This window comes from Mesoplodon mirus, assembly GCF_964341445.2.
Source record: "Mesoplodon mirus genome assembly, chromosome: 8".
Lineage (NCBI taxonomy): Eukaryota > Metazoa > Chordata > Mammalia > Artiodactyla > Ziphiidae > Mesoplodon > Mesoplodon mirus.
In genome coordinates this window covers 11,904,898-12,193,255 of record NC_138984.1, presented here as the reverse complement: position 1 = coordinate 12,193,255, position 288,358 = coordinate 11,904,898, and the positions used below count along the sequence as shown (strand labels likewise).

The 288,358-nt window shown below is 41.3% G+C and overlaps 2 protein-coding genes and 2 pseudogenes across 7 annotated transcripts; 2 read left to right on the top strand and 2 right to left on the bottom strand.

The window, feature by feature from the left end:
* Positions 1–60,733: 60,733 nt before the first annotated feature.
* On the bottom strand, positions 60,734–122,494 carry IRS1 (insulin receptor substrate 1). Its single transcript, XM_082630679.1, has 2 exons — positions 118,644–122,494; positions 60,734–61,763 (listed from the first exon to the last, which is right to left on the bottom strand). Exon 1 carries the CDS (start codon positions 122,403–122,405, stop codon positions 118,665–118,667), a length of 3,741 nt encoding a protein of 1,246 aa, XP_082486805.1. The 5' UTR covers positions 122,406–122,494; the 3' UTR covers positions 60,734–61,763; positions 118,644–118,664.
* A 43,354-nt stretch (positions 122,495–165,848) lies between these two features.
* LOC309809445 (large ribosomal subunit protein uL22-like) lies at positions 165,849–166,491 on the bottom strand (annotated as a pseudogene). Its single transcript has one exon. The product of its transcript is annotated as a large ribosomal subunit protein uL22-like (transcript).
* Positions 166,492–169,077: 2,586 nt separating this feature from the next.
* On the top strand, positions 169,078–287,350 carry RHBDD1 (rhomboid domain containing 1). 4 transcript variants are annotated; one of them, XM_082630480.1, is made up of 8 exons: positions 169,078–169,213; positions 194,000–194,447; positions 195,948–196,080; positions 224,046–224,134; positions 227,945–228,001; positions 232,801–232,887; positions 237,794–237,937; positions 285,942–287,350. In XM_082630480.1, exons 2-8 carry the CDS (start codon positions 194,015–194,017, stop codon positions 286,034–286,036), a joined length of 1,038 nt encoding a protein of 345 aa, XP_082486606.1. In that variant the 5' UTR covers positions 169,078–169,213; positions 194,000–194,014; the 3' UTR covers positions 286,037–287,350. The 4 variants fall into 4 exon arrangements, with proteins under 4 accessions (XP_082486606.1, XP_082486605.1, XP_082486607.1 ...); XM_082630479.1 differs by having other exon boundaries at positions 193,940–194,447; XM_082630481.1 differs by lacking the exon at positions 232,801–232,887 and having other exon boundaries at positions 193,940–194,447.
* Positions 252,835–253,217, top strand: LOC309809427 (large ribosomal subunit protein uL29-like; annotated as a pseudogene). Its single transcript has one exon. The product of its transcript is annotated as a large ribosomal subunit protein uL29-like (transcript).
* Positions 287,351–288,358: the final 1,008 nt, after the last annotated feature.

Below are 288,358 nucleotides of genomic sequence, written 5' to 3'. Positions count from 1 at the left end.
TGCCATGTGGCCAGTCCTTGCCAGATTTCAGCTTCAAGGTCAGCAAGAGAGTCTCTTTCTCATAGAATCCCTCACCCCAGGAAGGGCTCAGCATTCTTTTAAGAGCTTGGCTGATTAGATCAGACAAACCTAGGATAATCCTCTCTTTTGATGAATTCAAAGTCAACTGATTAGTAACCTGACCCTGGCAGTAATATCCCATCATATTCATAATCTCACCCATACTCAAGGGGAGGGGATTATACAGGACGTGTATACCAGGGTGTGATGGTAAATTTTATGTGTCAACTTGACAGTGCCAAGGGGTACCCAGATAGCTAGTGAAACATTATCTGTGGTGTATCTGTGAGAGTGTTTCCAAAAGAGATTAGCACCTGAATGGTAGACTGAGTGAAGAAGATCACCCTCATCGGGTGCGAGCAGGCATTATCCAACCTGTAGAGGGCCTGAATAGAACGAAAAGGCTGAGGAAGGGTGAATTTGCTCTCTCTTGCGCTGGAACATGGGCGCTCCTTGTTTTCCAGCCTTCAGGTTTGGACTAGAACTGCACCACCGGATTTCCTGGGCCTCCAACTTGCAAACAGCAGATTGTATGACTTCTCAGTTTCCTAATCACATGAACCAATGTCTCATAATAAGTCTCTTTGTGTGTGTGTGTGTGTGTGTGTGTGTGTGTACAAAGGTACTTGTACACTTTGTTCAAAGGCACAAAGTACAAAGGTACTTTCGCCATAAGCAATTTTGCCACAAGCATTTTCATCACAAACATTTTCACCACATAACTAACTGGCTGTAAGACAATTACGTCATAAAAGATAAAATAACAACAACAAAAAAGAGGTACATTAAAAACGACGTAATGAAACATGAAAAATAAATAACAAAGTTAAGAAGACTTTACATTTTCACTGCAAAACTAATTGGCCATAAGGCAATTTTGCCAAAAAAATAAAACCACGAAGAATTTTAAAAGGGACACGCAAAAGGACATAAACATGAAGCATGAGAAATGAATAACAAAATTAAAAAGATTTTATTGCAAATATAAAATACATGAGTACATTTAAATGCATGTAGATTCATGGCAGTAGTACACAAATAACTAATTTTATCTCGTGGGTGTACCTTAACGTTTGTCTTCCAAGTCTTTCATTCATAGTATTTTATACTTTTTGTTGCTGTTGCTTGTTGATTTGTCTCCTCATTTAGCATCACACTTCTCTTTTTTTTTTTTTTTTTTCGGTACGCGGGCCTCTCACTGTTGTGGCCTCTCCCATTGCAGAGCACAGGCTCCGGACGCGCAGGCTCAGAGGCCATGGGTCACGGGCCCAGCCACTCCACGGCATGTGGGGTCTTCCCGGACCGGGGCACGAACACGTGTCCCCTGCATCGGCAGGCGGACTCTCAACAACTGTGCCACCAGGGAAGCCCGCACTTCTCTTTTTTGCTAAAATTTCTTCCTTCATCAAGAGAGGTATCAGTTTCTAAATACTAGGATGCATATCTGTACATGAAGCTTTGTATTGCCTTGTAAAAGCCTCTACACTGTTGTTTGTTCTTGGCACACTGTCCCATGTTCATTGATAGACATTCCAAAGTTCTATGGGAAATGTGGTTCAACTCTGGGCCTTCAAATCACCAAAGGATTTATAAATTCATAAGTTATCACTTTCTAATGGTATGTAATCTGACCTTACAGTCTCTTATTTCACATTTCCAGTACGTTTTATCACTGTATTTTCTATCAAGTCCATATACATCGTTGCTATCAGCCACTATTTTAAGACTGTCATGTCCACTCATCACTGTATACACCGTTATGAGGGCTAAGATGTATGTGATATAAAAATGGGAGTATCGGGCTTCCCTGGTGGCGCAGTGGTTGAGAGTCCGCCTGCCGATGCAGGGGACACGGGTTCGTGCCCCGATCCCGGAAGATCCCACATGCCGCGGAGCGGCTGGGCCCGCGAGCCATGGCCGCGGAGCCTGTGTGTCCGGAGCCTGTGCTCCGCAACGGGAGAGGCCACAGCAGTGAGAGGCCCGCGTACAGCAAAAAAAAAAAAAAAAAAAAAAAAATGGGAGTATCGTGTCAATGGAGAAAGGAAACCAAACTGTCAACCAGTTATTTTATCTTTCATGGCAATATTGTTTTACAGCCAATTAATTACACAATGTAGATGTCTGTGGCAAAGATGCTTATGGCATAAATACTGGACACAATATATATTATATATATGTATATATATCTCACATATATATTATTAATATATATATATATGTCCTATCGATTCTATTTCTCCAGAGAACACTGACTAATACATAGAGGGTGGGAATCTTAAGGGCCATCTTAGAATTCTGGCTACTATAGATAGTTATTTTTAAATCTTGGAATTCGATGAAATCACAATGTTGAGTGTAGAGAGAAAAAAAAAATTAGTTCCCCTTATTTATACTCTTAGAGCTGCCTGTCTCTCTCTTTTTTCTGTCCCTGTTCTCCAGGCTTCCCTCTAGTCCTGAGAGCTGCCCGAACCCTTGCTGCTTACAGTAACCAGAGAAGATTTCTGTTACTTGCAACTGAAGAATGTCAACTGATTCACCCTTGGATGAGTCTTATTCATACCAAGGCTTGAGAACCACTGACCCAGACTAACAGAGCCCACAGAGTAAGACTGAGATGCAAATAAATGATAATGCATCTTTTGTACCCAAATTTTGAAATAAAATGTATCTACATTTCATGGGGAATCCCCTCTAAATGATTTCTTGATAATCTGCTCAATGTAAAGAGCTGAGCCTCTGGTATAGAACGTGGAAACACGGCAGAACAGCATTCTGAAGTTGGCTTTACAAGACTAGCTTCTTGTACTTGTGAACCAGTGACAACTAATGTCCCCATTGTTCTTGCTTGGGCATGGTGGATGGAGAAGCCAGAGGAAAATGTAACCAAGACAGAATGTGACAAATGTAGAAAGACTCATATAAGCAGTGGCCCCCGTGTCATCCCCTACCTTCTCAAAACCTTGCTTTCCAAAAAGCAGCCATTAGAGTAACAAAAGCACAGGCTTTAGCAGAAGACAAAGCTGGGTTTAAACTCGAACACTTTCATTCACCAGCTGTGCAAGTTTGAACTCATTACCTGACTTTTCTGCATCTCCTTTTCTTCATCCATCAAATGTAGTAACATTGCCTTTCTCCCAGGTTATCGAAAGGATTAAATGAGATTAGGGATATAAAAGCATTTCTATCGTGTGCTAAATAACGGTGACTATTTGCTGCCGCTGTTTGCCTGTTATTCTCTCTGAAATAGGAACTGGAAAGATGACCTCCTTTGACTCTCATCATTGCCAAACACACACAGATCGGAAGCCTTAAGAGAGAAAAGCTGTAAACAGCATGAAGCTGCAGCATGGCTTGCTCATACTACTTGACCTATTCATGACTCTTTAATATTATCCGGCCCTCATCCCTCATCTCAACTGCACTTTGGACTGGATAGAAAGTGGAAAAAAAAGAAAAGAAAAAGTCCTGGACAACGGAACTATGCTATGTAAACGCATACCAAGGCAGTGAGATAAGAATCGTGAAGTCCAGAGAAAGTAAAAGCAAATTAAAGCATTAAAAATCTTTCATTAAATGAATGCAAATTCAGAATGATTGCACAACTTATATGCCTTTTCTCCAGTTACCAAGTTCCCCTCTATCAATTCGGAGAAACACTAGCTAGGATGAGCATGCCATGGTGTCTGTTCTCTTGGACAGATTTTTTTTTTTTTTTTTTTTTTTTTTGCGGTACGCAGGCCTCTCACTGTTGTGGCCTCTCCCGTTGTGGAGCACAGGCTCTGGACGCGCAGGCTCAGCGGCCATGGCTCACGGGACCAGCCGCTCCGCGGCATGTGGGATCTTCCTGGACTGGGCCACGAACCCATGCCCCCTGCATCGGCAGGCGAACTCTCAACCACTGCACCACAAGGGAAGCCCGAAAATCTCTCCAGCCTTTTTTTTTTCTGGTTTTTGTTTGTTTGGTTTGGTTTTGGGGCCACACCACACGACTTGTGGGATCTTAGTTCCCTGACCAGGGATTGAACCCAGGTCCCCAGCAGTGGAAACGCGGAGTCCTAACCCCTGGACCGCCAGGGAATTCCTCTTGGACAGTTTTTACTACACAAATACACTGGTATGACAACTTAAAAAATGTTATGTGGATAAACCTTGCAGATGTTTTCCCACATTTACCTATACTATAACTAACCCTTTCATCTGATATATCTGAAAACTTTCCTTATATTACCTTCTTCATATTAACATTTAAGACTTGTAACAAATCCAATTTTTAATTATTCTCAATAAATCTCACAGTTCTATTAATGAAGCTAATCAGATGAATCCACCATTACATGGCTTATTTTCATGTTCCTTGACTCCAAGGATTATTGTCATTCTCAAAGTAAAGATAAGGATGAGTCAAATGTTCCCTTTCAGAGCTCCTCTTATTCATCTGTGCTTTAAATAAATTGGCTGCCACCCGAGTATAAAAGATGAAGTTTACATATATATGAAACTCATCCTATCTTTTTCTTGAGTGTAGACACCCCAGCACCTAAATCTCCCACATCAGGAGATTCAAAGACAGCACAAGCCACAGAGCAGGACTGGAAGTCTAGGACAATATGACTGAAAGTTCTCTTGACCTAATAATCCCTGGTGAACATGTTCTGACCCTCTTCCAAGTTTCATCTTAGTTAAATCATGATATATTTATAAGACAGAATGAAACAATAGCATGCCCCACTAAAGCAGGAAGGGAGGGATTTGGGCCATCAGAAATGCAAATGAGCACTGGGGAAAATGATTAAAACAAAATTTGACCTATTAATTCCTAACCTTTACTACTCATTTTAATTTGTAAGGGCTTACTGGGAGAAGGAAAAGTAAACAACTGTAGGAAATGATCAACATCATTTTGTAAATTCTCTATATTCTGTACATGAGATTAACAAATAAACATAATAGATGTTTGGGGGCCAGATCAACTGGTTTGTGAGTCAGTAAGGTTCTTGATTCTATCTGCCATTTTGTCAGCTGCTAACTCCATCAGCCCATCCCACAAATTACTGAGTTCATGCATTCAGCGGTACCCAAGAGCCCCTGTGGAACGGCTAATTGTGCTTAGCAAGCAATACCTAATTTAACTCAAAAATGAGAGAAAAACTTTAGAGGTTAGAAAATTATTGCATATATATCCTCTTTGACTCCCAGTGTTTGTATAGCTATTTATTTCTCTTCCTCTCTCCTGCCTTTTCACACCTTTTCATTTTTTCTTCTTCTTTTTTTTCTTCCATATTTATGGTTAAGACATCAGTCACCTCATGGGTCTTATTAAAAACCCAAGAGCCTACTCACTCTCAGCTCATATGAAGGATAATTTTTCTATTGTTTCATCACATTTCCTGGGGCTTACTTAAGATGTAATGATCCACTAAGTTCACCACTGTGTAGAATTCATTCAATTGCTTTGCCTTTGGATCAAATACAGAAACTGACTCCAGTTGTCCACCGAGGGTGTTCCTAATTCAAAACCAACAGGAAGCCCGGTGAAGTCATGGAGAAGAGGGAGTGGATAAGGAAGGGGATTAGATACCAAGAAATATAGCCCTTTTCATGGTAAGAGAACTCTAGCAACCACAAACCGATAAGGAAAGGCTTGGGGCTGCCTTTCCAAAGGGATGCCAACAAGGAAAGCTGATTCTGAATTCAGAGGAAGCAGCTGCCTGCCAGGGAACAGAGAGGCCACATGGAACAGCAGAGAAGCAGTGCGGGTGGTTGAAGCATTGAAGCCGCGAGTCGGGACTCTAGCGTTTAGTCCTGGATTCTCTACACCAGCCGGACAGTCCTGTACCATTCAGTTCATCTCCCTGAGTCTTGGTTGCCTCATCTGTACAATGTAGACGATACAAATTTACTCCAGGGAGTTGTTCTCAGGCTCAAATGAAGTTAGGTAGTGGCAGCCCTTTGTAAAGTGGAATGTGGTTTGTAAATGTTAATGTTAGCTCTTATTATTGTTTGCTGGACTTGTAGCCCAAACTTATGCTCTTTACCTGGAAACACTGGGCAGGTCTTTCCTTCAGTGTAGCGTGATTTAGAGGGTTTCAAGGAAAATTACAGAAAAGGAGCCTTTATCCCTGAGTAATAGGAAAAAGTAATCATATCTTCAGACTACTTGGAGAGAGTGTGCCCTCCAGCACATTGCAAAGCATGAAAAGTTTCTTTTCTGGTGTTCCATACTCTTTCTCTGTGTTCCATCCTATTCAGTCCTCCTCTGGGAAATATTTTCCTTTTACCTCCTTCCCTGCTCTATTTATTCTCCTGGACTCAAAACCTGAGCCCAGAAAAGAACACTAACAAACTCATTGTATTGGTTATGTTAGCTTTTTGAAATCTAAAGGTTTTAACGCAGAACGTATGACTTACTTATCTGGAAGTCTTGATAACGTTTGGATGATAGGGGGACTGGACAGTGTCATGAAACACTCAGTTTCTTTCTATCTCTCTGTTCTGCTAAACACAATGTCAGCTCCATCCTAAGGTTGTTTGCCCTATGGTTATAGGATGATTACATGAATCAATTAGGGCTCTGTGCTTCTATGTTCTTGTCCACAGAGGGACAAGTGAATGGAGACAGGGAGAGAGGAAGAGAAAGATGCTTTCCCCAGGCATTGAACCAAAGCCTTGTTTCTCTCGTTTGGAAGGACCTATGTCATTTACCCCTGAGCTGTAAAACATAGAATGCTGTGCTTGAGTTCCTAAACCAATTGCCCATCTAGCTTGGCTTCATTCTTCAACCTGTGTCTCTCCAAGGTGACCTCCAATGGCTGCCAGCTGCATCCTCTCCATTTAGCCGCTCCAGCAGAAAATGGTTAACTCCAACTGAGGCATTTTAGAGGAGGCAGTCAGTGATTGGCTTAAACTGGTCCATGTACCAATCTCCGAACCGATCACTGTAGCTGTGCCAAAGGGATAGTCTGAGGCGTGTGCCTCGCTCCCATGCTGAGGAGAGGGCAGGCCACTGTGACCACCAGCCCCACCAGGTTCATGCGGAATGTTCAGGGTTAGCACTGAAAGGAAAACAGAGGGCTGTTATCAGAAGGACACTGGAGCAGCCTGCAGGACAGCTAGAGGACACAGTCACCACAGCCTTACACACTCTCTGGGTCTTAATCTTTACTTGTTTCTTCCTGAAAGTTAATTTAAATATGTTCAGGCTCCTACCTTGAATATAAAATCATGGTAATTCCCATCCACCCAAATCAGAGTGATATGCAAACATCACCTAATACATTAAGAGTCCAGCAGATTGAATATCACAAAATGTTTAATAATGAACATCATAAAGCAGACCAAAAATACTATTGTGATGAAAGTGTTTACTAACCTCAAGTGAAGTTTACCCTAATTAGATGGTAATCACACTGGTCCAGTACACAGTGTTCATACATAAGAAACAGGCACAGCCAACATTTGATCTGAGCTCCAATAATACTGGCTGCATTCTCCTTTTATTTTTATTTATTTATTTATTTATTTATTTTAAAATTTATTAATTATTATTATTATTATTATTATTTTTGGCTGCATTGGGTCTTCATTGCTGTGAGTGGGCTTTCTCTAGTTACGGCAAACGGGGACTACTCTTTGTTGTGGCGTGCCGGTTTCTCATCGTGGTGACTTCTCTTGTTGTGGAGCACGGGCTCTAGGGCACAGGCTCAGTAGTTGTGGTGCACCAGCTTAGTTGCTTCGCGGCATGTGGGATCTTCCCAGACCAGGGCTCAAACCCGTGTCCCCTGAATTGGCAGGCAGATTCTTAACCACTGCGCCACCAGGGAAGCCCTGCATTCTCCTTTTAGACACACGTGTCCTCAAAGGAGGAGACTTTTTACCTAATATTTTTGTATGTGTTTTGCTCCTTTATGATTAGCTTTGAAGGATAAAAAATTCACCAAATCATATCATACAAGCTGGGATGTGTTCCAGCGTGCCTAAATGTCTTTTAAATAATTCTCCAGTAAAATTCTGCTTTCAGCACTCAAACAAGTGAGCAGAGCTGGTGAGGCAGAATAATATTGGTTTTATTGACAGGGTTTATTGCTATCTGTTATCCAGCTGTGTATCTCACTGATAATTTATCACAGGGCAATTAAAGACGTTGCTCCTTAGACGCATAGCTAGATTTTTTGTTTCAAAGTCATTTTGCTAATTAGAAAATACTACATTTGATATGCACAACTCTTTGTAAAAATTCTCATCCAAACACGAACTTCACACTAGCATCTCAGAGGAACTTTCCCAATCAGAAATATGTTTGGACACAAAAATGTACAGAATACTTCATTTGTAGTATCTTCACCTAGTCACATATAGCAGTTACATTACTCTCATTAAAAAAAGAACTGCTTACTGAAATAGAGACACAGACATAAAGAACGGACATATGGATACCGGCGGGGGCGGGGGGATGAACTGGGAGATTGGGATTGACATATATACACTACTATGTATGAAATAGATAACTAATGAGAACCTATTGTATAGCACAGGGAACTCTACTCAATGCTCTGTGGTGACCTAAATGGGAAGTAAATCAAGAAAAAAAAAAACGGGGGATATATGTATACATATAGCTGATTCACTTTGCTGTACAACAGAAACTAACACAACATTGTAAAGCAACTATACTCCAATAAGAGTTAATTTAAAAAATAAAAATAAAAAAGAACTGCTCAATATGCAACCGTGAATCACGAATAAAAAATAGACTCCACAAAATGGTTGCAAAAATAAGCAAAATGCAAACAATTTTTTTTAAACCCACTTACCTTAAAAGTGAAAAATTAGGCCCCAGAACCATAAAATTCAAAACATTTTGATTAATAAGACTATTTGTTGTACTTACAAAAAAATAAGCACTGGCTCTTTTTTTTGGCAAATGAATATTACAATATAATTCTCCCTGAAAAACACTGGCCGTGAGCCCAAAGGAAAGCACAAACAAATGACAACCTATTTGTTGGGCTGCAATGAGCTGCCTTTTCTGTAATTGCCTCTGCCCCGGGGATGTCTGACCTTGCTTATCTGAGCATGAGCTCGCCGCTGAGTTTAGTCTGGCCTCTCAGTATCTGCACATGCTGGCTGGTAAATTAAGCAGGCTTCTCCACGCAGGTGGCCTGGCTTGTATATGCACCGCCTTTGTAGCCCGGTGACAAACGCTTGGTGTTATTGTGGGTGTTACACACCAAAATCCACACAGACATGGGAGAAGTCCAGTGGTTTTCAGTCACAAGGGAAAAGAGGCACATTTACCCCAGGCTCTTTTCTTTCCGTTTATTTCTGTGGCCCTTCTACTTTGTACACGACTATCTAGGGGTCGAGGTGGAGGAGTAGTGATTACAATTCTTTATTTGGAGAAGGAAAGGATTTGACAGTGAAGCAAATATATCTAGTTCTCATTCCATATGTATTTGTGCTTTCATGTGATCTTACAAAAAGAGACAGAGATTAGCAAGCAACCTCACTAAAAGCCGTGCCTCGTGAATGGAAAGATAGATCTAGATTTGAAAGGTAGCTTAGGAACAGTGTCTCTTTGAGAGTAGAGACGGTGTCCTCCTTCTCATTCTATCTCCAGTGCCTAGAACATGCCTGGCACATAAATATTTGCCTAGGGATGATCAAACAATTTTTCTCAGAACCATTTGATTCATAACAGGAGCTCAGTTAGTGTGTATCTCCATCAAGCCTCTTCCTCTTACCTTTGCAATCTTTGGAAGAAGGAAGTTCTGATCTGCATAATCCCTGGTGAACACAGCCTGTGTGCAGCCTTGATGTGACCCCGGAATCATCAGGGTGCAGAATCTGCCTTGTGAGGCTTTGAGAAGGAAGCGCCGTTTGGGCTGGGCTGCACACCTCAGCAGTGAATGGTATTTCAGGAGGGGAAACACGCAGACGTGAAAAAAATCACATGGGACGACTCCAGAGGTTCTGTAAAGCCATAAAAATCATTCTTTTGTGGTCTGCTCCCCCCGGTTAGCTCAGATGTCGGATTGGTTGTGTGAGATGATTTACACATGCCAGGAAATAACACTATAACCCAATTCCCAGGTTCAGTCTGTTTCTCCCTGCCGGGCACAGGGACTTCACCACCCCCACCCCAACGTGCCCCCCAGGAGCCTGTCTTCAGCCGTACCTGCTGATAATCTTTTGAGGAACCTCAGCTTAGTCAGTCCTCACACTATGCTTCTCCTGAGAAAACTAAACACTAAATATTATGTGTCTGAGATCTGAGATAATTAGAGGGACATAGCATAGAGGTTCAAAAACTGTCACAGATGCCTTGATGTTTCAAAGTGAACAATCAGAGGTCTTGAATCCTTTTTGTTTTTTAAGTGATTGCTTAGGAAAATTGAAGTCCAGACCGTAAGTTGAGGGCCTTACACAGTCTTAAGTCATCAGATACTCAGTAAATAAAAGGCTCTTGGGTTTCCCTGGTGGCGCAGTGGTTGAGAGTCCACCTGCCGATGCAGGGGACACGGGTTCGTGCCCCGGTCCAGAAAGATCCCACATGCCGCGGAGCGGCTGGGCCCGTGAGCCATGGCCGCTGGGCCTGTGCATCCGGAGCCTGTGCTCCGCAACGGGAGAGGCCACAACAGTGAGAGGTCCGCGTACCGCAAAAAAAAAAAAAAAAAAAAAAAAAAAAGACTCTTAAAAACCTTTCCCTTAATAACTAGATGGGCACCAGAGAGGGAAAATGGATGTCAGCCAGGCACCACAGCCAGATCCTGGAAACCCCTGTGGCTGGAGAGCTCTAGGGAATCTTAGGGGGTCCTTTGGGGACTGGGAGGCAGTATTTAACAACCAGCATGGAAATATCGGGTTAAATCATGAGAAATTACTGGTATTTAACCATTTGGAAACTGCAAAACTGGTGATTTCATAGAGTGCAGCCTAATGCCTCACTATTTCAATAACTGGCACAGCTGTATCAGTGCATATGCAGGGATTCTGTCTCCCCGCAAACAGGCAAAGTTTGACACTTTGGTTGTGTTTACCCAGCACGAGTAGATATGCTCTGACAGGTATCTAGTTAACTTCATCCATCCGGGCAACTAGATATTTTAAATCCCAAGAAGAAGTTGCTAAGGCTGGGGGTTCCATCAACAGCATATCTTTCCCCACATCCCATTCAGAACCATGAAAACTAGCATTTATTGAGCTTACACCCCATTCCCGATGTCATCCTAAGACCTTAATGTGAATAAACTCCTTTAATTCTCACGTAACCCTAGGGTCTGGGTTCTATTGTCATCCTCATTTTACAAATCCAGAAACTGAGATGGAGCAAACAATCACTTTTCCAAAGTCCCAGGTGGAGAGCAGCCGAGGCGGCCTGAGTCCCCAACCCACCTGCTTCCAGAGTCTATGCATCTCAGTCTCATACTCAAGCTGCCTTGAGGTGACAGAGGACCACAGAGACATTTGGAGACCAAAATGGCAGCCTTATGGCTGATCAAAGCTAGACTGGAGCATGTGGTTTATTTAGTACCACTGCGAAGGACTGTGAACACCAACCCCTGAAAGAGATCAATTTGCCCACTCAGTGCCTGGCACAGATCAAAACTGCAGGTCTCCCTTATAACTCTACAGGACAGAGAGGAAGATAGGAATTGTGCAGACAGGCTGGAAGGAAAAGAAAGAGGCCCAAGAGAGGCTGAGCAGAGCAGGCTGAGTTCCTTTTCCAAAGTCACCAGGCAGAGAAACCCACCTCCTCCTGGGCAGAGCTGTGGCCAGGGGCTCTGAACACGGGGACCCTGGAGAGAATTCCGGGGGACTATGAAATTGGAAAGGGGAAAAACTACTTCTTTATTGTCATCGACCTCTCTCTGACCTACTAACCTCTAGCTGAAATTTAGCATTTCCTTCTATTATGAAAGGAAGCAATAAGCCAGACTCATATGAGCAGCACATGTGACCCTGTCAAATGCTTTCATAGCTCGTTACTACTGTGGAGAGATCCGGAATCTTACTCGTGGTCATCGGTACTTGAGACTCACGGAAGTTCAGACCTGCTACGCGATCTTGTTACTTAGTGCATTAAGAAACTCATATATATTTATACCACAACTTTCCTTTTTTTTTTTTTTTTTTTGGTATTTTGAAAATGGCCTTTAGTTATAATTAATTTCCTCTATACTCCTAAATACAGTGTTGTATATGTTTAAAAACGTTATTTTTAAAGGGGTCCATAGGCTTTGTCAGACTTCCAAAGAGACCCCCCCAAAACACAAGAATCTCTGCTCTGATTGAAGTCCCTCCATGTAGAAATTTGAGGCAATAGAAATGGAGCTGCCACCCTAAGAGATGTTAATAAACCATAAATAAGTAAATAATCTTGTTTCTCTAGGTTTGATGTCTCCTTCTTCCTTTCCATGAATCCGGTCACATCTCTCCACGAGAACCTTCAAAAATCCAGGCTGTATAACAGAAGCCTCTGAGACTAGACGGATAGGTTGGAGACATTTTTTCTTTCTAGCCTGTCTTTCTCTAATCACAAATTGCTTAAACTGTGCAAAAGTGTTACATGCATCTTTTTATTTTCAGTTTATGTATTTATGCCCTGCCTTGCTCCAGAAATATTTTTAGGGATTATTAGAATGCACGTCTTTTAGGATCATCAAGGCAATCTTACTAATTATAGTGACTGGCAATTCTGTAGCTCCCAGCAGCCTTGACCTAGACCTTCCGTTCAAGTGCTGCTTTCAGCACAGGTACAAGTGCAAGTTCTTCCCAGAGCAACAGTTAAGAAATGGCAGGCACCAACAATGAGGCGATGCTTCACCTCCACTGGACAAAAAAATAGATTTAGAAATTCTTGTTCCAGATACTACTTTTATCTGAACTGCATATTTACATAAGTAAAGTTCCTTCCCCCCAAGCTCAGAATTTGTGTCTCACCCCACAGATGACCTACCTCATTGTAGAAGTCTTGCTGGGATCAGACTCAGCTTTACCCTGAGTGTCCATGACCAAGCAGAGTTCCCATTTTGTTCCTACCTATCACCATAATTTCTCATGTCCAACTAGCACACTGAAATTAAGAGAGAGAGAAAATAATTGATGATTTAATGCTGACCTTGTCTTAAAGTCTTTACCTGTATTTGATTGGGCTTCTACTAGCCTCTTTTTGGAAATTTCATTTTCCTTTTTTTGATGTAATTAATGGCCCAAATATTTGCTCCTAAGATTCAAGTCTTTGTCCCTTTTTCAATCATATCATGACATCCAATTCCAAATCACCCAAATCATATCATGATATCCAATGACATCTAAATCATTTACATAGCATTTTAAAAGACTTTAGAATTTGTTTATCTCTCTCCCAATGCTTTGAGAAAAAAAGAATATGTAAATGGGTTTCCCTCCCTATCTCTGCCAAATATAAGCAGTGAGTACGTGACCAGAAGCAAGCGAGCTGTTGTCCTAGCCTATCATGGGACACGCCCAGACTGCACCAAGCCTAGCCCAGGCACACTCTGGAAGGATCGCTCTTTGTCTGGTCAGCCTCCTGGGAGGATTTGAATCTCCTAAGAACTTAGTTGATTCCGCCTGGTACAGATATGTCTGTAAAAAGTCTGAACAGACTCTTCAGCTCAAGGCTTTATAAAGAGTCCATTGAAAGTGATGAAACCCACACTATGAAATAAGAAGCTAGAGATGACTAACTAATTAATATAAGCATGTGTGCACACACACCAGCAGGACCACAGCGCCTGCCACCACACCCAGAAAACAAACAGAAAACGACAGATACTGTTCTGTAAAGTTCTGGTGTTCGCTTCTAAGCCTTTCTCACTAAGGAACTAGTGAAAACTCTTACGCAGGTATGGCTAAGGGGCCTGTCCCTGGCCTATGCTGTCTGCATCCTTTCCTGCTGTCGTAGTCCCACTTCTGTCACCTGAAGACCGATTTCCAGGGGTTCTAGGGGTGTTTCTCTGTAGCAAGGCATTTCATATGGCTGCAAATGATTCTCAGTCTGCAACTGCTTTAAGCGGCAATTTTAAGTGTTCAGTCTTTTTTTTTTTTAATATCAAGGGGTTTTTTTGTTTTGCCTATTTATTTATTTATGTCTGTGTCGGGTCTTCGTTTCTGTGTGAGGGCTTTCTCTAGTTGTGGCAAGCGGGGGCCACTCTTCATCGCGGTGCGTGGGCCTCTCACTATCGCGGCCTCTCTTGTTGCGGAGCACAGGCTCCAGACGCGCAGGCTCAGTAATTGTGGCTCACGGGCCCAGTTGCTCCGCGGCATGTGGGATCCTCCCAGACAAGGGCCCGAACCCATGTCCCCTGCATCGGCAGGCAGACTCTCAACCACTGCGCCACCAGGGAAGCCCCAAGTGTTCAGTCTTTATCAAGCAGAGCCCTTCTGCAATTGCTCTCATTCTCTGTCCTCTTGAAATGCAGCACCTGTCTGACAGGGCCTGGTGGCTGGGCTTGTTTGCAGACACACTGTAGCTCTGTCTTCTTCTGCACCTTGAATGATCTCACCCCTGAGGCTCTGTCCAGCCTCCTCCAAGGGACTGCAGCATTTGGGAGGGTTTTTAAAGCAACTGATTTTAACTTATAGATTGGATCCAAACTGAAAGAGATTTCCAGACATACGGAATTCTTGATCATCCCCAGTAGGCCCGTTATACAGGCTCCCAGGAGCCCAGGCTCGAGGCTTTAGTGTTTAACCCCTTTTCTCCCACAGATTCTCCAGCAACACCAAGGGTTCTCATCCGCAGGGTCAGGACACCATGTACTTTAGGTATAAGGTGTACTGGAAATAATTTATTGCTGATATTGGAAAATGATTGCTTAATAAGAGCCAATTCCAAGTTATTCCCTAACAATGACAATTCTACTCACCCTTTCTTTTGTGGGAGAGAGAGCTGTACATGTCAGCACTGGGAATAAAATATAGTCTAAGGTCTATTTTATCTATGCCCCAGGCTCTTAATTCTTGTGATGATAAAAACTTATTGTCGATAACTCCTCACTCCACCCTCCTCCTGTTCTGGTGTTCCAATAAAATCTGAGTACATCCAGGGAGTCTGTAGCACATGGAAATGTCATCTAATCATAGAAGAGAGTAAGAAAGAGGGGGAGGAGAAAGTTTAAAATGCCGAGCTACTGTTGATCAATTTTACAATCAACCTGCAAAATATAAACCTAGAAATATCCATTCTAAGTATGACCATAAGAAATTGCCAATATTTGACCATTTCTGACCCACAAAAGCAGCAATTTCATATGGTTCAATTTAATATTACTCACATTGCATTAAAACAACCTGGGGAAGAGACCAACAAAAATCATCCAATCCTACCCGATAGGTCTGCATCAGGGGAAGGAGGCTGCCCACAATGTTTTTGTTTTGTTTTGTTTTATTCCATTTTTAACCTAGAGGACTTCAACAATACACAGTGCTATAAATGTTTCCTTGTCTTAACCATGTTTGGGTATATACATCTGAGAATAGCAATGGAATTTCTTCCTCAGCTCTGGACACTTCATCACTGTAAAAAAAAAAAAAAAAAAATGCACCAACAGAATTTAGGAATGGTTGGACTGGGCTTCCCTGGTGGCGCAGTGGTTGAGAATCTGCCTGCCGATGCAGGGGACACGGGTTCGGGCCCTGGGCTGGGAAGATCCCACATGCCGTGGAGCAACTAGGCCCGTGAGCCACAACTACTGAGCCTGCGCATCTGGAGCCTGTGCTCCGCAAAAAGAGAGGCCACAATAGTGAGAGGCCCACGCACTGTGATGAAGAGTGGCCCCCGCTTGCCACAACTAGAGAAAGCCCTAGCACAGAAACGAAGACCCAACACAGCCAAAAAATAAATAAATAAACAAACAAATGAACCGACAAAAAATAAATAAATAAATAAATCAACTTGGTGCTTGAGTGTTGTATTTAAAAAAAAAAAAAAAAAGAATGGTTGGACTAAGTCCTCTCAAAATGGAAAGCTATTATTTTAAAGTTACTGAGGAAGCATCTAACAGAGAGGAATAAATGATCCCTTCACTTGAACTTTTCTGACTGAGTTTCTCTATCAGTACAGGGTACTATTATAGCTGCCACTATAATTTTGACCCCAAAATACAAAGAAAAACGAGATAATGTGCATGAAGGGTTTAGAAGAATGATTCTATTCTTTTCCTATTTTTGTCGTGTTTTCATTTCTCAAGTTAATCTGATGGTTGTTGTTACAAGGAGGGTATTCATCAAATACATTATAAATAAGCATTACCACGCTCAAAATCCTTCAATGTGGGAAGTTTTATTTCATTACTATATTTACCTGTATATATGGAATGAGGTCATCCTCCATTGCCAAGATCCCAACAATTGCTATTTCCAAACAAAGGTGTGACCGTAAGTAGTTTAAACACTGGCAGCCTCTCTCTTCCTCTTTTTAATACTAAACTTCCATAGACACAGAATTGCTCAGCTCCACAGGTCTTGCCTTTTAGTTAAAAATTAAAATCTACACATTGTGGAAATACCTTAAACATTTTATCAAGTGAAGACCAATGAGGATCAGAACATGTATTAGGAGATACATTTACCTGTTGCTGTTTCCAAAGGATTTCAGTCCTCTAGGAGGAAGGAAAAAAAAATATGGAGAAGAAAAAAGATGCATAATTCCTTGATTACTGAACAGTAACCATGCAGTTTATCTTTTCAACACAATAGTGGCAGTGTTGGTTGTATGAGTTTGCTTGGCTGCTATAACAAAATACTTCAGACTGGGTGGCTTAAACAGCAGACATTTATTTCTGGAGACACAGTTCTGGAGGCTGGAAAGTCCAAGATCAAGGTGCCACCTGATTCAGTTCTTGATGAGGGATCTCTTCCTGGCTTGCAGATAGCTGCCCTCTTATGTCCTCACATGATGGAGAAAGAGAAAGAGAGAGAGAAAAAGAGAGAGAGAGAGGGCTCTTGGTGTGTCCTCCTCTTCTTATAAGGGCACTAACGCCATCATGAGGCCCCTACCCTCATGACCTCATCTGAATCTAATTACCTCCAAAAGGCCCCACCTCCAAATGCCCCACTTGGAAGGTTAAGGCTTCACTGTATGAACTTGGTGGGTTTGAGGTGGGGAGGACAATTCAGTCCATAGTACTAGTTAACAGCAACCAAAAAATCTTAAAAGCAATCTTAAAAATCTTAAAATTTATCTTAGAAAGCGGCTTTCTAGATATCTGAATTTAACTAATAAAATGCCAAGATGGCCATTCTAAAATGAATGTCTTCAATATTCCAGACAAATCTCACATCTTTAGTAAACTATGGCTACACACCAAGAAGTTTATATTACCTTTTCCTTTTAGTATTTATATTTCCTTACTTTATACTTACCCTTGGTCTTTTTTTTTTTTTTTTTAACAATTTGGCTTAGCGTACTAAAAATAGCCTGTGTGCACTGTTTTTCCTTTTAGCTTCATTGTTACAAACTGATTTCTAATTGTCTTTGAGACTGGGAAAAATCCCGTGTGAATGCAATAAGCATATCTGATTGAAACTCACCAGCGGATTAACACAACCTCGGATTTGGGGGGCACAGTTCTTCCTAGACCTTCAGCCCTGAAACTGTACCCCTCCTATATCATACACCCTTTGGGGATTTATTTCTGCCCGTGTAGAATCTGGGTATTAAATGCTCTGAGTTGCTATAGTTAGAGAGACTCTATTTTTAGTTACAAACTGTTTCCCTGAGATACATACAGCTGCTCATTAACACTGGGAGCCTTTTCCACAAAGCTTGTGTTCTGACCTTCCTTTTCAATGCCCGATAGGCTTATGAGGGAAAATACAAACACTGGTTATATTTAGTTTTCTCCTCAGCCATGTCAAACCCTAAATTGAGAAGAAGTCATAAATACACTACAAGGAAAGGGCTCTTGCTTCCTTTAAGTAGCATTTTAGTGCCCTGCAGTATTGTGGTATAAAGGGTAGAGAGGAGCCTGTATGAAAATAAGAGATTAAGTAAATTAAAATTTAACCTTTTAAAGGTGTTGTCCAGTACGTGGAGTTGTTCACACCATGTGGCCTTGAAGAGTATCTGAGACATAGTAGGTGTTCATCCAATATTTATGGAATGTGGAAGGATGACCCTGTGTAGCAGGTATTCTGAAAAAGCTAATTGCTTGAATGAATATATCATTTTGCATAGTTTACCCTTTAAGATCAGAAAGAACATTCTCTGAAAAGAATTCCTTGGAGAGGTAAGCACTGCAAACCCACAAATCAACACATTCCCAGCAATGGGTCCAACCGTCAGTTTGCAATTTGTCTCCAGCTGCTTCCTAGGTGATAATGAGCTTTCACTCACACAGACACAAGGAGAGGCATTGCTGGGTTTGGAGCTCCTGGCTTGTGAAAATTCTGATACCCGCTGTCAGCCGGTTGCTCCATGATCAATTCCATCTCACTCCTCACCAGCTCGTAACTCATTTCCTAAGTTCTCTTGGGGGCCTAGTGATGAGGACCAGGAAGCCCTCCACCACCGTCTTCACCACCTCTTTCATCCTTCTCAAAGGCCTCATACACATCATGACCACCACACCCTCCGGTTTTCACCGCTCACTGAAGTCTAGGGTATATTGTAACGTGAAGGCAGGGGCTTGGCACTCAGCAGGCTTTTGTTTAAATCCATACTCATCTACTTTTACCTGGAAGTGGGTGAGGGAGTGCCTTGAGTGAGTCGCTTCATCTCTAAACTTTGATCTCTCCATCTGAGGCATAGAGGGAAAAGCCTACTTCGTAAAAATTACATGAAAAAATTAATGTAAATAATCTAGTTCAGTTCCTCATGCTGGAAGGAAACGCTCTGTAAGTGGGGACCGTTGCTATTCAGAAGTCTGTGAATTTCACTTCCAGCCATCATCCTGAACCTTGACTTCTTCCTTCTCTCTCTTTCAACTTCTGTACATTATGCATTAGCCTCTGTTTCCCTCTCAATTTTTCTTTCTTTCCTGCTCTTTGCCCTTCTCACAAATCAAAACAAGGCTATTAGTGATTCTAAGAGCAGCATTATTGATATAACCACAGACAAGAAAAGGGAAGCCATCAACTTTGAAATAAAATATTTGAAGTGAAATATAGGACTAGGGTTAATAAGTGCAAACAGCCTTAAAAAATAAGTCCAAAATACCAAATTACTTCTTCAGAATGTCCCCAGAAGTCTCCAGTACTTCTCAGTTTAATCTGCTTTTCTTTGAGCAGTCAACAGTTCAGAACCAAACAAACAAAAAGTTGGTTCTTATTCGATTTTTCAAACTTCATACATATTTTTGGAGAGTAGTATCAAATAATTAACATTGCTGAGTTTTGATCCAGGCTTCCATTAACAACAAATATTCCACGGAAGTACTTTCTAGTATTTTTTATTGCAAATATACCATCATCAGTTCCATGATGGGTAAAATAGACTACTAGAGTTTAGCCTTGGAAACAAGTAAATTATAAAAGTGTTTCCATAGACAACGTGTTCCAAATTCCAAATAAGTGAGTTACAGCTACGTATGGAATGACTTGGTAGCAAGTTGAAACCTGTGTCGTTAAGCATTTTCCCACACCTAGTACATCATCCTTTCTCTGTTTTATCGCTTTGTTTTGTTTTGTTTTGTTTTTCTAAGATGTGGCTTGGAAAGGAGTTAGACAGCTCTCCAACACAGATAAAAGTGCAGGAACCCAGCATCCGAAAATGAATGACAGCAGGAGAGAGATCTACTTGCTGAGACATTACCACTTTTCATTTCAGCAAATGTTTGGCCAAGAAATAATCATCAGTCCTCTTCTAGGAACACCTGTAACCTCAGGTTTATTTTTTTTCCTTTTCATTTCTTCTCATTCTGGTTTTTAATGAGGGACTTATCATATAGCAGGAATGTGTTTTGTTTTTAGGATCAGCATCACGGCTTCGTGGGAAAACTAAATGGAATCTCCCAAACGTTAAACACACACAGCAGACACTGTCTCCATCAGTTTTAGATAGAACATGAAGCAGGGGCTCACGCACATCCCTACTGTGGTCCCTCTAGAACTGTGCTGTGCAATATAAAATCCGTTAGACATGTGACTGCTTAAAGTAAAATGAACTGACAATAAGTAATATGAAACTTCAGTTCCTTGGTCTTGGTAGTCACATGTAGTTTGTGGCTACCGTATCGGACAGTGCAGATATAGAGTATTTCCTTCATTGGAGAAAGTTTTTTTGAACAATGCTGCAGCAGAATACAGATTTTTCATGGAAGAACATGGAGATCTACACTACACCCAGATGATGAATTTTTGGAGAGGACTTTTGCTGCTCTGGACCAGTGTCCAAATAAAGACTTCTCTGTTTTACCACACGACCATTTGCTGCTTCCCAGTGGGTAGCACGAGAGAGTCACCACTCTGCTCTTCTGACGTAGTGGCTTGTTGCCTCAGAAATAGCTAAAGTTACAGATTCAGACCTCTGACCCTCTTACACAAGTCAGCAGGCCATGGGCTGCCAAGGAGTCAACCTTTGTTCTAAACCACTTTGTTAGCAAGCAAACTGAGCAAGGACAACAATCTAGTCATCATGTTCTCCCCAAATGCAACAGAGATTGTGAGTACATAGCCAAGGTCATAATACAGTTCTGGAAATAAAGCTTCCTTAGTTTCCTGGGTGGCATTGACTACACATATAAAAATGACTCTTGACATTTTCAAGAACCCCATCACATGCACCACCTGCTCAGGAAGGGAAGGCAGATAACAGAAAACTATTTCAGCCTTAGGATGGAGCAAGCCTTCTGCATCTCAGTTCAGGCACAGAAAATATTCTCCTGACCTACGCAACCCCCCGCCCCGACCCCTTTATTACTTGGACACAAATTTCCACCTTCTAAAATGCACCTATTAAATTTGGTAGTCCAATGTGGGTTGAGTTGGCTTTGACTTAACTCTGCCATGAGCTTATTTAATGAAAAAAACCTGCTAAGAAGATCAAAGTTCCTTCTTTTAATTCCTTTATATCCTTTGAGGAAACCAATGTTTATCTCTGTAAAGTTCAAGTCTGCATAACTAAAAGTCAGCCAAATCTGACATCCAGATATTGAAACCTGCAGAGGCCATCTCTCCGCCTCCTCTCTCAGTCTTGGATTCCCGTTCCCTGCTTAGACTACAGTTTGGAAGTGGCTGAATGAATTCACAAGTACTACTGTTTGCACTTTCACACACAGTTTAAAGGCAGAAGTATCAGGTTTCACAGCACTGTGAGGAAGTTGGCAACCATTTCAAAGCAATGGTGAAGCATCTATTACTTTATTAAGCAAGGGCAATAATGACCTACAAAGTGCCAACTTGCTCACGTTTTCCTGCTCTCTCTGCATTTCATTGCAAATACCACAGTCTCTCTCTTCCTGCTTAAACACCAGTTAGTACATTTCCTTTAAAACTACAGATCTGACAGCAGTGACAAACAAAGCTCTAAAACCACATAGCTAAATGACTTATACAGCTATGAGACCTACAGAGGGGTAGAAAAATCTGCTGTAAAATAATTTGTCTCTAATCACTTTGTAGCTGTGGGCACTTTATTCTCCCCCACTCCCTTCATTTTTGAGCTCTGTATATTTCTACAGATATTGTGAGACCCAATAATAATTACGAACAATTAGTCCCTACAGTAACTCAACACATATTTAGCTGTGTGTTTCCAATTAGCTCAATGCTTGGTAATCAAAATGGAACAATGTAAGTGCAAATATTCTGTACTGTATCCAAAGAATACACAATCGAGTCTTGGAGATAAGTCTAACCCCTATTAAGCAACAATGACAAATTACTGTACAGGTTAATTAAATGTGAATTTGGGAAAATAAATTATCTTTTCTGGTCCCTTTCTACTTTAATGGCATTGGAATTCTAGGCCAGTATAACCAGAATGCTCCATTATGCCTTACAGGCTGTAAGTCTTGTGGATGTTAAGACCTGAGGTGACAATTGAACTGCCATTCCTGAAACTTGACCTTGTCACTTTGAACAAGGCTGGTTCTTACCAAGTGATCCCTCACACTTAGGATCTGTTTGTCAGCAGCTAGTGAAACTCTAGCCAGCTGATATCTACACTCACCTCTCTCCTCTCTGATGGTCCCCACTGGGGTAGATGAATGGAGGTGAATGACTTTCAAAGCCATGGTAACCAAATCTGTCTTTTTAATGTTATGTATTAGCACTTGGTCCTGTCACAGTCTTCTGTAAGCTCTTATAAATGATCAATTATATGGATTCCAGACAGTAAATCTGATTATTGGTCTTCCCATTTATATGTAAAATAAAAATGGTTTGGGGATTACTACTCCCACCAGAAAAAATCCAACCTTGCAGAACATGGAAATGACATCTACCCAGAGAAGCCGAGATTATCATGACTATAGCTAGCCCTTTGTCTGAGTATTTCAGAACTCAGGCCTGAGGCCAAAGACTGAGGAGGACAGCTGGGTATGGCCGAGCATAAAGGAATAGAAGTAGAATGGGTTACTTTGCATCCCCAGATCTCTTGTGCACTTGATGTAACTACTGCCTGACTTCTCTCCTTTATTAAGCACAATGTCAAAGTTAATTACCTCTCTGACCACAACAATAATGTTCATCTAACAATAAAATAAGAGCTAACTTTCTGCTCTTTTCCCTGTGTTGTTCTTGAGTCAAACTGTCATTTCTCACCATCACAGCTAATTGGTTCAATTCCAAAAAATATAGAAGCAGAGAACAAGTTTCCATATGCAAAGGTCCAGAGGAAAGAATTCAGAAATTAGAAAGAAATCCATATTCACAACTGTGAAGAGTGACTTATTAAGGTGTAACACTGCTTTTTTAGGCAGTTGTTTGTCCAAATGGACAATGGCTTTCGAAACAATCAGCTTAGAAGGTGATTTACGCCAAAGACACGATTCTCTTCTACATACTTCTGAACCCTGGCTTTGGGGCTACCTTCAGCTCCAACGTATGAGACACCTCTGAAAATCCAGCCCATTACTTTAAAATCACACTTCAGTTGAGGCCCAAACGATATTACCCGATTTGATCATTCACTTTGTGAACCCAGTGTCTCAGTTCATTCAGGCTGTTTATTATAACAAAATACCAGAAACTGGGTGGTTTATAAAAAACAAACATTTATTTCTTACAGTTCTGGAGGCTGGGAAGTCCAAGGCACCAGCAGACTGCGTATGTAGTAGGAATCTACTTCCTAATTCTTAGTCTGCCATCTTTTCACTGTCTTCACATGGCGGAAAGTGTGACTGGAGCTCTCTGAAGTCTCTTTTATAAGGACACTAATCCCATTATTAACCCCATGAAAGCCCTCATGACCTAATCACCTCCCAAAGGCCCCACCTCCTCATACTGTCACCTTGGGCATTAGGATTTCACATATAAATGCAGGGGGAGGGAGAGGACAAACATTCAGTCTATAGCACCCAGCTTGACCATGAACTACTGTTGGTTTATCTCGAAATATTATATATGTTTTCCAATGATGGAAAGGATGCCCCTGGTGAGAAAGTTCAAAAGCACAAGTCACAGTCTCTGAAGATCATTTCCAAAGGGGCATTCCACAATGGGTAGAGGAAAAGTATTGCTATTGGAATAAGTTTACAGTTTCCCAAGATAATTTATCTAAAGTTATCATGTAAGCATCTAAAGGCTGTTTCATGTTATAGTTACCTCCCAGCGTCATGGCTTTGAAGAGTCTTCCCCATAAGTGATGTGCCCTGCAGAGTACATTTCTCTACCACCATCACTCCTGCCCCATAAGTTTCATTTCTTTCTTCTTAAAACCCATACCCAAGGTCAAGTCCTATGTTTTCCAGGAAACTTTTCCTGACCAACCAGCTTACCCTCAGTCAACTCAGCCAAGATTGCTTAGACATCCCTTTAGTTATTTTTCTCTTCTTCTGCTTGAGATATCTCATTTTCCTATGTGTTGTTATCTTTTCGTACATGGTTTCATACCTACCTCACCAATTAAATTATAAGCTATCTGAAGGCAAAGATCTCTCTTGAGCTTCACTGTATTTGCCATATCACCCAATACTATGCCTAGTATGTCATAGGCACTCAATAAATATTAATTAGGTAATTGCAAGATGACTCTTTTTCCATCCCACCTTTATCTAATATTTTCTCCTTAAATTTTTTGACTATATAAAGCATAAAAGTAAAATGCATAGGCCATTAGATATATCCTTAACTTTGTGCAAATGATAAAACTCCTCATCCTTGCTTTTCATCAACACGTATGTACTAAGCACCTCCTATATGAAAACCACAATCCTAAGTGTTAAGACTACAACTGTGTAAGAATAGAGCTCACATTTCCAGTGAGGGAAGAGGGAGAAAGTTGATTAATAATAATAGTAACAAATAAAAACTAACATATATTATATCAGGTGGCGACAGTTGCTGGAGAAAAAGAAATAAACCATGGAAAAAGAGTAGGGAATACTGGGGGTATGCTGGCAGAGGGTACAATCTAAAATAGGATGATCAGGGAAGACTTCAGCAGGAAGATGATATTTGAGGAAAGACCCGAAGAGTATGGGAAACCAAAACTTGTAATATGTAGAGAGCACTTGGGATATTCAGAGAAATAAGGATCCATATAGGTAGCTGTAGAAGTCTTGGCATTTCAGTGGATGATCTTCTGAGCCTGATATTCCCTGTCTGGAACCCCCCAAATAGTTTCATAGCCTTCTGTGCTTACTTACACCTAAATATTAATCACAATGTGCCATTAATCTTTCACTAAATGTCTCCCTCAAGAGACTATGAGTGATTTGAAGACAAGGATTATCTCATTTATCAATACAAACCTCATAGCATTTAACACAATTCCTTGCCAACTGTGAGAAATCAATAAATGTTTGTTGAAGACTGAATAAATCTTCATTCAGCTAAGCAATTCATCTCATCTAAATTCAAAGTGTAGCCTATCCTAATTTGAGTCAAATGGTGTTTTTGTGGATATATTTGTTTTTACTGTAAACACTTGACAAACCTCTTCTGAAATGAAGAATTAAATCTCTTATAAAAAGTCAAATAAAGCTGACCCCATCACCTCTTTTGGCACTTCTGCCTGGACTGTGAAGAACTTGCCAAATATGGATTTAAAAGAGGTTAGCACATTTACTACTGTTCAATAAAGGAGGAACAGCCAGTACAAGAAGAGATGGTGTAGGTTCCCAAAGTAAGATTTTAAACTAGCACACACAGTACTTATTTGGCCCTAGAGTTATTAACATGAGGAAAGAGTGAAGTTCAAGTCTTCCAAACACTCAAGGGCAAATGAGATGACTATACAGTTTCCTTGGCGTAATCATGGCTGTATAGAGATGTACATTCTTGCCTGCTTTTAAGTTGGGGGAGGGAATATGAGGAATGCCAGTTTCTTCTTCACCATGATCTACACCTCATGGAAGAGAAGTTTTCTTTCCCTTTTAACTCATTTTCTGTTCCCCCTCTTATTGATTGTTAGAGCCCTCAAGGCAGAGAAATCCAGCACTCTGTCATCTAGCCATCTGTCCAAAAGGGCTCTTTACCTGAGAAAGGCTGTCTATTGAGTAGCCCTGAAGGCTGACATCACTCTCCTGTGGATGAGCTCCCTAGCAACAAAGCAACATGAGGAAGTTTACTCCAATTAAGTAAAACCTATTATAATTCTAGTTGATACAACAGGCCAAACAAAGTCATTTGGTATCTCTCAATACACAAATGTGAACATTCCACTGCATCTCTCAAAGTGCTTAGAGAGAATACAGATGACTCAGGGGTCCTGCCATATGCTCCTTGGCCCTGAGCTGGTGTGGCAGTTCCAGTGAAATCTGCTACTGGCTTCTGGCCAGCCAAGAGCCTATTTACTGCTACTGTTCTAGTCGGAATTTTTGGCCAGCTCCAGCTGTTGCTCTTAATGGTAACTCTCTGCCATCCCCAGAGGTAACAGTGTGCCTATAAAAAGCTGCTATAGCCACTTTCAGAGCTCAGGCTCTGTCTCCCTTCTACTTCTAACCCTCTTGACTCATCTGATTTCTCTCCCATTAATCAGACTCTCTTTCTCTGCATGCATCCTTCAGATTGACAAACTACCCGGATGGTTTTATCTGACTTTTTTTTTTTTTAGTTTCTTCCCAGTTGCTGCCTCTGGGGCTGTTCTTTCAGTGACTGAGCATTAGCACCCAAGGCCATTGCTAGCCCTTTCAGTACCACACCACAATTATCCCAAGCTACTGCTCATCTAGGAGAGGATGTGGATGGGCTATCATACATGACCACACATCGAAAAGTTAATATAAAACAAATGAAATAAAAGGAATGTATTCAATACCTATGCAACAATATAAATCTGACAGTCTATGATCTTAAGGCACACTTTTACCCTAGAAATAGTGTAAAGGGAATCAACATGGTGCTCCTAGATGCTCTGGGCTCTGCATATGGCAAACACATCATCAAGAAAAAGATGTGGTGTCTAGATGAGTGGGCAAAAGGTGACTGGAGACTTGATTTTGCCAATTTTTATTATAAAGAATTAAAAAAAAAAAAAAAAGCTAATCGTGAACTACCTCAGGAAGCTTCCCAAGGCTTCTGTGTGTCTGTGAACAAAAAGTTCTGCCTTTAGGGTGCAGTGAATATTATGGGGTAGCCTAGAGGTCCCCTCTAAACTAGTAGGCAGAGATCCCTGAAGCTTAAATTTCAAAGAAGGCTGGAACTGGGTTTGAAATTATCGTTCTTTATCTTACACATGAAAAACCAAGGCCTTGGGAAGTTAAATAGTGAACATAATACCCTCTGCTGGAGCTTTTCACTGAGTCTGTTCAGAACTCTGTCCCTAATGCTATGAGTTTATACATGGTTTAAGTCTCATCTCTCTCTAAACTCTACCTAATGATGTTGAATATCCCTTCCATAAGAGAAGAAACACAGTGAGTTAAGAAATAAGTACATTACATATAGTTTTCCCCAATTTACTCAAAGAAATGAACTCTGAGGTCTCCCTCTGACCCAACATTCCCAGATGGTGCTGTACGTACATTGGCGTCGGTCTCCCCCAAGCAACTGTAAGCCCCATAAAGGCAGAGATGGTCCTGATAAGTAATGGTTTTCTTAGGATTTAGAACATGATTCATTATTAGCACTCAAAATGCAGTTATTGAATAGATAATACATCCTCCTAGTGTTACCTGTAAGGTGGTCCACACTTAGACATATTGACTTAACTGTGCCCTGTCACCTCTAATTAGTAAGCTACCTGGGTTAAATTATTTCAATCAAGTCATGGTTTGGTTATCCTATTAGCTGGTTATCTATGTTCTTTCCATAGAGATTATTATCACCTATAAACTCTACTAGTCTTTTTGAAGTTGGGCACCATAACCGAAAAACAATTTACATCAAGGCCTGTAAAATTGTGCTGTTTGACTTGATAGTTATACTTTAAGAAATCAAATTTTAGGAAATAACTCCCAAGGTAGGTGATGTATAAATGTACCCCAAAGTGTTCAAAGCAGTATAATTTATAAAAGAAAAAAGTTGTCCCTGACTAAAGAGTGAAGTAAATTAGAGTACATTCATAATAAATAGAACCATTCAATGACTATCTATTAAGTGCCTACCATGTCCAGGCACTATCCTTGGTGCCTGATTGACATTGATTAGCAAAACAGACAAAGATCTCTGCCATAATGGAGTTTGAATCATTAAAAAATTATGTTCTTAAGAGCTTTTAGCTGCATAGAGTCATGCTTAACATGATACTAAGTAAAAAAAAAAAAAAAAGTTACAAAATTATATATTCAATGAGATCTTTATATATTCCCTATATCCACAGGTAACTATTTTAAAAGTCAAAATCTTAGTAGAGGTTGTCTCTGAGTGTTGAAATTGTAACTTACTATTATTTTTCTTTATGCTTTTCTAGATTTTGATATTTTAAAAATTATTTTCAATCAGCAACTTTTATAGTCAGATAAACAATGGATCAGGTAGAACAATGAGTAACACAGCCATCTGAGCCACAGAATCTGGAACTCCTATTCTAAAAACTCCTACTCGGGGGCTCCCCAGGGCTCCCCAGGTGGCGCAGTGGTGGAGAGTCTGCCTGCCGATGCAGGGGACATGGGTTCGTGTCCCGGTCTGGGAAGATCCCACATGCCACGGAGTGGCTGGGCCCGTGAGCCATGGCTGCTGAGCCTGTGTGTCCAGAGCCTGTGCTCCACAATGGGAGAGACCACAACAGTGAGAGGCCCGCGTACAGCAAAAAAAATAAAAATAAACTAAAAACTCTTACTTTGTGTTCCTTATAAGTAATATCACTTTTTTAAAGTATAAGTTTCCCAATCTACAAAGCCCTTTTCATCATTCCTTTATCTGGCAGCTGAGAAGAGCAAGCAATAACCAGCCATGTTCAGTGTTAAACGTGTTTGGGGCTGATAAGTTAACTAGTTGATGGGTCAATGTAAGCTGCATTTTGAGATATTTCATATTCTAATACCCATGGAATTATTTATATAATGCTACTTGTATACAAAGTAGATCAAGCATCTGTGAGCATGATACACACACACACACACACACACACACACACCCTAAAGGGTTACAAAACTATGATAGGTGCTGAAGATTTTCTAAAACAGTCCTAATGTCATTGAATGTCCTTATTATCGATACAGTTAACATTTAAACTAAACATTGTTTCATTTTCACCCTTTTGTGAGACTTTGACCAAATAGATATTTAAACACTAGGGAAAAAAAAAATACTTGGGCTTCCCTGGTGACACAGTGGTTAGGCATCTGCCTGCCAATGCAGGGAACACGGGTTCGACTCCTGGTCTGGGAGGATCCCACATGCCGCGGAGCAACTAAGCCCGAGAGCCACAACTACGGAGCCTGCGCGTCTGGAGGCTGTGCTCCGGAACGGGAGAGGCCGTGATAATGAGAGGCCCATGCACCGCGATGAAGAGTGGCCCCCGCTCGCCGCAACTGGAGAAAACCCTCGCACAGAAACGAAGACCCAACACAGCAAAAATAAATAAATAAAAAATACTTTATCAGACCACATGTTGTAATTTTTGTTTTAGAATCTAAGGTTACCTAAACAAAGGAGCAACATATAAATATTCATGGGGTAACATAAATTAGGAGTCTTACATTTATTATCCCAAATAGATTGTCAAATGTGTGCACACACAGCCAATTGCTCTACTGTCATTTTCCTGTATATCTGCTCAGCTTAAATACACACACACACACACACACACACACAAATGAAGTTGAGAAACTAGGTTTAGCAGGAGAAAGGTGACTTGAAGGCATAAGAAGTTAGGTGAAAGTGAGTAATAGGGACAACGATATACAAGATAAGAAATTGTAGCCTCTCAGCCCTGGTGAGTGGGTAAGGAAGTAGGTACGGGACACAGGGAGAGTGGGTGTTGGATCTTTCTGAAGTATATGGAACTGGTCAGTTAACACCTTTGAAAGAAAAAAAAAAGCCTCAAATACTTGATTAATGCCCAAAGCAGAATAAGTTCAAGATTATCTGTCTAACCAAAAGATTCGCTTCCAGGGTAAAGCTCGTGATGTTATGAAAGAATGGCAGGTTCGACTTATGGCACACAGCCCAAGTATGATAGTTGTTGTTCAATGAGTAGTAATAATGTACGCTGCCCTCTAAACAAGGTGGCTTGCAGAAAGGGGTCACTATGGGAGGATAGGAAAGTAACACAAAAAACGGTTCCAATTTTGTTCCAAATTGGTAGCTAAAAGAAAAGCAATCCCTTTCACCCTGGAAGTCCAAAGAGTTTCCCAACTAGGACATGTGAACAAGGCGGGCTTAGAGAAAAATTGTAAGGGTCAGAGAGTCTGTAAAGCCACCGAGGGCTTGATTCCGAGGACACAGGTGGTAGGCGGGGAAGCAGCAGTCCCTGGGGAGTATATATAGATTCCAGTCCCTAAATAGCTTGACCTTGTACCACGCAAGGAACACAGTGAGAAGAAGAAGGACAGGGGACAGGGACTCAGATTATTTTTTCCTGTTATGTTCATCTTTCCTATTTGTTTTATTGGGGTTATTTCTTAATCTAATGGCAATACAGATTAATATATGTTTATTGTGGAAAATACATAGAGGCAGACTAACACAAAAATAGAAGTAAATACCACCTGTAATCTCATCCCTCAGAGATACGCATCTTGAACATTCTGACATATATCCATCCAGCTGTCATTTTGTTTTCAATGTATATAAAGTTGTCTGTTTTTTTAAAATTGGGAATCACTGTGAATACACTGCTTTGTAACCTGCCTCTTAAATTTTAAATAATATCTTGATCATTTGGCAATATCATTAAATATTCTTCTAAAACGTGGTTTTTAACGGCTGCATGCAATGCTGTCATGTGGATACCCTCTCATTTAGCCGACTATGACCACACTTTCAACTGATTCTGACCTACACATAGCGTGTGATGCACATCATCATACATGGGGCTGTAACAAATCTCTTTTTTGTTTTTCTTCTAGATATCTTTCTTGAGGTGAAATGGGGTGAATGGCTATGCATCTTTTTCAGGCATTTGGTATTTGATGTCGAATTGTCCTCCAGAAAAGTCTGCTGCTCTATATTTCATCAGCAGCGTATGAGTGTGCCCGTTCTCCCTGCATCCTCAGTCACGTTAAATATCACAATATTATAGTGAAGAGAATCTGTTGGGTTTATATTTAAATGTAAGTGCTATATTGTAGTTTCAATTGCAATTTTTAAAATTATTGGTGAGGTTTCCCTTGTACTTATTCACGTCTTGTGTTTTAGCATAAAAGTAAAACGAAAATGCAATTGTCTCTTGCACACATTCTTTTACACAAAAGCAGATGGAGACACTTACCTCCACTCATTCCCAGCTCCTGCGGTACTATTTTCCTTGCTGTCGTTTTTCCTACCTAAGTGTTAGTAAAATGGTTAATAAAAAGAAGAGAAGGGAGAATAGCAAAAGAGGGTGTCAAAAAGTTTGGAAGAGGGAAGTGGCTTATGTTTCGACTTCGGTGTCCCTGAAGGAGAGGATTCAACAAGGAGCCAGTGAATATTTGCCAGAGAATATCGGAAACACTCAGAAGAGTTCAGTCCTCACATTCCCTCTTCTAAACCCACAGCCTGAGAGCTGCTTCTCCTAGGGAAGAAGGTGGGTGGTTACCTAGAGGTGGACATAGAACCAGTCCTTGTGTCCGAGCAAGTGCCCAGGCAAAGATGCTTAACTGGCTTCTGTCCAGCTTAGCATTGTCAATCCCAAAGTGTCTCAGTCTGAACAAAAAATATGTGGTCACTGTATTGGACTGAATTGTGTCACCCAAAAGATATCCACTTGCAATCTCAGAATGTGACCTTATTCGGAATGATCTGTGCAGATGTAGCAAAGGTAAGGATCTCAAAGGGAGACCATCCCGAGTGACGGTGGCCTTTAATACAATGAGGAGAGAGCCCTGTATGAGACAGAAAGGGGAAGACAGAGACACAGGGGAGAAAGTCATGTGACAACTGAGGCAGGAAATGGAGATGACACTGCCACAAGCCAAGGAACGTCAAGGACTGCCAAGAGCCACCAGAAGTGAGGAGAGAGGAGTGGATGGCTTCTCCCCCAGCGCCTCCAAAAGGAACCCACCCTGCCAACATCTTGATTTAGGACTTCTGGCCTCCAGAACTGTGAGAAGGTAAATTTCTGTTGTTTTAAGCCACCTGGTTTGTGGTACTTTGCGACAAACAGCCCTAGGCAAGTAATACTGTCACCCTGATTTGGAGAGGCCATCGGGGGGTCATGATAGAAATGCAACTTCCTGTCTATAGGAAGGTAAAGTGAAAAGTGCATGTTGAAAGGTCGAGCACTTCCATGAGCCTCCTTTTTTTTTTTATTGGAGTATAATTTCTTTACAATGTTTTGTTAGTTTCTGCTGTACAACGAAGCGAATCAGCTATGTGTATACATATATCCCCTCCCTCTTGAACCTCCCTCTGGCCCCCCCCATCCCACCCTTCTAGGTCACCACAGAGCACCAAGCTGAGCTCCCTGTGCTCTACAGCAGGTTCCCACTACCTCTCTGTTTTACATATGGTAGTGTATATACGTCATTCCCAACCTGCCAGTCATCCCACCCCACGTCCCACACTCAGGTCCACAGCTCAGTTTCCAGGTTTATGGACCCAGCTGTTCCCAGCACAGGCAGGAGACAGGAAGAGATTTCTCTGAAGAAGCCAACTGCCCTGGCTAGTGCCCCCACTGGAACCCTCTTCTGTGAGGCCCACAAGTCAACCAGCTCTGCCTGTGCAGAAACAGCTTCCAGTCATATTTCCGTGCCCCCCTCTTAACTATAAATGGAAACCAAATCATCATACATGGAAGCAAAATCAGAGAATTAAGAGCCTGGCATGCAGAGATTTGCAAGTTAGTGGAGCACCACATTCTCTCGGAAACTGGCCCTCCTTCCCACAGCCCCAAATCCCTCTATCTTGCTCTGGATTCCTACGGTATGACCTAGCTGCCTTAGTCCTGTGGCATTTACGAGGGCTTTTATATCTGTTTTCCTCTTTCAGATGCTGAGTTCTATATTTTATACATCCCTGTCTTCCCCACAGCACTGACTCCAGTCAAGGGTCTCCATAAATATGACTAAAGATGGGAATCACGTTGCCATGCATTTCCCCCCGACACACGCAGATTCAGCCTAACCTTGCTGCGTCAACCAGCAAACCCACGTTCTAAGAGTCCCAACGGCTGGACACATCATTCACGAGTGCACCCATGGATTGAGTGCTTCCAGATGCCAGGCACTCTGCTAAGAGTTTGACTCAAGGTTATATCATTCAATCTTTGCAGAACCCTGGAAGCTAAGAACTGCCCTTTTCCCCCATTTTACAGGCAAAGAAACCAAGGCTCCCAAAGGTTTCTCAACTTACCCAGGATCACACAGACTAGATTTGGGCTTAGGCAATTTAACTTCCGATCCTGGGCCCTTCAATCTTTTTTTTTTTTTTTTTTAGATTTTTTTGATGTGGACCATTTTTAACAGCTTTATTGAATTTGTTACAATATTGCGTCTGTTTTACGTTTTGGTTTTTTTGGTCACAAGGCATGTGGGAACTTAGCTCCCCAACCGGGGATCGAACCCGCACCCCCTGCATTGGAAGGCAGGTTCTTAACCACTGGACTGCCAGGGAAGTCCCTGGGCCCTTCAGTCTTAAGCCAGGTTCTTCCTCTGACATTATATGGGTCATTCGATCTGGCCATAAGACTCATTCACCCCTTCTCCATTGATAGCCTCCCTAGCACCAGACGTCACAGGCACTCACAAGTTAAATCTAAAGGCTATGCCAAGAAGACAGAGAGGGAATTCACTGGCCAGTGTCATAGATGGGGCTCCCAACTGTGGAGTGGAAAGCAGCCAAGCCCAGAGCCTCACACAGGATCCTTCCAGGCCCCACTGAGGTCCAGAGGGATCTCAGCCAATAGGGCTTCCAGTCGATGCTCCTGTGCAGTGACGAGACTTGCATTTGGAAGACTGAAGAGCACAGGAGGAGAAAGGAATAATCCTTCTTCTCTGCACAAACTCAGGCAAACATGGCCTCCTCCAGAGGGTAGTGAAGATTGAACATAAGTCTTGGCAATAGCCGTTATGGGTAAAAATCTACTCTGGTTCCCACGCCCCAACCTGGGTAGAGATTAAGCCTTTTGGGAAGTAGATAAACTTCTTTCGGCCTCTAGGATCCCGCAGCATATTGAAGCAATGGTTGTACCCAGCGGCCCTCTAGAATTACTTATGCTTAAAATTATGCTTAAAAAAATGGGAGTTCACATAAACCCATGAGGAAGCTCAGTGACCTTGCAGTCTGTGGTCAGCTGAATAACGGTCCCACCAAAGACACCGAGGATGTAGTCCTTGGAACCTGTGGATGTTACCTTATATGGCAAAAGAGACTTTGCGGGTGTGATTAAATTAAGGATCTCGAGATGAGGAGAGTACCCTGAATTATCCAGGTGGGCTCTGAATGTGATCGCTCAGTAAAAAATCCAATGGAACACAGCCCTGCTGACATCTTGAGTTTGGTCCAGTGAAACTCATTCCAGGCTTCTTTCCTCCAGAACCGTAACAGAGTAAATGTGTGTTGTGTTAAGCCACCAAATTTGTGGTCATTTCTTAAAGCAGCCACAGGAAACTAGTACACAGACTAACGCCTACGAGTGAATAATCAGTTTATTTTGCATTCATTTAGTCTCTCCCTCTTCCTTGTTACTAAAGAAGTAGCAAACATAATCATCAGATGCTTTGTGAACAAAGAATGGCAACAGCTGGTCTAGCAAATGCCGCTGCTAACTGCTAGCAGACTGGCTTCTTATTTCTTCTGATTTGGAGGAAGGGTAAGTACGGGGCAGGCTTCAATAGGATCCATGTGTCCCAAAGTCCACTAAGATCATCTGCTGTTTCTCAACAAGTACCAAGGTAAAACACTGCAAATTCCCAGCTATCAGCATAATGCCACAGCCCCAGACAACTGCTTCCTTGCAACGCCATCCCACATAGGTGTAGAGAGGCTGAAATCACAGTGTGATCATGGTGCCTGCAGATCAAGGGCAAGGTATAAAGTTCTTCCCTCTTTTCCTCAATACGAAGGAACAAAGCTAGGGGACAAAATGGACTTAGCCACTGTAACTCAATTCCTATTGTTTGGGCCAAGTTGACGTTTTGAATAAGAGCTCTGAGGAAATTGTTCAAGACATTTGATAGACAGTTTTGGCCACATTCCAGGCACTTCCAATCTTCTGGCAGCATTGGGTGGTAGACAGTAGACTGCTCTTAGAATTACACAAACTCACCTTTGACACTTCACATCTGGGCCTCAGTGTCCTCATTTGTAAAATGCGAGCATTGGATTAGATCGGGGTTTGCACGCCAGAATCTCTTATCTACTGATTTCATTGGTCTGCGTTGTCAAAATAGTTTAAATATCATTGCTCAATGTGTAGCTGAGAGTCTTTTTTAGAATCTATATGCAATGAAAATTATTTTTCCTTTTACAGATAAAACTATGTAGAATGAGCAGCATTCTTTTTAAATTCTCAGTAGAGATGACTATTTTTTGAAGGGAGTACTTCGAGAGAGCAATCAAAATAATGCCAGCTAGAACTATAACTATCTTATTTGTGATAGTGAAGTCCTATGCTAACTAACCAAGTATTTAACTGAATATCACATTTCAAAGCCCTTAATTCAACCCTAGATATAAACGTGTCTGAATTGCTAGATGCTTTGCCAAACTTTAACGCATGATATAAACTTGTAGAAGCTATCACGACATACACTTTAAGCGCCTTCTGAAATAAACCTATGAAGTCTCTAACATCAAGACACTCTGGAGAAAGTGCTGATCATTACTTGTGAAAGAAATTAACATATGCAGTACTATAGGTGCCATAGGTGAGAAAGTACTTATCGGTGAATATTTTCCACAGTCACAAACTTAAGAAAATGCATTTGCAGTTCATCAGGCTGTTAGCTCTGTGTTATTTACTGTGCAAGGGTTTCCTCTTTTTCTTTCACTTTTGTACAGGAAAGTGCTTGTCTTGCTGGTAGGCAGAGCTGGAAGGTTGGAAAGACCCTCCGCACAGGTGAGCATTTCCTGGAAGATGTGGAGATTAGAGGGATTCGGTAGGTCTGCCCAAGGCGGCACTTCCTGCCTGCTCCATTCACACGACTGCTCTTTCTTCTGTATTACATCACTGCCCTGACTTGACTGCTCTAAATTAACTGCTAGGAGTCAAAGTGTAGATGACCATTGTAGAGAGATGTTCATCTTCTCTCCTAGCACAGCAGTATGGCTATGGGCTTTGAAAAAGGATCCCAGCTCTACCAGAAACCAGTGGTGTGTCTTCAACCTCCATGAGTCTTGGCTGGGACTGAAACCAAGTAGTACCCTATGGGGATCTCCTGGGTACAAATCCTTTTCATGTCCCCTGTTTCTTTCTTTCTTTTTTTAAAATATATTTATTTATTTATTTTGGCTGCATTGCATCTTCATTGCTGTGCAAGGGTTTTCTCCAGGTGCAGCGAGTGGGAGCTACTCTTCATTGTGATTCGTGGGCTTCTCATTGCAGTGGCTTTTCTTGTTGCGGAGCACGGGCTCTAGGCACACAGGCTTCAGTAGTTGTGGCTCTCAGGCTCTAGAGTGCAGGATCAGTAGATGTGGTGCATAGGCTTAGTTGCTCCAGGGTATGTGGGACCTTCCTGGACCAGGGCTTGAAACTGTGTCCCTTGCATTGGCAGGCAGATTATTAACCACTGTGCCACCAGGGAAATCCCATTTCTGGTTTGTAGGAAATAGGCTTCATCCAGTCTCCTAAGACTTTCCCTGAGTTCCAAAGGCCAGATTCAAACAGTTGCTAATCAAGGAAGTAAAGGAATGCAGGAGCAAAAGAGGAGCAATCAAGAAACGACAGTGCAGCGATTAAAGCAGGATCCTGGTTCCTCATCAAGTGATATATCTTTGAGTTCTTCTACAGGAACTAAAGCCCTTACCCAAGTGGAAGATGGTAACTACAAGCTGAGACCTCAGGCTGGCTGAAACCAGAAAGCTGATGATTGAGAGTCCTGGAGCACCACCTGTTACCTCCCCACTGACCAATCAGAAGAAAGTCACACACCCTGCAGCCCTCACCCCAAATTTTGCCTATAAAAACTCTTCCCCAAAAACCATCAGGGAGTTTGGGTTTTTTGAGCATGAGCCACCCATTCTCCTTGCTTGGCCCTGCAATAAACCTTTCTCTGCTCCAAACTCCAGCATTTCAGTTTGCTTGGTCTTACTGTGCATCAGGCACATGAACTGGCATTTGATAACAGGACCACTAAGGGGAAGTGGGGTAGTCCTCATTTTCTCTCCACCCCCTACTTCCTTCCTGACTTACCAACTGCTGTTTCTTGGCCTCACTAAGATCTAAGCAGGGAGGGAGGAGCGATAAACAGGTGAAAAGTTGTGACCTGCTTAGTGCTGTCGTAAAATGGTTTCATGCCCTCTGGGACTACGAGATATTTCAAGCTGACACTTTTTCTCGTGGGTGGGTGTTTTTATGGGTTCTCTGGAGACCCATTCCTGGGATACTCTGGCTATAAATTTGTGAGGAACAGTGTCTTCTTCATCAAGCTGGGCTCAATCCTTGTCAGCTTCTGTTCCCAGAAGGACTTTCCACAGCTGGGATCTCCAGGACTGTATTCCAGCCTGGGATTCCACAATTGGGCTCTGGAGTCAACAGAGGGCAGGGCCAGTAGTTCCCAGATGTAGTCCTTGATCTGCAGGCACAGCCACTTTTGTTTGCTTAGGTTAGTGCCAGATACCTGACCACTATGCCCAGTCAGGCTGCGACTTGTGTCTCTGAGTGAGGTTAGGTTTGGCTCAAAGGGGAAGGTACCCCACTCCCCATCCCCTGGAGGGTTAGGGATTCCAGCAAAGCTCTCGCCATAAAACTCCTCCGACAAATCATCTCCTAATTCCCATGTTCTTGACCCTTTTATATCCTTCATCTAGGTGAGAGTCACTTGGATAAGAGAGATAACTGGTTCTAGAAGATATCTTTTGAAACATGCATATGGATGGATGATAGGTAAATTTGGTATATGACATTTATTGCATCTTTTTTAAAAATTAAGATTAATTCATAAACCATAAAATTCACTCATTTAAAGACTATAATTCAGTGGATTTTAGCATATTCATGAGGTTGTGCAAACATCACCACTATCTAATTCCAGAACATTACCATCACCCGCCAAGAGAAACCCCATACCCAGTAGCAGTTACACCCTATTCTCCACTTCCCACAGCCCTGGCAACTACTAATCTACTTTCTATCTCCATAAATTTGCCTATTCTGGATATTTCATATTCACGGAATTAAACAATATGTGGCTTCTTTCACTTAGCATAATGTTTTTAAGCTTCATCCATATTGTAGCACACATCATTATTTCATGGCTTCTTATGGCTAAAAAATAGCATTGCTTAGATATACCACATTTTGTCTATCCATTCATCAACTGATGGACATTTAGGTTGTTTTCATTTGTTGGCTATTATGACTGATATGTACAAGTTTTTGTGTGGACCTGTTTTCAGTTCTCTTGGGTTTATACTTAAGAGTGGAATTGCTGGGTGACATGGTAACCCCATATTGACCCTTCTGAGAAACTGCCAGCCTATTTTTCAAATTGCTACACCATTTTGCAATCCTAAATGTATGAGGGCCTGATTTCTCTTCATTCTTGTCAATATTTGCAGTTGTCCATCTTTTTTATTATAGCCACACTAGAGGCTGTGAAATGGTTATCTCATTGTGATTTTGATTTGCATATCTCCAATGACTAATGATGTTGATCATCTTTTCATATGCTTATTGGCCATTTGTATATCTTCTTTGGTGAAATGTCTATTCAAATCCTTTGCCTATTTTTTAATTGGGTAATTTGTCTTTTTATTGTTGACTTGTAAGTGTTCTTTACTCTCAATATCAGACTCTTATCAGATATATGATTTGCAAATATTTTCTCCCATTCGGTGGGCTGTCTTTTCACTTTCTTATTAGTGCTCTTTGAGGCATAAAGGTTTTTAATTTTGACATGGTCCAATTTGTCTATTTTTTTCTGTTGTTGACTTGTGCTTTAGGTGTCATAGCTAAGAAATCATTGCCTAATCCAAGGAAGATTTACACCTTTGTTTTCTCTTAAGAGTTTTGTTATTTTATCTGTTACATTAATTTGGTCCATTTTGTATTAATTTTTTTATATGGTGTGAGCATTTGTTGTATCTTGACACTAAATTAAAACCTCCAACTCAGCATCCTGTTACATGAGTAAATCAAGTGGCTAAAAACATCTAAGCCATTAAAGAAAAATATTTTAAGCACTTTAAAATATTTATGTGTTATAAAAATTAAAGTAGTTATTGGTGTGTACATTATAAATCATCCTTATGTATTAAAAGAGATTCCCTAAGGTCCTTATTAGGCAACAGATTATTGACTTTATTTGACTTGCTATTTTTACTTAAAAGCAATGCAAGCAGCTTTTCTTTAAAAGTCATAATGCATACCTTTTAATGCATTTGAGTTATCCTAACACTCAATAACTAACTTCTTTAAGGAAACAATCATTACAAATTAACATATTACTCTTATGGCTATAACCTATCAATACCTTAGGTGCACGTTAACAAAATGTTATCACTCAAAATTGTTCTTGCCAAAGTGTATGTGCCTGACAAAGAGAAATAACCTTGTAACATTTTGATTTCTTCTTAAATGAAGTCTTGGATAAGATGAAATGTTAACAAATAGAACTGTTGGTAGACTGCCATTGGAACTCACAGCATTCAGAAATTTATGAAAACATAAGTAGAATACATGTCTAATTCAGTGGATGTGAGAGGAGAAATGGGGAAGGAAACTAGAGACAGAGGCTTATTTTTTTAAGAAAAACCTTATGACAGAGGCACCCGAAAAACAATAAAGGATGTAATTTTGGCGTTAGACTTCCTATGTCTGCAACTCACTTCCACTACTGACCAGTTGTGTGAACTTTAGTGAGTTAACCTTTGTAAAGCCTCAGTTTCTTCCTCTATAAAATGGGTTTCATGACAGTATCTGTCTCTTAGGATTGTTATGAAGATTGAATTAGTGACTGCAGGTAAGGCACTTAACTCAGTTCCTTGTTTATAGAGAGAACCCAATAAATGTTAGTTTTATTATTTATTACTGTTTTTGTTTTAAAAAATTTTGTACAGGTCCTCAAATTTCTGAAAATTCTTGGCTTCCAGAATTAAATTCCTTTTCCTTGGAGTTGCCATATGATACATAACTTCAGAATAGGACCCCAAGCAAAACATTTCTGTATACAGGTGAGTTTAGTTGTCCTTTACTCTTTGGCCATGAATTTGAGGGAACTAATTCCCCACTGGGAGAAAACAAGCTTGGAAGGAACATGAAGTAGTTATTACACAATAAATATGAGGAAAGGCCACCTAAGTAAGAACAGGGGAGACAAAATAGCCTAAAATAAATCCTATAAATGATAACTAAAGTTGCCAGAGAATCAATAGGAAAACGCAAGGTGCCTTAGTTCTAGCTTAACTCTGACAGTGGGTAAAACAGACCACTTAACTTCTCTGGGTTTCACTTTTCTCACTTGGCAAATGAGGTTTTGGATTTTATCTGATAATTGTTAAATTTCACTCCAGATTAAACAGCCCAATGGTTACACTTCCGAAATAGTTGTGACCATTCATTTTCAGTTTAATCCAAGACTATTTCAGAAAGCATCATTAGAGGGATTCACTCTTATAGTGAGAGCACATATAATCATAGTAACACAAATTTTTCATTTCTTTTTCAAGTTATCTATCTAATATTTTGAATAGGTAATAGATTCATTTAACTCAGACAACAAAAAGTGCAAAAAAGGTATACTATAAAAAGCCTTCCTGGGGCTTCCCTGGTGGCGCAGTGGTTGAGAGTCCGCCTGCTGATGCAGGGGACACGGGTTCGCGCCCCGGTCTGGGAGGATCCCACTTGCCGCAGAGCGGCCGGGCCCGTGAGCCATGGCCGCTGAGCCTGTGCGTCCGGAGCCTGTGCTCCATAAAGGGAGAGGCCACAACAGTGAGAGGCCCACCTACTGCAAAAAAAAAAAAAACCCCAAAAAACAAACAAACAAACAAAAAAAGCCTTCCTTACCCATTTGGTTCCCATCCTTCCCCTCCAACACACACGCATGTGCACACACACCAGTAACAATGATTTCACTTTCTTATTATTCTTCTGGATATTGTTTATAAATTTATATATGTAAGGCAGCACAAACATATGTTTTTTCTCCTCTTCTACATACCAATAATACATAATACTCTCTTTTACAGGCAGCGAACATTTCATCGTGTATATGCATCATAATTTACTTAACTAGTCCCACTGATGACTATACAGTTTTCCAGTCCTTTCTATTTTGTTAAGGAACCATTTTTCAATAAAAAAAATAATGAGTACTAAATGTTATCAAATGCCTTTTCCACATATATTGGGACAAATGACCTTCATAGTTTCAGCTACTGATTTGCTAAATTATGTTAAACTTCCTATTTGAAAATCATCCTTTGGTCCCTAAAGTAAACCCTTCATTGGGATGAGTTATTTTTTAATGTGTTGTTGGAGTCTGTCTGCCAATATTTTATTCAGGCTGTTTGTCTTGATAGCTGTGTCATACTATTCATGGCTTTCTTTTCGTGCTGTCTTTGTTGCGTTGTGAGGATAATACTATCCTGGCTTCATAAAACTCATTTTGAAGCTTTCCCCTTTTCTGCTCTGAAACAGACAGTGGAGTTATCTGTTCTTGAACGATTTGGTAGAACCTCTCTGAGAAACCATCTGGGCCTGGGGCTTTCCAATGTTTCGCTTTCACAAACTTCTCTATTTTGTTTGTATTATATGTCTAGTTTATATTTCAGCTTTGTTTTGCTTTTTCAGCCTCAGGAACAGAGAGTTAGATTTATCAGACTCTTCAATTCATGGCACCTTATTATCACTGGTTTCACAAGGCCCCTCTTATTTATTCTTTCAAAGTATCTCTTCCTTTTCATCCCCACATTCCCTCCCTTTCCCTTCCCCCTCACAGGAGACCATTCTAACATGTTTTATGTATTTCTTTTTTTTTTTTTACTCTAATACTGTTTATCAAAGTATTAGATTTTATACATTTAAACCTTTTTACCACTTCATATATATTATTATATTATACACTCAGAATTGTCAGTCTTTTATCTTAAGACACACATTTTTCTTTTACCTTTTTTTTTTAGTACTCTTATTTTTATCTATTTAATTTTTTTTTAAACATTAGGTCCTTGTTGGTTATCTGTTTTAAATACAGCAGTGTGTACATGTCAATTCCAAACTCCCAATCTATCCCTCTCCGCTAACCCTTCCCCCCTGCAACCATAAATTCATTGTCTAAGTCTGTGAGTCTGTTTCTGTTTTGTAAATAAGTTCTTTTTTTTTAGATTCCACATATAAGCGATATCATATGATATTTGTCTTTCTCTGTCTGACTTACTTCACTTAGTATGACAATCTCTTATGTATTTCTTTATAAAAAAAATCTTTGCAAACTGTGCATTGTTTTTCTGTGTGCACGCATTCTTTGATTTACATAAATGCTATTGTGCTACAGTCATCCCACCGGCTCCACAGGGTATTGGTTTCAGGACCCCCATGGATACCAAGATCCGATGACACTCAAGTCCTTTGCATAAAATGGCACAGTACAGTCAGCCTTGCACATCCATGGATTCAGAACCCATGGATACAGAGGACTGACTTCTATGTTTTATTCCGTTTGTTACCTTTTTTCTCAAGCACTGTGTTTAAGACCCATCCATGTCACTGTGCAAACATGGAACCCACTGCTTCTAACTGGTGCAATAAACTCCAAGGTGTGCACCCACTTAATTGTACATCTCTACTCTTCCAGTGATGGGCACCCAGGACCCCTGCCACCACAAGAAGCTCAGCAATTAATATCATCGTACCTAGCCCCTTAGGGACCTATGTGAGAATTCATCTGGTGGACTTCCTAATCATAGGGTAAATGTCTATGTAATCTAACCAAAGTGGCTGATCAACCTACACTCTATGTGTATAAGGATTTCTATGCCCTGAACCCCACTGATTAGTTTTCTAACTGTTGTCAGTCCAATAGGTGTATACTGTATCCCGTTGTTATTTTAACTTTGATTTTTCTTTCTCTTCAAATACTGGTTAGCTTTTGAGGTGTCCTTATCAGCATCCTGCCTGTTCATATCCTTTGCTCACTTTCTAATTGGATTTGCCATATCTTTCTTTTTGGTTTTCAAAAGTTTCTTGATTAATCTAAGTATTAGTCCTTGGTTTAGCCATTGCAAATACCTTCTCTCATTCTGTCATTGATTTAGTCATGACAAACATCATGTTTAGTCAAGCATCATCACTTTAGTCATGATGATGGTTGTTAAACAGAAATCCTTAATTCTGATGTAATTAAATATCTCAGATTTTTAGTTTATGCTCTCACTTTTGTTATATAATTTTAAAAATCTTTCTCTGTTTTAGGTAACAAAAATATTCTTCTGTATTTTTTTTCTATTAAATTTTTCTTTGAAATTTAATTATCTAATTAAATCCAATTAATATTCATCTTTATTTGAGATGCTTGGGATGGATCTACATGTATTTTTCTCCAAGATTTTCTAAAAACACCTTAACTGGATGTGTAGTGGTGAGGGTTAACTTTATGTTTCAGTTTGGCTGACCATGTTGCTCAGATATGTGGTCAGACATTATTCTGGATATTTTTGTAAGAGTGTTTTGGCATGAGATTAACATTTAAATTGGTGGATTTGAGGAAAGCAGACTACTCTCCATCTTGTGGGTGGGCCTCATCCAATCAGGTGAAGGCTCAAGTAGAACTAAAGATGTACCTCTGCTGAGTGAGAGGGAATTCTGCAGCAAATAGTCTTCAGGCTTAAACTACAGCACAGGAAGCTCTTCTCTGATCTCCAGTTTACTAGCTCACCCTGCAGAGTTTGGATATGCCAGCCTCTGTAATCATGTGTTATGACTGTTAAATTAACGTTTGTTAACTAGAGCCCCAGGGTGCTGGATGGTGAGCCACAATTCAACAAAAGACCAGGAGAAATTGAAATAGAGATGTTTATTACTCATAGGTCCTGAGGAAGTGCACAGCAGACCTCACAGGGCCACATAGAGAGGTCAAGGTAGGGTAAAATATTCTGTAATTTTGGTTTTGTATTCCTCTTTGACTCAAGTGTTACCTAAGAAACTTAAAAAAAAATTTTTCCAGGTGAGTAGTCCTTTTATTGTTTGGTTTTTTTCTTCTAATTTTTTTTCTATTACAATCAGGACATGATTTTTGTACAGATGTTACTTTTCAGACTTCACTTAGTTTTCTCTGTGTCCTAATATATAGTTATTTTTTGGTGAACATTCCATGGCCACTTGGGGGAAAATGTATGCTTTGTATTCATGGGACAGTGTATAATATATATCAATTGACTTTCTCTTGTTAATTTTGTTATTTATATCTTCTATTGCCTTTATTACTTTTTATTCACTTGATGTGCCATGGACTAAAAGAATGCAGAATAGTCTCTTCCTATAAAGTATATCTGCCTACATATTATATTGAAATATTTTTCTTTGTGCATCTTGATACTCTGTTCTTAGGCTTATGTAGACTCAAAACTATTAGATCCTCATTCCTAATTGCACTCTTTGTCATGTTAAACTGTGATATGGGTGTAGTTATAAAGGCAACCAGTAGATCACAATTATTATAGTTGCTTCCTCCCCATTATTCAATTTTATGTTTATACTTCTACTTTAAATATACTATTACTTCTACCATTTGCTTTATCAGCTATAAATTATAAATTTTGTGTCTTCACCTGAAAGATCAGGAAATCAGTGATGTACATGACCTCCATTTCATTATACTATCACTATCACCTTGACATCATCAGGATTGATAACTTTCACATTCAGTTCCATAACAACATATAGGTATCAATCTAAATGGAATCTATTATGATGCCAGTCCTTTCACTGTGCTTTTGATTCTGATTCCCAGCCCTCCCCCACAGGTCTTAGCCCTCAGAAGAGAGGAGGCCTTTGTCCCTGTCCTGTGAAGCTCCACTGCCAGGAGGACTGAAAGGAATGCAGTCAAATTGGAAATTAGGGACTCTTGGTTTGGAGTCCTAAGCAGGAAACTTGGTCCAAAACACAGAGTCGAAGAGCCTGTCAGACTTCAGCATCCAGCAGCAGAGAGAAGGCAAAGCGGTGCCAGTAAGGAGGACTTGTGTGAACACAGCTGATGTGCCTTCCTGAGGACTCAAGGAAAATCTGGGCAGAGACTTTGCAGGGGACATAAATCCTACTAGAATAGACGGAGACACTGGATCACGAAAATTTGGATTTAAGTGGTAAAGTGGTCACATGTAACCCCCCGAGGCTAGATAGGCCTGGGAACATTTAGCCTACATCTGACATTGAAATGTGACTCAGTAGGAAAATACATTTTTTTGGTAGATAAATAGCAAGGTCTGCTTAAACAGAAATGGGGGATCATAGATGTTTATATGAAGCTCTTACTCTAATAGATACAGATGTGTACTTTTGCCTTGAAAGAAGAATCGAAGGTAGAACTAAATAAAAGAAGGAAATATGCCCTCCTACAGCTACTTACAAGCTTTCTCAGAATAGAATTTAAACTCATATTGTCATTCTCACCTTTTTACTCTCTGCTGTAATACACACACACACAGACACACACACACACAGTAGCCTTCTGGTATTTTCCTTCAGCACACTCCAGGATTCCACATTCTACCTCTAACTGTCCAAATCCTCCTACCTCCCTCCCTTGAGTCTTCAGCAGTCGAGGTCCCGAAAAGCAAAACCACCTTGTTACAATCCTTTCCTGTTGCCCTCATCCAGAGGCCACGTCTTCCTTCTCTGAATTCCCGTGATAGTTTATCTGTACCTCTCATGGAGCTTATCTCTTTCTGGCTTGTATTATAGTTGTTTACGTGTATGAGACATCATGGTCAAGAGGAAAGAACCACTGCTGGCTTGAGAGTCAGACCTGTCTGAGGATGGATACCAGGTCCTTTGCTCACAAGGTGGGTGGCCTTGGGAAAATACCAACGCTCTGGAGCCTCCTTTTTTTTTTTTGGCAAAATATAAAAGTAATTCTCTCTCATAGTTGTTTTGAAGATTGGAGATAGTATACATAAAACACAGTGCTTGGTAAAATACTAAAAAGGTCAATGATTATTTCATTATTTTCATTATTTATGATGTTACTTTTGTATTTCTTATGTCCCGTACTAGAGTATCTATTTATCCATTCATTCAACAGACATTTATTGAAAACAGACTAATGTGTCAGGCACTGGGGGCCACATGGAGAAAAAGAGAGTTTGGGAGTGGGTAAAGCCAGAAAGTAAACAAGCAAACAAATAAACACAGAGATAGTTTCAGACGAAGATTAGTTCTGTGAAAAAACTAAAGAAAATATGCAAGACAGCAATAGAGGCTTTGGGAGACAAAGGCTTCTCTGGGAAGGGAGTGTTTGGGCTAAAACCAGGATAAGAGGGAAGCACCTATGAGAAGTGTTAAAGCCAGAGCATTTCAGGAGGAGGGGACGGATCGGTGTGGAGGCTCTGGGTGAGAATGAGCTGACAGCAGGGTGACCCAAGGAAAGCATGGTGGGGGGTGAATGGGAAGAGATGGCAGGGGCTGGTCCCCTAGGGTCATTGCTTGCTCTGATGAAGAGCAAGGATTTTTTTATTTTTCTTCATTATATCTATTTTTATTTTTGCACTATTGATACACTTTGTGAATTTTTTTTTTTTTTTTTTTGCAGTACACGGGCCTCTCACTGTTGTGGCCTCTCCCGTTGTGGAGCACAGGCTCTGGACGCACAGGCTCAGCGGCCATGGCTCACGGGCCTAGCCGCTCCGCAGCATGTGGGATCTTCCCGGACCGGGGCACGAACCTGTGTCCCCTGCATCGGCAGGTGGACTCTCAACCACTGTGCCACCAGGACTCTCAACCACTGCGCCACTTTGTGAATTAAAAAAAAATTTGGGGGGGTATAGTTGATTTATTACAATGTTGTGTCAGTTTCAGGTGTACAGCAAAGTGAATCTGTTATACATCTATATTTATTCACTCTTTTTAAGCTTCTTTTCCCATATTACAAAGCACATGAAAAGATGCTCAACATCACTAATTATTAGAGCAACGCAAATCAAAACTACAATGAGGTATCACCTCATACCCATCAGAACGGCCATCACCAAAAAATCTACAAACAATAAATGCTGGAGAGGGTGTGGAGAAAAGGAAACCCTCCTATGCTGTTGGTGGGAAAGAGCATGGATTTTATTCTCATTGTGGTTGGGCGCCTCCTTGAAGGCATGGACCACTGGCTTGTACTCAGTGTTATACCTGCCATTGTGTTTGCCTCCTGGAGAGACGTTACCCCACCGTCAGCCCGCAGACTGTTGTGACAGAGATAAAGGGAGGGAAGGCTGATGGGAGGGGAGAAAGAGGAGAGAGCTGGAAGGAGGGAAGGAGATCAGAGTACAGACTTCCATACAGACGACTCTGATGTTTCTCCCCTTTGTCGGGGGCTCAAGGAGAGACCGAGGCCGGCCTTGGTGGGTGGAGATATCTTCATCCTCCTGTGAACATTTGGTGTCACACTGGTCCCCTTCCTCGGGTCGTCCCAGATGATGGCGGGGGCTGGGGAGGTGGGAGGTCCGTGAGAAGCACAGCTCATCGCTGCCTCTGGCTCCCAATGCTGGCAGTTCTGTCTCTCAGGTGACAGATAACAACTGTCAGATGGTCTCCCTGTGAAGCAATAAGCTTCCCCGAAACAAAGTGGCCGGCCAAGCTCCAGAAAACTGCAGTCTGGACAAAACACGCAAGCCAGGAAAAAATTAAAAGTTCATGAGCAACTGAACAAAGGACCTCGGGGAAATGTAAGGGGTTAAACATCAGCACACAATGTTCCCGACGCCCTTGAACGTACAAGGAGAAAAATCATCTCACATCCCTGGTCAAGGGAAAAAGAAACCATGGGAGAAACAAGTCAGTGTTTTGGTAGGAGAACTAAAAATAATGCCCTGAGAGGTTGGCCCAGCCCAGAAGTGTAGGGAAAGAGAAATGATAGTCAGTAGGTGAAGGCTAGAAACGAGACAGGGGGAGGGAGCCAGAGCCCGGCCCTTTCATCTTCCAGGGGGTGCTCCTTTCACAGCCTCAGTGACAGGTCCCCCTGGACACCCTCCTCTGTAAGAACACTGTGGTGAGGAGAATCTAGACTATAAATGAAGCAGAAACAACAGTCTTATCTTAAATATTTTTCTTCATTTATTTTGGTCTTAAATATAAAAAGAAGTGAACTCAACCCCAGGGGCCAAGTGGTGCAGGGGGTATTTGCTACGAGACAAGCATCTCCAAAAGAAGGCTTATGGATCAGAACAAAATAGCAGTGTTTGAATGAACAAGAAGTGTGAGAGTAGGAGACTCAGGGACCATATTTGAATCCAACTTAAAGGTGAGCACACCTGGATGGGATGACCGTTTCTAACCTCAGCTCAGATCTTAAAGAAAGTAATGCAATCGTTGGACTTAAAGGCAGAACTAGCTAATATGTTCATCATTCATAATGTCCAGTTTCCTCATTGGTGCCAGTTTTGTGCTCGGAAAGCTGCATGAGTGCATTTCCGACAAGGGGCGCCATGATTGCAATATTCCATCTATGGTTTCATCATAAACCTCCTTGCACCACAGGCCTTTTTCACCAGAAAGGTAGGCTGCAGACTTCAAGCAAGGAAGACTCCTTGTGTCTAAGGCCTTTTAAACTTCACGGTTATAAAAAGGTAGACCCAACTGTTTTGGCATGAAGGAAGAGATTCTGTCCAAACGTTGTAAACATGTTTAGAATTAAAATTATTCTACAAGGTTTACAATGGATGGGGTCCCAGTTATGGGTGAAGCACTATTTCCAGTGCTCCGCATACGGTGAGAATGCCTTGAATGCTCTCCAAACCTCTGCAAAGTAAATGTCATCAGCCCTACGTTACAGATGGTAAAACTATGGCTCCTAGAAGTTGACAATTTTCCCACGGTCTCCCAGCTAGTCAATGGGATTCCCAGGTTGGCCTAGGACTGTCTGGTTCCAACACTACAGCCCTTTTCTAGAACAAAAACTCATCACTCCACAACCACATAGAAACAATTAAATGGCAGATTTCAACTGCATGGTCATCTTTGGTGAAAATCTTTGATAATCGATTGTTTTCATTGGAGGCTCAACATTTTAATGGAACACATTCAGTGGGCATAGTCTTCTTACCTGAAATACTGTAGTGTAGTTTCCTAGAGAAGATATTTTGAGTTTAGAATTTCCAAAGGGAAATGTTCTTTTGAAATTTTTGGCTGAGGGTTTTTCTTTGTGTCATGAAGATCAACTCCACTGCTAGGGCACAGAAGAGTAAAAATAGATTTCCCATTAGAAACAAAAAGTAGGAGTTGTTTGTCAGCCCGAAGGAAATTCTTTCATTCTTTTCCTGCTTTCCTTCTTTTTCTGCCAACAACTAAGCAACGCTCATCAGAGGGTGGGTCAGAGCCAACTTCATGTACGGGTAGAGTAGGTGGTTACCTACAAGAGATGACTTCAGAGATGTGAGGACAGGGGTGTTAATCCCAGGCAAGTCTTGAGAGCAACAGCCAACCAGGAACCCCATCTCCCAAAAACAAAGGAGAAAAAGTTTAGCTTTGATGAATGTACCCAGAATTAAAATTTTTCAGAAAATCTAGAAATAAGCTTTCTTCATGGCAAACATGCAAGTTTCATGTCATTGTCAAAGTAAAGTTTTATTTTAATTACATAAAGGGACAAGGGACCAGTTCACCATTTTCCTTTTCAAGACTCAGTGCCTATAAAGCACTAAATCTGCTCCAAGTAAACTAAACATCTCCTACTAAACTTCTCTCCATATGGATACCTAAAACCCCACTATTAGCAATTAGTGTTGTCTCCACTCTGGAGAGACCCTGGGTCCCAAGAAAACATTTGGCAAAGGGGGAATACCCAACCTCAACCACGTGTAGAGCTGAGGGGAGAAAGAAGTAGGGACAAACTTTACTGACCTACTATTTTGCCCTAGGCCAGTCCCTAATTCTATAAAATTTTCTAGGGCATCATAAACATTATGAAATTCTGTGATTCTAAGAAACCATCTCTCTGTTCTGAATCTTTAAAGAATTCACTGGAAGTCACAGTCCCCCCTCCCCAGGAATAAAAAATACACACAGCTATACACGGGAAAAACAGTACATTCAATTTTAGAGTGTTGACAAATTTCTGAACCCCAGGGTAAGATCAGATAATTCTCCTATTTTATAAACAAAGAAGGAGCGAGCCAGAGAGAAGTGCTTTGCTCAAAGTCACTCAGTTAGTGGCAAAGCAAAGATGAGAGCTGAATTATTCCACAGTCACTAAAAGAAACATCCCCATCAGATTCCCATCTGTCAAACATTTCAGCAAACACAAATAGTAAGGTTACTCTATTCAGGAAGAAGTTTGTTTAGCTCAGCCAAACTTATTTTCTTTTTCAACAGATGAAGTAAACCAGATTCAGAACTGTACTTTTTTTTTTTTTACATACGGGGCATGGAACCCTGCTAACTGGAATAGTTGGTGTGTGGTAGTGATGAAAGGGGGATGTAAAATTAAAGGAACAATTTGAATTTAAACCAGAAACATGCTGCTGACGTAAAAAAACAAGTTAGCTATTTTAGATGCATCATTAACTTTTCCTCCTTGAATTTTATGATGGGATGGGGAAGGAGGGGGGCTGTGGTGTGTGTGTGTGTGTATATGAGTGGTATGATACAGGGTGTGTGTGTGTGTGTGTGTGTGTGTGTGTGTATTTGGCTGCCATCTTCTGTGAAAAGCAAATGGGAAGCTCTATTTAGTTGAGCTTCAAGAGGTTGATGAGAGACAGCTGAGGAGCACTTGCATCCCAACTTAACCAGAGCCCCCAAAAGCAAAAGCGTAGAGAAGGGGTTTCCCTGGTGGCGCAGTGGTTGAGAGTCTGCCTGCCGATGCAGGGGACATGGGTTCGTGCCCTGGTCCGGGAAGATCCCACATGCCGCGGAGCGGCTGGGCCCGTGAGCCATGGCCACTGAGCCTGTGCATCCGGAGCCTGTGCTCCGCAACGGGAGAGGCCACAACAGTGAGAGGCCAGCGTACAGGAGAAAAAAAAAAAAAAAAAGTGTAGAGAAGAAAGGTAGACTGGGGAGGTGGGAGTGGGAGAGGGATACAGGTTTTGTCCGGAACTGCGCCTTGAGAACTTTCCCCGTAGCTGCATAATTTAACATCTAATAATAGCAATGGGAATATGTGGAAGCCAAAAACTTATTTTTAAATAGATTTATCATTCATCTATTAGCACCTGAAGGCCAAATAAAGGGAAGTCAGCAATTTAAAATAAACAAAACAAACAAAAAAAATACAAAACAAAAAAAAGAGAGAATTTTCCACATGGCATTTCTGACAACCCACTGTCACAAAAGTATATCAGGATTTCAATGAACATGGATTTTTAATTTTTCCAGTTTCCATGTCTTTGAACTGTTAAACTGTGGAAGTAAAGGTTTGAAGTTGGAGGGAACTGAGCTGGAACCTCAACACTACACTTACCCACTGAGTGACTTAGACAGGTTCCCTTCTACACCTTAGATTATTTTACTCTCTAAAATGGGGTTATATGTGATAGCTACAAACCTTTGGGACGAAGGCACATGAGTTGATCCGTGACCAGCGACAGGCGTGTGGCGAAATGCTTGATAAATGTGAGCCGTGCGTGTTACTCGGGTTTTCACTCTACCTGATCCAGGAGGCATTCTCAATTCATGGGCAGGAGACTGGGGACCTAAGATTCTTGACTTCACGTGAGAACGAGTTGTACCATCGATAGGTAAAAGATTCCGGCCAGCAGTAACCCTTTGAGATTCTCTGATGCTTTCTGGTCCCTTTGAAAGCTGGGTATGGGAGCCTTTCCACCTGGCTGCTCTGATTCCCTCATTCTAGCTTTCTGGTCCTTAACAGCTGTCCCATTTCAACACTGTCCCTGTCTCCTACCTGCCACCTTGCTGACTCTCCAGGTCGACCTCAGCAACCCTCCAGGACAGGACTTCCCAATCTGCGCACACACTTCTCCCACTGCATGCTGGGCCATGAGAGCACCTCAAACCTCGCCAGGAAAGGGGGCGTTAAAGCCCTTTTAGAATCTGTTTTAATCAACCTGGTATAGATACAGTTTTAAAATAAAGTCACATTAAATGCAGGTGGAACAGAAATCCAGTTTTCTTACCCATAAAACAAGTGGTCCAGACACACTGAGATCTGAGATCACTTCCAGAACTAATACGGGAGTGCCAAGAACTGGGTCCTTGTGCCAAATCATAGCATATAATAGTTCGCATATAATATCACGGGTGTGGTGAATGAATAAGTAGTGGGGTTTTATAATTTAAAACTACCAAGGAATTGTGTTCCTATCCAATGACAATTTATAACAATGCTTTTTTTTTTAATCCAATAATCCTCAAATATGTTATCTTCGTCTCATAGGTTATCAGGTATTACCTTCCTGACCTGAATTCATGCTCTTGGCACTGGTTTCGTTCTTAGCACTGCAGCTGATGACGAGTTGGAGAAAGAGACTGGAAGAGGATGCCTGTTTACTGTCTCTCCTATTGGTCGAGATCCTGCCTGCTGTTCTGGAGACTGACCACAGTCTACTTTGAACTTCTTTTGGAGTCTCTTAGGGAAACCCAACTTCTTTAAAAATGATAACTTTTAACTAATGATTTCTCCTTTTTTTATTTTTATTATTTTTTTGGCTGTTAATCTAGAAAAACTGAGGCAACAAAAGGAAAAAGTATCATCCGAGATTTACTCTGCTTCAGCTCTGCGTGCCTAATGGTAAAAGTAGTTTAGTGTTAAAGAAGTCCTTTTAGCACTGCAAGGATCAGCTCCATAGGGGTTAAGAGACAGTAATAAACTCTGTCCAACAGCACTGTAATTGTGGCAGGAGCACTCCAGAAAGCCCCTTGAACAGATCCAGGATAATTTCAGAAGCCCAGGGCAAGGGTCTTTGCCTCATCGTAAGGGTCTTCGCCTTCTCTCTCTTAAAAAACATCTATTAGGGCTTCCCTGGTGGCGCAGTGGTTGAGAGTCCGCCTGCTGATGCAGAGGATGTGGGTTCGTGCTCCGGTCCAAGAGGATCCCACATACCGCGGAGCGGCTGGGCCCGTGAGCCATGGCCGCTGGGCCTGCGCGTCCGGAGCCTGTGCTCCACAACGGGAGAGGCCACAACAGTGAGAGGCCCGCGTACCGCAAAAAAAACCAAAACAAACAAACAAAACAAAACAAAACAAAAACATCTATTATAGGGCTGGGCAAACATTTTTATAAAGGATCAGATAGGAAGTGTATTACTTTGGGGGCCATTTGGTTTTTGTCACAATTACTCAGCTCTGCTGTTGTAGTACCATAGGCAATACATAAATGAATGAGCAGAGCTATGGTCCAATAAAACTTAATTTACAAAAACAGACAGCCGGACTGGAATTGGCTCACAGGCCATAGCTGGCTGACCCCCGACTGATTGATCACGGAGTGTTGAGATGTATGGTAATACCAGCATATGGGGGTTCGCTAAGATTCTCACTCAACCTCTCCCCACCCTTTTTTTCTTTGGCTGCACCGTGCGGCATGTGGGATCTTAGTTCCCCGACCAGGGATCGAAACTGTGCCCCCTGCGTTGGGAGTGCTGGTTCCTAACCACTGGACTGCCAGGGAAGTCCCAGACCCCCTTTTTTTAAAACAATATTTTGTTTTCTTTCTCATTATGAAAATGAGACGTGATCATTGTAAAAACTTACAGAAAAATAGAAAATATAAAATAAAAATGATGCAAGAGGGAGGAGGTATGGGGATGTATGTATATGTATAGCTGATTCACTTTGTTATACAGAAGAAACTAACACACCATTGTAAAGCAGTTATACTCCACTAAAGACGTTAAAAAACATCATCCATCAAACATACCACTTTTTAATATTTTGAGATATTTTGTTTTGTTTGGGATTTTGTTTGGTAGAATCAAGATAAAGCTGTATTTACAGTAAGTGCAAATTTACCTAATTCTCACATTTTTATGCTAATTCCTACATAAGTTTAGACTAATTTTACTAATTTCTACTTTATAGATTATTTTTTCAGGAGCCATGAGAAACTCTAGTGATATCACTTCTCTCACACTTACAGTGAGAGGTTGTGGTACTTGAGATTTGGAGCAACTTACATAGAGAAGGGAGTGGAAAGGATACTGCCTAGTGACTGCCAATAACACATTCCAGTAATGTCAGGGTGTAGAACAGCCCCGGAGAGAAGGAGTGTGTGTGTGTGTGTGTGTGTGTGTGTGTGTGCGCGCACGTGCGCACGCGAGTGCGTGCGTGTGTTGGGGAAACAACTTGTTACTAATATAGTTTCCTGCGGCCCCTGTTAAAATCTCTATGTTATAATAAACCTGTCAGGAAATTCTGTATAGGTAGTGTACAGTCCAAGCTTTGGGAAGCACTGTGGGTTCATGGGGCTCAGGACATGCCACCCCCAAATACAGCCCTTTGGCACACTGAATATTTTAAGCTGAAGGAGTTTGAGAAAACAGCAGCAGCAGGAAGGTCACTCTGACCTTCTCTCGCCATCTGCCCCTGAGACAGGTCATAAAACCCTCATGTGAGAAGTGCCCTCCCTACACTCAGGAAAGGAGCATCCTTATCTCCAAAGACAGAGAGACGCCAAGAAGAATGCAAACAGACAGGCCTTGCTCATTTTCCCCCAGTTCAGTATGCTAACCTCACGCTCCTTAACCTATCATATTCCTCCACAAGGGTCCACGCTCCATCAAACCCAGCACAAAAATACTGAGCGAGCTGTTTCTTCAGGTCCTTAGGAAGGCTCCATGTCATGTAAAAATGCATATGTATACATTTATATGTTTTTCTCTTGTTAATTTGTCTTTGTCAGTTTAATTTTCAGACCCAGCCAGGGACCTTAAGAGAGTCAAGGAAAACCTTTCCCTCCCCTGGAGGGTATATGAGAGAGGTGATTCCTATATTGAGGAAGCTTTGACCATTCTATCACTTCAGGTCAGGACTCTCTCTAGCTCAGATGACCCCACTTTTTTCCTATTGTCCATCTGGGTCATTTATCTAATCATCAGTATCCACACCAGGGAAGGTAAGGAGTTCTGATTTAATGAGTTTACAGGAGGCAATACGTAAAAGCTGATGCCTAAAAATACAGGTGCTTGGATTTTTTTTGTGGCTTTCACATCTCACCTACTGTCCTGCTACATTCCTAAAATAAAGTTATCTCTATTGTGCTGCTGAAGAGGGGTGAGCTTCTTCAGGGAACAAATGGGGAATCACAAAAAGACTTTGGACAGGAATGAACTAAGCTAGACACAAAGATAAAGAATGGAAATAAGTGTAATAAGGGTCTGTTACTGGGTAGGGTAAAAATGATAAGTTGGAGAGAGGTTTCCTCTCTGGTTCATGTGAGATCATATTTGCTCAGTAAGTTAGTAATAAAAAGAAGCTGTAGTGATAGTGTTTTTAATGTAGAGAATTTCATTTTTTAAAGAATTTGGAAACCAGAGACTTGCAGTGGCATTGATGAGAATACAAGCTTTGCCATCAAGCAGTCCACGCTTGAGAGGCTGCTCCATCCCATAGTATCCCTTGACCATAGTCATGCCCCTTCTCTCTTCTGCTTGCCTGTCTAGGGAATATAGAAATGATACATGATAGTATCTACCTCTGGGTTGCTGAAAGGATAAAATGAGATAACCGCTGTACATCCTGGTGGCTAATCTAGAATAAACGCAGAATAACTGCTGCTATTGTTTATAATAGAATCAGTGAGGTAATTACAAATTCTCCTTGCCTGTTCACTCTTGCAGGCATTTTATTATTGACATTTTACTTGCCATAGTTTGTTTCTGTATATGTGTAAAGATAATAAGACAATTATGCTATAAATTGCACCATTAATTCACTCCAACTAGACTTCCCTCAAATTAATACTAATGAGTGATGTTTACTTGTAATTTTAATAGAAGTTAGAGTGATGTTTGCTTTGCAATACCACTGGCAGGGAAAAAATCAGTTTTTTGTTTTTGTTTTTTAAAAAAATAAATGGAGAAAGCTAATATAAAGTGAAGATGAAATAATGACTTCAAGCATTTATTTGATCATGTTGCATGTTACTTCTTAACAATAAAAATTTCATTTACTATGCGTGCCAGGCAGAAGGAAGACTCCTCTGGCCTGGTGCACCAAATAAGGATAGAAAAGACAGAAAACTCAGTCTTGTCACTCTTGTGCAGCACCATGCTCGTTAAAAGTAAATAAATTAAAAAGATTAATCTCGAATTTGTTTCCAAAATGTTCAATAATTTGAGTCTACCCTAACAACATAGGACACATCAATCATCTATTTAAATTGTTTAAGCAAGAAAGCTCAGCTTGGGAGGGACGGGGGGTGGGGGTTCGCTGTTTGTATATTGGCAACATGGTTTATTATTTTCAAAAATCATTGGTGTTCTATCCATTCCAGGGGTGAAATGATCCAAAAGGCTCCCCTTGTACAGAAATCAGGATTTTCCAAACGTGCCAACCACAAGAATCACCTGTTTAGACATACTTTCCCAGACAGCTCCAGGAAATCAGCATGTTAAGTAAGTGGCCCTAGTCATCAGACAAGTTTGGGCAACACTTCCCTGCAGTGGTTCTCAGCCCTGACCTGTACTGGAGTCTCCTGGAGAAGATAAAAAGCAGCCGCAGCAGCAACTGATGCCTAGCCCCCTTCCCAGACAAAGTAAATCAGCATCTCTGGAGTTGGCCTGGCCACTGATGACAATTTTTCAAATGCTACCCAGATGATGCTAACCATCTCAGATCCCGTCCAGAGGTCCCCTCCAAGGCAACCTGCATCAGAACAAGAGCTTCGTTGAAGGTTGACAAGGCTCTTCTAGTGCCTCTCAACAGAACACATACCTTTCCACCCCAGGGAGGATAGGTTTTTGCTCCCCCCCTCTCTTCCCATCACACCACCACCAACAAAAGCAACTCACAATCTTTTCAGAGGTCTTTTTCTTTATATTCTTGGCCATTGGAAGCCAAGTGAAGAGGGACAGGGTGAGGTAAACCTATCCATTCCAAAATCATTTATTAAAGTATGTTAAATAGTGTCACACTGCTCTTACCCAATCAAATGCCCCGGAAAACTTTAATTGGCAGTTTCTGTTTCATGTCCCATAATCAAAAACATGAAGGACCACTAGCATTCACATCCGTGAATTCATTTAGACAGTTTTCTTTAATTAACGATGAAGACACTACAGTTCTAAGTACCAGACAGAATCAGGGGGCAAAAAAACCTGAAAATAAGCATAACACTATAAAGAAAACTTGGAAAAAGTGAATCTAAATAAAAAATATATACCTGGCCTGGTATCCATTACATATATACATAATACATGTTATACACATATATACAATAAATGTTTTGGTAGCAATACAGACCATGCACTGGTCCTTTTGAACACAGATGAAGTAGCACCATAAGCAGCACCACCATCTTAAGATGATAAACCAAACTGCACATACATTAAATGGAAAAATATGTATGTATTTAATTTGGCCCACTCTGTAGCCAAGACGTGTAAGGAAAGAACTTTGTAAGAAAAATGGTTCCGGGAACTACAATCCTAAGCCAATAACAAAGTTCTAAAAAGAAAAAAAAAAAAGCACTAAAGATGTCTATACAAATACAGACAAGTTTTCCTGTTCACTGAATTTGTCCTATCATGTGGCATATTGTTTAACACTGGGGAAATTAACAACAAAAACAAAGGGAGAGATTTAAGTGCCAGGTGAATAGCCAAAGTCTTTAATACCAGATCTCTTGGTGTATACATCACAGATGCCATCATCAATGAACTAGGAAAGGAAGACAACTCTCCAGCTATGCCCTATGCTTTCCTAATTGTATTAGCTAATTCTAAGCTCTTGATTACTGATAAATTTCATTAAGAATAGGGTCAAACACCTCCAACATCATTCCACCACTTCCCAGCACCTAATTTGATGCTCTGGTTACAAGTAGGGAAGGAATCCTGTATGCCAGCTGACCCACACCTTCTCTATCCATCCTTAGGAGACTGATTTACAGAGTTATAGAAGGACCCTCATGATCTTCTCTGACTTGGATTTGGAAATGACCAATGGCACCAAGTGTTTAACCCCTTGATGGTCTACTGACCACAGGGCTCTATTTGCCCTCCATGACTAAGCTCACAGAGTGGAGGTCGTTCTCTTACATCTGGCAAGGTCATATTTCCTCACATCCCTACAATGTATGCTTCTTCCTTTCGAATTTCTCAGCAGCCTATATAAATGCAGCATTCATACTGCAACTAACATACATGAGGTCCTAGGAACACTTACTCCCCTGTCAAGTCCTTGCAAAGGAGCAAGTTTCTATCTGGTCTCTATCCATTCTCCTTCCCATGCCTTCCAGAGGGTCCTGTCTCTCCCCAGTCAAGGTCTTAATTCCTGCAGTGTTTCTGGTTTCCATGCCTCCTTGTGTGACAGACTGACCTACAGAGCCCTGACAAAGCAGTTGGAACATTGCACATTAATCTCATTTTTCGTGGCTCTGTTATCAGTGGATGATGAGCTCCCCTCCCCCATTTTGAAACCATCTGCAGTGAGTAAGAATGAAAGTTTTCAACTACACGGCGTATTGCATTCAGGATGCAAGATTGAACAAAACAGGGCCTCATTATTGTCAAATACTGTTTCTTATAGTTTAGTAAAGCTGTTTAATACTTTAAATGTCTCAGATTTAAAAGACTGCTAGGAGGCAAGCGTCGGTGAAAGAAAAGTTAAAAATCTCTACTTCTGGCTAGATGATTTTTAGAAAATCCATTTTTGCAGTCAATGTTGATTAGTCAGGAGAGTCCCTGACCTTTGAAAGTTAGCAAGAAACAGCCACAAATGTAACATCAGTACTGAATTGTCATTATTGACTCAGGTGGTTGATCATTAATGGATTCTCTTCACTTTTAGCTGGTTCTAGGACTTTTATTTTCTTTTGCTCAGAATAAAGATATCGTCAAAGTCATGGAACATATTTGTTCTTTCCACAAAGGAGAATTTTAAAACTCTGCCTAAGTCTCTAAGAAAGAACACTGTAAAAGGTTGGTCTCATGAAGAAAAGCCACTAACTTACAGGTTAACCAGAGGCCACTAGAAGTCCCATTAAGGTAAGCCTTTGGCTGGCCTACAAATACTTTGAAATGGATAAAAGCCAAGTCTCCTGAATAGGAACTGAACACAAGGACTTAGCAGCTAAAGATCAACCCCTCATGTAGACAGAGCAAGAGTTTTTGCCTTAAATACCAGCAACTTCCAGTTTTAAATGGGTGAAGTTTGATACCATCAGAAAACCCAGCTCGGGGACCACTAGAAGCAGCTTAAATAAGAATGCCTACCTTGATACTGTTTGACTCAAGAAAACATCAGTGAAACAGAAACCAAGAGATGGCTTTTTCCAGTCTGATTCATTTCTTGTTCTCACCCAGAATATGTTGATAACCCCACATACAGAGGTATCTTGGTAATACATATTCAAAGTTTATGTTCCTTGAGAAATAATAACTACCTTTACAGGAAAATGGGTGGGGCTGACTTTGTTCATTGATTTCTCTTTAATTATTTATGTCTTCAACGGAAGAGAGTGGACAGCTTGTCTCCTTCCTACACAAGCAAGAGTATGAGTCAAAATACTTGAAAAATGAAAGTTTGACTAAGAAAGTCTTTTTTATAAAGAGTAAAAAAAACAACAAAAAACTTTCATATCAATTTTTTAAAATCGGTAGTGTTCTCTCCTAATAGGAAATGATGTCATTCAGTAAGTTCCTTGAAAACAATGGATTCTTATGACTACAGACCTATTTATCTTAGAAACTGATGAGCATGCAAATGATTAGAATCTGCAACAATGAACATTGTACAAGAGTCTGTGAGGTACATGCCATCCGGCTGAGTTAACAGTAACACAGGCCTCAGCAGGGTGAGGGGTTCCATTGATCTCCACTCCCTTTTGAGTAGAGCAGGGGGTACCTGACCCATTGATGAGCAGCCACTGCAATGGCCCCCAACCCTGGCCCCTTCCTGGCAGCCCCTCTCCCACCCAGGGAGATCAACCCTTCAGTGAAAGAAAATGTTGCTCCTCTCAATAGCAGGGCTGGGACTTCCTGATGGAGAGTTTACATGGACTCCGGGGGAGTCTGATACTAGCCTTAATTCACTGAACCTTTAGGAAGCTTTCTGGTCAAAGATTCAAAACTCTGTAGGCAATTTCTTGAAGTACGTCCATTGCCATTTCTTTTTCACAAGGAAAAATTCCAAGATGTGTGTACTTTCCAAACAAGAAAAGGATTAACATTTTCACTGCTGGCTAGATGTTTACATAGCAGGTCATTATGCTTTGATGTGCTCTCTGTGCCCTGGGTTTTATTAACTAATCACGCATAGGCCAGTAGCCACCAGGGCAAATGGACCAAATTACATTCAGTTAAATAATGTAACACTGGACATTCTCAGAAAACATGAGATAAGAGTCTTAAGGAAAGTGACATGTAGCCCTGGTCATGATAAAAAAACACGTTCTGGAATTTTAATTTCTGGTTAGAAATGAAAGAAAAGTATTCACTTGTCTTACATCTTTCTAGAGACAGTGCAGGAAATGAAAGATCCTAATGTGTGCAACAGAAAAAAAAAATGGTGGCAATGGAACAGGAAGCTTACAGAAGTGGGGGAGGGGAGAAGAAAAGATCAACAGTCTCTAGTTTATTATGAATAGAAAGAAATTTCCAGAATTTACAAACACCCACATTGTTCATTCCAAAGAGAGCTTTTGATTCCAAGGGATCACCCATGTCGCCTCCTCTTTACAGTATATACAATGGAAGACACTGATTGCCTTTTCTTGTAATTTTGTTTCCATTCAATTGCCAATTTTAAGCTGACACTTGAAAATACCCAGTAGAATATATCCTTCTTCAGTTTAATTAACATGGCCTATTGCCTTACAGAAAAAAAAAAAAAGAACGAAATTAAGATCAATTCTTGTAAGGATCTCAGCTCAGCATCAGGGCTATATTACAAGAGATAGTATCAGCAAATAGAACTATACAATTGAGAACCATCTATGGCACTATGATTCTTATTATATTACTTTTCTGAATTACAATCTTAAAACAAGGATCGTACCCTATTCTACTCTTGTTAGCCTTGTTTTAAGCATTTGCTCCACTCTTTACAACAGAACATTGTATACCTCAGTTCCACATCCCAAAAAAAGATGTGCTGTAAGAAAAGTTACATTTTAATTAAAAAATTACACTTATAAATCAAAAACCTATGTTAAATATTTAATACTCTCTCCACCCAAAGCAAACAGTTCTGTATGAAATAATTTACAATGATGCTCTGTCGCACACGGTTTCAGCAGCAGATGAAATGTGTCTTGTAAATGCAATGAGCGTAAACCCATTCTCTGTGGCACGGTGGGGGGCACATCAGCTCATGTGGCCAGCTAAGTCCTTAAGGTTGAAGATGAAGTTTATGCAGACTCATTGTTCTGGTGTCACAGTGCTTTTTTCTTGGCACGATATAGAACGTGCAGTTCAGTCAACAAACTCCTGAGGATTGTGTAAAGTAAACAAACTGAAATGGGTGCATCGTACCATCTACTGAGGAGGAAGATGTGAGGTCCTGGTTGTGAATCATGAAATATTTAGAGTCTGGGTACCCATGAGTTAAAGGAGGATTTGCTGAGGTCATTTAGGTCTTCATTCTGAAAAGGAAAACAAAAGAATTCGTCACCACGGGCATCTCAAAACGCACGTTTGACAGCTTTTTAGGGTTCTTCTTTTAAAAGGGGCAGCACCTTTTAAAAGGGGCAGCTTCAGGTAAACTGAAGCTACAGGCACAAGCAGTACTGAGTACTTCAGTACAATCAACAAACTGTACTTAACTTCTTTCTTTCAAAATGCAAGAGTCTACAGCAATCACAAACTCAAAATAGTCAATATTAAGTCAGTAAACCAATCGATGTGATTGGGAGGTTTCAGAAGTTTAGCAATACAAAAATACGAAACACTTTGATGTTCTTATGATCAAAACAAAAATGTCCACTGAAGCTTTTGTGTAAAACAACTACAAAATATGGTAAGCAGGTTACAGTCAGGCTAGGCTTAATCTTCTTTTGGTTAAAAGTCAACTACAGACTTTAGAATTTGAAGTTGCAGGGCTTAACATTACAAAATCTGAAATCGGTTTTTAACCTGACATTGGTTGACAGGAGAATTTTAGATGCAAAAGGAGATCCAAGCAAAAGAGACCTAGTTAATCATTAACTAAAGAAAGGGGTTCCGATTTAGGTCTAACAGATATAAGTTATTCTGGCAGAAATACAACATTTCTTCTATGCAATTTAAAAAGTCAAACCTCAAGGGGTGTTACCCATTCCCCTCCAGAGAGGAGACACCTTTTCAACCTCATAAAGCCTCTTTTGCTCTCAAGTCTTAACATTAGAAAATCCTTCTGAGGTCCCTATTTTTCATGCATCCAAAAGGTATCTATAAACATCAATATTTATAGAATGTCCTGAGCAGTAGATGGCACAGAGTAGCTAATCAATATACCTGTTGAATGAGTAAATGGTTACATTAAGTACTATGGAGGATACAAAGGTGAATTCTGCTATAGGCTCTGCTTTCTAGAAATTCTAGCAAGGAAGGTAAGCTTCATTCACAGATAGATGGAATGCAAAGCAGAAACGGGGTGAATACCATGATAGATGCACATAAGCAAAAAGCTCTGGAGGTATGGAGGTGGGAAGAACACTTCTAGCTAGGAGAGTAAAGGAAGCTCCTCGTTGACACACTTGGCTTGGTTTGGCAGAAATGGAATAGTTTGGGGATGTGGAAACAGGGATGGGGTTTCAGTGTTGCATCTCCAGAGCCCAGCACAAGGGCTGGTACCTAGCAGGAACTCACTAAATATGAACAGAACGAATGAAAGGGACAAGGCACACTTCCCACTGGGGGCACAGGACAAAACGAGGCCCAGTGGGATGAGAGCCCAGCCCTGGACAGGCCAAGTGAGGAATGTGGTTTTGTCGGAGCACAAGATATCAGCAAAGGGGTAGGAGGAGTGACGTCTACAAACGCAGGTTGGGGTGGGTGGTGAGGAACCTTGAAGGACAGGCCAAGATGTCTTTAAATAAGTGAAGGGACCACAAGGACATGCTTTGTGATATGATCCACACGCAAGCAGTAATGATCCAGGTCAGCCACAAGAACAGCGATAGACTAGAAAATCCACACGAGGTAAATGTTGACCAACGTAATTTTTTCTTTCTTTTCTCTGCCTCTCCTCTTTGAAGGAGAGTATGGCTGGGACCAGCCAGCATTCATCACCTACAGAATGGCTTTCAGGGAAGTTGAAATTTACCAGATAAGGACTCAGTTTTACCAGGAGATTTCTGTTCATTTCACAGTCTTAACTCCGCCCCTAAATGACAGAGAAAGTCTATTTTTCTACTTACAAATAAAGCCTTGACATAGAGACACCAAGGTAAAAAAAAAACAAACAAAAAGAGCACTCCAGGCTTATCTCTCTAATTGCCAGAGAAACAGGATTTACTGTGAAAGCTACAAGTGAAAGAAAACCTGGCCTTTCAAAAACCCCAGAGATCTTACTTACTTTCAAGTTTCTCCTGAATTCATACTGCAATCTACCAAAATGTTCCTACCAGGATATCTACATACAGCTTAACACAGCTTCATACATCTGGGCCTAAAATTAAGTAGGAAGGCCATACTTTATTACAAAGGCTTGAGACAAACAAACAAACTGCCAATTTATGTAAAATGGGGGAAAAGTTAAGGATGCACAACGTGCTTTTCATTTTACGTCTGGCTCTCATCCAGAACAGCTGAATGAACAGCTTAGCACAGGAACAAACTATATCCAGTTGTGTCATCACATGTGCCAACCTGCATGGATGCAGAAGGGCAGAAATTGGGGGCCCTTCAAGGAGAGAAAAAAAAATATGGCTTCGCCAGATGCTGAAATCTATTGCTTTGGGCCACTCGGAAACCATCCTTGTAATTTTCCACAAGTAGTATGTTCAAAGAGCAGGAAATAAAAGGATATAACAATTCCTTCATATACCTTCCACTCCAAAATCTCGGCATACTACTTTTCAAAGTCTTTATCGTAAATCCTGATCAACATATGTCTCAGCCACTAATGCTACCTACCAGCACCATCAACTTAGGAGTCTAGAAAAAAGTTAAAGTGGGAAAGTGGTAGGCAAGGCTGACATAGAGGAAATGGGAACAGAAGCTATAAACAGACGATAGAGGCCTGGAAAAATTTAAAGAGAGAGTATGAAGTTCACAACTGTTTATCTTTGTGCAAGGGTGTGTGTGTGTCTGTCTGTGTCTGTACATAAAGTTTAGCTACTGAGTAAACGACAAAGATTTTTAACAGACATCCTCAGTGAGGACTCTTCCTTCCTGCAGCCACCCTGGGGTCTGCATACTTATTCCAATCATGCAGCCATTGTTCGAAGCATTTTTGGAATGCCTTCTTCAAGTCCCATTTCTTTCTTGCAACTGCCTTCTCAGCCTTGGGCATATTCTTTTGAATGGTCTCTATAGCAGCCAGTTTGGCCGTCTGAGGGCACATTTGATCTTTGGAGACAGCCAAAAAGCTTTGAGAGCCAAATATGGTGAGTAAAAGAGCGATTAAGCTGGATAATGGTTCCCAGCGAGGTATTATCGAAAGCCAAAGAACTCCAAAAACTAAAGTTCCAAAACCATAGCTGTTTACCATTGTTGTAATGAGTTTTGTCGGAAAGGAACTCTCCTAACATTACACACAGACCTTAGCAGACGCCTCATGGGACTTCAGTTCATCTGTCTATATGCCTGCCTCTACACACTTGCAATCAAGAAGGGCTGTGCTTGAATAAAGCAGCTTACTTGACGAAGGGCAACCGTGTATATTTGTTTGCATGCAGTATAATCTATATTGATACATCTTTGTAACTTGGGAATATGTAAAAAAAAAAAAAAAGCAATACTAGCCTCCCACAGTCATTAAATGCAATAAACATCTGTTGAGTGACAAATTAAAAAAAAATACAATGATAAAGGCTGTAACGCACGTGCTGGAAAAGAAGACATGGGCAATGTGTGTTTAATGCACTTTATATATACAACTCCAATCGACTCACAACCAACCATATGAGGCAAATATTGCTATGATGTTTTACAAAAACTCATTTGTAGCGCTCATAAACTGGAAACGGAAAAAGCAAAACATATCCTTGGAGAAGAGCTGTGCAAATATCAAATGGTGATGTTCCTGTTATACATTCTCTCTAGTTACATCACTGGGGAATAACTTCTGAACCCAGAAATACGATGCACCTGTCACAAGATTTAGTAGCAGGAAATTACATTTTGACAAAATTTCATCACCACATCAGCATCTACGGTCTGCATGTGTCTTCTCACAGGATAAAACCCACCTAATCCTGTTGCCAGTAATGAAAAATGTAATTTTTAAAGCATTATCAAATAAGTCAACACTTGGGCAATGCTGCTTGAGACCTATGGATTATTGCATTATTGTATCCAGTAGGAATTTACATCTTCTGGACTCGACCCACTTAAACTATGCCGGCTAGAGCTGAAAAACAAATAAAGCTTCCGCTTCCTTTCACACTATCTCAGCCTACTGATTAGTCTCCACTGAGTAAGCAGCTGAAAACAGCATAAGGTTATGATATAAGTACAAGAGAAGGATCCACACCCTTTCAGCAATGCATTTTTAGTCAAACCCATTGGCTAAAAGTTTTTATCTTGTATTTAACTTTTGTTGAGTTAAGCACAACATAGTTAAAATACCTGGTTAGAACGTTACTGGCGGTTTCTGCTTTTACTAAGGAGATGGGAGTATAATATTGTAAGTTGCTTGGCTGTTGTAATGTATAAAAAGGTAGCCAGAAAGAAACTCTTCCTTATCCAATTATGCTTGAAAAAAAAAAGTAACTATAGTAATGACTTTTCTTCAATGGAGATCATTGTTTGAGATCTTATATTGTAGATTCAACTAGAAAAATTCATATAAATAAATTCCTCCACTTGAAGAAATGTGTCAAAACTGCACATTTCTCTTTCCCTTAACATAAACAGCTGTGACTTAAAAAAAAAATCTTGAGCGTAATATAGAAAATTTATGAGACAGTAAATGTAAAGAAGGAATAAACATATAATTCATTATGAACATTATAATTCCTGTCACCCAAGGGAAACCGCTATTCAGCTATGGTTCTGATTTCATTATTTACTTAAAGGATTTGAACTTTTAATATTCCATATTTAATGTCAAAAATATTTTAAGTAGCGAGGAAATAATGTTTTTTTTTTTTTTTTTTTTTTTTGCGGTATGCGGGCCTCTCACTGTTGTGGCCTCTCCCGTTGCGGAGCACAGGCTCCGGATGCGCAGGCCCAGCGGCCATGGCTCACGGGCCCAGCCGCTCCGCGGCATATGGGATCCTCCCAGACCGGGGCACGAACCCGTATCCCCTGCATCGGCAGGCGGACTCTCAACCACTGCGCCACCAGGGAGGCCCTAATGTTTTAATCACATTTAGATCTTTCCCATTCTGAAAAATCTGTGATGAGAAATCTGTGATGAGAAGATAAAATGTTAACCAACATCTTAAACCTTCTTGGTATTCTACTCTTTCCCATGCTCCCAATTCATTGTGCATGGGGGGGAAGTATGACAATTTGAAAGCAGAAAAAAAACCCCTCTGGCTTCCTGGGTTTAGTTTCCAAAAGCCTAAGTCCTTAAGGGAACGGCACAGGCAAAGTATTCAGAAGAGCCAGGAGGGTAGGGGGGAGACTACTCTCAGAGGAGAAAAAGGTTACCTTTGGCTGGGATCAGAGGGAGAAAAAAGGTGGAAGGGATGTGAGCGCAGAGAGGTCGGTAGGGAACTCTGCACCTTGCAGGATGCTGAACACAGCACCTGTGACATCTTCCTATACCCTGTCTTCCCAGGTCTGTTGATTTCTTATTTCGCACAATTATATTCAACTGCGTACCACTAACCATGAGCACCGTTCATCTCCTCAGCTACCGCACTGACGCTAATGTAGTTAATTCATGGTACTGCTAATTTAGAGCTGATCAAGTCTTCCAGAATGCTTACCTATAACACCGTATAACACACTGCAAAAGTACTCTGTTTTTAAGCATACCTGAAACCTGAAAAACAGGCCCAGTAATTTTTTTTTCAATCATCAGTATCAAATACATTTATAGTCCTGGTAGTGTGTAGGTGTTCCTTATTTTACCATTCACGATGCAATCACCGACAGATAAACGAAAGCATGGATCCATCTGACGGAATGTGAAACCCCTTATGAAAGGAATTTCCTGACTTAGAGCTTGGGTTCTACCATGTGGGTTTGATGGTAGCATCTAGGGAGGAAGCAGCATTACCAGCCCAGCTCTGTTAGCTACGGTAATCACCCAAAGAAAAGAAAGTTAAATCCAGAGAGCTTGAAGTTTGGGCCAAGGGGAACATTTCTCTGCTCTTCACAACGTATGGCTGGGAGGTATGGGGGCAAGCTGAGACTCTGGGAAAGGAGAGCTCTAAGTAGTGAAAAAGGCTTCTGTTTTAAAGCCTTCAGACCATAATCACCAAAAAGAAAAAAGAAAAAAAAATCAAGTTAGGATTGAACTAAAGAAGTCAAGTTAGAGGTAAGACCCAAGATGTTTGCTTCTTTATGTTGAAAGGAGAAAGCCGTTTTAGCTAAAGGAAGGAAACCAACATCTTAGGTCAGAACTGAGCTGGAAAAGACTTGGTTTCATGGTATTAAATGGCAAAGGGTAACCAACCGGCCAAGCCAGAGCTTTTTAATGGAGCTGCTTAAATAGCAGTTTTGCCTGGTGCGAGTCACATGGGGGAGGGTTGGTGAAAATAACAAGGTTGCTGGCCAGCCCTTCCAGAGCGCAGAGTTGCCAAGGACGGATATTCGGGGAGAGTTGCCAACATGTGAGAGGCCATCTCGCTCCAGTTCTCCTTTTGTCCCAGGGAAAGACCTTCTGGCAGGGCTGGTGACTTCAGGAGACCACCAATGAAGACAGGCACACATATTACGCAAAGGAAAGGAGAGGGAGGGCCCAAGGAGCCGACCGTCACGTCTGTGGGCTCCCGATGTGGTCCAGCACGGGGAAGGCTGTCAGCGCCAAAGGGCAGAGGAAGGAGGGTCTCGAAACTTTTGCAGAGAGTTAGGGATTTACGGAGAAGATAGATTTAAACAACAACAACATATCGTTCTCAACAATGAAAAGTATTCTGTCAACGATCTATTAAGGAAATCTGAATAAACATTCAGAAATCTTTTAAGCCAAAGAATATACACTTCAGTTATTGCCCATTCTTTTTAGTAAAGACAGAGCATGCTGATAAAGCAAAAGGTAATTAAAAGGTAAAGCAAGTGGGGGTCAATACCATAACGGTCTCCCCCCAAAATGTAAATCCAAATGTCTCAGATCTCTCTTCTGCCAAAATTCTAACAAGTCCCCACATACATGATCGTCAAGGTAGAGGAACTCGGAAAAACAATCCCTCTAACATTTCACGTCAGACCACATGTGCTGGGAGACAGGAAGCTTTCATTTTAACAGAGCTCAACCAAAATAAACCTGTTGCTTGAAGACATGAAAATAACAGGACATCATCTTCCCTACCTGAGGAGACAAGTCATAAAAGTCGCTCTTTCTCCTGCCTTTGTGGGAGCTAATTCTGCAGTTTATTCCTGCCTTCCAGGAAGTACCATCCCAGCTCTGAGGTTTATATTGTAATTTCACATTGGCTTTTTTTTTTTTTTTGGTGATGTTCAGAAATACAGGACATAGGTTTTGTTTGTCTGGCTCTGATAACTAGTAGACTTAAATGAAAATCACGGCTTCGTTTACAACATGGTGTTTGCAATACTGTTTCCGTAATTAGGCAAAAGGAAAAGCAAGCAGACCTAGTCCCCTTGCCCTTACTTTTTCTGTTAAATACTTCATAGAGGTCGCATTCTTTGCTCACTCCCCGGAGTCATCTCATAAATTGAAGGAAGCAAGTGCCTGACTTTACCTTTGAGTAATTGTCCGGCTGCTCAATTGTTTCTCATCTACCATCATCAGCTTTTCTGTAACAGCCCAGGAAACAGAGCACAGAACAAGTGTTCTCACAGACAGCCCTACCATCTGCAGAGAGCAGAGGCAAGGATCATTAACACCACTGACATCACTTTTGGCAGCCGGAGAAAAGGGAAAACCCGTGTTTAATTTATTTCCTACTTACTGCAAGTTTTAGTCGGAGTCCCCGATAATACAGGTTGTGGTTGACTTTATGGAAGCACCTGGTAATGCAAGAAAAGTGTACTGAACTGAACAAGCATCTTTCAAAGGAACCACGAGGTACCTCAGCCATGTGGCCCTGATCTCTCCTTCCTGTAAGTGTTTTGGTCATTAAACTGGCCTAACACAGGACAGGGCCATTCCCAGCTGTTTGTAAGAAGGTCAAGCTCAGAAGGAAACTTTCCCTACTACACACCTCTAATTAACATCTCCTTAAACGCATCAGCATAAATCACAAACAACAAGGTTTTAGTCTTTGTCTTCCTTCTTGCTTTGAGTATACCAAGGGGGAATGTTGGGAAGAATTTCATCTGGGAGTCTTTGAAGTTAAGTGAGCTGTCCCCCCACCTTTTTTTTCTTTTTTCTGAAGCAGTCTAAATCATGAAAGAAAGCTCTCTGAAACCCATTGAAACAGATCATAAATATATTATGTAAGTATATGGCAGCGTATTTCAAATGTATTCAACCCACAATTCTCATTCATTTTACCTTAAGAATTCTTGTTAAAGACATGCAAGGCATAAAGATCTCTGGGCTATGAGAGCAATAATTAAACAAAAGTCAATGTGAGGGAAGATGGAAAACTGTACCATCCACCTTAGACTACCGAAGGCCAGAGGTTCTAAAATAATTGGGTTACTTTAAAGATGAGCATCATGTTGCTTACAATAAAGTAACAGAATAAATGCGTTTCCCTTGGGTTGCCACTACCTGAGTGATACGTGAGTAACCTGTAAGCAATTTTGAATTCTAAAATGTAATTTAGGAAACCCCGTCCAGGCAGGTTATTTTGAGAATGAAGACAGAGCCATTACATGGCTGTTAATGCTTTTTAAAGACTGATCAATTTTAACTCAGGGCTTATTTCCAAGTTAAGATTTTAAAAAAGACTGACAATGTACATTATCCCTACTCTCGTTACCCTTCTCTCTGTAATTGTGGGAAAGTTACCAATCCTCCTAAATCACAATATTTTCACCCGTAACATGGGGCTAACGGTGCCCATTCCACAGGGTTATCACTGCAGTTCAATGAGATAATATGTGAAAAGTTCTCATCATTGTGTTTCACACATAACAAGCCCTCCATCATTAAACCTTACTGGAACCACTGTCATGAAGAACTAGAAATCCTCGGATCTCATATCCTCTCCGGATACCTGAATACACACCAGCCCAAAACGTCCTCGTGGGAAGAGCAAGCAACAGTGAATCCACAGACCAGAGGGCAGCCAAGGACCGAGGGTAGAGCCAAGGTTAGGATGTATCTTGGGAAGAGAGACAAAGTTATTTCAGAAAGGAGGTGGGTACGGGGGCAAGGCCAGAACAAAACGTAAAAGTAGTAAAAGTAGTAGTAGTAAAGCTAAAAAGGACCCCGTGACACGATTTTAGACAAACACCTGCTTACTTACAAAGGGCACAGCTCCAGTTAAGTATCAGGACGGAGAGCGTTAGCAGATCTTTGAGCAGTTCTTCAGTGAATGCCATCCTCAGAAATATCACGGAAAGGCCACTTCTTCTGTTGCTTTCCCAGAAGAAATTAGAAGCTTGAAGTACCCCCACCCTTTCTAAAGTCGGCTAATGAAAGACTTATAATGCTACAGGAAAGAATTTACAAAGAATTCTCACGAATAGGCTTAAATGGATGCTCAATGCGGTTCTTATGCACAATTGCCAGGTGCCAAAGCATGTTTCTAATTGTCGGGGAAAGAATTGGGCGGCTTTTGTTTCCAAATTCTTTTCCCCAATCTTTCATCTGAAGGAACCGAACAGGAGAGTGGCACAGCCTGCCAGTGCTGCCTGGGTAACTTGACGAAAAACTGAAATTGCTGCCAGATGCACACATCTAATCGTTGGCAGCTGGAAAAGGAGGGGAAGAAATCCGAAAGATAATCTGAAATAATGGATAATGTATACATCGCTCGCATCTCTAAGGTCTTTGAAGCAGACAATGGTGCAGATTTCTAACTAACTGCAAACACTTCTTTTTTGTCTCAGATAAGGAGGCAAATTCTTCCAGTTGATGAAGAGGGTTTGACATTTCACCCACTGACCCCAAGCTCCTGGTCCTTCGCTTTCACCTTTCAAGTCTCACATTCACTGTCCCCTGTTCCTCCCTCTTTTCTCCATTATCTGACATCTCGGCCTTGTCCTTTTTGACTTGCAAAATGGCATTTGCTAAAAAGTTCCCTACCAGCATGCTGAATTAAGCGCATCATGTTAATGCAGTACTGAGCTAGCTGCCTGGATGAACCAGAAGCAGTCTGAGGACAGCTGGGCCAAAATCCTAACAAAGAGGTGGTGACAACTCTTAACTAAGGAGCCATTATGAAGAATACTGATCAGTGACTGAGGGGATCACAGTCCCAAGCGAGGTAAATGGGGTCTGTGAAGGCGATCCCCAGGCCCACTGGAGTGCCAGGCAGGAGTCATCGGGACTTCAGCTGAAGTGTGCTCATGGGGCTAAACCCACTTCTCATAAAAGAGACCCTCTGGCCTCCAAGCATTCCACAAAGTCTCTAGAGCAATAGTTCTCAATTTGAGGGGGTGGGAATAATTTCTCCTGTCGATGGACACTTAGCAGTGCCTGGAAACACTTTTGGTGGTCACATCTGGGGTTGGGGTAAGGTGAGAGAGATGCTATTGGCATTCAGTGGGTAGAGGCTAGGAATACTACCAAACGTCCTACAGTGCACAGAGTGGCCACCTACAACAAAGAATTACCTGGCCCAAAATGTCAGTAGTGCTGAGGCTGAGAAACCATGTTCCAGAGCTATTGCCTGTAGCTGAGAAAATGGAGGAAGCCATGCACACACTCGTCAGCTGTTTCTGGAGTTCACATCCAGAAAAGTTCACATCACTTCCCTAGTACTCTTCTAGGGAAGAGTAGGAGGGAAGCAGTGTTCCTGCTCCGAGGCTTGCTTTATGGCTGACTGTCACACCATGACCTCAGAGTCCCAGTGGGTGCCTCCCCATTTACCACTGATGGAAAGTTACCTCTACTGCATCCCCCTCCCTCACGACCTTTTTACTAGAAGACAGCTGGTTAATCTGATTAATCTGCCCCATGTTTTCATATGTCCCTGCTCCAAAGGAAAACAGGAAGCTTCTGGATGCAATGCAAAACACTGACTGAAGCGGGGAGAATATCAGGATTGATGAGGCCAAAGCAACAGAATTTGGAGAAGACTAGCAGGGTGTGATGCTGCTCCCCCTATTCTGACCACAGAAAAGAGATCAACCCCACAAGGAAATACAACTGATCACCTCCAGGTCTGTATCTCTGCCCAGCTTAGCCAGGACCTTCTGTATGGTCTTGGACCAGGCATTTGACCTCATTTTGCCTCCAAAATGTAATAAAGTGAAGAAAATACCTTGTCCTCACGATCATTTGCAAAACTCAATGAGATAACAAGAGAAGGACACTGTGAACCAGAAGACACCTTCCTTATGTTACTTGTTATTATTAGTCCCGCTCATTGCCCTTTAAATGTCTGGGAGTTAAAACAAACAAACAAAAAAAATAAGGATTAGGTCCCCTCGGTTCCAGAGTTAGTTGACTTTTTAAAATAAATCCACTGACTTTGTTCTCTAAGAGGCTACTCCTAAGTCACAGAACTGTTGCCCACATGGTTTTTTTTTTTTTTTTTCCTTTCACTTGATGAAATAAATACCCACCTTGGAAGATGATTTATTACAAAAAAAATAGTCAAAATACAAGACTGAGATAGAAACAGCAACTGGAATTTCTAAATATAAGATGTGTTCCCAGGAAGACACTTTTAGGTCTGTTTTCCCTAAACTTAAACTTGAAGAAAAATAGCAGGGTCGGAGTGGGGGATTGTGGTGCAGGGCACTGCACTTGTACCATCATCGATGAGAGGATACAGTGTTCGAAAGCCTAAAATCTAGACAATGAACAGAGAGAACAAGTTGATTTCCAGGTAGTTAGATATGAAGTTCTTCTGAATGAATCCTAAGGTAATGGTGATAAGAAAAGACCCTCTTTCAATATAGGCCACAGAAGCTGCTGTGGTCCTAAGGTACACAAAGAAAACAACAGCTTCTCTTCTTTCCAGACTGTAGCCTGAGCCGCTGACAAAATGCCTTCAAAATAAAACCGAACCACACAATTTCAATATTACTACCCACCAGCAACAGGCTATAATTAACACTTAATTAACAGCTCTATGATGAGTTTTGCTTAATTCTGCTCAGAAACTGCCTTACATTTTTTCTGCAAAACCGTGTCACCAATGGACAATGGCTTACCTGCTTGCTTGGTTTCTCCATGCTTTTTTCCCGTAACAAGTTAAGGAAGAACGTGACTAGGTCAAGGTCCAGGCCAAGACAGAGTCTTCAGAGATGCTCCTTTCTTCCTGTCTTCCCATTCTCAGCTCTCTTCACTCCCAACCATCACAGTTCCTAACAGGGCCTCGAAACACAACCACTTACTTACCACATACCATTTCTTCTTGGAGCCTCCCTAGAGAACTTCCAGTAGAAATAAAGGTTCTCCCAGAGTCTTTCAACAGAGGTGCAAGACTTGAGAGCAACCAGATCCTTGCTAATTTCCCATTCTAATGCACAGCTAGAGAAAGTCAATAGGAAGGTGACTTGAGAACCACTGGACATGAGTGAATAAGCTGGGACCCTTCCCCATGGTGGCCTTCTGCTCCTGCCTTTGACCATTTAGTGGTTTAGGAGCACTTCTTCCAGGGATAGAGCCAAGAAACAGAAGGAAAACTCAACAAAAGTTCAACTAATATGATATCACTTATACGTGGAATCTAAAATACGATACAAATGAACTTATTTACAAAACAGAAACAGACTCACAGACATAGAAAACAAATTTATGGTTACCAAAGGGAAAAGGGGGGATAAATTAGGAGTTTGGGATTAGCAGATACACACTACTATATATAAAATAAACAAGTTCCTACTATATAGCACAGGGAACTATATTCAATATCCTGTAATAAACCATAATGGAAAAGAATATATATATATATATGTATATATATATATATGTATTTGAATCACCTTGCTGTACACCAGAAACTAACACAATATTGTAAATCAACTATACTTCAATTAAAGAAAAGAAATCAACTTAGCAAGTTTTTCCCACCTGAGAGTTCTATCAAAGTGGTAAGGAGGTTCGTACAGTGACTAATCAAAATACATATCTGGATGACAATTATCCCAATTTTTGTTTTAGATGCCCCATTCCTATTTTTATAGGCAACTTCCACTCCATGACCAAGTCACTGTATAAAGGGTTCATGGATTAATAGGAACAGAACAATCAAAGCAGTCCCAGGCCTAGTATTATCAGGACTTTCTTGATCGTGTGGTTAGATAAGAGTTAAAATCATCATTAAATGAGTTGCCCAAGCTCATGAAACTGGTTAGTGGCAGCATGGGGGTAAGACTTGGAGTTTCCCCACCCCCAAAGTAGCACTCTTTCTAACCATGACTCATTAAAATCTCAAGAGCCCAACTCTTTAGAAAAACAAAAGGATCCCAATAGAAGAATAAGACAGGGTGGTATTCATTATAAGTGCAAAGCAAGATTCCTGGCAGCCAAATCACTCAACTACAGTGAGGGGATTCTTTAGGTGACGGATGTCAAGACACAGCAGAAAAGGACCTCCCCCAAAGTCTCTGAAGACTAGACATTTATTGTAAATGAAGTTTACACATCGATTTAGTTCAAAATATTTTAACATCTAGTTCAAAATATTTAAATATTTTAACATCATCAGTTCAAAATATTCACGGGAATTGAGATAGACAAACACTTGCTAAAAATATTTCCACTCTTGTAGTATTGATACCATGTCTGACTTTGGCCTCCACTGTTAAGGCACACTAGAGAAAAGCACAGAGAAAATAATAACCAAATTACGAAGAGATAAAATAAAGTGGTTGGTGCCTGTCGCACTTTAATGTGCTTAGGGTCTCCTGAAGATTTGGTTACAATGCAGATTTTGATTCTCTAGGTTTGGGGTGGGACCCAAGATTCTGCATTTCTAACCAGCTCCCAGGTAACGCCAGGGCTGCTGATCTGAGACCACACTTTGAGTAGCAAAGGAGTAAAGAACCTAAAAGAGAAAACATACCATTTAATTGATAGAAAAGAATAATAAGAGGGCTTAGTTGTGGAGTTATAAGGAGGACTACCCTGTAAGCCATCTGTTCTCCATCTCCATAGGGTAAATGAGCTCAAATTGCAAAAACAGCTTTGAATTGAAACACGAAGGAAAATTTCCAGGTGGAAAAGGTTCTAGAAGAGTTAACTGGAGAAGAATAAGAAAGCTCCGCCTCCAGGGCCCTGGAACAACACAGAGGATCTGGATGATTGCAGAGAGGACACTGGGGAAGATAACAAGAGTTATTGTAGATGTCCTTAAGAGACTCCACATTGATGGGTTTGTACCCTGTCTAGTGTTCAGGCCATCGGAGACAGAGACTGTTGGATTGGGAAAAGGGGGATGGAAACTGTGACCCAATACATTCCTATCTCTTTCAAAAATGAATGCTGATTACTTTGATGTCTGGCAGTTTTGGTCAAGAGGAACTGAGTAGGGCCATGTGTGTTAGCTCACAGATGACAGAACCAAAATAAACGGGCATTACCCTAACTCAATGAAATGTATGCATCCTGCCCTCTGCTGTCTTTTACCAAATAAACCACAAGGCATAAATCAGAGGTTAATTCCCAACATTGCATCTTTATTATCTGAGGGGACCCACAGGTGGTAAAAGCCACCAAATTGCCTACTCAGATTTTATCTCAAATAAATGAGCAGAATCAACATAACAATTCAACGATTATAACAATCTACGGCACCTTTAACTTTGAAATATCAAAAGTACTGATATCAAAATATGCTTCCCATGAGTATTAATTCATCCTCTAAAATCTTTCTTAAGAACAAGGATGGGGCTTCCCTGGTGGCACAGTGGTTAAGAATCCGCCTGCCAGTGCAGGGGACAGGGGTTTGAGCCCTGGTCCGGGAAGATCCCACGTGCCGCGGAGCAGCTAAGTTCATGCGCCACAACTACTGAGCCTGTGCTCTAGAGACCATGAGCCACAACTACTGAGCCCGTGTGCCAGAACTACTGAAGCCCATGTGCTCTCGAGCCCGTGCTCCGCAACAAGAGAAGCCACTGCAGTGGGAAGCCCATGCACCGCAACAGAGAGTAGCCCCCGCTCGCCACAACTAGAGAAAGCCTGCACGCAGCAACAAAGACCCAACACAGCCAAAAATAAATAAATAAAATAAATTTATAAAAAAAAAAAAAAAAAAGAACAAGGATGATTCCACATGCAGATATCTCACCCCAGAACCATCAATGTGTGCAGAGGAAGATCTAGAAGCAGCACATTGTGTAGTAACAGGGGAAGCTGCAAAGCCATCATGACTTAAAGGTATCAAAATTTGGAAAAGACTGAAAAATAAGCACAAAAAAGGTAGTCTGTGGGTGCTAATAATTTCCATTCAGCTCAACAGGCGGTAGCAAACTGGTCCCAATCTCTAAAGGAAGGCAAACAGCCCCAAGTCGAGAGCATGCCCATCAGTCTGATTTATCAGGAAGTCAGTTTACAAGATTCCATTTCCCCATCAATAAAGTTTCACAGGAGTGCAAAAGCCTTCATTATTAGATGGTAATTTCATTCACTGGGCAGGACCCTGTGCTCTGACCAGGAGGTACAAGTTTTTGGGTCTGGAACAGAAGCCCAGGCAAGACAAGCATACATTTCTAATGGCTTTAGGAAACAGCAGGAAAATGATGAGGTGGCCAGAGATACCCCCAAGAGCTAATTCCGAAATCACTGGCTGGGCAGTGCAATTCACACGCCGTGCCATTCCCATGAGTTGTTACCCTACCCAGGTGGGGCAGAGTGGGGACACATTTCACAAAGATCTCTGGGCTACAACAGGAAGTGAAACTGCCTGCAGGACACTCGCTGTTGGACCCATGTGGGCACCGCACAGTGGTAAAAGCTTAGCTCCCCCAGTGCCACTTACTGGGACTCAGGCACTTGATCAACCTCAATGAGCTGCAGTTCCTGGTAAAATGGCACTAAAAGTGCCTAACTCATTGGCCTGTATCAAGGATTAAAAGAGATGGTGACTGTAAAACACATGGCACATACCCTGACAATTGAGCCAACGCAGAACAATTCATTCATTCTACCCAGCAGCTAGAAGCCACCAGAAACCATAATGGGAGGGGCACAGAAGAGGAAAGAAAGGGGAAGGAAGGTACTTGACATTGAAGCTCTCTGCTCTCAGTCATGCCGTGGACACGTTTGCAGAGGGGAGTACCTCAAAAAATGTTGTCAAGGACTACCTAGAGGGCTGGGATAGGGAGGGTGGGAGGGAGGGAGACGCAAGAGGGAAGAGATATGGGGACATATATATATGTATAACTGATTCACTTTGTTATAAAGCAGAAACTACCACACCATTCATTGTAAAGCAATTATACTCCAATAAAGATGTTAAAAAAAAATGTTGTCAAGGAAACACCAGCAATTACACTCATTGTATGATACCACTGGTCTCAAATAAGGACTACTGCCTGAGTTACAATTGTTTTAACACTGGGTATGAAGGCGCTTCCTATTTTGCTTTGAACTTACAATTTTAAAAGTTGATCCATTATTAAAATGGATTGTCATTAGCAAGTATAAAGCACCCCTAACTCTTATAACCTGAATGTTTATACTTCACTAGCTGAAAGGAAAAACTATATCTAAGCGTGGTAGAATTACACCCTACTCCACGTATGCCATGAAGTTTAATTTTCTGAGACTGTGAAAAGTTCCATTTCATTAATATCCTTTCCCCAATAGTTCTTGAGGTTTCTTCTCTGCAACTCTCTACTTGATGTATCAGTGTTTGGTATATAATTGGCTCTCAATAACTGTACTGTCTAAAAAAGTATCTATAGGAAAATCATATGTACTCATACACATATTCTAAGGTCTGTAAGACTTAATTAAGGGTAATTTCAGCCACAGAGAAACTGGGCTCTTAAGTTTTTGTGAGGTTTCCCTCACATTTGGCAGTGAGTAAAGCTGGGGGTTGTTAACCCTTTAAAAGTGCTATCCCCTTTTGCTAAAAAAAAAAAAAAAAAAAAAAAACTCAACCAATTTTTTAATGCTACAAGTATGACTAAGAAAATACAGAAATTTTACTATTGATTATAACTGTTTTCAAACAATACAAGCAATACAAACTCTTGTATTCTCCTCCCTCCCTAAATATTTCAGTAAACCATTCCTGGGGTGACGGTGTGGTGTATAAACTTACCAAACCCACTAACACATCACAGTCACTTAGCATCTCCATCAACAACACAGCCAACACTTGTTCCATTTCAGGCCCTGTATTAGGGGTTTTAATTATGCATTACTTCATTTAGTCCTCACGACCATCCTGAGATTGTATTACTATCCCTGTTTAAAAATGAGGAAATTGAGGTTCAAAAAGGATGAACAAATTCCTCCAGATTTCAAAGCTAGTAAGTGGGGCAGTTGGGATTCAAAGCCATGCTCTTGACCACAATGTATAGACAATGCTACAAAAAGCATGGGTGGAAGTGTTGTCAAACCTCTCATCTAAGTCAAGTCCACTGGAATATACAAAGTTGTTTTTATGAAAGGAAATGGGGGGTAAGCTTCATGTTTACAAAGGGTAATGAGAAATTACACAGTAAATGCCATTCTGATAAATCTAAACGAAATCAGCTAAAACAACATTTCACATTAATAGGGACCTGGATATCAGAAATGCATTCACTTAGGGAAAATAGTTTGCAAAAGAGATTGCCATCATAAAAGCACCTTTTTATACTTTAATTCGCGCCCTCCTGTAAAAACACTAAATATGAAATCTCTCATTCCTTGAAGACTCTAGACAGTGGTAGACACAGCAACTGGGTATGAGTAGTTGATTCTGATAAACAACACAAACAGAGCCCTAAGGTAAAGAGCAAGGCCTGACATTTATTGTCCCCATAAAATAGAAATGCTTTTTACCTAGGACTGTAGCTCTTCTGGCCCAATGCTTGTAGCTCAAGACCTAGTAGACGCAGGGCTATTTTTATCTGACAACTTTTCCTTCAATCCTTCCATCCTTTATTTAGAAAACCAAAATAAAAACCAGAAAAAGTATACTTCCAGAGCCATAAGCCATACACTAGAATAGGTAAAGAGAGGTCTTTGACATTAGAAGCCACGAGAGAAGAGAAAGAAGATTAAAAAGTAAATCATAAACAGCTGCATCTCCCCTCCCAATTGTTTACATTCTTAGACATCCACTTTTAAAAAAATATTCCCTGTGTAGATCAAAACAGCCTGTACTTTGAGAAGGGGCAAACAATGACGTTAGCTTTAAGATATTACACAGTTTACATATAAACAGACCTGAGTTTGTGCGCATGATTCTGGTTGGAGAGAACAGATCTGAAGGGCTCAAATGGAGAGCTATCATTGTGTTAATTATCTGTCTACAGAAAACTCTAAAGTATATATGTGACCTTTAAAATGCTATCTAGCTTGAGTGTATGTTCCCCATTGTACGGTAGAGGATACTACTGGTTTCACTAATCAAAATAATCCAAAATCTTTTTCAAGTTGAACTTGGATGGCACGAGGCCTGGATGACAATGGATGCAGTTACTGGGGGCACTCGGTCCCTTCATCCTTTCCACTTTCCTCCCTCCTCCTCTCAACATTTTTTCCCCCTTTCCCCTAACACCTTCTCCCTATCACTCAGTGCCACCCATATACACTTGTCAGCATTGCTATTGATATTCATCACTGTTGATACTATTGCCCCATACCAATAACCATTGTTTAAATTCTTGCCTTTGAGCATTACAACACTAATGCCTTAAGAGCATGGATCTCCCCCTCCCATCATCACGTATGTACCCAGGAGAGAAAAAGGAGGAGTCGAATCTCTAAAATTCTAGTTAGTTACATTTCAAGACATCAGTAGTGGGCAGAACGGCTTTACAACACGATGTCCATTCACAGATCTCATGGCATTTACTTTCAGTTGTCCGTATCAAGAGAGAGACTTCACGTTCTGGTTTTAACTTAACATAAGCCCCCTTCCATCAGAAGCAGCCAATTAACATCAATGGTAAGAGAGCCAATAAACTCAGGGAGATAAAAGATTTGGCCCCCCTGAACTATCATTAAGAAATCACTTATCCTATACCCAAGTGTCTGAGGTGCAAGCCAAGGTGAATCACCAGCTTCATCCTTCTGAGAAAGTGCTGATGTTAAAATCTGGCATCGATGACCTTGCTGAAATCAAAACATATGCTCCATGGAAGGTGGTGAAACAGCCCTGGATATCCCTGTCATTCACCACTGGCATCCCTGTGGTGAATCACTGTTGCCCAAAAGTTTCCAAGGACTGTTTGTAAACATTAACCCTACAAGAGGTCAATGTCTTGACATCCAAAAAGGGGGCACTGAGTGTTTCACACCCAAAGGTTTAATGATGAAACAATATATTCTACCTTTAGAATATTAATAGGAAAGGTAGTTTTGAAATCAGATGACTCACTGATCAATTATATCCTTATCGATGCATTACAATAGCAATGTGAATTCAGACTCAATGGTCCAAACCACAATTCAGATAGAATTATAGGGAAGCACTGAATTGTCTCCTTTAAGATGTGATGGTTCCGAGAAGGCTTTTTATTCATCTTTGCTGCCCAGGTTCATTATTAAAAGGGTTGGTTTACGTGTGTGAGGGAGGGAAGCGAAAACATCTGCAGAACCATGCAATGCCCTGGAATGAAATTCTTCTAATAAAAGATTTATCATTTAACAACAAAAAAAAGATATAATGGTTCCTCTCCTTAATAGCCTTCAGAGAAGGCAGCCCGAAGTAGCCAAAGAGAGGTCTAGATGCTTGTGTGCTTGCTTTCAATGATGAAAGGCAGGTGTAAGAAGTACAAATTTGATTAGTTATAAAGTGCTGCAATTAATGGGTCATGACAATGACTCCAAGTCATATGACATTTGGGGGATCTATAATATACAGAGTAAGAAGCAGTAGTACAGGATGGCTGGAGCCACTTCTGCAGACCCAGTCCTGGGCATGCAATAAGCCCACAGTTCCAAGATGTGTTCTATAGAACAGGAGCTCCAGGAGCTCCAGGAGAAAGAAGGTTCTGTGGCCAATGACATTTAGGCAATATCTCCCTCTAGACATTAGAGCCTTCACATTTTGTTTAACCATGTGTTTCCTAAACTTCTGATCAGAAAATATGTAGATTTTATTTCATACTAACGACTCTTAACATCCTGTGAAACATACTTTGGAAAAGACTGTTAAAAATTTTCCCCCCAAAAAGCATTTTCCCCTGAACTCTGCTATTCAAAAAGTATTCTGGGGCCTCCCTGGTGGCGCAGTGGTTGAGAGTCCGCCTGCCGATGCAGGGGATACGGGTTCGTGCCCCGGTCTGGGAGGATCCCATATGCCGCGGAGCGGCTGGGCCCGTGAGCCATGGCCGCTGGGCCTGCGCATCCGGAGCCTGTGCTCCGCAACGGGAGAGGCCACAACAGTGAGAGGCCCGCATACCGCAAAAAGAAAAAAAAAAAAAAATATTCTGATAAAATATTAGACAAAATAATATATAGGCATAAACAAAAGAAACACTTTTGAATGGAAAAGTTGATCAAAATTCACTGAACACAGAAAATATACTTTGCAAATACTGTATTTGTTTTTTATTCCTAAAGTTCTAATATGATTTGCAGTTAATAATGCATCCATCCTTTATAATTTGGCATATCATATGTCGAAAGTATTATTTGCTGCTTTGATTTTGAAAGAAAATAAATACATATAGAGAGATAAAATGAATTGGAGAGTGGAGAGAGCAAACTTCCTTCCCTAATTATTCATAGACTTGATTTGACTTCAGAAAACCATCCTTCGGTTTTCATGGCTCATGTATGAAAGGAGCTTTATATTTACCTTCATGGCATTGCTGGATGAATGTCATATAAATGAAATGGTTTATTACTGCACAAATAATTTTAAATAACACTTGAATAAATACAGACAAAAGTAAAAATATTTTATATTGCTAGAAAAACCAATTCTACCACTAGTCTACCACTATGACCAAACACGCATGATGAATACTTTCATAAAAAACATCATAAATGAAAAACACCATACTTTTTTTTCAAAATAGTAAACAGAATATTGTATTATTTTAGCCTAAATATTTTCTCAGTATACAGTTGTATATATTGGAAAAATGTGAAGTTTGAACATCTGTGAATATTTAGACTTGGACAGAAATTATATCTTATGGGGTTAAATTTTGATTAATATAGCAATAATTACAATGAATCAGACTATTACTTTGATCCCTTTCTTGGCTACCAAAGGGCTGTGATGATATGCATCTTTTCTAAGATATTTTATGTGTACAAATTATATACTCCCAGAAATATGGAAATGAAACAGAAAGAGCATAGTGTTTTGGTTTTTGTTTTATATTTTATTTATTTATTTATTTTTCATCTTTATTGGAGTATAATTGCTTTACAATGTTGTGTCAGTTTCTGCTGTATAACAAAGTGAATCAGCTATATGTATACATTTATCCCCATATCCCCTCCCTCTTGCGTCTCCCTCCCACCCTCCCTATCCCTCCCCTCTAGGTCCTCACAGAGCATGGAGAAGATCTCCCTGTGGAGCATAGTGTTTTACAGGAGTAAAGCAAAGAGGAAATGGTGGCAGGGGAGGGAAAGTTAAATTAACATATGCAAATGGTAACAACCCCACAATTAGCCAGATAGGACATAGTCCAATCTAAGATGCCTAAAATGTCCAAGGAAGTGGAATTTTTGAAACTCTTCAGATAGACTCAGGGATTATCTTGAAGACGTTTTTGTAAATTCCTTTAGCAAAAATGCTCAGTGCATATTACAAATTATTGTATCCAATAATTGTGGAATAAGAGAGGCTGTGCAATTATATACTTGCTTCTGTTTGTGCCCAGAAGATGACTCATAGAGGCCCAATGGGGGATCATGAAAAAAATAAGCCTTAATATCCAAAACTGCCTGTTTCATCAGGGGCAAAAAAATATTACACAACGCTCAAGGCACACAAAAAAGTCACAACTAGCAAGTAATATTCATTAGGCATCCATGTGGTTTTGAAAGCCAAATCCAAATGCTTATTCATGAACACGAGATAAATAATTGCTGTATTTTTACAACACAGTGTTGGTAAATGGAAAAGTTCTTTCCACAAAGCAAAACACCTTGTCCAGAGCAAACTTTTACGGAGGACTGGAACAAATGAACTTCTAAACATGGTACCTGCATTTAATAAAGGGGAAAATAAGCACTGGGTTCTTGAGTCTGAAGTTACAAAGGTTTTGACATCGCCAGCAAACCATGGCAGCTGGCAAACATCCTGAACCATTAACCACCAAACAGCAGCTGAAGCAAAGTCACATTCCAAAACTCAGCATCATTTCCTATAATGTAACAAAACGTTGATGTGCAGGGAAATTTATTTCCTTCACTAAGTCTGAATGAAGATCATGTGAGCAGAGAAGAGCTCATTATGATCAAAGCAGATAGAAGTTTTCAAATGTACTTAAAAAGTGAATGAAAAACAACACAGCAACTTATTATTTTCAAAATTCATGCAAAGGCAAATAAAAATCATTTTCTTAATATAAGTTAAAACATGCCACTTTCTTTACGCTAGCGAAAACTCGAGAGAATCAAATGTCATAATAAAATGTAAATATGCCACAAATCACGAAAACACATTGAAATGTTTTGTCTCCTAGAACTCTGTTAGAACATATACACAGGCTTAGATGAGAGAAAAGTCACTTGCAGAACAAGCCCACCCTCCAAACAAAAAGCCTTTTAATTTACGTGCATAAATTAAATTTGGGTTGGTTTTGTTTGGGTGGTATGTTTTTTTTGTATTGTTTGTTTTGTTGTTTTTTGCCCTAAGACAAGATTAAAAGTTAACTTTAAAACCAAGATTTGATAAGTGGCTTTACTAAAAGGTTATCTGAAATATTAATTCAACAAAAGGTAGCATTAAGAATCTCCTCTCTATTCCTTGGAGGGAGTTGAAATACCCAGTTAGTTTATAAAATGTCAATAGAAGAGGATCTCATGAACAGTAAATCTAATGGTGTCCGGTCCACACTTCCCTACTAAGATAAGCAGTCATCCTTTTTCTTTGCCCTCTTAATCTGCTGTGGCTCCATTAGTAAGCCCCTAAAAATGTAACCTGGCATTTACACTCTTGTCCATCTGGAATGTCCCTACGTCAGAGGAAAACCCTCACCCCGCTGTGGAAGATGAACAAGTACACAGCTGGCAGAGATCTGGGCACGTAGGAAGGAACCCAATTAAGTGCGTACATCCACATGGCTCAACGGTTAATCCCTCCTACACCCTCTTCTTCCCACTTTCGGATGAAGCTAGCGAGGAAATGAGTGTTTTTATCACTGAATTCTGTACTATTATCAGACACCAAACAATTCCTTGTTGAAAAGGTACTGCAAGAACAAAGCTTGAAAACTCGCCATCAAAGCTGTCTGAAGTCCAAGGTGCTGTCTTTTACCGTCACTAGAAGCCTTGGAAGCAAATGCGCACAAGGCTGAGGCCAGTCTTGTGAAAGTAGCATTGTGAAATCTAACCCTTCACCTCTGCCCCCGTCCCAGTGGCAGACTCACATATGTGCATTGCAGTGGAGATTCGGGAATTGCTGAGGTTTTCCATGCCACTTCCATGAAAACCAACACTTCTAGGTTTCACTGCTGGCTCGTGATGTGAAGCTAAACTTAGAAATAAAGCTGGGCTCTATATCAAGCTACATCACCTCACTAGCTGTGGGCAGGAATGTGAACATACAGACAATTCCAATCCTAAACTATTGGTTTTAATGAGCAAAGGGCAATCAAACCCAACTGTCCAGATAATTTAACTACAACAACAGCGTAATTGCTTTGGAATGTTTTTGGTATTAAATTTGGCTTTTGTTGAAACTGAGGTTTTGAGACTGTAACCATGGGGGGTGCTATTTACACCATCATCTGTAGGAAACAGTCCTGAGTTGTGCTCAGCTGGTTGTGAGTTTTATTAAGTCTACCAAGAGCTATACCAGAAAGGGTTGGAAATTATCCATTTTATCTCTGATACTTCTTATATAATACACATACTTCTTATGTGACTTGCTCCATGCTGGTCAACTGTCATTCACAGTGACAAAGTTTTGCTTCTTATCAAAATTTACACTGAATAAAGAATGGTTGAGATTTCAAAGAGCTTCCTTCTTTCCACAAAGAATCCTAAATTGCAGATGATACAGGTTCTAAAATTTGAACAGAACTAAGATTTTATAGGTACTTCAATAAATCTGAAATTCTCCAAAGCCAAGGAATCTGCCCAAGGAAGAGGTGTTTGACCTAGCGAAGCTCCAAATTGTCAGCCTCAAAACTTAAATGACTGTTTCGTTAATGTAATTTGGAAATCACGACACAGCCATAAGCATGGTCACGAATAACAGAGGTTGCCAAGTGACATTGTTTCCTTCGTAAACTAAAGAAATATTAAAGTTTCTCATTATTTTTAGCAAAGACCCCTAGTTACCGGCTTGTACAGGCACCTCATTCTGATTATCCAAAAAGCATGTAGGCAGGGCAAAAATGACTAGTCTATACAAAGGGCTGATCTGTAGCCCTACATCAATACAATCCTTGCTTACTATAGAAGCACTTTCAACACAAATCAGAAGGCTACCTAAGGCTCACTTTTTTCCAGCAACTGGCAATCATTATTTTCCAGAACAACACAGATTTGACTTTGGTTTGATTCATTAATTTAGTGAAGGTTTCAAAACCCTTGCTCTTTGTGAATATAAAAATGCACTATCACCATCTCAATGTGGCATCCTGACTCAGAATCAATGAATTCTTTGGGAAGCCATTACATATGTCATATTGCACTAACAATTAAAGACACATAACTCATGCCTGCTGTGATATAACCATCCAAAATGCCATGAGACCATAGAAATGTAAAAAAGAGATAAGGAGCAAAAAATCACAATATAAGTTTTACCTACCATATCTACCTATAATTTCTGTTGCAAGAACTCAACTCTGCTGTTATAGCCGGAAAGCAGCCGCAGATAATACATAAGGAAAGGGGTATAGCTGTGCCCCCCCCCCAAACTACAGAAACAGATGATGGCCAGATTTTGGCCAATAAGGCTAATTTGTTGACTCCTGATCTAGTGTAAAGTCAGCAAAACCACTGTAAATTCCACTGTAAATCAGGAATAAGAATACAGGGACCCTGGTGGTCCAGTGGTTAAGACCCCATTCTTCCACTGCAGCGGCTACGGATTTGGTCCCTGGTCAGGGAAGATCCCACATGCCGTGGTGTGTAACCAAAAAATTAAAAAATTAAAAAATAAAAAAAAAATGCTTTTTAAAGTAATGAGAATACAAAGGGACTGCACACAGAAACCAAATCAGGGGTGGGGGTGCCAAATCAGGGGTGGGGTGATGGGGGAGGGATGGAGTGGGAGTTTGGGATTAGTAGATGTAAACTAGTATATACAGAATGGATAAACAAGGTCCTGCTGTATAGCACGGGCACTATATTCAATATCCTGTGATAAACCATAATGGAAAAGAATATAAAACAGAATGTATACATATATGTATATATATACTGAATCACTTTGCTATACAGTAGAAATTAACACAGCATTGTCAATCAACTATTCTTCAATAAAATAAATTTAAAAAGAAAAACAAATCAGCTCAGAGTAACAACTTTACAAACAGAAAACACCTTTCTAATGCAAGGAATCAGGTAAGGAAAATAGTTAAAAAGAGGCCTGCCCAAGTATAAATAGTTATTTGTTATTCTTACAAAATACTGTAATACTATTTTGATCACCCAGAAGAAAAAAAGACTACTTTCAGAACATTCTGGGTCTTAATCTTCCTTTAAATGCTTTTGTAGTAAAGAAGACACAGAAATTTTCTGAATGGAAAGATAAAAGGAGAAAAGAGACAATACTTTGAAAGGCAAGGGAAGAAGATAATTAGCATATGGAATAAAGGACCTGCAGAGACTCCCTGGCTGAGGGGCTTACACTGGAGGGTCTTGTTAGTTTTAAATTCACCATTCCCTAAACATTCCCCATACCATACTATTTTCGGCTTCTTTTTATTCAAATTACTACATTTTTGGGGTTTTTCTTTTTATACCATATTGTGGTTTCTTCAGTCCTCAAATTATGCAAGGTTCTGTATTAAGACTCTCTGGGAAGGCTACTATGCACATTTATGACAAAAATATTACAAACAAAATCCACAAAAAGTGCCATAGATGCCACATTTCAGATCCTGGTGGTTTTTCCCCTTTGAATGCCAACAGGACAATGAAATGAGCCATTCAGAGAGCATGACTTTCAAAAGATGCCATCTGCTTTCCAAAGGCAAAACAGCAGTAGAAATAGTTCTCTCCTTCTCTAGCACCAGCAATCCAAAACATTAGATCATAGTGCATTTGATTTCCAGTGGCCAAGGTATCAACATTTTTGTGGTCTTTCTTGGTTTCTAGAAGTTTTATCTCATCTGGAATTATTCATTATTCTCACAATAAGTCCGAATCAACTTTAAATGCCATCAAAACAAAAAGACCCTACATAAATCCCGCATTCACAAAAAACTTTGACTTCTGAATTGAATTTCTCTTTAGCAATACCCAAGCTACTCTCTCCTTCATTAGCAATACCAACAATGAACCTCAGGGTATTAACATATCCTACTTATACCCTACTTGATATGATAATCGTTGGGCCAGTCACTGAGTAGTCGGGGCTTCAGAACACATTTGTATCCATGTTGTACAGTAAATGAACTCTAAATACTAATACTAAAATGAAAATCCCTAGACATAACTCTGTAGAGGGAGCATGGGTAACCTTTAACAGCACACAATCTAGTATCATTTCCATTCCATGTGAAAATGAGTTTTATGATTTCTCCCCATACCAGATTTTCTAAATAATACTTTGCTTTTGCTTTTACTGCACTAATAAAAGTGTGTGCCCCTTTGGCAATAACAAGGGATCACTAAAGGAATGTGACAAAATAATCAGATTTTAAAATACGGAGTTTTTAAATTGCTATGGAAAGTACTCCATAAACCTGACACATGAAGACCAGGAAAAAAGAGAGAGAATGAATGAGGATAATGTTATGAATCCAGAAGGATGCTGAGGCAGATCACGGTGGTGGCATCACAGCATCATCTCTGTACAAGAATGATCTACAGTCTAACTTTGGTGTTGGAGTTGTCAAGGTCTTATGCTCATCTATATGTGAGCAGATCAGAACTGGGTCAACTGCCTAACTGGTTTTCTTACAAGATTACATCCCACACACCACTAATGAAGTGCTCCCTAAAAACCTAAAAAAATACAACAAACTAGTGAATATAACAAAAATGAAGCAGACTCACAGATCTAGAGAACAAACTAGCGGTTACCAGTGGGGAGGGGGAGGGACAATACAGGGGTAGGGGAGTAAGAGGTACAAACTATTAGGTAGAAAATAAGCTACAAGGATATATTATACCACATGGAGAATACAGCCAATATTTTATAATAACTATAAATGGAGTGTAACCTTTAAAAGTTATGAGTCACAGGACTTCCCTGGTGGTCCAGTGGTTAAGAATCCGCCTTCCAATGCATAGGACGGGGATGCGATCCCTGGTCTGGGAACTAAGATCCCACATGCTGCGGGGCAACTAAGCCCACGCACCACAACTACAGAGAAGCCCGAGCACTGCAACGAAACATCCCATATGCCGCAACTAAGACCTTGACACAGCCAAAAATAAAAAATAAGTAAATATTAAAAAAAATTTTAGGGCCTCCCTGGTGGCGCAGTGGTTGAGAGTCCGCCTGCCGATGCAGGGGATGCGGGTTCGTGCCCCGGTCCGGGAGGATCCCATATGCCGTGGAGCGGCTGGACCCGTGAGCCATGGCCGCTGGGCCTGCACGTCCGGAGCCTGTGCTCCGCAAAGGGAGAGGACACAACAGCGAGAGGCCCGCGTACCGCAAAAAAAAAAAAAAAAAATTAATATAAAAGTTATGAGTCACTATATTGTACATCTGTAACATATAATATTATATAGCAACCATACTTCAACAAAAATAATTAATTAAAAAAATAAAGACCAGCAGTGCACAATCACACTGATACGGTGGTTATAGAAATGCCATCAGTATAGTACTCAGAACTCTATTGCCCAAACTTTGTTTCTTGGTAATTCTCTTCAAAGCCAAGAAAATCTGCTTCTATTTCCATTTCCTTCCTCTTGGATTATATCCTTATCTATCCCAATCTCGCACTAACACTTCATCAATTCATATTTCTTTCTTAGAAAAAAAATCTGCTCAAACTCACCTCCTTCAGGAAACACAGTGGAGCTGACATGGGAATTAGACACAAGATAATCCCCTTAATATCTAAAATGTTATTGACTAGCAAGTAGCAAGCCCTTTATGAATAGCTATTTGTTGTCAGACAAACTTTTTTGGAGGGTCCTCTTGATGCAGTTGTCTTCAGAACTGGTCCATATCCAGTTCTAAGGGCCAGGAAGAATTTTTATGGGGGTCCTGTGAGGAATCGATATCTTGTGTTTACTACAAAGTTGGCCAGCATCACTCTGTTCCAGTGAGTTCTTGAAAACAACCCATGAGCACTAATGGTCTTTCTTGGCTTCACAGGAGTGAAACATCCCTGGAGTTTTGCCACCTGCCTGCTTAACAACTGGCCTCACAGCTCTGGAACAATGAGAAACTCCAAGTTCTACTTAGCAAAATTTGGGGAGCAAAAGAAAAGGGCTTCCCATGACTGTCTTCTGCCACATCCCTAAAAGAAATATGCAGGATGCCTTTATCAGCTGAACATAAATGGTAGCAGAAAAAGGTCATTTTAACAAGTAAACTCTAGGGACTTCCCTGGCAGTCCAGTGGTTAGGACTCTGCGCTTCCACTGCAGGGGGTGCAGGTTCAATCCCTGGTTGGGGAACTAAGATCTGCATGCCACGCAGAGCAGCCAAAAAATAAAGAAACATACAAAAATAAAAAGTAAAGTCTATTTAACACCGGCACTTGATTTTCACAGTAAAAAAAGGGGGAGGGTTTGAATGGAATTTTATATTGGAAAACTAAAATGTTGGACATATTGAAACTAAAATATATGGGGAAGGGCCTCCCTGGTGGCGCAGTGGTTGAGAGTCCGCCTGCCGATGCAGGGGATACGGGTTCGTGCCCCGGTCTGGGAGGATCCCATATGCCGCGGAGCGGCTGGGCCCGTGAGCCATGGCCGCTGGGCCTGCGCATCCGGAGCCTGTGCTCCGCAACGGGAGAGGCCACAACAGTGAGAGGCCCGCATACCGCAAAAAGAAAAAAAAAATAAATAAAATATATGGGGAAAAGCTCTTTCACCCTATTTTAACAAAATAGTCTCAGATGCATCTACTGGCAAAGTCTCAGAATGAACAGAGTGTGATTGAGTGTTCATTTTTTGGATTATTTTTCCATCATGTTTCATCTTTGACTTTGGTTTTTATAGAACAATCACATGAAGGATCATTTCTATAGAAATATTCAAAGGCTTTACCAATTTCCCCAAGGGCCTCTCTTAATCCTATATTTTTACCACGTGCATTAGAAGTACTAAGAGAGTCATTATCTTTGATTTGTTTCTTCAACATGTGACCCCTAATTCTGCTAGACCTTTACTTGTCATTGACTACTTGTGAATCCCAGACCTTCTTTGACATCACTTTCATTGACTTCGTGAAATCCTGCATCTTTTGCAAAATGCACATTTTCAATGTCAAATTAAACCGATGGAGGCACGGTCCTTGGTATTAAGGATAGTACGATAATAAGCAAGGAGAGAGTTTTAGAGTGGTTCATTCATTAGTGAGTATTTTTACAGCTTCTACTTCCCAACTAAACCCTTCTAATTGCAGGAACTCGGATCATGAAGATCACTCTCCCACCACCAGCCACCCCAGCCACCACCCTATTGAGGAATTCATCAACCCACTAGCATGGCCCCATGAAACCACTAGAGCTGGCCGTGCGCGACAAGAATGGTCACAGAATTAACACCTTAACGCACATGGCATGTCCAAACGTAATGAAAGTTAACTCGGCCAACATCTTCCAGGAGACAGGTAAAATCCAGTTTAAAAAAAGCAATAAAAGTCCAAGCTAACTCACTCCACCTGACTGATGCCATATGTTTCCATGATGGGTTTTAAATGTCACAGAAAGAACGCTCTGAAATGTAGGTGTTGGAGCAGATTAGCATCTAGCATACAGAAGGGTAAAGGATTAAAATGAACTAATACTGTACTTCCTAAAACATACAGACTTCCACTCAGTCAACTGGCAGCCAAGTGATATCAGCAAGTTTAAATTTGGATCTCATAACCTAAAAACCAGTTAAGATACAAAGAGCGCTGAAATAAGTACAAGTAGTAATAGGGCCAATATGTGAACAGGTCATGTCAGGTGACATGGATTCCGAAACAAAAATGACCGAATCAAGGTATATAAAAACAGAGTTAAATTATTTACAGTTAGCAAGCTTAAATCAGTGCTCCTACCCCAGGAGGAAGGGCCTTTGCCATTCTTTACGAAGAACTGGGATCTGGCTTTAAAGAAACCAGATTAGGTGTGTCTTGCAAGGAATGTGTCAACGATCACCAGGTAGGTGGCCAAGCGTCCAGACAGGCCTGGAACTAGGACCAAACTGTAGTCATAATATTCAAAGGGCCCAGTTTGGCCAATGGGCATCCCAGGGGCCTGAGTAGTAGGCTGCTGTGGCAAGACTAAAGAGGAAATCTCCTGAATGCACCCCTGGGTGATGCTGGGAACACATGTAGGAAAATCTAGGTCACAGGTGGCTTTAGTTCCTATCTAAGCGGTCCCAGCTGATTGGTTCAATCAAAAGAAGAACTCCATACAGCAGAACTCCATGTCTCTCCAATAGGAAACTTGGTAGGCATGTTGGGTGGTCCTGGCATATATGCTAACCTTCTTCATGGGCTTCCTATCACACTTAGAATGAATCCAAATGACTCATCACAGTCTATCAAGCCCTCCAGGATCTGGCCCTAACCTACTATTCCAGTCGCATCCCCCGCCCCTCTCTCTGCTGCTACGGATGTGTGGGAACATGCTGGAATTGTTCCCAGTGTAGGACTCCATCTGCTGCTGCCTTTCCTGAGAACAGTCTTCACCAGCACACACTTGCCATAACTTTATCCTTCACCTCATTCAGGTGTTTGCTCAAACACTGCCTACTTTTCTGACTACCCTTGTCAAAATCAGCCCACGCTACCTTTCATCTCTATCACTTTACACTACTTGATATTCTCTGTAATGCTTACTCCCTGAAATTATATTACTTTTGTTTGCTTGCTTATCATTTGTCTCTTCCACTGCAATAATATATACTCCATGAGGACAAAAACCTATTACTCTGCCTGAGTCACTAGAGAATCTCCATTTTCCAAAAACATGTCTGGGCACAGAGTACGGACTCAACAAGTAATTGGACATATACTTGTTGCATTGATATAAATACATTTTATGAAATAATAATGAAAATAAGCAAATAATCAACCAGAGGGCAGACAGCAGAAGCAAGAAGAACTAAAATTTTGCATCCTGAGGAACAAAAACCACATTCACAGAAAGACAGACAAAATGAAAAGGCAAAGGACTATGTACCAGATGAAGGAGCAAGATAAAACCCAAGAAAAACAACTCAATGAAGTGGAGATAGGCAACCTTCCAGAAAAAGAATTCAGAATAATGATAGCGAAGATGATCTAGGACCTCGGAAAAAGAATGGAGGCAAAGATCGAGAAGATGAAAGAAATGTTTAACAAAGACCCAGAAGAATTAAAGAACTAACACCTAGAAGAATTAAAGAACAAAAAAACAGAGATGAACAGTACAATAACTGAAATGAAAAATGCACTAGAAGGAATCAATAGCAGAGTAACTGAGGCAGAAGAACAGATAAGTGACCTGGAAGACAGAATGGTGGAATTCACTGCAGCAGAACAGAATAAAGAAAAAAGAATGAAAAGAAATGAAGACAGCCTAAAAGACCTCTGAGGCAACATTAAAAACAGCAACATTCGCATTATAGGGATCCCAGAAGGAGGAGAGAGAGAGAAAGGACCCAAGAAAATATTTGAAGAGATCATAGATGAAAACTTCCCTAACACGGGAAAGGAAATAGCCACCCAAGTCCAGGAAGCACAGAGAGTCCCACGCAGGATAAACCCAAGGAGAAACACACCAAGACACATAGTAATCAAATTGACAAAAATTAAAGACAAAGAAGAATTATTGAAAGCAACAAAGGAAAAAAGACAAATAACATACAAGGGAACTCCCATAAGGTTAACAGCTGATTTCTCAGCAGAAACTCTACAAGCCAGAGGGAGTGGCACAATATATTTAAACTGATGAAAGGGAAGAACCTACAACCAAGATTACGCTACCTAGCAAGGATCTCATTCACATTCAATGGAATAATCAAAAACTTTACAGACAAGCAAAAGCTAAGAGAATTCATCACCACCAAACCAGCTCTACAAGAAATACTAAAGGAACTTCTCTAAGTGAGAAACACAAGAGAAGAAAAGGACCTACAGAAACAAACCCATAACAATTATGAAAATGGTAATAGGAACATACATATTGATAAGTACCTTAAATGTGAATGGATTAAATGTTCCAACCAAAAGACACAGGCTCACTGAATGGATACAAAAACAAGACCCATCTATATGCTGTCTGCAAGAGACCCACTTCAGACCTAGGGACACATACAGACTGAAAGTGAGGGGATGGAAAAAGATAATCCATGCAAATGGAAATCAAAAGAAAGCTGGAGTAGCAATACTCATAAAGATAAAATCGACTTTAAAATAAATAATGTTATAAGAGACAAGGAAGGACACTACATAATGATCAAGGGATCAATCCAAGAAGAAGATATAACAATTATAAACATATATGCATCCAACATAGGAGCACCTCAATATATAAGGCAAATGCTAACAGCTATAAAAGAGGAAATCAACAGTAACACAATAATAGTGGGGGACTTTAACACCTCGCTTACACCAATGGACAGATCATCCAGAGAGAAAATTAATAAGGAAACACAAGAGACATGACACAAGAGACCAGATAGATTTAATTGATATTTATAGGACATTCCATCTGAAAACAGCAGATTACACGTTCTTCTCAAGTGCACACGGAACATTCTCCAGGATAGACCACATCTTGGGTCACAAATTAAGCCTCAGTAAATTTAAGAAAATTGAAATCATATCAAGTATCTTTTCCAACCACAACGCTATGAGATTAGAAATAAATTACAGGGAAAAAAACACAAACACATGGAGGCTAAACAATATGTTACTAAATAACCAAGAGATCATGAAGAAATCAAAGAGGAAATCAAAAAATACCTAGAGACAAATGACAACAAAAAACCTGACGATCCAAAACCTACGGGATGCAGCAAAAGCAGCTCTAAGAGGGGAGTTTATAGCAATAAAATCATACCTCAAGGAACCAGAAAAGTCTCAAATAAAAATTCTAACCTTACACCTAAAGGAACCAGAGAAAGAAGAACAAACAAAACCCGAAGTTAGCAGAAGGAGAGAAATAAAAAAGATCAGAGCAGAATTAAATGAAATAATAATATAATGTTTATTATATTAATAAACATAATATAAATAAATAAAATAAATAAAATAAATGTAAGACTGGACACTATAAACTCTTAGTGGAAAACACAGGAAGAACACTCTTTGACATAAATCACAGTAAGATCTTTTTTGACTCATCCCCTAGAGTAATGGAAATTAAAATTTCCAATAAAAATTGTTTATTTTTGTAAACAAATGGGACCTAATGAAACTTCAAAGCTTTTGCACAGCAAAGGAAACTACAAACAAGACGAAAAGACAACCCTCAGAATGGGAGAAAATAATTGCAAACGAATCAATGGACAAAGGATTAATCTCCAAAATATATAAACAGCTCATGCAGTTCAATATTAAAAAAACCAACAACCCAATCCAAAAATGGGCAGAAGACCTAAATAGACATCTCTCCAAAGAAGACATACAGGTGGCCAAGAGGCACTTGAAAAGCTGCTCTACATCACTAATTATTAAATAAATGCAAATCAAAACTACAATGAGGCATCACCTCACACTGGTTAGAATGGGCATCATCAGAAAATCTACAAACAACAAATGTTGAAGGGGGTGTGGAGAAAAGGGAACCCTCTTGCACTGTTGATGGGAATGTAAATTGATACAGCCACTATGGAGAACAGTATGGAGGTTCCTTAAAAGACTAAAAATAGAATTACCATATGTCCCAGCAATCCCACTACTGGGCATATACCCAGAGAAAACCATAATTCAGATAGACACATGGACCCCAATGTTCATTGTAGCACTATTTACAATAGTCATGGAAGCAGTCTAAATGCCCATCAACAGACAAATGGATAAAGAAGATGTGGTACATATATACAATGGAGTAGTAGCCACAAAAAGGAACAAAATTGGGTCATTTGTAGAGACGTGGATGGACCTAGAGACTGTCATACAGTGTGAAGTAAGTCAGAAAGAGAAAAACAAATATTCTATACTAACGCATATATGTGGGATCTAGAAAAATGGTACAGATGAACCAATCTGCAAGGCAGAAATAGAGACACAGATGCAGAGAACAAACGTATGGTCACCAAGGGGGCAAAGCCGGGGGAAGTGGTGGTGGTGGTGGGATGAATTGGGAGATTGGGATTGACATATATACACTAATATGTATAAAACAGATAACTAATAAGAACCTGCTGTATAAAAAAATAAATAAAATAAAATTTAAAAAAACTGAAGAAAAAAAAGCAAATAATCATTGATAAGATGAAAACAAACCGAACCACAGCCAAAGGGCTAATCAAAGGCATAAGTGTTTGTGTACTACATAATATGCCAAGAGTTGATTGGCAAGACTGTCTTGAGCACTCTTCTGTACTTGCTGACCTTAAAATCCATTGGAAACTAGACCGTGGCTATAACCAATTTGTTTATTTATTTATTTATTATTATTATTTTTAATTCAAGTATTGTTGATTTACAATCTTGTACCAGTCTCTGCTGTGCAGCAAAGTGACTCAGTTACACACATATAGACATTCTTTTTTTTACATTCTTTTCCATTATGGTTTATCACAGGATATTGAATATAGTTCCCTGTGCCATAAAGTAGGGCCTTGTTATTTGGCTATTACCGTTTTGGATGCCCTCAGAAGTTCACTAAGATCTTGGTTCTTCTTGAAAGTCATCAGAGCTGACGGAGGCAGGATAGCTGGTACCTTCTGTGACTCATTCTCCAACAGCGTTGTAATAGTTGTTTGCATAACAGGACCACTCATATTCTACGTATTTTATGAAACTCTATTCTATATATTTCAATACTGTTTATGCAACTGAAGAGATGATCAGAACCTAAAAACTGGTACTAGAATTCTCCTAATCCAAGGCTGCCAAATCGCTCTATGACCGCAAGAATGCTCTTAAAGCATTGAAGACGTGCCGAAGATTGCAGTAAACTGTACAGAGTCAGAAAAGAGTTACAAACAAACAATGAAACTGAAGACAACTAAGGACACCAGCCCTTGCCCAGCTAAGGATGGACACTGGCAATGCAGAACATGGACATTAAAATCAGGCCAGTTCAGGTTCATATGATCAGTGACTAACAAGGAAAAGGAAGCTCAATCAAGACTGTCCAGGGTGTCTTCAGGAAGTTCAAACATTAGACCAAAGTACTGCAGGCCTCCAGCACCCCATGGAACCACAGAGCCACTTCTGGGCCTGGCCATCCAGCCAACCAGTCAATGCACGGAAGACCTAGACAGGCAGGACGTGTCATTTCAGGCTTCCTAAGAGTTTCACAGGAGGCTAGAGACTTACCTTCCATTTGAAAAGCAACAACTTATCAACCCATCATTATAACAACAAAGTACTTTAGTGATCCTTTTATTGGAAAAGGGGGAGATAATAGGGAGGGATTCCTGGTTATTCTCTCTAGAAAACTTTGCATCTATGACTCTGGGAAAACAGGTGCATAAAAAAAGTCATAAGCCAATGAAACAGTCTTCCAACTTTTCTGAATGAACTCCGGGTTACACTGATAACAAGCATACATTTATCTTAGTTAAGACATATCATCCATTGATTGCCTTACTCTTACGTAAGATATACCCTTTCAAGTTGTGTAAAATATAGCATCACAGTTTTCACTGCTCTTCTATATGAGAAGCCTAGGCACTAGAAAACATACTCCTCTCGCAGAAGGAAACAGGAGGTTGAAAAAAGAGCACTAATAAAATCCTAGTAGTCATAAATGCATTTTTAAAACTTTATGGTAATGGTTGACTAAATCATAGATACAGGCAGTTAATCACCAGTGTTCATAAATTATTTTCAAGCAGGGCTAATAATCAAACACTCTACATATAAAAGAGGAAACTTCATTTAATGAGCAATCTTTTAAATCCTTTAATTATTCTCATAAATTACAATTTTTCCCAACATATCTTTGAAACTTTGAATGCTTCCTGCCCAATAGAATTTTTCAAAACAACCCTCAAAAATAATAAATTAAAACTAAATCTGAGTGTGGTCCACTTAGCTTCTTTGATAACTTCATGATCATATACTTTGCCCACCAACTCCTCTCCTCTGCTTGGTTTCTTCCTAAGAGTACTTACCACTATTTGAAATAACTTTATCTGTTTACTGTCTGTTTGTCTCACTAGAATATAAACTCCATGAGGACATAAATGAAATCTTATTCCCCAGCAATATTCCCAGAACCCAAAACAGTGCCTGGCATTAAAAATACGTGAGGAACAAATGAACGAACAATTAAATCTGTAACACACACACACACACAGAGCCCACATATAAAGGTGAATATGCAACATATGCGTAATATGTTTTAACATGTATGTAAATTAAAATAGACAAAGCATTATACACACGCACATCTGTATGGAGTATAGCATGGGGAAAAGCATCAAGCTGGAGATGATACACTGGAGGTCTTGGCTGATGATACCACAAAACAGCTGTGTCATCTTGAGCAAGTTACTCAACTCTGCTGGGCCTGAGTTTATCTATAAAATGAACATTTTCAGCTTTATCATCTTTAAGGACACTTAACAGCCCTAATATTTTTCTTAATAAATTCTAGAGACTCATACAACAGTTTACATAATCCACTCTACACAGAAAACAAAATAGCAAAATAACTAAAATTCTAACTCCTGACCCCTGGTTAGTTATAAATCATTAACTAACTATGGCCAATGACTAGCTCCAAAAGTGTCATACAATTTTACGTCTCCTCCAACTTACCCCTTTGTTCTCATTTTTTCTCTATTTCCTTTTTCCTTGACCAATGGAGCCACATGCTCTGAACTCTGGACTACAAATGAGCCTACTGAGCCCCTGAAATCATTGTTCTGGATAGCTAACTAATGCTTTGCACTTGAGCATTGGAAAGGGCACCGTGCAGGAAACTCCTCTACAGCTATGTGTACCCTATTGCCATTATCCTTCCACAAAACCCGTGACCTTGACAAATGCAAGTCAGGACCAAGAATGAACTCACACCTGAATACTCGCTCTGCCCTGTGGCAGGGGTTGGGGGAAAGGGGGTACTTTCAAACTCACAACACAGCCAACACCACCAAAGCCATTTTATCCTATCAAGCGTAAAATAGCACTCCTTCAGCTATTGGAGCTTCCACTCTCCAAAGCTTCCTTTCTGTAGCACTGGGAAACTGTACCATTGAGATTCTAAGACCAACCTTAAAGAGCTTATCTAGTTCCTTAGCTAAGTGGGTGAGTCATTCTTTCCTTTCCCTATCACTTCAAGATGGTCACCCTTCTGCCCAGCACAGCAAGGAACACCAGGTCTCTCTGGCAAAGGGTGCTGAGACTCCAGAGTAGAGATATTTGTCAACAAGAATTTTGTGGAAGAAAACATTTATCACCACCCAGTAATACTTTTATTTTCCATATTTAGTATATAATTAAATCCACAGGAACTATAAAATGCATGCACATACCTCCTTTTAAAATTTAATAAATACATTTCAGTCTTTAATCCTGATTTATACTCTCAGCTTATAAAATAATTTGGCCCACGTGTAGAACTTTATTTTTTCTATGCCCAGCTAATAAATGCAACCCAGTTTCCTAGAATTTCACTGTACAACACACTCAAGCTTCATGAAACAAATATCTGAACTGGAGAGTCAGAGTCGATGCATCTTTTCAGGCACTCAATCACAATATACCCGTCCAGCCAAGATGTCTAAGAAGCTCACTGAATTTGAAAAATATTTTTAATAAGGAAAGAACATAAACCAAAAGCACCCTTGTGTTCTAAGGGTGAAAGGGGAGTGGTGGGATTTAAACTCAAACCACTGCAAACCTTAGGCTCGAAAGGCAATTCATAGTTTACAACTGCACTTTTACTTGATCCAAACAAAACTGTAAGATAGATTGGGGAAATTATCACTGCATCCAATTTTATGGACCAGAAAATTAGGTCAAAGAATGCTGGATCCCAGGAAGTGGCCGAATCTGGAATAAAATATACATCTCCTCTTTTCCTGCCCATGCTGGTTCTGTCATATCATTCAAACTTTCATGTATGATAGGCAACCTAGCCTTGCATTACAATATATACAGAAGCAATCCTATAGGCATAAACACAGTAGATGAGCCAATGGGATGAGTGAACCATAGTACACGGTTCTTCTCTTAGCAGAGTAAATACCATTGAGTGGTAGGAAGTGAAAGAGTCTTATCAAGACAGGAAAAATGATGCTGGTAAATTCTCTCCGGACTCCTGAACCCCACCCCCGTCCCCCCACCCACCCCCCCCCCCCCCCCCCCCCCCGCCTTTTTAATCCTCTTATAGAAGCTGATTACAGGAAAAGAAATCAGGAAAGCAGAACTGAAACCAAAAGCTTATCAGACTGATAAGGATACTTATACAGGATGCAGTAAATTACCATTGCTTCCTGTTTTAAGTATTCTTATCTGTAGGACACTAATTTTTTTTTCACCACAGAACCTCACATTTAGGACACGTCCCAAAATAGAATCTTCTGATCTTCAGCTGTCAGCTGAAGTTGTTTCATAAATAGCCCAGCATATGTACTCTGGAGGCTTGCTAACACTCTAAATGCAAATATAGTCCAGTCACACCAATTCCTCTTAGGCTTTGGTGGCAATCGAGAACGTGCAAAATCCAGCAGCCCCAGGAATTCTATGGAGGATCCCATGAATGTCCCTAGTCAATGACCTATAGCACTCTATTTGGATATTTCTGGAAATTTTGAAACCAAAGCCATTAGCAGATATAGATCCCTATTTTTTATATATAGTTCACAAAAGAACATAAGATTTATTTCAGGTCAGTTAATTTTTAAACAGTCTTAAAAATAGCTTTTGTTCAGAGAGTCATTTTGGTGAAAAGGACGTGTTTCAAGAAACCCCTAGGTCTTTTAAACAACTCTTCCAGGGGCTTTCATAGTCAACAAGTACAGACAACAAAACTGATTATACGGGAATGTGTTTGAAAAATTACTCATGTAACCCAAGGATAAAATACATGGAGACACACACATGCACACAGGTATAAAAGACACCTAGCTATAATCTTTATGATCTAGTATGTCAGGAATTCTATTGCCAGAATCACACAACAAGCTGAGACCATTTCAGAGAAAGAGAGAAAAAAAATCAACGTCTGTGTTTTTAAAGGAAAAAAAAGAAAGACTATGTGGAATGGGACTATGGCACAGAACATAAACAATAAACGGCCTGGGATTTTATGGTATTTGAACAAAACTTCTGTGCCTTTATGGCCCTCTTATCACTCCCTCCTCTAGTTACCTGCCCCAGGGCATATCCATCCCAGCTGGGTAAGAAGGGGTTTTACCTTGGTCAATGGAAGTCACCCTAGGAGAGTAGCCTTAAGGTTGACTTCACCTTGAATTATAGTAAATGCTCAAAAATTTTTGTTAAGTATTGAAAGATTCTATAAATAGGCTCTTCATGCCCCTTTTAGCCAATTGCTAAGTAGCTGCCTTTTTTCACACCAGGGTGATAAGCACTGATTCTCACAGAGTGGCCCCTTTATGAGCCAGGAACAATTCTGCAGTCCAGGAAGGAAAGCCCTATCCCCAGACTACAAATCCAGACAGCGATGAACCTGGTGGCTGCCTTGTGTGAACCACCCAGAAACCAGATCAGACGGGAATGCCTGGCCAGTTCCAGATTCCTACTGGATGTCCAGAATCGATGATGACCAAGCTCACATGAAGTGGATTAACTTGATCCCCTGAGACCTGGGAAAAAATTACTGTAGGAGAAAAATGGATTTTGTAGATATCTATAATGAGGCAATATTATAAAATATTTTTTAGAAGACTACTAGTAGAAGGATTCATGTAACTGTTTAAAAAATTCCAACTAGCTAGGTCCTTGAAGCAAGAAAGCTTAAGAAGGTGATCACAGGGGCTCCAACGTGATAAAAAACATTCTGCTGCCACTGAACAAATAAACACTGACACAAGCAGATTAAAATGGGGGAGAACTGGAGAAATCAGAAAGCAAATCTCCAACTGTACCCTGGGTTGGTCTGAAACACTCTACTCCAGAATGTTGGCCAATTCTGGGCAGGAAAAAGATGCAGAATATTTTATAGGTTTTGGAAAGAACCACAGAACTGACTGAAGGTTTGAGAAATCAGAATGCCAACTAAAACTTAGTGATGGTGAATATGAAGGGAAAACTGAGAGATGACTTCACAAAGGTCTTCAAACACATGTAGGAAAACATCCCATAAAAGGTCAATGGTCTGGATAAACAAACTGTGGTACATCCATCCAATGGAATATTATTCCCCAATAAAAAGAAATGAAACTGTCAAGCCATAAAAAAAGGACACGGATGAATCTTAAGAGCATACTGCTACGTATAAGAAGCCAGTCTGGTAAATGTACGCACTGTGTGATTCCAATTATATTACATTCTGGAAAAGGCAAAACTACAGAGATGATAAACAGATCAGTGGTTTATCCCCAGAGGCTGGGGAGAGGGAGGAGGTTTAAACAGGGAAGCACAGGTAATTTTTAGGATAGTGAAACTATTCTGCATGATACTGTAATGGTAAACACAAGACATTAAGCATTTGTCAAAACTTAGAACTTGATAGCAAAAAGAGTAAGCCTTAAGTGTATGCAAAAATTTTTTTTTTTTAATTTGAGAGATCAGTGATTACGGGTAGAATGTAGAATGTGACTGAAGCATCTAGATGTATTACGGATGCATGAAGCAACCTCACTGAAGTATGTGGAGATTATCAGGTGCTGACCTAGGTAACTGGAAACGAGGCAAATCTACAAAACTAAAGGCAAAAGAAACTGCACTCTAGTTGATAAAGTCATTTCCTCTAGGGCGTGGGTTGACAATTCTGACACTTCTATGTACATATATGTAGTGGAATTGAACAAACAAGTAAATGGATGAAGGATGGTGACAGCCAAGTTTCTCACTTTTGGGGTGGGAGGTGCAGATAAGCAAGGGAAGGAGGCTAGAATAATCCATACAGAAATTTATTAGAGTTTATACATTAGTATGAACTCATGCTTAGCTTAGTATAGTTACAGATGGTTACATGCAGAAATTTTTATAGATATGTGTATATATATATGGGTTAGTATACACACATACATTTCCTTACTCTGACAGCTGAGAGGGCAAAAAAGAAATAACATCCCAGTAGGAACAAACACACCTGGTGCCAAGATCTTGGTTTCTAATACAGTTCTCCAATAAAAGGGATCAGGGCTCCTTGGAGAAACTGATGACTCTAGGACTGGGGCAGGAAACAAGTAAGATGATCATGGAGTATCTTATAGTAACAGAAAGTAAGGAAATGCTTAAAAAAATACCTCTGAGTTAAAAATGAGCAATAAAACAAGTTTAGTTAATTCTAAAAATATTCATGTGTTCTGCTCTCTAAATGGTTTTCAAACACCTTTAAATTTCCTGGACACTTTAAAGAACCCCAAATTGTAAACTGTATTTGATATAATTATTGATTTTTTTATAGAAAAGTTGGATGATGCAAAATTTCTTTCAGAGGCAACTGGCTCTACAATTAAATTTCAGCAATTAAATATTGATATATATTATATTTGAAACACAGAAGGTTATATTCAGTTTCATGAGCATTGTCCAATCACTTATGAAATATTTTATGTTTATGGCCTATTTTCTTCTACGAATTTCTGTTTAAATTCATCTCCAGTCTTATTTCCTCTTTTAGCAAACTGATTAATAACAGTACCAATGTTGTTATGATTTCTTGTTTTATCTTCTGCACGTTTAAATGTATTCATTGTTTTATCTTTAATTTGTTTTCAGAACCTTATTGTACCTCACAGAAGTTTTTTTTTAACTACATAAATTTAAATCTCCTGATAAAAATATAATTTATATATTCAATTTACAAAAAAAAAGGACAAGGGTCATCACTTGTCACCACTACTATCAGAATGAGGGAAATAATCTCAGATTTTGTCACCATAAAAGCTGGTAACCACTAGAAAAGTTACCTCAAAATGGTGGAATTTACTCTCGTGATGTATGGATGTAACAGGAACATACCTGAAGATCCTTATTAGTAAATTAGGCAGTAATAGCAAAATAAAAGCACCTTTTAAAGAGTAGTTTCAAGATATTGGTCTTTCCTCACATTTTGTATAAGGAATAAATGTAGAGAAAAGCAAACATATTAAATAATTGTCCAACAGAATTTTCAACCAAAACTTCAGAAAAGAATTACCAGTTTTGCATAATAGTCTTCAAAAGAAACCTCTTAATACTCAGTGAAAACTATCAATACTACCATCCAAAACTACGACATAAGCTGTGGTTCATGACACCAGCACACACATGTGGCCCAACACACAGTGGTGGCCACAGCTGTGGCCAGTCTTTTCCAGGGCCTCCTAGAGACATCACACACCCCGCACACCCTTCCCATGGTGTCATCTGTTCTAGATCTTGCCTTTCATGTAAGACAATCTTCTCTAAAGCAGACACACACCAATTTCAAGTCTTACTTCCCTCTCTTTCAAATCCTGCCCTTTGACGTTAGGAAAATCTGACTTTGCTTCACTTGTGAGTCACAAGGCAACCTTAATCATGACTGAAAAACCCCAAGGAGTACAAATGACGTACTTAGATCCAGGCAAAAGGACGTGATGAGTTTTAAAGTAAAAGTACATGAACAAATCAATGTCAACCCCTCAAGTCCAGAAAAAGGGCCAGTAGTCCCTATTCCTTCTCTCAGTGGATGTTATTTGTCCCCTGAGAAGGCCGATCCTTTCTAGCCTCTCCCTCAACCAGTCCTCATTAAAAAAAGCTCTATGAGGGTCTGAATTTTCATGTGTTTTCTTTACAGTTGTAACTCAAAAACTTAGGGATATGCCTGACACTAAGTAGTATCTCACTAACTCCTTGTTGCATTAATTAACCAGAACTACAAACATTTGAGTCTTTGGCGATTCCCCAAAACTATCTTCAAGACCAGTTATGATTTCTTCAAACTTCCAGGTTCAGTAATTACAACAGTTTAATTATGGAATGAATGGAAACATGTAAGACAAGAAGTACCACCAAGTGTCAGACAGTGGTAACGTAGCTAAGAAAAATTCTCTGTCCTCATGAATAGAATAGGATTCTGCTCTCCAGATAAATGAGGTGTTGGCACCTTTCCCATACTGTGGTTTAAAAACATATGGTCCCACATTCATTCATTCAGTATCTACAACAAATAGTGTCAACCAAATGCCAGACACATTGCACTAAGCATGTAAACCCAGTCAACCACCTTGGCAGAGAGAAAAATAGCCTAGCTCAATACCCGACACATACCCGCTGGAAACACTTTCAAATTTTAGAAAGTAGCCTGAATGCCAATGTGACTGTGCAGGACCAAGAAAACTGAAGTCCTATTTAAAATAAAATAGAACACATTTATGTTACAGATCCTGGGGACTTGTGGAGTTTTATCTGAAAGGATGACCAATGTTTTGCTATATGTAAAATTGTTTGGATGCTAATTGTTAGCGTAATACTTAAAATTTCAAGCAATGTTTAAAAAGAATTGCTGTAATAGCTGAACAGCTAGTTTAGAACATACATTCTACTCCTTTGGTCATCAAACTAGCCCAGCCGTAATCAAGAGCGGAAACAAGGGAAAAGTCTCATATCTTGGCAATTAGGGTCAACTGCTGAGACCAAGGTAACTTTTTGGCAGAGTAGTAAGTAAGTACCACACTTGCAAAATGGACTCATTTACATTTAATTCCTTTTCCCAGACCTTACCTATATTTTAGTAGGAGGGCTAATTAGCAACAATATACTCGAGTGGAAGAAAAAGAATGAGCATAGGGACAAATCAGAAGGCTACTCTATGAATCAAATACTTAACAACTGGCCTCTTTTTAAAAATAGACGTAACTATGATACAGTAATTATTTTTCAAATACTTTTCTCATTGCTTTTGATATCTTAAACCTCAGTGAAAATGCTATGCTCTGACCTAGATCAGTAGGCTACAATTAACATCAGAAGAACTCTATTAGCAGAATAAAAGTTGATGAACTACTGTTGGAAGCAAAGAAATAAATCTTGTCAAAACAAAGCAAAGTTTCTGTCAATCTTTAAAAGAATGGTTTGGGGGAACAGAGGAAGTTTCCAAGGATTTCAGACACAGCAATGAGGCAGCTGAAATTAATTTTCCCCAAGTTTTCATATCCGGTCATATCAGATTGCAAAGACTCCTGTAATTTTGTTTGACTATTTTTTTAAAATATATTGCTAAATCTGAATATGATTTTTAAAATATTTGGCAAATGAAATGGCTTGAGGTACTCAAAATATATCCACAGTATTGTTTTTGTTTGGGATTTTTCTAAAGCTGTCTTCTCCTTGGTTCAACAACTCTCTCTAGAACTGTTTGTTGATATACAAATTTTTAACTTGGCAAGCATTTTGTGTGCACCTCCACAGATACTGGAGTCATGAAACAATTAGTGACACTACTCTCAAACAGCTTACAATTTTTAGTAGGAAGGAATAGCATTAAACCAGTAATTAGAGCCAGGACAGGGGTTTCCAGCATCTCGCAGGAAGGGGTAAGCTTTCTAAAAGAAAGGAAAGAGACTGGGTGCTAGGTACACAGGAACCCAGCAAATTGAATACTCTAAATGTTTTCTTTGATCATTTAAATGTATTGATTTTACATTGCAAATGCAATTTTACAGATGGTGAAATCCATTCTGAACTCATCAGAGCTAAGAACTCTTTATTTATGTCCCTAAATACCTCCTGTCACTATTTTTTAAAATAATATTCCCCAAGCCAAAAAAAAAAAAAAGCCTGAAGTTTCTTTATCTCATGAGTAACTATAAATCATCTCAGTTGGGGTGGTGAGGAAGCCATAGCATGGGGTTCTATTCTTAGAGAAGAGACATTCATTTAAAATCCACCAAAAAGTAGTGAATTAGATCGAATTGGGTGGCAAGGGTTTTTTTGTTGTTGTTGTTTTTGTTTTTACACACACACACACTGTATTTTATTTTTACAAGAGATAAATCAACTGACGCCAAGCATTCTAAATGGATGACCACAACAAAAGCAACGATGACTGCAATTACCAAACACGAAACACACTCACACTGTGTCATAATATTAACATTCAGTCCAGTATGTGGCATGGGTTTTTGTTGAGGACTTCATCCTGCAAAGATGCTTTCCAAGAGCCCTGGGGGTTGGGAAGCAGTCTCTGAAGGGACAATAACATTCCTCCAGCGAGTTTCAAGCTGGAGGCTAAAAGCACCAACCATTCATTTTTCCGTCTTTAGACACATTCCTCACCCGGTTCAAAGGCCCGAGAAACAACAAGCCCGCACACTTTCTGAAGGTCGTCCCTTGCAGGGACTTGCGAGGGACCAAGGCTCAGGCTGCAAGATACCTTTAAAGACCTAGTTTTAGGAGTAGAACCCTTTTTACTGGACTGTAGTTTCCATATGCTAACCCTCTGCCCCCCCCACTCCCCCCCACACGCACACACACGCGTGCGCGCACACACACACGCGCACACACACGCGCAGTAAAGTTTAGGCAAAAGGGAAAGTTTTAACTATAATACCAATGACGTCCAGGGTACCCTACTAGTGGAGGTAAAATGTTTTCAGAAATTAACTCATTACCCATTCTTTAAAAAAAAAATGTAATATTTATATTCCTTAATCTAACCAGAGGGATGGGATCAACTTTGAAAGAAAATTATTGTTTAGCTGTGGTTTAAAGCATGCACTGGAATTGGGAAAGGGGGCAAAAACGGCAGTCAAGGTAGGAGTTGAGCGGGGTAGGTAGGACTTGCCAAGACTAGGCTATAAATACCCTCACTCAGCCAGCCCCTCAACACACTTTAGGGATTTCCCTCCCCTCCCTCTACCATGACATACTTTATACAGTGGCCCCATTTTGTTTTGTTCTGTAACCTCAGGAACATTTAAGACACTGGGGATTCTGGTAAAAGAAACAAGTAAATACGGCCTGGTAGAAGATCTGGGGCAAAGAGTTCAAAGTCCTGCTTTGGCTTTGAGTGGGATGTTGCCAACCCTTTGGGTTTGCTTTCCAATAATTAGCAACTCTGCATTACCCAGATCTGGGCTTGTGCTCAGGTGGGAAAACCTCTTTCGACCCATTTAAAAGTCTTTGACTCCATTTCAGTCATTGCTCCTCATCTCTCCCCACTCAAGTTGAAGTTCTCATCCGGTCCAGCTTCCTGTGTCCATGGGAAAAGGGCAGTCTTGGTGAACAGGCAGAGGGATCGTTCAAGATGCCTCAGGTCCTCCGGCTCTGGGTGCCCTTCCAGGACATTTCATTTCCAGTCCTGTGTGAGCCACCTGAGGACTGTTAGAAAGTATAATTCTCTCCTCTAGGAAAAGAGTATGAATATTTTCACCAACCACCAATGGCATTAAATAAAAATATAGACAACAGCCTCTGGTACTAGAAGCTCCAAGCAGTCACTTTTTATGTTTTTCTCAGAGGTGAACTTCTAGCTCTCAGTCATCCAGCAAGAGGCATTAATTCATTTGAACTCTCAAAACTATGAGACCCTAGTGTCCAGAAAGTCTTCACAAAGATCCTTAACCTTTATACTTAATCCTACTGCACTATATTAAGAACTAGTTATTCATTCAGTCTTGGGGTGGGGGGCTAAGGGGGTTGGGTGCCGAATACTTGAGTAATACCATGAAAATTTGAAAATTTAGACACCTTCTCCGTCTCCATCAATTAGCACAAACACCTCAAAGTTAGAAAAGGTGACCATTTCTTAACTAATGCTTTTCCTCCTTTGTGGGTTATGTACTTCTTTTAACCCGAGTATTCAAAAGAGGCATGGAAAATAAAGAGTACTTTTCTTTTTCCCTTTAACAAAAACAAAGCAGTGAGTCCATTGTAAGAGGTATGTTGTCTGCTGTGATCCTTTCGTGCAGAAATGTGGGGTCTGAGTGTGTTCTTCCATGGAAGACTCTGAGCTGTTGGGCACTTACCCAACTTTCTATTACTAAGCTTCAAATTTTATGAGCAGCTCATCTCTGGAAAGATAAACAAAAAACAAGCATTGGTGGTGGCTTCTGAGAAGAGAAGCTGGGGAACTGGAGTGGGAGGAAGGCTTAATTTTCACTCTATACCTTTAAAAAAATGTTTAAACCACTTGAAACTTACAGCACATGCATGCATTGCCTATACCAAAATATTAAAGAAAAAAATAGTGTGAATAGATACAGCAAACTATCATAAAACTTGGTGGTCTTTAAAAAATGCTTTTTAATGTTTCTGGAAGAAACTACGATAAGCTTAAAAACAAGTATGACTGCACACCATCAAAACAAATAGAGAGAGAGAGAGAGAGAGAGAGCTTAAAAAAGAAAAATGGCAAAATCTCAAAGAAGATTATACTTCCCGCCAGAAGCAAGCACAGGAACCAGAAGTCAGAGGCTTAGAGGTTTTCACTACTAAAAATAAAAACCACCTACCCAAAAGGGGAGAAAAAGTCCTTGAATAATAGAGCTTCTAAGACCAAAAGAAAAGATTTTACAATTCCTTTTGCAGCCCTCATCTTCACCCCATGTTTCCTAACACTGACCAACCCGTGACAAGTACTCACAGAACTCCTGCACATTTAACACCTGGACCCCTCTCCTGGCTGCTTCACTTAGACCAAAGATATCTTTTTCTTGTTTCTTGTAAATATTATGTTTGCTAGCAGAATGGCCGAAAATGCACCATTCTCCCAAAGGAGAGTTTCAACAGCCTTATAAACTATTTAAGTATGCTTGTGTTATGGTGAGGCAGGAAGCCATGGTTAGATGCCTGCAAAACTTTAAGACAGATGGGCACTTTAGCCCTCAAAGTATAGGAAAAATGCAGATTTTCATGGACTGCACCTTCTGAATCTCAGTTTTTCCCCCCAAGTAAGCTGTGCCATAAGAAACTTGGTAATTACTTGGATGAATCCTCCTCCCTCCCATTTTTGTCCCCGTTTCCATGTCTTCATCCCCATCCTCTTAACAAAGTACGTGTTGTTTGGAATACCACAGGTGCTCAATGGTGTTTATTGAGGCAAAGTGGGGGAGGGGAATCATAGTTTAGGGCCTATCTGGCCAAAGGCAGATCAGTTATTTTGGGGTTGGGAGGTGGGTGGCCTCCATTATTGTAATAATGGAGATGGAAAGTTCTTCTGATTATTCCCAGAATCCCTAAAATTCAAGGCTAAGTATGATTATGTTTCATATCCCACAGAGCCCTTTTAATAATCTTTAAAAGAACAGGGAGATCATCATTGGAGAATATTGAATAGTAGTTAAATACATAGTAATTACTGAATATTTCAGAGACCTTCAACTGCTCTATTTTTAGCAAATGTCTTTTTTTTTAAATTTTGCCTGTCTCATTTAGATCATAACCTTCCTAAAAGAATCACAACTTTCTGTGTAAAATATAACTTGTTTGCCACACTAGATATATGAAGGAAAACAACAACAACCAAAAGAATGCCTCTTTGATCATTTCAACAAAAATAACACAACTATCAATTTCTCAAGAAACTGATACTGTCCAGTACCATGACCTAAATATAAATATGTCAGGGAGGATCAGAGAACTCACATCAAAGTATTTTTTGGTCAACAGAAAAAAAAGGGGGGAGGGAAGTTTATCAACGTCTTTTTTCTTTACTACAACTTGGGTTATACTGGCATTTTCTTCAGTACGACCAATTAGCAACCAGTGTATATGGGTTTGGCTCCAACAGGGACAGGGGTGATGGTGGACAGTGTGACACAGACTGGAAAACAGCAACAACAAAAACAGGGAATGGCAAAGGAAGACAATGAAGGCAACACAGCTTAATAAAATATTCAAGGTAGGGTAATAAAACCACAAAAATCTTCTCTCTGCTTGAAGATAAACACAATTAAAATTATTTTCTGACCCACGTATTTAATTCCACCGCTATCATTCATGAAAATGCAGAAAGGGGGTCGAAAAAGAAAAGCAGCCTTTTCAACCTAAATACATCATTTGTAAAAGCTCTGTTACTCAAAGATCACTGACTCACTGAAGAAGCACATATAACATTTATCCAACCAAATTTGTTTTAGCAAATAGATTATAGTAGAGCCTGCAGCAAGATTATTAAAATGGAAAACTTTCCTCTTCCCATAGATGACAGTACCTTATATTTATCTGATCTATCTTCCGCCTATTCCCATAAATTAAGAATGGGAGGGCTTCCCTGGTGGCGCAGTGGTTGAGAGTCCGCCTGCCGATGCAGGGGACACGGGTTCGTGCCCCGGTCCGGGAAGATCCCACATGCCGCGGAGCGGCTGGGCCCATGAGCCATGGCTGCTGAGCCTGCGCATCCGGAGCCTGTGCTCCGCAACGGGAGAGGCCACAACAGTGAGAGGCCCGCGTACCGCAAAAAAAAAAAAAAAAAAAAAAAGAATGGGAGAAAATACTACCATTTCTATACTGGAAGATAAGAATAGAACCAAAAAGATGATATTTACTAGTCTATCATTTTAAAAAGCTTTACAACAACTCTTTTTGCAACATTTCACAATAGTTTGAAATGAGTATACAATTATACCATACCAACATCAAAATTTAATTCTGTTAAATTAAAATTCAATGTGATTACAACTTCTGAGCCTGTTTCAATAACATTTTTAAAAGAACTTTTAAAGTTTGCCATACAGCTATGGACTCACAAGGTAATAAAATAATAAGTCAATTACATAATTATAAATGTGGTAGAGTATCTATTATTTTAAACACAAGAAAAGTATTAGGGGACTTCCCTGGTGGCGCAGTGGTTAAGAATCCACCCGCCAATGCAGGGGAAACCGGTCGATCCCTAGTCCGGGAAGATCCCACATGCCGCGGAGCGGCTAAGAGCGTGCGCCACAACTACTGAGCCTGAGCTCTAGAGCCCACGAGCCTCAACTACTTAAGTCCGCGTGCCTAGAACCCGTGCTCCGCAACAAGAGAAGCCACTGCAATGAGAAGCCCGCGCACCGCAACGAAGAATAGCCCCCGCTCACAACTAGAGAAAGCCCATGCATAGCAATGAAGACCCAACGAAGCCAAAAAAAAAAAAAAAAAAAAAGTATTAGTATGAAAAAAAGTTACAGAATGTTTAGCGTGAAACCGACTTCAAACTAATCCACAAGAAGCTATTTTCCTTGAATACAATTTCCAGTAACTCCGTAACATGAGGAAATAATTGAGGAAATGGATTTCTTTAAAACAAAGCAAAACAAAACCTTAAAATTGTGAAACGTTCCATTATACTAAAACTACCAGCTCACCAAAATAAAAGGAACCATTCATATACTATACAGCTAAGAAATATACATGATTATAGCAGGAGGATTGGAAAAGCACTAGGTTAATGAAGTTTTGATTGAAAGTCAATAAACTATTCTAATGATTTATGAAACACACATGGAGGTGCCCAAAGGGTAGGAACCTCTGACTACCTTGGCAACTGGACAGTCAGGATTACACTGGGTCAGCAAAGCACTGTACAGCTCAAACGACCAATCAAAAATCCTGAAGCACAAAGTCGGACAACACTGATTTCTGCCAGCAAGAACTTTTTCACCCGTCTAACAGAGAAAAATAAAACTAAACAAAAAATTGTGCACAAATTCCTATAGTTCTCAATTGCCCTCTCAGATTTCCTCTCCATTCACTCAAGTGGATACCTCACTGAAGGATTCTGATGGAACAAATGAGAAACACTGTCCATAAACAGACCACCAGCGCAAGAAGGGGTGATTTCCAACACAATAAACAGAATAATGTCATAGACATGGATTGGTTAAAGCCGGACCTATACTGTCAGGTGGGGAGGGATGCTTCCAACAGCTGACCTTAGGGAGGAGGGAGAGGAACCGAATCCAGTCTAGAGAAGGTTCCAAAAATTTAGACTGGTGTAGTCAGGAAGGTTTGTCTTAAGGTCTGTTAAAACCTGAAAATGCCCCCTCCAAACAAGAAAGGTTAAAAATCAGTCCTGAATCAAACCATAAAGAGTGATCCAGAAGTTAGAACAGGACAGAACAGTATATTCAAAAGCACCTCATTACACCCCATCAATAGCTTCCTCAGAAAGAATCCTCATTACAACTGACCCATTAAAGAATATCAGTCATTTTCTCCAAAATATCCCTACGTTTAGAGCTGCAAAGGAAGTTAGAATAATTTAGAACAAAATTCTCCAGTTACTGATGAGGAAATAGTACAGAGAAATTAAGTGACTTTCTCAAGGTCGCTCAGCTTAGTGAAGGGAACAGGCTGTGCTACAAAGCAAGATCTCTAGCTCCCAGAAGCTGTTTTTTCCATTGTATCACTCAAGATAGCATTAAACTACTTTCCGGGAATTCTGATAAACAAACAAAAAAAAAAAAAAAAAAAAGGAGGGGGGAGGGAAGTATGCCCTTTTGGATTCCAAGTCTCTTACTCTTAAGACAATCTTGGAGATAGTGTGTTTATCTGGGGGGCAATCAGATAAATGACTCCAGTATATGAAATTTTGTTATGGGTTTATTTTTAACACAAAAAGCTACCCAAACAATTGCAGAAATTAAGAGGATTGTTAGATGCTCAAAGTTTCCTGGAACAGCAGAGAAGCTCACTCCCACCTGCTCAGAAGCAGTATTGGGGCATAGAATTACTCAGGGGCATAGAATTACTTCCTTACATTTTCACCTGCGATGTTTCAATCAACACCTAAGGAAAAATGCTGCCTTTGGGGCTTATGATTCAGTGATTGCAACAGGGATTGCTGGCTGGTGAGAAATGCTCATTTGAGAGGGATGGGGAGAAGAAAATACTTCCATGGTATTTCTCTTCGTTATTTCCCCTCTTTATTGTACAAAAGACAAATCTGAACAAATTTCCGATCTCATCTGGTACTACATTTCACACAATTTTGGTTATGTGAGGGAGCACAACACAAATCTAGCAAGCTTTCAAAATCAGTTCGCCCAGCCTGCCCTGATGAGCTGTCACTAGGGCTGTCACTGGTCAAAAGACAAATCTGTTTTTGAGAAGCAAGCAGCATTACCTCCAAGCTCAGTAAGGAACCCTACCCAAGCCCTTGTAACGAATTTCTAGATTCTCACGATTTGCAAGCAAGCTACATCAGACGTTTTCATTTCTCAGTGAGCTCCCATCAGCCGAGGATGGTCAGTTTTTGTTGATCTTATCTAGCTTGGTGCTTTGCAAACTGCAAGCACTCAATAAGCGGTTGAGCCTAACGTAATTTCAAGCCAAATGTGTTTTCCGAATGATCCCCACACGGTGCCAGCCACAGCACTTGCATTTCCTACTCCGTTTTTTTCTCTCCTCCCTCCCAATAGTAAGAGAAGTAAATGTAAAAATCTTGAGCCAACCCAATCAATCCTACAACCACGTGCTGTAGAGCTCCCTCCTGCTTGCAGATTTCAAGACAGGAAGGTGAAGGAACAGGAACGTGGTGTAGTAGTAAACCGTAGTAAAGAGAGGAGGGAAACAAAATGGGGCACGTCACATGGTCACGGCCTGGATTTTTCTCAATTAAATATAAGAGGAAGCGTGTGTTTCCGGCCTCTGTCAGTGGGCTGGTTGGACTTTCTCATTCTTAGGATTCTGGTCTAGATGGACAAGAATAAGGCCGAGTGCATAACATCCTCTGGGAGGGGGGTGGAGGGGGCGTGTACTTGGCTCAGTTCTGTGTGCTCCAGAGAGAAGGGGTGGAGGGAGAGGGGTGGGCGACGGATGCCCGGCCCGCCGCCACCCCCGGACTCCGGACCAAGGCCCGCTATCAACCCTCGCCCGAGGCCCCTCCCCACCCCTGCTGCGGCTCGGCCTACGCTCTCGCTGATTGGCTCTGGCGGGGCCAATCAGAGCCCGGCTGCCCCGCCCGCTCAGGGCCAGACTCTGCACTGCTGTGCAGGGGCCGCGGCTCGCCCGCCACCGCCGTCAGCCACGGCCACCTCACACCATGCGCCGGGGAAGGGACCCGGCCGCCCCCGCGCCCCCAGGCGACCGGAGGAGGGCCAGACTGGAGTCTTCTTAGGGTGGCCTCAGCCTCGCTGCAGACCCCCCGACCCCAGGCCAAAGGGGGCTTTGCAGGAGGCAGGGGGAGCCAAGCCCCAAATAAATAGGGAGGAATGCAGGAAGCAGAGGTGACCGAGGAAACGGGAAAGTGCCAGAGCCCAGAGGGTGTGCGCCAGACAAAAAGGCCACACAGCGAGGGGACAGGAGGGAGGGAGAGGGAAGGAGAGATGGGAGGTAGTCGTGGAGGTAGGCATCCTGGAAATCACAACTAGGAAATGCAGTGAAAGGAAGAAAAATGGCCCATTTTGTTTTTCAAGGGGACGTAACAAAATGACCGAAAAAAAAAGGAACCTTAAAGCAATGGCTGGAGTCTGTGTCTTTGCCAAAGCCTGCTCTATCTGCCCAGCTACACTTACAAAACTAACACACAAATTTGCGGTAAATGCTGGTTGAAGGTAGCTGGGCTGCCATGCCCTTTCTGCCCTCCCTTTTGGGCTCTCAATGTACTCTCTGCGGAGAGTAGGCCACAAGTACTGCGAAATTATGAAATGGAGCCCGAAAGAAAAAAAAAGACAATGGCAGGAACATGAAATAAGAGGTGGGAAACAAGGGGCATAGGAGAGGGGGATAAAACAACCCAGCAGGTCAGAACCCAGAGGAGACACGGATGGCCAAGAGAGAGAAGAGAAACGGAAAAGGGGGTCAGACAGAAGGTGAATCAAGGGCAACCAGCAGTCCTGGGCACCTGCACTAAATACCTCAGAAATGTTCCAGTGAAAAATATTCAACAAGAAGAGCTGTTTAAAATGAGAGGTTAGGAGAAAGAGCACACATCTCTGAGCCCCTCATTCCTTTCCTATTTCAGGTTTTACCTGAGAAACACGGAAAGATAGGCAAAGATAGCAATTGCTGAGGAAGTTAGGAAAACAAGGTTTTCACAGTCTAACACACTCATTCCCAGACAAAGTGGTTTGCCACAGACAGGTTTGATTTCTTTTTGTTTCAGATGATAGTTGCCTATCACATCACATCTTTAAACTCAACAGGGCAAAGGCAGACAAGCAGAATTCAGGATGTAAATGTGCCAAGTAGCATTTGGTACCTCACTTAAAACACACACACACACACACACACCCTCATCTCTCTCCATTTACATCTTACAAATACACATTTTAGAATTTTTATTGCATGGTGCTATCAAAGCATGGTCTATTGCTACTCCAGGATTATTAAGGATATGCTTATATGGTTGTTCCAGAATATTACATTTTCCCTCAGAAAGCTAAGAATAGAAGATTGTTTTGTTTTGGTTGGTTCGTTTTTAGTGTAGCCTCCATATGAGGAGGATTTTATTTTAAAGCCCTTTTGAAAAACAAAAACTGTATTTGGTCATCAATTTCCTTCAGAACAAAATATTATTTATTCTACTCTCTTAAAAAAAAACCTGTTCAAATTAAGAAAACAGGTGAGGAAAACTTATTGTTTGTTAGCCTCATCTTTCGTCTCCTTTAAAAGCAAAATCTTAGTTCTGCTGGGTTTTTTTCCCTTCAAATTCTCATTCCTTTATAAATGAAACACTTTGCAACACAAACAGTTAAAGTGTTAGAGAGATTCACATTTCCAAAAACATCATTTGAAATAACCAAAATTTTTACTGTTGAGGTACACAAGTAAATCTCTCTTCTAGAGGACGAATCATGAAAATAAATCTTGAATACTAATCAAATAAATGCTTTGTGTAATATATCGTATCACCTAAAATCTTAGTTTGAATGTCTGTATACCTGTACCTTGTTCTATGAAACAGAAGATGATACGGGTCAAATATTAGAAACTGTTAGAATCAAGGAGACTGTGACCACATAATAAAAAAATACCTATCAATAGAAACCCAATACACACATGAATTTCTTATGAATGGACACACATTAAGAAGAAAAAATGCTTTTAAAAGCTCATTCGGTGAAGCATATATAAAAAGACTATCACAAGATAATCAGTTTGTCAGAATAAAGTGTTTCCAAATGCTGGAAATTTCTACATTGCCAACTCATCTCATTATTTGCAAACTATACTCCTCTCCTCCTCCCACAATCATGACCACCAGAAAACAGTCTCAACAGAACCAAGGGCAGGCTAATTTCCTATTACAAATGTTTCTCGTTTTCAATACAGCCTTAGCCGCAGACCACCTGAAGCCAACTTTCAACATTTACTGAGGCATCTACTCTTGAACTTAAAAGGCAAACAATAAATATCCTACAAACGAAGAGTACAAGGCTTAGCCCTTACATTCAGTGCAGATGAAAACCAGACTCTTCCCATTCCCCTGACTTAATATTCCTTCTTTTCAATGTAAAAATGTTAAGTAATTTTACAGAAGATGTACAGTAGCCCCAATATGACCTGTGTGGTGTCTCTGTGCGGGTCTTTGCAAGAAAAGACAATTGTAAGGCACACAAGCTGAGATGAATTTTCGTAACTCTTAACTCAGTAATGGGTCCCAGACGCACGCAAGACTTTACTGTATAAAAGCAGCCACGCCTGTGAGGTTGTGGGTCAGTGTGTGAGTAATATTTCATAAATCTTCATGCAGGTAGGAACAAAAAAAATATCACCAATAATTACGTTCTAAAGAGAGTCACAGACAGGTATTTCTTTAAATACATAAGCCTAAGCAAGCTCTTACTTCTGAATCTTTTTAGGGCAACAGGACTAAAAATTGAAGCTTCCCACTGCTATTTATGTTGCCTTGGTATTGTGAAATCACAGAACCAAAGTACACAGAGCAACTTGATAAAATCACCCTTAAGAGCTCTGAGAAATTACCTTTCCATGAAGGGCTTAGCCCCTGTATTAATAAATATTTTTATAGAACTGTCCCTTCCAGAGACTGACCTAATTGCATAATCAAAAGAAAACTTCGATAAAGAGATCAAGGTTCTTATACATGAACTTCACACACCTCAGAACTGGTATTGTAGGATATACGTCTTGGAAATACCAAAGTACTTCACTTGGGAACCTCAAAGGAAAAAGCCCTCCTGTGGCTGCTCCTACAGATTTATCGGGCCATCAGCCAGGTGTCATCTCCTGTGCCCTGACCCCTCCCTCCTAGGAGTGCACTCCCTAAAGAAGCCGTGGGGAGGAGAGGGAAGGAGGGGCGGGGGCAGGGGAAGAGAATTCGAGCACAAGGTTAAAAGCAATTTTGTCTTCTGACTTTTGTCACCATGAAACGCACCTGCTGTGATGTCCAGTTGAGCTACTGGAGGTCCTCTGGCGGCTTCTGGAAACTGATGCTGGCATAGGCGCTTAAATCCTCGCTGGAGCGGCTGGTGGAGCCGCTCTCGCTGCGTCCCAGAGACTGATGAGGGGGCGGGGGAGGAGGAGGCTGCGGCTGAGCGGGGCGCTCTTGAGGGCTCTGGTTGAAGTCCTTGACCAAATCCAGGTCTATGTAGTTAAGTCCATTCTCCAAACCCCCGGCGGCCCCGCACACTTGGGCCAGCTCCTTGGGGGCTCCCCCGAGCTCCCCAGGCCGCAGCCACACGTTCTCAAAGGAAGCAGAGCTGTGGCGTTTCACGTCCTCCGTGCTGCTGCTGCCACCACTGCCGCCCCCGGCTGCAGCCCCCCCTCCGAAGGGCACCGTGTTGCCTGCCCGGGTGGCACTGGGCGTCGAGGAGAAGGTTTCGGAGCTGTGCCGCCTCCTGCACCCTTGCGGGTCAGCACGGATCACTTTGGCACTCTGGTTGCGGTTGGGGCTGAGGTTCACCCGCGTGAAGGCACTCGGGCCCCCGGGTCCCTGCGGGCCCCCCAGCAGGGAAGAGCGGGCCGCCAGCTCCTCTGCTCCTTGAGGCGCGGCGGGGGAAGCAGAGGCCGTCGAGGATGAGGAGGGCGTGGCCGCGGCGGCCCCAGGCAGGCTGGCCTCCTCCACGACGACACCGCCGCCGCCGGTCCGTATGTCCGCATAGCTGATGGGGGCGACTGGCGAGGTGTCCACGTAGCTCTGCCGGGGACAGCCCATCTGCATGGTCATGTAGTCACCCCGGCCGCTGGGCACTGCCCTGGTGGGCCTGCACACGCTAGCAGCTCCAGGGGGCGCCGGGCCCATGCTGCCCGGCTGGACCCCGGTGCTCTCCCGCCAGGCGGCCCTCCGGCCCGGCCCCAGGTCCATGTTCATGTACTCTTCCGCGCCCGTCTCCTCCTCTCTGGGAGGCGGCTGGAGCTGGGATGGACACCGGACAGAAGGCGAGCTGTGGGACACCCCCGGGCCTGATAAGTAGCCCGGCTGATCGCTCCCAAATTCAATATTCACATATTCCCCTGGGCTCTTGGGCTCTGGAGGGGGCAGCAGGGGTGGTGGCGGCTGCGGCTGCGGCTGCTCTCGGGCCCGGGGTAAGGTGCTGGCCTTGGGATCCCCCAGGGACAGCCTCGTGGGCCGGGCCAGGCGGCTGTTGGTCTGGGCAGCTGTGTCCACCTTTCGAGGCAGATGGGGCTGCAGGACCTGATGGTGGAGATGCGGGAGGCCAGGCTCGGGCCTAGCCGCGTAGTATCCCCCACCCAGGCTGTCGCTGCTGGTGGACGAGGAGGAATCTTCCGCCGCCGCAGCATAGAGGAGTCGACCCGAGCTGGAGGAAAGGCGGAGGTGCTGGTGCCGGGCACCCTCCTCCAGCTCCCCGGGGCGCTGGGTGTGCTTAAAGGACCTTGGCAACGAGTAGTAGGAGAGGACTGGCTTGTGCTGGGGGTCCTCAGGGCCATAGTAGCAGTCGGAAGGGCTGCTGGTGTTGGAGTCCCCCACTGGCGACATGTTCATGTAGTCACCCGTACAAGACAACAGCTTGCCGCTACTGCTCTCCACAGGGAGTTTGGGGTGTGGCAGGGCATGAGAGTGGTGGCCCCCTACCCCATTTGTCCAGAGCTTGCCATAGCTGCTCCCAGAAGGGGCGGCACCGCTGCTGCCGCCGCTGCTGGGCCCGCCTCCAATGTCAGGAGAGCAGCTGCCGCTTGGGGACATCATCATGTAGCCATTGGGGTCCACTCTCTGGGGATGGCGTCTGATGGGGTTGATGATCTGCTGAGGGGCAGACACGCTCTTGGGGCTCATGGGCATGTAGTCCCCACTGCCCTTTCGGCTCCCGGGCACTGGGGCCACCCCTGGGGACATGGGCATGTAGCCATCATCGGTGTGGAGGTTGGAGGTGTCTGGGCGGTGGTGGCCCACACGCCGCTCCAAGGGGTGTATTTCCAGACCCTCCTCTGGGTAGGAGTGGGTGGGCACGAAGGCGGAGTGCCGGTAGCTGGGCACTCGGCCTCCACTGCCACCTCCTGGTGGGTAGGCAGGCATCATCTCGGTATATTCCTCAATGGAGGCCACAGAGGACTGGGATGGGGTCTTCTGGTGGGAAATGGTAGGCGACGTGCCAGCAGAGTGAGTCCGCTTTCGGAACCGATTGTCCAGATCTGCAGCACTGGCTGCTTCATCCCCTGTCAGGGCTGGGCTCGTGCCCAAGCCAGCTGCCGGGATGTAGCGGTGACCGTTGCCACTCCGAGGCAAAATGTAATGACCATTGGGGGCCGTGAGGGTGGAGGCCCCCTTGCCTCCCATGCAGATGTAGTTGCTCAGCTCCTCCTCACCGCGGGCCGGCGGGGTGTGGCCCAGGGAATCCGGGGTGACACTGCGGAAGGAACTTCGGAAATCGCAGGGACTGGAGCCATACTCATCAGAGGAGATGAAACCGCCATCACTGGGGGAACCGGACACGGAAGCACTAGACCGCCGCGGGAAGAGACAGTCCGAGGTGGAGCCGTGGCCACTGGTGCTACTGGACGACAGACTGACCGGGCTGGTGGCGGAAGGCGAGCAGCGAGAAGAAGGCATGGGGATGGAGCGGCTGTGGTTGAGAGGTGGGTGCAGCCGGGAACTGCCTCGATGCCGGTGGGCATGGGTCCTGTTGGTGCTGGGACTCACAGGACTGCCGTCCACAGAGGCAGGGCGAGACATGGTGCCTTCGCCATCACTAGAGGCACGGACCCGGAAGGAGCCCTGCTTCCCGCCTACCAAGCTGGCCGGGGAGGTGGCAGTGATGCTCTCTGTGCGTGAGCGGCGGGTCAGCCCCACCTGGCTGGGTGGAGGGTTGTTGAGGTGATGCCTGCGCAGGGGGACACTGATGGGGTTAGAGCAGTTGGAGGAGGACTGGCTCTTGCTTCGAGGGCGGAACTCATCGCTCATGGCCCGCATGGCTTCCAGGATTGTCTCGTGCATGTTCTGGGCCACCACAGAGTCATCCACCTGCATCCAGAACTCCCCAGGCCCCGTCACTGCGGAACGGCCCACTTCGATGAAGAAGAAGTTCTCTGAGTGGCCACAGCGCCTGATGTTCATCAGCTGCAGCACCACCGCGGCAGCCTCCGAGTTCAGCTTCACGAAGCTGATGGTCTTGCTGGTGAGGCAGAGGCGGTAGATGCCAATCAGGTTCTTTGTCTGACCCAGGCCCTTGGGTTTCAGGATCACCTGCCAGACTTCCTTGAAGGCGGGTCCTGGGGGAACGTCCCCGTAGCTCAAGTCCTCCCCGGCCTCGCCAAGGCCGGAGCTGCCACTGCAGCTGCCCCCGCCGCCTCCCGCCCCGGGGGCCGCGGCCCCGTCGTGGTGGCCCTTGGCACGGTTGTGCAGCTGCAGGAGGGCCTGGTACCAGCTGTCCTGCTCGGCCTCGCTGTCCGCCGCGATGGCAAAGTGCTCGTCCCGGGTATAGAGGGCCACCAGGTGCTTGTTCTTGGAGTCGGCCCGCTTGTTGATGTTGAAGCAGCTCTCCAGGGGGATCGAGCGTTTGGGGGCGCTCGACTTGTGCCGCCACTTCTTCTCGTTCTCGTAGTACTCGAGGCGCGCCGGGCCCCCAGCCTCGCTGGCCGCCCGCAGCACGAAGAATCGCTTGTGCATGCTCTTGGGCTTGCGCAGGTAGCCCACCTTGCGCACGTCGGAGAAGCCGTCGGTCTCCGGAGGGCTCGCCATGCTGCCGCCGCCGCCACCGCGCGGAGGGAGGCGCCGAAAAACAACCGGGCGGGGGGCGGAGGCTCCTCGCCGCGGCCCCGCACATGCAAACAGGGCTGGAGGCGGCAGAAACCCTGACTCCGAAATCCACGCCGCCCTCCGCGCCGGGGAGGGGCAGTAGAGGAGCACGCAGCAGCTGCGCCAAGGAGATAGCCCCGACCGGAGTTTACTGGCGTTTCATGCCCTGCGGGGAGGTTGCGCGTCCGGCGCGAGTGCAGCCCGGATACCCCGAGAGCCAAGTCTCCTTTCAGCCGCTGCGGCCGGGAAGAAGCATCTCTCGCCGCCGGGGCCAGAGTCCGGCGCAGGCAGGCGGCGGCCGGGGGTCCTGGCGTTGCCCCTCCAGACGCGCGCGCCTTCCCTCCTGAGTTCCCCTCTGGAAGTAACGATTCCCGAGGCAAATTAAATATCCTTGGGCAGGGGGAGGCGAGCTGCCAAGTCCCAACGTTGCACGGGGTTCTCCCTCCTCCTCCTCCTCCTTCGCCTCTTCCTCCGCCTCCTCCCACCCCCCCAACCGTCCCCGCCGCCACCAGCCGCCCAAATACCAGCTCAATCGCAGAGACCGCGGCGCTGCGGCCGTTGCTGCTGCTGCTGCTGCCGCCGCCCACGGACGCGTCCTCTGCAGCCCCCGTTCGGGCCCATCTCGGCAGGCGGAGAAAGTGGCTTTTCCACGCGAAACGCTACTAGGCAGCCTGGGGAGCTGGGGACGCGCCAGAGGGACAGGCTCATCCCTGCCCCTCGCTCCAGTCGGCAGGGGAGGAGGGGGGAGGACGAGGGCGGGAGACGAAACGGGGGGTGGCTGGGGAAGGAGTCGGGGAAGACGTCTCTTCCCCGGGAGGCGCTGCCGCTGCAGTTACTTCTCCCCTCCTCCCTCCTCCTCGGAGAGTTGCCGAGAGCCCCAACCAAAACAAGCGGCGGCGTCTGGCTCTGCGCGCCGGCCCCCTCCGACCGCGCCGCCGTCTCACTCGGAGGAGAAAAACACGTGACGGAGCCTCTGCGCTCCGCAGCCTGGCCGCCGCCGCCGCCGCCGGGAGGCTCCCGCCCGGGTCTCTACATTCCCGGCCGAGCCCGCCCCGCGCCCGCCCCTCTCCGCCCCGCGGCCGTGCCGCAGCGGCGCCCGCGCCCGGCCTCTGCGCAGCGCTCGGGCAGCGCCCCTACGCGGCCGCCCGCCCTGGCGCAGAGTCTTCCTCCTCGCGCGCCACCCAGGGCGCCCCCGGCCCGCAGGAATCCCCGCCGCGGGCGCGGGCGGGGGTGTTTGGGTGGCTACCCGAAGGCACGAGGGGAGTCTGGGAAAACGCGGGGGGTGGGGTGGCGGGCGAACTCAGGAAGACGCAGGAGCGAGGGTGGGGGGCGACGGGGGGGGCACTGCGGCTTCAGAGCCCAGCGTAGGAGGGCCCGGGGAGGAGGGGGCGCGAGAGCTGGGCTGGATCTTACCTAACAGGTAAGATCAACCCCTCCGGAGGGAGGTTCCTAGTCAAGGCTTTTTCTCCCTGGAAATATAAAGGCTGGATTTCAGTTTCAGGGTGATAGGCCATGGTGAGTTCTGTATTTTGTGTGAGGTTTTCTAAAGGACTTCTGGGCCAGCCTTCCACCTTGGAATCCCCGCATTTGCTGCAATGAAGTACCACGAAAAAGCGGAGGGACGCCCAAGGGCAGTGATTGGAGGGGGTTATGGTCACTCCAAAACAAGAAGAGGGATCCCTGGGAAGCGTCGTATGTCTGGCGCGGTGGGGTTAGCTGCTGAGGAACTGAGGGAGAAAATGGCAATATCACTGCTCCCCCCCCCCCCGCCCCATCCTAGAGAGAGGGCGGGGATTCACACCTTGGGATGAAGGCTTGGGGAGAAAATGAGACGCCTGGCCCTTACCATATTCTGAAATCTATTTGTGATTTTAAAAAGATGTTACGGACCTACAGAGGGTTCACAAGGCCAGAACTCGACTGTGTAAATACCGGCTGAAGTGTTTGTGTCACACACAGCTTCCACACCCATTGAACCACCCCATACAATTTTTACCCTTGACCACAAGGATAATCGGGAAAAAACAAGGATGGTGCCAGCTCAACTGTACAGGAAAAGGCCCCACTTCATGAGTAGAACAGGTCAGCAGCTTGGGTCTACTTGCAGAGACTCTTACACTGTTAGCTTGCGGTCTCAGTGTCACCACAAGCAAATGCTCCCCAAAGTTTTTGTTTGTTTGTTAAACTGACCTGTAAACAAGCAGTTTGTCCCCTGCTGGTCCAGGTGGCATTAAGGACCCTTAATAAAATGACGCTTGTCACGCTTTTTAACGCTTATTTTCCCACCCCATTGCTGGCCCGTTTTGGGGTCGCCAGCTCTCAAGCACTGCAAGACGGTCGCCGGGAAACGCAGCAGTGGAGGCGCCGGGCATGCTCAGTGACGGGACCCGCTGGGCCGCCGAGGAGCGCGCCTGGGCCTAATACCGGGCTGAGGGGCGGGGGGAGTTTCTTGGGGAAGCCTGCTGATTGGTGGGGCTGCCTGTCTTTCAAGCCTTGCATTGCAGGAGGGAGGTGGGGAGAGAGGGTGAGGGTACCAAGGTAGGTTGCAAAGCGTAGTTAAAAAAGAAGAAGAACCAAAGGCGCCATTCAGCAGCGTGTGATACGTGAATTGGGGGAGCCGGTATCTGCAAGGCGGCTACTCTCCACCGAAGCCTGGGAGCTTCTCATTTCTTCCCTCACCTTCTTATCCCGTGCCATCGTGCAGCTTCATCTCAACCTGGTTAATCTATAATTTCTGTACTCGCTGTTGAATTGAAAGCCCGCCCTTCTCCACTTCTGACAGCTTGGTGATGTGGGCACACGTGCCCACTACAGCAAAGCTATAAATAGCAGATATAATCTGGTAACAAGGCGGCAGTAACAGTGACCGGGATGCTGGGGGAACAGCGTGCTTTATGGGGAGCAGAGGAAGGAGATGCGAAGCAGGGAAGTCTGAAGTTAGTAGTAAAGTAATTGTGGGGTTTTACTCTTGGAGAGGATAAAAATAAAAGGTAAAAGTGTTGTTTACCAGTAACAATGTAAACTAAGGCCAAAGGGCTTTTTAGAGGTTGGATGTTTAGCGCGGGGTGGGGGTGGAGAATATTTCAAATTTTGTAGGAAAAACAATCCCAATCCATTTACTTTTGAAATGATCCCCCCCCCAAAAAAAAGCTAAATAAAAGAAATACACCTATATGGAAAACAAAATACTCTTTTCTAGAAGAAAGAGTCGTCTGGAAGATCAACTTAATTTGCAACTATTCTAGAATAATCATCACAGAAAGGTTAGAATTGTGATATAAAACTATTATAAAAGCTTTTTTAAAAAAATCTCAGCGGGAAAGGATATCTGCTTTCAAAACACAACTTCAGTGGCTAATATATTCATTAGAAATCATGAAATAAGCCAGATTGCTGTGACATTTTGTTCCAAACCAATGGATTTCACGTGGTAGATAATCACTGATCATTGGATGTTCTTGCCCTTTCTTCCTACTTGCTGATGTTTTACTACCAACGTTAAAGGTGGTTAATATTTAATTATAATTATACTATAGTAATTTCATATTTTCTCTACTTTTTTATTAATGGGTTGAGACAACTCTGGAAATCTGGTTCATATACAGAATAGAAAGAGATGCTTTTGTGGAAACTAACTGACGTAACTTTGAGCAGGTACACGTATTACCTTGCCACCGTATGCTAAATTAGTCTTGCGGTGTACTGTAATGAAATATGCCGTATGAAAAATTCACTCCCAACTGAAAATTCACAGAAACCAAAAAAGCAATCTTACCAAATATATTGCTCAACGCTGCCATCTATAGGACAGTTAGAGATGATTTACTAACAGGCTAAAGTGCGTTTTAAATCTACAAGAGCTGAAATAGTAATACATCAAAACGCTGGGACAGCTATGTTGATGTTGACAAATGCAGTGATGATTCCAGGAGTTAAAACTTTACATGCCATGGGTGCACTATAGGTCAATATGTCTACAATTAGCTTTAAAATGGAAATATCCCACTGTGTGTGACACTCTCAGGGACATCATACAAACTTTATAAATTATTACATAATTTCCCTAAAGTGATCTCTAGCTATAAATTTATTTTAGTTATGAATTAATGTTATAAATTAAACATTTTATATATGCTCAACATAGAGAAGTATAAGTTACTGGCATAAATAACAGAAATGAGAATTGAGTTGGCTGAAGGGACAACCAACCATTTGAAAATTAGAAAGTATTTCTTATATCAAAGTACATGTTTTACTTAAGTTAAATAGGTCAAAACTGGAGGAGCTGTTTAAATATTGTCAACTCTAGAATTAATTTTGACAATTTAGAATGATGCTTGAAGGAAAATGAAAACTTGTAGATTTTCTCACTTTAGTGGTTTTTTAAAATTTTAATAGAGCTCTCAATAGTAAGCAATATTTGAATGCCTACTCTGCAAGGCAGTATGAAAAGTATAAAAAGAAGCAGCTTCTTACAGCTTTTGTAGGGTAATAAGAGAGAAAATAAAGATAACTGATAACTAAAGTCGTGTGTGTGTTAAATGTCAAATAAGTGGTATTTACTTAGAGCAGGTGGATGGTAGGTGAAATATCCAAAGAAATCTTCCGGAGGAATGGAGCCTTAAGCTTGAACTTGAAGAGTGGATATAACTCGTAAGCAACTGGCAATTTTTTCCCAGCCAGGCGTTTTGGAGCACCTCCTTGGGTTAGGCATTAGGCTAGCCACTGAAGATATAAATATCTCAGACATTATCCTGCCCACAGGAAGCTTACAGTGAAGATGAGAGACGAATACTATTACAAGGTACTGGGATCTCAGAGCACTGTGATCTCAGATACCATAAAAACCAACTGCCTTCTGATTTAAAAATCATCAATCACAGACATAATTTGGGACCCTCCAGATGTCTCTCTCCTTAATAACCTTATTTTCTCTTGTAATTAAACTCTTTCATCCTTTTGGATTGAAAATGTGAAGTAGTGAAATTAAAATAGTGAGCTGAAAAGTCACATTTAGCTGGAGAGTCTGCTAGATCAATGCATCTCAAACCTAAGGATCTTGTTAAAATGTAGGTTCTGATTTAGAAGGTCTAGAGCAGGCTGGGGTCTGCATTTTTGTCACACTCCAGGGGGCGCTGATTCTGCTGGGTGGGTGGGTGTGGGCACCACCCTTTCAGTAGCACAGTTGTAGGTGACTGATGATTAGTTTAAAGGCACAGTAATATGGTGCTGTGAAAGGCAAGGGGGATACTTACATTTTTGGATTGTATACATACCAAGAACTACAGCAATAAAAACTCTGCTTCACTGAGACATTATGGCATTGAGGTTTCTCTCTTTTCAATCACAAGTATTAAATTTTCTGACAAGTGTGAAGAGTTATTCTCTCTCAAACATTTGTGTTAGTGTTTTCCAAAGTGTGATGAAAAATGCAGAGTTCTGGCTATATCCAAATCCTATTGAACCAGGATCTCTCAGAGAATGCTGGACCCCCCGCCAAAGGCATTCTAAGAAGTATTACAAGAGAATGTTATTTATGCTAAAATTTAAGAATCACTGGTTTAGGCACACAGGAAAATTAATTAAATACCTTGGGAACAGGATTTCAGAAAGACACTAATAGTTTCAAAAGACAATTTCAAAACAGTTGTTGGTTGTAGTTAAATAAAGCATGAAATAAACAGATGGATAAGGTTGAAGGACAGGGAGAAGGCGAAAACTCTATGCCACTATTTAATTTTTCCATTCCAGAAATTTTACTGATTGGTAACTTTTTTAGATTAGTCCCTAATAACTGTCACTTATCTAAGAGACTTGCTTTTTCTTTTTAAAATTTTTCTTGATTTCTTTAATTATATTTTCATTTTCTTTTGCATTCTTTGATGAGGATTGGGGGTTTGTCAGTCAAGTTAAATGAGACATTACTGCATTGAGGTTTCTCTCTTTTCAATCACAAGTGTCAAATCTTTCTGACAGGTGTGAAGAGTTATTCCCTCTCAAATATTTGTGTTAGTGTTTTCAGTGGTGATCTGCCTGCTCCCCTAGGTGACCTTGTTTATGCATGTGGACATTTGCATAGATGACAATACTTCCCACAAATTTGCTTACTCTCTTTCAGTTTGGCCAAGGTTAACTGTGGTTTCTTTGATAGTAACAAAATTGACAAAACAAAAATATTTTCTTTCTCCCTAACAGCTTCTTCAATTTCTCTACTCCCTAATTCCCCTCCAATCACATTTCACCTGATTCTAAAAGGGAGCACTGTTCAGGACCACCGACGGGTGGTTCAGGACCACGGAGAGCGTGAGAAAGGGGCACTTCCAAAATATTCTAGTCATGCAGGTGGGGGAAAAGATGACCCTGGAATTGTTGCTGCACAACCTTCACTTAAAGAATAGCAGTGGAATTCTGATTCTCTGATATTTGGGAGGAATTATTTTTTTGAACATTAAAATGTTCCATCAGTGTTTTCTAAATTTCTTTATCGAATTCTATCTAATGACAGATGAGAAGACACCAAAAGTAGGCAGAGCTAGAAGCTGCCAGTGCAAAACGTCTTTTGAAGTTTCAAGTTTATGATGTGCTACCTTTTATGTAAATTTTCACATTTTTTCAGTTATGAGACCCACCCGTCTACCATAGAAGAGAATGTAAATCATTCAGAGATAAATGAAGTTGGAAATGGATAATTAGAGGAGTGTGTGAGGGCTCCAGTCCTAGGTTTCTAGAACTGCCCTGGGAACTTGCAGCTCATCTTTCAGTTCTGTGAACTACCTAGAATCCTTTCAGTAGTTTTCCTCCCCTCTACTTTTAGTTTTACTTAAGCTAGTTTCATCTGAGTTTTGTTACTTGCAACTGAGTGTGTCCTACTAATGCAGATAGGTAGGATTTAGATAGACAGATGAGAAGAAAGGTAATTCTAAGCTAGCAGCAAAACAAGATCACAGACAAGGAGGCAGGAGTGTAACTTGGGGTTTTCTGGGACAGTGAGAAAATTGGCTTAAGAAAATTGGAGTGGTTTATAAGCAATATATTTAAATAACTTCTCTGTACTACAACTGAGTAGGAATATAAGTTCTTTCAGCCTCTTCAGAAGGCAGTTGAACAAGAGCTATAAAAATTTCAAATGCATATGCCATTTGACCCAGCAATTCCACTTACAGAAATGAATTTTATGGAAATCATCATACAAGGATTCATTGAAATTTATCTTGTAATAGAAAATGACTGAAAGCAACATACATGTCCATCAATAGAGAACTTATTAAGTAAGTTATTCCATATTTACTTGTTGAAATCCTGCATGGTCATTAAAAATAATTTAGTAAACTTATTTGTGTCACTGTGGAACAATCCTTACAGGAGAAAAAAGGCAAAGTCCAAAACTGTATTAAAAGTGCTATCATTTATGTTTTTTTAAAAAAGCACAAGTATATTTTTAAATACATAGAAAAAAATCTAGAAGGGCAAATAAGAAATCTTAGCAATGGTTTTCTCTGGGAAAACCATGGGATACTTTTTTCCCATATTCTCTTATAGTGCTTGTTTGTTTTTTCAACTACATTCCTGTACTACTACTTGAATTAAACTACTATAATTATATATAACAAGTACAGAACAATGAAACCCTTAATGATGTGTAATAGTTATCACTTGCTTAGGAATTTCTATGTAGCCATTGTTTTAAAACCCTCCTATATATTGGGTTGGCCAAAAAGTTCGTTCGGTTTTAAGTAAAAATAAAAGACATTTTTCATTTTCACGAAGAACTTTACTGAACAATGTATTCACTAACCGAACGAACTTTTTGGCTAACCCAGTATTTTCTCGTTCAGTCCTCACAGCAACCCTATGAGAAAGATGTTATCCTCAAGTTGCACTTGAGGCTGCTGCAAATAAGGCTCAAAGAGTCAGTGTCACAATTCCCAACTCTGACTCCAAAGCTTCTGTCTTTAACCATTCCACCCTTTTGACTCCATGAGTTGCTCCTGACTTTGCTGCGATACCACCAAGGACAGATTTCTGTGGATAAAAACTAAATTTCCTTGCAGACAGTCAATGACATCCAATAAGGAGTCTCTTCATAATGGCTAACAAAACAAAACAAACGTGTCCTTCTGTACCAGGTGTTTAGATTTGGTGCAGAGGTTTTCTTAAACTGACAGTTAAGGTACACACCACCTTGTCAATTTCATTAGCAAGCAATGAATAATAATAGTTTCTCTCTCCAGCAGTGAGAGCCATTAAATTGTTTAATCAGGATAACAACAAAGTTGGCCTTTCATGTTGGATAAATCAGACTTGGAGTTTTCGAGGATGGATTTAGAAGACAGAAGGTTGGAGGCAGAGAGGTAATCGACATGGAAATTCACTGGGCATCTACCCAGATATCACCTTCTCCATCTTTTCCCCAGAGCACCCTGATACCCTGTGGATTAATTCATGGAAGGTGACTAATTGAGGCCTCAGAACTGAATCGTCTTGGTTCAATGGGCTCTGCCGCTTACCATCATTGTAAATGTTGATGACTTATCTAACCCACCTCATGTCTCAAGTATTAATAACATGGGAATAATGATAGTATCTCACTGGATCATTGTGAGATTTTAAACAGATAGTTCTTGTGTTATCAGTGCTCAATAAATATTAGCCATCATCATTATTGTTGTTGACTTTAACCACGTGTCTTGAATGGGATTAGTCCCACCACTCCTCATCTCTCCCACCTTCAATCCCTCACCCCATGCAGAATAGGGCCTACGATGTAGTGGTGAGGTCACAGAAATCTTATTGTAAAAGAAGTGGCAAGAGTTTGCCAGGTTGACTCTCGCCTTAACTTACTTTATTTTTTCTTAAGTATCACCAGTTATATGTGTTAAATATATCACCAGACAAATATGTGTTAAATAAAGATGGCTGAAAGAAGCACTCCAGGTATGGGACTCTCTGAACAATGGTGGGAAAGTTATGAAGAAAAGCAGGCATCCTGTGTGGACTGGAAGAGAAGGAACACACGGCCTGTCTATAAATGAGATCATGCATGTAAGGGATTAAGCACCTGGTAACCATCATGGTTCCATTATAAGAAGTGGAGACTACAAATTCTTTGAGGAGTCCTCTTCATTTGAGAATCATTCATAGCAGGCACTCAATACTCCATTGTAGGATTGAATATGATTACATTAACCTTGAGGGCCCACACAGATGACTTTGAATGCAGATCAAAGAGCTTGGAATTATTTGGCAAATAATAAGGAGCACTTGGTATGATAAACAGGAGAAGTAACATGAGCAGATCTGAAAAACAGAATAAAATGGAAATCTTGGGCAGGGCAGGCTAGTTAGAAGCCTGTTTCAAAAGAAGAAATGAGATAATGAGGGTCTGGGTTAGGTTTGTGGTGGTGGAAATGAGGAGGAAGGAACATGTGTAAGAGAAAATTCAGAGGTGGGGAACGACAGGGTTTGAAAACAGATTGACTGGGACAGTCGTAAGAGAGAAGTCAAAGATGACTGGGATTTTAATCCTGAGCAATTGGGAGGATGGTGGGACATCTGACCACCTTTTCTTTTTTCAAGAAATGAAAGAGTATATTATGCACAGAAATAGTAGTCAGAAGTCAGCATGTTTGTGCCAGTTCCCAATCCCCCTAAGTCCACCAGGGTGACACAGTTGGCCGATACGAATTTGTACAGAGAGTGGAGAGGAGTTCAGGGCCACAGGCCTCACAAGCAGCAAACAAGCCACCCTCCACCCTTGCCACCCCCCAGGACGTGGGCAGTTACCGGCAGTCACACCGTGTGCACCTTGACCTATTTTGTTGCCTATATGACTAGTTACAGAAACTGCTCTGCCTCAGAAGACAGATCCACCTACAGGCTGGCCACTCAGCAAGAATTTTAAAGACTGCTTTGGACCCACTGAGGTCCTTGCCCCTCCCAACACCATTTTTTTGAAGTGCACACATATGATCAATTTTAGTTTTATTTTTTTGAATTGTATTTTATTTTTTATACAGCAGGTTCTTATTAGTTATTTTGTACATATTAGTGTATGTATGTCAATCCCAATCTCCCAATTCATCACACCACCTGCCCTCACCCGCAGCTTTCCTCCCTTGGTGTCCATACGTTTTTTCTCTACATCTGTGTCTCTATTTTTGCCTTGCAAATCAGCTCATCTGTACCATTTTTCTAGATTCCACATATATGCATTAATATAGGATATTTGTTTTTCTCTTTCTGACTTACTTCACTCTGTATGACAGTCTCTAGGTCCATCCACGTCTCTACAAATGACCCAATTTCGTTCCTTTTTATGGCTGGGTAATACTCCATTGTATACATGTACCACATCTTCTTTATCCATTCGTCTGTCGATAGGCATTTAGGTTGCTTCCATGACCTGGCTATTGTAAACAGTGCTGCAATGAACATTGGGGTGCGTCTGTCTTTTTGAATTATGGTTTTCTCTGGGTATATGCCCAGTAGTGGGATTGCTGGGTCATATGGTAATTGTATTTTTCCTTTTTTAAGGAACCTCCATACTGTTCTCCATAGTGGCTGCATCAATTTGCATTCCCACCAACAGAGCAAGAGGGTTTCCTTTTCTCCACACCCTCTACAGCATTTGTTGTTTGTACATTTTCTGATGATGCCCATTCTAACCGGTGTGACGTGATACTTTCTTGCAGTTTTGATTTGTATTTCTCTAATAATTAGTGATGTAGAGCAGCTTTCCATGTGCCTCTTGGCCATCTGGATGTCTTCTTTGGAGAAATGTCTCTTTAGGTCTTCTGACCACTTTTTTGATTGGATTGTTTGTTTTTTATTTATTTTATTTATTTATTTATTTATTTATTTATTTTTATTTTTTTTTATTTTTTATTTTTTTTATTAGTTTCTGCTTTATAACAAAGTGAATCAGTCATATATATACATCTGTTCCCACATCCCTTCCCTCATCTCCCTCCCTCCCACCCTCCCCATCCCACCCCTCAAGGCGGTCACAAAGCACCGAGCTGATCTCCCTGTGCTCTGCGGCTGCTTCCCACTATCTATCTACCTTACGTTTGGTAGTGTATATATGTCCATGCCTCTCTTTTGCTTTGTCACAGCTTACCCTTCCCCCTCCCCATATCCTCAAGTCCATTCTCAAGTAGGTCTGTGTCTTTATTCCCGTTTTACCCCTAGGTTCTTCATGACATTTTTTTTTAATTCCATATATATGTGTTAGCATATGGTATTTGTCTTTTTCTGACTTACTTCACTCTGTATGACAGACTCTAGGTCTATCTACCTCATTACAAATAGCTCAGTTTCGTTTCTTTTTTTTTTTTTTTTTTTGCATTATGTGGGCTTCTCACTGCTGTGGCCTCTCCCGTTGCGGAGCACAGGCTCCGGACGCACAGGCCCAGCAGCCATGGCTCACGGGCCTAGCCGCTCCGCGGCATGTGGGATCTTCCCGGACCAGGGCATGAACCCGGGTCCCCTGCATCGGCAGGCAGACTCTCAACCACTGCGCCACCAGGGAAGCCCAGTTTCATTTCTTTTTATGGCTGAGTAATATTCCATTGTATATATGTGCCACATCTTCTTTATCCATTCATCCGATGATGGACACTTAGGTTGTTTCCAGCTCCGGGCTATTGTGAATAGAGCTGCAATGAACATTTTGGTACATGTCTCTTTTTGAATTATGGTTTTCTCAGGGTATATGCCTAGTAGTGGGATTGCTGGGTCATATGGTAGTTCTATTTGTAGTTTTTTAAGGAACCTCCATACTGTTCTCCATAGTGGCTGTACCAATTCACATTCCCACCAGCAGTGCAAGAGTGTTCCCTTTTCTCCACACCCTCTCCAGCATTTATTGTTTCTAGATTTCTTGATGATGGCCATTCTGACTGGTGTGAGATGATATCTCATTGTAGTTTTGATTTGCATTTCTCTAATGATTAATGATGTTGAGCATTCTTTCATGTGTTTGTTGGCAGTCTGTATATCTTCTTTGGAGAAATGCCTATTGAAGTCTTCTGCCCATTTTTGGATTGGCTTGTTTGTTTTTTTGCTATTGAGCTGCATGAGCTGTTTATAAATTTTGGAGATTAATCCTTTGTCAGTTGCTTCATTTGCAAATATTTTCTTCCATTCTGAGGGTTGTCTTTTGGTCTTCTTTATGGTTTCCTTTGCTGTGCAAAAGCTTTGAAGTTTCATTAGGTCCCATTTGTTTATCTTTGTTTTTATTTCCATTTCTCTAGGAGGTGGGTCCAAAAGGATCTTGCTGTGATTTATGTCATAGAGTGTTCTGCCTATGTTTTCCTCTAAGAGTTTGATAGTTTCTGGCCTTACATTTAGGTCTTTAATCCATTTTGAGCTTATTTTGGTGTATGGTGTTAGGGAATGATCTAATCTCATACTTTTACATGTCCCTGTCCAGTATCCCCAGCACCACTTATTGAAGAGGCTGTCCTTTCTCCACTGTACATTCCTGCCTCCTTTATCAAAGATAAGTTGACCATATGTGCATGGGTTTATCTCTGGGTATTCTATCCTGTTCCATTGATCGATCTTTCTGTTTTTGTGCCAGTACCATACTGTCTTGATTACTGTAGCTTTGTAGTATAGTGTGAAGTCAGGGAGCCTGATTCCTCCAGCTCTGTTTTTCATTCTCAAGATTGCTTTGGCTATTCGGGGTCTTTTGTTTTTCCAAACAAATTTTGAAATTTTTTGTTCTAGTTCTGTGAAAAATGCCAGTGGTAGTTTGATAGGGATTGCATTGAATCTGTAGATTGCTTTGGGTAGTAGAGTCATTTTCACAATATTGATTCTTCCAATCCAGGAGCATGGTATATCTCTCCATCTATTTGTATCATCTTTAATTTCTTTCATCAGTGTCTTATAATTTTCTGCATACAGGTCTTTTGTCTCCTTAGGTAGGTTTATTCCTAGATATTTTCTTCTTTTTGTTGCAATGGTAAATGGGAGTGTTTTCTGGATTTCATATTCAGATTTTTCATCATTAGTGTACAGGAATGCCAGAGATTTCTGTACATTAATTTTGTATACTGCTACTTTACCAAATTCATTGATTAGCTCTAGTAGTTTTCTGGTAGCATCTTTAGGATTCTTTATGTATAATATCATGTCATCTGCAAACAGTGACAGCTTTACTTCTTCTTTTCCAATTTGGATTCCTTTTATTTCCTTTTCTTCTCTGATTGCTGTGGCTAAAACTTCCAAAACTAAGTTGAATAAGAGTGGTGAAAGTGGGCAACCTTGTCTAGTTCCTGATCTTAGTGGAAATGCTTTCAGTTTTTCACCATTGAGGACAATGTTGGATGTGGGTTTGTCATATATGGCCTTTATTATGTTGAGGAAAGTTCCCTCTATGCCTACTTTCTGCAGGGTTTGTATCATAAATGGGTGTTGAATTTTGTCAAAAGCTTTCTCTGCATCTATTGAGATGATCATATGGTTTTTCTCCTTCAACTTGTTAATATGGTGTATCACATTGATTGATTTGCATATATTGAAGAATCCTTGCATTCCTGGAATAAACCCCACTTGATCATGGTGTATGATCCTTTTAATGTGCTGTTGGATTCTGTTTGCTAGTATTTTGTTGAGGATTTTTGCATCTATGTTCATCAGTGATATTGGCCTGTAGTTTTCTTTCTTTGTGACATCCTTGCCTGGTTTTGGTATCAAGGTGATGGTGGCCTCATAGAATGAGTTTGGGAGTGTTCCTTCCTCTGAAGTTGTTTGGAAGAGTTTGAGAAGGATGGGTGTTAGCTCTTCTCTAAATGTTTGATAGAATTCGCCTGTGAAGCCATCTGGTCCTGGGCTTTTGTTTGTTGGAAGATTTTTTATGACAGTTTCAATTTCAGTGCTTGTGTTTTGTCTATTCATATTTTCTATTTCTTCCTGATTCAGTCTTGGCAGGTTGTGCATTTCTAAGAATTTGTCCATTTCTTCCAGGTTGTCCATTTTATTGGCATAGAGTTGCTTGTAGTAATCTCTCATGATCTTTTGTATTTCTGCAGTGTCAGTTGTTACTTCTCCTTTTTCATTTCTAATTCTATTGATTTGAGTCTTCTCCCTTTTTTTTCGTGATGAGTCTGGCTAATGGTTTGTCTATTTTGTTTATCTTCTCAAAGCACCAGCTTTTAGTTTGGTTGATCTTTGCTATCGTTTCCTTCATTTCTTTTTCATTTATTTCTGATCTGATCTTTATGATTTCTTTCCTTCTGCTAGCTTTGGGGTTTTTTTGTTCTTCTTTCTCTAATTGCTTTAGGTGCAGGGTCAGGTTGTTTGCTCGAGATGTTTCCTGTTTCTTAAGGTGGGATTGTACTGCTATAAACTTCCCCCTTAGAACTGCTTTTGCTGCGTCCCATAGGTTTTGGGTCGTCGTGTCTCCATTGTCATTTGTTTCTAGGTATTTTTTAATTTCCTCTTTGATTTCTTCAGTGATCACTTCGTTATTGAGTAGTGTATTGTTTAGCCTCCATGTGTTTGTATTTTTTACAGATCTTTTCCTGTAATTGATGTCTAGTCTCATAGCATTGTGGTTGGAAAAGATACTTGATACAATTTCAATTTTCTTAAATTTACCAAGGCTTGATTTGTGACCCAAGATATGATCTATCCTGGAGAATGTTCCATGAGCACTTGAGAAAAATGTGTATTCTGTTGTTTTTGGATGGAATGTCCTATAAATATCAATTAAGTCCATCTTGTTTAATGTATCATTTCAAGCTTGTGTTTCCTTATTTACTTTCATTTTGGATGATCTGTCCATTGGTGAAAGTGGGGTGTTAAAGTCCCCTACTATGATTGTGTTACTGTCGATTTCCCCTTTTATGGCTGTTAGTATTTGCCTTATGTATTGAGGTGCTCCTATGTTGGGTGCATAAATATTTACAATTGTTATATCTTCTTCTTGGATCGATCCCTTTATCATTATGTAGTGGCCTTCTTTGTCTCTTCTAATAGTCTTTATTTTAAAATCTATTTTGTCTGATATAAGAATTGCTACTCCAGCTTTCTTTTGATTTCCATTTGCATGGAATATCTTTTTCCATCCCCTTACTTTCAATCTGTATGTGTCTCTAGGTCTGAAGTGGGTCTCTTGTAGACAGCATATAGATGGGTCTTGTTTTTGTATCCATTCAGCCACTCTGTGTCTTTTGGTGGGAGCATTTAGTCCATTTACATTTAAGGTAATTATTGATATGTATGTTCCTATTCCCATTTCCTTAATTGCTTTGGGTTCATTATTGTAGGTATATTCCTTCTGTTGTGTTTCTTGCCTAGAGAAGTTCCTTTAGCATTTGTTGTAAAGCTGGTTTGGTGGTGCTGAACTCTCTCAGCTTTTGCTTGTCTGTAAACATTTTAATTTCTCCATCAAATCTGTATGAGATCCTTGCTGGGTAGAGTAATCTTGGTTGCAGGTTTTTCTCCTTCATCACTTTAATTATGTCCTGCCACTCCCTTCTGGCTTGTAGAGTTTCTGCTGAGAGATCAGCTGTTAACCTGATGGGGATTCCCTTGTGTGTTATTTGTTGTTTTTGCCTTGCTGCTTTTAATATCATTTCTTTGTGTTTAATTTTTGACAGTTTGATTAATATGTGTCTTGGCGTATTTCTCCTTGGATTTATTCTGTATGGGACTCTCTGTGCCTCCTGGACTTGATTAACTATTTCCTTTCCCATATTAGGGAAGTTTCCAACTATAATCTCTTCAAATATTTTCTCAGTCCCTTTCTTTTTCTCTTCTTCTTCTGGAACCCCTATAATTCGAATGTTGGTGCGTTTAATGTTGTCCCAGAGGTCTCTGAGACTGTCCTCTGTTCTTTTCATTCTTTTCTCTTTATTTTGCTCTGCATCAGTTATTTCCACTATTTTGTCTTCCACCTCACTTATCCGGTCTTCTGCCTCAGTTATTCTGCTATTGATCCTATCTAGAGTATTTTTCATTTCATTTATTGTGTTTTTAATCGATGCTTGATTCATCTTTAGTTCTTCTAGGTCCTTGTTAACTGCTTCTTGCATTTTGTCTATTCTACTTCCGAGATTTTGGATCTTGGAAATAGAATCTTGGATCATCTTTACTATCATTATTCTGAATTCTTTTTCAGGTAGACTGCCTATTACTTCTTCATTTGTTAGGTCTGGTAGGTTTTTATCTTGCTCCTTCTCCTGCTGTGTGTTTTTCTGTCTTCTCATTTTGCTTATGTTACTGTGTTTGGGGTCTCCTTTTTGCAGGCTGCAGATTCGTAGTTCCTGTTGTTTTTGGTGTCTGTCCCCAGTGGCTAAGGTTGTTTCAGTAGGTTGTGTAGGCTTCCTGGTGGGGGGGACTAGTGCCTGTGTTCTGGTGGTTGAGGCTCGATCTTGTCTTTCTGGTGGACAGGTCCACGTCTGGTGGTGTGTTTTGGGGTGCCTGTGGCCTTATTATGTTTTTAGGCAGCCTCTCTGTTAATGGGTGGGGTTGTGTTCCTGCCTTGCTAGTTGCTTGGCATAGGGTGACCAGCACTGTAGTTTGCTGGTTGTTGACTGAAGCTGGGTGCTGGTGTTGAGATGGAGATCTCTGGGAGATTTTCGCTGCTTGATATTATGTGGAGCTGGGAGGTCTCTTGTGGACCCGTGTCCTGAAGTTGGCTCTCCCACTTCAGAGGCACAGCACTGACTCCTGGCTGCAGCACCAAGAGCATTTCATCTACCCGGCTCAGAATAAAAGGTAGAAAAAGTAGAAAGAAAGAATTAGTAGAAGAAAGAAAGAGAGAGGGAAAGAAAGGAAGAAGGAAAGAAAGGAAGGAAGGAAGGAAGAAAGAGAGAAAGGAGGGAGGGAGGGAGGAAGGATGGAAAGAAAGAAAGAAAGGAGGGAGAGAGGGAGGAATGAAAGAAAAAGGAAGAGTGAATGGAAGAAGGGAGGGAGGGAGGGAAGAAGGAAAGAAAAAGAAAGTGAAAGGAAGAAGGGAGGGAGGGAGGGAGGAAGGAAAGAAAGAGAGAAAGAAGGAAAGGAGGGGCGGAGGGAGGGAGGAAGGGAAGGTAGGAAAAAAAGAAAGAGCAGGTAAAGTAAAATAGAATAAAGTATGAAATATAGTAGTGTTATTAAATTTAAAAAGTAAATATTGAAAAAGAAACGGGCAGATAGAACCCTGGGACATATGGTGGAAGCAAAGTTATACAGAGAGAATCTTACACAGAAGAATACACATACAAATTCACAAAAAGAGAGCAGGGGGAAAAATCAAAAATCTTGCTCTCCAAGTCCACCTCCTTAATTTGGGATAATTCGTTGTAAACAGAGGAAAAGGGGGGAAAGTCTTAAATCTTGTCCTCACAGTCCACTTCCTCAATTTGGGATGATTCGCTGTCCATTCATGCACTCCACAGACACAGGGCACATCTAGTGGACCGTGGAGCTGTAATCCGCTGCCTCCGAGGCTGCACAGAGAGATTTCCCTGTCTCTTCTCTGCTCTCACAGCTCCCGGGTCTCAGCCTTGGACCTGGCCCCACCTCTGTGCATAGGTCGCCGGAGGGTGTCCGTTCTTCGCTCAGACAGGACGGGTTTAAAGGAGCCGCTGATTCGGGGGCTCTGGCTCACTCAGGCAGAGGGGAGGGAGGGGCGCGCAGTGTGGGGCGGGCCTGCGGCGGCAGAGGCCGGCGTGACGTTGCACCAGACCGAGGCGCTCCATGCGCTTTCCCGGGAAAGCCATCCCCGGGTTCCGGGACCCCGGCAGTGGCGGGGTGCACAGGCCCCCCGGAAGGCAGGGTGGACAGTGACCCGCGCTCGCACACAGGCCCCGCGGCGGCGGCAGCAGCAGCAGCCCCAGCGTCCCACACCCGTCTCCAGGGTCCGCGCCTTTAGCCACGGCTTGCACCCGTCTCCGGCACTTCCCAAAGCAGCCCTCTTAATGCCCTCTCCTCGCGCACCAGGAAACAAAAGGGAAGAAAAAGCCTCTTGCCTCTTCGGCAGCTCCAGACCCTTTCCCCGGACTCCCTCCAGGCTAGCCGTGGTGCACTAACCCCTTCAGGCTCTCTTCCTGCCGCCAGCCCCAGTCCTCTCCCTGCGCTCCGAATGAAAGCCGATACCCGAGCCTCAGCTCCCAGCCCCGCCCGCCCCGGCGGCCGAGCAGACAAGCCTCTCGGGCTGGTGTGTGCCTGAGGGCACCGATCCTCTGTGCCGGAATCTCTCCGCTTTGCCCTCCACACCCTCGTGGCTGTGCTCTCCTCCGCTACTCCGAAGCTTTCCCCCTCCGCCACCTGCAGTCTCCGCCCGCGAAGGGGCTTGTAGTGTGTGGAAACCTTTCCTCCTTCACGGCTCCCTCCCACTGGTGCAGGTCCCGTCCCTATCCTTTTGTCTGTTTATTCTTTTTCCTATTGCCCTACTCAGGTATGTGGGGAGTTTCTTGCCTTTTGGGGGGTCTGAGGTCTTCTGTCAGCGTTCAGTAGGTGTTCTGTAGGAGTTCTTCCACGTGTAGATGAATTTCTGATGTATCTGTGGGGAGGAAGGTGATCTCCCCGTCTTACTCTTCCGCCATCTTCCCAGGGTCCCCTGGATTGTTTGTTTTTTAAATATTGAGCTTAATGAGCTGTTTATATATTTTGGAGATTAATCCTTTGTCCATTGATTCATTTGCAAATATTTTCTCCCATTCTGAGGGCCATCTTTTTGTCTTGTTTATGGTTTCCTTTGCTGTGCAAAAGATTTTAAGTTTCATTAGGTCCCAATTGTTTAGTTTTGTTTTTATTTCCATTACTCTAGGAGGTAGGCCAAAAAAGATATTGCTGTGATTTATGTCAAAGAGTGTTCTTCCTATGTTTTCCTCCAAGAGTTTTATAGTCTCCTGTCTTACATTTAGGTCTTTAATCCATTTTCAGCTTATTTTTGTGTATAGTGTTAGGGAGTGTTTTAATTTCATTCTTTTACATGTAGCTGTCCAGTTTTCCCAGCACCACTTATTGAAGAAACTGTCTTTTCTCCATCGTATATTCTTGCCTCCTCTGTCATAGATTAGTTGACCATAGGTGCGTGGGTTTATCTCTGGGCTTTCTATCCTGTTCCATTGATCTATATTTCTGTTTTTCTGCCAGTACCATATTGTCTTAATTACTGTAGCTCTGTAGTATAGTCTGAAGTCAGGGAGTCTGATTCCTCCAGCTGTATTTTCTTCCCTCAGTACTGCTTTGGCTATTCTGGGTCTTTTGTGTCTCCATAGAAATTTGAAGATTTTTTGTTCTAGCTCTGTAAAATATGTCACTGGTAATTTGGTAGGGATTGCATTCAATCTGTAGATTGCTTTGGGTAGTATCGTCATTTTCACAATATTGATTCTTCCAATCCAAGAACATGATATATCTCTCCATCTGTTGGTATCATCTTTAGTTTCTTTCATTAGTGTCTTATTATAGTTTTCTGAGTACAGGTCTTTTACCTCCTTAGGTAGGTTTATTCCTAGGTATTTTATTCTTTTTGCTGTAATGGTGAATGGGACTGTTTCCTTAATTTCTCTTTCTGATCTTTTGTTGTTGGTCTATAGGAATGCAAGAGATTTCTGTGTATTAATTTTGTATCCTGCAACATTACCAAATTCATTGATTAGCTCTAGTAGTTTTCTGGTTGCATCTTTAGGATTTTCTGTTTATAGTATTATGTCAGCTGCAAACAGTGACAGTTTTACTTCTTCTTTTCCAGTTTGTATTCCTTTTATTTCTTTTCCTTCTCTGATTGCTGTTGGCTAGGACTTCCAAAACTATGTTGAATAATAGTGGTGAGAGTGGACATCCTTGTCTTATTCCTGATCTTAGAGGAAATGCTTTCAGTTCTTCACCATTGAGAATGATGTTTGCCGTGGGTTTGTCATACATGGCCGTTATTATTTTGAGGTAGGTTCCCTCTATGCCACTTTCTGGAGAGTTTTTATCATAAATGGGTGTTGAATTTTGTCAAAAGCTTTTTCTGCATCTACTGAGATGATCATATGGTTTTTATTCTTCAGTTTGTTAATATGGTGTATCACATTGATTGTGTATACTGAAGAATACTTGCATCCCTGGGATAAATCCCACTTGACCATGGTGTATGATCCTTTTAATGTGTTGTTGGATACCATTTGCTAGCATACTGTTGAGGATTTTTGCATCTATATTCATCAGTAATATTGGTCTGTAATTTTATTTTTTTGTAGTATCTTTGTCTGGTCTTGGTATCAGGGTGATGGTGGCCTCGTAGAAGGAGTTTGGAGTGTTTCTTCCTCTGCAATTTTTTTGGAAGAGTTTGAGAAGCATGGGTGTTAGCTCTTCTATAAATGTTTGGTAGCATTCACCTGTGAAGCCATCTGGTCCTGGACTTTTGTTTGTTGGAAGATTTTTAATCACAGTTTCAATTTCATTACTTGTGATTGGTCTGTTCATGCTTTCTATTTCTTCCTGGTTCAGGCTTGGAAGGTTATACCTTTCTAAGAATTTGTCCATTTCTTCCAGGTTGTCCATTTTATTGGCATAGAGCTGCTTGGAGTAGTCTCTTATGATGCTTTGTATTTCTGTGGTGTCTGTTGTAACTTCTTTTTCATTTCTAATTTTATTGATTTGAGTCCTCTCCCTCTTTTTTGTAATGAGTCTGGCTAAAGATAAAGATTTATCAATTTTGTTTATCTTCACGAAGAACCAGCTTTTAGTTTTATTGATCTTTGCTATTGTTTTGTTTCTATTTCATTTATTTATGCTCTGATTTTTATGATTTCTTTCCTTCTACTAACTTTGGGTTTTGTTTGTTCTTCTTTCTCTGGTCCCTTTAGGTGTAAGGTTAGAATTTTTATTTGAGATTTTTCTGGTTCCTTGAGGTAGGATTTTATTGCTATAAACTCCCCTCTTAGAACTGCTTTTGTTGCATCCCATAGGTTTTGGATCGTTGGGTTTTTGGTTGTCATTTGTCTCTAGGTATTTTTTGATTTCCTCTTTGATTTCTTCAGTGATCTCTTGGTTATTTAGTAACATATTGTTTAGCCTCCATGTGTTTGTGTTTTTTACTTTTTTCCCTGTAATTTATTTCTAATCTCATAGCGTTGTGGTCGGAAAAGATACTTGATATGATTTCAAATTTCTTACATTTACTGAGACTTGATTTGTGACCCAAGATGTGATCTATCCTGGAGAATGTTCCGTGTGCACTTGAGAAGAACGTGTAATCTACTGTTTTCAGATGGAATGTCCTATAAATATCAATTAAATCTATCTGGTCTATTGTGTCATTTAAAGCTTGTGTTTCCTTATTAATTTTCTCTCTGGATGATCTGTCCATTGGTGTAAGCGAGGTGTTAAAGTCCCCCACTATTATTGTGTTACTGTAGATTTTCTCTTTTACAGCTGTTAGCATTTGCCTTATGTATTGAGGTGCTCCTATGTTGGATGCATATATGTTTATAACTGTTATATCTTCTACTTGGATTGATCCCTTGATCATTATGTAGTGTCCTTCCTTGTCTCTTGTAACATTTTTTATTTTAAAGTCAATTTTTTGTGATATGAGTATTGCTACTCCAGCTTTCTTTTGATTTCCATTTGCATGGAATATCTTTTTCCATCCCCTTTTAGTCTGTATGTGTCCCTAGGTCTGAAGTGGGTCTCTTGTAGACAGCATATAGGTGGGTCTTGTTTTTGTGTCCATTCAACAAGCCTGTGTCTTTTGGCTGGGGCACTTAATCCACTCATGTAAGGTAATTATTGATATGTATGTTCCTATTACCATTTTCTTAATTGTTATGGGTTTGTTTCTGTACTTCCTTTTCTTCTCTTGTGTTTCTCACTTAGAGAAGTTCCTTTAGCATTTTTTGTAGAGCTGGTTTGGTGGTGCTGAGTTCTTTTAGCTTTTGCTTTTCTTCAAAGCTTTTGATTTCTCCGTTAAATCTGAATGAGATCCTTGCTGGATAGATAATCTTGGTTGTAGGTTCTTCCCTTTCATCACATTAAATATATCATGCCTCTCCCTTTTGGCATGTAGAATTTCTTCTGAGAAATCAGTGGTTAACCTTATGCGAGTTCCCTTGTATGTTATTTGTCATTTTTCTCATTACTTCTAATAATTTTTCTTAGTCTTTAATTTTTGTCAATTTGATTACTATGTGTCTCTGCATGTTTCTCCTTGGGTTTATCCTGCCTGGGACTCTCTGAGCTTCCTGGACTTGGGTGGCTATTTCCTTTCCCATGTTAGGGAAGTTTTGGACTATAATCTCTTCAAATATTTTCCCGGGTCCTTTCTCTGTCTTCTCCTTCTGGGACCCTTATAATGTGAACGTTGTTGCACTTAATGTTGTCCCAGAGGTCTTTCAGGCTGTCTTCATTTCTTTTCATTCTTTTTTCTTTATTCTGTTCCATGGCAATGAATTCCACCATTCTGTCTTCCAGGTCACTTATCCATTCTTCTGCCTCAGTTACTCTGCTTTTGATTCCTTCTAGTGCATTTTTCATTTCAGTTATTGTATTGTTCATCTCTGTTTGTTTTTTAATTCTTCTAGGTGTTTGTTCTTTAATTCTTCTAGGTCTTTGTTAAACACTTCTTGCATCTTCTCAGTCTTTGCCTCCATTCTTCTTCTGAGGTCCTGGATCATCTTTGCTATCATTACTCTGAATTCTTTTTCTGGAAGGTCACCTACCTCCACGTCATTTAGTTGTTTTTCTGGGGTTTTATTTTTTCCTTCATCTGGTACATAATCCTCTCTGCCTTTTCATTTTTTCTGTCTTTCTGTGAATGTGGTTTTCCTTCCACAGGCTGCAGGATTGTAGTTCTTCTTGCTTCCTTGTCAATTTTAGGTATAACTAGCTTGATGTTGTTTTCCTTTCTTTGCCCAAATGTAACCTTTTTAAGTTTTCTTCTCTTAATCCTTATTCATTAACTCTGTTGGTAACTGACATTGATTGTCATCATGAAATTTCCCATCAGTAATTATATAAGCTAATTTCTGCAATACGAATAGTTGAAATTATTTTTCTAAGTTCTAAAATAATATTTCTTCATAAACAATTCTCTAGAGTCTGTCTTTTGGAATCCCTCTTCCCATCTAGTTTGGAGATTCATTTCTAAAATAGGGATCATGAATTATTTGTAGTGAGGTGGATGGACCTAGAAACTGTCATACAGAGTGAAGTCAGAAACAGAAAAACAAATACCGTATGCTAAGACATATATATGGAATCTAAAAAAAAAAAATGTCTCTTAAGAACCTAGGGGCAGGACAGGTATAAAGACGCAGATGTAGAGAATGGACTTGAGGACATGGGGAAGGGGAAGGGTAAGCTGGGACGAAGTAAGAGAGTGGCATGGACATATATACACTACCAAACGTAAAATAGGTAGCTAGTGGGAAGCAGCCGCATAGCACAGGGAGATCAGCTTGGTGCTTTGTGACCACCTAGAGGGGTGGGATAGGGAGGGTGCGAGGGAGACGCAAGAGGGAGGAGATATGGGGATATATGTATATGTATATCTGATTGACTTTGTTATAAAGCAGAAACTAACACACTATTGTAAAGCAATCATATTCCAATAAAGATGTTTAAAAAATAAAAAAATAAAAATTAAACCACGCCCACAGTTGCTTTAGGAAAAAAATAAATAAAATAAAATAGGGATCAGCACATCAGATAATACAGTTACTATACATTTCACCCAAGCTTTAAAAATGCATTGAATAGGATAGAGAAGATGTGATACATATATACAATGGAATATTACTCAGCCATAAAAAGGAACACAATTGGATCATTTGTAGAGACATGGATGGACCTAGAGACTGTCATACAGAGTGAAGTAAGTCAGAAAGAGAAAAACAAATACTGTATATTAACGCATATATGTGGGATCTAGAAAAATGACAGATGATCTTATTTGCAAAGCAGAAATAGAGACACAAACATAGAGAACAAACATGTGGATACCAAGGGGGAAAGGGGGTGGTGGTGTGGGATGAATTGGGAGATTGGGATTGACACATATACACTATTGATACTATGTATAAAATAGATAACTAATGAGAATCTACTGTATAGCTCAGGGAACTCAGTGCTCTGTGGTGACCTAAATGGGAAGGAAATCCAAAAAAGAGGGGATATATATATATACATATAACTGATTCACTTTGCTGTACAGTAGAAATTAACACAACAGTGTAAAGCTACTATACTCCAATAAAAATTAATTTTAAAAAATTCATTGAATATTTTACTGCTTAAATCCTCTAGGTAATATAGAAATCTTTGGGGAATTTTTATATTGTATTAATTGAGGCACATCAAGGTTGATTGATTCTAAAGACCATGAATTCTACCTACATAACAGGAGGCAAAAGTAAAAATTAGTAATTGCAATTTCTATTCCACTTCATTAATTCTAGTTTAAGCTACTTTTGGTGTGTTCTATGGAGGAAAAGGGTTATTTGAAGAGTTGTCACTATATTTGTCTCTAGCAAAACTAAAGTTTGTTTGTTTTATTCCAGTTGCTCACCAATTGGAAGACTGAGTTTTCCAGGAATTCTTCAAAGTATAATTTTCAGAACTCTGGCTACCAAAGGCTAATTCTTATCTTTCTCTAAGTTATAGCACATTCATGGGTTCTTCAGACATTAAAATAAAGGCCAACCCTTTAGGGTGAAGGGAGTAGAAAATAAGAGGCCATTTATAGCTTTAAGTTCTTTCTTTATAAAAAGAACTGCTCTGTGTGCCTGGTTTGTGAGGTGATGCTGACGGCCCATCTCTCAGTGGGCAGGTGGGGCCACCTTTGTCACCGTGTCTGGCTTCAGCTAGGACGTGGATTCAATAACATTATGCTGACTAGCAGGCTACAAAGCCTCTGATGCAGGGTCATCACATCTAAAGCTTGATTTTATGTCAGTAGCTGACCTTCTTTTCACCTTCTTCCCCATGGACTTCTTAACTTAGTATTTCTAAAGATATTATACAGTGCCACCTTGCTGACTTAGACGAGGTGGTGACAAATTTAATGTTACTTCACCTCTGCGAGGGAGAATTTAAGACCCATCACTGTCCAGAACTCAAGTAGCATATTTGAATATTCTGAACGCAAAACTGGTTGCATTAACTAGACTGGAATGGAAATGATGAAAAAAGACAAGCTGTGCAAGGAATTATTAGTTTATCTTCTGGAGAAGGTTATCTCAGAGGTCAAACATTTCTTTTGTCTAACAATGCTTGGAATAAAGAAACACCCCTACTTATAGTCAAGGCTAAGGGATGAATAATCTCTTAAACTGTGCCCCATATCCAAGATGCTGTTATTTAGAGGGTGTGAGCACAAGATAGAAAACACAGGTCTAATGCCTTTTCCTGATCTCAATGTTTTTAAAAGGAAATTTGCATTTTGGTTCACTTTTCACTGAAGCAAAATGACAATTTACATTTCAATTGTGGTTTTCCCTAGGCACGGTGTAGTTCACGGAACATGTCAGTCTATCAGCATTTTCTACAGCTAATGTTTCGGTGTCTAAAATGGTGTGACAATACCACTTTCATGATACTATTTTTCTCCTGTGTAAGAGTGCATAATGAGTTATATACCCCTAATAATATGTTTGCCCCCTGAATGTAAAAGCAGGCAAGGTCAGAAGTTACATTAATCATTTGGCGATGGGCTCATTTGGTCAAATGTCATCAAATAATTTTCTGAGAGCTAAAAATTAGTCAAATTATTGGCTTAACTAAAATGCCTAGTGGGTTAAAGTAAATGATTATTCAGTTCAGTCACAGACAGCTTATCTGGTAGGCCTAGATGATGATGTTCTAATTAATGCATTATAATATCAATCAAAAATTACTTACTGGGCACCGATCAGGTACATTACACTGATATTCAGTAGGGAGCCACGAGGAAATAACCCACTAAGACATTAGCTAAATGAAGACATATACTGAGCAACCATAAACTGCAAGCTAATGGGGTAGACATGTGTCATTATGAAGTATCAACCTGTAACTATGGGCTTGAATGACCTGAAAGCACAGATGTGCTCTGGATTACCCAACCAAGCAGGGATCCAAAGGATCCAAAACTTAACCCACTTTAAATCACAGCTGTCTCTGCCTGGGAGAATAGAGAAGTTACAGAAGTTAAGGCTGGCAGTAAAATGACCACATAGCCTGCAAATTCTCAAAGGGAGGAACTCCATTAATAACTATTAGAATCATCTGGGGATCGGGGTGTTTGAACAAAGTCAGACTGCTAGAAGCCACCTGAGACATAATTAATGCAAATCCAGCATGCACATTTTAAATAAGTTCTTTAGTTAATTGTAAAGTAGGTGGTATATAGTTCACATATTGAGAAATACACTTTATGGTTTCACATAGAACCCTAGGTCCATACCATCGTTCCCGTTTGTTTTGGGAAGGTACAACTTAAGTGTATTTTTAATGTATATAAAGTCTAGTATACGGGTATAAGAATTCAGAACCATGATAACATTTTCAGGTATTATTTCTATTACTATTTGTCTTATTTCTTTAAATCCGAATTTGCGAACTGGCAGCCTACTGGTCAGATGTGGTCCATAGGTAGTTTTTTAAATTGGCCCAAATAGCATTTTTAAAATTAATTTTCAACATAACAGCTTAGAAGATGATACATCAAAATTTGAAATTCTAATTAATCTCTTTAAAAATCAGATGATCTGAGAGCATTGGCCCTCGATTCCCAAATGGCCTCAGTCAGCCAAAACTGAAAAGCAGCTGCCTCTTTTGATGGCCCGTCTGCCATAATCCCATGGCTCGAGATCATCTCCCTGACACCACGGCCAAGTGTAAGGTGCCATTTGTCACCACGATATTTCAGATGCTGTCTTCTATCCCGCCCACTTGATTCATTTATATCACCTGCCTACCTCCTCAAGGCACTGGAGTTTGTGACCCTGTCTTAAGGGTACTTCAAAACCAATTGCCTTTGAACAGTATTTGATGATAAAGACAGATATTCCATGTTCAGACTTGTTCGACTGTATCCCCCTGGGATGCCCATACTATGCTCCTAGGCAGAATCTGGGCTAATTCGTTTAAAGAATGCCCATTAATCAAAAGAAGGTCCAATCTAACTCAAGCCTTTCTAAGAGGCTACACAATTTGCTATGTCTAATTGATGTGCATATTTTATTTTGTGAGTTTTCTTTTTTTTTTTTAACAGCAAAAGGAAAGATACTGCTATAGAGACTGTCATTTTACAGAAAACACAGTTGGTTACAGTATTTTACCAAAAATAGAAATAATGTTTTTTAAAAAACACTCTAAAAACTCACCTTAAATCAATCACATGTGATTAATAACCCAAGAATATTCAATGGGCAATTCATGTCCTACGTTTCCTTCATTCCATAAAAAAATATAGTTAAAATATTTTATCTTATTTCTCAGCAGGACCTTGAAAATCAAACATGTTGCCTTTTCCCAAGACCAAATATAACCTGGCAATGGAAAAATAAGCATTTTCCTTCGTTATTTTTACTCCCTTGATTATGTTCACTGAAAATAACTCTCAAGAAAATTCGAGGTAAAAATCTGTTAATGAAATATTGCCTGGGTTTAAGCTTGAAAATTACATGTCATGATATTATTTCTCTCCTGCAGTTCAGGTCTCCCTTTTACCTAAGGCAGCAGAAGCTCTGCGGATTAATTCATGGTGATTTAGGTTTGGGTTCCAAGTCTCTCATTTTTTGTCTCTGTGAACTTAATACTACTTATTTTGCTTCTGTAAAATGTGATAATAATCCTACTTCATAGACTCATTAGGAGGATAAATGTACTTTGATTAATAAAGTACATGGCACAGGTTCAGTAAGTGATAGCCTTAATCAGTGAGGGTGACTCTTTTTCTGATACTTACTAAAGAATATTTTATAGGACCTAAGAAAAACTCCTGAAAAAGTAAGTAGTAAACCCTTGTTTCAATTTTCCTTTTAAAGAGATTTGTTCACCCAACAAAAGAAAAGGCAAATGAATATGTTATTCATGACAAAGCACTGTTTAGGCTAATAGCTAGTCATCACTCCTACCTAAGACTCTTTCTCAGTCTCTAAAAATTAAAGTCTACAGAAAAGTAAATGTTTCTTTTAAAAATTAACTTTTATTTTTGAAAATAAGATCAGAAGAGCTATTAACACAGATCCAAAAGGGAGTTACCAGAAAGTCAGCTGGTCTTCCAAAGAATCACGCTGAAGAAATGGGGCCTCTTAACTGGCCCAGGAAGGTGGGCAAGCAGCACCCCCAGAGCATCAGTCAGACCTTTTCTGCTCTTCCTCTAGACCTCTGGTACCCCCATCCTCTTTTATCCCTGCTACCCAAGCTCTTGTTTTTCCTCCTCAAAGCGGAAGATCGAATATGAATGATGGAAAGGTTGATATGACAGTTAACATCTTTTTGAACCCCTACTACATGTCATTCACTAAGATATACATTTTATACGTATATATCAATCAATCCTGACAAGAAGCCACAGAGAAAGGAATTATTGCTCCATTTAAGAGGTTGGCCAGGGCTTCCCTGGTGGCGCAGTGGTTGAGAGTCCGCCTGCCGATGCAGGGGACACGGGTTCGTGCCCCGGTCTGGGAAGATCCCACATGCCGTGGAGTGGCTGGGCCCGTGAGCCATGGCCGCTGAGCCTGTGCGTCCGGAGCCTGTGCTCCGCAATGGGAGAGGCCACAACAGTGAGAGGCCCGCGTACCGCAAAAAAATAAATAAATAAATAAAAAAAAAATAAAAATAAACAAAGAGGTTGGCCAGATCACACAGTCTCTGGGTTGTCCTGGGACACAAGCCTGGTTTGCCTGAATTCAAGCCAGTTATAAATGCAATAATGATTAGTAGTGTTTTCTACATATTTTTTAAAAGCAGTGAATTAATATTTATATTTTTTCTATTAAATTTAAAATAAGCAACTTATTCTTTGCTTGAGTTTGTTCCAGAGTTGCTGACTTTGTTTATATTTTTTTCTTTGTTTTTTTCCTATGACTTACTGGCTCTCAGTAGATAGAAAGTTTTAAACTTAAGTTGTTTTTTGAGTCATGCATTATTTTATAATTTAGGAATTTTCTTTGTATAAAGCTGTAATTGCCTCTCATGGACATCACAGCACAGGACATATTTATTAAGTAACTGTCAACTATATTTAGTTTATTGACTACTTCTTGATTCTACTTTCTTCATTCCAAAATATAACAAAACTGTATATTCTCTCCATTTTTCTATACCATCAAAGTTTTACTTCAACTTAAGTGAATTTTTAAATGTTAAAAATTATGGTGATTCTTTATATCTCAAAAATTTATCTTCCTTTTGGCTCAGCAACTCTTCTAGTCACATTTTAATATCTTATTGTCTTTGGTTTTTTTCTAATGTGCCATTTATTTTTTCTTCTAGATCTTGGAATCTTAAAATGCTTAAGCTGAAGGAGACCTTGGAAATAATTTCATGTGATTCTCTCATCTTGCAGTTGAGAAAATTAAGTTTCGGAGGGTTTGAATGGCTTACTCAAGACCACATAGCTAGTGCTATAGCTGAAAATCACATTCTGTGCACTTTCCAAGTCTCCTATGCTTTCCTGCTCATTGTAAGTAAAAAACATTAGAAACAAAAACCTCTCTTAGCCTCCGCAAACTGCTTGAAAGTTCTGTGTGACAATAATTTCTACCATAGCCTATTAGACCCATCCTCTCATCCTGACTTTGTCTCCTTGAAATCTTCTTCTTTTATAGCTTACATTATTTTATTCAATCAGTTAATTTTAAGGTTCTGGGCTATTATTTAGTCAAGTGAATTTAATTTCGTTGGGATGCTTGTTCTTTGGTGCACATGAAGAGAGAAATATTTGAGTCATGTTAGCAGTTCAGCTTAATGGGTCATTTGCATTTTATTTTTTTTATTTTTATTTTTTTTTAAATTTAATTTTATTTTTTTGCTTTATAACAAATTTAATCAGTTATACATATACATATGTTTCCATATCCCCTCCCTTTTGCGTCTCCCTCCCACCCTCCCTATCCCACCCCTCCAGGCGGTCACAAAGTACCGAGCTGATCTCCCTGTGCTATGCGGCTGCTTCCCACTAGCTATCTACCTCACGTTTGGTAGTGTATATATGTCCATGCCGCTCTTTCACTTTGTCACAGCTTACCCTTCCCCCTCCCCATATCCTCAAGTCCATTCTCTAGTAGGTCTGTGTCTTTATTTCTGTCTTACCCCTATGTTCTTCATGACATTTTTTTTTCTTAAATTCCATATATATGTGTTAGCATACAGTATTGGTCTTTCTCTTTCTGACTTACTTCACTCTGTATGACAGACTCTAGGCCTATCCACCTCATTACAAATAGCTCAATTTCATTTCTTTTTATGGCTGAGTAATATTCCATTGTATATATGTGCCACATCTTCTTTATCCATTCATCCGATGATGGACACTTAGGTTGTTTCCATCTCCGGGCTATTGTAAATAGGGCTGCTATGAACATTTTGGTACATGTCTCTTTTTGAATTATGGTTTTCTCAGGGTATATGCCCAGTAATGGGATTGCTGGGTCATATGGTAGTTCTATTTGTAGTTTTTTAAGGAACCTCCATACCGTTCTCCATAGCGGCTGTACCAATTCACATTCCCACCAGCAGTGCAAGAGTGTTCCCTTTTTTCCACACCCTCTCCAGCATTTATTGTTTCTAGATTTTTTGATGATGGCCATTCTGACTGGTGTGAGATGATATCTCATTGTAGTTTTGATTTGCATTTCTCTAATGAGTAAAGATGTTGAGCATCCTTTCATGTGTTTGTTGGCAGTCTGTATATCTTCTGTGGAGAAATGTCTATCTAGGTCTTCTGCCCATTTTTGGATTGGGTTGTTTGTTTTTTTGTTATTGAGCTGCATGAGCTGCTTATAAATTTTGGAGATTAATCCTTTGTCAGTTGCTTCATTTGCAAATATTTTCTCCCATTCTGAGGGTTGTCTTTTGGTCTTGTTTATGGTTTCCTTTGCTGTGCAAAAGCTTTTAAGTTTCATTAGGTCCCATGTGTTTATTTTTGTCTTTATTTCCATTTCTCTAGGAGGTGGGTCAAAAAGGATCTTGCTGTGATTTATGTCATAGAGTGTTCTGCCTATGTTTTCCTCTAAGAGTTTGATAGTGTCTGGCCTTACATTTAGGTCTTTAATCCATTTTGAGCTTATTTTTGTGTATGGTGTTAGGGAGTGATCTAATCTCATACTTTTACATGTCCCTATCCAGTTTTCCCAGCACCACTTATTGAAGAGACTGTCCTTTCTCCACTGTACATTCCTGCCTCCTTTATCAAAGATAAGGTGACCATATGTCCGTGGGTTTAACTCTGGGCTTTCTATCCTGTTCCATTGATCTATCTTTCTGTTTTTGTGCCAGTACCATACTGTCTTGATTACTGTAGCTTTGTAGTATAGTCTGAAGTCAGGGAGCCTGATTCCTCCAGCTCCATTTTTCGTTCTCAAGATTGCTTTGGCTATTCGGGGTCTTTTGTGTTTCCATACAAATTGTGAAATTTTTTGTTCTAGTTCTGTGAAAAATGCCAGTGGTAGTTTGATAGGGATTGCATTGAATCTGTAGATTGCTTTGGGTAGTAGAGTCATTTTCACAATGTTGATTCTTCCAATCCAAGAACATGGTACATCTCTCCATCTATTTGTATCATCTGTAATTTCTTTCATCAGTGTCTTATAATTTTCTGCATACAGGTCTTTTGTCTCCTTAGGTACGTTTATTCCTAGATATTTTATTCTTTTTGTTGCAATGGTAAATGGGAGTGTTTCCTTGATTTCACTTTCAGATTTTTCATCATCAGTATATAGGAATGCCAGAGATTTCTGTGCATTAATTTTGTATCCTGCAACTTTACCAAATTCATTGATTAACTCTAGTAGTTTTCTGGTAGCATCTTTAGGATTCTCTATGTATAGTATCATGTCATCTGCAAACAGTGACAGCTTTACTTCTTCTTTTCCAATTTGGATTCCTTTTATTTCCTTTTCTTCTCTGATTGCTGTGGCTAAAACTTCCAAAACTAGGTTGAATAAGAGTGGTGAAAGTGGGCAACCTTGTCTAGTTCCTGATCTTAGTGGAAATGGTTTCAGTTTTTCACCATTGAGGACGATGCTGGCTGTGGGTTTGTCATATATGGCCTTTATTATGTTGAGGAAAGTTCCCTCTATGCCTACTTTCTGCAGGGTTTTTATCATAAATGGGTGTTGAATTTTGTCGAAAGCTTTCTCTGCATCTATTGAGATGATCATATGGTTTTTCTCCTTCAATTTGTTAATATGGTGTATCACGTTGATTGATTTGCGTATATTGAAGAATCCTTGCATTCCTGGAATAAACCCCACTTGATCATGGTGTATGATCCTTTTAATGTGCTGTTGGATTCTGTTTGCTAGTATTTTGTTGAGGATTTTTGCATCTATGTTCATCAGTGATATTGGCCTGTAGTTTTCTTTCTTTGTGACATCCTTGCCTGGTTTTGGTATCAAGGTGATGGTGGCCTCGTAGAATGAGTTTGGGAGTGTTCCTCCCTCTGCTATATTTTGGAAGAGTTTCAGAAGGATAGGTGTTAGCTCTTCTCTAAATGCTTGATAGAATTCGCCTGTGAAGCCATCTGGTCCTGGGCTTTTGTTTGTTGGAAGATTTTTAATCACAGTTTCAATTTCAGTGCTTGTGATTGGTCTGTTCATATTTTCTATTTCTTCCTGATTCAGTCTTGGCAGGTTGTGCATTTCTAAGAATTTGTCCATTTCTTCCAGGTTGTCCATTTTATTGGCATAGAGTTGCTTATAGTAATCTCTCATGATCTTTTGTATTTCTGTAGTGTCAGTTGTTACTTCTCCTTTTTCATTTCTAATTCTATTGATTTGAGTCTTCTCCCTTTTTTTCTTGATGAGTCTGGCTAATGGTTTATCAATTTTGTTTATCTTCTCAAAGAACCAGCTTTTAGTTTTATTGATCTTTGCTATCGTTTCCTTCATTTCTTTTTCATTTATTTCTGATCTGATTTTTATGATTTCTTTCCTTCTGCTAACTTTGGGATGTTTTTGTTCTTCTTTCTCTAATTGCTTTAGGTGCAAGGTTAGGTTGTTTATTCGAGATGTTTCCTGTTTCTTAAGGTGGGATTGTATTGCTATAAACTTCCCTCTTAGAACTGCTTTTGCTGCATCCCATAGGTTTTGGGTCGTCGTGTCTCCATTGTCATTTGTTTCTAGGTATTTTTTAATTTCCTCTTTGATTTCTTCAGTGATCACTTCGTTATTAAGTAGTGTATTGTTTAGCCTCCATGTGTTTGTATTTTTTACAGCTCTTTTCCTGTAATTGATATCTAGTCTCATAGCATTGTGGTTGGAAAAGATACTTGATACAATTTCAATTTTCTTAAATTTACCAACGCTTGATTTGTGACCCAAGATATGATCTATCCTGGAGAATGTTCCATGAGCACTTGAGAAAAATGTGTATTCTGTTGTTTTTGGATGGAATGTCCTATAAATATCAATTAAGTCCATCTTGTTTAATGTATCATTTAAAACTTGTGTTTCCTTATTTATTTTCATTTTGGATGATCTGTCCATTGGTGAAAGTGGGGTGTTAAAGTCCCCTACTATGATTGTGTTACTGTCGATTTCTCCTTTTATGGCTGTTAGTATTTGCCTTATGTATTGAGGTGCTCCTATGTTGGGTGCATAAATATTTACAATTGTTATATCTTCTTCTTGGATCGATCCCTTGATCATTATGTAGTGTCCTTCTTTGTCTCTTCTAGTAGTCCTTATTTTAAAGTCTATTTTGTCTGATATGAGAATTGCTACTCCAGCTTTCTTTGGGTTTCCATTTGCATGGAATATCTTTTTCCATCCCCTTACTTTCAGTCTGTATGTGTCTCTAGGTCTGAAGTGGGTCTCTTGTAGACAGCATATAGATGGGTCTTGTTTTTGTATCCATTCAGCCACTCTGTGTCTTTTGGTGGGAGCATTTAGTCCATTTACATTTAAGGTAATTATTGATATGTATGTTCCTATTCCCATTTTCTTAATTGTTTTGGGTTCATTATTGTAGGTCTTTTACTTCTGTTGTGTTTCTTGCCTAGAGAAGTTCCTTTAGCATTTGTTGTAAAGCTGGTTTGGTGGTGCTGAACTCTCTCAGCTTTTGCTTGTCTGTAAACATTTTAATTTCTCCATCAAATCTGAATGAGATCCTTGCTGGGTAGAGTAATCTTGGTTGCAGGTTTTTCTCCTTCATCACTTTAATTATGTCCTGCCACTCCCTTCTGGCTTGTAGAGTTTCTGCTGAGAGATCAGCTGTTATCCTGATGGGGATTCCCTTGTGTGTTATTTGTTGTTTTTCCCTTGCTGCTTTTAATATGATTTCTTTGTGTTTAATTTTTGACAGTTTGATTAATATGTGTCTTGGCGTATTTCTCCTTGGATTTATTCTGTATGGGACTCTCTGTGCCTCCTGGACTTGATTAACTATTTCCTTTCCCATATTAGGGAAGTTTTCAACTATAATCTCTTCAAATATTTTCTCAGTCCCTTTCTTTTTCTCTTCTTCTTCTGGAACCCCTATAATTTGAATGTTGGTGCGTTTAATGTTGTCCCAGAGGTCTCTGAGACTGTCCTCTGTTCTTTTCATTCTTTTTTCTTTATTTTGCTCTGCAGCAGTTATTTCCACTATTTTATCTTCCACCTCACTTATCCGTTCTTCTGCCTCAGTTATTCTGCTATTGATCCCATCTAGAGTATTTTTTATTTCATTTATTGTGTTTTTAATCGATGCTTGATTCATCTTTAGTTCTTCTAGGTCCTTGTTAACTGTTTCTTGCATTTTGTCTATTCTATTTCCAAGATTTTGGATCTGGGAAATAGAATCTTGGATCATCTTTACCATCATTATTCTGAATTATTTTTCAGGTAGAGTGCCTATTACCTCTTCATTTGTTAGGTCTGGTGGGTTTTTATCTTGCTCCTTCTCCTGCTGTGTGTTTTTCTGTCTTCTCATTTTGCTTATGTTACTGTGTTTGGGGTCTCCTTTTTGCAGGCTGCAGGTTCGTAGTTCCCGTTGTTTTTGGTGTCTGTCCCCAGTGGCTAAGGTTGGTTTAGTGGGTTGTGTAGGCTTCCTGGTGGAGGGGACTAGTGCCTGTGTTCTGGTGGATGAGGCTGGATCTTGTCTTTCTGGTGGGCAGGTCCACGTCTGGTGGTGTGTTTTGGGGTGTCTGTGGACTTTTTATGATTTTAGGCCACCTCTCTGCTAATGGGTGGCGTTGTGTTCCTGTCTTGCTAGTTGTTTGGCTTAGGGTGTCCAGCACTGTAGCCTGCTGGTCGTTGAGTGAAGCTGGGTGCTGGTGTTGAGATGGAGATCTCTGGAAGATTTTCGCCGTTTGATATTATGTGGAGCTGGGAGGTCTCTTGTGGACCAGTGTCCTGAAGTTGGCTCTCCCACCTCAGAGGCACAGCACTGACTCCGGGCTCCTCAATTTGGGATGATGTGTTGTCTATTCATGTATTCCACAGATGCAGGGTACATCAAGTTGATTGTGGAGCTTTAATCCGCTGCTTCTGAGGCTGCTGGGAGAGGTTTCCCTTTCTCTTCTTTGTTCTCACAGCTCCTGGGTCTCAGCTTTGGATTTGGCCCCGCCTCTGCGTGTAGGTCGCCGGAGGGCGTCTGTTCTTCGCTCAGATAGGACAGGGTTAAAGGAGCAGCCTCTTCGGGAACTCTGGCTCACTCAGGCCGGGAGGGAGGGAGGGGCACGGAGTGCGGGGCGAGCCTGCAGCGGCAGAGGTCGGCGTGACGTTGCACCAGCCCGAGGCGCACCGTGCGTTCTCCCAGGGAAGCCGCCCCTGGATCCCGGGACCCCGGCAGTGGCGGGCTGCACAGGCTCCCGGAAGGGCGGTGTGGGCAGTGACCTGCGCTCGCACACAGGCTTCTTGGCGGCGGCAGCAGCAGCCCCAGCGTCCCACGCCTGTCACTGGGTTCCGCGCTTTCAGTCGCGACTCGCGCCCGTCCGTGGAGCCCCTTTAAGCAGCGCTCTTAATCCCCTCTCCTCGCGCACCAGGAAACCAAGAGGGAAGAAAAAGTCTCTTGCCTCTTCGGCAGCTCCAGAGTTTTCCCGGACTCCCTCCCGGCTAGCTGTGGCACATTAGCCCCCTTCAGGCTGAGTTCTCGCCGCCAGCCCCAGTCCTCTCCCTGCGCTCCGACCGAAGCCCGAGCCTCAGCTTCCAGCGCTGCGTGCCCCGGCGGGCGAGCAGACAAGCCTCTCGGGCTGGTGAGTGCCGCTCGGCACCGATCCTCTGTGTGGGGATCTCTCCGCTTTGCCCTACCCAGGTATGTGGGGAGTTTCTTGCCTTTTGGGAGGTCTGGGGTCTTCTGCCAGCGTTCAGTAGGTGTTCTGTAGGAGTTGTTCCACGTGTACCTGTATTTCTGGTGTATCCGTGGGGAGGAAGGTGTTCTTCGCGTCTTACTCTTCCGCCATCTTGCATTTTATTTTTTTAAAACAAGTTTGTGCTCTACTTAATATTTGGATGTATGGTCTTGAATAGATGTCAACATTTTCTCACAGCTGAGCCCAATGGCACTTGGATGTCAGCAACGTAAAATGGGGAGAATAGTGTACTAGATTTACCCTGGAAATTGTGAAATAAAATTCATATTTTATGGCAAGACAAAAAAACTTAAACAATTTTCTCTGCCCTTTGGCCTCCTCTCTCCCCTCTACTGTGTATTATATATGTCCATTATGCGCCAACCAAACCTCCCCTATTGGGAGAAATACCTGCTCAACCATAAAGAGCAACATTCTACTAGCACCAAGACAACTCCTTAAAAGATAACATTCCTTCTTGACTTTGTAAGGGGTCATGATGGCCCATCACTTTGTACTTACAGATCTGGATTGTGCAAACTGTCTATGTCACTTAATGCATAGCTCTCTGTCTCAAAAACCTATGTAACTATGCATTGATCTCTAACAGGCAGAATAGTTCTTAGAGCTTTCTGAGAGGCTATTCCTGGGTCATAATCCGCAATTTGGCATGAATACAATTTTCCATTTCTTTCTTAGATTGACTGATTAATTTTTTGTGGACAAAATTTAAGGTTAATAACCTTTTTCTTAAAAAAAAAACATTTTTTTTGTTCTTTTAGAAAATGCATACTGAAGCTCAACACCCACCAAGAGGCAACCCCAGTTTTTGGGTAACAACACCATCCTGTTACCTCACCACTGACCAGTCAGAGGAAGGTCACACACCCTACAGACCATCCCCCACTCCCCCTGAAATTTTGCCTATAAAAACGTTTCCCTGAAAATCATCAGGGAGTTGGAGTCTTTTGAGCATGAGCCACCTATTCTCTTTGCATGGCCCTTGCAATAAACTTTTCTCTGCTCCAAACTCTGATGTTTCGGTTTGTTTGGCCTCACTGTGCGTCAGGCACACAAACTTGGGTTTGACAACAATATGATTCAGAAAAATGGTGTGTGCATATATATATCAATTAATATATTAATATAACATACATATATAAAGAAAGGGAGAGAGAAAGAGAAACAAATGTTAACATTTAGGATATTTTGTGAATATGCAGAAATTCTCTGTACTATTTTTGCAACTTTTCTATAAAGTCTGCAATTATTTCAAAATAAATTAAAAACATAATTGGCAGCATGAAAACTTATATGATATGCCATTCACTTAAGACTGGCATTCTGATAACTTAAGAAAAATAAACAGTGAACTGTAAAAAACCTCTTTCACTGATATATACTTAACATTCTCAGATAAATGGCAGCCTTTACTTATATAGTTAGCTCTTGAATAACAAATCCCCTGGGAAAGGGATGCTGTTGTTAGAAGTCAGGTGTGTTAAATTAAAACGGAAAAAGAAAAATATAAATTATGTGAAGTGGAGCTATCTGTGATTATAGTTGATGTCAAAAATTCCCACCTCTTCTGCTCTGCCCATAGCTTCTATTTTTCCTAGTCCTATTGTAGTAAACTGGGCAAAACCTTAGCAGTAATTTTGCATATTTTTCTACTGTGTCTTTTGTCCCAGTTTCTCTCCCTCCACTCAAGATCCCTCTGCCTCTGGTTCCCTCTAGTCAGGACTGCCACATGCTGGGAGACAGGTGGATTCATTGACCTTTAATAAATTCATTCTCTCCTAAGTGTTCCCTCAACAGCTCTACATTTTAAACATGTTATGTCTAATTGTGGATGGAAGGGCATTTTTGAAGAGATTTTAACTATTAGCAAACCGTGGTGGAGATACAGCTGTGTGTATGTGTGTGTGGATATGCTCCCATGAGCCCAAAGAAGGTCTTAAAATCACCGTGGACCACTTGCAGACAGGAAAGATAGCCAGAATGCCGGCATCATCTACTGCTACTGTCATCACAGCCTCATTTCCCATATTTTGGTTCAAGTTCCTTTTTGCATATTTTTTCCTAGCAAGAACATCCACAGATCTTCCTTTGCTAAGAATTCATGATCTGCATTGTTTTTTCATAAAAGACATATACAGTCTTCATGATATATTCCGCCTGATTTGAGGAGATGTGGTTTAGGAAGGCTCCTGTGAGGTCTCATATGGCAAATAGAAAATGTGACATGGCAGTTTGGAGTGAAATTATTCATTGTGGTCATAGAAGCATCAGAATTTTAATTGATATGAAAACAGAAGTGGCAGTCACAGATGTAAAAGAAAAATGCTGCTAAAGGATGATTATTCAAATAAGCTGCTTATTTAGGATTTATTATTTGAATGAAAAAGGAACTCTCACACAATATTCTACTATTATCCTGTAAACATAAGAACAATGGGATATCTGTAAACCCAATTTAATTTTTAGATAAAAATCATGATGAGTCAAAATAAGATTAAGGAAGATTTATCCAAAACACTCAATAGGAAAAAAGACATCTTAAAATAGAAAAATGTAGAAAATTGAAAGACACACATTCAAAATAATTCTGAAATGGACAGTAAGTTGTCATTTTCACTTTTTATAGTTTAGATAATTAATGAAACAATGAAAACTTTATGTAAACATGTACGTGAATAAAAACAAAATTACCTTTTATGTGGACAATGATGCATCCAATGACAAGCAGCACTAGACATTTAACATTCAGAAGTAGAAATAGTGGGGGCTTCCCTGGTGGTCCAGTTGATGAGACTCTGTGCTTCTGATGCAGGGGGGCCAGGGTTTGATCCCTGGTCAGGGAACTAGGATCCCACATGCTGTGAGGCCAAAAACAAAACAAAACAAAACCAAGAAGTAGAAATAGTGTATTAGAAAGTTTGAACCATTAATCCCTCTGTCTACTAGCTTTGTGAGCTTTGCTAAATTACTTAGACTCTCTGACCCCGTTTCCTCACTTATAAAATGGAGGTGAAGTGCCTGGCACATAGTAGACACTCAACAATGGTGGCTAATAGTAGTTATAGAAACAGTTGATCTGTATTGAGTGTTTATTGTGTTCCAGGCACTTTGATAGGAGGTCTCAATGCGTTACCTTACTTATCAAGTAGAGGTCACAGTAGTGGTAATAGTGAGATCTCACAGGATGTTAGAGGACTGAGAAAACAATTTTAAAATTTACTAAAATGATATTTAGTTGTAAGAAAATAAAATCTGTATCTGAAGGTCTTAGCAGTAGAGAGTCAAGGGTTGTGTTAAAGTTCAGCGAATCCTGAGATGGTTGAGCTAACACCCTTCCCTTCTATAAGAGCTTTGAGGGGTACTCAGCCTCCAGCTCTCCCACTGAAGCACCATCATTTCTGATGCTGAGATGACTATGGCCTCACCTTCTCCAGATCCTCCCAAGAATCCAAGTCCCAAGAGAGAGCCTTTGACTGACAGCTTCCTACTTATATTTCTGCTCCATTAGATTGACTGAGAGTTGATTAGTGACAATTGATATGCAATTATAATAATGGCCATAATAATGTCAGGATAATTAACCATCACAGGTCTACTGCAAGTGCATTGCTCCTATTTGTAGTTTTAGTAATACCTTATTACTTCCAGGACTTCTATTGGCTGTAGAAGGAACTCAGTCATGATAGATTCTTAATTCTATATTCTTCATTTAAACCAATGAAAAGCCACTGAAGTTCTAAAGCACACATTTCCATATAAAGACTCAAAAGACAAGATCATTGTAAGAATTTCTAAAACATGTTAACTGATTGCACTTTTATTATTAATTTGTTTCAAGTGGTATTTAGTATTCTCTGTATTTTACATCCATAATCTATGGCTAAGCTTACCCACTATTCTTCTAAAACTTTTTCCCATTCCTTTTAGTCCAGTATCTATATTATAATGCTCATACACCAAGAATATTGGAAATAATGGCATACCATATTCACTCCTTATTCTTGATCAAAATAATTACTCTGTTCATACGCTACGCAAAACATAAATCACCCTAATGATTGATTCCTCATAATGCTGTTCTCACTTCACTATTTTTTTGGTTTTTGTTTTTATTGGTCTGGAATTCTCTTCCATTCACCTCAGTAGGTCCAATCCCACTTATACCTCAAGGAAACTATTCAAATTTCAACTCCACAAAGCACTCAGTCATGTCTCCAGTTCCGGTCAATATTATCTTCCTTTAAAGTCTCAAGTTAATTTAACTTGAACTCATTAGAGCAGTTAGCTCTTTCTATCTGGTTTCACTGAAATTTATGTAGATCCCTCCACTCCAATACAAGACTAGAAGTTCCTAGAGTATGGCATCCATAAACAACTTTGAGGTAGAATTTACATACCATAAAGTTCACCCAATGTCTGTGTATAGTGTGTTTTTGTGATTTTTAATGAATTTATAGAGCTGGGTAACCATTTTCACAAACCAGTTTTAAACATTTCTATCAGCCTCAAAAGTTTTCTCATGTCCATTTACAGTTAACTCGGCTTTCACCCCCAGTTCCAAGCAAACACTGATCTGTTTTCTGCCTCTATAGATTTGCATTTCCTGGACGCTTCATATGATTGGAATTATGCAACATGCAGTCTTTTGGGTCTGGTTTCTCTCAATTAGCATACTGGTTTTTTTTTTTTTTTTTTTTTTTGTGGTACACGGGCCTCTCACTGTTGTGGCCTCTCCTGTTGCGGAGCACAGGCTCCGGACGTGCAGGCTCAGCGTCCATGGCTCATGGGCCCAGCCACTCTGCGGCATGTGGGATCTTCCTGGACTGGGGCACGAACCTGCGTCCCCCACATTGGCAGGCAGACTATCAACCACTGCGCCACCAGGGAAGCCCTAGCATACTGTTTTTGAGGTTCATCCATGTCGTAGGATTAATCAGTAGTTTGTGTCTTTCTTATTGATTTATCTATTCAACACTTGATAAGCATTTGGATTGTTTGCAGTTTGGGGCTACTATAAATAATACTGCTCTGAAATTGGCACACAAGTCTTTTATGGACATGTGTTTTATTTCTCTTGGGTAGATTCCTAAGAGTGGAATTGCTGGGCTGTATCATATGTTTAACTTTTTAAAAAAGCCACCTATTTTCCAAAGTGGCCACACCATTTTACATCTCCACCAGTAATTCCAGTTTCTCCACATTCTTGCCGTTACTCAGTGTTTTTTATTATAGTCACTGGGGGTGGGGGAGGGGTGTTGTGTATCTCATTTTGGTTTAATTGGAATCTTCCTAATGACTAATGATGGTGATATTTTAAATGTTTATTAGTTATTCATATATCTTCTTTGGTGAAGTTTCTACTCAACTCTTTTGCCCACTTTTTAATTGAATAGTTTATCTTTTTCTTGAGTTGTAAGAGTACTCTAAATATCCCAGATACAAATCCTATATCAAACATAAAATTTGCAAATATTTTCCTCCAATCTGTGGCTTGATCCTTAGTGATGTTTCTAAAAAAGCAAATGTTTTTTTAATTTTGAGAAGGTCCAATTTATCATTTTTCTTTTGTGCCAGAGCTAAGAAGCCTTTGACTAATCTGACAAAGATTTTCTCTTGTGTCTTCTAGAAGTTTTATAGCTTTAGCTGTTATATTTAGGCCTATGTTCCATTTGGAGTTAATGTTTGTGTACTGTGTGAAACATGAGTCCAAATTAATAGTCTTTTTTCATATAGATGTCCAATTTTCCCAGCATTATTTGTTGAAAAGACTATCTTTTGCCTTGGCAATTTTGTTGAAAATCAACTGACCATATATAGGTTTATTTAAATTACATTCCATTGATCTCTATGCCTACTCTCACCAGTAATAACCTGTCTTGATTTTTGTAACTTTATAGTACATTTTGAAATTGAGTAGTGTCATTCCTCCAATTTTATTCTTTTTCAAAATTGTTTTGGCTATTATACACCTTTTATTCTAAGTTACAAAAATCAGCTTGTCAATTTCTATCAAAAAAAATCCTGCTAAGATTTTGAGAGAGATTGTGTTGAATCCATAGATCAATTTAGGAGAACGGCCATCTTAACAATATTGAGCCTTCCAGTCCATGAACATGGAGGGTCAATTTCTCTCAGCCATTTTAAGTAGTTTTCAGTGTATGAGTCTTGCACCTCTTTTGTTACATGTATTTCCAAGCATTTTACTCTTTGTGATGCTATTTGGAATGAAATTATATTTTTAATGCTATTTTTGGAATTTTAATTTGTAGTATATATACATCTTTAAAATTTTGATCTTGTACTCAAAGACTGTGCTACCTCATTTATTAATTCTAGTAGTGTTTGTGTGTGTGTTTTCTTCAAGATTTTTACACACAGCATCAGGTCATCTGTGAATAAAAACCATCTTACTTCTTCATATTCAATTTGATGCCTTTTATTTCTTTTGTTCCTTTACTGCACTGGCTAAAACTTTGAGTAACATTTTTATTTTTTTTTGTCTGAGTTGGGTCTTCATTGCTGTGTGTGGGCTTTCTCTAGTTGCGGCTAGCAGGGGCTACTCCTCATTCCAGTGCACAGGCTTCTCATTGCCGTGGCTTCTCTTGTTGCAGAGCACGGGCTCTAGGCGTGCGGGCTTCAGCAGTTGTGGCTCACAGGCTTAGTTGCTCCGCGGCATGTCGGATCTTCCCAGACCAGGGCTCGAACCCATGTTCCCTGCATTGGCAGGCGGACTCTTAACCATGGCGCCACCAGGGAGGTCCCACTTCTATAGTTTTTAATATATTCACAGAGTTGTGCAACCGCCACCACAATAAATTTTAGAATATAAGTGGTGAGAACAGACATCCTTCTCTTGCTCTTGATCTTAAGGGGAAAGCATTCACTGTTTTACCACTAAGTATGATGTCAGCTGTAGGTTTTTTACAGATGCCCTTTATTAGGAAGGAAGTTCTTTTTTTTTTTTTTTTTTACTTTTATTTGCATTTATTTTTTGCAGCATTTATTCCCGGGCCATAAGTTTTTGTTTCTTCAATTTCTTCTGGGATATCTTTTTCTTCTGGGCAGCCTCCTCTTCTGGTTTAGGAACAATCTGTTCTTTTTCAGTAAGGATCATCTCAATGTGGCACGGAGAGCTCATGTATGGGTTGATCCGACCATGAGCTCTATAAGTCCTGCGCTGCATCTTGGGGGCTTTGTTCACCTGGATATGCTCAATGACCAGAGAATCTACATCTAAGCCCTTAAGTTCAGCATTACTCTCTGCATTTTTGAGCATGTGCAGTAAAAATTCAGCACTCTTTTTGGGCCACCGACCCTGCGTCCAGCCCCACTGTTTGGCCTGGGCACACCTACCAACTCCACCATTGTAACGACGGAATGGCACACACTGCTTCTTTAAAGTGACATCCTTCAGATACTTGGTGGCTTTTCAGATATGCATACCCTTAATGGCCTGGGCTGTTTCACGAGTGTTCTTAAAGTGAACACGAAGATTTGAACCTCTCGACTTGCAAGATTTTGTGGGATTTTCTGGGTCAAGTGAATAGCGAACCATTTTTAGAGGTCACCTCAGGCCGCTGACTGGAAAAGCAGGAAGTTCTTTTTTTTTTTTTTTTTTTTTGGCGGTATGCGGGCCTCTCACTGTTGTGGCCTCTCCCGTTGCGGAGCACAGGCTCCGGATGCGCAGGCTCAGCGGCCATGGCTCACGGGCCCAGCCGCTCCGCGGCATATGGGATCCTCCCAGACCGGGGCACGAACCCGTATCCCCTGCATCGGCAGGCGGACTCTCAACCACTGCGCCACCAGGGAGGCCCAGGAAGTTCTTTTTTAATCCTACTTTTTTGAGAGTTTTTAATCATAAATGTGTTTCATTTTATCAAATGCTTCTTTGATGAGTTTCATACATCTTTCTGTACAGTGTTGGGTATAATAAATACTTGCTCCATTACAAGGAATTAGATACCAAACAAGCTCCTCTTTAAAATAATACTCCAGTTGTGTTACTTGCTCATGGTGTTGTTGACTCATGTTTTCCCACCTTCAGTCCAGGTTTTGAAAGCTGCGAATGATACTCACCTGCCTTTCTGCCAGTTTCAACACTAGATTTATGAAATGTACAAAGATTTTTTACCACAACTCCTCTGTACTCAAGAATCACATTTTAGGAACACTCATTTAAATCAGATGGCTTAATCTCAGGTATTTTTGCTCTCCTGCAAAAAAACTTTGATAAAAATAGAAAATTGTCCAGACCATTACACAGGTCTCAAATATCATACGTCATGTGCATAATCCTGTTTTTTTCTCACAATAAAGATACAAGAGTACTTTTGAGCTTTTAGGAATCATTATCTTACAAGGTAATTTAAAAATTGCATAACTTTTGTGTTAAAGGACTTCTTCAGGCATTGATTTTTTTGGTATGTTGAAGCCTTGCCCCAGTAAAACGATCTTGCTGATTGCCACATATGTTAATGTTTAAGATATACAATTATTATCCAAGTGATCTGTTTGTCAATTTAAATGGGGATTGAGTATGATACATGTTGATTTCAATAGGCTTAAAAAAATTCTTGTCTGATCAATGAATCATATAGGACAAAAAAGGTCATTTTTTAAACCTTAGACTTTTTCTTTCCTCTTAAATGGCTATGAAATTTTTCACTGATAATGTCTGAAATTGAATAAAATTGCCTAAGTATACTCTTAATCCCCTATATAAAGACATTTTTATGAGATTACTGTATTGAGACTTCTTGATTTGTGGCTCCCTTAAAATCACGTTTGTATTTGATATATTCATATAAGGACAAGAAAAATGATGCAATTATAGAAAGGTGTAAATGGTGTTAGAGAATGGAAAATAAGGATTAGCATTAATTAAACTGATGCATAATATCATGGATCAGGATAAAAGGGAATCCCTTCTTTTTGAGAAATTACTTTTATTTTTTCTAGGGAAACACACAAAATACTTCTATTGGCAATTCACCTCCACCCTTCAGTTGAATTTCTATTTCCAGAAATGCAGTTTCTCATTGTCAGCCAAACTTTCTGATCGGCGTATTGTTTTCAGAAGAAAGGGATAACTTGTAAGGCTCAAGGAACACAGTTGCAAATTGCTAAGATTCTTCTTTATCACTTGAACGTCTGTTATATACCCTGCACGTGAGCCAAATCTTCACTTAAATTCCAAACTCCATAATAAACATTTCCATGAAGAATTCTTGCAATACACAATAACAAAAGATAGTCAAAACTCTTCTGATTTAGGCAGTTTTTGTTTAAGTAGACTATCTAAACACAGCTGCCACAACTTCCAATAAATACAGAGCAGCATAAAACCACCTGCACTTGATTTCATCCTTGGAAAAGACGCATCTTCCCCCTAGTTATTAGAAAATTCCATACCAAATAAGATAGTTTTCTCATATGGCATGAAATACAGCATTTAACTTAACCTGACTCCTACAACCCAACATAAAACCTGTTCCAGAGCAGAAACAGACCCATAATTAAAATTGCATCAAATGATAGGTTAACAGAAATACTTAACACCTATAGCCTTAAATGGACAGACAGACATAGAAATGCAGCCTCAGACTGAGACTTTGGGTTGTGAAATGTACACCCACGACCTTGTTTGGCTGGCCTGCTTTGTAACCGCGGGTTCCGCCCTGAGATAGGTGATGGCCCACTCTCCAGCCGTCTGATAACTCATGAAGATTTCTGTCTCTTCTGCCATCCACTTCACAGGTAGTATGTGACTCCTGCACGCAGCAGGTCCTGAGCCTGCGGCAGGGCTGGGGCCCGGTAGGGCAGTTTCTCAGTCGCCACGGGGCCCAGTCGCCGCATCTCCAGCCCGCGTCCGGTCCCTCGAATGTAGGCCAGGCCGTTCGCTTGCTTTACCCGTGGTGGGAAGCCAATAGTTACTTATGGCAGAAGGAATATTATTATCTAGGTGTCACTCGGAGCTTGGAGGACGAGTAGAAAGTACAAGCCCTCCACACCGCGCTCGGCCGCGGTCCCTTCCCAGTCGAGCCTCCTCCAAGCCACCGCCACCGCACGCGGTCCTAGAGGCCAGCCCGCAGGGAAAAAAGAGCGAGGACGCGCGCAACTGAGCATGCGCCGCTGCCCACCCGCCCCGCTTTACGGCCCTCCCCACGCCCGACGGGGGCCGTGGGAGCTGCGTCGCGAAATCAACCACGCTCTCTCCCCGCCCCTCAAGCCGCTGGGACCTGGAGCGTCCGGGGGCGGGCGCCCGTGCGTGATGACGCACGTGGTCGCGAAGACGTGGGGACGCAGGCGGGCCGTATAGCGCGTGAGTTTCCGCGTCTGTTCGGCGCCGCTGCCGTTGTCCGTTGTACGCCGCGTCTCTCGCCTGTTCTCAGGGTCGCTGGCGCTGGCGGCGGTGGCGGCGGCGGCGGCGGCGGGGGCTGCGGGAGGCCGTGGGCTTTCTTGGGGCCGGGCGGGGGCGGGGTTGGAGGCGCAGCCTCCGCTTCGTGGGAGCTCTCAACAGGTCCGAGAACGGGGAGGGAGTTTCCCGGAGGGAGTCTAACGGGGGTCTCTTCATCTTCACTCCCGTCTCTGCTTGAGGCCGATCGCACAGGGAACGACGTGTCCAGGCCCTGGGTGGATGGCGTTGGCCCTGGGAGGCGCGGTGTGTTGGTTTAAAGGGACGTTGCATCAGCGACAGCTTGCAGTTTCAGTTTCTCTTGGAAGAGTAACTCTGTTTCTCAATAACAAGTGTGTGGCAAACACAGTCCTAATCCTAATCTAAGTAGTGGTATTTCTCCTAATACGGGACAGGAAATACACTAAGTGTATTTAATGCTTTTCTGTCCAGGCCTTAAAAACCTTTTCAAAAACGGATCACATGCTTATATGATTTTCCAAACCGAGCATAAACTCAGTGTTACTGTCAAAATAAATTATTGCATAGTCATGACTGAGTCATCGAGATGGGTTGGTCCCTTTGCAGTGACAGCTGGACTTTGCTCTTTTTTTTTTTTTTCCTTTGGAATTGCTCCTTAAAAATCTGTCTTATGTCTCACATTTATATGCCACTTTTTGCTGTTCTAATAACCTTGAAATCTAGAAACTTCTAATTTGCTGCGGGTGTGGCAGGGCTTGGGAAAGCAAATAATCTTAGAAGAAGGCAGTGTATTGGGTTCCCAAATTTTTCCAGGACTACCAGCATCAACGTCAGCGGGGAACTTGTTGGAAATGCAAATTTAGGAGTCTTACCCCAGATTTAGTGAATCAGAAATCTATTTTAACAAGACTTCGAATTAATCCCAAGGTACCTGTGTGCTAAAGCTTGAGAATTACTGGCCATAGTGATAAAGAACAGCCATTGTGAAGTCACAGAATGGAATGTGAATCCAGGTGAAGCCTTTCTTAGGTGTAGGACCTGGGACAAGTTAGTTAAAGGTTACTTCATAGGGCTGAAGTGTAAAAATGCAGGAAAAGAGTTTAATACAGGTGGAAAACAAAGATGAGATGTTATTAAGGAACTTGTTAGAACTGTCTAAAATAAGTACATAGATTGTGCTGAAAAGATTCTTCCTTGATTTAGATGTGAGTTGTAGTGCACAAATATTGTGCCTCTCTGCTGCTTAGAGGGCAGTTTATTTTTATGGATTCTCATTATATTGTATACGATTGAGGCTGTCGAATGTAGGATATTCAGTTAATACCAGTGCTGTAGTATTTTTAAGAACCGCAGTAGTCATTGTGTTAAAGAGCAGTTTTTAATTCTTTGGCCTTTTGGTTTTTTCAGCTTCATTGTACCTTCTTTTGACCCAGAATTTGGTAAAGAAAGTAGAGTGGATAACTGATCAGAGATCAGCCTTAGCTGTAGAGTTGAGAAGTATTATAGAGCAATGACTTGGAAACGAGAGACAAGACTGAAGATGTTTCTGTCCTTTTTCCCCCATGTGTCGTACAGCTCCACGATAGCAAAGAAGTTCTCATCATATCTACTTACCTCTGCTTTCTGGAAGTATCACAGGTATTAAGTTAGATGTGCCCTCCATCTGCTGTTTTTACAGAATGTCAGCTGCAGCGTTACAGCTTTTTCCTTCCCCTTTTCAGGTGGTCGGTGTTGGGGGGATAAAGAGAAATATTCGGGATTTGAAGCAGCTGACCTAAAGCCTAGACTCATTGTGATGTTGAGAAGAGTCTGTAGCACCATGGCTGAAACAACAGGTCACTTTGATTAGAGTCCACTGCTCCCGAGGCCACACCGTGGCTCCTGGGTATTGTGGGTGAGTTTTCAGATAACTATGAGTCAGTTTGGATATCTGCCCCTATAAATAATTTTGTTAATGCTAAATTAACACTGGCCCATCATGAAGTATTCACTTTTCAAAGGCCCCATTTTTCTTGTTCTCTGTGTCAGAAAGGCTGATCTTTAGCGGTGGTTTTGGGTCAGGCAGACCCTGCTTTGAACCCCACCTCTGCTACATACTGATTGTGTCCAGTAGACAAGTTAACACCCTCCCAGCCTGAACTTCCTCTCCTACAGAGTAGGACTCGTGGTGTGTGACTACCTCAGGACAGTGAATAAAATGAAATCAAGTGGAAGGCATGTCTGTTACGCCGAGAGGCTCAGTAACTGGTACATGTTGGACAGGGGAGAAAAGGTAGTTATTACCTCAAACCTAGCTTGATCTCATTCATTTCCTCATAATATTTTTATAAATGAGGTAATTTTATTAATTACTTGACTGCGCTGCTTTTCTTTTTAAGCAAAATGCTGAAGAGCTTTCACAGTATTGTGAATGAGAGAAAGCAGTCACTTTGGAGAAAGTTAAAACTCTAAACCTGGTAGAAAGACACCATTTTCAGTTCTATCAGCATAACAGAGCAACTTTCATAAATTGTTTTGAGTGTTTACTGGAAGGTCAAGTTCAGCGGGTGATTACTGTTTAAGTATCTACAGTTAGTTAATGGGGACAGTCAGCCACAGAAGGGGGCACTTTGTTACAGGAGATGAGACATCACTGAAGACATGCACCAAAGAATAAGAAAATGCTATTATAGCTCTGAAATCATTATTTTTCAATATGGACGCTTAATGATAGGAAAGTGAAGAGTTTTATGTTCCATTTTAAAAAATGATAAAAAAATCTCATGTATTTCTGTATATAGTGCGTATGAATATGTGAGCATGGAAACTACTTGAAAGGTGTCATACTAGGTCATAATTTCGTTTACTTGACAATGTATTATACTATGGAGGTAGGGATAAATAATCTATACATTTAAGTAAAATTAGGTAAATGCATGTGTATGTAAAAATTCTTTTAAAAAACCATTACAAAGATAGAAATGCCTTAGAAAGATAGATTGCCTTTTATGCTGTAGCTCTAGTCATCTAAGCAGGGGGCCTCAGATTTTTTAGCAGGGGACCCTCTTTAGCAGCATCTTACCTGTAAAGCTCAGGAGCTGAGAGGTTTTAAGAGAAGAGGGGTAGAAGGGCATAGGCCCTGCCTGCTGGTGCTCATCCTGAGCCTCCTGCAGTGACACTTCAAGGAGTCCATGTGACAGGGTGTGAAACCCTTCATCTGTGGGGTAGAAATCCTCAGGTGACGAGCTGTACCTAAAAAGTCAGATGTTGAGAATTCCTGAGTGGGATCCACAAACTTGTTCTGAAGACAACTCCCAGGGTTATTAGCAGTGTCAGACATATGTATAGTTTCTCATGTAGAGAAGTGAGAGATTATTTAAAAAAAAAAATCCAGCCTTCAATCTGACCCATATTATATAAAAATAGGGAGGAATCTATCCACGTGTTTTGAGAAATCATCTAAGGTTTTTTTTTTTTAATCCCTCTAAGCTGTGACAGCTGTTACCACGGTTAAAACTTTAATATTTTAACTGGCTGTTTTTTAGCATTACAAATGACTCAAGGAAAAAGAAACAAGGAGTCAATGGAAATATATTACTTGTGTTTACTGTCCTTTAGTATTTTGTTGTATGAAAGCAGCTGGTTTGCGTTTATATGGTAAAGGGTTTTTCTTAAAGAGTTAATTTTTAGTTAATAGTGAGCTTTCATAAGAAAAACAATTTCAAATGCTAAGTATTTGCTAGATTGTTTTTAATAGCGATAGTAGTAATATCACATTGTCCTTTTTCACACATTGAGGAGGGTTTCCTGGTGACAGCTGGGGCATGGGGGAGGGGGAGTCACTTTCAATCAACCAGCTGCTCTGTGCAGCATCATGATGGTGATATTTCAAAGCCCATGGATAATTCTGGCTGCATTCAGAAGAGAAAATGTATCAAATTTCTGGGAAGCAATAGATAGTGTGCAAGAGCCCTTTGGGATCAAGCTGGTAGCCAACTAACAATGTGTACATTCAGGTTTGCATGTTGGTATTATTTACCATCTTGTTTCTTGGACATTGTTACATGAGCATCATAATTATAAAGCAATAAAGTCTAGTTCCATGGGGGCAAAAGGCTCATTAGTTTATGGAGTGGAAGGGAGAATGGAAAACAAACTTTGGGGATGTGCTGTGTGCTTTTACATAATATGCTATTTCATTTATTCTTCCCGATGACTCCAGGAAGTAAGTGGAGTTTTCATCATCCATGGATAAGGAAACCAAAGCTCAGCAGGATTGATTATGGGATTTGCCCAAGACCACGTACTAGTAAGCGATGGCATCCAGACTTGACCCCATATCTAGCTTCAGATCCAGGAATGTTGTCATTACACCAACAGCTGTTTCTCCACAGTGTTCACTTGCTTATGCATTTTTTTTTTTTCTTCTTTGCGGTACGCGGGCCTCTCACTGCTGTGGCCTCTCCCGTTGCGGAGCACAGACTCCAGACGCGCAGGCTCAGCGGCCATGGCTCACGGGCCCAGCCGCTCCGCGGCATGTGGGATCTTCCCGGACCGGGGCACGAACGCGTGTCCCCTGCATCGGCAGGCGGACTCTCAACCACTACGCCACCAGGGAAGCCCGCTTATGCATTTTTAATCCAAAGTCACAATATCAGGATAGTATGAATGAAATTTAGATACATATTACAATGACTTCAGTTTTATATAAATAATATATAAGGGTGTGTGTGTGTGTGTGTGTGAGTGAGTGTGTGTGTTGGCAGCCACTTCTAATTTTGGAATTTTTTCCCTTGAGGAAAGTCCCTTGGGCAACACTGTTAAAGAAATTTTGCTATGTTTTTTTATATTACAGATACCAGAAATTTTCAGGGATGTGTATTTTAATGAGTCAGTTGTGATGCTGAGTTTGAACAGATGTAGGAATAAATATTGTGTGTGCTGCCCGTGTAGTAGAAGTTCCTTCACACGGAAGTATTCAGGGCTTCCTCTTTCTCTTTCCAAGGAATGTTAATTTTGTATTAATAAGGGACCTTTTTGCTTTCTAGATGTTCAGCCTGTGGCAGACCTTTGAGATGCTGTTTGTATACCCTCCACGTTTTGGTTCTCCTATTAGCTAGAGTGTTGTATGTACTCTGAAAAATGAGAGTTGATGATGCTTGAAATAAACTAGGATCTGCTGCCAGCCCTTGGCAAATTCCCTAGTACCTGTGTAGGGTTCTTTGACTACAAACAACAGAAATTAAGTTAACTAAGTTATCCAGATAACTTATTCAAGAACAAGAGGTTTATTGGAAGTATATGGATAAGCTCAGAAAATCTACAGAAAAACCAAACCACACAGGACTGCAGCTAGGTGAGCTCTTGAGGCTTGGATAGACTTTGATAGATCTGGAAAATTCTTTAAGTTAATGTTCTGAGTATCAGATCCAGAAGTTGTTGGTCTTAGTGTCTCTGCAAAAGTGTTAGATTCCAGGAAGAGAGTTATTATTCCAGTCTTGGTCACTGTTACCCTTGAATCAGTGTAGGAAAGGCATCCTGGATTTCTGGTCGCCCCACCCAGGACCACATCCAATGGGGGTGAGAGGTGTCTCTTACCTGTTACTGAAAGAATGAGGTGTTAATGCTGGGCAGAGAAAAAGAAAGAAAACAAACCCCAAGCTGTCTCCACCACCTGGTAATTAGTGGACGTCCTGTGTGCTTGTGGAATGTGAACAGCTCTGAAGTCTGGCATGCTTCTCCCCTCTTTAGCTCTTGTGTTGGGAGGATTTCAAGTTACATAAATAGTTCACTAACATTTCTTACATGAGTTAATTTAAATGAGGTTATGGCTATCACTTTTTCATTGACTTTAGGTAGACAAACAGAGAAATCTGGTGTGGAGCAAACCTGAGAATAGAATCACTTAAATCTTCTTGAAGAGAGTGATGGTGGGATGCTGGCCTTGCTGCTCCCTGTGTGCCTCCTGGTTTAAGGGCCTACGTCTGCAGGGCTGTCAGTCGGAGAACTTTAATGAGCCCTCGTTAAACTAAAACTTGTAGTCCGTGAGAGAAGGAACCAGCTTATGATTGATATTGGAAATCATAAGCGGTGATGGATCAGAATTGGAGTTGGCACTAATTCACCTCACTGTGGAGCAAAAGTCAAGATTATATACAAAATCCAGTATTTCATTTTTCATGTATAAAGATAATCTAATCATTTCTGTTACGACTATAACCCTTTAAAAAGGAGGGAAGATAAAAAATTTTTCCATCTGACATATAGAGTTTTTTTAATCCTAAAACGGAGGCTCATTAAATTCTCAAATGTAATGGTAATTTAAAGATAATGTTGACAAAAACTCTGATTTGAGATTTTATTGCAAAATTTATCTTAGTTAAAAAAATCGTTTCTATTTTCATGTGCCTTCCACTGTTCCAATGCCCATCATACTGTTTTTTTAAATGTATGTGTAATTGAATCACATGATGCAGTTTAAAAATGTAGGATCATAGCCCAGAAAAATGCTAATTGGTTACTAAGTTATAAAGACACTTTAAAGCTATTTAAATTTTTTAATCTTAAGCCTTATTTTAATTTATGTATCAATATGCATTAAAACAGTATCATTTCCCAATTTATGATTTTATATATATAATCTCATTTAATCCTCACAACACCAAATATGGCCGCATTATCTCCTTGTACAGGTGAGGAACCAGTAGTTAAATAACTTTCCTAAGGTCACATGGCTGGCGTATTGTGGAGCTCTTACCAAAGTCCATGACCTTGATTACTGTCCTCTACTGCAAACGTTAATATTGCTAGCCCTGTGTATCATTTTGACAAAAAGCACTGTGATGTTTCTTTTTCCAGAATCTGTCTGTTTACCTCAAGTTCCCTGACAACTTCTTTATGTTTGGAAACTGTTCAAATGTGTTGTGTTATCCATCATCTCATGCTTCTGTTTGCTGTGAGTATGGCAGTAGCTCCTATATTGCACAGTATGCCCTGTGAAGCCTTTTGTCCTTTATGTCTTAGAGCAGTCTGACAGCCTCTCATGTTGAATTCAGCCAGGTTGCTTTTCATTTAACAAAGCTAAGTGTTGCTTTCTAGGTGAAAAATAATTAAATGCTTTTAAAGATGTATTTGATTAACAGGAGGCTGATCTGTGTAAATTAATTATAACTGTAATGATGTCATAGCCTTGTCTTTTGTTATTAACCAGGTAATTGACCAGAAGTTTGAAAGCTTATTGTAACTGACAGCACTTTGACCTTGTATGCTGTCTAGAAGTGAAACATGCACAATGCATGTAAATGCAGTTGGTTTATTGAGCTTCATGTGTTGTCCGAGCATCTGATCTTGGGTCCTTACTTCATTCTTCCCTTACTTCTTTGCTGAAATTGTTACACTCGAACTGAATATTGTACTGATATCTCTTACTAAAAGCATCTGACCAAACACAGATGTTGTCTGTGTCCTTGAATAACTATAACCAGACACGAAACCTTGGCACATTTAGGACATACAGTCAAGTAAACAAATGCCAAAATTATATGAACCTTGGTTTTAAATTCCATGTGAAGGAAGGTAAAACAACTTTTAGTAGAGAAGACATAAAGGGAAAAATAGTGGGCATATTTGCTAGGTTGAAAGAGAATTTTTCCCTTTTATTCTAATTTACCCAAGAAAGTTCAGAGAATGTAGTGTCTAAATATTTGAGTGATGAGAGCCTCTAACTTGGGTGATTTTGGTTAAAGAATGGGATGGTAGGAATAAAGCACAAAGTGGATGTGGGATAACAATGGCTAATGAGCAGCAATCCCTGGGTTCAGGCTGTCCTCCCTCCCACATGCTTTAGACTAGAGGAAGAGTCAGCTCTGCCAGAAGTGACATAGGCATTCCTAAAATCACCATACTGTGTGAAATCACACAATAAAAACCATAGAGCTTATGGTGCAAAGGGTGTTAGGAGCAAAACACTCAAAAACGTTGTCAGTGGCACATTACAAAAAAAAAGATAGGAACCTAATAAAATGGCAGCACGATTTTACACCTGTTAAATGATTAAGAAATGCAGAAGTACATAAGAAATATGGCACTTCACCTTCAAAAAGTCCTGAACTTTGCTTTCAGAAGCGATTGTCAAAAGGATTACAGCTTGTGAATTATTGTCAAGTGGTGGAAGAAGGGTTATCTGGATTGGATGTCAAGTCATGATTGCAGATGTGGATGGGTGTAACTCATAAAATACTCAGCGAACTGAGGTAGCTGGTAGATGTTTGAGGTGTGCAAATGTGTACATTTGGTGAATTTCTATGCAGCTTACTTTAGCTGGGTGCAGTTTCCTGCCTTCACCTAGGGCTTGTTGCTGATGAAATTGTGCACAATCAGGTGCAAAATTTGCATCGTGCTCAAATTGTTCCTTGATATATATTGGTTGCATTTGAACAAATTTGCTTGTTTCAAAACAAGCACTATAGCAGAACTGATCGGCCTGATGAACTTAAACTTCCCTAAGCATATTTCACATATTTCCTATCTCTGTGCTAGCAGCACATGCATGCTATTTCCTCTCTTTAAAATACGTTTCCTCCTTTTAATTACTTTCTTTGAAAGTCTGGTGCAGGTGAGGAAGCTTCTCTGAATTGAATTAACTTAACATTTTTTATATTGGCACATATTTGTACATTATTTGCCCATTTCCAGGTAGTGTCGGTTCTAGAAATGACTTAAGACAGAAGTTAGTAGTAAAGGGGGAAAAATTAGCAACCAAATGGCTGAGTAGCTCTCAACAGAAGAAAGCATACGTGTTTATTAGGTGAAATTAAGTTTTTCTAGCGCTGATGGGATTTTGCACAAGGAACAGTAAGTCGGAACAGTGTTTTACAGCAGTGTGAAAATGATTACCCTGTGGCACTCCCTTGGCTGAGTGAGACCTATGTCAAGGCCTCGGATAATATGAAGGTGCGTTTCTGAAAAAGTCATTCTTCAAAGGCAAAGTGACGTGATCTGACCACGCAGCATTTGGAGATTTGGCAAAACACAGGGCTAAAAGTTGGGAAAGTGTTCCTTTATACCAGTAATTCTTAAAAGGTAGAAAAGATGTTTTTGCCTCTCTGTGGCTTCCTTCTCAGATTAAACCTTACTTTGCAGGATAGGGCCTGGGGGTGAAAGCATGCCAAGCAGGGCACACTTCACATCCCCCGGCCACATCCCTTTCTTTCCAGAGTTCTTGCCAGGCAGATGCCTGGTCCTGGTGGGGAAAAGTCAGAGAAGGCAAGGGGCTTTTGTTCCTCAGCTTCTCTATTTGTATAGATTATATCCCCAAATGAGAAAAGTGACATTTGGATTATTGTTACTTTTTTTGTTTTTAATTTGATTTTAAAAACAGATTTTTGTTGTTGTTTTTTAAGCTATGACTGTGATAACAGTTACCAAAAGAAGCTGGGTATTTGAACATTACTTTGTACTACTCTCTTAAATATAGATCTACAAGTTAAATTGTATCAAGAAACAATTACATTTGGTAGAGTAAAAGTTTTATGGGGCTTCCCTGGTGGCGCAGTGGTTGAGAGTCCACCTGCTGATGCAGGGGACACGGGTTCGTGCCCCGGTCCAGGAAGATCCCACATGCCACGGAGCGACTAGGCCCATGGGCCATGGCCACTGAGCCTGCGCGTCTGGAGCCTGTGCTCCGCAATGGGAGAGGCCACAAGAGTGAGAGGCCTGCGTACCACCAAAAAAAAAAAAAGTTTTATGTTCTGAGATTTTCTACATTTGAAATATTTCAAAATGAATATACATTTTGGTGTGTTTAATGGAAGTCACCAACTTCACTTTCTTAGGAAAGACAATTCTTTATGCTCAAATAATGTCTTTCCTAATTCTTCTGGTGGTTGAAGTGTCATATCTCTTATTAAAAGACCGAAGGAGTGACTTCCTGTTTCACCTCTGACATGTAAAGAGCCTGGAGGTCATCACCCCTGTCCTCACAACAAGAAGAACCCTGAACAAACTGAAAATCAGTGACTTTTCTTAGATCCATCAGAGAATTGAGGTCACAGGGCAAACTATCACACCCAAATCTGGAGATACAGGCTCATTTTGAGAATCACAGCCCAGGATCGTGCACACAGTGGCAGTGCCCAGTGATGAGTAACTCAAAGAGATGGTTAGAACTTGGGCTTATATAGTATCTTAACAAAAGAACAATACTTTTTTTTTTTTGGCTGTGTTGGGTCTTCGTTGCTCCACACAGACCTTCTCTAGTTGTGGTGAGCGGGGGCTGCTCTTCATTGCAGTGCGCGGGCTTCTCATTGAGGTGGCTTCACTTGTTTCGGAGCACAGGCTCTAGGCGCACGGGCTTCAGCAGTTGTGGCACACAGGCTCAGTAGTTGTGGCTTGCGGGTTCTAGAGCACGGGCTCTAGAGCACAGGCTCAGTAGTTGTGGCACATGGGCTTAGCTGCTCCACGGCATGTGGGATATTCCTGGACCAGGGCTCGAACCCATGTCCCCTGCATTGGCAGGCAGATTCTTAACCACTGCGCCACCAGGGAAGCCTGAACAATACATTTTTAGAGAAGTGACAAGGCAAAGGAAAAGGACTTTGAGTTTCTAGGGCAGCAAATGGTAGGAAGGCAACTAGGTGGGGGAACTAATGGAAGATTAGGGCTAGTTAGTAAAGTTTGTTGTGTAGATGTTTTTGGAGCCAGTTGTTATCTCTGGTGATTAACTTTTGTCATACCTGGTAGGGGGAGGGGGGAACACCTTCAAAAATTCATGTCCTGCTTTTAAGCAGATGGGGGGAAGCAGAGAGCTTTAGTTGTATCTGCTTTTTCTTAATTGCATTCAGCTCAAGGTAATCCTTATGCCAAGTGGCATATTTGGTGTTGCACATTCTGCTACCCTACAGTCAGCTTAGCTGGAACTGAACCACTGACGGCAGTAACTCGTTGGAACACTTTAACAGTAGTTTTGACAAACGACTGGAGTATGAGCGTAGGCTGTCTTGAGAGTTGAAAACTCACAGCTTTTCTGCAGACAGACCTGACTCACAACTTCATTTTAAGAACAAGGCTACAGATTCAATGCAATCCCTATCAAACTACCACTGGCATTTTTCACAGAACTAGAACAAAAAATTTCAAAATTTTTTTGGAAAAACAAAAGACCCCGAATAGCCAAAGCATTCTTGAGAACGAAAAACGGAGCTGGAGGAATCAGGCTCCCTGACTTCAGACTATACTACAAAGCTACAGTAATCAAGACAGTGTGGTATTGGCACAAAAACAGAAAGATAGATCAATGGAACAGGATAGAAAGCCCAGAGATAAACCCACGCACATATGGTCAACTTATCTTTGATAAAGGAGGCAGGAATGTACAGTGGAGAAAGGACAGCCTCTTCAATAAGTGGTGCTGGGAAAACTGGACAGGGACATGTAAAAGTATGAGATTAGATCATTCCCTAACACCATACACAAAAATAAGCTCAAAATGGATTAAAGACCTAAATGTAAGGCCAGAAACTATCAAACTCTTAGAGGAAAACATAGGCAGAACACTCTATGACATAAATCACAGCAAGATCCTTTTGGACCCACCTCCTAGAGAAATGGAAATAAAAACAAAGATAAACAAATGGGACCTAATGAAACTTCAAAGCTTTTGCACAGCAAAGGAAACCATAAAGAAGACCAAAAGACAACCCTCAGAATGGGAGAAAATATTTGCAGATGAAGCAACTGACAAAGGATTAATCTCCAAAATTTATAAACAGCTCATGCAGCTCAATAGCAAAAAAACAAGCCAATCCAAAAATGGGCAGAAGACTTCAATAGGCATTTCTCCAAAGAAGATATACAGACTGCCAACAAACACATGAAAGAATGCTCAACATCATTAATCATTAGAGAAATGCAAATCAAAACTACAATGAGATATCATCTCACACCAGTCAGAATGGCCATCATCAAGAAATCTAGAAACAATAAATGCTGGAGAGGGTGTGGAGAAAAGGGAACACTCTTGCACTGCTGGTGGGAATGTGAATTGGTACAGCCACTATGGAGAACAGTATGGAGGTTCCTTAAAAAACTACAAATAGAACTACCATATGACCCAGCAATCCTACTACTAGGCATATACCCTGAGAAAAGCATAATTCAAAAAGAGACATGTACTAAAATGTTCATTGCAGCTCTGTTCACAATAGCCCGGAGCTGGAAACAACCTAAGTGTCCATCATCGGATGAATGGATAAAGAAGATGTGGCACATATATACAATGGAATATTACTCAGCCATAAAAAGAAACGAAACTGAGCTATTTGTAATGAGGTGGATAGACCTAGAGTCTGTCATACAGAGTGAAGTAAGTCAGAAAAAGACAAATACCATATGCTAACACATATATATGGAATTAAAAAAAAATGTCATGAAGAACCTAGGGGTAAAACGGGAATAAAGACACAGACCTACTTGAGAATGGACTTGAGGATATGGGGAGGGGGAAGGGTAAGCTGTGACAAAGCAAAAGAGAGGCATGGACATATATACACTACCAAACGTAAGGTAGATAGATAGTGGGAAGCAGCCGCAGAGCACAGGGAGATCAGCTCGGTGCTTTGTGACTGACTGCCTGGAGGGGTGGGATGGGGAGGGTGGGAGGGAGGGAGATGCATGAGGGAAGGGATGTGGGAACAGATGTATATATATGACTGATTCACTTTGTTATAAAGCAGAAACTAATTTAAAAAAAAAAAAAAAAGGACTCCAGAGCCAGATTATCTTGGTTAAAATCCCCACTCATCTGTAAAATGAGGAAATAATACCTGCCTCATGAAGTTCAGAGGATTGAATGGGATATGCCAGATGACAAAACTAAAACGATTTAGTAATGAGTTTGATATCCTTTATTCAAAGGAACGCAGTCCATAGATTGGGGTAGTAGAGCACCTCACAAGCGGTGGAGCATTCTTCCCAGGGGATTTTGGGCCAGAGTGAGTTTTATAGAATGTTCGAAAAGGCAACGGACAAAACAGGGTGTGGTTGGCTAGGGGGTGGGGGGTTTCCTTTTGAGGCCAGCAGGTCCTCCTTTCCAGGGTAAGCTGAGCTGGAGGATGGTGATTGGCGTTAGGTTTCCTGGACAGTGAGGCAGTTCCCATAAAGGCAGGCTGACTTAGGGTTAGACTTGTGACATGGGCTGGACCACTGGGATGGCCATCATTGTGTGGGTCCCCATATATGAATTAACTTTGTCAGCTAATGGCACACGTGTAAAGTTTGAGAACAGTACTACCAAAGATGAACTAGTACTATATAAGTGTGTAACTTTAGCCAATGATTTGACTTTTTTATTTCACCTGTATTAAGGAAAACTTTAAATCAGTAGCAAATGGGTATTTCTGTTTCATTAAAACAATAACTGAGATTTAATGTGTTTACTGTGTGCTTGGCATTATTCTAAGCACTTGGTGTTTTTTGTTTGTTTGTTTTAAATTTATTATATTTTGGCTGTGTTGGGTCTTTGTTGCTGTGTGTGGGCTTTCTCTAGTTGCAGCGAGTAGAGGCTACTCTTTGTTGTGGTGCATGGACTTCTCATTGCCGTGACTTCTCTTGTTGCGGAGCACGGGCTCTAGGCACGCGGGCTTCAGTAGTTGTGGTTCGCAGGCTCTAGAGCGCAGGCTCAGTAGTTGTGGTGCACAGGCTTAGTTGCTCCATGACGTGTGGGATCTTCCTAGACCAGGAGCTGAACCCGTGTCCCCTACATTGGCAGGTTGATTCTTAACCACTGCGTCACCAGGGAAGCCCCTCACTTGGTGTTTTCAGTCATTTAATCCTTATAAGAATTCTAGGATCAGATTTAGCTATTATTACTATTCCATTTTCATAGCAGGAAACTGAGGCTTAGGTTAAGTGACTTGCACAAGTTAACACAGCTCTTAACGCTAAAGCCAGTCATTGGGACCAGTTTAGACTCCAGAGCATGTGCTCTCAAACCCCAAGGTACCCGGAAATCACAGTTTGGTAAAGATGATAGAAGGCCTCTGGTGACATCCTGTTGGCACTGGTGGACAGTACATGTGGAAGGCATTGTGGAGGTCGATGAGCAGTGATGTGGTCAGGGAACCCGACATTAAGGCTGCACGTCAGGAGCTGGACTTTGAAGGTTGGGGAGAAAGTGAATGGGTTGGGCGGATGAGGAGGGAGTGTGTCTCGGGTCAGGGAGTGATGCTGGCGGTGCTCTCAGGACCCTGCCCGCATCCCCATGCCCTTAGTGTACCCTGGTGGACTCCCAGCCTCCAGCCCCTGCGGTTCTTCACCTGTTTTCTCTGACCCCCTGATGCTCCCTTTTCCTGCTGTGGCAAGTCACACGTGACGGGGAGTTAAGGCAGACCCCGAGCCCTTTGGCAGTTAATGATGAGGCATATCTAGGCAAGCTCCCAGAGTTCCCAGTGAGATTAAGCCTGTCTCCCATAGAGATAGCTCACTTGACAATGCATGCATTTTAGTGGTTCTCATTATTGCCCAAAGCAATCCCTAACTTAAAATGTGTGGCTCTACCTTATCTCTTTGGTAAGATGTTATTTTTCATAAAAGGAAGCCTTTCTGGGGCTTCCCTGGTGGCGCAGTGGTTGAGAGTCCACCTGCTGATGCAGGGGACACGGGTTCGTGCCCCGGTCCGGAAAGATCCCACATGCTGTGGAGTGGCTGGGCCCGTGAGCCATGGCCGCTGAGCCTGCGTATCTGGAGCCTGTGCTCCGCAACGGGAGAGGCCACAACAGTGAGAAGCCCGTGTACCGCAAAAAAAAAAAAAAAAGGAAGCCTTTCTAAATGAAAAGTGTTGAAATCATCACCCTTTTAATCACTTTTTTTCTCATGTTATTACTTAAAATAGTTCTAATTAAATTTTACACCATATAAGTAGACGTTGAACTAAAAATGAAACATTGTTTTAGTCTTTTCTTAGTACTTAAAAAAAATTCTCTTAAACTTGAGTTTACCCACCAAGAAGCAGTTATGTGAAAGAAAACTAGCAGACATCTTGTTTAAGGGTTTCTACTGAGTTAAAAAGGATTGGCTGTGAAGCAGAAGTTTGAACTATTTCCTGGTCTGCCTCTAGATCACAGCCTAGAATTTCAAAAGATTTTTATTTAATCCCTTATAGACAATCAAGGAATTTGTTATGTGCTGTGGAAGTGTGGACGTTTGCTTCTTGAGTGATGGACAGGCAGGGCCATGGAGGCCTCTCAAAGGTATAGACAGTAGCAGCAAGGCTTGCATTTGTGAGAGGCAGAAGCCTGAAGGGCTTGCTAGAGAAGCAGCACCGTCTGGTGGGAAGCGCTGGATTTGAGTCCTGATAGTCCAGTTTAACAGCATTGTCATCTTGGGTTCTTTATATCAGAAAAGAAATGGAATTTCTATCTCTCTTTGACGGTTTCACACCAAAATTGCTGAAAGGATTTCCATTAAATTGGGCGGTTATGTTTGGAATGGTCAGACTTAAAAGCTATGGGATGCATGTGAAATTCACTTTGGTGACCTCTGGTGGTGAGAGAGCCCCATGGGACTGCCCATCTGTGGAGATAGCCACACTTATTTAGCACCTTGGACAGAGAAATTTCACATGCCCAGAAAGTCTCAAGTCTTCACTGAGCTCCTTCTTACCTGGACAGCTCTACAGAGCAGGCTTCAGAATGGCTAAAAGGACAGGAAAGTGATTTTTTTGGTAAGTGCTGGGTAGACCAGCTAGTAGGTAACATGGAACTAACTTTGTCTTCACCAGATTGTGAGAATTAAGTGAAATGAAGCAAGTATACTTAACTACTTTGTAAACTATAAATAACTGTATAAATATTAGTTATTATTGGGAAAGGTATATAAATATTACAAGACTAAAGTATAGGCTGAAATGCTTGAAGTTGATCAGATGATGATTTTGTATCAGTTAATACCTATAAAGTCCTTATTATGTTTCAGGCATTTTTCTATGTGTTTTACATATACTAACTCATCAACAACTCTACGAGGTCTGTCTTATTATTGTTAGTGTCTGTTTTATAAGTGAGGAAACTTAGGTAAGCTTACATTGATTACGAAATTGCCCAAGGTCCTACAGTTCCAAGCAGTTGAGCCAGGATTTGAACCCAAGCCGTTAGGCTTCGAAGTCTGTTCTGTTCACTGTGATACTACTCAGTCTTCCAATGATGAAGTACAGAAGGCTGATCTAGGTAAGAAAGCATGGTGGGTTGGGGCTGGGGATAATATGATGAGATTGGATTTTAAGCAAACCAAGTCAGGTGTTATATAAGTAAGACTGGGGGAAATGTGTCAGGTGATAAGGGTCTGACCTTTGGTTAGGTCTGTCACCACATAACATGTGACCTTATTGATGGCTGCTTACTTGTCTTGAAGATTCTTTAGCATCTTAGGTTGTTTTAGTGGTCTTAAATCCTAACTCCCTAGAGGTCAGGTATTTTGCCTTCCACGCGGATGGCATTGATACTTAAGACAAGCCTTGTAAAAGACAGTCGGCCATTGTTCCACTAAGGTATGGGAAATTTTGTATTTGTTTTCATTTTGAGAGATGGTATATGAGGGGAAAAAGGGAAGGAGGAGCTCCTGTATGTTAAAAGCTAGGTCTTGTGTGTTTAAGCTAGGTCTGGTGGCTTAAGATGAGAAAGATTTAGCCCATTGGTATTTGAGAGAGAATTTAACGGTTGTCTCTAGCTGGGTAAGACAATTTCTTATATGGTTATGATGATGACGTCTGTGAGGTTGGAGAACCATCGTATAAATGGAGATCTCAGCAGCCTTCAAAGGGGGAAGTGCTCTCAATTCCCAATTTCTTCTGGAACAGAGTCCAAGTTGTAGATATTTCCATGAATAGATACTGGAATGTAATTACTGAGTTGTCACAATATTCATGAGGACTAGATTCCCATTAGCTTCTGAATATAATTTGATTTCAGTTTTCATTTTTTATTCATGAAGTCAGTTTTCATTCGATTGACCTCATTTCTTTGTATCTCTCTGCCTTTAATGTGAAATAAGAAAACAGAATCCTATGCCGATTCTCTTTGATTTTTATCATTAATGTAGCTCATGAAGCCATGTAACAGATTTCAATGGCCAGAAAAAATTTGTCATTTATGTGCAACTTGTCATTAAATGAAGATGGTGCTCTGACACAGATTTCATACTGGACCCCCAGAGCTCCCCATTTACTGATCAACTCAGGTAGATGATGCATTCTGGTGAATTGAATAGGGTGCAGTGGTGTGAAGCCAGACCATCTGCTATTACATTTAATATTTAAATACTAAGTTTTAAAAGTATAATTCACGTTATTGATATAACTGTGTATTGCATTTAACAACTGTGATCACATTGAAGCTATGTAAGCTCTTTGAAATGCATTCATATATTTGAAAAGAGGAACAAATTACTTCACAAGCATTCAGTTAATAAATTCTTGTTTTCCACTAAATGCAAACACATATTATACTGTACCATTTTCTTATTTTCAAAAATATCTTGAAAATCTGCATTTTGTAATTGGGTTTTCTTGGGGCCTAAGGAAGCTAATACCTTTTAGGAAAAATAAAATTATGCTAAGATATGTTATTGGAAGAACAAAGGATTTTATTATTGTGCTAGACTAAAACGTTCTCATCTATTGGCCCTATAGTAACAGGTGGTGAAAACAGTCTCTTATGTTTGGATTAAAAAAGCCAAGAATGAAAAGATTCCTGAGAGAGTTACAGGAGTGAGAAGAAATGATCCAGTTCATTTCATTCCTAAAGAAAGTAGACTGTACTAAAACAGTAAGAGAGAGAAAAAAATGCATCTAGTTGTTTTGTGAATATTTTGCCCAAGTCAATGTGGTATTTATGATGCTCTAATTTGTTGTTCAGCTCTTGTAATTTAAAAAGCAGAGGAAGTTTTCATGTTTAGCATATCCAATCTGCTTTTTCCATAGCTTTTTTGCTTTGTTTGAAGCGATAAATCATACTAACCCTCTGCGTCTTTCAAAAAGATTTTACAGGGTTTAGAGTCAAATGTGTTGGCCTAAGCCCTGCCCCTGCTACTGAAGTACATTCACATTCACTTTTAACCCATCACAGTGCAGGGGGATGGTAGTGCTAAAATCCTGGCTGTTTAACCAGGGTGATTTCTTCATGGTTTCATCTTTCTTTCTGAAACTTTCTTCTGAAGAGCTTGTTAAACTATTTCTTGGAGGGGGATGGCGTGGGGAGGTTGTGAGAAGGGACATGTTTGTCTGTATGGTTATGTGTACCTATGAACATGCATATTTATATTTTAAGCAATGAAAATTTAAGCATTTGCTCAACATCATTAGTCACTAGGGAAGTGCAAATCAGTACCGCTTCACACCCATTAAGATGTTTATAATAAAAAAGATGGATAAAAGCAAGTATTGTTGAGTATATATGAGTATGGAGAAATTGAAACCCTCATACACTGCTGGGGGGAATGAAAAATGGACAAAAATTTGGAAAACAGTTTAGTAGTTCCTCACCAAGTTAAGCATAGAGTTGCTGTATGACCCAGCAATTCTATTCCTAGGTATATGTCCAAGAGAACTGAAAACATATGTTTCTACAAAGAAATTGTACATGAATATTCATAGCAGCATTACTCATTATAGCCAAAAAAGTGGGAACAACCCAAGTGTCTATCAACTGATAAATGGATAAAAACACAGTGTGGTATATCTATATAATAAAATATTATTGGACCATAAAAAGGAACTAAGTACGGATACTTCCTACGATGTGGATGAACCTTGAAAACAGTATTCAGTGAAAGAAGCCAGACACAAAAGGCCACACATATCGTATGATTCCATTTAGATGAAATGTTCGGAATAGGCAAATTCGTTGAGATGAAAGGTAGATTGGTGGTTGCCAGGCATTGGGCAGGATGGGGAGATAAGTGGGGAGAGTTTCATTTGGGGGTAATGAAGATGTTCTGTAATTAGATGGTGGTGTTGATTGTGCAGCCTTGTGAATATACAAAAACCACCGAATCGTGTAGTTTAAGACAGTGAGTTTTATGGTGTATGAATTATATCTCAATTTAAAAAAAACAATGCTTAAGCATCTGGAAAGTCAGGCATTAGCAAAATATTCAACCTAAGTGAAAGCAGGCCTCTGATAAATACTTGCCAAGGGACTTGAACAAACCTACATTCTCCTCTATGATTCTCTTTTTTTTAAGAGAATATGCTTAAAATATATGGAACGTAAATGAAATTTTCCAAAGGCATGAAAATAGTAATAATGACATATCATTAATCTACCTCATATAAGTATTGATAAACCTTTTCTTGATTCTTAACTAAAAATCTCACACAATTTTAAAGGATCTCAATGAATAATTTTAAGATTTGTTGCACTTTTAGTGACCTGGAAGGCTGTTTTCAGAAAAGCGTTCGATTACCCCTATTAAGACTGTAGTTTCTTTCTTTCATGTGAAATTAATCTGTTAACTGTCAGATGCCAGACTGGGACTATCATTTATAACTGGTACATATTCTTGCAGTTTAATGGCCTGAGTTCTTCTTGAACATTTAAACTGAAAATTGATATATAATGTCACCCTGGTAAATGATAATGATGAAATATTTCCTGCTTTGTAAGTAGAACTGAAAATCATCATAGTAAGTTTCTTTTCCCTTTTGGTAAAATTCCTTTCTTTACTCCGTGAGACACGTTGGCTTCCCAAGTTATGAATTCAGTTTCTTTTGTTTGTTCTAGCCACTTAGTTTTTCTTATTACAACCTGTTTAATTTCTCATTAAAAGTAAATATGGCTAATTTTCCTATCCATATTTCAAGAGGTCTTCCATTTCTCTCTGTCACAACCTTGATATAGCACTGTCTGGTGTGTATTACTACATAATTAAAATGCCATGTTTTTTTTGTTTTTTTTTCCTCATAAACAGAGCACTTCCAGGACAAGGTAACTGTTTAACAAACCACTACAATATGAATTTCAAGAAGTTTGGTTTCTTACTTTTTCTCATCACCCTGCTCTTCCCTCTCTTTTACTTGCTCTCTCCACGTTTTCAGAAGAGCAGTCTTTGGTAAAGATTTTAAGCGACAGCCAGATCTTCTAGGTAGTTCTAATCCTTGTGGCTTGCATTGCAGGTAGCACTGAAACTTGTCAATTGTCGTGAACCTTGTAGTGTTCATGGAACCTACTGACACCAGAGTGACAACGCCGTGGAAGCTCTTATCAACAGAGCCCTTGTGGAAGTAGAAGTCAAAACAGTTGTCCGGTCAGGGTTTAAATGCCATGTTTTTTTTAATCAAATAGTTCTGGCGAAGCAACCTATTAATACGTTTTAAATGGATCAGAGGTTTATTTTGGTAAAGTTGAGATAAATGTTACAACACTTTTCTGGAACTAAATGATAAGTGGAATAATATGTACAGTGCTATGGGGAAGGTTGCTGCAATTGTAGGAAAAATACTTAGGGATGAATGTATCATAGACCTTTTCAGTCAGTCTTGTTTATTTTATAATGTAGATATATTCAGCATGCTCATCCTGAGTCATTGGACAAACACTTATTAAGCACTGACTGTATACGAGTCACTATGCTAGGCTCTGGGTATTCAGTGGTGATCAGAATAGATAGTTCTGCCCTCAGCATTTATGCTATAATCGTGGAGCTCCCGGTGTGGGAGCAACCCGGGTGGTTGGATCATAGTGACCAAGGCAGAGACCAGTGTGAGGTGAGACCAGAGGGGTAGGCAGGACAGTGGTAATCACGAGTGTGTAGTTACGGTCAAGAGTTTGGACTTCATTCCAACTGTAATGATAAGTCATTGAAGGCTTACTGCAGGGGAATCCAACTTTAGTTTTATAAAAATTACCCTGAGCAGTAGTGAAAAATGGTTATTGGGTAGAAGAGGAGAAGCAGAGTTTGTTGTAATCCAGGCAATCCATCTAAGCCAACGGTGGGCTTAGACTAGAGCAAGTTATAATGGTGGCTTAGACTAGAGTAGTGGCTCTAAAGCTAGAAAGAGGTAGATGATACAAATAGTTTGGAAGAGTTAGCCAAGTGTGGTGGATGGGATTTGGGGGAAGCAGAGTGAAGAGGGAGAAGCATGTGTCGAGGATGGTGTCTGTATCTCCAACCTGAACAGCTAGGTAGCTGGAGATTCTGTGTCCTGAGATCTGGCACATGGGAGGAGGGCTAGACTTGGACGGGACTGTCCAGTGTTCAGTTTGGGGCATGTTGAGTGTGAGAGGGAGGATATGTTTACAAGGCGGGGGGTGGGGATGGAGTGCAAGGACCAGCCTACTCTTCCTCGTGCTGGTGTAACTGGTTATGGGCTGAGTACAGGTTAGAATAAACAAGTCACTTTCAAAACCAAACACATTGCACTGGTTTCCAGCTTATGAATCATGCCTCTATGCTCTCTGCTACAGCTCAGCTCTCTAAAAATATCTATGTAATTATGGGCAGGATGAAACAATATTCATCTTACAGTAAGATGTGTGCCTGCCTGGCCCACAAAGTCAGGTTACAGATTGGATCTTCACATGAACCAGTTAGATTTTCTGTTATCTTGTTACAAACAGGCTACATCCCTCACCTTGGATGGCTGACTTGATTACTTATTAGGAAGGAAACTGGGCCATAGAGCTGGTTTGAAATGGTGTCGATGTATCTTCGCTACTTAAAACTATGGTCTAGTGGCCTTTTGGAAAACAGCCCAACATATAGTATGCACTTCTCACATTGGTTATGGTTCTATCTGCCTTTACATTAAGCATACCACATCATTTTGTTCATCTTGTGATTTTCTGCAGCCAGTATTTTTATTTCCTTCAACAAATAGAAATGATAGAAATGGGCCATTTAGGGGCCGGAATTGCAAGTGTTTGGGTCTTTGCTGTACCTCTAATGCCTGGCACAGGGACTGGCATGCATTTGGCACTTGATATTTATTTTAAAAACTAAGTGATCGAGGAATGGCTGAATAGTCATTCTGTAAGAAGGAGGGCTAATTCAGTTTGGGGAAATCAAGAGATCAGGTGGGCTATGTTCTTCCTACAAGGTTATGTCCCTGAAATCTGAGAAATCAAAGCTGTAAAATATAAATTTGGGAACCATCCTGATAAAACGAATTATAGAAACCATGAGAGTGGAATTCCATAAGTGTACGCAGAATAGTGTAGAATAAGAATAGAGCGAAACTGAAAAGCAGAGGAAGAGGAGTTGGGAGGAGGCAGGAACCTACAGGAGAGCACAGCGTCCCAGGGAAGAAGGAGCAATCAGCAGTGGAGAGATAGAGCCCAGAGGTGAGAAGGGATGCGAACAAAAAGGGGCCTTTGGGTTTGGGCAGGAGTCAAGCAAGTTAATGTGAGCCTGGGTGCATAGTGTGTGATAAGCTCGGGGAAATTCCACCGTCCTTTTGTTTATACTCTCCACCACTAATGATTCCGATCGAGAGGGCACTTTTTCTTAAGCAAAGACATAATTATTTTTGGTTTTCTGCTGTGCATAGCCTGCCATCATAGGACACTGTACTGATATTGAAGGGTTTCTTTTGTGATTTCTTATAAGCTGGTTACTTAATGATCAGGCCCATATTTTTTCCATTGCTCCTGTTACAGGTAATGATGTTTGATATATATAATTATCTAGGGGAATTGAAAACATGTCACAGTAGTTGGAGATCTGAAAATCAACCTGAACATCAATGTGAAAAATATAAACTATTTCTCCAAAATTATCTGGGAGCGTTTCAGTTGAAATTTTATTAAATTCTCTAGTTCATTAGAATGCTACAAAGCTATAAAAATAAGCCCTGGCAATAAAGAAACTTGGGGTTGTGCTAATAATGGGGGTACACCCATAACACATACGTATATATAATTTTTTCTTGGGCGTTTCTTTTGGGTGTGAAGTTGGTAAGAATCCCTGTGTAGAGAGGGATGGGGAGTACATTTGTGTCTTATTATTAGGATGCTACCGTTGCAAAGGCTTTTTCTCCTAAGTGAGATTACTTTATAGTAATGAAAAAAGTAGCTACCATTTATTCAGTACCTACTTTGTTCCAGACATGTTACAGTAATCCTGAGAAGGAGGTATTATTTCTAATTTAAAGTGAAGAAATTGAAGTTTAAGTAATTTACCGTAGATCTCAGGGCTAGTAAGTAGGAATCTAGCCGTTTTTTACTCTAAAGCCCATGCGCTTTCCAATGTGCTGTCTGAATGAGAACCTTATATATTTGATTGGAGCCGAGATAGCTCCACAGGGAAATCAGAAAGCCATTAGATGAGAACTTTTTCAGCATCCTGTCCCCTAATCTGCCTATTTACCCATATCTGCACCTGAAATTCTTCTTCTTCCTTCCTGTTATGATGGACAAGGCTATTCCCTCTAAGGACTTGATTCTTTTTATCTCTTGCATCTTTAGTCTGTGTCTCTTTGTTTACTAGCTTCTTCCCATAAGCATAACCTAGACCTTTACTGAAGCAAATACCTTCTGTATTGGTTAGTACTTGCTGTATAACAAACCACTCTAACATTTGATGAAGTTAATTTAAAATATCATTTATTTAGCTCACTGTTCTTTGGGTCAACAAATTAGTCTGGGCTCAGCTGGATTTACTTATGCATTTGTGGTCAGCTGCCGGTCAGCTAGACCGCTTTGCTTCTGAGGCATTAGCTGGTCAGTGGCCAGGGCCATCAGGGTGACTAGAGCATGTGTCTTCCATCATCCAGTAGGCCAGCCCGGACTTGTCCACATGGTTGCCTAGGAGGATTTCAAGAGAGAGCAGAAGCCTGCAAATCATCTTGAGGCCTAGATTCAGAACTAGTGTTGCTTGCTTTTCATTCTGTCAACCAAAGCAGGTCACAAGGCCAGCGCAGGGCATGGAGAAGTAGACCTGTGAGCATGGCACTCTTCCTCGTGGGTAAATCCAATCTACCCTTCAAGACCACTGCAGCCTGAGTTGTGTGCCTTGGGTCTGGGCTTCCTCTGTCCCTGCATTTAGAACATTGTGTGGCAGTTGTTGGTTTACTTCTTAGTAGAAAATGAGCTCCTTAAAGACAGTGACTGTGTTTTAATCCAGGATTTGGTTCATAGTAGGTAACTTTTAAAAGTGGAAATTTTTCTGAAAATAAAGCAGTCTAGCAGTTGACATCTGGCAATATGGAATAGAAGATAATATATGCTTGCATTTTAAGACTTGCTTGCTAATGTTGAAGAACTTTGGAGCAGACTCTATTTAATATATCAAAATCGAATATTTCTTTAAAAAAGTGAAGGAGTGAAGAATTCTCTCCAGCATTCTGAGGAGAAATAATTATTAAATATTTGTGCACTATCTTTGTATGTTTTTTGGTTAGGTTATTATAAGTTCGTTTATAAGGAAGACAAGTTACATTTTCATGGCATATTTGTCAGAAAAAGCATACCCATCCATTAACTGGCCCACTGGGATCTGGGATGACATTTCTCCTTTAGGATGTAAAATGAGGAGGGACATCAGCCAGTGTCCTGGGCGTTACTCTGGAAGACACAGAAAATAATGCTTCTGTTAGATGGGAGATGAGATATACACAATGTGAGCCCATCTTTAAGTGAGCACGTCTTGTCACTGTCCTAATTCTTAATTGACGGATTTTCACGTGCATTTTATTTTACATCTTAGGCTCAGCTGCCTCCGTATCTTCCCAGATTCCTCACGTGTGACCACATTTTCCCGTCACAGGCCTGATACCTAACCATGCAGCGGAGGTCAAGAGGAATTAATATTGGGCTGCTTCTGCTCCTTTCTCAAATCTTCCACGTTGGGATCAACAATATTCCACCTGTCACCCTAGCAACTTTGGCTCTCAACATCTGGTTCTTCTTGAATCCTCTGAAGCCGCTGCTTAGCTCCTGCCTTAGCGTGGAGAAGTGTTACCAGCAAAACGACTGGCAGCGCTTACTGCTTTCCCCTCTTCACCACGTGGATGACTGGCACTTGTATTTCAATATGGCATCCATGCTCTGGAAAGGAATTCATCTGGAGAGAAGACTAGGAAGTCGATGGTTTGCCTACGTCATCACCACGTTCTCCCTACTCACTGGGGTGGTGTACCTGTTCTTGGAATTTGCTCTGGCAGAACTTATGGATGAACCTGACTTCAGAAGGAACTGTGCTGTAGGTTTCTCAGGTAAGGCAGATGCATTTCTAAGGTAGCCCGCATGAGAACAGTTAGGGAGGTGCAGCTGTTGTCATTTTTTGAAGCAGGGGCCCCAGTTAGTGAGGGAACTGAATTCTGAGTGGCTAAGCACTGCTGGGGCTTGGATTTTGGTGAATAGGCTGATTGGAGCACAGGAGAGACATAGATTTTGCTATTTCCCATTATGCCGCATCATTCACTCTTGGACGGTTGAGACTAGTGTCTGCCCAAAGGTAGTTTTTGTAGGAGACGTGGTTCTGGAAATATGCACTGGCTTCATTATGGTGGGACGAGGGAGAGAGGCAGTGGTGCACTGTGGGAGTTCTCTAAAAAGATGGGTATGCATCTCAATAACGCCATTAAAATAAATGCACCACACCCTACAATGGCATGCTCACTGTGTTTTCAGAGCCGTGATAGTCTTTATACATAATTCATGCTGTTTAATTAATGTAACAGGTCCTTAGGGAGGTGGCCTTGTCTTGATTTTGTAGATGAGGAAGCTAAGGCCCAGAGAAGTCAGGTAACTTGCTCAAGGTTACACACCTCATAAGTGATGGAGCTGGGATTTGAACCCCGTCTTCATGACTTTAAACACGTATTGGGCTTCCCTGGTGGCGCAGTGGTTGAGAGTCCACCTGCCGATGCAGGGGACATGGGTTCGTGCCCCAGTCTGGGAAGATCCCACATGCCGCAGAGCGGCTGGGCCCGTGAGCCATGGCTGCTGAGCCTGCGTGTCTGGAGCCTGTGCTCCACAACGGGAGAGGCCACAACAGTGAGAGGCCTGCGTACCGCAAAAAAACAAAACAAAACAAAACAAAACAAAACAAAAACACGTATTTCATTGCCTCTCACTGTCCCCCTCACTAGTTGTTTTTTTTACATTTTTCTCATAGGACTAAATTGCCATCAGGACTTAAAATAGGTATTCTGAAAATTAGCATGTGAAGGGTAGGAGGGAAATAGTCCTGAAACCAAAGGAGATCAAACCCTTCCCTCTATTTTCCCTGCCGTCCTTACCCCTTCCCTCTAAGGTGCATCCTCATGCATCTGATTGTGTGAGAAGAAAGGAAATAAGCCCTGCCTTCAATATGTCTTTCCATAGGAGTTAGAAAAATACACGTTAAGGATATTTTTTTAATTGAGTTAAAAATCACATAAAATGAACGATTTTGAAGTTTACAATTCAGTGGCATTTAGTATTGCACCATTGCGGGTGTCTTATTCCCATTTTATGTGTTATATATTTAGTAGCATACTCAAAGTCAGTATGAATTTCCATGTTAAGAAACATCAAAGGAATCATTGCCTTGAAGACTGTCTTTCTACCGAATGCTGGGTTGACTTGTTGGAAGGAATAGAGTATGTTTCGAAGCAAAAAGTTGGATGTAATGGAATAATCATTTTCACTTTCAGTTAGTTTTCTTTGTAAATGTTAATCATTTCCACATTGGGATTGTTGATGTTTGTATGCTCTTTATCCTCTTTTAGGAGTTTTGTTTGCTTTGAAAGTTCTTAACAACCATTATTGCCCTGGAGGCTTTGTCAACGTTTTGGGCTTTCCTGTACCCAGCAAATTTGCTTGTTGGGCAGAACTTTTGGCCATTCATTTCATCTCGCCAGGGTAAGTGTTTACTCTTAGAGAATACAAATGAAGAACCTGATGTTCCTTAGAGAAAGAATTATAGTCATAATGAGGTAATCAATTGTCTTTTACAGTGAAGTTTGTTCTTTAACTAAAAGGACAGAATCCAGCTTAATGGTTTTAATGTCAGATATTCCTGTGTTTGAATCTCGTCAGCTACTGAACTGAGTGATTTTGATGTATTTGTCTTATCTGAGTTTCCATTTCCTCATCTTTTAAGTTGAACCTGAGACACAGATTTGGGGATTAATATTAACCAGCCTGTCAATTAATTAATTCTAATAACAATAATCCAAAGAGGTACATAGAAACCACATAATTAGAAAGATACGAAATCAAAAGGTATGTTGGTCCAGTGCTTTTAAGCCATTTTAGTTGTGAATTTTCTTGGTGGTAGACCCTTTAAACAAAAGACTTTACTCACAATTTTGATATAGAAAACGGGTCAACTCTGAACTGTTTTGGGTGGAGAGGAAGCACAGGGCTCCACTCCCTTTGCCTTACCCCTGTGTCACTGGCTGCCTTAAGAGGCACCTCCGCAGAACCCTAGAGCTCCAGGGAACACAGTTTGGGAATCACTGATGTCTGCGAATTTCCTTTACGGATGAGGACAAGGAAATTGAGAAGGTTTAGGGACTCATCAAGCAGTGTCGTGGTAGACACTAGACTAGTTAGGATTCAGGCCTCTGGACTCCTGGTCTGGGTGTTCTCGGGGTGGGGGGAGGGGGGTGAGGTGGGACGTGCTTTTCCACTTTGGTTCTTTTCTCTACTTTCTGTTCAGAAAAAAGAGAGTGAATTGTGTTATTTTCCCACCTCTTCCACTAGCTGCACTTCTCTTAATCTGTATAATGCACCTGGAAGCCCATGGTTTGCTCATTTATTTTTACTTCGGGGACCTGGATGCTGTTTGGAGAAGGGAGAGATTCAGGAAGATTCAGAAAGAAGTAAGGAGGATATTTTTTTGCTGCTGTTCTTTTCAGACAGGAGCTTTTTTTCTCAGCTTTCGGTGTGTGTGACCGCGTTGGGTGTCGTACTTTATTTGAGAGTATTCTCCTTGTGCTGTGTGTCAGCCCAGTAACCTCGAGTCCTTCTTTAATGCTAATTTCCCATCATGGGCAGCCATTGCCAGCTGGTCTGTAAAAGGCAGTGATGTGGCCACTGAACACCACTCATTTGCAACTGTATTGTTATCTTGTGACAGTTCCACGAAGAAAGCCTAACAAAATCTTCAAAGTTTTCTTTGAAAAAGGGTCCAGTAATGTCTGTCCCTTATCTGAACAGCCCTCTCTATACCTTGTCACTCACAGCTCCCTGACTTGCTTGATGTGACTCGGTTCTCTGTGTAGACCAGAGACTCTTGTGTGTGAGGGCAACACCCAACATTCATATGAAAATCACTCTCTCTGGTACTTGAACTTTTATTCTATAATGAATCCATTGAACAGCAGTGCCTTTAATAGTCTCATGCAACTATTTCTGAAGACTCCATCATGCATTTTATTTTTTTAGGGTCCCCCCCCTTTCCATAGATAAGGGATGGTTGCATTTTTATGTAATATGCTTATTCTGCGTGGAGGGACCTGATATTCTGAGCTTGGGAATTAAATGGAATTTCCTTTGAAGTTTGAAAGACTAATAAATCTTTTGGTTTTTAAGATTTGACTACTTTGAATGATAAACTTCTGATATCCAGGCATCTACTTATGCACGTGTCCATTAAAGACGGAGCTGAACACTGGTCCAGGAAACCTAAGAGGGGCATGCTTCTTGAGATGAATCTTGGAAGAATGGGGGAAACCAGGGCTCTCTCTGCTCTGCATTGTTATTCCCCTGGTGGTTGTCAATTAAAGTTTTCATTGGGAAAACACTGTAAATCTTTACAACAAAGCCTGCTTTATGGAGGGACTTAATGAGCTGCCCTTTGGGAGAAAAAAAAACCTGCCAAGCAAACATTTGGTGGACCTCTGTGTTTTATGAAAGCCACAGATTAGTAATTTCCCCAGTTAGGGAGTTTTATGGAGGGAAGCCACTCCAAACAGCCAGCCGTTCGTTCAGCACTGTGAGAGGTATGGACTTGACCAGCAGAGTGAAGTAACCGCACTCCTTTGCTGGAGCTTTTGCTTTTACAGTTCTCGTGTGTCCCTTGTTTCAGTGACATCTTTGCCTCCCATGGTCTTTTACTTTCCCTGCATGTCCTGGGGCCCTGGTAGGTGGTTGTGTTTAAAGAAGTGACCCTGCTCCCAAGGTGGCACAGTGGGGAGGTGATTCCGAAATTCTAATTTTCACCTTAAAGCTCAAATTTTATCATTGACAATAAATATCACTAGTTGTTTTTTTCTGAAGGCTCACTCACATTGTTCATTTTTGAGAAAACGTGTGCCATTTTCCATTTATTTAACCATGGTCTGTCAGTTTTTCTTTCAAGCAGGCATGGCGGGGGAGGGTCCTCGAAAAGTGGATAGTTCATCTCACAGCTCAAACAAGCACACTAGTGCTTCGTCTGGAGACAAGCATCTCACTTGGATACGGAGTTGAGGTGCTTTATGCAAATTTCCATTTTGTATATAGCATATGAAAAAGATGTATACTACTATTGATATTTTAAACATTAAAATGTTACTGTTTATCAAGGTATTCTTAAGTAGAACTTTCTTTTTCTTTTTTTTTTTTTTTTTTTTTTTTTTGCGGTACGCGGGCCTTTCACTGTTGTGGCCTCTCCGGTTGTGGAGCACAGGCTCCGGACGCACAGGCTCAGCGGCCATGGCTCACGGGTCCAGCCGCTCCGCGGCATGTGGGATCTTCCCGGACCGGGGCACGAACCCGTGTCTCCTGCATCGGCAGGCGGACTCTCAACCACCGCGCCACCAGGGAAACCCTCTTTTTTCTTTTTAAATGCGCATGTGTGACTGTGAAAAATACAGCGGCTACTGGTACTGTTTGGAGTCACCGCCTTGATTCATTTGATTCAAGCGGCCAAAGCACAAGCAGTTGGACCCACCATTGCTTTTAGACCACTAGTGCAAACATCAACACGTGGAAAAGGGCACATGATACCTCAGTATAATTATGAAAATAGTTCTGACTTCATGAACTGCTGGAAGGGCCTCTGGGACCTCCAGTGGCCCATGGAGCACACTTTGAGAATCGCTGCTCCCAGCTCTCATGCTGCCTCTCTAGCACTACTCTTGACCGTTTCTTAGCTTGTATGAAAGGAAAGATGGGGAGCTTCATGCAGTCAGGGATGGCAGAGGAAGGGAAGCAGTGAAGTATGTGAGAACATAGACTGTATAACCACTGAAATTGCTAATTATCAGTTGCTAATTAGCACGGACTGTTAACACTTTGTCTGAAGGAGAATGGCCACTTGTCACTCTCATTACAGGGACTGACTATAAGATCTGCCTGTGTTCCATGCAGGACAGAATTCCTTAGATGCAGGGAACTCCCGTCCTACTTTCAGTTCTCTTCTTGCGTCTGCTTACATTTTGTGCTAGGGTGCTTCTGGCATATTCATCTAAAATGCAACATACAGTTCTTTCTTCCCCAGTAGTACTGAGATAGGGAATCTAAAAGGAAAGTGCATTAGGCTGGCATACACTGTGTTTGAGTATCAGTTGACACCCCTATGGATCTAGCTACGTAGTAGTCTATTGGACTTTTGCCTTGGGAATTAGAACTGAGGTTGGGGAATAACAATTTGGAAGACGACAGTAACACCATCTCCTGTCCCACGTGTTCTTTTAGAACTTTGCCACTCTACCTAGAGGGGGGGTCCAGTGCACCTCCCCCTGAACTGGGTGGATTTGTGATGCAGTGTAATCAGTAGATGGCGGCAAAAGTGCTATGTTAATTCCGAGGCAAGAAGTTGCTTGCCTTGTGAGCTGGAACACTTGCCCGTGGAGCCCATGTTCCCTGATTCCACCATGCTACGAGGAAGTGGTGCGTGACGTGTGAGTGAGTGGCCATTAGATACAGCCATGAGTCCCCTCAGCCTCAATCTTGTGGAGCAGAGACCCATCACCCCCTGTGCTTTCTGAATTCCTGACCCACAGAATCTGTGAGTGGAAGAAAACAAGTGTTGTTTTATGTCACTACATTTGGGGAGATTTGTTCTACGTAATGTCAATGAGTTGAATGAAGAAAAAGGGAGGGAAACTAGAATGAAAAGCAAAGGAGTACAAAGGGCAGTGTTTGGGCAGTGGGGGAGAGAGTGGAGTGAAAGAAGAGAGCCAAGAATGGAGGCCTGGGGAGGAATCCATGCTGAGATGCTGTGGTACCACGAGTCATAACATCACCACCCATCAAGTAGCAGGGCTTTAAAGCAGTGGTTGGCAACTGTGGGTTCTAATCCTTTAAAACGTTCTGAAATCAATGTATTGGGTCACAACCAGCGTTTGAAAGAAAGAGAGAGAGAGGGAGGGAGGAAGGAAGGAAGGAAGGAAGAGGGGAGTGGGAGGGAAGGAAGGAAAGAGAAAGATGGATTAGTGTTGAATGTGGTAAGGGTATTATTTCAAGGAACTTTTGTTTTAGCTCTATGTGTGTGTGTGCTATATTTCTAAAAATGTATTTTTATTGTGGGACACAGTACAAAAATTTTGGGAGGTGTTGCTTTAAAGCAGCTACTAGTTGCTTAAACTAGAGTTAAATACATTTATAGGATCAGAAACATTTATTGCCTTCAGCGAAAGAGGATTAGATTGCCAGGTCTTTGGTGGCAATGAGACGAACAGGCTGTGACTCCAGATTTCTACTAATTTATTGTCTTTCTTTAGAATAAGTGTTAGTTTACAAGGTTTATCAATGACCGAGTGAGCTCTCAAGATAGCTGTCTGTATATGGAGATGTATGCTAACAGATTTAGACTTCACCTAAACCAGAAATGCTAGTAACAGTTGTTCAGTTATAAACAAAGTTATTCGTAAAAATCCTTTGAGAATTCAAGAGAAAGGGATTATCTAGAGCAAAGGAGACTATGAAGTGTAAAAGTTACCACATTTTCCCAAAAAGTATAGTATTCCTCTCCAAGCCTTTTAAATGTAGACGTATTCAATAACTTAGTAGAAAATAGAACAAAACCTGAATGGATGTAGGGTTAAAATATACATTGGGAGTTTGTGTAAGCAAGCAAGTGGCAAATAGGTAAATCCAATGATACTCAATTGTGCTTCGGAGAGAATGCTCCTTTGACAAAAAAGGCCTGATGGATGAGAGCTAAGCAGGAACTGTGGTCTTCTCAGGGCTGGGGCTGCGTTATGGCGGCTCATGGAGAGGAGAGAGGGCTGCTGTCTGAGATTCCTGTTTTTCAAGGGTGGGTTAAGTTGTTTTTCAAGAAGTTATATTACACAATTACATCTTTTGTTTTGTATCTACTGGGACAGTTGCATTTTTCTACTAAACTTGGATGACAAATGTTGCATATATAGAATTGATACTCACCCTCTTTTATTTCACGGAAACATGTTTTCACAGCCTGTTAAAGAGTTCAGTTTGAATCAACGTCCCAGGACTCTCCTGAGCAGATTTTTCTTCTGAATTCCTTGGATGTCCATTGATATATTTCCTCCCTTTTCCCTTTACAGACTCCTGTAAAGGAAGGTTATATGAGTTATATAAAGGAGTTAGTTAATTTGTCTGTCTCCAGGAGGGCTTCCAGTTGAACAGAACTCAAGGTGAGAGCAGTACTTAACCAAAGCAATGATTCCCTTGAGTTAGGTTTTACGAGATGAGAATGAGAAATTTCGAGGCAGAGAACTTTCCCTCCCAGTAGAATTAGAACTCTTCCAGGCAAAGGGAGTGTGTAAATCATCTCTGTAGCTCTGGAGTCCAAGTCTGTGGCAAGAGAGAAGACCCAGCCTTGTCCTGAGCCCATCCCTGACCACTGTAGGAAGAGCTTCAAGCTAAGTAGGAGGTGCATTAAGAACAGAAAAGAATTGTATCTGACTACTAAGTTTCTTCTTTCTTTTATAAGATATTTAATGTAACAATTTCTTTTAAAAACTGGTTATATTACGTAAAGAATTAAACTGAAAAGAAAGCAGTAGCTGAATGAGAGTGTAGCCTAATTTCTCAGCTCCTAATTGAAAGAACAATATATTCATTGTAGAAAAGTTAAAGATATATAAAGTATGATAAAGAAAACAAATTGCCCATAGTCTCCTTCCCAGAGAAAACTACTTTTAGCATTCTGCCATCACACACCCCTTCCCTTATATGCAATTATATTTCCTATTTTCTCATTTAACTTGTTATAAGCAACAGCTCTTCAAAAGCCTCAGTTTTAATGGTGTATAATGATTCCTGTTGTGGTTCCTTTATTTTCTCATTCACTAATTTTACATGCTAATTTTATTACCTAATCGTCCAAATTATAAGTGAGGATGTCTAATAAGCATTATTTGCTAGTCTTCGCTCCCAGATCTGAATATGTCCTTAGAGTAGATTTCTGGAATTAGAATAATGGATTTGAACTATTTTCATGGCACTTTTTTTTTTTTTTTTTAAAGAAGATGTTGGGGGTAGGAGTTTTTTTTAGTAATTTATTTATTTATTTTTGCTGTGTTGGGTCTTCGTTTCTGCGCGAGGGCTTTCTCCAGTTGTGGCAAGCGGGGGCCACTCTTCATCGCGGTGCGCGGGCCTCTGACTATCGTGGCCTCTCTTGTTGTGGAGCACAGGCTCCAGACACGCAGGCTCAGTAGTTGTGGCTCACAGGCCTAGTTGCTCCGCGGCATGTGGGATCCTGCCAGACCAGGGCTCAAACCTGTGTCCCCTGCATTAGCAGGCAGACTCTCAACCACTGCGCCACCAGGGAAGCCCCTCATGGCACTTTTTTACATTTTACCAACTTGATTTCTATAAGTTTGTTCTAGTTTATAGCCTACCAATAGCATATGAAAGTGTCTGCTTCCCCACTTCTTGGCCAGCCTGAATATTTGCTGTAAGGTTTTTGGAAATCTGATATGTAACAAAAATTATTCTCTTGCTGTTATTTACACTTCTATTGTTAGTGAAATGGGACAACTTTTTATTTCCTTTTTAGTAAGTTATATTTCCTTGTCTGTGATTTGTCTTTGTGTCCTCTACATATTTTCAGGACACTATAATTGTTCATTGTTAGAGTGATGATACTGAATTTCAAGGGGTTCTTATTAGATTATGTATACTAAGAAACCTTAAGTACACAGTACAATTTTAAGTTCTATAAATAATAACTTAGACAGTGTCTATGGGGATTTTTTTTTGGCTGATATGAATGGATAAAGATTTATTCTAAACTATAGCTAAGAACAGAAAGTCTTTTACACTGAAAATAAAGAAATGATCTGATAGGTTGTTTTGGGAGTAGATTGAAGATAGGTTTTATTTATTTATATGTTTTAAGTAAATTTTATTTTTTAGAATGGCTTTATAGATTTAAAGAAAAACTGTGAAGAGATACAGAAAGCTGCCACATAACCTGCACCCAGTTTCACCTAATTTTGACATCTTAATGTTAGTATGGTATATTTGTTACAGTTGATAAGCCAATATGACACGTTATTGTTAACTAAACTGCTTTATTCAGATTTACCCAGTTTTTATGTGATGTCCTTTTTCTGTTCTAGGTTCTTATCTGGAATACCACATGACATTTCATGTATCCTTAGGCTCCTGTGTTAGTCAGCTTGGGCTGCCATAACAAAATACCATAGATTGGCTGGCTGAAACAACAGAATTTTATTTTCTCACAGTTCTAGAGGCTAGAAGTCCAAGATTAAGGTGCCAACATGGTTGGAGTCTGGCAAGGACTCTCTTCCTGGCTTGTAGATGGATGCCTTCTTACCGTGTCTTCACATGACAGGGGGAGAGACAGAGAGAGAGAGAGAGAGAGAGAGCGAGCATGAGAGCGTGCCATCATGAGAATCCCACCCTCATGACCTCATCTAAACCTAATTATCTCCCAAAGGCTCCATCTCCAAATATCATCACATTGGGGGCTAGGGCTTCAACATATGAATTTGGGTAGAGACAAAATTCAGTCCATAGCAGCTCCTCTTGGCGGTGACAATTGGTTTTATTTTTCATGAAGAGTTGTAAGATATCACTCCTGAATGTCCATGTGTATAAGCATTAACTTCCTTTTATTTGCCCTCTTGTAACCCAGAAGTAGTGTTCAGTTAGCCATGTAGCATGGTTTCTAAGCAAGTTTTAATTTAGGTGTATGAGCACATCTTGTCTTCTCTTAAATGGAACTGCTGTGGCTCCACTGTAAAATGTGCACGTCTTACACAGAGGTAGATATGAGAAACTTCCATCCCTACTAGAGCACACCAGAATGGAGGACTCCTGCTGTCTGTAAATTACTCAGACCTTGTTTCAGGCCTGCTTCACCCAATTGGCTGGCTCAGAACAGCAGAGAAGAACAGTAGGTAGAAATAAGGAAGCAGCTGTTTTTCCAGTTGAACACAGAGTTGTCTGGAATAAGGTTCACTACTCAGGTTGAAACTAATTGGCCATCATGCTGTGATGTAATTGTGGGTGTGTGGATGATAGCACTTACCCAATCTGTACTTAACTAACTAGGCTTGTTAATGGTCAATTCTGGTGACTTAGTGACAGGTGCAAGACTTGTATTGGATGTCTCAGGTAATGACGACTGGAGGTTATTTTTAAAAGACAGAATTTTTTAAAAATCAAAGAAAAGTCATGCGCCCTAAGTTAAAAGGTGATATCAATAAGTACATCTTATTAAATTAAAGAGTTCTGTATAATGTGTGTTACAGGAAAAAGGGTGTTTTTTAATCTGAGAAGCTAATTACCAATTGTAGCAATTATTTTGAGTTGACTTTTTTTCTTACTAATTTTTTTTTAATTAAAAAAAAACAACCCTGTGAAGCACATTTATTTCCCTTTGGAGTATTTAGAATATGCACTTTGGTCTGTTTGGAATTTTTTTTTTCAGGAGACACTATTGGAGATAAATGTTACACAACTTTCACTCTCAATTAATAAGATGATAAATTACATCTCTGGAACTTTCTGATGTATTTACTTAATTCTTCCCATTTCAGTATAAGGAAGAATGTTTTTAAATAGAAAGTTCTTTATATTTGTTAATTTCCCCCTTCCTCTTCTGCAGTATTAAGTGATTTTTAGTTAAAAGTCTTGGGAGTTACATAGTCAAGAGGACTGTTTTCCATTTACATTCAGGTTTGGTTCAAATTATACAAAATGAAGACAGTCGGTGCTATGAATTGAAATCATTAGTACATCAATTATTGTGATAACCAGCTGAGAACAGGCTGTAGACTACTTAAATGCTCCTTCCATTTACAGTTGGCTTCTCATTAGCTTATATGAGAGATGAAATAATTTGATTCTAATTTATCTCTCTTTAAATGAACATTGTTCCCCTCTGAATTCAAGAGGAGAACATTTTAATTTTGTAATCATTTATAACACACAGGTCAAATAAATAACAAGTTTTATTTCTAGCAATATATCTCTTCTATTATTTATATTACTATAGTTCCTTGATTCTAAGACACACTTTTTTTCCCCTACATCTTTTTAGGGCAAAATAGGCCACAAGCATAATAAAGGTAACATCATAAATCAGTGGGGGAAAATAAGGGTTATTTAGCAAATGGTACTTGAAGAATAGTTTAAACATTTGGAAGAAATTAAACTTATAGCTTTAACTCACTGTACTCTAAAACAAATTTCATATAGATTATGTTCAGAAGATTTAAAAAACAGCATCTGAAAAATGTCTAGGAGTGTGTGAGGGAAATTTTTCAGTTCTTGAATTGGAAGGGAATTTCTAAACCTAAAAACAATGAATATAACCTCAAATAAAGTCAAAAGCAACACTTTTTTTCCAGGTCCAAATACATTATACATTAAAATGAAAGGCAAAAAAGTTAGAAATATATGTGGAAAAAGAGGATCATATCTTTGCGATGAACAGTACTAACTGCAAGAAAGAAGTCCATCAATAGACAATGTTCAGAAAAAAATTAATCGGTAACTAATAAATGTAAAACATAAAAATTCATTGTTGACCAAATACAGAAAATTAAAATAATAAGCTATTTTACTTATTAAACCAACAAGATTAGAAAATTATTACTGTTGTTAAGAGTTTGGTGAAATGGGAGTTTATATAAACTTCTGATGGGACTGTATCTTGGTACAGACTTTCTGAAAAGTAATTTGATGATCTGTATCAAGAGCTGTAAAAAGTTTATACCCTTTAGTTTGGTAATTACCTTTCTAGGAAATTGTCCAAATTATAACTGTAAATACAAAAAAATTTTTTTGACGCAAGTATATTTATTGTCATGAAGTATTGGAAAATTGGAAACCACTTAAATATCTAGTAGTAGGTAAGTGGTTTAATAAATCATGTTGTGATAGAATATTATATAGCCATTAAAATGCTATTGTCAGAGATTATTTTAATGGAATTGGAAGATCAGCAAGATAAGGATAGAGGGAGTTCCCTAGCAGTCCAGTGGTTAAGACTCCACGCTTTCACTGCCGTGGGCCTGAGTTCAATCCCTGGTCAAGGAACTAAGATCCTGCAAGCTGAGCACAGCAGGCCAAAAAAAAAAGATAAGGGTAGAAAGTAGAATACAAAATATTACATATGATGTGGTTTCAGTTTTTTTCCAAAGCAAGAATAGTCACCAAAAGGACTAAGAAAAGCACATAAAAATATTATTAGTTGTTAACATTATGGAATTATTTATTGTTTTTATTCAACTTTTTTTGGCCAAATCCTCTATGGTGAGCATGCATTATTTACAGTGGAAAAATTGAGTTATTAAAATATTAACAGTAGCGTATTTTCATGAGTCTTAACTTACCTGTGCCTCCTAAGTTCCAGGAGGGCAGAGCTGTAGTCTGTTCTGTTAGCTGTGTATTCCCAGTGTCTAAAACAGTGCTTGGCCCATCACAGTTACTCAAAAGTATACGTTTGTTGAATAAAGACAGTTTGGGGTGGCTGGCCCAACTAAAGATAATAGGCAAAGTGTAAATTGTTGAGTTACTGACCCGAGTTCAGAAGTCTAGAGAGGAAAGAAGTCAGATGCAAAACCTGAGTGCTGAGTTAGAAGGCAGAGTCAATTCAAATGGACAAAAAAGAAAACAACGCTCAGGAAGCTTGAGAGGCAGCTCAACAAGGGGGCTAGAATGGTTGAAGTACCCCTTGGGGCCCAGCAGTACCTGGCCCCGTAGGCCCAGCCTCATCCTACACAGAGACCACACATTCCTACATGAGATAATAAGATAAACAGGGACTGTGTACCAGGCTACAAAGGCAGCTTCAATCACCTCTAAAAATAGAGATTTTATAGGCCATATTCTCTGATCACAGAATAATAATAAAGACTTTAAAAACTAAGTATGAGTAAAAGGAAAAAAAACCCAATTCCAATAATCATTCATAATCACTTGGAAATTTAAATAACTCCATGATTAAGAGGAAATTAAAAAAAAAAACCTTTAGAAATGAACAATGAGAACACTCCATGTCAAACTCTTAAGTGCTTTTTATAATATAGCAAGGAAGTTTTGAAAGTAAATAAATGACGTCCTCAATTTAAGAAGCTAGAAAAGGAATAAATACAAGATTAGAGGATGAAGAAATTGATAATGATAAAAGCAAAATTTAATAAACTAAAAAGGAAAAAATGATAGATAATTGGAGGGCCGTATCTTTAAAAAGATTAATCAAATGGACAAGTCTATGGCAGGTTTAATTAAGAAAACTAGAAGGAAAACTTGAAACAGTAGATATGAAAAACCAGATGTAAGTAGGTATGGAGGAAGCTAAATCAACTTCTAAAAGGATGTATATTTTCATAAAAAATTTTTTTCTGGGGCTTCCCTGGTGGTGCAGTGGTTAAGAATCTGCCTGCCAAAGCAGGGGACACGGGTTCAATCCCTGGTCCGGGAAGATCCCACATGCCACAGAGCACCTAAGCCCGTGCACCACAACTACTGAGACTGTGCTCTAGAGCCCACAAGCCACAACTCCTGAGCCTACGCGCCACAACTACTGAAGCCCGCGTGCCTAGAGCCCATGCTCCGCAACAAGAGAAGCCACTGCAATGAGAAGTTTGTGCCCCGCAGCAGAGTAGCCCCCGCTCGCCGCAACTAGAGAAAGCCCGCACACAGCAACAAAGACCCAACGCAGCCAAAAGTAAACAAATAAATTTATTAAAAAAATTTTTTTTTCTGTTTTAAGAGATCACTTTTTTATTATTATTAAAGTTTTGGACTAATATTGTTAAACCCAAAAATTCTTTTTAAAAGAAAACATTATAGAGATTTTATGATCCAAACAATATTGATATATAATCTTTAAAAGGTTTTTAGTTTCTAAGGTGTATTCCAACATCAGTATTGCATCCAAAGTTGTAGAATTTATTTGATGAGGTCTTACTGAGTCAGTTTGTGAGGGCTTAGATCCTGTAACTTTTGAGGGAAGATGTCCCAGTGTAACTGACATTGTGCAGATTTTGGTGAAGCAGTTAATTTTACTTTGAGGGTGATATAAATTCATTGTATGATATAAACCAAGTAACTTGAACTCTGAACAAAGGCTCTCATTACTTCCTATTCCTCTGAAGTGATTTTGTGAAGTGTGATGCACCAGTGGGTAAAAATACTTCAGGACTTGCTAATGAAAGACAGAGTGTACAGAATCTGCTTTTCTAGCACATATTTTTATAGATGTTGCAAACGGTGTTGTCAAACGATATTTTAAAAGCTGTCAGGTGTGTGTGTTTTTCAAATGAGTTTTAAATAATTCAGTACCATGCAGGCGGCAGAAAAATGGCCTTATAAACTTGCAATGCTCTTTTGTACTGAATATACAAGTAGAGTCTATGAATTAGAAATGAACACTATCCGATACATCTTTTTACTAATAACCAGTATTGTGTTGATGGAAATTCTCTGTTACTAATGTTTCTTTTTTTGTTTGTTTTTTTGCATTTCCCCATTAGAGAATTGCCTTAAAGTCGTTTCAGCACAGGTACCACATGTGTACTTCTGGTAGGTTTCTAATAGGAGCCGTGTCTGGTTTATCTAACCTGATCACTGACTCATGGCAGCCTCCTCCCCTTTGCTTCCCTCTTGTGTGCTGCTGAGTGAGGGATGAGGGGAGAGTCCACGTGGAAGACAGTTCACTTTGAATAAGTGTGAGATTCCTAAGAGCTTGCCTGCCTGGATAGGTGGTGGCCAAATAACCTTGTGGAATATTAAGTCTCCTCCTTAATTCAGGAGTCTAATTGGGAGTGAAAAAATAAGGATCATAGATTATGATGAGACTTCGCCACATTTCTCATTGACTCATTGCTCCTCTTGTATTTCTCCTGATCTTATCCAGGAAAACTTGTTTATGGGGAAAAGCTAAGTGGCATGTGTGGTCCTCTGTACAGTTCTTCCTCCTGCCAATAAAGAATTGTGGTTTTTCTGAAAGCGGAAGAATTTTCTCCTTCATCATGGTCATTATTATGGTTCGTATTTGGTTTTGTTTTCCTCAGGTATTTTACACTAATAAGAGCGGTCTTAGTCATGTTCTGGAGTTATCAGATCTCTAATCTGAGAATCTCAGAGTTAGGCATTAAATGGCTTTCATGGCAAAAGATTTAAGGTGTGTTTGCAGGGATTGAGAAATGGCTCAAGTCACAACCACAGTGATTGGAGGGTTATAGCTAGACCCAGGAAGGGTGAAAACACCTGTCTTTAAGCTTTTTGCATTGTAGCAGTAATTTTAAAGATCTGCCCTAGGAAACAGTAAACGTTCGTTTAAAATTCATAAATTCCACTCCCGTGTCTCTCTGAGTACACCACATACGATTGCTATCAATGTCTTGAGCATACTGATGATACACTATTTAACGCACATTGTTTGTAACGATGTTTCAAAGGATGTAGGATTGACTCATTCTGAGTACAGTAGGCCCCCCTTCTCCTCCGAGGATACATTCCAAGACCCCCAGTGGATGCCTGAAATCATGGATAGTGCTGAAACCTATATGTATGTTTTTCCTCTACACACATACCTATGATAAAGCTTAATTTATAAATTAGGTACAGAAAAAAATGAACAACAGCAATAATAAGATAGACCAATTATAACAATATACTGTAGTAAACGTTATGGGAATGTGGTCTCTCTCTCTCAAAGTGTCTTCTTGTACACATTTAATACCTTTTTCATCTTAACTAAGCAGTTATCGTACATTATGAACAGCCAAACTTTTGCAGTTTGAGGAGTGACAGCAATACTAGGACAAATTTCCTTTTCCTTCTTCACAATTTCATGGACAGAAGATTCTTTCTTTGTTTGTTTTTTTTTTTTTATGGTACGCGGGCCTCTCACTGTTGTGGCCTCTCCTGTTGCAGAGCACGGGCTCCGGACGCACAGGCTCAGCGGCCATGGCTCACGGGCCCAGCCGCTCCACGGCATGCGGGATCCTCCCGGACCGGGACACGAACCCGTGTCCCCTGCATCGGCAGGCGGACTCACAACCGCTGCGCCACCAGGGAAGCCCGGAAGATTCATTCTTATCGTAGATTTTAGCAACCTCATCATACAGTTTTTCCTCTTCATTAAGTGGAGAACTGTCACCTTTTCACTTAAAGGAAGCACTTTATGGCTTCCCTTTGGCAGATCCAAATTGCCAGCATTACTACCCTCGCACTTTGGGGCCATTATTAAGTAAAATAAGAGTGGCTTGAACACAAGCCCTGTGATACCATGACAGTCGGTCTGATAACCCAGATGGCTACTCAGTGTCTAACAGGCATACATGCTGGACAAAGGGATGATTCACACCCCAGGCATGACAGAGCAGGACAGTGACAGGTTTCATCAAGCTACTCAGAACAGCACACAATTTAAAACTTATGAATTGTTTATTTCTGGAATTTTCCATTTGACATTTTTGGACCACAGATGACCTTGGGTAACTGAAACCTTGGAATGCAAAATCATGGACCAGGGGGCACTACTGTATTCAGTCTGAAAAGACTCATGAGAGCTGTTGTTCCCTGTCAGGTAGAGGTGGACTGCCCAACTAATGAGAGAGGTGTTCTTCCTGTGGTCCATATTATTCTAAGATCCTCCTCAGAGGTCTTCGTTTTTAATGATGGCTTGAGGTCCCCTTTTGATCTGGATTTCATAGATTTTTGCATGTCAGTTTCAGTTGAGTTTTCTTAAGGTTCAGCGCAGAATCGACAATAAAAAAAAAAGATTGGATAGGGAACAGGAGGCAGAAGTTCTTAGAAAATAGTAAAGAAGATTAAAACCACCTGGTGAAACAAATTTTTCAGTAGATTTGAAAAAGGCACACATTGTTTCTTGAAAAAGTTTGTTGAGAGGTGCAAATTAGAAATCAGAGTAGATTAATTCATTTTTTGGAAGTGTTTTGTGGGTAAAACATGATCCATTATATTGTTAGACTTGTGTTACGTGAACAATTATATGGCTCCTGGTTATATATGTGGAGTCTTGTTCTCATGTTCCTCATTGCAGATTATACATCCTACTTATGCTCTCCTAGACGCACAGAAGCTGAGCAAAGGCAGGCAGAAAGTGTATCCATCAGTGAGGGGGTACTGGGGATGGATCCATTACTCAATTCTCCTTTCAACACACACTTATTGAGTGCCACTTCTACTGTTCCTCATCAGTTAAGTGGGGCCAGTAACAGTACCCGTCTCATGGGTTTGTTGGGAGGACTAAAAATACAACACAGGAAGGTCCTGAAATCAGTGTCTGGCTCCTTGGAAGAGCTGCCACCACTTCAGTGCCCCTGAGCTGTCTTCTGTGGGTACGAGAAGAAGGGTTGATGAAGCTCACACAAGTCTGAGCACATCAGAGTCCCTGAGAATAACACCTTACTGGATGAAAGTATCTATGGATTTCAAAGAGCTCTTGAGTAGAGATAGTAAATGAGTAATCACAAATTGTGTTTTTCAGTTTAAAAAAGTGAGGTGGGTGGATTTTGACTCACAATTTTGTTTAATACCTACAATGTATTAGACATTATATGGGACACTTTTATGTGTATTTTCTCTTTTAATTCTTGCAATATTATTTTTATTTCTCCCACACGTGACGAATGGAGCTGTATCTAGTTCAAGGGTGTAGGTTCTGGAAATTCATAGTGACTTGAACATCTGGGTTAATATTTCTTTAGTGTGGTAACATCCTTTCTGACAGTTTTATTAGAATATTCAAGCCCTCCATTCCACCTGGAGTCTTGGCCAACATGGGAACTGAAATAGTGTAGAGCAGAATTCTCTTTGAGACTTTGAGATCTGTTGGTTCTACATTGCCTCTGTCATCTTTGGACACTTTAATCGAGGTTCTTTTAGTTACAGTTTAAAGAAACCCAGTTCAAACTAACTTGATCAAAGAAAAGGACCTATATTGGCTTACATAATTAAAATTTCCAGTGGTGCATTTCAGGGTTTCAGAGACATCAGATGTGCTGGGATTCAGCTCAAGCAATGTCGTCAGGATTCTATCTCTATCTTCTGGCTCTGTTTTTTGTTTTTCCCTGTGTTGGCTTCTGTATTAGTTATGTATTGCCATGTAACAAGTTATAGTAAACGTAGTGGCTTAAAACAGACATTTATTATCTCATGGTGTGTGGGGGTCAGGAGGCTGGGCATGGCTTATCTGGGTCTTTTGCTCCAGGTTTTCTCGCAAGACTGCAACAGAGGTGTCAGTCAGCACTGAGGTCTCATCTGAAGGCTTGACTGAGGAAGGATCTGCTTCCAAGCTTATGTAGATTTTGAAAGAACTCAATTCCTTGTGGGTTGTTGGACTGAGAGCTGTCTGCTGTCAGCCAGAGTCTCAGTTCCTTGACACTTGAATCTCTCCATAGGGCAGCTTCCTTCATCAAAGCCAGCAAGGAAGAGTCTGCTAGCAAGGCAGAAATTACAGTCTTATGTAACATAATCATGGAAGTGGCATGCTCTGTTCTGTTGGTTAGAAGCAAGTTGTAGTCCCATCCATGCTCAGGGAGAAAGGATTTATGAAGGGCGAGAATACCAGGAATCAGGTATCACCAGACCCATCTTAGAATGTGTACACACAGCTTCATTCTCAGGAAAGCTCTCTCCACATGGTGATGGAGTTGACCAACAGCTCCTGTCTTACATCAGCATAAGGCTAGCAATTCTGGAGATGATAGAGCCACATATCTCCTCGGCATCCATATATGTACCTGTTCCTTACCAATCGGGATTCTTGATTGAAAACAGAAATTAACTCTGGCATATTTAACCACAAAAGGACTTATTAGAAGGATACCAAGCAGCTTCTAGAATTGTTGAGAATTCTGAAGTTTGGGGCTGGAAAAAAAACCTGTGAGAACTGGATGGACACTTGTACCATTGCCACTGCTTCCGTGGACTCTCATCACCATATTCTCAAGATTAGGAATGAGGTGTATCTCATTGGCCAAGTATCAGTCCCACAGTTGTGCTCTAGCTGACAGGAAGGGAGATGAGGAGACACCTGCCCTGCTTGGGCCTCCATCAGAGGTGGAATTGTGTATCTTTAACTGGGACAGTGTTCCTCAGATGAGCCCATATGGGTTTCGTGGCTTCACGGGGGTTACTTTGTCTATAGATGTTCAGCCTAGCATGTTGTCTTGCATAAACGAATGTGGGTGGTTTCAGAACTTTGCAGCTGGTGGTTCTGTGCTCTTGTTCAACATTAACTGTGCCTTACAGGCATACCAGTAAAGCTGCTACAGGAGCAGTATGTGATATGCATGGCATGCCCAGGTCTCTTGAGTCATATAATAGGTGGGGCATGCATAGTTAGAATTTTGATTCAGACCAGATTTAACCACAATTAGTATTTACGTTTTCTGAAATTATAGGCTAGCTTTATGATCCAGTTTTGTTTCCCAGTCTTTCTGTTGGATTGAGGGATTGAGGGGTTACCTTAGCTCTTACTGTCTTCATCTTTGACTGTGTGTATATGACTGTCTTGAATATGTGGGTACATTAGCTAAATTATCATGTTTTTATAAGAACAAAGAACTTGTAAATCTTTTGAAGTAAGTTCATATGTTTCCTTGCATGTATTTTCAAAGCTATACCTACTTCTCTTGCAGCATTTCAGAATATATTAAGACCAACTTCCCAAGGAGGGAAACAGATGTCACTTCTGTGGGGTACTTTGTAGGGTGAAGAGTCTTGCCAATACTCAAAATGTTTTCCCTATTGGCGTACTATGCCAGCCGAAATCTCATTAGAATTTGAATTTTGGCTTAAGATCAGTGGTCCTCAACCTCAACACATTAAAATCACCTGGGGAATTAAAAACAACATAATCAAAAAGTATCCCAACAAACACAACCGTGTCAGGGTCCCACTCAAGAGCAATTCTGCAGAATTTCTGTTAGTGGAGTCCAGGGGGCTGTAACTCTGAGAATCTCTTTAAGAGATTCTGTTGTGTAGCCAGGATTGAGAACCAGTGGATTAAGCTCACCCCCTGGCAAGGGCGTCCTGTCCATTTGTGTTCTGGTGTACAAACACAGTGTAGTAGTTCCTGCCACAGTTCACAGTTGAGACCGTTCCTTGCCATCCTCTCTTCCTTGTGTACCCCATGATAAACTCACATTAATCGGGGTCACCTAAGCCAGTCTCTTCCTGCAACCTCAAAGAGCCCAGCTACCGTAGGGCCGTAGGATTTCCAGTTATGACACGGCTTCTGAAAATACCTCCAAAAGGCCGATTTGTGTCATAACAGTAGCATATGTTAAAATCAGGCTATAAACAATCCAACTTCTCTTTCATTTTACATTTACTTTCTGGAGGTGATGTGCACATAATCATTCATGTGGTATCCAGAAATATTTTCGTCTGTAGTAATAGCAGATGGCATAATGGTTTCATGTGCCAGGCTGCATTTATCCTGCCGCAGCACAGTGTGGAAGTGATCACGGCCTCTTCCAAACAGTCTCGCTCCCCACGTGCGTGTCAGTTGTGGTGGGAAGTTCTCTTGCGTATCAGTTCAATATGTTGTAAATTTACTTGGAATCCTTGGAATTTGTGCATGATGTGGTCACATGAGACGTACTTCGAAAAGAAATATTTTTGAGCCCTAATGATTAAAGGTCATCAATTCCACAAACATTTAAGAAGCACTTGCTGTGTGCTAAGCTAGTGGTTTTCCACTGGGATAGGTCACATGGTCCCCAGGAAGGACCTTGGACACTTACAGGGCTGTTTGTAGGTGTCATGATGATTAGTGGAGGTGCTACTGGCATTTGGTGTGTGAGGACCAGAGGTTCTAGCTGCCCTGCAGCGCGCAGGACCGTCCCCTTCAACAACAGTGTCCTGCACACCCCACACCCCAGTCTGTTGAAAGGACTTTTCTGTAGGTAAAAAACCCGTTCATGATTATCCGAGCCTAAAACCTGATTGTGTTTTTCATATAAATACAAAGATTTTTTTTCTTTGGCATAGATTTAATATACAGTGACTTTTCCAGGAAAATTGTAAATTGAATTGTAAATGTAACTGAAGGGAAAATTGTATTATACTTTGCTTTATTTGGAGTCAAAAGTTAGTTACCCTCACGTAAGAGCACGTGGCCAGTGGAACCCTGCCTTTGGTGTTTGAGTCACAGAAAGCCCATCTGTACCTCCCTGCATTTTTTAACCTCACCTTCGTGCAGATTCCGTACATAGGGGCAAGCAGAGGACGACATTTTATGTCTTCTGGTGGTGTTCTGCCTCAACGTTTGTAATTCATAGTATTTTACTATGTGAATTAAAATTTTCTTTCTTAATTTTTACAACTAGGGTATTGAGTTGAGATTGCACGTGTTTGTTGTGTCTGTGTTTTTAAAAGTATGTGTGTAGGTAAGTTATTTATAAATTCCATTACAAGGAAATAGAAAAAGCATTAAAGAATATTTGGGTTTAAGGGGGCATTGGGTGTGATAGGGTTGGTAGCCAGTAGCTTAAGCAGCAGGGCAATGGCAGAAAAGTCAGCAAACAGGGAAGGTCCTTAAATGCTAGAGGAACTCAGACTACAGTGCAGGAGCCCAGAAGCAGCCCCTTTCTTGTCCTGAGGGAAGGCAGACCAGGAAGGCTGTTTTGCTAGGGCTTAGCTAGGCAAAGGGAAGAGTGCATACAAAGTTGTGAAGAGTGGAAGCATGGCTTTTGCAAATGGCTCAAGCTTGGGGTGGGGCAGGACTGGGGGTGGTGGGGGGGGGCGGTGCAGAGCAGATGGAGAGATTCTGGGCAATTGGAATCTACTCAGCAGTGATATGGAAGATACAGGAAAGGGGACGCTAGGAGGTGTCTAGTTATGTGAAGAGTTTGGTGAGGAGAAGAACACCGGCCTCACGTACGGAATTACACTGACTCTTTAACATCTGTCCTCCAATTAAGTGTACTGGGTTATTCCTTGATTTTGCATGTAATTTCACTTACTTGTTTCTTTCATTTAATTGGGCACAACTTCTCATTTTACTTTGAAGGAGATTGGAATAACAACACAGTTCCTAAAGAAACTTATTAATACCACAAAGCTAGTGATCATGATTTTCATCTGGAGTTCGGTTTAAAAGCACTAGCACGTGCCCCATGGGGGAAAGCTTTCTTGATGATTTACCCCAACAGCAACGAAAATGTTTAGATTTATCTGCCACAACGATGAGAGAAATACTGTTTTTCAAATGGGAGCCTTGCTCAGTTACGGTTCCCTTTATATTTCAAAAAAAATAATGAAATCACTAAAACACTATTATAAGAAATTTGGAACAAAGAAAGGGGGATGTATTTTCCCCGTATTATCTGTTGCTGTTTTTATGTATTTCCTTTAAATCTTGTTTTTAGATATTATACATATAATTGCATGTGTATAATGCATTATACGTCATATACTTAAAGATATAATATCATGGTCCTATTGTATACAAATGGTCTAGAAGTCAAATAAAATGAAGTATGTGAGCAATATTTTGTATCATTCTTCCTCTCAGTTTCCAACTTGGTATCCAGCTACCTACTGAACACTGCCCTAGATATTGCCATTTGATTGTCCTGCAGGCATCTCGGAGTAAACACAACAAAACTGAGCACTTGGGCTCTCCCCACACCCTCCCCCTTTTCTCCCATCTTCCCCATCTCAGTAAGTGGTTCCCTCGTGCATCTCCTTGCACAAGCCAAAAGCCTAGCTTTCTCCCTTTCCCTCACCCCCGACACTGAATCCGTCAAGTCCTCTTCTCTCCGCCACCAAAACAGACCCCAAGCCACTCACTGCTGCCCACTCTTACTGCCGCTACCCTCTCCCAAGCTGCCACCGTTTCTCACCTGAGCTACATCGGCCTCCTTCCTGATCTGCTTACCCTGGCCATTCTTGCCTCTCTGGAGTCTGTTCTCTCAGCAGACAGGATAGATCACTCTTAAGAATTCTCCTGTTTAAGCTTCTCCAGTGGCCTCCCAGTGTGCTTATCAAACAGCCCAAATTCCTCCGCATGGCACATAAGGCCTATAGGACCTGACTTTTACCTGTTTTTCTAAATTCACCGCATGCTGTACGCCATGTCCTTACACTGCCTCACTATGCTCAGCCGCCTGATAGCCACTCAGTGCTTTTAAAACACCAAGTTCTTCCCTGCCTCACAACTCTTCCATATGTGCTTTTCCCTGCCAGAAGCAGCCATCCTCACCTTGTGACCTGCGAGCTCCAAATCCTGTGGGTGTCACTTTAAATGCCACTTACAGAGCCATCCCAGACCACTCTAGGGAAAGGAGACTCACTTTCCTACTCTTCCCACAATTTGCAGTTATCGTGTCTGTCTGTGTCTGTTACCCCCGCAAATCGTAAGATCTGTGAGGCAGTGACTGTGTTTGTCTTATTTATGTAGTAGTCAGTCAATGAATATTTGATGGATGGATGAATGAATGACTGAATGAATGCTACTTCCTTGAACCAGCTCATGGAATTCTCTTCCTGCCCGGCTGAGAGACATGGGCTTGAGAGCCAAGGAATTGCCGGGCATCATCTATTATATTGGAAGCTCTTTTGTAAAAGAGGCTTCTCCCACCTTTGTAATGCTTGTTTTTGTCCAGGTCATGTTTGTCCGGGACTGAAGTAAATGTCAGCAGTTAGCTCCCAACCCTATGTCTGAGGTTGGAGCCATGTTTATTAAACCAGCAAGAGTAGTAGAGGTTGCATTGCCTTTGGGAGGATGTAATATTGGAAGGTGACGAGTTTTTACTTCTGAAGCCAAAGGTGGCTGGGTGGGGCGGGAGGGGGGCAGAATGAGGGAGGTATGGTAAGAGAAACAAAGAGGACGTACAGACCACGTCTCTCCCAGATTGCCGTTGCCAAAGACACAGGCTGGTGTGGTTGAAGACAGCATCACAGATAGAAACAGATGGCTTAAGAATAGTTTATCTTGGGAAGAAGCAATACGATCAAGATTTTTTGTAGTGGCATTCATTAAACCTGAAAAAATTCTTGCTACATCTTGTTGCTCTAATGCCAATCTGGGATCTTTTATTAAGATCCCCAAACCCCAGAGCTTCTGATCAGCTCAGTCCCTATCTGGTAATAATAACTGCTTTTACAGGAGGAAATTCTGGAACGTACAGTACAAGAGGCCACTTCTAGCTGACTGCCTTTTACCTTGCCTTATTATCTTACCTTGTCCAACCCTCTGTCTCCATCAAGTTACGCCCTTAATGAGGTCATTTGCTCTGCATACACGGGAGATTATGTCTTAGAGTAATTCATTTTCTGCTTTCTGAGCTGTGCCTGAGAGGGCAGCCTCTTCAACTGTGGGAAGAAGTTGCCATTTAACAGAGGACCTGTATAGCTTATCCCAGATTTCAATCGTAGCTTTAGTTTTTGAGTCTTCAGCAGCGCACATGACAGCAGGAACATTTGCATAAGCACGTAAGGTAGCTCAGCCTTACAAATAGCCTGTTTAAGGAGTGAGGATCGGCCAATGCTGGCATAGTAGGAAAGAACACTGTGTGCTGGTGTTAATAATATCCGCATATAGTTTGTGTAACTAAAATCCACAATAATACCTTTTTTTCAGCTTTATTGAGATATAACTGACATATAATCCACTAGAGTATCTTAATCTTACTTTTGCTCCCAAATTATCTTTCCACCGTCACTGTCCCTTATAAGTAATATGTAGCAACATTAATTTGATATTTGCTTTTCATCTTTTTTCTTTTTTTTTTATAGTTTTTTCTATAAACATGTATTGAGTTCCCACTCTGAGTCAGGAAATACACAAGTGCTGTATATCTAGAGGTCCATAGGACAAAAAACGATGGCTGAAGATTTTTCAGAATTACAGAAAGACATGAGACCTCAGATTGAAAAAACACAGCAAATCTCAAGGAGGGTAAATTAAACAAATCTACACCTGGAATGATTGTTCTATAATGATAGTAAATCCAACACAAAGGGAAAAATCTCAAAGGCTGAGAGAAAAGACATTACCTGCAGAAAAATGACTGTCCAATGGACAGCGCATTTCATAGCAGCTGTAGTAGATCACTACACCTGTCAACAAAACAGGAGGCAGAAATAAAGACCTTCTCGAACATACAAAGACTAGCAGAACTTTTGAGTCTCAGACTTTAACGGAAAGAATTACTGAAATTTGGAGTTTAGAAAGAAATAAATTGAACCCAGCTGTAGATTCCACGATTAGAGAGCCGTGGGCCAATAAAAAAATTGGACATGTTCATAAACTTAAGTAATTTAAGTAAATGGCTGCCTCTGTGTTAGAATTTGAATATAAACAAAATGTTTTTCCAATTGAGTATATAACTGCTTAGACTTGGTGCTGATGTTCAAAATTCTTCTGTTTGTGATGAATTGTTTTTAGGCAAGGATTTTTAGTGAGAGGTCCATGGATAGGATGCAAGCCATCTATGAACTTCTTAAAATTATAAATGACATATTTTGTGTATGTGTAGTCTTTCTGCAGACAGGATTCATAGCTTTTATCAGATATTTAAAGGGGTTTAGAACCTGGACAAGTTTAAGAACTACTGGATTATGGTATTGTCCCCTATTAAGATGAAATTACATCAGTACTTAACTTGCACTGATGTTGAGATAGAATGATATGAATTTGAATGCTGGATCTGTCGGTTACTTTGTGGAACTGTTGAGACCCTGGACAGATGATTTGCCTTCTCACAGTAGCGTGTACAGTGTACGACCTGTGTAACCACACACAGCAGCAGTGTGTCTGGCTCTTGTGACCTCTTCGCACCATCACAATCAGTGTTTGATTATAGCTGTTATGATTTTCTAAAGGGAGCCACTATTGAGCTATCAGACGAAGTGAAGCTTCTAAGTGATCAATTTTAAGCTATAATAATAGGCTTCATGCTGTTGTTCTGTTAATTGAGCACATGTTTTGTGTAATACCTTGTCCAAGTGTGCACAGGGGAGGGAGGGGAGGAGGTGTTGTGTTCAATCATTAGCTCTCCCAGTGAAATTTGGTACAAAAACAGCTATTAACTGGTGACTGGTGTGACTTGTGTTTTTAGAATACAGTTGTAATGTACGTTAGATATGTGCATTTTATGTGTTATTTTAATTCCACTTCACTCATTCAGTAGTTGTTTACTGAGTGTTAGTGTCAGGCCATTTACTGTACCAGGTGTGATCATGGATGTAGCATTGAATATGGTGGTTCTGTTCCTGAGGCATTACCTTAAATTAGGATGTGAGGAGGCAGGTCATCACCAAATCTTCATTCCCAGCCTAAGACCTGCTTAGGTCAAGAATAAGCTGTTCCGGGCTTCCCTGGTGGCGCAGTGGTTGAGAGTCTGCCTGGCGATGCAGGGGACACGGGTTCGTGTCCCAGTCCAGGAAGATCCCACATGCCACAGAGCGGCTGGGCCCGTGAGCCATGGCCACTGGGCCTGCGCGTCTGGAGCCTGTGCTCTGCAGCGGGAGAGGCTACAACAGTGAGAGGCCCGCATACCACAAAAAAAAAAAAAAAAAAAAAAAGAATAAGCTGTTCCTAAGAGCAGGGTTTTCCCAGCCTGCCCCTTGGGCTGTCAGCCTGAAGGTATAACTAAGAACAGAGGAGAGTGTATGCCTTCCAGGAGGGCTTCTGTGGAGCCACGGGCATGCTCAGACACCACAAATGTTGAAACATGTTTAGCATGTATAATTATGATCATAATAACACAGTCTGTTTCTAAAGCTGTTACATTTGAAGGTAGTTCCCAGCCACTGATCAGCACCCAGATGTGTCTTCATCCCCCGAAGCCCAGGGCCTCCTTGTGGCTTCACAGCACCCCCCGGGGGTGGGGATAAAGCACCCTAATCCTAGGACTGGGGTGCCCCATCCTGCTAGGGAGAAGGTGGCTCCCAGCTCCATTTCCTATCTGCAGGTCTGTTTCTTCTCTCAGGACATGGGTATCTCTTAGGGGGCCAAGAGAGGTAGTTGGTCACATGGTTACCTACGGCATGGAGCAAGTTAACATACGTCTTGAAACAAGCATATGATTCCTTTTTCATTGACGGTATCCTCCCCTTTTTGTGTGTAATGTTGAGAGGGTCTCAGTTTTGACTGAATAAGATCATTAACTCTTCCTGTTTTTTATTTTAAAAGAAGCACACTAATATAGAGCTTGAAGAAAATGGTAAGGACAGCAAGAGTGTCGAGTTGGAACTTTTGTGGAAAATGCTGCATGTTGGCAGATAATGCTGTGTGGTCTCTGGTCTGCCAGCCTCCCTTTCCTAGTTATTTGCAATTAGGTTATAACTCAGACTTCTACAAACCCATTTAGAGAGCGAAAAAATTCATTTAACTCTATTAGACTCTAACTTGTAAATGAGATTCAAGGTTGATTAATAGGTTGGGATTTAAAATTGAAAATTTTCTTCCTTGTCATTTTATATCTATATGATTCACCATAAAGATTGGCTTAATACGTTTCAAAAATATTGATGTACTTTATTCTTTTCAGTTAAATTGAGGTTACTGTTTTTAAAAAACTGATTCTGGCCTCTTCTTTGTTTCCCTCAAACTACCACTTTCTTTGCCATTCCTAGAACTAGTTGGAGAGTTTATTTAGCCTAAAAATAGAATAAAATAAGTACAATTTTGGTTTTTTTTGGAAAAGCTAAAGGAAAGCACAGTTGATATTATTCTTCCCTGAAAATGGGAAAACTGAGTATCTGATCCCATGTTTTTATTATCAGGATAAACATACTGTGAGGTAGATATATTTGATGAAAATAATAGCTGTCCTGAAGGGATAATTGTGTGTGTGTGTGTGTGTATGTGCACGCACGCACAAATGGTGTGACTTTCGGTGTGTGTAGATGTACGCAGGACCTTGTTTGGGCAATAGTGTGATCGACTTGGCTGTTGGGAACAAGAGGCAGTGCTGTCCTGTCTACAGAAAGCTTCCTTTAGTCTTTTTCTCTGAAGTGTTCCCTTGCCTGTTCCTTTCCTGAGAACCAGCAAGTCTTTCCCTGGCTCTGAGCTAATGCCAGTCACTTGTGGCTGCCTTGCTTGTGGCATTTAGGGCCTCTTTCCCCTGTCCTCTGTGGCCGTGGTCACAAGGTGTATTGGATTTGATTCTAGGTTTTGCGTGGGTGACAACGTCAGCGCCATGGTTCGGTCACTGCCATGGCACAGCCAGCACTCTGAGGTTGAAGATGCAGTGGTTTTAACCTGCCTCCTGGTGCTCTTGGTGAAACCATCCTGGGACACTGGAATCACGCGTTCAACACATATTTGAGTGTCTGTCCTGTGCCAGGCACAGTCCTAGGTGTATGAAATACATATGTGAAAACCACAGAAGTCACTGTTCTCTTGGAGTTCACATCCGGCTCCTTGGTAACTTTCAGTTGCCAGGCAGCAGAAGGAAAGAGCAACTCTTCAACTGGGACGTGATGTTTTACGAGAGGGGTGCTCTTCCTCCTAGCCTTGTGGTCAACAGTGAGCCCTTGGGGGGGTTCTGTGGGGATGGGTTTAGCAGGTGAGGGTGGAAGGAGGAGGTGGGCAGGGCCAGGTGTTGGGAGGCCTTGACTGCAGGCTAGAGTGTCCTGTCAACGGAGAAGACGGCGATCCCCACAGCATGGCAGTGACATACATGACCTCACCTCTGTTCCGGGAGAATCACTGATGGCAGGGTATGGGCTGCATTGAGAGGAAGAGCTGGGGGGCGGCAGAGAGCCCCGGTGGATGATCTTCTTTCATTTACTCTTTTACTCATTCAGCATATACTTAGCTGAGGCTTGCCTTGTATTTATATTTAGAAGTGATTGCCAATCTTAGATGCTATTTTAAGAAGAGTGGAACCAATTTAATGCTCTATCTCATCTTTCAAGCTTGAAGTTTACATTTTTGGGTTTTCTTGGCTGAGCGACTGAAAGATGCATATTTGTAGCGGGGCTAGGGGGGCCCAGCGTGGACATCTCTTCTGCCGTTTCTCTTGCTCTCCGCCTCACTAGTCAGGGGTAGGTAAAAACGTAGTGGTCTGCTCTGTGGTGAACACAGATAGCTCCCATCCCTCACAGTGGCTAGCTAATTCAAGATTTAATTCAGAGAAAATGCATTTCATTTATGTTTTGTGATAAGAGCTACAGAGAAAAAACTGGAAGAAGTGTAATGGGTTGTCTTAACAAAATGCGTCTGCTACTCTGAAGGAGCCAGCCCACTTTTCTTGGTTAAGGAGGGATATTGCCTTTTAAACATGTCATGGTTGTTATTCATTGTACTTTTTATTTTTGGTAAGATAGGAAATGTTGTTCTTGGGACTAAGTTAAATGCTGCTCAGCATGAAACACGTGATGTGGAAGAGAGCCTGCAGACTGTGACTAATTGACGCGCCCTGGGCTGATGAGAAGACAGTCGCTAGTCTGCAGCAGAGCAAATACTCACGAAGGCTTTCCTTCTCCCCTAGGACTTCCTTCGCCGGGCATCTGGCCGGGATCCTTGTTGGACTAATGTACACCTGTGGACCTCTGAAGAAGATCATGGAAACGTGCTCAGGTACAGAACAGAACACTTTTGGCGTGACAGGTTGGAAGTTCATCTTCATTTTAATGGGAACAGAAGCATCTTCATTTTAACGGGAATCTTCATTTAACGGGAACAGTTCCCTGTGGTTCAACTTAGGAACTCCCTAATAGGCTCTTTTTAAACCAAGAGGTAAACCAGCTGGTGCTGGTCCTCACACTGCTCTGAAGAAGAGGCTGCAAACCCTAAATTTAAACCTGAGGCTTTCTTAGGGGACAAATAGCATTGCACACTTATACCCACAGCATTATTGCTACTCACCAAAAACCATGATTTCCTTGAAATTTGGAGACTTAAAGCGGGTTTAAAATATGCTTTCTTCTGTAATATTCCATGAATTCAAAGTACAAGGAAAAGTTAAAAAAAGAAAGACAAATCTGTACTGAAGTGCAAGACCAGTATTTTAAAGAATTCAGAATGACCACTAGGTCCTTGGCGGGTGAGACATATATTCATGCATGGCCAAACCAAGTCTGTTATTGCTTGAAGCGTGGCTTCTGCTTTTTAATTAAAAAATATTTTTTTCATCTAATTGATGCTCAATGAAAATACTTTATTTTATTTAGAAACCTATGAATTTTTTGGATCTCTTAATTGAAAATGCTATACTGGTCTTGACTTAGAAGGAAACTATTGATATTTTGCAAACACTTGTTCTATAGACCATATGAGTTCCAATATTTCATCTTTTTAAAAAAATAAATTTATTTATTTATTTATTTATTTTTTGCTGTGTTGGCTCTTTGTTGCTGCGCACGGTCTTACTCTAGTTGCAGAGAGCAGGGGCTACTCTTCGTTGTGGTGCGTGGGCTTCTCATTGCGGTGGCTTCTCTTGTTTTGGAGCACAGGCTCTAGGCGTGCGGGCTCGGTAGTTGTGGCTTGCAGGCTCAGTAGTTGTGGCACGTGGACTCTAGAGTGAAGGCTCTGTAGTTGTGGCACGTGGGCTTCAGTAGTTGTGGCATGGAGGCTCAGTAGTTGTGACTCATGGGCTCTAGAGTGCAGACTCAGTAGGTGTGGCACGTGGGCTTCAGTAGTTGTGGCACAGAGTCTCAGTAGTTGTGGCTCGCGGGCTCTAGAGCTCAGGCTCAGTAGTTGTGGTGAACAGGCTTAGTTGCTTCGCAACATGTGGGTTCTTCCTGGACCAGGGCTCGAACCCGTGTCTCCTGCATTGGCAGGCAGATTCTTAACCACTGTGCCACCAGGGAAGTCCCCAGTATTTCATCTTTTATTCATGGGAAATCTCCTGAGACTATTTTACCTTTTCTTGAGCCATAAATAATTTATTTTCACAGTTTATGCCAGTGACTGGTATTCTTGAGAACCATATGATATTCATGATATTAGAAAGCTTTCCAAGCATTGTGCTGTTGCTTTTATTAGCTGGTTATATTCACTTTCTGGTGATTTTTACAGATTGTGTTGCATCTATGCAGATTTTTATTTTCCTATGTTTGCCTATTACTGTGTTTCTAGTGTGTGTGCTTGGAAGAGGCAGCAGGAGCTTCCTTTATTGAAAATGTCCAGTTTTATTGTATTTTTGATACAACTTAATTATGGAAATCTAGTAATGAGCTTTGTTGCCCAAATGCTCTCAGTGCTGACAAAGGAAAAGAAATGATTCTCAGGCGTCTAATGTTTTGTTTCCTTTTTCTTTGTGTGTCTGAGGATTAAGTGGTTAGTAAAGCTTTCTACAGACATATTATGAAATTTAGGCAAGTATTTTGGTTTTAAAGAGGATTTCCCCCCACAATTATAACATTTAAACTCTTAGTTTCCTTCTTAAAACCTTGTCTATTTTCTAAGGAGACTTACTTTTATATCATTCTATTTTCAGTGTAATACAGTAGAAAATTAAATGCTAAAAGTTGAAACATTCAGTGCTATTTACAAATGGCCTGCAATCTCTCTGCCATTTTTTCCGGTGAAGCCAGAGAAAGATCTAGAGTGATCTGAGAATTGAGGTGACACGGGAACCCTGTGGAAAATAATCAAGTACGTGAAAGCTGCTGTCTGATAACTCCTGGGAGAGGAGCATCACACTGAAGGTGTCCCCTGTTACTCCTCCCTCTCTCCTTTCCTTCAGCAGTACTGAGTCGTCTGTCCTACTGCTTTCTTAGGGATAAGAAATGGGAAAGTCCCTTAGGAGGGGTAAGAATGTGGCTCACCTAGTACCTTTGTTGTGGGGCAGCTTCTCTCAATAGCCAGAGCATCTCTACTTGTCAGAGGCCTCAAAGACCAAGCTTGGTCTCTTGGAAGGCAAAGACCATCTTAGGTTGTTAGGAACCTTAAGGAACTTCAGAGAGTATAAGTTAGGGTTTCATTGTCCCCACCACATTCTGTTCCCTGTAGGGCTAACCTCAAACAAAATAGAGCTTATTTTAACAATTGTTTAGAAATCATTTATAATGGCTTTGAGCTTTGTTACAAAGAATCTCTTAATTGTTGGAAAGGTTAGTAGTTACAGCCTTATGGCTGTTGTGTTCTATCAGATGTGTCTGTTTTTATGCTACTACCATACTGTTTTGTTTACTATAACTTTATAATATAGATGGCAATCAGGAAATGTTAAGATGGCGATTATCAAAAAGACAAGAGATAACAAGTATTGATGAAGATGTTGGTGGGAATGTAAATTGGTGCAGCCACTATGGAAAACAGCATGGAAGTTCCTCAAGAAATAAAAAGAACTACCATATGATCCAGCAATCCCACTTCTGTGTGTATATCCAAAGAAAATGAAATCAGTATCTTGAAGAGATATCTGCACCCCCATGTTCATTACAGCATTATTCACAATAGCCAAGATAGGGAAACAACCTAATGGATGAAGAAAATGTGGTATTGGGCTTCCCTGGTGGCACAGTGGTTGAGAATCTGCTTGCTAATGCAGGGGACACGGGTTCGAGCCCTGGTCTGGGAGGATCCCACATGCCACAGAGCAACTAGGCCCGTGCACCACAACTACTGAGCCTGTGCGTCTGGAGCCTGTGCTCCACAACAAGAGAGGCTGCGAAAGTGAGAGGCTCGTGCACTGCGATGAAGAGTGGCCCCCGCTTGCCACAACTAGAGAAAGCCCTCGCACAGAAACAAAGGCCCAACACAGCAAAAAAAATTTATTAATTAATAAACTCCTACCCCCAACATCTTCAAAAAAAAGAAAATGTGTTATTTATATGTATATAATGGAATATTATCAGCCATAAAAAAGAAAGAAATCCTGTTATTTTTGACAAAACGGGTGAACCTGAAGGACATTAAGTGAATGTTCACCTAAGTGAAATAAGCCAGAGAAAGATAAATACTGTATGATCTCACTTATTTGTGAAATCTAAAAAAGTTTAACTCATAGAACCAGAGAGTAGAACAGTGGTTTCCAGGGGTTGGCGGGTGGGGTAAATGCAGAGGTGTTGGTTAAAGGGTACAAACTTTAAGTTGTAAGATGAGTAAGTTCTGGGGATGTAATATACAGCATGGTGACTATTGTTAATAATACTGTATTACATACTTGAAATTTACTAAGAGAATATATCTTACGTGTTCTCACATATATACCCACACAATGGTAAGTATATAAAGTGATGGGTGTGTTAATGAACTTGATTCTGGAAATCATTTCATAACATATGTATATTAAATCATCACATTGTACACCTTTTAAAAAATCACGTTACCCAACTTAAACATGTACAATTTTTATTTGTCAGTCACACCTCAGTAAAGCTGGCAGGGGTGGTGGGGGAAGCCTACCCCCGCAATTAAAATGTTTGTTTCCTTCATATTTAGGCATTTTTCCCTCCAATATTGATTACCCAGGACAGCAGTACGACTTTAATAGTTTAGGTACGTACTTTGTTTCATTTAATACATTTAAACTTATATTTTAAAATGATAGTGTTTGCTACTGTAGAGCTACTTTAAAATAATACTTTATGCTTTTGGAGAGTACTTCACACATTATATACTTGTGCCTCTAACATGCATGGAAGCTAGATGGAGGGGTCACCCGGGGAGCATATGTGGGCACGTTGTTAGGGAAGGCTAGGGAAGGAGGGAACTCTGGTGTGAAAATACTGTATGATTGGTTTGAGGTCTCTCAGACATGGTTAGAGTCATACTAGATCCAGGTCCCTTGATTCTCAGCCTAAGAGACCATTCTGCTGGCTAAGTGTTAGAAGTTAGTTTCAGATATACAGTTCTCCACGGTCCACGGCACCTACATATTCAGAAAGAATCATGCTTGCCCTAAGAGGCTAATATAGGCATTCCTCTAATAGTTAATACCATGTGACTTAAAGAGGAGAATGTATTTTTTCTAGATATCTTTGTAAATAGGTAGAAAGGACTTCCTGTTGAAGCATATGACCTGTTTTAGGCTAAAGTTCTTACATTCCAGCCTGGGGAAGCTGCACTGCAATATCCTGGATCAATACCAGCAGATAGGTGTCAAAGAAGCCATAGGCTCTGGAAGCAGTGGGTGGCTTTATTGTCCTGCCCATCGAGAATTGCTGCAGCTTAAATCTGGGGTCAGCAGCCTTTCCTGTAAAGGGCCAGATAGCTACTGTTTGAGATTCTAAAGGCGTTGTTGACCATATGATCTCTGTCTCAACTAGTCAACCTGTGTCGTAGCATGAAAGCAGCCATAGACTATTCATAAGCAAATGTGCATGTTTGTGTTCCAATAAGACCTTATTTACAAAAACAGGCAATGGGTTGTATTTGGACTACAAGTTGTAGCTTTTTGACCCCTGGCTTAAATCATATAAGTACAAAGAATTATATAATTATATATATATATATATATATATATATATATAGTGCTTTTGCTTTATTTTTCCGTACAGGTTCTTAGCCTCAGCCTGGTTTACGCAGTAGCACTTTGTAAGTGGTCCATTGTGCACGTGTCAGACTAACCACTGTGGGAGAGAGAGAAAGAAATAGCTATAGTCCCTGTCTCAGTATTTAACCAGGAGTGAGAATGTAGGTGCCATACATTTAAAAAGGTGAAACAGTAGAAATGAAAAGGACTTAACTAGGGTATAGAAAGTAGAATGGTGAACTGTGGAGTGGGGTGGTACACAATAAGGCAATGATAGCTAATAATGACATTTGTTGAGTTTTTACGAAAATGTCTCGTTCCAGTAACTACCCCCTTCACTGTTCTGGTTTCATTTCTGTCACCATAGATTAGTTTGCCTGAGCCTGAACTTCATATAAATCTACTCATTTACTAAGTACTCTTTTGTATCCGGCTTTTGTTATTCAACCTCATTTTTTATGATCCATATATGTTGTTGTATGTGTCAGTAGTTATTCTTTTTTACTGCTGAATGGTATTTTATTGTTTCAATATGCCACAGATTTTCTGGATACCATTTTGTTAATAATTTCTAATTTATTTCTCTTGTTGTTAGGGAACACACTCAGTGTAGTTTAATCCTTTTACTTTAATGAGACTTTCTTTTGGCCCAGTGTATGGTCTATCCCGGTGAATGTATCATGTGCCCTTGAAAAGAAGGTGTGTTCTGCCATTGTTGAAAGTAGTACTCTACACATATCAATTAAGTTAAGGTGGTTTACAGTCTTGTTTATATTTTCTGGGTCTTTACTGGGTTTTGTATCTAATTTTTTATCATGTATTTTGTCTTTCACTAAATTTGGAAGGGTTTCAGATACAATTTCTGTAAGTATTTTTTTCTTCACCAATCTGCTTCTCCTCTCAAGACTTTAATGACATGAATTTTAGACATTTTAATAATGTCCCTCAAGCTCCTCAGGCTCTTATTTATTTCTTTCGATCTTTTTCCCTCTATGTTCTTCATATTGGATAGCTTTTATTGATTTATCTTCAAGTTCACTGCCTCCTTTCTCTGTCATCTCCATTCTGCTATTGAACCTAATGAACCTATCCAGTGACTTTTTTTTTAATAATGTAATTTTAGTTCTAAAATTTCCATTTGGTTCTTTTTTTAGTTTCTGTGTCTCTGATGAAAACTCTGTCTCTCCATTTCAGGAGTGCACCTTTATCTCATAGAGCATAGTTATTGTATATCTTTAAAATCTGTCTAATAATTCCAACATCTGAGTCCTGTTTTGTGGCTGGCACCTGCTGATTGTCTTTTTCTCCTGAGAATTGGTCACATTCTTCTGTTTTGTTTTGGTTTTGTATGCCTGGTAAATTTCTCTTATATCTGAACGTTTTGACCTTTATTGTGAGATTTTAGATTCTGTTAAAATCCTCTTCAGAATGTTGATTTTTGTTTGTTTGACCAAGCAGTCAACCTGGTTAGGTTTAGAGCACAAATTCTGTTTTTCTTTCTGTGGGTGGTGGGTTCCAATGTCAGTTCAGTTTTCAAATCCTTTACTGTACTATTTGGGCCTATCCCATTCATGTACCACTCATGAGGTGATCTGATACTTGTGTAGTTAAGTTATGTGGTAGTTCAGTTTTCCAAGTCTTTGCTTCTTTTATTCCCTTGGGTCTGTTCACTGCATGCATAGCTCAGGGATGGGCCCAGGGCTTGTGTCAGTTGATCTGCAGAAATAGAAGTTTCTTCTGTGCAGATCCAAATTTCCAGGTAGTATCATTTTTTTCCTGCCTCAAGAACTACCTTAACCATTTCCTCTAGCGCAGGTCTCCTGGTAATCAATTCTTCTAGCTTTTGTCTTACTAAAGAACTAAAGAATATCCGCTCCCATCTGATTTTCACCTACACCAATGTTAGACTACTTCATGTTGTCCCACAAGTCTCTGAGACTCTGTTTATGTTGTTTGGTGTGTGTGGGCTTCACTTTGGATAGTGTCTGTGCCTGTCTGTTCAAGCTCTATGATCTTTCTTCCACAATGTTGAATTTGCTGTCAATCCCATCTAGTGAATTTTTCCTCTCAGATACTCTCTTTTTTAGTTCTGGAAGTTCCATTTAGTTCCTTTTTATATCCTCCATTTATCTTCTCATTCATGTTTCTCTTCTCATTCATTTCTCTTCCCATTCATGTTTTTATTTATTTAGATCATGGGCATAGTTATAATGGCTATCCTAAAGTCCTTGACTGCTAATTCTGTCTTATCTATATATTTTTTGCATCTGCTTCATTAGACTGATTTTTTTCCTGGTCACAGTTTTTTTTTTTATCTTGTGAGTTTTGATTGGATGCTAGACATTGTGTGTTTGTGGTATTGAGTGCTAGAGTCTCTTGTCTTTTAAAGAAATCTGGACTTTGTTCTGGCACACACTTAAGTTTCCTGATGATTAGTTTGATCCTTCTGGGTCTTATTTTTTAATTCTTGAGGGTGGGTCTAAAGTAACTTTTATTCTAGGGTTAATTCTGTGCTGTGGCTGAGATGTTACTTTTGTGGGATCTCTGCTGAATGCCCTTTGTTCAGCAGGGACTCTACTCTGGCTGGTTGGAATGCAAAGGTCTCCCAGCCCTGCCTGAGCTCTGGGAATTGTTCAGTTTATAGCTCTCAGGCATCCTTTGCCTGGTCTCATGGAATTTCACCTACACACCCATGGCTTAATATTCAACAACATCTCCAGGCGACCCCATGAAGATTTCTGGAGGTTTTGCTATACACGTAGTTTTCTCCTTTGCTGTACTCTGCCCTGCAAATTCCAGCTCACCTCAGGGAGCCTGCTGCATCTGATTGTGTTCCCGCTCCCTGCACCACAGTCTGGAAAGTGCCTCCAGGCTCATTTCCTTTATTTCCTTTCTCTCAAGATTCAAAATCTTGTACTGCCAATTGTACAACGTCTAAAAACATTGGTTTCATATATTTTCTCCAGTCCTCTACTTAAGATTAAGTAGAAGGGCTAGTCCAGTCCCAGTTACTCCTTCCTGGCAGAGGTAGAAGTTCAACTCAGCGGTATTAAGGCAGTGCAGTCGGTGTTCAGCCTGGAAGGAAGGAGCACGGCTGTAGTCACTGGAGGTTTCACCCAGAAGAAGTGGGGCGCTGTGTCTTGATGCGTAAGTACAAGTTAAGGAAAGCCATGGAAGGAAAGGGCTCTGCACTCCTTTATGAAAAAGCCTGTCCAGGATTATCCAGAATGTACTGGAGTGCCACTGAACAATTTATTCAGTAGAGTGACCCTGTGGGAGTTATAGTGAAGATATGTTTTTGATGTAGTTCTAAAGGCTCAGAGCATGATTATCCATCTGGCTGTTTTGTATGAATCACCTGAGGCGCTTTTACAACATGTCCATGCCTTGAATTCAACCCACACCAATTAAGTTAGAATAGGGATAGAGACAGGGACTTGGACTTTTTTTTTTTTTTTTTGCAGTACGCGGGCCTCTCACTGTTGTGGCCTCTCCCGTTGCGGAGCACAGGCTCCGGACGCGCAGGCTCGGCGGTCATGGCTTACGGGCCCAGCCACGCCTTGGCATGTGGGATCTTCCCGGACCGGGGCACGAACCCGTATCCCCTGCATCGTCAGGCGGACTCTCAACCACTGTGCCACCAGGAAAGCCCGGACTTTTTTTTTTTTTAAGCTTCCCAGATGATTCTAATGGGTTCAGGAATGAAAATCATAGGCTTAGGTGATTGGCTTGGGGGCTACCGAGATGAATACTGTTGCTGCCCAAAGAAGAGGCTTTACTCTGAGGCTTTCACTGTTGATGATCTGGATGCTTAAAATCCTAGAAACGTGGACTTGGTGTAGGAGAGGAACGGTTGCTGGACAATGCAGGCTCACCTACTTCTATCTGTGGACTCACCTGAGGAGAGGAGGTGTGATGATTAGCTGTCAACAAAGCTGATGTAGTCATTTGGAAGAGCGCTGGGTTCTTTTGGTTGTTTGTTATGGAGGCCAGTTTACACTAACTTAAGTATAAGAAGAGGTTTCTCGGCCTATGTGACTAGGAAGAGGTGAATTGTACAGGAAGACCATTTTGGTTCTGTCTCCCATCGTGATTTCTCTCTTCCTGTTGACCTTATTCTCTCCAGTAGGCAGAGGACATGGCTCCTAATACCTCAGAGTTGCCAAAGGAAAAGGAGCTTGTCTCCTGGTTCATTTTTTAAATCTCCAAAAGAAACAGGAATGTTCCTCTGGATGAAAAGAATAATGATAACATACTTGTGCACAGACATGACTTGAACTATCATAGATTACCTAGTCCTAATATCTTGTGTGACAGCTGGGAATTGAGGTTTAGAAATGTTAAGTAATTTGGCTAAAGGCATACAGGTAGTTAGTTATAGAACTAGGACTAAAAATGCAAGTCACTGATTCCTAGCCACTGCTTTTTCTATTGTACAGGGATATGAGATGGACATTCTACTGATTTAACCTTACAAATTAGGGAAGTTTCCCGTATTGACTTTTCTGTCATCTTTTTTGAAATTATTAAAAAAAAGGAAAACCGGAAACCTGCAAAAAGCCTCCTTCATATGAAAGAGGCATAAGCACAGCAGACACACAGGCCAGAGAGTTAAAGGCAAAAATAAAAGCCCCTTTCACCTTTCTTTCTTATCCCCTGTAAGATTACCATATTTATATTTCTTCTGCTGAAGTGATTGGATTTCTTCAAAGGCAGAGCTACATAAGGCCCGGTGGCCATGCTAATGGTCATCTAGGGAACTTTTATGAGAGCATATGTATCTCTTACAAGTAATGATTTATTCTTAATATGGCCATCCTTAGCTGGAAAAGTCTTTATAGGTCAGAGAACCTCATGAATGTTTAAAAAGCTGTTACCAATTTTTCTAATCTCGGTGGTGTTTCTTGATCTCTTTTGCTGTGAAATTCTGGTATGTGTATAAGGAACAGATGGAGTAGTTTATAGAATAATGATAACCAGAATTTCTTTTATTATGGAGCCAAAGTATATAACTACAAAAAAGTATTAAACTAGTATTCGTTGCAGGATATAATTTAAACTTTTTTATCTTAAGTGTTTGATTGTTAGGTTTTTCTAGCCATGTTTATTATGAAGATTTAAAAATATCTGATTGGGCCAGTGGAACAGCTGTAGAAAATTTTTGGTCCTAGGAGACCTGTTCTCATTATAATAGATATTGATGGGATTTTCGGTCCTGTTGATGATTTATGACTGATGATATAGAACCTTTAACCACACTAGTCTTTTTGACTTAAGGCATTAAAACTTTCCCTTTCTCTCTCCCCATGTTTTGTCTGACAAGTACCAAATTAGATTTTATAATATTCAGATGTTTAGAGTTGTAGGCTTTATTTTGTTAAGGCACTGCTTGGTTGTATTTTAAAGGAAATACACGAAGAAAGATGTTTTTCTCTATCAAGAAAATGTTGCCTCAAATCGTAGCAAATTTACCTGCCAGTTGAAACTCTATAGACGTATGTCGTGTTTCTGGTATCTGCATAGATAGCTATTCAGAGCTTTGGGGTTATTTTGGATTTTGAATGAGCTGAATTTTTTTGAGGGTAGAAAGGTAGAAATGCTGCTTAGACCTTCTGTAACAAAATTACTTTCCACAGGGATTTGAAAGTGGTAATGAGCCATATGGGAAAGTACCCAATGTGCTTTTTGTGTTGCAGTAAAATAATTGGCACTCTTAGGGAATTGGGCAGTCTCTCTATTCAGGCATTGCTGAAGCATCCTGTGGTATTCAGCGACTTATCCATAAATATTCTATTATGTTTTGGAATGGTTGCCCCTTTCTTTTATTCTTTGTGAAGTAGATACATTTATTGTGTTTTGACCATTTGTCCTTATAGAAAAGGTTTTTTTGGGGGGAGTTATTTTTTATTTGTTTTTTGGCTTTTTTGGTAAGCAGCATAGAAAGCAAGATTTGTAGCAGTGCCACAGTCTGCTTTATCTCAGGATATGGACCTTGCTGGTGGGTGTTCCCCAGCACAGTAGTGGGAGCTGAATTTTTCTGATTGTTCTATTGCATAGAGACCAATTTGAGGAAGAGTGTCCTTGTTAAAAATTGTGTCCAGATCCCATTTCAGTCCTAAATCATTCAATATACTTATATCCTTATCCTGATTCAAATATCATAATGTTTATATTCTGACATGGGAGACGTGAGAGAGAATGTGGAAGTTGCATTATAGGAGGTATTTAGTAAATGCCTACTAATTTTTACTACATTAGAAGAAAGGATTAGTCCCCAAAATCCTGAAAAATTTTATTTAATGTTTGTTTAAATCATTCATGTCTGTGACTTTCAAGGACATTAAATAAAATAGTACCAACATAGAAGATTTTGTAATAGATGATAAATAGAAGAGTATTGTAATAATCAGTAAGAGTGAGCAAAGACTCTGAATAGACTGTTCTCCAAAGCAGATATACAAATGGTTAATAAGCACATGAAGAGATGCTCAACATCATTAGTCATCAAAAACCACAGTGAGATACCACTTCACACCCATTAGGATGGCTATAATTAAAAAGACAGAAAATAACAAGTGTTGGTGAAGATGTGGAGAAATATGAACCCATATATGTTGCTTGTGTGAATAAAAATTGTGTAACCACTTTGGAAAACATTCTGGTGGTTCCAAATGGTTAAATATAGAATTACCATATGACCCAGCAATTCCACTCTTAGGTATGTACCCAAGAGAAATGAAAACATACATCCAAATAACTACTTGTATGCAGATGTTTATAGCAACATTATTCACAATAGTCAAAAGGCAGAAATAACCCAAATGTCATCAGTTGATGAGTGAATAAACAAAATGTGATATATTTCTACAATGGAATATTACTTGGCCATGAAAAAGAATGAAATACTGATTCGTGCTACAACATAGATGAACCATGAAAACATTATGCTGAATGAAATAAGCCATACACAAAACACCACATATTATCTGATTCCATTTATAAAATTGTCCAGAATGGGCATAGCTACGGAGACAGAAAGTAGATTAGTGGTTATTTAGGGCTAGGAAGGTCAGAGGGTGATAGCTAAAAGGGTACAGATTTCTTTTGGGGGCGATAGATATGTTCTAAAATTGATTATGGTATTGATGGCACAACTCTTACGAATATACTAAAAGCCGTTGAGTTATATGCTTTAAATTGATGAATTATATAGTATGTCAGTTATATCTCATGAAAGTTGTAAAAACATACCAATAGACACAAACACTTTATATGACAAATATTTATGTAAACACATATAATTATATTATCAGCTGAAACTAGTGTATTTTATTGTCATTTCACTTTTTATTTGAAAATAAAGACTTTTAGAGTGCCTGAAAGCTTTTTATGGGAAATTAACTTTTCATTTTAATCTCATATATTAGGAAAGCATTTTTTATAACCAACACCAAAGTAAATTTTAAAACAGGCTCAAGACCAATTATCAAAAATTCTGAATATGAAATTTCAATTAACCAGGTTCTACCCTACAGTGTTCCCCTTGTTGGCTTGATTTTTTTTTTCTTTAGTCTTATTAAAGCAATAAGAAGCTTAAACTCAGGCATGCTATGGTGGGTGATATGGAGACATATGACATAAGACATATGAAGGGTAGGAATTTTCATCAACAATAAGAAGCACATTAAACATTTGAAACATCATCTTCAAAGGGTGTGATAATGGAAGGAGAGAAGGGAAAAAAATCAAACATACTTCTCTCTCATTATACCAGAATTAGATTGGTAATCGTCTGTGGGGAAAAATAATATCTTCCAAACAAATTCCATAAAAGTGGTGATTAAAGAAAAATGTAAGGAATAAACTCAAACGGACTTGAAAAGGTTGATGGAAGTACCTTGCAAAAGTCAACTTTGCCCTTTATTAATGGTATGTCGAAGTTTGATTCTTAAAGCATTATTTAATGACCAGGTTGTCGCTTCTCTCATTTAATCTTGCAACCAGTTTCTCGGAAGTGCTAGTAATAGAAACTATGATCTCTGACATAGAATTCTAATTAGAGAGACATTGGCTTGTATTTCTCAATGTAGTTATCAGCATCTGAAGTATCATCCCTAGCACAGAAGCCCAGCAGAATGTGTGTTAAATATTGGTCTGCCTCTCATTGTCTGGAGCCACCAGACAGTAAGGCTTTATCAGCTATCATTTCAACCATTCCCTTGACTCCAGCCAGGACTTCACTGAAAATACTCCAAGTATTAAGTAGCTCTAAACTGAAAGAATCCACTCCATATGTCTATAGCCCATTCCAGTCCCCTCTCCAGTACTGCTCATGTCTTCAAAATATCTTCTTATATAAAATAGGTAACTAATAAGAACCTACTGTACAGCACAGGGAACTCTACTCAATACTCTGTAATAACCTAATGGAAAAAGAATCTAAAAAAGAGTGGATATGTATATATGTATAACTGATTCACTTTACTGTGCACCTGAAACTAACACAACGTTGTAAATCAACTAGACTCCAATAAAAATTGATTTAAAAAAATAAACATCTTCTTCGTCTTCAGCACATAAGGACTCATTCATATCCAGTCCCATGTTCGGCCTTGTGGATACAACAGTGACAGGACAGTCATCGCCCACCTTTGTGGAGGCATTCTCCATCCATCGGTCATCTTTTCTTATTTTGAGGATTATCATTGTAATCAAAAGAATGACATAAATTATTTTATTGTCTTTGCTAACAAAATAGGAAGTATGAAAATAATAGTCCATGGCAGCATTCCATAACTTTTTCATTGTGCCTGTAGGCTACTTTGGATATCAGGATTATTACCCACGTGGCAGGCCAGGTTACTATGAAGAAGTACCCAGGAACTTTGACACGTATACAGCGGGACTGAGTGAAGAGGAACAGCTGGAGAGAGCATTAAGAGCCAGCCTCCGGGACCAAGGTAGGAGTTTTGCACCCTTCACTTTATTTTAAAGTACATACCTCACGTGGTGAGATGTTTGAAAAAGGACTATTTGTAGCAAATTAAACTTTAAATAGTTTATAAAAAGGATATGTAGATGAAAAAATGTGTGCAGATTGTGATTACAAAGAATGGGGTGTGATGCCATATTCCTAGCAACCTAAGCTAATAAGGTGCCAGACTATGTATGTATTGTTAAAATGGTTCTTTTTATAGGTCTGCTGCACTCAGTGCTTTGTCATTAAAGTCAAGGAACTTAAAAAAAAATTCTTAGGTGCATGAAAGAAGGGGTTTACTTTGAAATTCGTATCTGTAAAGTAGGCTATATATCGCTGTGTATCAAAGTGTTGGCCACAAGCCTTCCTCAAAATCACATGAATAGCTTGATAAGAATTCAAACTCAGGGTTCCACTGCAGGCCTGCTGAACCAGTCTTCCTGTGGGCAGAGCCTAGGAATTTGTATTTTTAACCAACTTTCCAGAAGATTCTTTTACAAACTGTTATATGAAAACCGCTGTATTTATTTTGCCATCTTTGTTCCGGGGTTTGGCTTATGAGTTTGGGTATTACCATTTTTAAAAAGCAGCAAAAATCATCTATTCATTCAATAAACATTTATTAAGGCCTTACTGTGTTTCATGTACTGTGATAAAGAATACAGGAAGGTTAAAAAATGGAATCTCCCCCCACCACCCAAAGTTCACAATCTCTGGTAGGGGAAATGCATGCTAGATGCCATAAGTAACCATAATGTCAGGTACCTAGGAGAGGCTTAGGCCAATTGCTAGAGGCAGTGAGAAGGGGTGAGCTTTTCCTTAACTAGATCTATCAGAATTTCGCAGAATAGGCGGCATTCGAGTTGGGCCTTCAAGAATGTGTAGGGTTTGCAGAGATGTGGAATGTCCTTCCAGGCAGGAATCAGTATCTGCTCAGACACAGAAGCAAGCGGTGTGGTCATCCCACCTTCACTTTCGAATGGAGCATTAAGAAAAGGGGAAGAAGGGTGGACAGCTAGGCTGGGGCCTGATCACAGGGGTCCTAGAATTAAATAGGCCACGTGGAAAATGGATCTGGCATATGATGTAAATGCCAGTAAGAGTTCTGCACAGGGGAGCGATGCGACCAGACCTGTGTATGTGAATCCGGCAGCAGTCATTTCACGAACAAGGATTGAGCACCTCCGGTGTTGGGGGTGGGTACCAGGCATCACACCAGATGATGGGAATACATAAATTGTGACTACTTGGTTTCTGAATTGAGGGAATATGGTCTTAGCAGCAGCAGTATGCGTGGAGGGGGTGACCTAGGAAATGGGGGGGAAGAGATACATTAGTACTTCTCAGGTGAAGAGTATCAGAACTGTGGTCTATCAGTTGTCTATTACTGGTTAAAATCACCCTGCCACACATGGCTTAAAACAGTACACATTTCTTCTTGTTCCTGTGTGTACGGGTCCACTGGGCCAGGCTTCCATGACCTCGGCCGGTGTGCTGAGGTGTCTGCAGTGGTCATCTGGTGCTGGCTGCTCTAGCGTGACCTCCTTCACATGCCTGACTGACTGTGGTCTGATGCGATGGTGGAGACTGGGCCGTACGTGACTTATCATCCAGCAGGCCAGCCCAGGCTCGTTCACAAGGCCTCAGCATGGGGGTTCCAAGGGAGAGTGTGGAAACAAGTGAGACTTATGCTGATGCATTGTCAGTTCCGCTTTATTTTGTTACTGAAGCAAGTCATGAGACCAGACAAGATTCATGGGATAGGGAAATAGACTCCATCTCTTCATGGGAGGAGCTGCAGAGTCACACTGCAAAGGGGATGCACAGAAGGAGAGGTGGATAACTGGGGCCATTCTTGTAATCACTAGATTCAGTATCACAATCACTGAAAGCATGCCTTAGCCTTGGAATCCTAACCTCTGTGGGCAGGGCCCCAGAGGCTGTATTTTGACAAATTCTCAAGGTTAGTCCTGTGCACACAGCTGCTTAATCACTCCCAGGTGAGACATGAAATATTACTGGAGGTAAGGATATTATGTATTTAATTTAATTTGGAACAAGCCATAATCTTAACAGAACTGTGGTCTGATTTGTTATCTTGGATTGTCCATTGCATGTAAATACGATATGCTCTCTTGGATGTAAATCTTAGAAATACAGTAAAATATGTAAATCTTAGAAATACATTAGGAATATTATCATTGATAAAAATATTAATCCCAGTCTACCACACACACACAAAAATGTTAAGTAAGTCAGGGCAAACCTACTAAGCATGGACTTTGTACAAAACTTTATTTAGTACCACAAAGGGACAACAGGAGGGAATGTTTTGGAGTGATGGAATTATTCTGTATCTTGGTTGTTGTGATGGATACACAACTCTTTGCATTTGTCAAAACTCACCTAACTATATCCCACAAAGAGTACATTTTCCTAAAAAGGAACTTTAAAAGAAGTAAATAAAAATTAACTGGTATGAAATTAACTGGTATTAACTGGTAATGAAATAACTGGTAGCCTTGCAAAGATCATCAAGCACTGTAAACCATTAGTTAAAAGGTTGTTTAGAAACCGGACATTGTATAACTGATTCACTTTGCTGTACACCTGAAGCTAACACAACATTGTAAATCAACTATACTCCAATAAAAATTAAAAAAAGAAACGGGACATTCACATGGTGATAAAGTATCACCTCATAGAGGACATGCTAATAGGAGCGGGAAACAGAGATTTGACAATCACCACCTGAATCCAGCGATCAGACGTGGCGGCATTGTTGGTGGGAGGGCCTGATATTGTGTGTCTCCTGATATGATGCCATATGAGGAACACAGCACCGTCTATGACATATTCTTACTAAAAATGTTTAGCCTGACTCTAATTAAGTCTTCCAATGTAAGGGGTCCATATACAGGAAATATATGGGATAGAGGAATAAGTTGAGAAATCAGATAAAACGTGAGGTTTCTACAATTCAGTGAGACTGGTCTCCTGGAGCGGGGGGGAACAGTATCATAAAAAAAGCAGGATGTGATTTTATATTAAAAGGAAATAACAAGTAAATATAACATGAGAACCTTGAAAAACTGGTTCTTATAAAAGAAAAATTTTGAGGAAACAGGAGAATTTTGTATCTGGACTAGATAGTAGATGTTATTTGGGAAATTAACTTTCTTTGGTATTATGGATAAGTAGCAGAAGGTCCCTGATTCTTGGGAGATACCCACTGAAGTATTTAGAAGCAAAATAATATGTCTGCAACTTACTTTCAATTTTTAGCCGAAACAACTCTCTGCTCTCTCCTTTCCTGTCTATCTCATTCTTTCACTCGCTCACTCCCCACCTTCATAAGTTCTACATTCACATAAGTTTGGGAAACTGTAAACTATACCCCCTTGAAGATTCAGAATGGCACTATTATACTGACGATTGTAATTAGTTCTACAATTAAGAAACCAATTTATTAAATTAATGTTTTCCAAACTTATTTGACCACAGAATTTCATTTTCAGTGGATGTTTTAAGAGCATATGGAACTAGTTCCAATGAAACTGATCTGAAGAGACTCCTTGAAGTGCATTATACAGTAACGGGTGACAGCAAAGGAAATAGCTTTGCAAATTGTTTATATTAATTTCAATTTTATTTTCCTTAAAATACTTAATGACTGTCTTATTAAGAGTGAGAAACCAAGGAGACATTTTTTTAAATGGCCTTTATTACTTTTTAGCCTTTTTTTCCAGTGGAAAAATATTTGGTTTGAGTTTATTTTATAAAAGTTGACCATATGATATGTACTATTTTGAACCTTACTTTTTTTCATTCAGTATTATGTTGTAATCATTTTTTCACACCACTAAAATTTTTTGAACATACAGTTCCTCCATATATTTATATATTTTCTTAAACTTATACCTAAGTCTGTCTCTTTCTTTCTTTCTTTCTTTCTTTCTTTCTTTCTTTATGCAGGGGGAGGTATGCTCTTAAAAATAGTATTTTTTATTCTATATTTGTAGATATTATTATATACTTTTTCTTCTTTAGTCCATTGACATACTAAATTATTTTGATTTTCAAACTTGAAGCAGGTTTGTATTCTCAGGGTAAATCTCACCTGTTGTGATATTTTATGGACCAGCCTGGTGAAAATACCATGTGCACCTGAAAAGAATGTGTGTTCTGCTCTAGTTGGGTGAAGTATTTTACAAATGTTAGTTAGATTAATTGAGTTGATAGTGTTGCCCAGATCTTCTAATCCCTGTGGATTATCTGTCTACTTGTTCTATTGAGCACTGTGAGTATTTTGAATTATATAGAATTACTGTGAGTAATACTGAGTAGGTACTGTATGGTCCCCTCAGTGCATCAGAGACTTTGAGTTCCTCTAATGTTACCTTGTTTTTAGGGTGGGGGCTGATTTGCCAGAGTGCCTCTCAATGTCTACTTGAACTTCAGTTGTAAGTCTTTGTGCTGCAACTGGGATAGGTACTCCATCTCCTCCGTCGCCCCTCCCTTGGTGGCACACTGCTATTACATGTTAATCTGTACTTTTTAGTTTGGTGGTGGAGACCAGTGCCAGGGGTGCTCTGATTAAGCCATAGTCCACGCAGTCACTGTGTCCCTCGGTTTGGAGGTGTGGCCTTCTTAGTATCCCTGCCCCTCTCCCCAGTTTAGAGTTTGTTTGTTTTTGTTTTTTTTTTCCTCCTGTTCCCTTCTCTAAGCTGCAGGAGGTTTTCACCATTTCCTTAAGGGAAACTTGGCTTTTGCCTTTCTCCCAGACATTTAAGTCTTTTGTTCCTTAGGGACGATAGGGAAGAAGGATCTAGGCAGCCTTTCCGGCAGACCTTTCCTGCAGTGGCTGCTGTTCTTTCCCTCAGGACTATGCCAGGAATGACAGAGGACAAAGGACACTTTCTCTGGGCTCACATATGTCTTTTGCAAGGGCCACATGAGGTCCTGAGAAGAGCCTGAAAGTGGGTGTGAATTCCTTTGTACTGCATCTCCCAATATGTTCCGTGTTGTATAGTCTATGAATAGAACCTTGCTAGCTCACACTCAGCCTTTAGCAGTTTAACAGTTTGGGCTAACTTCTTTTTATTAGTGTCCAGCAGAGTCTGTCCTAGGTAAGCAAGTGTGCCTGTGCTGTTTTAGACTTCTGTGTAGTTGGCTGCCCTACTGCTTCAGCTTTCTGTTGGGTTCAGGAAAAGGTATTGATTTGCAGGTTGTCCAGCATTCATGTTTATTATAAGGATAGTAGTGATGCTTCTTCCAGTTTTCTACATCCCCAGTTTGAATCTGTCATTTACTAGACATAATCTGTCTAGTAATTTATTTATTGGCTTTTTTAAAAAAAATGTGACCATTCCCTCATGAAGTTGGTAGAATCTATAGTCCTTTTTTAAAAGGCTAGGTAAATGCTTAATTCTTTCTCTTTGATTCCCAGTTTTCAGAGTAAGAAGTTAGTGTAATAGTCATCAATAATACTGAGATTTGAAAGAGCCAACTAATAGAAATTCCTTTGGTAGAATGCCAGTCCAGCAAGAGACATCCAGCACCAATTAGTTTCTTTAGTTCAATATATTGGAAGAGTAAATTAAAGAATCAAGGTAACAACTTTTTTAACCTCAGAATTTGCTGTTGTCCTATTTCTTAATAGTACCTGGCCATAATTATAAGTCCTAAAGCTCATGCCAGGGATAATAATGCCAAAGTAGCCTTTGTAGAAGAAATATCAAAATTCCTATTATTTCAAGAAGCTTGCACATTTACTACCATTAACAGAAATCTTGTCTTGTTCTGTTGGCAGTCTCAGTTCTTATAAACGAATCCAAGAGGCAGCTGATACCACAATAATAGAAAAATTTTGGACGAGAGCCATCTCCTTTCTTTGAGTCAAAAGGCAGATGCCAGCTAGGAACATTAGCTCATTGCATTTTCCTCTCCCCTCTCCCCGACGTCCTTCCATGTATAATTTGTGCCCTTTTTTTTTTTTTTTTTTTTGAAATAGCCTGCCACCAAGTTCAGTGGGTGGCTGGGTACAAAGCTGTGTCCTTTTCAACTTCTATCTGCCAGTCTGGAGCATGTGTACTGGTTAAAACTGGAAATCCTCGTGACATGTGGAGTAACGTGTGCTTCTTTTCTTAGACTCTTCTGAAAGGCAAATGGCCACAATCACACTTTGGCTCTCTTGTGAAAATCAAGCAGAGTTGTCACCCACTCCCCACATTGTACAGTTGGGGTTGCTGGCTAGCCATATGTGAAGCTGTGGTGGGACATACGACAAAGGTCTTGGCTTCAGAATGAAACTGGTTGCTGTTTTGTCTCTAAGTCCTTACATGTAAAATTTCCAGGAGAGCCATATTGGAAAAGAGTATCTGGGTTCCAAATTAATATCTAAGGCTTTTGTTATTAAAAGATCACTTGACAATATCTTTGAATCCTGTTTACAGGCATATATGTTCATAGGGGCCAATTCAGATACATTTTAAATAAAAAGCAAAAAGAATTTATTTTAACTGCGTTGTATATTTTGCTTTTTATTGAGGCTACACCAAGGTAAATAAAAATGACATCTGTCTTGTTTCTTTATTGTTGCATGAAAAATTTTGAAAAAAATGGAATAAATTATGTACACCTTCTTTTAATCTTTCATCGTGTGGTACAAAGAGAAAAGGATGGGAATTCAGTGGTCTGAGCTTCAGTCCTGGAATATCAGTGAACTAACTTTACTTGAGGTGTGAGTCACTGAATCTGATCAGACCTTTGTTTTATTATTATTTTTTATAATAAGAGAGTTGAACTGGGTCCTCTTCAAAGTTTCTTCCTTTTCCATTCTGTGATAATGGACTGAGCAGGATGGGCATAGCTAGAAAGAGATGCGGATATTGAGAAATGTCAGGAATATTGGCGAGTGTTTGTCATATAGGTCTCAGGGCTGACGGATGAAAGATCATTTCTGGAAGATAAATTCACACAACTGTCTAAGGCAGATCTAAATTGATAAATACATGCATTTGATGGTGGTATCTGCTTCAGTTGCATGATTATTTGAGCCTTCACTGGCCCAGTGCAGGCATAATGCAGTTGGCGATTTTTAACATATGCAAATGATCACGGCTGGCCTGCTTGGCTTTGCAGGCGTGTTGCAGGCCAGGACAGAGATGTACAGCTCATTCCGTGTGACCACTTCTTTTTTTAAAGTAATTTGGTGTGTTTTCCCCCAGGAAAACTTTCTCTGTAATGAAAAAGCGCCATCTGCCAGATTTCCTAAAAGCAGTTTCATTGCAGAACACTTCCTTTGGATTATAGGTTCCTACTCCCTTCTCTCTACGTTGGAGATATTCATTTCAGTGAGTAAAGTTTGATATTTGAGACTGTAACTAGATGTGAAATTGTGCATATAAAGAAATGTAAATACAAGATGTTTCAAACCTGCAAAATAACATGTGAATATATCCCAGCCAGGAAAAGAAGTAATAAAATAAGTGGACCAGAGTTCTGTTTAGGTCCCTGTTGGGAAGGAGCAGGCTTCTGTTGAGGTTTTATACTTAAAAAGATTAACTGTAGCTCAGCTGTTGCTAAAATAATAAAGATAATGATACATGAAATTGAAACATATTTGAGAAATTAACATTAATAGTTCTATGTGAATTTATAATTTTTCCTCTGCCACAATCACCATTTATTGAAAGGGATCATTCAGATGCTAATGAGTAGATTTAGCAATAAAAGTATACACAAACCTCTAATGAATTAATTCCACCTACCCATGTCCCTGTCATCTTCCCCCACACGTGGACCCTGTTTTGTGGGCTACCAAGTCTTGATGGTTTCGGAAATATTACCTTGCACACTCATCATTTTGCTCTGGATCATTATTCATTCTGTTCCTCAGCAAATCCCAGTTGGAGCCCCTCGTTTGTGTATGGTACTGTTAAGTACTGCAGGGTACGGAAATGAGTAAATCTTGTTCTTTGCTATCAAACCAAAAACACTGTTCTTTCTGCTGAACGACGGGAGATTTTAGTGACTGACTCAGCTACCCAATATATTAGATTTAGGAAAGAGATACAGTAACTTTTGAAATGAGCTGATCACTTTACTTACCCATCTATGAACTCTGCTTCAGCAACTATGATTCCCTAAGTTATGTAAGAATTTTACAGAATATCAAATTTACTAATATGATGATTTGGATACTCAAGTTATCTATACAGTTTTTAATCTCGAAGTTATTGAGGTGTATATTCAGTGTTTCATAAGATCAAACTTGATTGGAGAAAACTATTAATATAGGTGTGATTAAGAAACTCATCATTTCATAAAATGTTTTAATTAGGAAGAGAGATGTCAAATAGTGCTTTAAAATTATAGTGGATTTTACATTCTTATTAATCAAACAATTGAGGGTGTGAAGAAGTTTCTAATTCTCTGTGTCTGTACTAAAATATGAAACCAAACAAAACAGTATCTATTTTCTTTTTTGAGCTGAAGGCCCAGACTTTGAGACTTTATTTCATAGACTCAGTAGTTGATATTTTCAGTGAATAAAATTTTATTCTTTTTTATTTGAACCTTTCTAATTCCTTTCTAAGCATTTTAAGTACAGATAACATACATATACCACCTAATTCTAGCATATAATTTTAAGCACATAACTGCATTTTAAGCATATAACTGCATTTTACGTGCATAACTTGGGGAGGGACCTATTGTTTCGATCCTTTGCTTAATTTACTTAAATTACTTTTTAAAGTAGATAATGGAGTATGAGACAAGGCTGAACCATTTTCAAACATAATTGGCACTGAGAGTGACCTTAGAGGTCAGCATATCTGACACCTGATCTTACTCAATGAGGAAACGGACTCGGACAAGTCAAGAGACTTAATATCCCATCATTTATACCTATGGCCCAATTACTGTGGATGGTGTCCTGCCCTGGGGATGCTGTTGTGACGTAGGTTGGGTTCCCCAGGCGTGAAGAGCCTGGGGGTCAGGACCTTCCTGGAAGGTGCTAGATTGGATCCACATTTCCTTGGGCTCCTGTGTGTCCACCCTGGAGCAGAGCTGAACCCCTGAATTAGCTTCCACATCCGCCTTCCAGGCTGGCTGCAAATGGACTCTCAGCTTTCTCCTACCGCAGGGACAGAGTCCCCCTGGCCTTCAGAAGGAGGGGAGGCAGGTGATGATGTGTGTGAGACTGCTCTGATGTGTGTGTGCTAACACCTGTTAGATGTGTGCTGTGATTGCCGTGCGATTCTGCTTTTGTTTTGCCATGGGAATAGGCAGCACTCAGCTCCTTTGCTGGAAGTCCTCTTCACTGAATTCCAGATGTCCCGGGGTGGATGGTGCTGAGGGCCTGAGACAGGTGACGATGGGTCCCTGAACTCGGTTATTATGGTCTTCTAGAATCTGGATAAACATTTGTCCTGCTGGTGATAAAAGCAGAACATATGCACGGTGGAAAATAATCAATACAAGTCACCAAAAAGAAGACAGAAAGTGATCTGTAACCCCACCACCCAGAGAAAAACCACATCACATTTGAGGTGTATCCTTGCAGCTACCCATAATACAGGCACCCAGAAGAAACCACTGTAGATGTTTTGGTGAATTCTTTCCAGGTCAACAAGCAGTACCTCTTCCCTCGTGGTTACTGTGCTAGGAAGGTTCACATCCCCACACAGAACCCTACGAAATAAGCATTTGTAATTATAGCCATTGTTTTAGATTGGGAAATAGAAGCACAGAGAAATTAAATGGCTGGCCCGGGGTCACATTCTGAGTGGTAAACACTAGGCAAGACGGCCAGACTTATCTATTCCTAGTCGGGGGCCTCTTCAGAAAAAGCGCTTCTAGGCTGTCGCGAGTTGTCAGTTATGGAAGAGACCAGCATGATCCTGTGTGTAGCCTTCCACATAGTCAGCCCACATGGCTGAGCTGGAGTTATGTTTGTGTTTTGGGAGGTGGATTGGCCATTGCGATCATCCTGAAATCAGAACACTGAAAACTCTTTGGTAGGTGTGGTCACTATAGAACAGTCTTAGGTACATTTAAAAAAACAGTATTACTTGTAGAATGACAATGACATCTCTCTTACTGTTGTCCTCACATGATTGGCTACGTTCTTTTGTTTGGTTGGGTTGTCTTTTTTTTTAAGCAAAAAAATCCTGACATTAATTAAAAATTGTGACATAAATAGTTTGTTTAGGGAAAGAATGCCCTTCTTACACAAGAAACTTGCATCTCAGGTGCCTAATAGAACACACCAAAAAAATGCTTCCTATAGACAATCATAAATAATCTGCTGGGCAGTGATTTGTTTCTACCAAAAATCATAGCATATGAGTTTGAAAATACTGTTTTTACTAGGGACAATTAGTGACATTTGAATTGAGGATATTTGCATCGTTCATTTAAATAGGACTCAATTTTTCTCCAGTGGCTTTCTTTTTAGAAAAGAAGATTCATAACAAAAAAAAATAAATGTGCTTGCACTAAGTGTGCTTTAAGACAGAATTTTATGTTGAGCCACACCTGTCAATATTACACGTGAATCATTCACGTGAGAATTTTCACTGTCGTTTACTCAGCCTCTTGAATCTCACTCAGAGGTGCACGTGTTCATCCGTTTTGTTGTGTTGTTTTACTAGTGAGAAAAATCAAGTCATATGTTGGTTTCCATTTATTATAGAATCACAAATAGCTTTCAGAGTGGTCTAGTTTCATCACATGGCAGTTCTCCAAGGATTCAAAACTATTTATAATTCTGTTGAACTTCGTTATGGAGAGCCAGATGTGAGAGTCATGCATAATATATATTTATATATCTTCAAGCATCTCAATTAGGGACCAGCGATCTTCCTGTGTCACATCTGTGTTTTTTAAATCTACTTTTGTTGCAAGACAGGACCAAAATTGCACAGCATTATTAAGATTACTATAAATATTAAGCTGATTAAAATTACATTGTAATCATCTGCTTTGGAAAACTCGCAAATGGCCTAATCATGCCCCAACAGGAAATAGATGAAATAAATCATGATCTAGAATAATACTTAGCCACTAAAAATAGAAGCAGGTTCCCAGTGCGTCAAATGAGCAGGATATAGCAGGAGTCTTAGTAGAAACTCATTTATTTTTGTAAGACCTAGTAAGGGTACTATAAAAAAGATTGGAATAATATTTAGCAAAATGCCACTCATCCTTATTTCTCAGAAATAAGATCATGGTGACTTACTTTCTTGTTTTGGCTTGACTCCATTTTCTAAAATGTCTGCAAAATCACGGAGAACCTTTATTAAGAAAACATAGGAAAACCTATGCATTGCTAAAAATATTTAATATTGACCTTCCTCTTCTTTGATATTCTCCACAGTGCCATCCCATTAAAGGCATCAGGTCATTTTTTGTAGAGAAATGCAGAGAAAACTACACCTCACACCTTCACCTCCAGCTTCTGTGGGCTACTTATGGTCTGTCAGAGTGTTGAGGGACATTGCGCAGAGCTGAGCATCCAAACCAGGATCTCGGCATCCTGTCTCCACTTTTCCTCTTTGCTCGTTTCCTTCTTTCCCTTCTCATCTCGACTCCAACCTTCCAGGCTAAAGGTATCCGTACACTTTGGGCAAGAAGACCAGTGGTTCCTGTGACTGGTAGCTAGCTCTCCCCTGGCTGCTACAATGATTTCTTTCTTAAGGGTTCCAGAACACACTGGATCCTGTCTTAGTTTGAGGCTGCTTTAGTGCCATGGCACTAGGCATTTCCATTTAACTTTACAGTTTACAAAAGTTAAAGCAGCATACGTTTTATCGAGTGCAGTCCTTTCAGGTCTGTTCTGCTTCCTCTCACTGGAAGGTGTGAGGTAACTGGCACTCAGAGGTTTGGGTCGCCGAGGAAAGGGGGAGTCTGGCCTACTTTCTGGGGAGTCTGGCATTGCTTTCGTTGTCACCAGAAAGCAATGGGAGTTGACTCTAGAATCATCGCGTTCAGGATTCCCTGCAAATCAACCAAAACAACCCAAAACCCAGTTGTTTTTAATTTTCAGCTCAGTGAGACTAAAGGGAAACAGTTTGCTTTTGGCTGGGGTGATGCTGAAATAAAATGCAGCTTAGCCCACTGAGATTAAGGGAGAATTAAGTGTTTCGAATAGGTGTCTTCTAAAAGAAGAGACATCTGTATGGAACACCTGCTGTCTTCATTATAACTTTAAATAAGCTGCGTCTCTGGGGGTTAGCAGGGCCCTTCTTTTGGCACACTGTGCTGTGACAAAGATAAACTTTAAGCCCCAGGTAGTTTACCATTGTGTAGAGGATGCTTTTTCGCGAGACACACGGGAGTGAGGAGGGAAATGAGCCCCTGGCTTAGATAACTCAGGGCCAGCGAGGCCCATTTTGAGCAGAGCTTTGACACTATGACACTTGTCAGGTTATGACAGTGTTTCCTTACCCCTTGGCAGCCCTAATTATTTGCTAATGATTATCATCTTAATGTTTTATATATCAGGGAAGCATGGAGACAGTGCTTCTTGGTAAGTGGGTATAGCTGTTTCCTGGAATTCTGGGTTTCTTTGTATGCTTTGAGGAAGGGATCTGAATAGTCACTGTGCAGGCCTGTGTTGATGGCTTGTTTCTTCTTATGCTCTTGCTTATTATCACAGGACCAGATGGTCTTGCATGTAGGGACAAGGGTGGGTAGAGGGAAAGAGCACCAAGGAATGCCTTTCTCGGAGAGCCTTTCAAACCAGTTGCCATTTTGGCAGTTTACAGTCCAACCAAGAATGGTTTCCATAAGCGGTAGCCATGAAAAAAACCTTGTGGCCCCAGAAAATAATATTTAATCAGCGATGTGGTTCCTCTTATTAGCCTGAAGGGAAAATAACTCACCACCAAATTCTACCATGTTATAGATGGGATTGTTTGAAACCCGTATCAGAACATCTGCTGTTTTTTAACTGTGCAAACCTAATGCTTTGTCCCCCTAAAGCAGCAGCAGTTGTACAGCTGCTGTGTACCCTGTATCTTAGACCTTGACACCAGACAAGGGGACATCTTCAGAGTTAATGAGCAATTAGGATGTTCTTTCCTGTCAATTAACTGGCAGAATAATGAGATCAAATGAGCACTGTCCTTAAAAACACCCAGACTTGTGTTTTCTCAAAAGGGTGTCTTTCTCTGCTGTTTTAGTTACGTGAATAGACCAACAACTATTTAACATGGAAATAAATTAAATATTGCACCTACAGCAAACAGAAGAGAGAGGTATACAGACAGGATACTATTTATTCTAACCTCAGAATTCACAGGTTTTCCTCTTGAGTGGCTGTAACGACGTCATAACACCTGCTATCACCTTCATTATCTTACAGATTGGCTGGCACATATTTAGGGAGTGAGCATCCTTTCTCATATGAATGAATGTATCATATCTCAGTTTGGGGCGATCAAGGTATTGATCCTAAATTTGAATTAGTGGGCTCCAGACCATGCGCCACCTAAGGATTTTGGTTTTTCCCTGAATGTGATGAGAAGTTAGTGAAGGGTGTGAACAAAGGGGCAAGGGAAGCAGAGAAAATGGGTAAAGGCCCTGCGATGAGCGGGTGGCCCACTGTAGGTACTGCGATAGTAGTGGCTGCAATATATTTTTCATTGTCGGACCAGAGCAGCAAGATGGGTGGGTATCAGGTTGTGAAAGGCCCGGTATGTTGTGTTTAAGGGTTTTGTACTTGACCCTGGAAACAGGGGAAACCACTGAGACTTTTAAGTAGGGAGGGCAATAAGGTGAAATCTGGATTTTAAGCTCACTCTGCTTGCTATATATGGGGATTGGGTTGCAGGGACAGAGATGGAATTTGAGTGAGTTCCAGCACACCAGGCACCATTATAAGTGACGTGTATGCATGTTTAGTGTGTGTGCATGTGCATGCGCATGAGTGTGTATGCGCGCGTGTGTTCACTCAATCCAGCAACCACCAATGCAGTGTTACTGTTTACCCGTTTCAGAGAAGAGACTAAACCGAAGGAAGGCAAACTGAGGTCCCATAGCTAATAAGTGACAGAGCTGAGATCTGAGCCCAGGGAGTCTTGGTTCCAGAGTCTGTGTACTTATTACCCATGACATCATTTTGCCTTTCATATTGTATTGGTATGGTCATCATCATAATAACTTATTTAATAATTAATATAATTAATAATCGAAATGCTACTAGTATTTTACTAGCTTAGTGAACTTTTTTTGTATTCATACTCATTCCTATTGGAATGAAATTAGAAATTTGAGTTAGAGTTTTCTGTAAAATATTCATCAAAAAGTTTCAAATTAAGTTTTTCAAATAGAGGTTATTAATGTCTTCTTGGTCAACTTTAAACTTCCTATGGGAATTTCTACTTCAGATTTCATGGTTGAGTGTTTTCAGGGCCTTCAGTGGAGACCTGTGAAAGTCTAGGGAACATGAAATCCCCAGCTGTTTTCCAACCCACAGGTAACACTCAGCTAACTATAAATAGAATATTCCAATTAAATGGAAAGTTAGAAAAGACCATATTAAATGAAGGAGAATGGAGTTTTATGAAAGCTACAGCTCACTGACATCAAGGAGGATTAAATTTATTCGAGCAGTGACCCCACTTGATTTCTGAAAAAAGAATAACCATGTGTTTCAGTAAATGAATGGTGGGTACATCCAAGGCCTGTAAGACAATGAAAGGCCAAGCATATAGTTAACTAGCATTTCTTAAGTAACTAGAGGAGGGGTTTCAGAGATTTTGGTAGTTCTCAATCCTGGCTTCCTGTTACAATCACCTGGGGAGCTTTTAAAAATGATCAGTGCCGCTTTTTCCCTCCGAGAAGGTGGCGGAGACTGACTCTACAGTCATGGCCAAGATTAAGGCTTGAGACCTTCGCGGCAAGAAGAAGGAGCTGCTGAAACAGCTGGAGGACCTGAAAGTGGAGCTGTCCCAGCTACGCGTGGCTAAAGTACCAGGCGGCGCGGCTTCCAAACTCTCCAAGATCCGAGTTGTTCGCAAATCCATCGCCCGTGTACTCACCATCATAAACCAGACTCAGAAAGAGAACCTCAGGAAATTCTATAAGGGCAAGAAGTATAAGCCCCTGCATCTGCGGCCCAAGAAAACGCGTGCCACACGCCGCCAGCCCAACAAACATGAAGAGAACCTGAAGACCAAGAAGCAGCTGCGAAGGAGTGGCTGTACCCACTCCGGAAGTACGCGGTCAAGGCCTGAGCATCCAGGTGTCAACAAAACAAACAAACTGGCCAAAAAAAAAAAAAAAAAAAAAGATCAGTGCCTTGGCCCCCAAATAAATCAGAATATACAGCTGGTGGGGCAGGGGTGAGGGCAGGTGCACAAAGGTAGCAGCGCGGGCCCAGGTACTGGGATTGCTTTATAAGTTCCCCTGGTGATTCTCGCAGGGCTTTAGGTCTTTAGGTGGGGAGTTCCTTGAGGGCCACGGAGAGAAGTTCCCATTTCTCTCTGCGTCGCTCTTAAGAAGCTCTAGCAGAAGACAATGGGTACTTTTTTTTTTTTTTTTTTTTGCCGTACGCGGGCCTCTCACTGTTGTGGCCTCTCCCATTGCGGAGCACAGGCTCTGGATGCGCAGGCTCAGCAGCCATGGCTCACGGGCCCAGCCGCTCCGCGGCATGTGGGATCCTCCCGGACCGGGACACGAACCCACATCCCCTGCATCGGCAGGCGGACTCCCAACCATTGCACCACCAGGGAAGCCCTACTTTTTTTTTTTTAATTGAAGGTACAGATAGTACCATCCATTTTAGTAGTTACCTAGATTTCTAAATTCTTTCTATGTAATTTTTAGAATATTTGGAAAACCCATATTATGCCACGTATGAGCAAGGTAGCCATCTCTCTTCCCCAAAAATGAAGATAAACAAAAACCAAATTCTCTGCCTTCAGGGAACTTAGTCAAGTGGAAGAGAGAGTGAGGAAAGGTGGAGGGAGGGAACTAGGAAGGCATCAACCAAAATAGCTATTATCTGGGTGAAACCATTGCTAATCAAAGAGAAGGGTGCCTGATGGTTGGGAATATTTAGGGATGGGATGGATGGATGGAAAGAAGGAAGGAAAGGCTGTGGATGGTTTCCTGATATGTTTTGATGACAAGAAAAGAAACCATTAAGACCGACTTATTTCACATATGAATTCTTATTGGAAATCATAAAATTAAGAAATCGTAAAATAGCATGTTTGTTTTTTGTCTATTCTGTTCTCTAGGCTTGTCTTTACTGATGAGGAATGTTAACATAAACATAAAGCAGTGAGTTTTAATGATTATTGCTCATAGTGTGCTTTCTTTTTTAATTATTTTGCCTTTTAACACGTTTCTTATTACAGAGGAATGAGATTCCTTTTCAGGCCTTCTAGTGGTTAGGAAATTTGCAATTCACGAAAGCACCAATTAGAGACGATTATAACCTGACAGCACAACTGCCATTTGAGGAGAGCTCAGCTGACACTTTCAGCAACTGTGCAAAAAACCTTAGCCTAAGAGCCCTGTGGCAGCGGTTTGGCTGTATAAGAATTACACAGAGCTCTTGTTAATATAGTTATTCTTAGATTATAACTCTGTAAGAGCCTTAGAAACGGCCTGGTCCTAACCACCTTGGCACACTGCACCCTAGAAAGACAGGGTGTTGGCTAGAGCCACACGGCTTAACCGTCCCTGAGCTAGTGCTGGAATCTACATCATCATACTCCCCATTCAGAGCTGTTTTTACCATATCCCCCAAGTTCATTTTTAAGCACAATATGCAATCAAAAAAATAAACGGGGTTATTTGAAGAGTAATAATGCACATTCTGACCATTACTACTACATATCCCCCACTACCTGTCAGTAACATCTTTTGGTACCTGCATTTGCTTCGAGAACTATCTAGTGAGTAACTAGAGTAGAGGGGGGAAGATCTGTCCTTTAAAGTAAGTTTTAAGGGGCTCCAGGGAGCAGCTTGGAGCAGCTTTCTTTCTAACATGACATTGGGAACTCCAGCAGATTTACTGGCGTCTTGCATTTAACCGAGCTTTCTTGTGAATGGATCCAGAACATCCTACAACTAGATTTTCTTTTTATGCACTGATTATTTTGATGCTATGGAGTTTTGGCCAGATTGATCTTTAAGGTATCGCATAATTTTTAAGACAAAATTAGGAGTCATCAACTTACAGTTTATTAGTCTAGTTTTATAACATTTGTACAGAAATGGGTTTTTAATTGAAATCAACTTTAGCATCGACATCTTGCTGCATGCAGAAGCATTGGCTTTTTGAACTGGGAGGGACCCTAGGAGATGCTTCTCATTCTTTCCCCAAATGCTCCCTGCAGCCTCCATGAGTGGGGCCATCTTCACACTGTCAGAAATGTGTGTCTCTGGAAGACAAAGCATAAAACGAGAATAATTCTCTCTTTTGTGGACCGTTGCCAAGTTGGTACTTAACAGGATTAAAAAATTGATTAACCGGCCTTAATTTAAAATTGTCTTACGGTAGTTATTTTATGGCAGTTATCAGGTAGAGTTTACCTAGCCAGTCGGAACAAGCTTTGCCTATCAAGAATTTGATGACTGTGTTTTTAAATATATGTAAAGGTGGGGGTAAGGAAAAAAGTAGGAAGAGCTTAGAGTCTGTTTCCCCCGCAGTCTGTGATGAAGCCCTTTGCAGCCTGGCTTTCACGCCTTGACGCAGTGTGGGCTTCGCAGCCATTCAGACCCCAGTTGGAATCCCAGCTGTCTTTCCTTCACCAGTGAACAAGGTAATTAGGGGATTTATGGGGATTCTGTGGCTGGGGAGTTAAACCCTCCTCTTGGGGCTGTGGTGACGGCCGCTTGAGACAGGGGATGAGGGCACCCTTCCCAGAGAAGGCCCTCGATAGATCCTCTTCATTTCCCTTTCTCCTCTTTCACATGTGCTCTCTCCACTTACCTTAGGTCACTTACTAAAATTTTTCTTTTGGCATTTATTTCAGTGTCTCAGAGACTCCTCCAAAAAGATAATAATAGTAATGAATGCTTAAGCACTAATATTTAGCAAGCCTCTTTTTTTTTTTGTGTGTGGTACGCGGGCCTCTCACTGCTGTGGCCTCTCCCGTTGCGGAGCACAGGCTCCGGACGCGCAGGCTCAGCGGCCATGGCTCACGGGCCCAGCCGCTCCGCGGCATGTGGGATCTTCCCGGACCGGGGCACGAACCCGTGTCCCCTGCATCGGCAGGCGGACTCTCAACCATTGCGCCACCAGGGAAGCCCTAGCAAACCTCTTTTATGTACCAGGCACAGCAAGTACCTTTCATGCATTTTTTAAAATTTACTTTTTACAAGGACTCATGAGGTAGGGCACAATTGAAGCTTAAAAATTAAATGTAATAGGCCTGGATTCATACCTCGACTCTATCTGACTCCAAAGCACTGCGTCCTGCTCCAAGGATCTCGTTCTTGGAGCTCGAAATTCTATTTCTACTGCCATCCCAGGTGATGATTATGAAAACAGTAACAGCCAGCACGCAGCTTGTGCTGGGCACTGCTCTAAGCCCTTTATATATGTTGACATTTAAGGCTCACCACAGCCCTCCACAAGTTCTATTGCTGTCCCCATTTTTCAGATGAGCAAACCAAGGCACAGAGAGGCTTAGTAACTTGTCCACTTACCCAAGGTCACATAGAGTTAAAACTGGGTCTCAGGGCTTCCCTGGTGGCACAGTGGTTGAGAGTCCACCTGCCGATGCAGGAGACACGGGTTTGTGCCCTGGTCCGGGAAGATCCCACATGCCGCGGAGCGGCTGGGCCCGTTAGCCCTGGCCGCTGAGCCTGTGCGTCCGGAGCCTGTGCTCTGCAACAGGAGAGGCCACAACAGTGAGAGGCCTGCGTACCGCAAAAAAAAAAAAAACAACAAACCTGGGTCTCAAACTCTAGTTCTTAATCCCCCAGCTGTCCTTCCTGTTTCACTTAAGCAGTTCTTAAAACTTGTTTTACACTAGATCTCAGACTAATCAAAGACGAGACAGGAACTCTCTCTTGCTCACCTTAACCATCCCTGCTATTCTACTTTTCCAGTAACTTGCACAATTTTTTCCTTATTCTTGCTACAGTCCTTCTAAAGTAGTGATATATTGAATATTTCATCCAAACGCTAAACCAAGACTAATGCCTAAGCAAGGAAGAACAAATTCATTAACTAGGAATCCATTTACAGTCAATCCCCAAGGCTCATTTGTGCAGCCAGTGCTTCTGCATCGTTTAGAGTTGCTAATAAATGAAAGTCTTTGCATCTTTCCAAGTGTCTTCATATTTACCAGTCTCATATTTTACCATAGGAAGCGGCTTCAACAAGCATATTCATGTGTTGACAGTTCTAATTAATACAAGTAATTAGTCCTGACAGTAGAACTGTGAAAAGAAGACCCATTCATAAATTTGCTAATTATGTCACTCTGCTCAGAATTTAATCGCAGTCTAGTCTTTAATCATTTCTGTATATGGGCAAAAGGCCAGCTAACTAAATTCTTCAGACTTTCACTTTTACTTCCGATAAAGGAATTTTGTCAAAGTTAATTTATCATTGGAATTTAATATTCCAGTATGCAGGAATTGGTGAAGAACAGAGCTCCTTCTGGAGAGAAATAAACAGGAGAATGGGAAAAACCAGGCAAGGAAGGAAGGAGGTAGGAAGAAGTCATCAAGGGCATCCATATGCTTTCTTACATATCTAAGTCTACAAGGTTTTGTGTACTAATATATTGAGGTTTTTCTAAAAACTAAGGTAGTTTTATTTAGTCTGTTGGTATATTTATGGTACAGAAAATTTGAAGACTGTTTGTTACTTGAATCCCAAGTTGAGCCCTCCTCTCTCTGATGTAAATAGTGTACATTTGCAAGCATGTTTGTTCTGGAGCAGGGTTTTTCAACCTGAGCACTATTGACATTTGGGGCTGAATAATTCCTTGTTGGGGTGGAGCCGTCCCGTGCATTGTGGGATGTTGAATAGCATCCGGCCTCTACCCACCAGATGCTTGTGCACCCTTCCTCCCAGTTGTGACGGCCAAAAATATCTACAGACATTGCCAGTTCTCCTTTAGGGGGCAAAATCTGTTGAGAACCACCGCACCAGAGGGTAAGTTTAGATGATAAAGAATCAGGTAAACTTGTGTATAGGACACTTACATAGAATCAGTTATAGCAAAATCAATAAAATAAAGCACATCACTTGGAAGTGATTTAGTGGTATGAAATCCAGATTTGGAATGATATTCCTTGAATTTCAGTACCTCCTTCTTACCTTTTCAATGTAAAGGTCCCTCTGGTTCTCTTTGATTGCAAGTAGGGTGGCACTTGGTACCCTGGTGGTAGAGTGGTTGTATCTAAAACTCCTTTGCTTCTTGTGTTAAATACACTGGGCTCTTAGCTTTCATGGACTTTGTATGTAGTGTTTCGACCACTTTTAGGTGACCTTAAAGTTCTGGGTACTCAGCTGCAGGTGTTCTTGGTTCCCCTTTCCAGTCCATTAATTCCTTCCCTTCTTGTCTTACTTGCCTCCATCCAGTGCTTAGATTTCCAGTCCTTTGTTTCAGTTACTCTCTTACAAATACTTTCCGTGCCTTGATGCTCAGTCCTTCATCCACCTATATGGAAAAATTCCACAGACTTAGATGAGCCCAGCCACTAGGCTTCTCGGACCCTGCACCTGGCAGCTGAGCCCAGTTGGAGACTGTGCCCCAACAGAGTAAACTGAATCTATTATAAATGATATCAACATCTCACCTGTCCTTGACTTCACCCCAAAAATAGAATAGGTAATGCCCTCAGCGTCCCATGATGAAAACTACAAACTTACCTGTATCCACCCCCATGCTTAACTTGTCCCTCCTAACTGCTAGGCAGGGAAGTCTCTTTCCTCTTACCAAAAGCTAATCCTTGACCTGTCCTAACTTCTCAGGAAAAGCTGTTGTTCCTGATTATCCCCCTTTCCCTCTGTCTTCAGCTTTTGAGTCTTCCTGTCAATAATGAAACCTACTCGAGTCTCTTTCCACACTCATCCCCAAAGAGAGAGAGACCAACGGCACAACTGCCTTTCATTCACCACCTTTCCTTTCCACTTACGGTCTGCAGCGTCCCCACTTCTTCCGTCGTGCTGCTGCCCCCCTTCACTCTCGTGGAACAGTTCTAGCCAAGTTCCCCAGCGGCCTCAATGTTGCTAAGGCCTGGAGACACTTCTCTTCCCCAGATTTGCTTAACATAACTGTCCACTCCTTGAAACCCTCCTCTTTTCCTCCCTTTTCCCCCCTGATGCCTACCCTCCTGGCTTTCCCACTTCTGCTCTGACCTCTTTCCTTGGTCTCCTTTGCAGGCTCACCCCCCTCTACTCCACCGTGGAATATCCGTTTTGCTAATGACTTCATTCTTGGACCTCTTTTCTTAAGGCTTTATAGTTACGATTTATACTTCAAATTGATCTTCTCAGCCCAGATCTCTTTCTGAAATTACATCAATATATAAATGAACTCAAGGACATCTCAAATGCAGCATGTACATACCTTTTCCACCTCCCCAACTTGTTCCTCGTCAGGTGTTACCTCCTGGGTGTTGTCAGTAACCAGGTGATCTTGGTGCTAAGTCAAAACGTGTCGCAAATCTACATCCACTAGTCTGGGCCACTGTTACGACTGGACGGTAGGTGGTGAGGACAGAGAGGTATAAGAGCCAGATCACATAGGGCCTTTTAGGCCAGCAGAAGGACTTTGGTTTTTCTCTAAGTGAGATGGGAGCCATTAGAGGGTTTTGAGCACAGAGTATCATAACTTAACTTAATTTCTTAAAGGCTCACTGGGGCTACTGTGTTGAGAATAGTCTGTGGGGCAGCATAGTGGGGTGAATGCTGACCCCCAAAAGAGCTATGCCCCCAGAGCCTTAGAATGCAACTGTATTTGGAGTAAGAGGCTTTGCAGATCTAATGAAAGTAACACTGGCAAGGTGAGATCATCCTGATGAGGGTAGGCCCTAAACCCAATGATAGGTGTGCTGATAAGAGAGAGAAAAGGAGAAGACAGACACAGAGGGATAGGCCATGTGAAGACAGAGGCAGAGGGTAGCAGCCGGAAGACCAGTTAGGAGCCTGTTGCAGTAACCCGGGCAAGGGAGGACCACAGCTCCCACTCGGATGGCAGCCGTGGAGGAGGTGCATAGCGGTTAGCTTCTGGATACATTTCAAAGGTAGAGCAGAAGGATTCTTTGACAGAATGGTGGTGATTGTGAGGGAAAGAGAAGTGAAGGGGGAATAAAGTTTTGGGCTGAGGGCACTGGAAAGTTGGAGTTTCCATTAACCTGAACATGCAGATAGAGCAGGTTTGCAGGGGAAAAAATGGAGTTCAGTCTTGGACCTGGAGAGAGTGACAAGTTTATGAGACTTCCATGTGGGGATGGAGTAGGTAGTTCTGTATGAGAGCAGATGACAGGGTCTGGAAATAAAAATTTGGTAGTCATCAGCATGATATAAATGGTATTTAACTTCATGAAAGTGGGTGGAATCGCCAAGGGAGAGTGAGTAAAGATGGAGAAGAGGGTCAAAGCCTGAGCACTGGGGTCTCCAACATAAAGAGGTCAGAGGGAAAAAGAGGTACCAGCAAAGGAGAGGGAGAAGAAGGAACCAGTGAAGCAGGGTGGAAAACCAGAGGAAAAGAGAGCCGGTGGTCCTAGAAGACAAGAATCTTTTTCTGGGAGGAAACAGTATCCATCTGTGCCAAATGCCCCAGTGGTCCCAGGCAGATGAGGACTTGAGAGATGATCCGTGGATTTAGCAACACGGAGGTTAGCAGTAGCCTTGCCAGGAGCTGTCTCAGGAAGTGAACAGTTGATGGTGCGATATAGACCCTGCTTTTGTCCTTTGTTTCACCAGCGTTAAAGCAGAGGCCCTGAGCTTCTAAAGGCTTTGAGCTTCTTAATCCCCACCCCCACCCCTGTGAAAGAAGAAAAAGAAGGATTCTGATGACTCACCTAGCCTGCGCCACTGCTGCTGGGCTCCCCAGCCTTAACTAGTGTTAAATAAATAAACCCCTGATGCCACTCATCCTAAGCTACAGTCCTAAACTACAGAGAATTGCCCACGTAAGAAGCAGCCTAATCACAAAGGGACATTTGCCTTGGATTTGGACCATCTGGCCTTGTGCTTTTTCAGTGTAAGGCTAATAATGGAAATTACTATTTTCCCTGCCTGTAGTACCTGACGTATGTTTGGAGGGGTTTCTCCTGGAGGTCCCTCTCAGGGGCTCTAGAGCAGCACCGTCCTATAGAACTTTTTGCAGTGATGGACCTGGTCTTTATCTTCAGTGTCCAGCATGGTAGCCACTAGCCACATGTGCTAAGCACTTGGAATGTAGTTAGTGCAACGGAGGCACTGCTTTTTTAGTTTAATTTTAATTCATTTACATGTAAACAGCCATGTGTCCTGGGTGAGACCCAACAGTCTTTAGTTCAACTAAAGCTCTGCGGGTGATTCTCTTACACACTAAACAGAACGGTTTCCTGTGTTGAGAGCTGGGTCCCACCCCCAGAGTTCCTGACTTAATGGGTTTGGGGATGGGGTGTGAGAATTTGACTGGTTAACAGGCTCCCAGGTGATGCTGGTCTGGGAATCACTTTGAGAACCTGATGAAGAAAATGGACCACCTCTTTGTGAGGTGACCCCAGATCCCCAAGAGTGAATTCAATAAATGCCACATAAGAGATATTTTAAGTCAAGATATCCCAAATGTGCCCTATGAACTTCATGAAAAGCTTGCTGTTTTCTCATGATCCAGTAACAAGCAGTGCCTGACTCATTGCGGAGCTCACAACTGTGGGAACTGAACCAGCAAGTCTGAAGTCTGTAGGGCAGGCCTTCGGGAAGAGTGGGCTGGAACTCTGGGACATGTGCTGAAGTTGCAGTTCATCAGTGGAATTTCTTCTTTGTTGAGGAAGCTTCAGCTTTGCTCTTAGGGGGTTTTCAGCTAATTAAATCAGGCCTACCTAGATTAACTAGGATAATCTCCCTTGAAGTCAACTGATTAGAGACTTAATCACATCTACCACGTGCTTTCAGAGCAACACCCCAATTAGTGTTTGACTGAATAATTGGTAACTGTAGCCTAGCCCAGTTGATACGTAAAAAAGATCATCCTGCTTGGAGATTTAGTGTTCAAGGATCACATCTTGAAAGGTGTGGTATATGTTCTGGTCCTTGAAGAATGGGAGATTCTAGTCAGTGGGAATAAAGGGAATAGGTATTCTGGAGAACATGACTATTAAAAATTATCAAAATAAACAATAAAAGATGCCAAGACAGGAAAGTACAGTTGGTATTTGCAGAATGGCTAGTTGTTGCTATATGACCTTTCTCCGAACCTCCGTTTCCTCATCTAAAAATGGGTTAAATACTTGTCATGACTATCCCCCAGAATGGAATGAGGTGATGTGTGAGGGTGCATTTTGGAAACAGTAAACACTGTGAATGCTAAGGTTATTTTATAGCAATGTTGGTGGTGGTAGTATTCGTGTGTGAACTTTGTGTGGTGAAAGAAACCAAAAAGTTTGGGCAGGTAAAACAGAGCCTGATTGTTGTGGGCTCTGTCTAAAATGCGTGTCTTTAATTTGGGGGGAAAATGTATTTAGTTCCAAATGGATTAATAGGAAATAAAAACATCCCTATACATGCAGTCATACCTGATTGCCGCAAAGATGCGGTAGCCATTTGCTCTCTGCCTAAGATGGCTCAACATTTTTTACAGAAGTGGACCTTAGACCATGATTTTTGATGCTTGAGATAGTCGAGGTTAGGGAGAGTCATTTATTATAAAGTTATTGAATACTTTGCCTAAATAGGGAAAGCGAGTTAAACGATTTCCAAGAAAGTTGTTCCTAGGCAATGGCCACTGTAGCCAGTTGACTTGGTCATCAAAGAAAGCACCAGAGAAGGGATGCCAAAGCAAGTGCCATCTGACAAACTTCTTTTCTTTTTTTCCCCAGAGCTCTGCTCTACAGACAAAGCTAATTTTGCCAAGCAAGTTTCTGCTTGATTTTTAAAGCCCTATGCATTCTGAAGGAAATTTAATCCATATGTTCCTGAGTCACTTATGCCCAAGTCATGAAAATGTTATTTGTAAATGTGATTTCATGTTTGAAGCCATTGTAAAGTATTTTTAGTAGATTTTCATTCTTCATCATGCAGAATTTTTCTTGGTTTGTTTTCTTGTTTTATTTAAACACGTTGTATGTCATCCTAACACACATCCCGTGGTGAGACACAAAGGAAATCTTGAAGCCAGAAGGAGGGTCTAGTCGTACACATTTGAAGTGGCCAGGTTCTATTTGCAGAAGCTTATAACTGCTATCCCTCTTCCGTTTATGATGTTGTGTCCTGGGCTGCTTTTAACCTGGTCATACCCTGCCCCAGCCCCATCCCAGCCTGCTCCCTAAAAGGGAGCCCATGAAGAAGAATAGGAAAAAGGACAAATAATAGAACCAGACTGCCTCCTAGGATATATTTCTGTGTTATACCACATGATCCTTTCTTTCCAAAACTGAGTTCATTTTCCTCTTTTACCTACTAATGTTGCCAGCTGGGAAGATTAAGGTATTTCATAAAATGTCTACAAAAGAGAGAAGTAAAATTGACTTTAGGAGCAGTCCACAGCTTTGCATTCTTAGGGCAAAATAGATGGTGGTGTCTGCTTAGGGCTGAGCTAATTGAAAAATGATTTCATTTTTACCAGTGTAAGTGGGGGGGGTTGATTTTTTCTTTTTCTTTTTTTTTTTTTTTTAACCTCTGTCTCTTTGGAATCTCACGATACAGACCAAGTTTTATCTTTACATGAAGCGTCCTGGTTTACGTGTGTCTGTCCATCAGAGACATCTGTGGGCTGCAGAAGGGCACCAGAGCAGCCTTATGTTTAGGGTATGGTAGAGATTTGTCTCTGGTATGAGCACCAGTTCCCAGGTAAGCGGCAGGTGTAGCATCCGACATAGTAAGAAGCATTTACTACCAGGAGGGGCAAAGACCAAAGGGGTTAAAAGTTTACTTCTCATCACTCTGAGCTTATGAAATACTTTCCCATCTTTTTTCTTTTTTTAACTTGGACCTCAGAACTGCCCCCGAAGGCCATGGTTTCTGGTTTTCAGTAGGTTATTTTTTCATGAAGAAAATGAGGCTCAGAGGGGTAACTTTCTTAGATATTTCACAAGGTGATTGTGGCTACTGGCGTGTGCCTCTGTCTCCACTACACTGTAAACTCCAGGAGAGCACAGATGTCCTGTCCATCCTGTGGGGACTTTTGAGGACTTCTGTGGGCCTTTAATTTTAGAAACCCCACCCCGACCCTGTGTCATTTCACGTGTTGAAACATGTGACAGCCCATCCGTAGTATATAAATATATATTTAAGTAAATGACTATAAATATATATGTCATATTTATGAGTTGAGATATCAATGATTGATATGGTACATTTCATAGGCATTTAATCAAATACTTATTACCTTTCAGTTTTATAGATTTTTTTTTTTTCACTGAGGGAGCCACTTAATTACTTTGAGATCTCAGATGTTTTCACAGGCTTAGTCCCTGAGCTCTGTTTCTACAGTGGATAAAGCCATCCCCCTGCTCTTATTCACTCCTGTGCACCCCACACCTATCACAGACCCCCCGGGAAAGTGCTTAATAAATGTTTGTTGGATGAATGATCACCTAGTAAGAGAAAGAGTGAAAGAATGAACAAACGAATCAATAGTAAGTGGTAAAGTCTGGTATTATATTAAAGCCCATGTCAGCCCTGGATGGCTTATTTCTTTTACACGGCCGTCATGGTGGACGTCCACCAAACTGTGCATTCAACACGTAGTCCTTGTCTTTCTCTCGTTGTTCTTTTCCAAGCCAGTTTTCTCCTCTGTTACAGCTAAGGCACAAGAAGGAACAGGCTACAGGTTATTTGCATTTTGGTAGCTCTTAAGAAGGAGTAGCCACTTTAGGGTGATCATTCTTTTCTCTGTTTAATTGCTATGGTTTATTTGCTTTGCCTTACAAGTGTGGGATAAATGTGGATATTATTAACATTCAAATACTCAAATAAGTTTCTTGACAAAACCAAAGAAGTGTTTTTCGCCTGTCTTTTTTGTTTTGTTTTGTTTCGAACTCTAAGTGTTTTCTCTCAGGTATTTCTCATTGTGATGTCTGTGTTTTCACGAGATGTGACTTTTTTTTAATCCAAGGGTGAATCTTCGTGGTCTGTCTTCAGAGTTCTCGGATTTGGTAGCTATTGAACATGTTGGAAAGCTAGAGAGCCCCCTTCTTATGAAAGAAAGAAATGCAAAGGGACTACATGAGAGGGGAGAGAGAGATGAAGATTGTGTAAGAGCCATCCTTTTCTTCCTCAGCCCTGATTTCACCCCTAGAAAAGTGGATCCTCATTTTTCTTATGTAAATGGACACCAGGAGCAATTTCTCCTGTCAGCTCATCTGGATCCCCAGGGTCTCTAGATGGATCTCACTGCTCCAGGGCAGACTAGGGCTAAACCAAAAACCTGCAGCGCCCCTGGATGGCTGAGTTTGTGGGTCAAGGCAGGAGCTGGAAACGATGGGACTTAACCCTCCATCCATGAAAACTCTTTGGGATTCAGTCATTCAACAAATTCTGATTGGCCACCTGCCTTGGGAATACCACCATGACCAGGCAGACTTGTCTCTGGAGTCCAGACGCTCGATCAAGCTCTTGCTTGAGGTATATTTGAAATGGCTTTGGTTTTTTATTTCTCTTTTTTTGGCTGGATTTGGTTGTGTGTGCACAAGTGTCCTTGTGTATTCAAAAGACTGAAGCCTTCAGTTTATAAACTGAAGTTAGAGGGGGGAAGGAAGCCTATAACATAAAAATTGGAGATGCTATATTCCACTGCTATATTCTTTTTATGTATTTCTTTTAAGATCTCTTGATGGACCTGGACTTCAAAATAGAGGGATGCAGAACGCTTCTTGAGTTTGTGTTGTCTCCCTGGCACTATCCTTCCTCATGGGCTTCCTACCTGGACTTCCAACCTAGGCACTCTCGTTCACATTTGGTATTTTCTTTTTCCAGTGTGTGTGTATGTGTGTGTGTGTGTGTGTGTGTGTATAAATTTTTTGATTGTCCTTAAATGATCTCTCTCTAAGCTCATCTAGACCATTTAATTTGTGGCAGGAATCCCGAAGTATATTCTCCCCAGAGAAAGAACAAGATTTTCCTGGCATCAGTTTAGGGAAATAATTACTCAAGAAAATTGTGTGAGATGTTTTCTTGCACTGGAGATGCTCATGACTACGAAGTGGTTGCCTGACGGGGGGTACCTCAGGCCTAGTTTTGTCTAAAGAAGTTGGGAAAGTGGTGTTTTCTTTTTTTTAAAATCGAAATATAGTTGATTTTCTGCTGTACAGCAAAGTGATTCAGTTATATATATATATATATATACATTTTTAATATTCTTTCCCATTGTGGTTTATCACAGGATATTGGGTATAGTTCTCTGTGCTACACAGTAGGACCTCGTTGTTTATCCATTCTACATATAATAGCTTACATCTGCTGACCCCAGCCTCCCACTCCATCCCTCCCCCAACCCCCTCCCCCTTGGCAACCACCAGTCTGTTCTCTGTGTCCGTGATTCTGTTTCAGAGATAGGTTCATTTGTGTCATATTTTAGATTCCACATATAAGTGATAGCATATGGTATTTGTTGGGAAGGTAGTATTTTCATATTCCCTTTGCTACTCAGCTTCCTCATGCTTTGCCATTTACCCAAAACTATCCCCCTTTGAAGACTGGTATTTCTTTATTTGGAGCAAAGTCCATTGCCTTGGGAGTGTTTCCAAAAACAATTCCTAGATATGGCCTCTCACTTTCCCTGCCCAGTCCCCCCCCAACCCTTTTTCTTTTTCCCGGCTGTGCCGCATGGCTTGTGGGATCTTAGTTCCTCGACCAGGGATCGAACCCACGCCCCCAGCAGTGAGAGTGCAGAATCCTAACCACTGGACCGCCAAGGAATTCCCTATTATTGTCTCTTAAGGAGTGATAACCAGAGAAGAACCTTGATGTGCTTCATTCACTGACAAAATCACAGCTGGTCATAACTCCCTGGTAACATGTCTGTGAGCCTTAGCACAACTCTAGGGCCAATAAATAAGAGTATTCTGTCCTAAAACTGTAATCCTGACCATTGCCCTCCTAGCTGCCCCCTCCTGAGTGTCCCCTTTTGTTCACGTGAACTAGTTGGTGGCAGAATGGCTGCCTCGCCCACGGTAGACGCGAGGGTTTGGGGGAGGAGGCCCACGCTGCCTCACAGGCTTTCCACAAGCTTGACAGATGGACAGCCGGTGTGTTTCTCATCCAGGATGCCTTTTGTGCAGCGCTGGGTGTCATAATTTAAGTAAATAGTTAGAATTCTGACCCTTCTATGCCAAACACTCAAAGTTCTAAGCATACTTTGTTGTCAAATTTAAGTCTTAAATTCGGTTTGCCATTAACTGGGCCATTTGCTTGCTCTTGAACCAGGTGGGAGGAGAAGTCAGTCGAGGGACACAGAATTCTTTGGCAGGAGGTTAACAGCCTACCAACTGCACGTTGGATTGTCTGTGGCCTGGCTTCAAAGAGAAGCCACGGTTCTAACACAGTCCAGTGATGTGTGACCTGTGTGGCCGGCTGAGCTGCCAGGTGACCCCTTGTGCTTGGAATCTTGCTGGAGCACCTCTGGCTCCTCTAGGACATTCATTTCCCTGAGAGGAAGTGGAAAGAAACCAGGCTGAATTCATATATCAGGTTGCTGTCCTGGGGCAGGGAGAGAGGAGAAGGGAGGGTTAAGAGGGCACCCCCTGGTGCCTTGGTGTTGCTTCCAACTCTGCAGCAAGTCCTGTGACCGCGGCCTGCTGTGGGCATCTAGTGTGATCACTGTACTGTTCTTGTGATTGTTTTTTTGCGCTTGATCGTATTGCATATACAAAACTTGTGCTTTATTTATTCTGCCCCTTGCCCTTTAAAGAGGCATCATCTTTTCCTAAGAGGCCCCAAGCCAACAGGGCAGTGGTGAGAAGCTGTGTGTTTGGTACAAGACACAGGTTTCTAGTGCTGACAAATCAGACTTGGAAAACAGGTCACTGCCCCCCAGAGGCTCCTATCTTCATGGAAAAGGGACCTTTGTGGTCATTTTGTTCTGTGCCTTTGTTTTCAAAAGGAGGAACTTGAGGCCCAGGGAGACAAGGGCCATCACTAGACCTTTTGCCTCTTTGATTTCCCAGTTTGGACTGTTGTCTACCCTTCAGCTCCTACTCTGTTTTGTTTTGCATTCCCTATGGCCTTGCCTTCGTGACTGCCTCCTCTTTTTCTCTGTAAACATTCATGTGAAGTATATTTGATTTGCTTTTCAGCCTTGCCCGCCCCGTGTGTGTCCAAAATAGCCACCGGAATTCATGAGAACGTTATGTCTTCAGATGTTTATAATCCAAAAGAATCCCTTATGGTTTTTTATAATAAAACTACTTGGATGTCGGTATTTTATGTTGGGAAAGCGAGCCAAGTTCACAATGCAGCAATTACAACGCAATGCATTATGTATAATTTGTCGTGCGCCCCAGGAGCAATGGTAAACCGTGAAATGCCATCCCGGCTCCACGGCACAATTAGTAGGATCAAACGCTGCCCAGAGAGGAGCACAATGGTTGTCATCCGAGGTCAATAAAAGTAAGGAAAAGTTCCGATAAAAGCAGCACACCCCAAATTGTATAAAAAGCAGCCCCTATACCAGGCTGCAAATATGTCAAAACCTTCATTGCTAATTGAGGAAACCTTTTGAGGTTTAACAGCTCATAAATTTGCGCTGGGAATGCCCCATTGTTCTGAGGTTATAAGTCTTGTCTTTGAAACTTAGCGGTTGTACTTTTATATTATTCCTCCAAGTGCACCATTGTAAACATGAAGGGTTTGCATTTTAACATAAATTTGAACAATGTGGTTTGAAAAGAGCTCGCCACATCAAAGGGAGACTGTTTGGGCATGTTTCATAAATGCTTTTTTCTATAGTATTTAAAGCTACAAATGACTCATGGAAGTGTGTTCCATTTAGATCAGTCATCCTGGTGTAGCAACCTCGCTGGGGCTTTTACCGCCCTTGTTTTTCCTTGCCTAAGAGTACCTGTGTCGGAAAACAGGTCTAAGCCTTTGGCCAAGTCACTTGCCCTTAATCTAGAATCTTCAGATCCATAGAGACAATTCTGGAAATGTTGTTCCATCTGGTCTAAATAGCAACAAATCTTGTAGCTTTGGATGGTCTTTTTTTTTTTTTTAAACTCAAAATCTCCCTGTTATTAACTTGCAATTTCTGCTTTTTTCCATGTGACAATTATAGTCCCCGCCCCCCATGCCCTCAGAGCCTCCTATTTTTTTTTTTTTTAAGAACCCACTAATTTTTTGCTGAGCCACTGGCTACTGTGAAGAAAGGTTGGATGGTAAAGGAGAAATGTGGGAGCTGGTTTCTGAAGCAGCATGGTGGGTGGTGTGTGAGGACCACTGCGCTTCCATCCAGTTCCTGGGGGCCCCGACCTCGGGAAATCACACGCCTTCCTCGAGCCTCAGTCTGGCCATCTGTAAAATGAGGACAGTAGTTACTCCTCCACATCTCCCTCCCACCCATTCCTGCTGGTTTGTTTATTTATTCATCCCTGGGGAGAAGGTGAACACAAACCCTCAGCCCACAGAGCTCACCACCTAACGAGGATGCACTTGACTGGGATCATCAGAGTCCCATGTAACTACTAACTGTGGCATCATGTGCTTTGGAGAAAGAGGACATGATCCTGGGAGAACTTAGGGCAAAGGGGGACGCGGCCACTCTCCTGAGAGCTTGGGGAGGCAGGGAAGGGTCCCTGGGAGCTGGAGGTGAGAGAGGGCAGGCTTACTGGGCTGCGTACGAAGTTTGATATTTGTCCTTGAATGAAAGGAAACTCCTGGAGGGCTTTAGGCAGAGGATAAAGTGGATGAGATGCGTGTTCTGGCAAAGCTCTCCAGCTCCCCTTTGGAGAGTGGCTGGTTGGAAGACTAGAGCAAGGGCAGGACTTCATCTAGGGGCTCAGGCACCAGTGTCGGCTCACGAAGCAGGTGGCTCAGGCAGGGCTGGCGACATGGCAGGTGCAGGGAAGGGGGGACTAGTTAGGGGAAGGTTCAGGTTACAGTGACAGGATTTGGTGGTGGGTTGAAGTGGGCACATGAGGATGGGGAAGCTGTCTAGGATGACTGGGGTCTGGGTGTGTGTGACTAATGGGATGGATGGTGGGGACATTCCCGGGGTGGGGAAGCCTGGAAGGGGTTATTAGCATAGTAGCAGGAACCACTGACCCCCGATCACTTTGAGCCAGGTGCTGGCATCCTTTAGTTCCTTCCATTCAGAACAATCCAGGGGTAGGTTCCTGCATCACACAGATAAGAAAAGTGAGGGTCGGTGAGGAAAGTGACTTGTCCAGGAGCACAGAGGAAGGAGCAGGGCCCGTATTCAAGCACGGCTCAGTCTGGCACCAGAGCCCGTTCCCTTCCCGTGCTGCCCACAGAGCCGGGGAGCAGAAGGCACTTGTATAAAACACCGATGTCCACTCCGGACTTGAAAGGGAGGTTTGGATTCTTCAGGATGAAATGGCTAAAAGGGAAAACAATGAAGTCTGGTGACATGGCCAGAGCACTGAGAGACCTGGGTTCTGATTCTGCCCCATTAGCTGTGCAAAACGGGAGACCCGTTTACCCTCTCTGGGCTTCTGTTTCTGGGCTCTGAACTGAGCAGATTGGATTCCATCATCCCAAGTCCTCCCCCACCCCGCTCTGAAAATCCATGATTTTTTTTTTTTTTTGGCTGCACCGTGAGGCATGTGGAACTTCCCTGGTCAGGGATCGAACCCGCACCCCCTGCAGTGGAAACGCAGCATCTTAACCACTGGACCGCCAGGGAAGTCCTGAAAATCCGTGATTTTAAGATGCGCTGGATGCATCTCACACAGAATCTCCTTTCCACACTTGACACAGTCTTTAAAGCTTCTTTCTTAAAACTATAGGTAGGCCTAGGATGGACATATATACACTACCATGCATCAAATAGATAGCTAGTGGGAACATGCTATAAAGCACAGGAAGCTCAGCTCGGTGCTCTGTGACGACCTAGATGGGTGGGATGGGTGGCTGGGAGGGAGGTCCAAGAGGGAGGGGATATATGTATACATACAGCTGATTCGCTTCGTTGTACGGCAGAAACTAACACAACATTGTAAAGCAATTATACTCCAATAAAGAAAAAAAAAAAACTGTAGGTAGGCCTTGTAGTACTCGCTTTTTCTCTGGATACAGCAAACACTTAGATGAAACATCTGTTTCCAGAGATGCTCAGAGAACAACATATTCCTCTCCACTTATCTAAATCATCAGTTATCCAAGGTAAGCCTCGCTCTAGATTCCCAACTTGGAATTCAAAGTTCAAAAAATTTCATTCTGTGGTCTCCCTTTCTGTTCATAACATAAGTTTTGTTTTACTAGAAATTATTTAACAGACATGTAAGAATAAGCCATTCTTGTTACTGAGTCTCTCTCCGTAGCACAGCCCACTTTAGAATCACTTCTGAGCCATTCTAGGTTAGTTAGAGGCAGGCTGTTTCAAGACTGTGTGCCAGCAGTCTGAGAAAGCCCCCGGCTCTTCCTGAGACTGGGAGGGCTTGTTTATGGGAGAAGTTTCAGTCGCAAGGCGTGTCTGTAACACACATACTCGAGCCCACACACAAGGATGCATGTACACACACAAACACACATACTGTCTCTCACTAGTGGATCAGAACTTGGCGTGGGTGGGAGTGGGTTAATCAGACCTAAAAGAACAAAAAGTGGCAGTTCAGCTCAGGGTTAGGTTACACACCATCAGAGCAATTTTTTTTGAGTGTTTTTTTTTTTTTTTTTTTTGGTTTAGTTTAGTTTTGTTTTGTTTTCTCGGCCGCTCCACAGGGCTTGTGGGGTCTTAGTTCCCTGACCAGGGATCGAACCCAGGCCCTTGGCAGTGAAAGCATGGAGTGCTAACCACTGGACCGCCAGGTAACTGGTTAAATACCACCGAATACAAAAACAAGCGTGTTTTTAAGATGACCGTCCTACTTCCGGGATAGTTTATAGCATCCCAGAACTTCACAGCCATCCCACTTCTAGGCCGACTCTGACCCACAGGAAGCATTTCTCAGCTTCTGGTGCAGAGAGCAAGGCTCCTGCCTGTTGGCGTTTCTGCAGATGCTCTCGCCCTGCTGCTTATCTCATTCAGAGCTGCTCCGCTCTGAAGGGATACACTTGTGTCGTCCTTACCTCCCAGCTTATCTAGGCCTTTGCCGAGGAGCCCACCCTGGTTTTCTAAACCACCAACCATTCAAAATTTGTGGGGCTCGGACCGCTGACAAGGATGTCGTTCTTCTTCCAGTTACTTTCCCTCTTGGGTCTCCCTCCCCCTCCCTCTCCTGCCATTTTTTTTTTTTTTTTTTAAACCCAGCAAGTGTATCTGCCGAGGCCCTTGCATTGCTGTTTCCTTGTGGGGTTGGGCTGGTGGCTCTCGGGGTGCCCGCCCCACCTTCACCCTGACATTCCTGCACCTTTGAGACCAGCTGTGACGCACTCTCATCGCAGGCTTTTCCCAGAATAGTTCGTCTTCCTCTGTTTCCACCTGAGAGAGGAGCATGCCGGCAGCTTCCAGCTTTTGTGAGAGCTTCGAACCATGACGTTCTCCTTGGCTTCTCAGCATCTCAGGGACAGTTTCCTAGGTCAGGGATTGTTTTCATAATTATGCGTTGATATCGGTATCTCTTGATGTGTACTTATGCACCAGTCAGGCTTATGATATCTGAAAAATAGAAATAATTTGAATGTTTACAGCATTCAACATGGATGTACGTAGCACATCTCATATCTTGGCCTACTTCTGGATACTGAAGTTCTCTAATGTAACGGAACCCCAGAGCCCAGGCCAACTTCATGCATTTGTTAGAGGAAACAAATAGACTGAATTGTATTCTGAAGCCTCCTGTCACCTGTTCTCACCCACTTATGTCTCAGGGTTTGAAAGCTGGTTGTTGGCTGAGGCCAGAAACCAAGACTCTTGGGCCTTGAGATTCCCTACCTGCCACCATTTACCCACATCTCGCTCACAGTCCTCTAGCCCCGTTGGCCTGGCCTGGGCCCCTGGTTCCTGGCCCCCTCTCTGCTCAGCCCTGATAGCATATTAGTTGCTTTTTTGTTCATTCACCAAACATTTATGACGTGCCCACCAGGTCCCAGGCACCTGGGATCCAGAGGTGAGTGGCTTTGCTCCTACGACTGGGTGAGTGGCCAGTTTCGTCCACTCTCGTGTTATAACTAATAGAATCTTCCGGAGAGCTGGGTGGCATTGGTGTCTTACTTTTAGAATTCACATCGTCCAGGATTGAGCACAGCACAACCTGGGAAACCACCAGAGCTTCTGGCTCAGGGAAGATGTAACAGAAGACCTGTGTGTACAAAACCAAATGCCGTGCTGGTGCTGACCGTTAGTTACAACCAAACAAAACCCCAGAATGTGGTACGGCATCCCTCAGATCCAAGTTTCTCAGAGTGGGGCTGGGAGCATCAGACTCACTCGAAGTGCTTCTGAAAAATGCAGATTCTTGGGTCTCACCACAGCCGTTGATCTGGGATCTCCCAAGTTAGAACCTAGAATCTGTCTCTTACCGTGCTCACCCACATGAAAGTTTGGAAATTACTCTTCTAGATCCAGTATCTAGTCTCTAGAGCTTTGACATGCTGCGTGTTTCGCAGGACGGTGACATGCAAGCAGTGGGTAAGTGTAGGGCCTGTCACGTGGCTCATTTTATTTGCTGCCAGTCAGTCCGGCCACCAAGCCTAGGCTCAGCTGTCCCAAACCCCTTCCCTCCCAGGCTCTACATCCTTGTTTCTCCTGAGAAACAGTCACTGGCAACAGTTGTCCAGTGTGACCTGGACGTGACCCCTCAGTGGTTGGTCTCGGCAGAAGTTCCCCATCTAAGTTTCTTTGTCCCTTTCCAGAGTTCTCCTCCTGACCCTCCATCTTTTTTCTTTCTTATTCTTTGATTTCTTGGGATGATATTTACTTACATTTTTCTATGCCCAAAGGTTAAAAGGTATTTTCAGAAGATTGAGGTTTCTGTGGGAAATATGGGCTAATTCCAAATGGGCTATGATTTTAAAAGTCAGTGAAAACATTACCTTGGGCTGTTGCTTAAAAAGCTGGCCATTGGGCTGTCTCTGATTTGAAACTCAAGTTGAAGGGAGTGAGAAAAAAAATGAAACAGGTCTAAATGTCATCAACAGTGCTTCTCTCTGCCTCCGTCTGAGAATGTGGGCAAAGAGCAAGCACGTTGGGGATTGTGTTGTTTCTGAGCGGGGGACCTGCCCCCGTTCGTGAAAGAGGGGGCACCATCAACTGGCATTTTATCCCTTGGAGGGAGGGAGCCGCTGTGCCAGGCAGTTACGAACCCACTGCTTACAGCAGGACCTCATCCACCAGGAAGTACGTCTGTGCGCCCCTCAGGTGACTGAGGGTCTGTCCAGCATGGAGACAGCCAGAATCTGCTGAACCACCCGTCACCAAGCTGCCCACCTCAGAGACGCCTTCACGGCCTCTCTGATCCCGGGCTGACCAGCACAGCAGCCGCTGAGTGCCTGGGATCACAGGCTAAGGAATTGAAAACATTCTCTACGGAAGAACCGTTGGTGCTTGGAGGCCTTGGCAGATTTCCAGGACTCGTACACTACTCCATTTGTAAGTCCTGGTCCTGCCCACTGTGAACCAGTGCATCAGGCACAGTCAAGGTGAGCGCTCACTGGCCTTCCTTGCCCTTGCTTCCTCCCTGCTGAGGTCAGCTGGGGTAGCCCAGGAGAGGGGCAAGTGTAAGTGGGCGTGTGGGTAAAAGTGTAAACCAGGAAACAGAACCGCTTCGATTAGGGTTAAGGTAAAGCAGTTTTAGAATTATTGCATCCGGGATTCCTTGTCTTATCATCACAGATTGTATCTATTTGGATATGTGTGTATCCAAATGTATCTATTGTATCTACTCTTCTGATTTGGAGTTAAAGCGATCCTGATCATTCCAGGAAGATGCACTCAGCTGTGCAAGGCAGTATGCACCGTAGCAGGAGTAAATTCTGAGTTCAGAGCTGGTTAAAATATCTGTATCCACATCCATATCCATAACCACATCTGTCTCCCAGGGTCTTGTCAGTCTCCTCTGCTCTGGAAGAAACCTGACATCACACAGAAACTGCTAGATGCTGGCAAATAGTCCCCGGGTTTCAGACCATCTAGACAATAAACAACTGCATAATATTCAGTGTAACGGCTTCTGTAGAGCCCATCTGTTTCAAAATAACCCTAATTCTGCTTACAGTGCGGAATGCTTTGTTGACTGGAATTTGTCCTAGTTTTCTTCAGCGGATTGAGTCATGAGCCTCTGGCTCCACCTGCTGGCAAGTGTAAATACTGGCATGAAACCCAGGGTGGATATTTTCAGTTGAAAAAAAAAATCTGAGCTGATTCTAAAAAGCTAGTGTAGCTCCGAATCACCTGGGAACTCATTAAAATTCGGTAGCCTGGGCTCCATGCCAAGCCTGCCAAATTGGAAGCTCTCAAAGAGCTCTCCTGGTGATTCATACACTAACGTCTGTGTTAGAGAACCTGAATTCAGTGAAGGTCGGGGATGACCCCACTGTATCCTGCTCATCCTCAGGCAGGGAAAGTGACAAAGCCTGCTTGAGGTACCCACTTCTACCTATTCCAGTTTATCCTGGTAACTCTTGGTGATGAGAGTTAAAGCTTTATTCCCTTGGAGCTCATGAGAAAATTTTAAAAGTGGAAGAACCTGGCAAACACTCCGTAGCCCAGTGCTCAAGGTTACATCACCAGTGATAAATCGTATGATCGGATGGGAAGGGCACTTCTCCTCTGTGGTCTTCTTCCCAAAACCTTAACCCCAGAATAATGATGAGGAAAAGCATCAGACAAGCCAAATTGAGGGACATTCTACAGGCTGGCGCTGCTCAAGATTGTCAAGGTCACAGGGAACAAGAAAAGACTGAGAGAGCACCACAGACCTGAAGAAACTAAGGAGACCTGACAACTAAATGGACTATTGGCTTTAGTTGGGAAATTAGTGGAAAAGCTGGTGAAACAGAGAAGGGAACAGAGAAGGGAAATTAGTGGAAAAACTGGTGAAATCCAAGTGGAGTCTGAAATTTCATTAATAGTAACGCACCCATCCCTGTAAGTGGTTGATTTTGACAACTAGACCACGATAATGTAAGATGTTTGGCTGTATTACCTTTGTCACTTTCTTTAAATCTAAAATTATTCCAAAATAAGTTTATTACAAATTAAAACATTGGCGCATGGGGAGGGACACTGAATTAGACCAAATTAGTTGGAGGGAGTTGCCAAGAAGCACAGCATGGCCAGTTCTCAGCCTAGCTGTCAGAAGTCACGGCCAGGCTGGCTGACAGGGCAGGCAGCGTAGCTGCCCAGACTGCAGGCAGTGGAGGACGCAGGTTGCTGGTGTGGCCCATCTGCACTCTGCCTTCTTAGGCCAGCCAACCCTGATGGCTCACTGAGAACCAAACAGCTGCGGGATCTTGCACGTCTGTGCGGAGGTCTAAAATTTCTAGTCCAGAACCCCTCATTGCACAGATGAGGAGCCCGAGGCCCAGGGAGAAGTGCCTTGTCCAAGGTCCTCATGGAGGCAGATGCAAACCCACATCCAGCGAAGTGTGTTCTTTTTCCCCAGTGATTCTCAGTGAGCTGATACATTGTCTGCAGCAGAAACGCCACCAGGGTGGGTTTTCATTAAAATGCACCTTCCTGCTCTCCAACCAGTTGATGCGTAAGAATCTCTGGCTGTAGGATCTAGTAAATCTGCGTTTTTAACAAGTTCTCCATTATTGTGCACATGAAAGTTTAGGAATCACAGCAGCAAACCAGACAGCTGTCCCGTTCATAGCGTCTCCAAGACTTCCTGGCTTTGCCCAAACCTCTTGCATTTGAGCTACTGAAAACTGGGCGCCTAGCTCCGACTCCTGCCTTCACCGGCTAGTTTGTTGCTGTTCTATGGAAACTATGCTCATGGGACGGGGCTGCTAAAGGCCAGCAAGGGGAGAATTCAGCCTCAGCCACTCTTTTACGATGATGCCATAGCAAGTGGCAAGCAGCAGGGCTGGAACCCAATGGGTCTTGGGAAGACGCAATTTTACATCTCTTTGAGCTCAATTTATTATAGTTTAAATAATCTCTTACTCACTTCCCTCTCCTAAAAAAAAAATTAAATTAAAACTTACTCAAAGATAACCCCATGATCAAGAAGCAAGAGGAGGGGTGGTATCCAGGCTCTGAGGAGACCGCTAGAAGCTCCATCCTGCTTGTCCTTCCCCTGCCCCTGCCACCGTGGCGCCATCTTAACATCATCAGGAAGTCCGGCCATAAAAAGGCAGTGGAAGGCATCCTCTGTCTAAGAGATGACAATCAGAGGCTCAGAGCTGATAGAAGGCCAGGAGCCGGAGGGGTCAGAGATTTGAGCAGGTAGCCATTTAGACCTCGGGAATCCTTTAAGGTTGGAGGGTCCAAGTCCAACAAAGATGCAGGCCAGGCGGGAGGTACAGGGCAGCAGCCCTCCCGGGGGGGGGGCGTCCTGCTAGGGACCTGTTTGTGGGGAGGTATGGGATCTCTATCAGAAACATCAGGAGAGGCCCCAGGCCGCAGCTGCCCATCCTGGGCAAGTCAGGCACATTGGCCCTGGAGCTTCAGAGAGGAGTGTGGGATTTTAATAGTCCAAAGGGTCTTCATCTTTTTTCTAGCATTGTCCGTACTCGTGTGTGTGTGTGTGTGTGTGTGTGTGTGTTTTCCATCAGAACTCCCTGCCCACAAAAGACTTCCTCATTCTACTTTCAGTTTTCTTTTTCTGTTGTAAAATATGTTCTCAAATCTCTCCCTCCAGGCAGGGCCCTTGTCTGGTTTCTCTCTGCTGTCCGAGCCAGGCACGTAGGCCCTCGTGGGTACTAGGCAATGAGAATATGGAAGCAAAGGGAGCCCCGCATCTAGTTTTCCAAGAATTTTCTTATATCTGTCCAGTAGATATCCGTAGGTGATTTTGAATTAAAAAAAAAAAAAAAGGTACAGTCCCAAATTATATGGAACTGGGAAGGCTGTTCCTCCAGAGGAGATAGTCAACCTCTTCTCAGTTTCCAGAATCAGCTGATGTGATTGGGTAAACTCCATCTGAGGCTTCAGATTGCTGGCCAAAAGGCATGCTGTTTTAGATCAAAGAAAATTTGAAACATCCTAAAGCCATTAAATATATATAAAAGGTGCTTGAAAATCATTCCTAATCTCCTTTAAATCCCTCTTGATAAAGGGTTATGGTGGTGACAGAATTGTGAAAGGATTTAAGACAGATTGATTTTTAAAAATGGAAAATCCCTTTAGTATTAAAATTTGCATCCGGACTTCCCTGGTGACACAGTGGTTAAAAATCCGCCTGCCAAGGCAGGGGACACGGGTTCCATCCCTGCTCCGGGAAGATCCCACATGCCGTGGAGCAACTAAGCCCATGCGCCACAACTACTGAGCCCATGTGCTGCAACTACTGAAGCCTGTGCGCCTAGTGCCCGTGGTCTGCCACCAGAGAAGCCACCACGAAGAGAAGCCCACACGCCGCAACAAAGACCCAACACAGCCATAGATAGATAGATAGATAGATAAAATCTGCATCTATTTGTTTAAAGAAATATGTACTTCATGTTACAGTGGTTCCTAATGGGAGACCCTCTTCTCCTCAGCCTCTCTTTTTGCTGCCCCTCCAGCCCATTGAGAGTTGTTTCTGTAAGAATTTATAAGCTGTTCTCTGTTTAGAAAATACATGATACAGTTAATCACCAAGGCTGACTTTTGCAACTGGGCCTCTTGCTAAAACCTTGTCAAGGGAGATCCTAATTCTAGACACTTTGTTATCCAGAAAATCTTACTGTTTGCAGTGAAGCTTATCTAAAGCAGAAGGTAAAATTTCCTGCTGCTTTTTAAACAGATGCTGCTTCCAAATCAAGTTTAAAGGAATAGTACTGTTCGGGTTTACAGATTCTGGTTTCGGGGTTAAGGAAGACAACTAACACACCGCATGTCTGGAGCAGAGGACAAAGGGATCTAGGTGTGACTCTTGCCTCCGTCCCTGACCAGCTGTGTGGCCTTGGCAAGTTCCTTGAAATCTTTAAGCCTCCATTCTTCTTTCTATAAAACAGACAAGGAAATTCTACTCAGAAGGATAAGTAGAATAGAAACCACATACAGCAATATGGTGAGTCTCACAAACATAATGTAAAATGAAGCAACTCACAAAAGGTACATATTATATGAATCCATTTATGGACAAAAATAGACAAAATGAATCTCTGCTGTAAGAAGTCAATGGACCACTTCTGGAAGGGAGCCCATGGAGGCTTGTGAGTGCTGGAAATACTGTATTTTGGTCTGGATGTTGGTCCCATATGTTCAGTACATGGCAATTAATAAAGTTGTACACTTTTTAAAAGGAAGGGAGAGTAAAGTAGGGTGAGCATGTAGCAATTGCCCAGCAAACATTTATTGTCTCCCTCTGGACTTTCTCTTTTTGTTCTAGAGGTCATACCATGTATTCTCTATATTGCAAAAAAAAATCTCTAGATCTGACAGAGTGGACCCAAATTTTAGGTTACTTGAATTGCTAACTGGATTATTAAGTTGATTATAATTATCAACTTAACTTGATTATGAAGCCTGTTGATTTGAAGTCAGTTGTGTCCATTAACGGTCCCCCAAATTAACCAACTAGAACAGAGAGAAAAGTACAACAGGGAAAGTAGCAACTGAGTTGATTTCCATTCAGAGCTTCTCATTTGGGGATTCCAGATACTGTTTCAGAACTAAGAAATCCCACTGCTGTTGATTTGATCAGTTGAGGAGTGGAGATGTAAATTTTTCTCTCTCAAATCGCATCTAAATATTACCTTTATTGTAAACCATAATGAAATTTCCATCTGTATGAAAGTTATGAGATTTTTAGGTGAATTTCAAACTCTTTTTAAAGCGATGGACGGATGGATAGATAGATCATTATAATTAGTGACTCAAAAAGGAAAGTGCTCTTATTGTCCTTGGGCACCTCCTACTTTAAAAGAATATTTTGGGCTTCCCTGGTGGCGCAGTGGTTGAGAGTCCGCCTGCTGATGCAGGGGACACGGGTTCGTGCCCCAGTCTGGGAAGATCCCACATGCCGTGGAGCGGCTGGGCCCGTGAGCCATGGCTGCTGAGCCTGCGCATCCGGAGCCTGTGCTCCGCAACGGGAGAGGCCACAACAGTGAGAGGCCCGCGTACCACCAAAAAAAAAAAAAAAAAAAAAAAAAAAAGAATATCTTGCTAATTGTTGGACTTGGGGTTCCTTCCAGGCCTTTTTGGTCATAGTAAATGACTTAGCAACTGTCCTGTCAAAAGACATTTTGGAAGCTTTAGAATTCATGGAATTCTAATAAAGTAACATTTTTGAAAGAGAGAATATGGGTCCCATGCTGTTGCCCTCATTTGACAAAAGCAATCTCAGAGAATACAGGAATATTTAGAGGTTTCTTGATTTAAAAAAAATTTTTTTTAAGTGATTGCCTTCATAGGTCCCCAACTTAAGAGGAAGATAAGTCATCTTGAGACTTCACTTTAGTATAATTTCACTGAATGGCATAGAGGGCTCGTCAGATCACGGGCAGGATCTATGAATACGGCAAATTAAACATCTCTATTTACAGGGATGGCGAACAGTAGGGAAAATGGCCATCAACTCATGGCATTCTTTTTAGCAATTCTTATGTGGATGAAATTGCTTCTCCTCCCTTAGATGTAAAATGCAGAGGTTACTGCGTTATACATAAGGGTAGAGAACTGAAAATTTTTCCATCAAGAACCACAAATCAATAAATCTTACGATCTCACCGCTGGTGCTATAATTGAGCTAAATCTTCTTAAACTGGGCACTGCTCCTGAGGTTCTTTGAAGCATGCTCACTGTTTCTTTGAGTAAAATTGAGGGCTGACCTCCATTTACAGGACCATAGAAGCAAGGCTCATAAATACTAATGTTCTGTACCAAGTTCATCAGAGCAAGGCTGTTTCACCCAGACCTGTAAATGTTCAGTGCATGATTTAACTCAGCGGAGAAAAGAGGTCTCAGCTGGGCTCTCCAGTTTTCCCAGTGGCCGAAAGTCACAAAAGTGGGCTGGCACGTGGAGGTTGTGAATTACCTTTTTCGTATCTGTCTCTTAGAGGACAAGCATTTAGTAAGTAGTGACTCCACACTTCGTACAAAACACTGCCAACTGGTCCTCAAACAGAATTGGGCTCTATCTTTTAAGAAGTCTTTGGTCATTTTCTTTGGTATCTGTCTTTTAGCCAGTGATATTAACAGGTAGACATTTAACCCATATGATTCTCAGTGATGTTAGAGGTTAGAAGTCCTAACATCCAATGCTCATCAGGCGTTAACTGCACTGCTGGCACTCAGCCAAGCATTTTTTTTTTTTTGCTGTACGCAGGCCTCTCACTGTTGTGGCCTCTCCCGTTGCGGAGCACAGGCTCCGGACGCGCAGGCTCAGCGGCCATGGTTCACGGGCCCAGCCGCTCTGCGGTATGTGGGATCTTCCCGGACCGGGGCACGAACCCGTGTCCCCTGCATCGGCAGGCGGACTCTCAACCACTGCGCCACCAGGGAGGCCCAGCTAAGCATTTTATATGCATCCTCTCTTATTCTCTCAACAGTCCAGCAAAGGAGCTACTGTTACTATTTGCATTTTATAGATAAGGAAACTAAGGCCCCGTGAAGGTAATCTACTTGCTCAAGGATGTGTAGCTGTAAGTGGAAGAGTCAGGATTTTATCCCAGTCATCAGACTCCAGAGTCACGGCAAGGACCCTGGCAGCCACCTTGTTCTGCACCCTGTCCCCTGACAAGTGAACCAACCAGAGCCTGCCGGAATGAAGACTTGCCTGGGGTGTCCTCTCTAGTTCCAGGCAGGGCCGGAAGCATCTCCCATTTTCCTACCAACACTTTTTCCAGTATACCCGTGGGAACCTCTTCTCCTTTTACCGTCTAGATGAGGCCCATCCAGATCCTTTTCTGTGTGCTTCATAAATATAGGTAGATATGGAAAGCGCATTTCTTAGACCCTTTGAGAAATGCCTGCAGAGGGTCCTGGAGGCTACGGAGAGAAATAATAGGTCATGTGACACAAGCGGAAAATATAGAAATGGTTTAAAAATAAATGAAAAGGTGGAGAATGGGAAGACAGAGCTTAGCTGAGATGGAGAGGAGCAGCTGGAGGCCTGGTCCCCAGTGCGGCACTGACCCAGAGCTCAGATGTGACGAGCAGGGTTGTGGGGTTGGCTGACTGACATCAAATACATAACTGCCTTCAACATATCACAGGTTAATTTAGTCTTGAAAACTTTCCAAGAAAACTACCTACCAGCAAGAAGAATGCAGTTCAAAGCCTGAAATGAAGCAGTTAAGTCATTCTGCAGACAGTCGGGTGGCTTTGATGTTAACAGAAACACTGAGTTTGAAGGATTTAAAATACCCATAAAACATCCACATCAGGCATTGTCATTATTGTTGTTTTGTTGCTATACACAAGGCCTTTCCAGGGGTCCTAAAAACCCGAACCACTCTAGTAGTCAGTAGAATTTAAGGGGACCCAGTGCGGGAACTTTGTAGTCACATCTGTGATGACAGCACAGCCCCATCGATTTGAGAGCTTAGGCTGGATCTTATTCTTTTTCTATTTTCAGATAACAGTGAGCTCCCTGCATATCCGTGAAGGAAAGGGACTCTCTGGCTTCTGGCAGGAGGATAAGGCATAGCAAAGGGATGTGATAACATACTCGGTGTTTTAGTAGGATCGGCGGTGTGGGGCTGTGGAAAAGGAGGAGGAGAGCTAGAACTGCAGCCAGAAGACCTATAGGTGCAAGTTTTTGCTTCCCTTCACGCTAGCTTTGTGACCTTAGGTGTGTCCCCAACACTCCCTGAGCCTCAGTTTTTTTCATCTGTAAACTTGGTATCATGACATTGGTAGTAAAAGCTAATTCAAATTGGATACCTTAAAAGGCTCTTGTGGGGCTTCCCTGGTGGCGCAGTGGTTGGGAGTCCGCCTGCCGATGCAGGGGACACGGGTTCGTGCCCCGGTCCGGGAGGATCCCACATGCCGCGGAGCTGCTGGGCCCGTGAGCCATGGCCGCTGAGCCTGCGCGTCCGGAGCCTGTGCTCCACAATGGGAGAGGCCGCAACAGTGAGAGACCCGCGTACCGCAAAAAAAAAAAAAAAAAAAAAAAAAAGGCTCTTGTGAAAGAGTGATTATTGTTCCTCTCTTGATGTGAGTTTTCTACTTCAGCACGTGGCATTTCTTCTGTTGGCTCAGCCGTGGTTCTCCTTAAGTGCCCCGAGCATGGGTCCAGAGAGCATTTGTGCCGGCTGGCCATTTTGAGAGCTGAACCCCCAGAAACTTCACAGTCTGCCCCCTCTGATTCCTCCCTGCATTTCCCTTCATGGAACAGGCTTTTCCTCTTGGACACTGTGATTCCCTTTGGGAGTCTGAGCATCTTTCAGCATCTATGGGCTCGTGCCCTGTGGCCTGGAGTCAAGATGCCACGTTGAGCTTGCTTCTAACTCTGCCCACAGCCAGGCCTCCCGGTTCCCTGCCCAGCTGGAATGGGCTGTCACACACTGGCCCGCGCTCATAAGTGCAATTAAGAATGGATTTGTTAAAAACAACCGTTAAAAGGAAAGCAGGAGTTGGATCTCATTGTATAAAGCACTTTTAAGCAATAAACTAATGGTAACTGGATTCATGAGTTTCTCTGTAATTTCAAAGTGTTTACCACTTTGAACAGAGAGAAATTCCTTTACAAATGTATGTGGTGAAAACCATATCCAGTAAAGCTTTTAATCTTACAGTATTCATAAAATCTTTATGGTAAAAGCCTTACATGTTTGAACAGCATCCTTAGTGAAAGTTCGTAAAACGACATATACTTCACTTATCAAAAAACCTCAAAGTGGAGTTTATCCAGCGGGAGTGAGTGCCGGGCTTGGCCCACCTGGATCACTTTTGGGTGGGCTAGTCAGGAAATGTTACAAGGGGTCCAGCAGGGGTAATTCCCTCACATCTCAAAAGGAAAGGAGAATCAGACATGGGTACGTGTTGGGGTCTCTATCACAGTGGGGAAAAAAATGTAAAAGGGTTCCTTTTGACTGCCTTTCTAGAAATTTCTTTGACAACTGAAATTCTAGTGGTGGCTTAGCAAACTGACTCTTAGTTTCACACTGCTTTCTCTAACATCTTTTCATCATTGTCTTAACAACCACCATGTCGATAATTTACCTGTCAACGTCTCCGACAAGGTACCACGCTTGGAGCAAGAGCGGGAGGGGTCAACTGTTCACTTGTTTTCCCTCCTGGCTCCAACCCTCTTGCCCATCCACCCTTCCCAGCGAGGCCAGGGCTTCCAGAGTCAGTTGTGTCAGAACCTCAGAGGGCAACGTTGAATGTGGTGGTCTGGCCGTAACTTATACCTTTGGAAGTCATAGGCATGTGCCACTGAGTCAGGCCCATGTGTTTCTTGAACAGCTTCTGTGTGTGCGGGGCTGTACCAGGCACTGGGGAGCAGAGAGAAGCGTCAGAAATGTTCCCTGCCATTTAAGAGCTTATGATTCCAGTAGGAGAGAGCAGCGGTATGCACAGTGGCTGCCCTGTCTGGTGGGATGTGGTGACTGTTGCATGAGGACCGCCGAGAGGAAGGTGCTGGAAGCTGAGGAACTTGGGAGAGAGCTCTTCCACTGGGGGTGGCCAGAGGGCAGTGCGATTTGGATGGGCCATTGGAAAACGAGTAGGACTTCTGAGGGAGGGAGGTGATGGGAGTGGGCCTTTCAGAGTGAGTTTACAAGGTTAGCAGAGGCTCAGAAGGGGAAAGGTGCAATCTTTCTGGTCCGCATGCTTAGACGTGAACCTACTGTTTGCGTGTATCCATCAGTGACGCCCTGCATGGCTGCCTCATGGAGGATATTGAAGCTCTTTCATTAGATTTAGGTTTCTGGGTCCTTGAGGTCAAGGACTGTCTATTGTTATTCCTTTATTATCCCCCTACAGTGCTTGGAAGAGTGTTTTTTTATGCAGTGATTGAAATGCTTGTATCACTGCAAATTATATGTTCTGTTTGTAGCCCCAAGAAACCCTTTTCAGTAATGATTTCCATGGTCCTTCATATGATCTTCAAATATTATGCCTGCATTTTTGTCTGCCTGCCCAGATATTGGTCATTATGGTAACACAGCCCCTGCTCTATGGGCCGTGATGCCCTGTAGGTGCTTGTGAGTTTCAGGCAGGTGTGATTCCCACCAGCTGGTGAAGTACAGGAGGCAGCAGGTTAGAGGGAGGAAAAGGGCCCAACAGGAGAAACCTACGAGCACACTGGGTGAGGATGTTACGGACAGTGACAGTTATTTCTGGGCATTAAAAAAATAAAGTAAGCCCTTGAGACATTTTGGAAATTAAATGATGCAAATTGTGGAACATGATGGAAAAGGATATAGAAATGGGAGGATTGTCAAGAAGTTTCAAAATGAGTCAAATTAGTTTCATGGACTGGACCTTGCTAAAAATGTTTACTTTGTGTTGAAATGTAGTATTGACATCTGAAATTGAAATATGCTTGTTACATTTCTGTTTCATGCTAATATAAAGATGACACCCAAGCCATCTTTTTTTTCCCCCTTGGGAATCCTAGGATGCAGTGCCCTGTAAATGTCAGAACAATGGATGGGCAGTGCTTGATTTTGTGCTTTCTCTCTACAGGAAATCGCAGAAATAGCTCCCCAGCCTATGGGTTCCGCTTCACACCAGAAGAAGAAGTGAGGAGAAAGCGGCTTCACAGATTTGACGGCCAGTGAGGTGACCCAGCCATGTGAACAAATGTGATCCAGCTGTGTTATCACTGCCCCCAAGCCCCCACTTAGTTTTGAACAAAAGCAGAGGGCACTATGACCATCCCAACTGCTCACATCTGCCATGGCCCTTCGTCCTATGGCCTCTGTGAGTCTAATTTGCAAGCAGATTGACATCTTGAGACCAGGCTTGTTGGGTGCAGCTCACAGCTCTCTGGGAGTGGCCCACCTCCTGGCCTTGTCTTCCTGCAGACAGAAGGTCAGCGTCTCCACATAGGGACCAGTTTCCACACTCATTTCTCTCACTGCTGACTCAGCCTCGTTTTGTCTTTGAAGACCGTGACCTTCGCCAGGAGGTTTGTGTTCACCAGCCCAGAAGATCAGGCCCTCATCCTGCTCAGTGCTTGACTTGGCAGGAAGCAGGGAGCCATCCCTCATCCTCCTGGCATGTTGCCATGGTGACTTTCCAGGAACAGGACGTGGCTACCATCGCAGGCTGTTGTTCCGTTCTCCCTTGCCCAAGTGCCTTGGCTCCTTGGGCCACCATATCTGGATAGTGGTTGCAGTGAACCTGCTTTGCTATGCTATCACTCTGCCTTCACGGGATGTGTAACTGGAAAAGCGTAAGTAAGACCTCAGATGGGAAACCACTTACACACTCCATGACACAGCAGGCGGCATCCACAGTTGGGCTCCCAGCAGCCTCTCCAGTGGTGATGTACCATCCCGGAGATGCAACTTGTATTGAACTAACCAGCAAAGCAGCAGCACATGCCGCGTGCAGGGTAGTGACCAGTGGGTTGGTCACTGAGAAATCCCTCATGGCGAAGTATTTTTTTCTCATAAAAGTGCCTTTTAATTGACCACTGTAACAGCCGCTTGTCGTACTCACCTGTCCAAGACACTCTCCAAACCCACAGACTGCAAGTCACTTAAGGTGTTTCCTGGTGCTTGTGTTTCATGAATAAAAGGAAAAAGTCAAATATCACTGATGTCTTATTTCACTGAGATATTTATGTTTAAAGGGAGTTAGAAGCAGAAAAGGATCTTCCTATTTTGCTTTATCTAGCATTTATATAGTTTTCTGATTATGAAATTAATATATATACCTTGTATATGCATAAAGCAAACATCTGGCAGGAAATGTACCCACGTTAACAGAGGTTATTTTGGAAGGTGGAGTGCATAGGAGTTTGCTTTCTGTTTCTTATGATTTTGTACTGCTGTCTTTTAAAAATGTGTGTATACGTATGTTATGTGTCCTACTTTTGTGGTAGGAAAACTGATTTATATGGTAATAATAAATCAAGAAATATATAATCAGGAAAATGGACTCAATAATAAGTATTGTGTATCCGTTGATAAAATTTACAATATAAACAGAAATACAAAAAAATACATGTGAGATTTTGAAAAATCACCTGTATCCCCACCACTCAGAGGTACCCAGGGTTAACATTTGGGGGATATTGCTTTCTCAGTCTTTGTATACATTTGACAAATTTGGGGCATACCAACTATGAAGTTTTTGTATCCGGTTCCTAATCTGAATTGACCTGGGAGAGGCTTTGCCACTTGCATGTACATGAGCTAAGAAAATCACGTGAGACCTGGGAGCACTTTGACCTGCCAGCTGGCACGGTGTTACCTGAGCTCCCTGGGTTAATTTATGATTGATATAAAGCTACGCACAGCATGTTTATAGTATGAATTGTATCTCTGAGTCTTGTAGCTTCAAACATTTTAAAATTTAAATGTTCAAGCTAAATGTCATTCCTCTTTTCTCCCAAACTCTTCGAATTTGTTTCCCATGACCTCTGTTGGGAGCAAGCTCATTTTTTTTTTTTTTTTTTGCGGTACGCGGGCCTCTCACTGTTGTAGCCTCTCCCGTTGCAGAGCACAGGCTCCGGACACGCAGGCTCAGCAGCCATGGCTCACGGGCCCAGCCGTTCCGTGGCATGTGGGATCTTCCCGGACCGGGGCACGAACCCGTGTCCCCTACATCGGCTGGCAGACTCTCAACCACTGCGCCACCAGGGAAGCCCGGAGTAAACTCATTCTTAACATGCCATCTTCTCATAGCACATTGTAAAGATAATTCTGTTATAACACTTATACCTTGCCCTATGACTTTTTGTGCACAACTGTAGAAAGATGTGCCTTCTGCATGGGAGCACGGGTTATGAATGGCTCTGGGATGAGGCCTGTGTCTTGTCAACTCTACACTTCTGCCTCAACCCTGCCACCAAAGGCTGGCCCCTGGCTCCCAGTAGGGGCTTATTAAATGTTAGCTTCTCCAAAGTGCTTTTTCAATGCATTAAAAGTCCA

Bases quoted from the DNA above. Each gene is read 5' to 3' on its own strand.
- RHBDD1 (XM_082630480.1), top strand. From the start codon at position 194,015: ATGCAGCGGAGGTCAAGAGGAATTAATATTGGGCTGCTTCTGCTCCTT. The intron at 196,081-224,045 runs GTAAGTGTTTAC...CTTCTCCCCTAG, and splicing joins ATTCATTTCATCTCGCCAGG to GACTTCCTTCGCCGGGCATC. The intron at 224,135-227,944 runs GTACAGAACAGA...CTTCATATTTAG, and splicing joins GATCATGGAAACGTGCTCAG to GCATTTTTCCCTCCAATATT.
- IRS1 (XM_082630679.1), bottom strand. From the start codon at position 122,405: ATGGCGAGCCCTCCGGAGACCGACGGCTTCTCCGACGTGCGCAAGGTG.